Source organism: Pantherophis guttatus, chromosome 2 (assembly GCF_059756535.1).
Source record: "Pantherophis guttatus breed Tessera chromosome 2, ASM5975653v1, whole genome shotgun sequence".
Lineage (NCBI taxonomy): Eukaryota > Metazoa > Chordata > Lepidosauria > Squamata > Colubridae > Pantherophis > Pantherophis guttatus.
The window spans coordinates 135,482,642-135,770,999 of NC_142064.1; the positions used below are offsets into that span (position 1 = coordinate 135,482,642).

The following is a 288,358-nucleotide window of genomic DNA, read 5'->3' on the forward strand; positions in this document are numbered from 1 at the left end:
ACTACACGCTCAGTGTTTTGTTTTGTTTTTCGCGCGCACGCACACACACACACACACTTCTTGGTTTACTCAAAAAATAATCTCATGCGGTTGGGCTACAGAGGTTCCAAGTTGCCAGTTGTATTCATGACTCAACTTGTAGATTAACATTTGAGCAACTGCACACACTGAAGACAGCTTTTTAAATTGGTTCTCCGGTGACCTGCTGACTTAGTGCCTATCAGGAAAAGGTGGAGATCTTTAAAGACCAAATGGAAAGGGTTTGCACAACATGCTAACTTGCATCCAATGCACTGCGGTGGGGCTTGGCGTGACGGAGTTGTGAAGTAGGGTTTCTGACCTAACATCTGGCTTATTCAACAAACCACATTAAATTAAATCATAATACAATATATTAAATCTCCAGTCAAGACAACCTTAGATAATTAGTGCCTTGTAGAGTAGGTGGAGTTCAACTTCCAGAATCTGCAGCTCCCACTGCCGAAGGTTGGGGATGCTAGGAATTTATTCAGTAGATTTTTATTCCACTTTTATTACTTTATAAGTATATAGGTAGTCCCTTAAGTTAAAACCATTCATTTAGTGACCGTTCAAAGTTACAACAGCACTGAAAAAAAGTGATTTATGACTGTTTTTCACACTTAGAACTGTCACAGCATCCACATGGTCATGTGATCGAAACTCAGGTGCTTGGCAACTGGCATGTATTTATGACAGTTGCATGATCCCAGGGTCATGTGATGACCTCATGATTCACTGAACAACTGCAGTGATTCGCTTAACTCTGGCAAGAAAGGTCAAAAAATGGGGTAAACCCCACTTAACAACTTCCTTGCTTAGGAATGGAAATTTTGGGCTTAGTTGTGGTCAAGGACTACCTGTAACTCAAGGAGACAAACATACCTAATACTCCTTCTGTTTTTCTTACAACAACCCTGTGAGGTGGGTTGGGCTGTGAGAGAGTAACTAACCCAAAGTCATCATACCTAAAGCGGGACTAGAACTCACGGTCTAGTAGTAGTAGATCGTGGCACCTTTACCACTACATTAAACTGATGTACACTAATGGCTGCACAGCTACAGGTTTTCCATTCCTATCAGAGCAAACTTTTGCAGGTCCACCATTGTCTGTGCAAAGAACTGATGCAGTAAGAGCAAGAGAAAGGAATGGCTGTCACTGCAATGGCCTTTTGAGGAAATTACATTTAAGATAGTTTCAGTCTAAGCGAGCGTGCTTTTTGAGGATCAGCTGAAGAAGAGAATGGAGCCATGCTGTGGCTTTTCGATCTTGTTTTTGGCATCCCAGGAGCTTTTACCTGACCAGGTGGAACCACAGTGGCATAGGCAGGCCTTAGTCAAGCCCATCACAGCTCTTGGTGTGTTCTACAGAGGGTGAATATGGTGTGCCTTTAGGAAGCACACATTTCTGGTTACTGTTGGAAATGTCTCTCTTCCAGTGCCTCATAGTATACAGAAAAGGAAGACCTAAAGTCTCCTCATCTGCATTCATGTGTAATCTCCACCATTATAACATTTCAAGTTATTATTTTAACTTCCTTAGGAAAATCCCATGAGGAAATGTCCCCTCAGGGGTTCTGTTTTTGTGGCACTGCAAGGCTAGCCAGAGTTCTGTTATAATTTGGTTTCCTTCTTTTAATTCTCCCTCCCAGAAATAATTCATGTTTCAGATTAGGGATGTAGCAAATTTCAACCCTCTCTCCCTCCAGCATCCATCTTTCATTTATTATCATACACTGCCCAGAGTTGCTTAAGATAGGCGGCTACATACTTCTTTTAAATAAATGCTAGATGTAAATATGAATGTAAATATGAATACATTCATGTTTACTTAGTTTAAAATGTAAGTAAGTACTGGTACATTGAGAGTATATTTCCTATCTTAGGTCAATGTTATAAGCATTTGATCAAAGCCCTAGTAAGAAATAAGATTACCCAGCAATTGGTATCCTTTCTAGATAATAATTTGGCAGTCAGTAAATTTTTTGGAAGAAGGAAATTATATTCTTATTGGAAGCCTCTCTCACAAAATGATTATAACAGCAGATGGCTACCATTTCTCTCTCTCTCCTATATTATGGGGGTACAACTGCTCTGCCCTCAAGAAGCCCTTCTCCAATACATTCATCTAGTGAAAAGCAATGAGTAAGTAATGCTTAAAACCCAGTTTAATTCAGAGACATGGCATGCAAGCCAAGTCACTTGAAGAAAAATAGGCAAAAGCGAGCTGGAAAGATAAAGGAAATGGTGGAAGGCCACTTCTACACCATACTAAATTGTTGAAAACAGTTTGAGCCAATCAGTACTTTCTTCCAACTGGCCAATGGGAACATGGTATTTCACTGGGAATCCCATATTCCCCTCCATATTTTGAGTGTTGCAAACTGTACGTTTGCTCAGTCATTCCTTTAAAACCCCAAACAGTTGCTATTAGGAGAGACAGAGCGAAGCCACTGAGGTAGTATTCCTCTGCTCCATAACCAGTGATTGTGAAAATGATTCAGCAACCACGATGCTCTGATGGCTTAGTTTCTATAAGGGAGTGAGGAGCACTTGGCTTGAGACCAGGAGCTGACGGAGGAATGATTATGTTCAGGGGGAAAACTATGCAGACAGTTGTATAATGTTTCTTCTGATGGGGCAGGCAGTTTCCCTTCACTGGGAGCACTCACTTTATTCTTTTTACTGGGATTTCCCCTCTTCCTTCTATGGTCAAAAGCCCACTCCAAGAGAGGATGAAGCACAGAATTGAGATACTTTAGGGCAGCACATAATCGGTGTCAGAGATTTAAAGGAGAAGGCTGGTGGCTACATAGAAATGGTCCATATGAAATAAACGATGACATAATTTATAAATAAGATGGTTTAATGTATACAGTAGAAAATGGCAAGTTATAAAAAAAAGGATTCGTTTAAAGGCATTTCTTTCTTTCTCTCTCTCTCTCTGGCTTTTTCCCAGCTGATTCTATTCTTTAATTAGCTTTCTGGAAGTTCTACTCTAAATTTGGAATATAAAGGAAATAAACACTAGGGAAAGAGGTGTGTGCTCATTTAACATATTTGAGGCTGTTGAGAGACAAATATGAACAATGTTTCCTGAGTCATGATCTTATTTTTGGTAGTTGCTGAGCTGCCCTTTGAAGATTTCCATGATTACTGGATAATGACATTAAGTATATAATAATTTCAGACTATGGACCCCTTTTCTGATCCACACAGGTTTTTCTCTCACTCTTCCCTGTATGCCTTGATTGAACTAAGAAGTCTTCAACTAACCATAGTTTCCCATTGTTTCAGAGCTAGGAAACTGATGATCAAGTTTGGAATAAATCTTTTTATTAAACCATTCTTCAAATGATCTGAAGATTCTGTCTTGTTTTCTGATCATCTTTGTTTAATGGGTCACATAATAACAGGAAATATTAATATTTTCTAATTTAATTTTAATGCTTGCATATCTCTGATGGCATGTTAGAGCTGGATGAGATTGTAAGTACTGAATTAGAAGTTCTGCGACTTGCTTTTTGCTTATTAATCATTTGAAGTTGGGAGCAAATGATTATCCTGCAGAGCCTAACACAGAAGCTATTATAGTTATTCTAATATACCTAGAGACCCCTTCCTTGGCATCCAGCCAGCTTCCTGCCTCAGCTAATCTTTTTAATTTTTAGATTGATTTGATTTTATAGCCTAAACAGGAAATTGGCTCCTGTAAAGGAGAATGTCAACCTCCTGGGTTATCTTTCTTTTTACAAATGCCTCTGGACTGGTACACATACTCAGAAACACACCTATACATACACATACACATACAGACCCATATATATGCATACAGACATGTGTGTGTGTGTAAAGAGTATTTATTTTTTTGAACTTGTATGGACCCCTGGTTTGAAAGAGGAGTCAAAGAGGCCATCTATGTCAAAATTGAACAGCCCTCTCTCAACAGAGGGTGACGGATACAACATTATCTATCTCCAGTCTACAACACAGTCCTTTCAGCAATTCCAAGAAGGCTCCATACCCATTTGCACCACTCAGGCGACCCTGAGGACACAGATAAACCTCCAGGTAGCCTCAACGACTCTCTAAAAGAATGCAAATGACCAGCTGTCTTCAAAGAGTATAAATCCTTCTATTCCTCACCATCCAATCAGAGCTGAAGAAGCTTCTTGGATGAGAAGTGAAACATCTTCAAAAGAAAAACCAGTTGCCTCTTGAAAAAAGCACCTTTGGGACAACCATGACCTGGACGACTGAGAATCCCCATAGATATGGGCCCAGAAGAACAAAAGACATTTTGGGTGAATGACTTGAATTTAATACATTGAATTTTTAAAAGCAGAAATACTAATGTGTTCCAGGTTGAATGTTCTTATATGAGAAAGATAAGTTTTATCTATTATAGTTATTGACAAAATTTAATTCAGGTGCAACAATCCAAATTATCTGCATTTCCTATTCTAATCGTTTTATGTACAAATTATAGCGGCAGAACTAATATTATGATGGATGTGTTCCAAAGTCATGAATGCTTGAGAAGAAAATATATGCATCATACATCATCCCAGATGATATACAAATTCTTCACAGTAGTTAACAAGGTTTTAAGCATTGGGCTTTAGGCAGTTTCTTTCTGTTGCCAGTATGCTAATGTTAGGGGTTGACTGGCCATACCCCTGAAGTAATGTAGATGTAGATATGAAAATGTTATTTGATTGATATACAATGGCAGCAGTGTCACAGAATCTTTGGTGGATTCCAGTAAAGATTTTTTTTTTATTTTTCTTCCCTACATAATTCTGAGAAATAACTGTTGTAATAAAATCCATCCATGTCATCGCCATAACGTCATGCAAATAGATTTGAGTTTTTCTGAATCAAGGCACTAATGATATTTCAAATCGAACGCTCCAGTTCTGTTCTCCAACACATTTCCAAAACGTTCCTAAAGATTATCATCAAAGACATTTGTGACCAGATTTTGAAATTAGCTGAACAGTCAATAAAGAAAAAAGTTTGAGTCACATCATGATTTGGTTTCTGCAAAGAATCCATTCCCACATGTAGTTGAAAGCATTTAGGCTACACAACTGCAAAATCCCAAAACTGGTTTATATCGCCACAAATTTCTAGCTTAATGCTTTAATCACTTCACCAAAATGGTTCTTAGTACCTTAGTGTATTATTGTTCTTATCATCTGGAATTATCTCCCTTCTAGAGATTTGAGTTGGTCTTAACCTTCAGGAAAATATTGAAGCCTTGGTTGTTTTTTGTCTTGCCTGTTTTCTCCTTTTGGTCTAATTTGTTGTTTTGGGATTTGTATTTTGACCTTCTGGTCTGTTATACTCATTTTAAATGTTGAGGATTTTAACTGTAAGCCCCTCTGAGTCATTTAAGGGTAAATGCATACATATTGTTAGTTCCTTCAGTAATTTATCCAGTAAATTTGTCATTTATGTCATATAAAATTTTAGTCCAAAATGACTGCTCATAATACTTAATTGTTGGTATGTGAACTATATGATATATTTATTTTAAATTAAACTGTAGAACTGTGTTTGCTAGTAGATTCAAGAATCCAAAAGCAAAATTAAGAAGTATTTGCCTTCCTTTCTCAATATTCATGCAAAACAAGAATGGCCAAGCAATGCCTTTTTAAAAAAGCTTTTTAAACATGCTCCTTAATTGACTGAGCCATCTCTGAATTTCTGTATTTGCCTATTCATTCTTTCTTGCTGCCAGACAGTCTTAACGAAGTATGCTTTTGTTAAACATATTTCATTATTTATCAGTAGCCCTTTTCAAGCTGCAGCATCCTTTATATGTTTATATTTCTAGTGAAGTCGTGTCAAACAAAGGAAAATTATGGCATTTTCCCATGGCACTAAGTTCTAAGCCTGACCATTATGATTGGAGACATTTTTGTTGAGGAAAAAGGTTTAGTATTGACTAAATTGTCATTCTTGCTTCCATTGTTGCTTATTTCAGATCCACTATTGCTACCTGGGCATGTTTGCTTAGAAAATCTAAGCAGGTGGTTTCAAGGCTGAGAAAGGAGAGATTGAAGATATTTACCACTGAGCTTCCAAGCTAAAAAGATTTAGGGATGTTATTTAAATTAAGCAGTGTAGGAAGTTAGCACCCACCCCTTTCGTAGAAGAATGAAATATTTTGGGAAATATTAAAAAGGCGAATATTATGATTCCCTGGATGAGAAATGGAGAAGCATGTTTTAAAGACAAAGCAGCTCCCACCTTCCTGCCCCCCACCCTTTGTTAATGGGCCAGAGGCAGAAACCCAATCCTTTGTCAAAGGCCATCTGCAACACAATGGGGCCCATCTTGCAACAGAAACTCACCACATGGCACCTGGGAAGATTACATCAGCCAGCAAGGCGAGCTAAGACCCCCACCCCCTGGGAGTCTGACAACCAATCAGGATACTCTTTTTGGGCCCCAGGAAGTTCAAAGCCAGAGAGAGCATAAAACCCAGGGACTCGCTATATCTCACCCTCCTTTTCTGTTCAGGAACTCAAGCCATGTGATCCTGTCCACCATTAAACCATCTTTCCAAGCAGTCTCCATGTTTCCAGTGTCTTTTTCCCCACTTGGAGCTGAACCCAGAAGGATATTTCTTCCTACAGTAGCAACTGAGCAGATTGAGATCAAGTAAGGTAAGTGTTATATTCAGAAAAAGCTTCCTGCAGTAAGGGCATGCCATTTCTTCCACCCCATTGTGATTAGTCCTTGACATGTTTGGACTTGCTTTATATGGTACCTTTAGTAGAGTTGTGTTGCTGCTTCATCACCCTTACAACTATACAGCCCAAATGTCCTGCTGAAGCCTGAGTGTATAGGTGCCCTTTCCTAGAAAATCTTTCAAAACTATTTTTCATTAATTGGGCTGAACTAGCTACCATATTTTTCAGAGTATAAGATGTACTTTCCCCCCCCAAAAGAGGGTGAAAATTTGGGTGTGCCTTATACACTGAATGTAGCCCCACCCACCCACCGGCCCCCACCCTTTGGCCTCTGTCTTCCAGAAATTTATCTCCTTGCAGCAAACAGCAATCAGCCTGTTTCAGCTTCACCACCGCCTGATTTAGCACAAGCAGCTGATTATCGGTTGGATCAGCCTTCCAACCCTCAGCTGTTTCAGGCTACAGGGATTGCCATTGCCTATTGCTGCGCAGGCCTCCACTGTTTGCTGCAAGAAGACAAATTGCTGGGAGGCAGATTTTTTTTCTTGTTTTTCTCCCCAAAAAAGGTAGGTGTGTTTTATAGTCCAGAGCATCTTATACTCCAAAAAACACGGTAGATACAACCCCTCAACTTCCTCAGGAGGAAGGGTACTGAAGCAAAGCGGTGACTAGTGTATTCCAACACACGAGCATCCTCAATGAGAGCAAAAGGGAGCAAATGGTAGCATATGTGATGATTCATTACACAAATGCCACAAGTAAGGTACTTGCATTAGATGTTAAGGGGCAAGGACTAATGTGTGCTGGCATTTGTGCAGTGATATCATTGTATGTGTCATTGTTGCGGTTTATTGCAGAAAGTGCTGCTTCAACCATCTAAGCCAGTTATTTTTACATTATTCGTCAAGATGAACCTAAAGTACTTACTTCACCCAGTAGTCAAAGTTTCAAATAAAATTACTTCTTCACCTATTCTTAAAACTAGAAAAGTAGATAAAAAAGAGAAGCTTTATTTGGAATTTCAATCCTCTGTGTGATATATATGAATAATTTCATCGTACTTTGGTTTCTTGGTGAATAATAACAGAAATCCTTTGTATTATTTATTTCCTAACAGAGAATTAGTTTTATTAAGAATTTTTGAACACGGTAGAATAATTGCTGGTTAGAGGTTCACAGGTTTGCATTACAAGCAGATAAGGCAACAATCCCAGCCATCCTCGCATGAAAATAACCTCTTTTTTTATTTGTTGGTTATACACCTATTAACAAAGTCTCTCTGGAATTTCCTCCATTAAACTGTGAAGGAAAGATAAATGTCAATGGATTGAAAGGGAATCTGTTTTCAGTTATCTTCCAGCCACAAAGTTTTCCTCTTATCTTTCGCTATTCTAGACCTTTGCTCATTCAAAAGTTCTTTTATGACAAAGAAGAAGTCTTAAATTCAGAATATGAAAAAGTATCAGGTTGTTCAGTAATTAGGGGCAACACATAGAATTCAATGTTATTTTTTAAAAATAGCAACTTTGAATGTACAAGAAAAATTAAAATATATATTTACTGTTCTTTTTTCTAAATAATTAAAATAACTGTTCCATTAACTTCCATTAAAATGGAATTAGGACTTTCTCCCCTATCAGCGTCACATGAATTTATTGCAGTTAAAGTCCAAAGGTCATGAGGATCCGACAGCTAAAGGCAGTGCTTTTTGTCACTTGTTGAAAGGCATAGGTATTCAGCAGTTTCCCATATTATAAACTCTATTCTAGGTTGAATGCTTTCTGGAGCAAAACAGGTTTTTGTGTTGCAATGGTGTTTGACGCACAACGCTGACATTTCAAGTTTGTCTCTTCAGCTGCTTCAGAATTTCCCATTTTTGTAAGTCAATAATATAGAGAAACCAAATTAACTTGTCTGACTGTTGGAAAGGACTAACCTATAAGATCAAAGGTATTAGGTATTGGCTTGGATTTAGGTATAATCCTAAATCAAAGCCAAGGCCCCATCTTGATAACCCTTATACCGTTTGTGATATAATTAGCTAAACTAGCCTTTTGTAATCTGCCAGATTATTTAGGAATCACTTGAAAATAGAACAATGCAGTTGTTTGATTATTGCCGCTTTATTTTAAGAGTAGTATGAATAAAAGTGTGCTCTAGGTATGTGTTGGTCTGAATAAATTATGTTGATACTGCTAAAGTTTCCCATTCTGTTTTTTCCTTCTGATATAATACAGATTTTACAACCTGTTTCCAATCACAGGCAAGCAACAAACTCAGAATTTTTCAAGCCTCTTCAAGGAGAAACAGCATTGGGAGACTGAGACATAATAGGATGTGCATTTGGGCCTATATTTCTTAAGTTTGATTTCAAAAATAGAAAATCAACACACATTAGTCTTAGTGAATCTGTATCAGATATCTGCTGATGAGAACTCAGAGGTTCTTGGCTAAATATCATCTTTGGTTTCAAACACACCTCTGGTTCAAAGCTCACTTGAATCACAATTTATATGACCAGCTGATAAAATCTGCCTAGATTGCCTAGTAGTGATGAAATAATATAATAATAAGCAAAGTGCAAATCTTTTTTTCACAACTTCAGTTACCCTAATAAATTGTTTTATCCATTGTGGATATATTGTTTTACTGCATAACAGATCTGTTCAAGCATTCTCTGAAAAATAATTAGATCTCGTTGCAAACCTTCTAATCAACACAAGGTGGTGCAAATCGTTTTCTTGAAGAGGCCATTCTTTTTATTATTATTTTTTTTCAAACCCAACAGGATGTTGCAAATAAATCATATAAAAGTGCTTGGGATGCTGTTTGCTAATTCCTTAACTGAATAACTCTCTGAAAACAACAAAATGGGACTCACTTTGGTGTGGGAGGAATTTGGCAAATTCCTGGCAAAAGAAAGATCAAATTTTATTAAATAGATACACCTAGAGAAAAAAACATTCCAAAAATATTAAAATAAAAATCTTCCAAAGTGTCCTAAAGAAAGAAGCATCTGGTAGAAACTCAGAATGTTGTTGGCTGGCCCATTCTAATCCCCTTCCTTCCTGGTAATGTGATCCAGAGGAAAATATATGTAACTCACCCTGTGCACATGTATGTGACAGGAATACACAAATAGACCAATATGCTATTTCTTTACGTTGAAGCAAATCATTGCCTATGCCTATGACCATTGGTAAAGAGGTTAGAGAGAATCCTAACTCTCTTTAATCCTAAATCCTTTTTTAAAAAAAACTTTTAAAAGCATTTTTTTTGGCCAAAGAGGTTGTAAAAAAAATGGTTTTAAAAATATAAAAAAAGTCTCTGACGACTGTGCGGCTCAACTGGGCAAAGGGGGGGGGGCAGGGATTTTTGCGACTGGTTCTCCGAACCACCCGCCTCCATTGCTACCAGATCGGGTGATCCGGTCCGAACTGGGAGCATTTCACCCTGGATCAGTGGTGGGTTCCGCCCGGTTCCTCCGAGCCGGTAACGGTGATGATATGATGTCACCAAACCGGTTCTGGCCCCCCCACCCCCCGCGTTATTCTTACCTTTTATTTGGCCCCACCCCCAATCTATTGCTGCCTCCTGAGTCCCAGCTGATGGCTAGAGGGAAAAAAACTGTTTAAACTCCTGCCGGCTGCATCATGCACTGGCCATGCCCATGCCCGGTTTAGAGAAGGGGAAAAGAGTCCCAATACTTCACGTGACACTGCCATGACGATGTGAGTTTGACACCTCTGCTATATACCATTCTCAGCTCATCTTGATGGGGTTTTCTAATTTTTCCATGTTCTTTTCCATGTTGGCTAAATATATATATATCACATGTTACACCTTTTATATTCTTTGCTATATATGTAACATCTGCTGCATTCCAATACTACAGTAAATGCAGTGGCTTTGAACTTGTTGAGATTAATGGGCTTAATTATACATAGCTCTTTGTTAGATTGCAGCTAAATGTATCATTTAAATTCCCCACCCGTCTATTGATTTGATTAGCATACCTGGGAAGGTCACCTTTGCTTGGCCTGTTCAGTTGTTCTAAGATAAATGTAGAAGTAATTTATATGTGTGTTAACCTGAATTCCTTGGGAGGGCAGAATAATATTTATTTGAATAAAATAAATTATAAAATAAAGGATGGTATGGATACATATTAACACTAGTTAGGAATATGTCTAATGTACTTATTAGGAAAGAATTGGTTAGCTACAGTTTCTTCTTGAGTCAATACTTGGCAAGAAGCCCAGGAAGAGGATGTAGATTCGTAGTTTCTACCTTTTTTTCTTTCTTGAACTTCAAGATTTGCCCAGTGAAAAGAAAACCCCTACTCTATAATTAGAGGAGACTTAGAGATTTATGAAATTAGGAATATATACTAACTATTCACAGCCTTTCTACAAATTCTTTCATTAAATCCTTCTTTGTTTTAATAATGTAATTTAGAGCAAGAGGGAACTATTTTGTAAAAGAACTGGTTGTTGGAAATCCTTTATGTATTATAAATCTTGGAACAACATGTGTTGGTTTATGCGGTGGCAGTCAATAGTCAAATTGATGGCTTCATGCTGCCCACTTCTAGCAAAGTGAAGGCTAGTTGGTGTAGTGTAAGGTGCTGGGCTAGAAACCAGGAGACTGTGATTTCCAGTCTTCCCTTCTGCATGAGGCAAGCTGGATGGTTTTGGACAAACTGCTGTCTTGTAACCCAATCCATCTCTCAGGGATGCATCAAAAATAGGAGGTGGCAGATATGCATGTTGCCTTGAGTTACCCAAAACTAAAGGCAGGATAAAATTCAAATAAATAAACAACCTTTTGTTCACTAGACTCCTTTGTATATTTTTTTTTCCTAAGACCACTCTAAAACATTTTATTAGGAAACCAGCTTCTGGTTTTCTGTCTCCTCTACCTTCCTGCACAATCATTTTAAAATCATTAAATTAGTTTTAACCTACCTAGTCCTAGACTGCTTGACTCTGGATACTTTCAGGACTATCTCCAAGAGATTTCCAGTGATATGCATTCATTCAAACAGGGTGCTTAGGTCTCTCCCCTAAATGAATTAAGGAGAAAAGGATTCAAAAGAATTCCTTCTGTCTCAAGGCTGAGGGAGCCCATACCTAGCTTTTTTTTTCCTGTAAGACATTCTTTAAAATTCATCCTGTTCCAATGCAACAATGTGATGGATGGATAGTCTTGATGGTGTCATTAATTTTATTATTTATTTTTACTAATTAATTTGATTTGGGTTGGTTATTCTTGTTGGGGTTCATTTCTTGGCTTTATTGTTGTTGTTGTTGTTGTTGTTGTTGTTATTATTATTATTATTATTATTATTATTATTATTATTATTATTATTTAATTTGATTTATATGCCGCCCTTCTCCGGAGACTCAGGGCGGCTTACAATGCGTTAAGCAATAGCCTTCATACTTTTGTATATTTTATACAAAGTCAGCTTATTGCCCCCACAAACTGGGTCCTCATTTCACCTACCTTAGAAAGGATGGAAGGCTGAGTCAACCTTGAGCCAGGTATTGTAAACCACCTGGAGTTTAGGAAGGAAGGAAGGAAGGAAGGAAGGAAGGAAGGAAGGAAGGAAGGAAGGAAGGAAGGAAGGAAGGAAGGAGAAAAATATTATAAGGCAACAGAGCACAGGTTGTGTCAGACAGGAACAACCAAATCCATATGTGAAAAATTCAATTAGCTACTTTATTGCTGATATCTATTTCACAGGAATATTCCCAGACTGGTGGTTTGCACCTTGGCCAGACTAGATAAGGTTCAAAGCTGTGGTGGTGCAGTGGTTAGAATGCAGTATTGCAGGCTACTTCTGCTGACTACTGGCTGCCAGCAGTTCGAGTCTCACTGGCTTAAGGTTGACTCAGCCTTCCATCCTTCTGAGGTGGGTAAAATGAGGATCCAGACTGTTGGGGGCAATATGCTGACTCTGTAAACTGCTTAGAGAGGGCTGTAAAGCATTGTAAAGCGGTATATAAGTCTAAGTGCTATTGCTATTCAAGGGGTGGTGGAGGATTTTGTTCTCTTGTGCCTATGTAAAGATTCCAGACTAATCCCCTGCTTGACCTGGCTCAGCCAGTCTCTCCCCGACAGGTTGCTTGGGATTCTGTGAGCTGGTTTTCAGAAAACATCAAGGATCAGACACCAGTTCTTGAAAGCAAACGTAACCCCATCTGATGAGGCAAGAGATTTTTCATAACTGGGCCAAAATTGTGGTTGGAAATAACTTAACAAAGGTGTGTTTTTAAGAATAATGTCTTTGAGAAATTTAATGGTTCTCTATGGAACAGGGATCATCTGATTCCTCAGATTCAGAAGCTCAAATGCTTGATTAGTCTGCATTCCAGGAATTAACAAAAGAAAATCTACTAGTGAAAAAGGCTTTGAGGATTCACAGGTGCAAGATGGACTAGCTGCCTCAGAAGCTGTTAGAAAGGTTCCAAATCCTATATTGTATATTATAAAGGGATTCATAACCCAATTGTGAGCTACCCCTCCTAAAGGATGCTGGAGGATTTTAAAAAGTTCTTGCAAAGTTGTGGAAAAATTTGGCAGCAAAAATTAAACGTTCTGGAATGTTATTAGGATACAGCCAATATTGTTTAAAGAGAGGAGGAGGATGCTAAAGCTCAAAATGATAAATTTTAAGAATCCAACTTCATATTCCAAGACACAATACTGTGTCTATTCAAGCAGTGAATCATATCCAGAAACGAACTGTTACCAGAAATCTGATTATGTCAGAGAATATATACTAGGCTGACTTTCTCATCTGTTAAATTTTCCTTCAATTTTTTTTTTTAAATTCTGTGTTGAAATGATTAGGTTATCAGAACTGCTGGGCAGTTCCCTCCTCCTCATACAAACTGCGATACATTTTCTTTTCTGAGAATATTTCTTTTTTTTAAAAAAAAGTTTTTTATTTTTTTCCAAAACAAACACACACAAACAAACAAACAATATATTTTTTCTAAACAGAGTATTGGCCGAGTCAAAATTTGTACAGCTTTTAGTTTTCTCCAACACAATTTATATATTTCACTTTTTGCCATAATATTCTTTCTCTCTAATTTTTTATTTTAATTTCCTTCTATTTCTTCTGATATATAACCAATATTCGCCCTAATCTCTAATCTTGGTCAATTTTTCTCCCCCCATTACTTTTTTCCAAATTGCAACCCTTTAATTTGAAGTCAATCATTTTTCTAAAACCTAACCCTAACTCTAAATCATCTTGTTCAAATATTTTCCCTAGATTCCATTATTCCAATTATAGATATTAGTATTCATACAATTTTACATATATAACCCATTTCCTTCCCTCTTTTCCATTTCTTTCCTTTATCAGCATATCCAAATACTACAATCAAATATATTACTACGATTCACTTAAGTATATAGCATTAAAGTCATTCATTTCTATTTCTCAATTCCAATTTTTTTTAAAATAAACCCAATTTTCCATTGCTTTTTCAAATATATATACTATCTATACCTCTTCATAATAAACCATAATCATAATCAGTAATATTCCCCCTATAATCAGTAATAATTCATAATAGTTAATTTCAATTATTGCTCACAGTGTCTTAATCTCTCAGAATATTTCTGATCTGTTGTCTATCTTATTTGGGAACCATACCAATAATGAGGAGGAATAGAAAGTGAGATCCTTTTCCATAATCACTGCTGTGATTATGACTTTTGTTTTAGATTTGTTCCTCTGCTCTGGAACTGCCATAGTGTGTGACAATTGTTCTATTGATTCTTGTTCCAACAATGTGACATACAACTAATCAGGTTGTTTGCACTATAGTGCATTTTGATGGACAAGAAATTATTTATGATTCCCCGAAATGTTACCTGCTGTACGTAATACTGGCTACAGTATTCAAGATTCAAATACTGTACTGTAATATTGGTAATTTATTACAGCAAGTTATTTCTCGGTATAACTTATTTGTTGACAATTGCTTGGATGCCATATTTTTAATCTGGATCAGACATTACACTTTATAAAACACCTGTTGACAAAAATCAATTCCAATCTTAATTGGAAGAGGTGAATACATTAAGGAATCATCTAATATCAATTTTTTATGTTTTGTATTGCATTACTAAATTCTACTTGAACATTCTTATGTAATTTGCATGATTAATATTGACAGGGATTGGTTCTCAGATGACAAAGATTCAAGCCACGGTTACTTAAAACTAGCTGTAATGTCACTCATTATAACTGTACAGAACTGCTTCCTTTTCAGTGCACCATTAGCTGTGAGAAAAATACTCAATTCACTTGCTGGTTTTATTGTATGGCTGCTTTTTCATCTTAATAAATCTTGTTAAAGAGAAATCTGATTTCATGTTTGAGTAAAAATATCTGAAGTTTAGGCAACTTGTAAAGACCAGACAAAATCAATATTGGTCTTTCATAATTTCAAGAGTTTAATCTCTTCAAATTCCTGGTTTCATCTCTACTTATGTGTAAGCATTTATAACAATAAAAATAGCATTGGGATCATTTGGATTTTCCCCTAGTTTTATTTTGTTTTACTGGATGGTTTAATAAAGCCTGATTTTGCTCATCTCTCTCTCTCTTTTCTGCATGAAAAGTGCTGTTTAGCTGCATGGAGAGTTATATTTTATTGAGAATCCAATTGGCATAGGATACTGAAATGAAATTTTTAAGATGAGCTGAATTCTTTCCCGGTCTAGCACTTTTGTGAGTGTAGTAGCAGCTTGGTATGTGAGAAATCTATTTGTCAAGGAATAATTATATGCCTTTAGTTACTTGCAATATATGGTTAATTATACTTTTGGAAGGAAGGGTAAAGACTAAATGTGAGTTACTCTGAATCATAAATAGGAACCAGAACACTAGTTCATCTAGGTGAAATTATTAGTAATAATTTTGTGTACTCTTCATGAAAAGTAAAAGTGGGAACTTTGTCACAGAAAGCATAATGATAACTTATACAGGTAGTCCTTGCCTTACAACAATTCATTTAGTTACCATTCAAGTTACAATGGAGCTGAAAAAAATGACTTATGACCATTTTTCACATTTACAACTGTTGCAGCATCTCCTTGGTCATATGATCAAAATTCAGACGCTGGGCAACTAACTCATTTATGATGGTTGCAGTGCCCTGGGTCATATGATCACCTTTTACAACTTTCTTACGAAGTCAGTGGGGAAGCCAAATTCATTTAACAACCGTGTGACTAATTTACCAACTGCAATGATTCACTTAACAACTGTTAAGGTCGTAAAACTCACTTAACAAATGTTTCCCTTAGCAACATAAACTTTGGGGTCAATTGTCATAATTCGAGGACTACCTGTATTGTGAAGCTATTTTTAAAAAGTTTCATTGTGACCTAGCTTTGGTTGGAGAAAATCACAATCCAGCTTTGTATGCCTAGCATAGCAATAATTGGAATAAATGTTTTATTTACTTTGAAAAATAGCTTTAGTGTGTGTTAATTGCTTGGACTTAACATTATGTACCACAGAAGTTGGCTATTCTATTATTGTTTCATTAGTCTATCCAATTAGTCTATATTTTATTTGCCTGATCAGTTAACTTATATTCTATCAATACTAAAGTAGAAATGTGTGCAGACCTATTTTAGCCTCTTATTAGTTACATTCATGGACAGGATGTTGGCAATTGCCTTTTTAGTAGACAAATTATGAAGACATGTTGAAGAATGTCAATGGAAAGAAAAATTGTATAGCATTGCCACTTGTGCAGGAAGTGCAGATGGGCTCTAAAGCTAGTAAGATAGGAGGATAGAGAATAGTAGCCAAAGAAGCCAGGATAATTTTGAAAGAACTTAAAGAGCAGAAGGTCTCAAGAATGGTATCAGGATGTTACCTGCCTTTTATTGGTCTTAAATAATCTCATGAGAGTTCATTTTGCAATTCATTTAAAAAAAAAAATCATATCCAGAATTCTGTCTCAAAACAGTTCCTGATATATTTTGGTAGTTAACCAAATTCCTTGACTTGCTGCATCTTATGGGACTTCTATAGTTCTTACCTGAAATATATAGACCTAGAGAGATATAAACAACTCTACAAATAAGACTCAAAGTTAATTAATAAATAATCAGGTGGCTAATCAGATTAGCATTTAGAATAGTATCACTGTTTAAAGTTTAACATAATGATTTAAACTGAGGATACTAAATAGAATATTTGTGTGTTGGGTTTCAAGTGTTTTGGCACTATTAAATATTATTAATTTATGTTGACAATCCACGTGTCTTTGTCAGTTGAAATCTTTAAAGCAGACTGCAGAACATAACAGTCAAACATTGTTGTTGCCAAGATTCTGCCCAGTCTTTCCAATGCTTCCCGGCCTTGCCAACACCACCAGCTCCTTTGCTGCTGCCACATGGTAGTCGGCATACAATTGATTGACATGTCAGCTACTCTTTTGTGGCCTGCAATTATTTTTAATTTATTAGTATGGCCCTTTTCCCTCTACAAATTGTGCCATCCTGTTTTAAAGGCTTAAGTAGAGATAAGTTCTTTCTACTCCAATTCATTTTTTAAAATTTCTTCATACTTTTATTGCTGTGTTTGTTTCCTAAGGACAGATCGAATGTACAGAAAAGTTTACAGATTTTGGAGTTACAGATTCACTAATCTCCAAATTAAAAGATAGCATGGTTTTGCTTGCACAGTGAACCCAACATTTGCCATATCGGAATGCAACCGGTAACTCATACAGGATCGTTGACCAACCAATATCTTTAGAGGTTATTTGCCTGATGTAGGGTGAGGTGAATTTGTTCTTCTCTGCTCTGCCTCCTCCTCATTTCTTGGTCCTAGGTGAACAAAATGTGCTTGTCTATACATTTCTTGAATTACAACAATATTACCATTTTAAATATGAATAGTAAAGTCATTTGGAGACTGAAAATGTTGGCAATAGTGCACAGGTTTGTTGCTATTACTTTTTTTTTAAAAAAAGATGTTTTCTCAACTTCTGCGTCTAGTCTTTAGTTCTTGGTTTTTCTGGTGATGCTTCTGAACTCTTCAAGAAGAGGCCAATATTTTGGAAATCAAAATCTGTAACCTCTAATGTCAACCAACAGAAGTGAACACTCCACATAATGCTAAACTACAACTCCCCATGGCTTCAATTAAGCTAACCAACAATGAAGGATGCTGGGCTTTATCATACAGGCATAATTTGACTGTCAAAGGTTGTCTATCTCTGGCATACCATTTAGTATTTATTGCAAGGAATATTTATTTTACTGTTCAATATTAGTTTGAAGAAGGGAGGCATTCACTAAAATAAGAAAACACCTGCCATAGACAAAATAAGAAGATTCTTAGGTTAAAGTGAAGCACTGCCTAATTTTGATGTAGCTTAATGTAGAGAGTACATATTAAATTCCCTGCATCTCTAAAGCAGCCAGGTATGGGAAAGACTCTCGACTAGGTTTCCAATAATATTCTTCTACCCATGTTGTCCTCTCCTTTCAACATGGCTAGTTGGGGATGATAGGAATTATTCATCCAAGCAGGGGTGTGAAATTGATGGCCCATCAGCCAAATGCGTCACGCCCACCCCAGCAATGGAAAAAACGTCATGTGACAGCAACGTGACATGGTTAGTTTGACACCCGTGATCCAAAGACACAAGGTTGGGGAGGACTCAGTTAAATGGACAACTGGTCTGGCTTCATTTTAAGTCAATTTTTAATTTGGCTTGCTGTCTGACATGGCAACTATTAAAGAGGGGTAAAGGATTGGTGGGCTGAAAAAACTCAGTCATCAATAATCACACATTTGGAAATCCCTTTCTCTGCTTTACTGTGTTAAATTGAGAGTTTATTAAAAAGTACCATCCTCTAGACAATCCTAATTTAAGATTAATCCTGAGGTTTCAAATGTATATGGTTGTATTTTTTAAAAATTAGTCTGCAACATCAGACTAATAAAACTATTACTCTTAAAACTTATTTAGAAGCCCCCCCCCTTTTAAAAAAAATCTGTAAAATGTTGGATATATATGCTCTTTTTTTAATTATTTAAAAAAAGGCTTTCATTTAGCGAAACCTGAGTGGTACTGCCTAGTCCTTGTGATGTTTCTGCCTTTAACAGTAGAGTACGTTCAAACAACCGTGCTCTCTTTCTTTCTTCTTAGATGCATAACATCTGAAATTTACAGATGATAATAGGAATACCCTTTTGAATTTAAAGCACTGTCACATCTCATACTGCCTGTAGATTATTTTAACCCTCCCATGCACAAATATATTACTTACACACAAAGAAAACTCTCTTTCTTTCCTGCCCGGTGCTGGGAATTGTTATCTACATACTCTGCCGTAGGCTTTTCTGCTCAAGCAGCTTCCTCTGCTGGTCTCAGCAATTTGAGAGGCTATTAAAGGCAAAGTTACAGAAGCCAGAAGAAAAGTTGGCAATCTTCCATAGAAATCAAGATCTTATCGTAGGATGACTCACTGATTTCGGCTTTGTACTCCAGGATGATGCGATGAAAGACACAAAGTATTCTCCTATCATAGGCTTTCTATTCTTTCTGTGCAGAATTTTTTTAAATATGAAACCGAATGCAAAAATGGGGGCCGGGACATGATTCGGGGTAAAATTTCATGCTTAAAAATGTTGTTGCTTGCTGTTTTTTAAAAACCGAGGGTTTTTGGTGCCTGCAGAGGAAAAATCGTGATGCCACAGTCAAGAACACAGATGCCTGTAAGCCAAAAAAGTTTTTGAACCCGAATGCAAAAATGGATGCTGGGTCGTGATTCGGGGTGAATGTAGCCCTGGTTTGGGTACCATTGCTTTTTGCAAAATATGAAATCCAAAATAAGTATCTTGTGGAGGATTTCCGTGGAATTGTATTGTTGTGGATTTAATAAGACAAACACAACTTTTGGGTTAATCAGAGACAGATTTTATATATATTGCGCAATAGGTTCAAGGCTCTGTACATGAAGCGTTGAACAAAGACAGGAATTAGGTACAATGGTTTTATACCCTTCTAGACAAAGAATTCTTTTGAAGTCAGCAGTTCATATGGTCCTATACATTTATCAATTTTTAATTGACATCACAGAGTTTCTTTGCAAAGCAGTCATAATTCTTTTTGTAGATTACTGAAGCATCTCTTTTATCTTTTGACGATGGACAACTTTTAACTCATGTGGATCCCCTTGACCTAACCAACCTTTAAGCTGTATGTCATTAGAATGTTCCTTTCTTCTGACAACTTAGAGGCCTCCTAGAGGAACCAAAAGGATTTTGGCTGAGTTTGTACTTTTTCCAACCGGATGCATTGCTTTTTAGAATAGAGTGAATAGAAAGTTATCCAGTGGTCATCCATCAGAGCCCGCTTCATTACATTATTCCCCCCTCTGAAAGTTTTTCAATGCAGAAACTTTCAGTATAATCCCCTTGTTTTGTGTAAAAGCATCTGCAAACAGGTTGGGAGAGGCAAATGAGACACGGTTGATGACATCATCAGACATAGTTATCATTTTGGCATCACTTGACGCCACTGCCTACATATTTAAGACTTGTCTTTTCAAGGCTATTAACAAAAGTTTTATTCAGTTTCTATGTGAAGCTGACAAAGAAGTATGGATGTTTAGAAAAATCAACTTATTCAGGGTAATAAAACTCTTAAAGCTGCCTGAACAGGCAAGCTCAATAAACTGGCAATTTCCTTGGCAGAGAGGAGGAACATGTCAGCCTTCCCTCAACGTATTTCCAATAGTTTGCCAACCGTTCTTTTCAGCTACAAGGACATCTGTTCCCCTGAGTCAGGGGTGTCAAACTTGATTTCATTGAGCGCCGCATCATGGTTGTGTTTGACCACGGGGGGCTGGAGTGTGTGGCCAGGGGGTGTGGGCAACTTGACATCACTTGTGTCGGGGGCACCTGTGGTGGCCCGGGGGGGGGGAGCTGGGGGATCCATTGTCTGCAGCGGAGGAAGGTGAGACCAGGGAGAACTCCAAACCCTTGTCCTCCAGAGGAGCCTTGCCATCTGCTGGTGGCCAAGTGCTAAAGCAGGACCTTCCTTCCTTCCTTCCTTCCTTCCTTCCTTCCTTCCTTCCTTCCTTCCTTCCTTCCTTTTCTTCTTTTTTCCCTTCCCTCTTCATTTTCCTTTCTTCTTCCTTCCCCTTTTTCTTTCTTTTTCCTTCTTTGCTCTCTTCTCATCTTCCCTTCTTTTTCTTTGTTTTTCCTCTTTCCCTTTCTCCTTTCCTGTCTCTTCTTGGATGCTCGGATGTAAAAGGGGAAACATTTCTCCTTTTGTTTTGTTTTGCTTTTAGTTTGTTTTGCTAGCCCTCTACCAGCGAAAATGAATCCCCTGGGCCCCATTTTCTACCTGGACAGCTTCCTGAAGCACTCTGCCAGTGAAAATGGAGTCCTAGGGGCCACACACACAGGCCCCATTTTGGCCTGGACGGCCTCCTGAAGCCCTTTGCCAGTGAAATTGGAGCCCACGGGAGCTGTGCATGGACCCCCCGGGCCCCATTTTCGGCCTGGACAGTCTCCTGAAGCCTGCTGGCAGAGGGCTGCAGGAGGCGTCCAGACTGAAAACGGGGCATGGGGGTGGGATGCACCCCTCCCAACATTTATTTTTGCTGGCAAAGGCACTGTGGGCTGGTCCTTTGCCCTTTCCACGGCTGTGCCACAGGCCAAAATTAAGCATCCTGCAGGCCAGATCTGGCCCATGGGCCTTGAGTTTGACACACCTGCCCTAAGCCAGCTCTACAAGTTATGATTCTATATTGTCCTTGGTATTACCCACAAACCATAATGAATCCTGATGGTGATATGCACACCCTTTACCAGCAGAGGGCAAACTTTGCTCTCTCTCTCTCTCTCTCTCTTGCTTTCTCTCCCTCCCTCTCTCCTTCCTTCCGCATGTAAAGATATGAGCAGATTAGTCTAGGACACGGATGTCAAACTCATGTCATCATGTGACATATCGTGACTTTTTCCCCCTTCGCTAAACCGGGCATGGCCAGTGCTTGACGCATCTGGCCTGTGGGCCACGAGTTTGACACTCCTGGTCTAGGACCTAGTGAAGAAGAATTAGTTGGAAGCCATAAAACCCTGTCATCCCATACAATTGATTTAAGTTTCAGCAACAGAAATCCTCTTTTAATCTTGGGAATTTCCTAAGAGTTTTCCAGGACAATGGAACTATTTACCCCAATGAATAAATGGCTCCCTTTCAAAGGATTTGTTCTACTGCAGACAGTGTTTTAATCTGGATTCCTATATGAGCTAAAGTTGAAGACCTAAATATTTAAATTTATGATCTAAACTGCGCAACTACAAGTCACTGGGTTACTGAGTGTCCTTATATATTTTCCACACTGCTATGCAAAAGTGACAATTCATTGAAAACCTGGTTATAACCATAAAGGATTATTTTTCAGTAGTATTTGCTGTATCCATTACAGTAAATTGAAATAATGAACCAATAATGAGCTACTATCTATTTTTAGGAATTTTGTAAGACAAGTATCTTAAGGTTGTGAAAGGCCATATTGATACGAATCAATCTTAACCTTTGCTCTTTGCTTTTGTTAAAGAAGTTGCTTGTACTATTTTGCTATGGTTGGGAATCATTTGTTAGGAATTCATTCTGTAAGAGAATTGTATCCTTTTCTATCTGGTTTCTCGCTTCTGTAATTTGTTTCAGAGCTAGGCACATTCTTGGAGACAGTTCCCAGGAACATCCTGCTCCATAGATAAGGGGGGGGGGGGCTGTCTAGGAGCCCGAACATACAAGGACAAGGGATACTGTAAGATACCAAAGCATGGGCAGAGACAGAGGCCTGAACAAAGAAATATCACGTTGGTGACAAACCTTTGTCTGATTGGATAAACTTTGTTTCTATCGGTATAAAATGTATATAATACTCTGAGCCACTCTTGCAGTGTGTGTCTATTCCTTACATGCTTTTGTCTGTGTTTTGGAAATAGTATCACCCAGACTTTTTACTTTGGCCAAAGAATAAAAAACTGATATTTTTTTTCAAGCCTCGTCTCGAGTCTCACTCTCTTTGGCATTTCAGTGGCTCGGGGAAACATCTGGGACCTTACAGTTGCATATGGAGTTATAGCATGTTGAAATGAGTAGAAAGGATTGGAATCTACTTTAACAAACTGCCATGGCACTGATGGACAGGAGTAGCACTACCATTAGGAAAAGTAATTGTGCAGAATAGCTGGAGATGGAGAACGGCAGGGAGATCATAAACAGAGAGGCTTTAGCTGAACAGGCAGCCTTGGGTTCCCTAAACTACTACTCTGTCACCAATGTTGTCATAAGATTTAATTGCCAGCTAAATCTGGGTGACAAGTGCCACCTCATCCTTCAGTTTAGGCAGCAAAACATCTCTAGCCAGTCCTATTGTTGGACTTACCAGGAATGACTAATAGACTTTGTCTGACATTTCATGGGAATAGCGTAACACGAAGCTTATTCTTAGAGGAGTAACAAAATTGTGTGGTATTTAAAGCTGCTGGAGTCTATGCATTCCATACTGCCTTGATAACAATGACTCAGGTAGAACAACAACAACGAGTATTAAAAATAAATCTTGACATTTGCTAAAAACATTTTAATAGTATACTGGAATTAAATCTTATAGTAAGAAATGTACTCTAGAATCAAACCTCACTTAATGAACTTATTTCTGAACAGGCACACAATTGCAATTTTATTTCATAATATACTGTAGATCAAAACTAAAGCATGTCTAATGACATTTAAATATTTGACAATAATACAACACTAAACAAGGATGATATCTGAAGTTTAAGGCTCTTCAAAGTTTCACACACACCCCAGAAAAAAAAAGTGTTATTATATAAATGTATAATAATGCTGACAGTTTTGTAACCAGCAAAATGGAAAAGAAACTGAAAGGGGAATATAAGTAAACAGACAATTGGGACTGCTTAAATACCACATTGAAAATATACAGAATGGAAAATAAACACAACAACGGAGAGGGAATGAAGAGAGGGGTAGAGGAGAAAGAGGGGAGAAGAGAGAGAAGGATAGAGGAAAGGGAAGAGGAGAGGAAGGAAAAGGGGAAAGGAGAGTAGGAGAGAAGGTTAGGAAGGGAGGAAGAAGAGAGGAGTGGGGGAAGGGAAGGGGAAGGAGAGGAGGGGAAGGAGAGGAGGAAGAAGAAAGTTGAAAAGGATAGGAGTAGAGAGGGAAAGGAAAGAGAAAAGAAGGAGAAGGGTTGTAGTTTAAAGAAGAGGTGGAAGGGTAGAAGAGCAGTCCAGAGTATAACTTATTTTAATTATTTAAAGCAGAAAAATGAATTAATATGGAATTTAAAGATAATATGTACGATTGATACTGGTTAAGAGTTTATATATGTATGTTTATGAGAAATAAAAATAAAAAACTTATTTAAAAAAGTCATCCCCCCCAATGATATACAAAAAACATGTATTTTGTATTCTATTGAACATCAAATTATCTGAAGGCCAAAAGTACCAAAAAACAGGTAATTGCATTTCATGTACCTTTAACAAAACTGATATAAAAAGCTGACGGGGAAGCATGTATAGAATTGAAGTTAAATTTCTAGTGCCATGATTCTGCTGGTGCAACTTGCATTTTTACATGCAATATAATCATACATGTACCATGATGTACAGCTGGGCTTATGGAGGTATTATTATAGGGTTGAAATCCTGCCTCAGCCATGGAAATACTTTCTCATTCCAATTTATCTGCTCTGCTTTTGCTGTAGGGAAAGCTAGGAAGAAGGAGTATGGTATATGCTATCTTGAACTCCTGGAGGAAAAACAAGATATACAGTCAGGTCCAGAAATATTGGGACATCGACACAATTCTAACATCTTTGGCTCTATACACCACCACAATGGAGTTGGAATGAAACAAACACAATGTGCGTTAACTGCAGACTGTCAGCTTTAATTTGACGGTATGTACATCCAACTCAGGTGAACGGTGTAGGATTTACAGCAGTTTGTATATGTGCCTCCCACTTGTTAAGGGACCAAAAGTAATGGGACAATTGGCTTCTCAGCTGTTCCATGGTCAGGTGTGTGATATTCCCTCATTACCCCAATTACAATGTGCAGATAAAAGGCCCAGAGTTCATTTCAAGTGTGCTATTTGCATTTGGAATCTGTTGCTGTCAACTCTCAAGATGAGATCCAAAGAGCTGTCACTATCAGTGAAGCAAGCCATCATTAGGCTGAAGAAACAAAACAAACCCATTAGAGAGATAGCAAGAACATTAGGCATGGCCAAAACAACTGTTTGAAACATTCTCAAAAAGAAGGAATGCACTGGTGAGCTCAGCAACACCAAAAGACCTGGGAGACCACGGAAAACAAGTGTGGTGGATGACCGAAGAATTCTTTCCCTGGTGAAGAAAACACCCTTCACAACAGTTGGCCAGATCAAGAACACTCTCCAGGAGGTAGATGTATATGTGTCAAAGTCAACAATCAAGAGAAGACTTCACCAGAGTGAATACAGAGGGTTCACCACAAGATGTAAACCATTGGTGAGCCTCAAAAATAGGAAGGGCAGATTAGAGTTTGCCAAACAACATCTAACAAAGCCTTCACAGTTCTGGAACAAGATCCTATGGACAGATGAGACCAAGATCAACTTGTACCAGAGTGATGGGAAGAGAAGAGTATGGAGAAGGAAAGGAACTGCTCATGATCCTAAGCATACCACCTCATCAGTGAAGCATGGTGGTGGTAGTGTCATGGTGTGGGCATGTATGGCTGCCAGTGGAACTGGTTCTCTTGTATTTATTGATGATGTGACTGCTGACAAAAGCAGCAGGATGAATTCTGAAGTGTTTCGGGCAATATTATCTGCTCACGTTCAGCCAAATGCTGCAGAACTCATTGGACGGCGCTTCACAGTGCAGATGGACAATAACCCAAAGCATACTGCAAAAGCAACCAAAGAGGTTTTGAAGGGACAGAAGTGGAATGTTATGCAATGGCCAAGTCAATCACCTGACCTGAATCCCATTGAGCATGCATTTCACTTGCTGAAGACAAAACTGAAGGGAAAATGCCCCAAGAACAAGCAGGAACTGAAGACAGTTGCAGTAGAGGCCTGGCAGAGCATCACCAGGGATGAAACCCAGTGTCTGGTGATGTCTATGTGTTCCAGACTTCAGGCTGTGATTGACTGCAAAGGATTTGCAACCAAGTATTAAGAAGGGAAAGTTTGATTTATGATTATTATTCTGTCCCATTACTTTTGATCCCTTAACAAGTGGGAGGCACATATACAAACTGCTGTAAATCCTACACCGTTCACCTGAGTTGGATGTACATACCCTCAAATTAAAGCTGACAGTCTGCAGTTAACGCACATTGTGTTTGTTTCATTCCAACTCCATTGTGGTGGTGTATAGAGCCAAAGATGTTAGAATTGTGTCAATGTCCCAATATTTCTGGACTTGACTGTAGATCCAACAAAAATTAAATAAGCTACGCAACCAGCTTATCACTCATGTATCTTAACAACCGCACCAATGTACAATAGCAATTTTATGGTCAACTTTAAGGTTCCTTCCCAGCAGTGTTTGTGTCAACCAACCAAATTATACCTAGATTTATTTATTTATTTATTTATTAGATTTCTATACCGCCCTACTCCCGAAGGACTCAGAGCGGTGCACAGCCAAACAATAAAACACATACAATACAAAATTTAAAATAGAATAAAATCAAATTAAATAATTTTGGCCCCGACAAATTTAAAACCCCAAACTTTTAAAACCAATTTAAAATTGAATATATAAAATACTAAAAGATATTTAAAATTTTAAAAATCTTTTATAAAAGAGGGGGAAAATTAGGCCAGGCCGGCCTGGTGAAATAGTAAGGTCTTTAAGGTGCGGCGGAAGGTGCGCAGATCCGGGATCCTTCGTATCTCTGGGGGGAGCTCGTTCCAGATAGTAGGTGCCCCGACAGAGAAGGCTCTCCCCCTGGGGGCCGCCAGTTGGCATTGTTCGGCTGACGGCACCCGGAGGAGCCCCTCTCTATGGGAGCGTACCGGCCGGTGGGAGGCTATTGGTGGTAGTAGGCGGTCCCGCAAGTACCCGGGTCCTAAGCCATGGAGCGCTTTAAAGGTGGTAACCAGAACCTTGAAGCGCACCCGGAAGACCACCGGGAGCCAGTGCAGCTCGCGCAGGAGGGGTGTTACATGGGAATGCCATGTCGCTCCCATTACCACCCGCGCGGCCGCACTCTGCGCCAGTTGGAGCCTCCGGGTGCTCCTCAAGGGGAGCCCCATGTAGAGAGCGTTGCAATAGTCCAGGCGGGAGGTGACAAGGGCATGAGTGACCGTGCGTAACGAGTCCCGATCCAGAAATGGACGCAACTGGCGAATCAGGCGAACCTGATGAAAAATCCTCCCGATCACGGCCGTCAAGTGCTCTTCTAAAGACAGCTGTGAATCCAGGAGGACGCCCAAGTTGCGAGCCCTCTCCGTGGGGGCCAATGATTCGCCCCCAATAGTCAGTGATGGCGTCAACTGACTATATCGGGACGTCGGAAACCACAGCCACTCAGTCTTGGATGGGTTGAGCCTGAGCCTGTTCCTCCCCATCCAGATCCGTACGGCCTCCAGGCACCGGGACATCACTTCAAGGGCATCGTTGGGGTGATTCGGGGTGGAGATGTACAGCTGGGTGTCGTCAGCGTACTGATGGTACTCCACCCCGAAACCACGGATGATCTCGCCCAGCGGCTTCACATAAATGTTGAACAGGAGAGGCGAGAGGACCGACCCTTGCAGCACCCCACATATAAGGGGCCTCGGGGTCGACCTCTGTCCCCCTGTCAACACAGACTGCGACCGGTCAGAGAGAAAGGAGGAGAACCACCGCAACACAGTGCCTCCCACCCCCAACTCTTCCAACCGGTGCAGCATGATACCATGGTCGATGGTATCAAAAGCTGCTGCGAGATCTAACAGGACCAGGACAGAGGAGCACCCCCTGTCCCGAGCCCTCCAGAGATCATCAACCAACGCGACCAATGCCGTTTCCGTGCTGTACCCGGGTCTGAAGCCCAACTGGAACGGATCCAGATACATCGTTTCATCCAGGTGCTGGGGGAGCTGTTGCGCGACCACACTCTCAACAACCTTCGCAACAAAGCGAAGGTTGGAGACCGGACGATAATTTACCAACATTGCCGGGTCCAGGGAAGGCTTCTTGAGGAGAGGCCTCACCACCGCCTCTTTCAAGGCGGCGGGAAAGTCACCCTCACTCAGCGAAGCGTTTATAATCCCCTGGAGCCAGCCTCGTGTCACTTCCCGGGAAGCCAGTACTAACCAGGAAGGACACGGGTCCAATAAACAAGTGGTCGCGTTCAGTCTACCCAGAATCCTGTCCACGTCCTCAGGGGTCACAGGATCAAACTCATCCCAGATAACATTCTCAAGACCTGCCCCTGTCTCTCCCCCTGAGACTACCCAGTCGGAGTCCAAATCTTCCCGAATCTGAGTGATTTTGTCATACAGATATTGAACAAAATCCTCGGCTCTACCCTCCAAGGGGTCCTCCCGCGCTTCCTGGTGGAGCAGGGAGCGGGTCACCCTAAAGAGGGCGGCCAGGCGATTATCTGATGACGCAATAAGAGCAGCAAAATAACTACATTTCGCTGCTTTTATCGCCACTAAGTAATTCCTAATATGGGATCTTACTAGTGTCCGGTCAGATTCAGAAAGACTGGCCCTCCAACTACTCTCTAGGCGTCTTTTCCGGCGCTTCAACTCCCTCAGCTCCTCAGTAAACCAAGGAGCCAATTGAGATCGGCGCCAGGTCAGAGGCCGCAAAGGCACAACCCGATCCAGAGCACCAGCAGCCGCCCTATCCCAGGCGGCCACCAGGTCTCCAGTCGAGGCGTGTGCCAGAACCTCAGGAAATGGCCCAAGCTCCGTCTGGAACCTATCAGGTTCCATCAGGCGCCTGGGGCGGAACCATCTTACTGGCTCCGCCTCCCTGCGGCGGGGTGCAGCGGTTCGAAAGTCAAGACGAAGGAGAGAGTGATCTGACCATGACAAGGGTTCAGTAACTATATCCCCTATATCAAGATCCCTCAACCACTGTCCAGAGACAAAAACCAGATCCAGCGTGTTTCCCCCTGTGTGGGTAGGGCCATGAATTAACTGGGTCAGGTCCATAGCTGTCATGGAAGCCATGAACTCCCGAGCCATCTCTGACGTCTCACCCACGGACGGCAGGTTGAAATCCCCCATGACCATAAGTCTGGGGGTATCAACCGCCACCGCGGCGATGACGTTGAGTAGCTCGGGCAGGGCTGTTGCCACGTGGCAGGGAGCCAGGTACATGATCAGCAAACCCATCTGAACCCCATGACCCCATTTCACAAAAAGGGATTCACAGCCGGCCGTCTGAGGAACAGTGGCCTCCCTCGGTCTCAGACCTTCTTTAATGATAACCGCTACCCCCCCGCCCCTCCCCTGTGACCTCGGCTGATGGAATGCTTGGAAACCTGGCGGGCACATTTCAACGAGGGGAACCCCCCCTCCTGGCCCAACCAGGTCTCCGTAATACCTGCCAGGTCCGCACCCCCCTCTTGAACAAGATCACAGATGAGGGGGGCTTTATTTACTACAGACCTGGCATTGCACAGCATCATCCGAAGGCCTGGGTCCTGAGGGTCTATGCAACCCGAGGAGCGAGTAGAGCCCTGGGGGCCGGAGCACGCCACCGCTCGTAGACAGCGAGTGCGCACTCCCCTAACACGATATGGCCCGCTGCTCCCGCCATATCTACCCCTCCCACCTACAGTATTGATGTTCAAAAAACTATCCGGACAAGCTCTAACCCCCCCCCTCGATCCCGGGTCCCCCATCCTCCATGCCACGCTTCACTGCCAGACCCGACCCTCCCCCTTGTGGGTTATCCCCCATACCCACAGCCCAAATTCCAATCTGACCCTCCCCCTCCCTAGGACCCCTTAAAAATTTAACTAAAAATTTTGTTAGAAAACCCCTCAATCCCCTCGTTTTCACATGAAAGAAATTAGAGCTCCTACCCCAAAATTGGCTACTTTGGAAGTTGAATAATGTTGGAAAAGTTATCAAGCATCAGGTTAAGAAAAGTTTAGGAATAATGACTTATGTTCTCATGAGTGGATCCTTATTGGGTGTTATGCATAGACAATAAGAGATGTTCAGTTTATAATACATAATCATCCTCCACAGAGTGAGATCCCATATCTGCTTCAGTGGTGGGTTGCTCCCGGTTTGGACCGGTTCTACCGAATAGGGAGTAACTTTAGGAAGTAGTTCTCCGAACCGGTAGTAACAGCAGCCAGGCCACGCCCCCGAACCGGTTCCCCGGTCGCTGCTTGCTCGCCCACCCAAAGCTGACCGGAGCAAAGAAGCCTCTCAACCGCCTGGCCGCGGTTGAGTCCTTCAACTGGTGAGAGCTGCGCATGCGCGAAGATGGCGGCAGCAACCGGAGGTCTTTTCGGCTCTGTGTGCCAGTGGCTGGGTAGAAAAGAAGCCTCTCGGCTTCCGAGTTCAGCAGCAGGCTCAGTCCCTTCACACAGGGTCGTTTTTCTCCGCGCCAGAGAAAGATAAAAAGGCGCGGAGCAGCCTTTAATTACAAAGTTGTCTAGACAAGGTAAAAGAAAACAAACCACTGAGAGAAGGAGCCCACCGAAGCTGCCGGGGTTGCAGCTGCCCCCCACTCCCCGCAGCTTGGAGCTCCGAGCAGAAGAAGTCCTCGGCTGTTGCAAAGAAGCGGCAGCTCTGGGTGAGCCATGCCCGCTTCTTTCTCTTTGAGAGCTGCTTTGCAAACAAGGTGCAAAGCTGCTCTCAAAGAGAACGAAGCGGGCGTGGCGCACCCAGAGCTGCCGCTTCTTTGCAATAGCCGAGGACAGAAGAGTTCGCTCAGGAGCGACGTCAGCAAGGAAGGCAGCTGGGTCGGTGGGAGGCATAGCCTGAGTTCTCTAGGACAGGTAAACAAGTGTGGGGAGGTGAAGGGGAGCAGACTTGCATCCCCCTCCCAGCCTTCATGAGACTTGGAGGAAAGTGCAGATGATGGCTGCTAAAGCACCTCAATCAGCTACAGCCCAGACAAGCTGAGGAACTGTGGGGAGCCTCCCATGTGTTGCATCCCCCTCCCAGCCTTCACCTGCGCCTCCGTGCTGCCAGTGTCTCCTGAAGCCGCAGCTGTTGGAGCCGCGACAGGGATGGTGGCAACCCAATAAGCTGGGTGCCCGAAAATGGTGCGGAGGCACGGGAGGAAGGCTGGGAGGGGGTGCAACACACGGGAGGCTCCCCGCAGTTCCTTGGCTCGTCTGGGCTACAGCTGAGTCCGCTGCCCTGAGCTGGCGGAGTGGGTTGCTCCGGCTGCAACCACAAGGAAGGTCCATCAGAGGCAAGAAGGGGCGCTTTTCGGCCAGGAAAAGCAACGGAGGGAAAGCCGAGACAACCACCACCACCCCATGCGTCCCGACCTGGATATGGGGCCGGAGTGTCAAAAAAAAGTTTCAAAAAGTCCCAAAAATTTTAGCCACCTTTTCGGTGGGCATGGCTTGGGGGGGGTCACATGACTGAGTGCGTGAGTGACATCACATTGACCATGCACAATCAGTCAGCCCCCCCCCCCCCACCTAGCCACACCCACCGAACCGGTAGTAAAAAATTTTAGAACCCACCCCTGATCTGCTTCTTGGGAACATCCTCAGTAGTCTAGGCTAGGGTATATATTAGAAGAAGAGGTGGCTTATTGTAAAGTGCACTGGACACCAGATGCCTAATCACAACGATAAGAACAGATTTTGCTTCCCTCTGTCATCTCTAGCATGGAAGAAAGGTAAACTTCTCTTCTTGCTTCTGTCATGTTTTTCATTATTATTATTATTATTTTAAAGAAACCTCTCCTTTTTCCTTAATTCTTCTTAAATACTGACAGTTCCAGAATCCTCCTTGCTTGTACTTCCATCTTTCTCCAATTCAAGTTCCATCAGTTCAGTGCTGTTGAGGGAGGTTAACATAGCAGCTATTTCATGGTTTGTCAAAATTCTACAAGCTCTACTACATGTAGGGGGAAATTGCATCTGTTCGTGATCGACTTGCCAGCTTTACCATGAGCTGCCTAAAGTTCAGCGGTGGCTTATTTCAAGCAGCCAAAAAGCTGAGGCTGCTCTGCAGTTTGCTGGGAGTAAGCTTTTTGAACCAATGGTGATATTCAGCCGGTAGCGGCAGCTGCAGGAGGCTCCGCCCATTTGCCCGGACGTCATCACATCCTGTTTTTGATGCTCTGTGCATGCAGAGGTGGAGGTGGCGTGTGCGCTCACATTTGTGAACCGGTAGTGAAGGTAAGTGAATATACCCCTGTTTTGAATCCTACTGCACATCTTTTTTTGGGGGGAAGCTTCATATGTATTTCTTGACCTTCGCTTTCCTACTGAAGAGCACAAACACCCTGCTGTATCTATTGATTGAAACCAAAACAGAAGGAATGACACAGAGGATCAGTAGGCTGGCAGCTATGCTCGTCACTGGGAATGTTTTGTACATGCACCTATAGTGATGTGATTGGCTCATAGCTATATATACTAAAAGATTGAGAATAGTGACAAAGTAGGTGTGCACTTTAGCCTGCATAGAATTCTGACGTATCTGTCTATCAGCATCCAGATATTTTTAACAGGCAAGCTCGACATGACATTGTTAGTCTGTGAAGTAAGACAATCCATGATATGTTTTGACTGCTTCATTTGTATATCTTCTCCAAAAGAACTCAGTCAAACACTTTGCATGTAGTTCCTAGCAGGGTGGATAAAAATCAACATTTTTTTTAAAAAAATCAAAAAAATCAGATTTTTTTTATTTAAATCGGATTTTTTTTATTTTTATCGAATTTATTTTAATAAAAAACTTTTGGGGTAAAAATCTATCGTAAGATAGTTTTCTATTTAAGATACATAAATAATTTAGTTTATTCAGCATGAAATGGAGCTTGGTTATGTAGCATGAGGCTGTATATTCTGCAACACTGGGACTATCGGTGTGCCAACAGTGGGTCAAAGGAATAGCAGAGATGACAGTTGCTCTTTAAAAATTATGATTTAAATTGAGTTGATTTAAATCAAGCCTTTTTACTAGTGATTTAAATCATGATTTAAATTGTGATTTAAATCAATTCAATTTAAATCAAATCCACCCTGGTTCCTAGGGATTCTCATATAGCTCTTTTAAACAATTTTTCACACGCTCAGTTTCATTTCTGATTCATTTAATTTATACTAAAGAATAGCACCAAAGGTGGTTAAAAGGAACGAGGAAAGAAGGAATAAAATGCAAACAACAATAAAACCATCCAACTCCTAAATAAAACATTAAATTATAGAAAAACACAATTTAAAGCTTAGGGCCAGTGGTGGGATTCAGCCGGTTTTCTCTGGATCGCGCAAACTGGTAGCGGCAACTGCGGGAGGCTCTGCCCACCCGCTTGGACGTAATGCGCTACTACTGCACACGTGCAGGAGGCCATGCGCATGCGCAGAGGTGGGCATGCTCACATTTGCGAACTGGTAGGGAAGGTAAGTGAATCCCACCTCTGCTTAGGGCATAATACTTAGAAACACATAAATAAAATGAAGCAAGCCAATTTAAAGCCCAAGGAGTCAGCTACCTAATCCATTAGAAAGCATAAACAATATTTTGTTTATGAGAAGAATGGCTGCGATCGCCTGATCTCTTATGAGAGTGCTCCAAACCTTGGAGTGACTTTTGGAAGAGTGTTTCATATCCTACAGAGATGGCAAGATTGATAAAGAGATGTCTAATAACAGTTTTAAGCTCTTGACAATCTATTAAGAATAAATATAGCCTCCCAAACAACCCGATTCCAGGTTGGGGTTACAGTTATTGTTTGTAGATGGTATTATCTGAATTTAAAGTCATGAATCATCACTTTCAAAACTATACAGGTATAGTCCTCAACTTATGACCAAAATTGGGACCAGAATTTTGGTTGCTAATGATGCAGCCATTACGTGACTCATCAAATCACTGGGCCTGATTTTATGACCATTTTCACCATAATTGTTAAGTGAATGATGTGGTCATTAAATAAATTCAGCTTTTCCCTTTGCTTGTCAGAGGTTGGCTGGGAAGATCGCAAACCACGATCATGTTACCCCAGGACACTGCAACTGTGTTAATTCCAACCAGTTGCCAAGCACCCAAAACTCTGACAATGGGTTGTAAGTCAATTTTCCCAGTGTTGTCATAACTTTGAACTGTTGTTAAACAAACGATTGTAACTTAGGACTACCTGTATGCTTGATTTCAAAAAGTGTTTCTCTTTGACTTCTGCCCATGTTCCAAGCATCACTGTGAGTGACAGCAGGATCGAGAGATTGTGCTGAGCAGTTGTATTGCTATTGAACATTTGTACTCAAAAAACCTGGCATGATTTGCTATTCTGCGCCACTGCTTTATCTTGCCATAGTATTCTCAAGTGGCAAACATGTATCTCTTTCCATTAGCACATCATTATTAGCAATTCTGAGCTCATGAAAATATGGATCTGAAATCTAACTGTCCAGATTGCATTAACTCATATCACTCCAGTATTTTACTGTCCAAAATAATATTTCTTACAGTCCAAAATAAAAATAAATATTGTTTATAAGAAGTACAAAAACCAAAAGTGTTTTACTCATAACATGCTAAAAAGGCCAATGAAGATTTTGTCCATTAGAAGGCAAATGCTGGTCATGGAGAGAGAGAACCTTTTAAAAGGTTCTGACGATCCCAGCTGAGCTGTGCGATCATTACAGGCTTTTTTTGGTTACTTTTAAAAGCATTTGTAGAAAAAATGCTTTTAAAAGTAAAAAAAAAAAAGCCTCTGATGATCGCGTGGCTCAGCTGGGCATGGGGGGGCGGGCAGGGATTTCTGCTACTGGTTCTCCGAACCACCCACCACCATTGCATCCTGGTCCGAACTGGGAGCATTTCACCCCTGATCCAAGGACTTTCAGGGTAAGCAGAACATTCAGAGTTGTCTAAGTATCAGAACATTTGAAAGAGAAAGCTGAAAATGCAAGAAAGGGTAAAAAAGTAAAAGTAAAATAAAAACAGAAGAAAAAAGATACAAAGAAGTAGCTTCCAATCTTTTTTTTTACAGCAGTTATAAGCACAATTATAAATTTACCTCTTACTCTGTGGTTACAACATAATCTCTCTCTATCTATTTCCAATATTTGCCACAGATAGGAGGGGGTCAAACTATTTTCCAAAGCACCTGAAAGCCAGACAAGGAATAATGGATGAAAACTGAACAAGGAGAGATTCAACCTGGAAATAAGGAGAAATCTTCTGACAGTGACAGCAATCAACCAATGGAACAGCTTGCCTTCAGAAGTTGTGGGAGCTTCATCACTGGAAGCTTTCAAGAAGAGACTGGACTGCCATCTATCAGAAATGGTGTAGGCGGGTCTCCTGCTTGGGTGAGAGGGTGGACTAGATGACCTACAAGGTCCCTTCCAACTCTGTTAACCTGTTAACCTGTTTCTATAACTCATCCTGTCTAATCTCCAAAACCATAGCACACATGTTTATTTATTTATTTATTTATTTATTTATTTATTTATTTATTTATTTATTTATTTATTTTTGTTTTACACAGAAAGTCCATAAAGGGTTTCCAGTCAAAAGTAAATGTAAATATTGTCTTTTCTTTCATCAAATAAATTGATTTAGCCATCTCAGCTAGTTCCTTACAATGGGTCCTCAGATGTCCGGCTATTACAGCATCCCAGTGGTCATGTGATGGTGATTTCCGATGTTCCCTGCTAACTTCCTACGATGTGGAAGCCAGCAGGAAGTTGGAAATTGTAGTCATGTGGGGCCCTTGTTTAATGATGGTCAAAGGTCACCCAGCCAGCTTTGTGCCTCAGGGAGGATTATAAATCATATTCTCCTGGCTTACATCCTGGTGCCTTAACCCAAGGGTCGGCAACCTTAAACACTCAAAGAGCCACAAAGGTCCTAACTGGAAGCCCCTGTTCAATTCAGGAGCTGACCGGAAGTCTGGTTACCCCATCATAGTCTCCTCCTAGCGCGGTGTCCTTTTTCCTCTGCTGACCAGAAGTCCAGTTCCTCCACCATAGAGTGTCCTCCTAGTGTAGCATCCTTTTTCCTCTACCTGTCCTATAATCGAAAGCCTTATCAATTGTGGAGCAGACCAGCAACAGGGAGCTGCAGCAGAGGGATGAAAGAGCCACATGCGGCTCCAGAGCTGCAGGTTGCTGACCCCTGCCTTAACCACTACATCAAACTGGCTCTCCTGTATCACCTAGTGACTGCCTATTTCCTACAAGGCAATGAATGGAGTATCTCCAGACTTCATCCCAGAGCATTTCCATGACCATTCAAAACTAATTTCTCTTTGAGCATTTAGTGACATTCCCTAAAAATGTTTATGGAAGCTGAATCCATTCTATCAATTAATTCCACTTGCAAGAGCCATTTAGAATTTTTTTAAAAAAACATCCTTTCAAAAGAGAACAAGATTACTTGATTCCAAAGAATACTTGGTGTCATTCAAGTGATTTTATCTTCACTTTTACAAAACCCAGTTCCTTGACTTTAAATTCCTTTTACTTCAGCTCCTCAGATAAATCAGGGGAATTGTATCTTTTGTATGTTCTTCTTTTGTTGTGTTCAAAATTGAAAATAGGAAACTAAAATTATATGATAAAACAATAACTGCTACAAGAAAGGAATATGAATGTTTTTCGCTGTGTTCTGAGAATATGTGCATATTTAATTAAAATGACCATATAGATAGTGCATTGAAACATGCTGTTTAGAAATGCTGAGAATATAATTCAGGTTATCTCCTTCGATTTTGCCAAACAGATGTTAGCAGGATAGAGAGACTGGGAGCATGGAGGGCAAGAGCCAGTAAAATATTGTTACTAATTTAACGGTATTAGTGAGGGAAGGATCTACGTTATGGGACGTTTTGATCAAGCACCCACTATTTTGTGCTGTTTTTGAAATCACCCTTCACTTGCAAGAGTTACAAGAAAGACAGATGGAAGTTGATACAAGAGACTGAGAAGAGCGGAAAGAAGTACAGAAAGAAGTACAGAAAGAATGGGAAATGAGGAAAGTTAGATTTGGTAGAGATAAGACGTTTTGGAAAAAGCAATCAATTCATTTTTATCAGTGGTGAAATCCAAATTTTTTTACTAGTGGTTTGGTGGTTGTGGTGTGGCTTGGCAGGCGTGGCAGGGGAAGGATACTGCAAAATCTCCATTCCCACCCCACTCCAGGGGAAGGATACTGCAAAATCCCCATTCCCACCCCACTCTGGGGCCAGTCAGAGGTGGTATTTGCCAGTTCTCCGAACTACTCAAAATTTCCACTACCGGTTCTCCAGAACCTGTTAGAACCTGCTGGATTTCACCCCTGATTTTTATGCTTCCCTCATTTCCGTGTTCCCTCAGACCAGGTTCTGTATGTCATGCTGGGGGTGGGTATATACAGGGACGCCTGTCTTCCGAAATACAAAATTTAGGACTTTCTTTAGTCCTCATCCCTTTCTTCCTAATTCTGCTTCATCTTCTGTCCACTCTGCCACCTGAGGGCCAAGGCCAGCCTTCTCCAGCTCCTTTCCCGCCTCTATCCCGCGCTCCCTCACCTCACCTCACCTCACCTCACCCAACCCTCCTCCTCTCAGCTGGCTCCCACCCTCCATATTCCCCCCTCCTTTGCTTCATGCCGTTCGCCCCTCCCCCGCTCTCCTCGCCTTACCTTGCGCCCCTCCCTCTTTGGCGCCTCCCTCCCTTCCCCCCCCCCCACCGACCCACCCATAGCAATGCTGTAGCGTTTTTTTTTTTTTCCCCTTGACTCTCCCGCGTCCCCTCGTCATTCGCAGCCCTCTCCTCGCCCTCCGCCCCTCGCAGCATCCACCCGGGCTCTTTCCATCCACGCCTCCAGCCTCTCCATCCCAGGAGCCTGACGCCTCTGGGCCGGGATTGGTTGCTCGCCGGGGTCGGAGGAGAGATGGAGCCGAGGAGCGCGGCGGGCTGCGAGCGCCCGTGACTCCAGCGGTTGGCCGTCGCTCCTCCGCCGCTTCTCAGAGGGTCCGAGTGGAGAAATCGCCGGCCGAACGGAGCCACCTGCTCGCCCGGCGCCAGCCAGCCAACCAACTAGCCAACCTGCCAGCCAGCCAGCCATGCCTGCCGAGAGTAACGAGCCCGACTGCCTCCTCCGCTACCAGGTGAGCGCTGGCAGGTCTCCGGGAGGAGGAGGACGGATGCGGCAGCGGAGGGGGAAGATGGGCGTGCAGTGAGTGCGGGTCGCGGATTCTTGCAAGGTCACCTTCGCGCGGCTGAGGGGTCTCTCACGCCGCCGCCGCCGGCCTTTGGGGCTTTTATTTGGGTTTTGCCGGGTGGAAGGAAGCGGCTTCTTTCCATTTGGGTGGAAGCAAGCGGCTTACTGCGGCAGTCTTGCCTATGGCGGGGGCGGGGAGGGGGGCAGAGAAGGACGATCGCGTGGCTGCCTTCCTCCACCACAACCACCCCAGTTTGATTGAATTGAGCGGATGGGAATGGAGATGCACCCCTAGAATGCATCGGCTGCTGCTTCCTCCTTTCCCTGGAAGTGGGGCTAAGCGCGGATACTGTAGGAAACCGGCTGTGCCGAAGGAAGCCTGGCATATTTTTTTTTTTTTTAAATTTGATTTATATGCCGCCTTTCTCCGGAGACTCATGGCGGCTTACAATGCGTTAAGCAATAGCCTTCATACTTTTGTATATTCATACAAAGTCAGTTTATTGCCCCCACAAACTGGGTCCTCATTTAACCTACCTTAGAAAGGATGGAAGGCTGAGTCAACCTTGAGCCTGGTAAGATTCGAACCTGCAGTAATCGCAGGCAGCTGTGTTAATAACAGGGTGCTTTAGACCACTGTGCTACCAAGGCTTCTATCGGAAGAGAATTCAAAAATAGTTCGGAGGAGTATTCTGCTTTAGACTGCACCGGTCGTCTGCGTCTAGGAACCATCTCTACAGTTTCTTTTCTCCTGTCTTTTCTCCTGCAGATTATTATGGGTTTAGGAGCCGCGCAGATGTAGCTTTCAGGATCCCGAGGCCCCATTTTCACCAACTCTCCCACAACCTGCACGGTATTATAAACAGCTTTTTTTTTAAAAAAGGAGGCTAGACAGCATCGGAAAACAGGCTGTATCTCCCCCCCCCCCACTGGTTTATCCGAACCGATGGGGTGTAAAAGATGCAAAGAGGTTTATAATATGCAACTTGCAACTCAGCTGATGCAGCACACTCACCTGTTGGGATTCACCTGGGCAACTACCCTTCACAAATGTATCTCTGCAGAGCTTTTTTATTATTATTATTATTATTATTATTATTATTATTATTATTATTATTATTATATTTATTATTATTATTATTATTATATTTATTATTATTATTATTATTATTATTATTATTATTATATTTATTTTATTTTTATTATTATTTTTTCCAAATGAGGCTCTTGAGTGATTTTTTTTTTTTTTTTTTTTGCAGTGTGGACTGTCTATATGGTAATGGGAAGGAAAAGATATAGAAAATTTGAAGAGTTTGTATTCAGTGGAGGAGTTAAAAATTAACAGTGACCAAGCCATTTATCTCGGACTATGGAGGTGCTTTGTTTTTATTAAAATACAATTGGATTAACACACATATATGACAGTGAGGTCAGTTTAGAAAATTTTCTAATTTGTAATCTTGAGTTAGCAGCTTCTAGAATATTTAGTGATAATAACATTGGTACAAGTAAACTTCCCAAAAGCTTTGCCAAGGAACTCAGTTTTTATTTTATTGTTCCTTTTACCTTATTCAGTTAACTTCCTTTGATACATATAGTACAGTCCCATACAAGGCTTATCAAGTAAATACAAAAACAAGAGCATGTTTCAACTGGCTGGGAACAGAGGGAGGAGGGTGCTTTGATTTTATATTCTTAAAAAGTTTTCTTATGAGTCACTGCAAGTATATTTGACCATCTCTTCTGCTTTTGGTTTAAGCAATAAGGAGCCATGTGGTGCAATGGTTAGAATGCAGTATTGCAGGCTAACTCTGCCCCACAGTCTGGAGTTCGATCCTGACCGGCTCAAAGTTGACTCAGCCTTCCATCCTTCTGAAGTTGGTAAAATGAGGATCCAGATTGTTGGGGGGGGGGACATATGCTGACATTGTAAACCACTCAGAGAGTGCCGTAGAGCGCTATGGAGTGGTATATAAGTCTATGTGCTATTGCTGTTTAAGTGTTAAGCGGACAGTATAATTTAGTATAGTATAATAGTTCAGTATAATAGTTCTTGTCATATTCATCCTGACAACTAGGCCATCTTGAAGATGTCTATGGTTCCCATTTGAAATGTGGGTAAGGGGCTGAGAAACGATTGGGGTAGCAAGAGTCTTTTCAGTGTGGGCATGTTATACATCCTGCTTGTCATGAAACTTCCTCACTCTGATCTTTATTTCCTTACCCAAATTTCTTTCTATCTTCTTCATTCTAGTTCCACCCATAGAAAGCACTCTTTTCAGGCATAATGACAAAATGGAATTTCCATGTTCAGTTGCAAGCGGCATCTGAAATAGGAACAAAGATGAAAACAGCAGGAGAATATATTGACTTCACATTCACTTGCAATTTCCCTAGTGTAACAGGCCTGGCTACTATTGGAAACTCAATGATGAATTAGATGTGACAAGCAAGGTTTTTTTTTTCTTCACTGTAGACTATAATACCAAAAGAAAAGACAAGAGAACGAAACACCAGACTATGACTCTGCTTTTATTTATCACTGCAGTATCAGTTACAGAAGGCAAATGAGAGCCTGGTACAAGTCAGTTGTACCAGGCTACCAAGTATGACAGGTGATGCCAGCACCACATAATTTCCTCCTAATAATTCCAAATAATATATGAATTTCCTTCCTACATCTCATTAACTTCCATTCAAACAATTTTGGCAAATTATAAAGAACCTTCTGGATTTCTCAAATTAGTTTTCATTCTGAATATCCATTTTATAAACTAACTTTGCTTTTCCTAGCTCTCTGTGTGAACTAAGGGTGCATTTAATTATGATTATGAAGTGTCTTCATTTTTTTAACACATGAAGAGGGATATAAATATTGATAATAAATAAATTTCTTACCAAACCCTTCCCTTCTTTTGTCTGAAAGAAAATCCTTTTCTTCCCCACAGAAGGGGAATAACACCTATACTTCTACTGCCTGATCTGATTAACAATAACACCAAAGGTGGGTTTCAGCAGGTTCTGAACAGTTCTGGAAAACCAGGAGCAGAAATTTTGAGTAGATCGGAGAACCGGTAGTAAAAATTCTGACTGGCCCTGCCCCCATCTATTCTTTGCCTCCCAAATCCCAGCTGATCGGGAGAAAATGGGGATTTTACAGTATCGTTCCCCTGCCACACCCACCAAGCCACACCCTCCCCAGCTATGGCACGCCCACCAAGCCACGCCCACATAACCAGTAGTAAAAATGTTTGAAATCCACCACTGGATAACACCTATACTTCTGCTGCCTGATCTGATTTCCTGTTCCATATCTTTCAATGCAATAGCAAAATTAAGATTTAAGAGGCAGCCTTTTGCAGCTGTCGTCAAGTCAAAAGCCCACCATCAGTGCCCTAGTTACAAGTCTGCTTTTTTTCTAGCTCTTCCCATTTGCCTTCTCCAGTTCCCCATGTAACATTTCAAAATATTCAGGATAATACACTATATCCAAAAAATCTTTTTCAAGAGCTAAACTAAAGACACTAACATCTGTTTATTTATTGCAGGTTTTTATCCCATCTGTAGGCAGTATAACACTCTATTGTAGATCTGCTTTATTTTGTAGAGCAAATAGAGGCACTTCAATAGTAAAAATACAAGAGAGTTTTTAACCAAGTTGCCAGTTGCAAGTTGTATGAAATAAATAAAGTAGAATCATTTCCCCCCCCAGATTTCAGGGAAATAATAAAAGATAATGAATGGCAAGAGTCATTCATCATCTCAATGTTACATTTAGCAAAAAAGTGAGAAAAATGAATTGAGTTCTTCCAATTGTAGTGAGGAAAAAGAAAAGTTAGGCAACAAAGTACAACAAAGCAAAACAGAAAGTTTAGATTATTGAAAAATTGGTAACAAGATACAGAAAAACAGAACAATGTGCTGCCATTTACCCTGGATTACTGCCAGAATGAATGAAATAGGATTCTTGTTAGCTTCTATACATGGACCTTGATGGGCTGTCTTTTGGTACAGGTGCAAAATATTTTTGGTTAGATGCTGGATCTTTTTAAAATAAGATTTTATTAAATCTCAATGGAAGATAAAATACAAGGGAACAGAAATTAAGAAAGGGGGGCAGGGGAAAAGCAAAATATAGATTTCCATCCTTCTCAAGATACTAGGGAACATCTGTTTTAGGTTGAAAAAAACATTAATGTTTGCAGCAAGTAGGTAGTAGTTGGTGATTATGTGGGTAGGTGAGGAGAAAACTAGTATTTGTTTGGCAACAGTCCCGGTGTATCTGATCAATATTTATGTAATGCCACTATTATAGGGCTGTACAATACTTTAGATTCAATTCTTATCATTTAGCATATGATGAGAACATGACAGAAGTAAACTTATACACACAATCCATGTAATTATATACAAAACATCTAGGGGTGTATGTCAGTGGCCTCATAACTGAATGTCTAAATCTGCTATCCAGACAATCGCCTCTGGCGTTGCTTTGTGCAGAACTTCTAGGGAACCAGAAAATGCATGTCGTGAGCAATCTTGCACAATATGTTTAATAGTTTGTGGTATCAGCACCACAATCTCAACAAGTAGAAACTTTCCATCCCCACTGATACAGGGCAGAGGCGCTTCTTCCAGTATCACACCTAACTGTCCAGTTTCATCTAGACATAGCAAGACAGGCCAAACCCAGGTGGCTTGGTAGAGGTACCAAGGTCCAAGTACCTTGGACCATTCCTCTCTCCAGGCATTCTTGGGGTTAAACTGGGTAGATGTTAAGTAAACAACTGTTTTCCATGTTGGCCTATGGGATTTCAATCTTGTGATGAACTATGCATTGTCCTGGAAGGGCCTTGTTGTTCAGCATCCTTGACCACAGCCGAATGAGAGCTTGTTGTCTTCTAATGTGGGGCAATATGATATTGTTAAGTACTAATAATCAGGAATGGGAAGTAATGTGCCAGAGATGATACACATTGTCTGGTAGAGTTGGTCATCGATCATTTGGGTGTGGGTGCTTTGAGCCACGGGCTGGCACAATATCCCCCTGTGGAATATACCAAAGCCATTGTTCGTAGAGTGTTAGCATCAGCACCCCAGGATGTTCCAGCCAGTCTGTTTAGTAAATTGTTGCAGCTTTTCACTTTTGCAACTGTTTCCCCCCCAGATGTTGTTGACAGTTTAGTGACCTGTCCAGTGTTACCCCAGATACTTCAGTGATTTATTACATTGTAAAATACAGTTCTGGAACTTCATCAAAGACTGGTGATTTGTGTACCAATTCTGAAAAGATGCTTTAAATTCTTTAAAGCAGCCATGTCTTTTTCTTAGGAATGGGTACTCAGTTGCTTTAAAGAAATGCAGATGGGTTCTATATTTGTGCTCCTATGCACTCTGAACATCTGTTTAATACTGCTGACCACCTCTAATGTATTGTCTTCATTTGCATAGTTTTCTGGAGAGGGAGGGTTCTTCATTTTTTTGCCTCTGCTTCATACAATGGGATTCAGTGAAAAATAAACATTCACCTTATTTTTGGAGGAGAAAGTATAGTGAACCTTTTTCAAATTTGTGGATAAATTACAATAGCTTACATGGAGAGCAGATGTTTCAAAGCAAAAAAAAAAAAAGTCAGGTTATCCATGAAAAAGTGGAGGTATAAATGCCTTTATTGGGTAGAATCTATAGAACAATCGATGTCAAGAGTAGATGGGAGGAACATATCTGTATGGGTTTGTGTAAAAGAAGCCATCCCAATTTTACAATTTTATAGTTGTAGCTCCTGACATACTAGACTTTGCTGCATGCATTCTTTGGAACAAAAGCAAGCAGAAACCCAGGGAACAGCAGTTTATTCCTGATCTAGAACAACAATATATTAACTCTCACTTTCGACTTTAAATAAAGTTAGAGAAGGGTTTTATTGCAGGAAAAACTAATGAGAGAAAGAGTTCATGATAGTGGGAATTCTTAAAAAGGAAAATGCTAAAAGCCCAAATGCAAACAATTCCATTGAGAAATAAAAATGGAGCATAGCAAAAGAATTTACCACAGCTATAGAAAAAGCTGAATGAAAATAAAAAAACAAAACTGACACATTTAGGAGGAGGCAAGATGAGAGATCTCCAAGAGTACAAACAGTTAATCCAGAATTGTATTTAAAAAAAAAAAGTGTCTGAGAAGCTAAAGCTCAAAATAATCTGAAGTTTGCAAAAGATGCTAAGATATATATATATATATATATATATATATATATATATATATATATATATATATATATAAAAGCTTCTAAGTTCAAAATAAAAGAAAAAGAATTTTATGTCCCAGCTGCTCAGTGAAGATGACACAATGTCAACAAGTTGGAAAGTAAAGATTGAGGTACTAAGTTCCTATTTTAGTATCTCCAACAAAAAGAATCTGTCCCAACAAGAAGACCAGAATTAAGGCGAAAGATGAAAGATGACAAAATCTCTAAACCTCTGGTCCTGTGACCGACCCAGATTGGATGCTGCAACATTATCCTGGGATATGTGTCAACTCTCTAAATGACTCTAGCTGAAGCCATATATTTCTTGCTTTGTTTCTTAGTTTCCATACTTGGGTGGGTGGAGGGGGATTTATGGAATGTAGAATGCTTTCCTCCAATATGCCAGACATAACAATGATAAGGCTCCTGAGAACCAAGGCCAAATCAGTGTGCCCTGGCAACGGCAGGAGGGAGTGCTGAGAAGTTCATCACCTGCTTGGTTGGCTATCGTGACCTGTGATACAAGGGTGGGGGGGACAGTAACTATTATTTAATTATACCAAAAACAAAGGAATTACTCAGTGTTGGTTTTACACCTGACTGTGCCGATATGATGTACCCAATAAACAGGATTATTGAGGAAGCAAAGGACTCAGAGTCTTGAATTGGTTGGGGGCATTACTTGGAACCATGACAACATGGTTGTGAGAAAGATGAAATCCTGAATAAATCCACGGTGGTGAACCTATGATGTGTGTCAAAGATGACATGGCGCAATATTTGGTGTGACACTCCAAGCACCTGATGACAGCTATTCTTAAAAGCACACTCTGTTTTTGCATGATTTTTGGAGCCTGTGCAAGAATGCGGTATGCTTTTGCATAACATCTGGACTCTTCGAAAATGAGTTTTATCCATGTTTCATGTTTGAAATGATTTGATGTTTCTTTATATAATATATGGCATCCCACATGATTGGACTGTATTTTGTAAAATAATAAATGAACATGTAAATAATTGTTCCTATTTTGTTTGGGAGGGTAATGGTGGTGGTACACCAGCAAAGTCAAGTTATTTTTGACATGGTGAGCCCAAATAGTTCGCCATCACTGAAATACATAGAAACATGGTCAAGGAATACATATTTACAGGAGTGAATAAGTGCTAGATAACTGAAGAAGAGCAAATATTGACCTTTTCTTCAAAAAGGAGAAAAGCTTTAGGAAACTACAATCTGTTCATTTGACATCAATATTTGGAAAGAATCTGTAGCAAACCATCAAGTAACTGAATTGTGAGCATCTTGAAAACAATGTAATATAATATTTACCTAGTGTAAACATCTCAGAATGGGGTATACTGCCTACCTTCTCTTAATCCTAGAGGAAAGAGATACAGATATTACATTATGTCATCTCTCCAGATAGAAGGTTTTACATGCTTCCCCCCCGCCTCCCAAGTATGGGTGGGAGCAACTTCTCTATCTTTACATTATATATATATCATGTGTATCTTTATTTATATTGACCACCAGGAGGCAACATATGGCCAATTTCAATTTATACTGCTATTCCCAAACACATGGGGATATGACATTATGATATAGCTATATCTCTGCTCTGAAAGTTTAATGGAAGGTGGACTATATGTCCAGTAAATTCTATATATCCTTTTCTGCAACACTGTTAAGCAGCCGGGCCTGGAGAGCTCCTAAATCAAATGCACTGTATATAGTCATCTAGAGTGCAATGGTCCATGAATTCAATTCTTACTGAAGGGTTAGAACCCCATAAAAATTATTGTTTAAATATGTCCAAAGAAATACAAACACTTCTTCTGAGAGACAAATCTATTTTCTCTAGTGTGATGCTATTTAAAATGAAAATGGTGCTATTGAAGTAATTGGTATCCCAAAGTTGTGTAACAAATGGATGATAAAGCATGTGTAAAGCAAGATAAAAGGAAGGTGAATGAGATTGAGGAACCTGGAAGATACAGATGATGGAGAGAGACAAGATGATTTTTGGAGTCTTGATGCAATGTTTTTTGCAGAAACATGCAGTATGACCAATTAAAGGGGGGGCACCAATTTGGGGCAGAATCTTTGGGATGCCTTATCTCATTTGCAAGCGCAAGAACACTACCTCAGGACATCTTATTTCCTAGGAGACAATTTTCAAAACAAGTGCATTTTTTGACATTCTAATTCAAAACAATTTTTAATGCAATTAAGGTTTTGCATTAACAGCTGAGATTACCACAGTAGTGCTGAGCTACACCTCTGAAGTACTCAACATATGTAGAAAATCAGAATATATCAAATTATGCTCAAATAATTAACTACTGGTAATTAGCAACAGGTTGGACTAAATGCAACATTGTGATATCTGCACCAGATAATAGTTAAAATGAATTTTCCTCTGCAGTTATAACGTGATGTCTCCTCAATAGATGTTGAGATTATCTGAAATAGTACCAGACAAGTGAGTCATAACTTGCATTTGCAGCTACCAGTAATCAGATGATATTTGGTGAAGGATGAAGCAGAGGTCAGAGAATGATTTATGCTGTCAATCACAGGAGGAATGTTGGAGAAGCCATCCTGCAATCTTTTCGTCCAGTATCTTTCCATCCTCCCAAGCAGAATATACAATTTTGGCATTTCCCTTCCTACATCTTAGTGGCAATGACCTTAAAGTACTCAGGACTGTATAAATTGGTGCTGGCAATGAAAATTGCAGGCTGCACAACAGAAACCTTCACACCACGGGAGAATATCTCATAACACAGGCGTTTGGAGAAAGACTCTTAGTAGTGCAACAAGGGAAACAGGAGGACTCTAGTTTTGTGTTCCCTTTAGGTGTTTGAGCAGTGTATAAACTACTGTATGTAAAGAACAAAGTATTTAATGAGGCTATTTCATTCATTCAGATCTTGGATGTCTTCTGCTTGTGTTCCCTTTATTTTTTTAGTTTTGGTGTCTTCGGGTCTTTTCCTGGGTAAGATTGAGAGTATCTTGGTGATGTTTCGATGAGGTCCTGCTCATCATCTTCAGGCTGGTGTCTTCGGCTTCATGCTTGTGCGAGGAAAGCGTGATTGGAGCTGCTGTCTCTCTATAAATACTGGTGGGGAGGTGTGGGGTGCTGGCTTTGTTGCTGTGATCAGGTTGGTTGCCTGTGTTGTTACATCTCGATTGGTTGATGGAGTTGATGTTTGCAGATTAGTCAGATGTTTCGTAACATCCTGTGTGGGTGAGGTCCTTGATGTGTGCCCATTAGTCTTTTGTGTTTTAATGACCTGGGTAATGGGCTGTGTGTTAACATCCTGAGTTCTAGTGTTATGATATCCTGAGTTTTTTGATGTAATATCCTGAGCAGATGTTCAGATGGTCAGTAATAAATGTATTCCAACTCTTCCATGATTAGAACAATTTGGGAAACATGCTGAAATCACATTTTCTCTAAACTAATTTGTTCTAGAAAAACAAAATACAAAAAAAAAAGGGATTGAAATTTTCAGCAGTAAATTCTCAGTAAGTATAAATGTTACATTAATTGAAGTAAATAATATTTATCTACTTTTTTATTTCATCAGAAATATGGGTATTAAAACAAAGCAATGGAGAAGGCATCATTTGATTATTTTTTTAAAGAGATAGATTAAGAGATAGATTAACAGAGTTCGAAGGAACCTTGTAGGTCATCTAGTCCAACCCCCGCCCAAGCAGGAGACCCTACACCATTTCTGACAGATGGCAGTCTAATCTCTTCTTGAAAGCCTCCAGTGATGAAGCTCCCACAACATCTGAAGGCAAGCTGTTCCATTGGTTGATTGTTCTCACTGACAGAAAATTTCTCCTAGAAAGCCTCTGGAGCCTGGGCAGGGCAAAAAACAGGCCTACCGGGCCCACGATGCAATCACATGCCAAAAGCGGGGGGAGCATGGGGGGGTGGCATGCGCGGGGGGGGCAGGGCACATAGAATTATGGGTTTGGGCACGTGCGCACACAACTATCCTGCACTCCTCCAGCTTTTGGCACGCGATGGCAAAAAGGTTAGCCATCACTGATCTAGGGTGTTAGCTATTCATGCCAGCTTAGTATCATCCGCAAAATTGGTAAGTTCCCCTTCTATTCCCTCATCTCAGTCGTTTATGAAGATATTGAATTTTACTGGGCCTAAGACGGAACCTTGTGGTACCCCACTGCTTACTTCCCTCCATGTAGACATAGACCCATTAAGGACTACTCGTTGAGTATGGTTTGTCAGCCAGTTACAAATCCATCTGATGGTGATGCTATCTATCCCACTTTTTTCTAGCTTAGGTTGTGGTCTACTGTCAAATGCTTTGCTGAAGTCTAAGTATATTATGTCCACAGTATTTTGCTGGTGTACTAATTTAGTCATTATGTTGAAGAATGAAATAAGATTGGTTTGGCATGATCTGTTTTTAACAAACACATGCTGATTGCTAGTTATACTTTACTCATTTCTAGAAGTTGGCAGGTCTGTTTTTTATTATCTTTTCAAGTATCTTCCCAGGTACTGATGTTAGGTTGATTGGTCTGTAGTTTCCTGGGTCTGTTTTCCCCCACTTTTTTGAAGATGGAAACCACATCAGCTCTGATGTGCTCTGGTAGTTTCCCAGTGCTCCAGGATTTTTGAAAGATGTGGTACAGTGGTTCTGAGATGACATCTGCCAGCTCCTTTAGAACTCTGGGCTGTAATCGATCAGGTCCTGGTGATTTGCATTCATCAAGATCAGACAGGTGTTCTCTTACTATTTTTTGCTTATTTTAACTTTTATTTCTAGTCTGTCTTTTACAGTTACGTTTTTGGTAGGTTGGGCTATAGTTTCTTTTTGGGTAAAGACTGCAAAAAGTTTATTTTACCTTCTCCTCAGAATGATTGGCTGTTGACTGAGGTATGAATGGGGACCACACGAGGCAGAAAAGCTATCTCTGGACCCAGCCACCTCAGCCTGGCCCTGTCTCTTTCCACGCATGGCCATTTTTAACATACCACATAAAATCAGCGGCAAGACCAATTTGGCCTAAAGTAGCCTACCTGCTTACCACTGGACTAACTTGGAAAGTGGCTGGCCATGCCAAGATGGAAATGATCATTGGGAGTTGGGCTAGACTGATGACCCAATAACATCTATTCTTAACTGGATTCAGTTTCAGAAAAATGTGAAAGTTCATCAGGTTTTATAGGTAACAGGAACAAATCAGGACACCGGCCACCTTCAACAAAATTCTCTGCAAGTTCTATTTTGAATGTAGGCATTTGAATGGCAGCCTCTCTAACTACTGAAACCCTTCCCTGTCCTTTATGTCACAATTATAGTTATGTCTGGAAGTCCTCTTGAATTAAATAGGTTCTACTGTGATAAAAAGAGCATAGATCTGCAAACTGCAAACATTTGAAGCCATTCATGGTGGAAAATAAATATTAATATATTTCATATGAATACCTTCCTTCACATTGTTTATATTCCTAGAAGCCTTCTGATATCAATATCTCTGAAGTATACTGGTAAAATTAATACTGCATAGTAGACTTAATTATGCAGAACTGCTCTTTTCTGAATTAAAATATATTATTTGTAATATAAAGTGGAAGGAGAAGGGGAACTGACAGATTTTTTTTTCCAGCAGATATCTTGGTTTTATATCATGTCAAAATGCTTCTCCCAGATAGATATATAAAAAATTCCTTGTATGACCTCAGCCTGGAACATGATGGAATCCTAACTTTTACATACTCTTTGCAAATGTCCTTTGTAAAAGATAAAAAAATACTAGTAATTCAGCAGCTAAACAAGGATGATAGTAAGCACCACAATCATCCTGTGAAGTTAGTTGAGCTTGGAGAAAACTACTTAAAACCATGAAGCTGGTTTTCATGCTTAACAGGAGGCTAGAACTCATGGGTTCCCATTTTTAGTCCAGCGCCTTAATTATTACACAAAATTGTGCAGTTTTGATATCTCCTATAAGTGCCATCTTCTGCCAACCTAGCAGTTTGAAAGCACCTAAAAAATGCAAGTAGAAAAATAGGGACCACCTTTAGTGGGAAGGTAACAGCGTTCCGTGCGCCTTTGGCATTTAGTCATGCCGGCCACATGACCATGGAGATGTCTTCGGACAGTGCTGGTTCTTCGGCTTTGAAACGGAGATGAACACTGCCCCCTAGAGTCAGTAACGACTAGCACATATGTGCAAGGGGAACCTTTACCTTTACCTTGTAAGTGCCATGACTAATTGATATCTTGCTGGTTTCTGCTAACTAGCAAGACAGATTTTGCAAAGGTTATCATGGATGGGTGCAGGATCCAGGCCAGTATAATTTCTTTGAAACAAAGGAGAGTTTGTTGAGATGACCCGCATGATTCTGGACAGTTGCTTCTCCTAAGTAGACCATTTTTTAGTCAGCTTATGAGTGAAGTAACTGAGAATTAGGGTTAAATTAAGACCACTCTCACAAAATCTTTATGGACATTAAACTTGATTGACCCTACATCTTAATCGCTTTGTTGGATTTTAAATTTTTAAATTTTGTGTATTAGTAAGATTGAGAGTCTTTAGACTGGCAAGGTTTTCCTGTATTCATCAGATGAATTTATACCTCCTTAAAAGATAATGACATAGATTTGATTTTAAACGTTTTTGAAATAAATGATTTTTTAAAAATAATGTAGCAAAAGGGTGCTGAGTATAAAGAATAATTTTAAAATCACAGGGAAGGTTTATAACATTAACCTTGTAACATAAACTTGTTTGACCAGGTTTAAAATAATTGTATGTGGTTGCTCTTACTGGGCTTTTGCTGAGAAAGATTGATTGACATAGCATTTGAACTTTGTTTTCATCACCTGAGAGTAGAGCTATGGGGAGATGAGAGATTATGTTTTATTTAGAGATGATATTGAAATTCTTTTAACCTATTGGAAAATGGAAAAAGTTACTTCTTTTTTTCTTTCCCTTCTTTTTTTTTTTCATACTCTCCTTTTTCTTTTTCTTGTATTTTTCTGTTTATAGTTTACACAATCTCTGGAATCGTGTTCCAGCCCCCATGTCAAGTTCCCTGTATCTTCAACATCATCTCAACCATAGTATATGACAATGCAGCTCTATATGCTATGAAAAATGTCATATAATCTGCTTTCTGCACAAGGCTAGGATATGTTTTTTTAAAATAAAGCATAAACTGACAACTTGGTTTCCAACTACATTCCACATTTGTAGCCGCACCATTGAAAAAAGTGAATTCAAGGTTGCAGATTGGACAAGGGAGAAAGAAATAAGTTGGCTCCCTCTTCCTAACACTTAGTCATTCTTATTTATGATGCTTCCGTCCTTACAGTGACAGAGAACCAGTAGGTGGTGAAATGCATGACTGAGCTGAGAGCAGGTGGAAGATAGTATCTGTTTCACTACTGAATATATATTTGGACTTCATACACGATCATATGTTTCTACCTCATCTTTCCTGCCTGTGCTTCTACTCTTGGCACTTGTGCTTTGGGTTCATTGTGTTGGCAAATAATTAATTTGCTCTTAACAGGCATGATAATTCACAGCATTTTTGAGAGAAAGATTGAGGTATTTCTTATAAGAGGAAACGTGGGCAATAGTTTTATTCTAGCGATAAGCAAGAACTTTTTATTGGATTTACAAAGTGGTTTGCTAAAGCCTTGAAGAAATCTTTGGGATAGGAAAAAAATGGAGATCAAAATAATCTTATCACAATGTCTGAATGAATTAAAGGTGAAGATTATTAGAAAGAAAAAGAAGGAATTTAAGGTTGGTTTGTTTGACCAGTGTTAAAATAAGATATACTTCTATAAAGCTCTGGTAATCCTTTTTTTGCTGATGCCATGACTGAAAATGAGGTATGAATTTACATATAGATAGGAAATGGGTAATGGAAAAAAGAGGCATTTATCTTAACTTTAGAGAGGTTAAGAGACTTACCGTAATCAGTTTGTTTATACTTGTGAAGAAGATTGGAAGTCACTTCTTTAAATATTTCTCTTTTTTCCTCCTTGAACCTTTTATTCTTTCTTTCTCTCTTTTTCTGAGTTTAGTTTGTATTTGCTTTTACTATTAAAATCAAAATTTTCAATAAAAATATTTTAAAAAGGAATCTCAAAAAGGTGTCTCTTTGGGGATCAACCTAGTTGTCCCCCCTCATGGGTCACTATAAGAGGATTATGTTATTTGGATTATTACCATTTTGTTTCAATGTCTATTGCTGGATGTAAACCAGTGAGAACTGACTAATATGCAAGCTGCAGTAAAATAACTAAATAGAAAAGCAAAGAAAAAAATATCTTTGATTTCAAACAGACGAGGATTGTGCAAAATGAACTTCCAAATCTAACCAAAGAATTTGGGGAAGTTGATGCAAAAAGCTTTGGACTTAAACCCATGTGTTGGTTGGGAGCTTTTATAATGTCTAAACTTGACTTAATCATCCTCCAATGTTCCTTTCATTTTGAAAAGTTTTGATGATGATGAAGAGAGGAATAGTTCCTTTTCCTGAAATGCAAAAGGGTAATATCAATTAATTATTCCTTGATGATACTTTAGTTTCTCCCCTGCTTGTTTACCATCCTAGGACTTTTTACAGCCAGTAACAATTCTGCACTACATCACAAGCTTTAAATGAGACATACTGCAACCTGTGTCATTTAATAAATATAAGCAAATTGTATTTTTCTACAGAGTTTTATAGAATTGTGAAATGCATTGAAGAATTGTAGCTTATATTGGGTCTTTTTTCCTGTGTGCTGCTCCCACTATCCATGAATGGGTTAATGCTTCAGCCTTTGGCAAACAACTGAATGTTATTTTAAGAAAAAAACAAAGGACTTCCCCTTTCCCCGCTGTCTAGCCACGCCCCCAATCCCATGATACCCCAGTCTTCGCTCAGTTGTTGGCAAACGCTGAAGTGTTCCTCGGGAGCTCCTGTCTTAAGGTATTTGTTCCCTCGTTTAGTTGTGGTTTTTCTACTTCCCTCCTCAGGGACGCTTAGGTCTTTACTTTATTTTTGAATATTTCCTTTCCCTGGGGTTTCTTTTAGTTCCTTGTCTTCGTTCTCGCCGCCGCTTGCAGCAGCAGCGCTGATCAGCTGGGCATCGGGTTCGGAAAGTCGAGCTGCCCACGCAGCGCTTTTTACTCTCCCTACCGGCGCCACTTTCAAATTCGCTGAAAGCGCCAAGCCTTGCTCGGAGCAGACACAGCTGCTGTGCGGGGCGAAGAGGAGAGCGATCGGCTCGATCCATGCCGATCGCGCCGAACAAGGCAGAGTGCAGCCACGGTTTGCCCGGCTAGCCCTGCCAAATGCCGCTACGCTACAGAAAAGCCCCCTTTTCGAGCGGCAAGAAAGCACGGCAGCTGGCTGGACCCTCGGGCCTCCAACATAAGACCGTCACTTGCAAAGGCACCCGAGCCTCGCACCACGTGGTGCCCGCCATCTTGAAGACCATGTGGGCCGCCATTTTGGACCAAATTCCACCTACCAGCTCCTAGAGGCTCAGCTGCGCCCCCATTCTAGTGTGGTGCCTTTGCAATAAGGGTTAGCTGGTGAGACCTTCGGGCTCTCAGCTGCCTTTACTCGATTTACGGAGCAGAGCAATCTCGCCCTCGCCAGAAGCCACGAGGGGAAAGGGGTGGTCTTGCCCCCAACAACTCGCCATGTCTGACTCCCCCTTCTCCTCAGACCCAGAGCTGGAATTGAGCCCACACAAGGGGGCTAAATCAACTAAAAGCAGTTCCCGGAAGCGGTCTGAAAGTTCCACCCGGAAGTCCAAATCTGGGGAGGGGCTGACCTTCTAGGACAGGGACGCTCAAAGACGCCATCAGGCGCTCGAGAGGCAGTGCGCCAAGGCCCAAAAGGCGCTGGCTATGTCATCCACCAGGGAGCCAAGACCAGAAAGCACTGCTCCTTCCACATCTAGAGACTCAGACGCAGCAATGGCCACCTGGACGGATCTGGCCCAGACCCCGGTGACCCCGGTCCTGACAGAGAGAGGGCCCCAGCAGGACGGAACTCCCACCCTTGTCCGGAATCAACCTGCACCAGCGGGTCCATCGCACAGCCTGGCACCGTGCGCAGGAGCGCAGGGCGGGCCTCCACCGCCATCACATTTGGACTTCCAAGCCATGTTTTCCACGGCTCTATCATCCTTCTTAGCAGCCAGTTGGCAGCAGGCGGTGCCACCACCTCAACCGGCACAGGTCCAGGGGTCACACCAACAAGTCCAAAACAAGGCCTTCGCACCCTTGGCACGAGAATCCTCCTCCGAGGAGTCAGATCAAGCTGACGAGGCCCCAGAGGATGTCGAGTTCTCTGAAGATGAAGGGCTGAATCCAGACACGCCAGCCTTCATGGGGCTATTTCGACCGGCACTCTTTAGGTCGCTCCTTCACAAGGCGCGACTCACGACCAACCTGGGAGTGCCGGGGGAGGTGAAGTCAGCACCATCTTCTACAGCGGGGCCCCACAATGCCCTGTTCAAGTCATCCAAACAGGAAAAGGACTGCATCCCCTGTCCACAGCTGTTTACCGATGTCATCCAAAACGCCTGGGGGCAACCGGCTTCTCAAACTACACCGAGTAGCCTGGACAAGAAGCTCTACTGTTCGGCCCTGGAACTGGAGGATCTGTTATTCCTCCCGACTGTGGACCAGCCGGTCGCAGCCCTCTCATCCCCATCGCTAGTCTCCACAGAAGCCTTGGCTGGGCTTAAGGCGGAGGAGAAGAGGACGGAGTGGGCCTTCCGTAAAGCACACCAGGCAGTGGCCTGGGCAATCAGAACATCCACAGCCACGTCTTTTTTCAATAGAGCGGCCCTCATTTGGCTACGCCAGATGCAAGAAAGACTCCCTCCGGAGGACACCAGACTGCAGCAAGATATCAATAAGATTATTGCAGCCACCGAGTACGCCTCTGATGCCTCCCTAAACTCAGCAAAGTTTGCATCAAGGGCCCTAGCCTCCACCGTCATGGGTAGGAGGCTGTTCTGGCTACGCCCCTGGAAAGCGGACCTTAAGGCTAAGTGGAAGCTGGCCGCAGCTCCCTACAAGGCACCGAATCTCTTTGGAGCAGCCCTGGACCCAGTCCTAGTCGAGAACAAGGACAAGAGGAAGGTGCTACCATGGTCCTACCGCCGCCACGAGCGGAGGTACTCCCCATATCCAGTCCAACAGCCCTTTTGGTCTGGCTCAAGACCCAGGGGGTCCTTCTTGCACCGCTCCAATTACCTGGGAGGCGACAGATCCCATGACAGACAACAGTCCCGGGACCAGGGCAGGAACCAGCAATCCAGGAGACCCTTCCGGGGGGCAGGCTTCAAACCCGCCAGGAGGGGGAAGTGACTCCGGGACCGAGGGGCCCATAGGGGGAAGACTGCTCCTCTTCCACCAACTATGGGCCCGGTCGACATCGGACTCATGGGTAAGGCGCACCATCTCATTTGGACTATCAATAGAATTTGCAGGTTCGCCGCCTCATCGTTTCGTGCGGTGCCCTGTCCCACAGTCCTCCGAACTACAGGCCCTAATGATGCAAGAGCTGACCCATCTGCTGGAGGTCAGAGCCATAGAAACAGTACCTCCGACCCACCAGGGCTCGGGATTCTATTCAAGCCTATTCCTCGTCCCCAAGAACTCGGAGGGATGGAGGGCCATTCTGAACCTAAAAAAGCTGAACCTGTCCGTACGATACCACAAGTTCAAAATGCACTCGCTTCAATCAATCCTAACGGGAGTGAGATGGGGGGACCTCCTCCAGTCAGTCGATCTCCGAGAGGCCTACCTTCACGTTCCCATTCACCCAGATCACAGACAGTTCCTCAGGTTCGAATACGGGGGCCAGCACTTTCAGTACCGGGCAATGCCTTTCGGACTATCGTTGGCACCCCGCACTTTCACCAAACTGGTGGCGGTGGTGGCAGCCAGACTTCGAGCCATCCCAGTCCGAGTCCTCTGCTACTTAGATGACATCTTGATACTCTCGTCAACTCACGACCAGGCAGTCAGGGACATACACCTAGTCCTTGAAATGTTTCGAAACCACGGGTTTACAATCAACCTTGAGAAAAGTCACCTTCAACCTTCCACTCGAATTCTCCACCTGGGGGCAGTGATAGATTCCGTCAAAGGTCAGGTCTTCCTATCACCAGACAGGATCCAGAGTCTCCAGCAACTGGCCCTTCAAATCCTGACACGGAGGAAGGCCACCCTCCTCCAGCTATCATGCCTCCTGGGGAAGATGGTCTCCTGCTTCGGCATCGTTCCGTGGGCACGCAAACACTCGAGGGCTCTCCAATGGTTCCTACTCCCCTTCCAATGCTCAGGGAGGGCCAACTCGAAACACAAAGTTCTCCTCACCCCCAAGGTGCGACTCTCCCTCAGATGGTGGACATCCAGCTCCCTCTTCAAGGGCTCAGAATTCCTGGACCCGGACAGACTGATCCTCACCACAGACACAAGTCTTCGGGGGTGGGGAGCGTACCTGCACAACTGGGTGGCACAGGGCCAGTGGTCCAAGAGCGAACAACGCAACAGCATCAACCTGCTGGAACTCCGGGCGATCAGATTAGCCCTGCGCCACTTCCAGACCACGGTTCAGGGCCGGCACATACTGGTCCTGACATCTCGGCCAAGGCGCACGTGAACAGAGAGGGAGGCACGAGATCTCGCACTCTTATGCTAGAATCCGAGGCCCTATTCGAGTGGGCGGAAAAGCATCTACTCTCAATCAAGGCAGACCACATTTCAGGGTCAGCCAACGCAAGAGCGGACTGGCTCAGCCGAACAACGATAGATCAGGCGGAATGGCAGCTCCACCCCCGCCTCTTCAGGCAGCTCGCCTCGAGGTTCGGGAGACCAGTAGTGGACCTCTTTGCATCTCCAACCAACGCCCAGCTCCCTCGATTCATGTCGCGCTACCCGATGCCACAGGCAGAGGATCATGACGCCCTTCACTGCAAGTGGCCAGTAGGCCTTCTATATGCGTTTCCGCCAATTCCCTTGCTCCCATGCCTGGTTCGGAAACTTCTGGCAGAGAAGGCCGATCTACTCCTGGTGGCCCCAAATTGGCCTCGAAGGCCGTGTTTCGCCGACCTGGTGGCCCTGTCGGTGGAGCAACCGTGGGTGATCCCGCCACACCAGGTGGTACTTTGCCAGGGCGAGGTCAATCACCCAGAACCTCAGTGGCTCCAATTAGCTGTCTGGCATTTGAGCGGGTCATCCTGAAGAAGGACAACTTACCTGATAGCGTCGTCAGCACTATTCAGGCGGCCAGACGCCCGTCAACAACTCGTATTTACGAGGCATCCTGGAAGGATTTCTGCAGCTGGAGTTCCAGTCACCATGTGGATCCCACCACGGCAACCATTCAAGACATTTTACTGTTTCTACAGGCAGGGTTAGACAAGGGGCTGGCCCCAGCTACCCTAAGGCGTTAGGCCGCAGCCTTATCGACGGTCATCTCCTGTGCACCATACCAGACTCTTTCACATCATCCCCTTATCTGGGGGTTCCTTCACGGGGCTACGAACTTACACCCACCTGTAGTGCACCGTTACCCAACCTGGGATCTATCCCTAGTTTTACACTTGACCCTCAAGGTGATTTTCCTCCTAGCGATCACCTCAGCGAGGCGAGTCTCAGAGTTAGCGGCTCTTTCCGTTTGTAAGGACCTCTGCATTTTCAGAGATTCGTCGGTGGTTCTCCGTCTGGACCCGGCCTTCATCCCAAAAGTGAACTCCTGGTTTCACCGAGCCCAGGAACTTATCCTGCCGGACTTCTGCCCGTCGCCAAAAGACCACAGGGAGAAGCGTTGGCACACCCTAGATGTCCGTCGGGCGATTCAGACTTACATACACAGAACAGCTCCTTTCCGTCACACAGAAGCGCTCCTGATCTCATTCAACCCGGCTTCCATGGGCCAGAAGATCTCGGTCCCCACGGTCAGCAGATGGATCAGGGCCTACATTGCATTAGCTTACGATCTGAACTCCAAGCCGCTACCAGGCAACATCCTTCCCCACTCAACTAGAAGCGTGGCCACATCGGCAGCCTGGGCTACACAGGCTTCTGTAGCCGATATTTGCAGAGCAGCGACCTGGTCTTCGTTGTCGCCCTTCATTTGGCACTACAAGATAGACGCTTATAATTCAGCCGAGGCGGCGTTTGGCCGCCGGGTACTCCAGCGGGTTGTGATTGGAGAGGACTCTGCGGGCAGTCAGCCCCCCGCCCAGGGGGTTTAAACTTGGGTATATCCCATTCATGGATAGTGGGAGCAGCGCACAGGAAAATGGACGTTGTCTTACCTGAACGTCCCTTTTCTGGGCGCTGCGTACACTATCCATTCCCGCCCGTATCTATGGGCTTCCTGCCCGGCTGTGGTTGCAGATATACAGTTTAGCCATGTTGACTCTGTTTTATTAATAAAGTTATGGTTGTTGCTACTCCTTGTCTTGTCGATGGTTTTTCGCCACACCTTCGCTCAGACTGGGGTATCATGGGATTGGGGGTGTGGCTAGGCAGCGGGGAAAGGGGAAGTCCCTTGTTTTTTTCTTAAAATAACACTCAGTTGTTTGCCAAAGGCTGAAGCATTAACCCATTCATGGATAGTGTACGCAGCGCCCAGAAAAGGGACGTTCAGGTAAGACAACGTCCATTCTAGCACTGCTGGTGCCCTTACAGTAGCACATTTCTAGAGTTGAAACTGATTCAGAGCAGAATTTAGATTCCCAATGACCAATGCCAGATTCTACACTTCGGTGGAATTGTGGACCAATTGTAATTTATTCATATATTTACTTGATTTTTTTGCTGCTTCTTCTAGAAGGCTTAATTTTAATGATACCTTAATTTAAATTTAAATTGACAGTTGTTGGAATATTATTTTTTTCTAAACCTCCAGTGTGCTTATATTTTAGAAAACTAATGAAAAACCAAAGAAATAAATTCAGCGTTTGTTATGAAGAAGAATGGAAATGCTAACCAGTCAATTGAAATTGGAAAATCTATTTATTGCTGCACTATTTCTTTCTTCCATTAATTTGTGTGAAGATGAAAAGTTTCAGCATTTTGAAACAGCTTGGTCAGTTCACAGAAAGGTTACACTCATGGGAGGAGAGAGAAAGAGTGTGTTGCTACAAAATCCACACATGAAAAATTAATCAGTATTCTCTATATATGAACTATGTCTTATTTATTGCTGGGAGAATAGTATAAAGTCTGAAAATATGATGGCAATGCAATGTAATGCAGAGATTACAGGAAGATGCTAAATCTTCCACTGATAGAAATAAGACTATAGGGCTGTGATGGTGAACCTATGGCATGTGTGTCACAGGTGGCACACAGCGCCCTCTCTGTGGGCATGCGAGCGGTCGCCCCAGTTCAGTTCTGCCACGCATGCACACGCGCCTCCTGCTTGCCAGCTGGTCATCGGGTCTATGCTGCGCATGTGTGGGGAGCGGGGCACGTGTGGGCCCCCACATGCACAGGATGCATGTGAGGGTCTGCGCATACATGTGCATGGGGGGTGTGGGGCATGCAGGGGGGGCTCCCTGCATGCGTGGGGGTGGGGCGCAATTTTTTTTTCATAATAGAAACTGACCAAACATTTTTCTCTTTCCACATGTGTTCAGAGATATGGTCAAGGAATTACAGAGGCATTCAGAATGGAATATTGCTTGTTAACTACTGTATGTGTACAACATTTCTATATATTTGTATATGTAATAATTTGAGAGTTAGCAAAAATGCAGGATATTTTTCAAGAATGCTTTAATTCAGGAACTATGAAATGTATATTTCAGGCTTCTAATACAATCAAATTCCATTACGGGTATAGGGAAGAAAAGGGAAAGAATACAGCCCATAAAAGGAGGAATAGGAGCGTAACAGGTATAAAAAAACATAGAGGGACATTGTGTGTATTTCTGTGTGTGAGGTTAAGCGTGAATACAATAAACTACAAATCTAAGCTGCTCGATATACAGTTAACAGTTCTGTAGAGCCAGATTAGAGGCGGCCTGAGACTAAAGCACCCGCCTGGACGTCTGCACGCACAAGCGAACTGGTAGCAATGGGATTTGAAACCCACTACTGGATAGTACCCTATTAGACTGAATTAGGTGCTTTGTCTGAATATGTAAATCATCTTCTCTTCTCCTCTTTTCTGATCAACCAAGTGTTGATCCATTAGTTGTGACAGAAATTGGCTTGTCGACGGAGCCTGACATCAGAGTCTGAGAGAGTGATTGGCCTAAGACAGGACTAAAACTGAGTCTCCTGGTTTTTAGCCTGGTGCCTTAACCACTAGATTAAACTGGGATTGTTGTGGAGGGCTGAACCAATAGCTCCTGGCTACACTCTGCCTGTTCACCAGCAAGGCCGCGCTTTGACTGAAGTGGTGGGTGGTTGAGCCTGAGTCCCCTCAGACGATGACTGTTCCTGCTGCTGCCGCCTCCCCAGGCTCCTTCAGGTGAGGGGCGAACACTGCACAAGTGCAGAAAGGTGCTTTCTCTCCTTGCCCTGCCCTCCCCGCCCCATGGCTGCCAGCTGACTGAAGGAGTGCATGGCGACTGCACAGAGCCAGACCCAACTTGGCTTCTTCTAACCTAGAACTATGGGAAAATTTCCTGACAGTTAGAACAATGAATCAGTGGAACAACTTGCCTCCAGAAGTTGTGAATGCTCCAACACTGGAAGTTTTTAAGAAGAGATTGGACAACCATTTGTCTGAAATACTATAGGGTTTTCTGCCTGAGCAGGGGGTTGGACTAGAAGACCTCTAAGGTCCAACTCTTATTCTGTTATTCTTGTCTCCTGCAGCGCACTAATTTATATTTGATTTCTAATTTCTAATTTCTGAATGACCTCATGCTGGCCAGATAGGGACAGCCAAAGGGCCAGATGTGGCCCAGGGGCAGTAAAACATCTGGGTCTGCACTAGATCAAACAGGTCACCAAAATATGTAAATATTCAAGCTACATAAATATCAGCTACAACTGAGAAAGTCACAGTTTTTACAGAGATACTATTTTTAAAAATTTTCTTTTGATTTGTGTATACTTTTCTCTGGATTTTGTGTTGGATATTAATTTTACTCATTATTCTTTGATATTTGCTATTTTTAAAAAACATTATCAATATCTTTACAAAAAGCGCTAATATCTACCTTGCTTTCAATTCATCAATGTTTAAACAAAATAGATTCTTAAATCTGCTTAATCAAAGCAACAAACATAATTATTGCTGCCATAACTATAATCCAGGATTCCTAGGTTATTTTTTACGGGGAATGAGGAACACAGAACCGGTATGGTGCACTGGTTAACGGACCAGGTTAGGAATTGGAAGACCATGAGTTCTACTCCCACTTTAGGGGAAAGTAGAGCCAGCTGGGTGATCTACAATTTTAGAAGCAAGACTATATTTTTAAATTATAAAAGAAAACACTGCTTGTAAAGCAAATACGTCTTGCTGAGCCTGCTATAATAAATTACATTATATATTTAATAATATACTTGAGAAATATTAGTCTAAAGTGCCATAATTTGTTTTATTATATGGAAGATACATGTATTTAAAAATCACCTTTCATTGTATAATTTTGCCTGGACTTTCCTTTCTGTACAAAAACCAAAGTGGATAATATAAAAAAATTACAATACAAAAAAATCTTAGTTTCACATGACCTTAACAAACAAACAAACAACCCCCCCCCCCCCCAACCAAGTAATAAATGTCAATGTTTCACCAGAGGGGACACCTCACAAACACCCAAGCAGCAGAACAACTAAAACTTACCCAGAAATACATTATTTCCAAAGTTTTATTTATCTCTAACATTTTGAAAATATCTACTTTTGCTCTAATTAATGCTCATTAATCCTGGGTTTTCTCACAATTATTTTGCATCCCTAAAATGTTTTATTGGATAATTTCTATACATTCCATAGTATATTTTTTTAGTAATTAAGAAAGTACTGTAAAAAGACACTGTTGAACATCGATGTGTTAAAAATAGTTTGTATAACTGCTATTATTTTGTTTACTACATTTTGAAATCAACCCCTTCAATAGGACATTATCTGAAGCTGTAAATTCTTTCAAATTAGCAGGATAAGTAAGAAAACATAATTTTTTAAAAAAATTTGATTTATATGCCGCCCTTCTCCGGAGACTCAGGGCGGCTTACAATGCGCTAAGCAATAGCCTTCATTCTTTTGTATATTTATACAAAGTCACCTTATGGCCCCCACAAACTGGGTCCTCAATTTACCTACCTTAGAAAGGATGGAAAGCTGAGTCAACCTTGAGCCTTGGCGAGATTCGAACCTGCAGTAATTGCAGGCAGCTGGTCTTAATAACCAGCTTAATAACAGGGTGCCTTAGACCACTGTACTACCAAGGCTCTAGTTTGACATAAATTATCTATAGAATCTTCTTTCACTAAATTCTGATAGTGAAAGGTCCATAGTTTTTTCTTCTTCAGGCTCTATTGCTTTCTTCTTAGGTCATACTGAACTGCAACTAGAATATTCTAAGTGTAGCCAAATCCTCTTAAAATGCACATATACTTAATGACTAGCTGTAGCAATGACACCAAGGTTTGCCATCATATCTTTCTATTCTTCTTAGATTAAAAATGTAGATGATTCTTACAAAAGGCAGGGATCCACTGGACGCACTGGGACTTATTTCTGTGTAGTAATATGTAATCCTGATCTGATATTTCCATGGCATTTCTATGAATTAACATTTAATCATTTGAAAAAATGTCTTGAATATATGAACATTACCATATTTTTCGCTCCATAAGATGCTCCAGACCATAAGACACACCTAGCTTTTGGGGAGGAAAACAAGAAAACAAAAAAATGTTTTGTTTTGGCCACAAAAATTTTGCATGGCTTTGACTAAACTTTTAAGACTTATCTTCAGTTGCCTCTTGTAACATGCTTTTTATACAGAATAACAGAGCTGGAAGGGAAATTGGAAATCTTCTAGTCCAAGCCCCTGCTCTGGCAGGAAACCCTATATCGTTTTACCCAAAAGCTCTTGAAGCTACGGAAGAAATTTCCCGTAGGTGAGGCTGTCCCCACAATGGATTTTTTCTCCTGGCACCTGGATCTATTCTGTTGCTGCCGCTGCCTATCACCACCTATCACTGCCGCCGTTCGCCACGTTGGCAATAGGCGGTAGCAATCCCCGCCGCCTGGAACTGATCAGCGGTATTCTGGGAGGCTGACCCAACTGCCAATAGGCAGCGGCAATAGGCGGCGACAGCAACAGGCGGTGGCGACCTCCTTCCCCCCTGCTGTTGCCTCCCGGTCTATGACATAATATTTGCTCCATAAGACGCACAGACATTTCCACCCACCTTTTTTTTTTTGGGGGGGGGGGGGAAAGTGCATCTTATAGTGCAAAAAATACAGTAATAGTTTATATACTACTTCCCTGATAGACTTAAGGTAGCTCATAACTTAATACATAAAATGCCATACTATTACGGAACATACCTCATGCTTCAATCAACAGTAAATCAACATGAAAACTATTTTGGTACTCCCAAAATATTTGACAATTTATGCAGTGGTGGGATTCAAGTAATTTAACAACCGGTTCTCTGCCCTAATAATTTCTTCCAACAACCAGTTTGCCAAACTGCTCAGAAAGTTAACAACTGGTTCTCCCGAAGTGGTGCGAACTGGCTGAATCCCACCACTGAACTTATGCCTTAGGTGAACTTATGCCAACCTGAGTAGTATCCACAGTGTGCTTGATCAGCCCATACAGAACAGATAAATTCTACATATGGCTTTGAATGAAACTGGCACTCAGCCATATTAGACTTCGAGTAATAAATGTGGATGAGAAATAAACTCTTGAATAATCCAGCTATTCCAACTCTTACCTGCCAGAAAATAAACAGCTATACTTTGAACCTGCTGTATACCGAACCTCTGAGTAGCCTTCAGGAGCATCCCTGTGTATGATAGCCATCAGTCCCAAAGGTGCTTTTTCAAGAGGCAACTGAGTTTTCTGGTTTTTCTTTGAAGACGTTTCACTTCTCATCCAAGAAGCTTCTTCAGCTCTGACTGGGCGGTGGGGAATAGAAGGATTTATACTCCTTGAAGATAGCTGCATTCTTTTATCGTTAACGTCACCTGGAGTTTTATCTGTGTCATCAGGAGCTCCTCCATAACAGATAATGAAGAAATGCATGTAAATGAAGCAACATTGTCATTCTGTACATTGCAGGCATATCAGAAAAGCTCAGGAGGATCTTCAGCCAACATAACATACGTGTACATTTCAAACCCAAGAATACATTAAGGCAGAAACTTATCCACCCCAAAGATAAAACACCCAGACAAAAACTGAGCAATGTGGTATATGCAGTACAATGCAGTGAGCCATGAGCAGATCTGTACATTGGGGGAAAAAAACAACGACTTCATAAGCGCATGGCACAACATAGGAGAACAAACGCATCAGGACTAGATTCAGCAGTTAATGCACCTGCATTTAAAAGACACAGGGCACTCTTTTGAAGACAACACAGTCCACATTTTGGACAGAGAGGACCACTGGTTTGAAAGAGGGGTGAAAGAGGCCATCTATGTAAAAATTGAACAGCCTTCTCTTAACAGAGGGGGAGGGATATGACATCTATCTCCAATCTACAACACAGTCCTTTCAACAGTTCCAAGAAGGCTCTACAATCCACACCCATTTATTACACCACCCAGGTGACCCTGATGACAGAGATAAAACTCCAGGTGACCTTAATGACTCGCTAAAAAAAAGCAAATGACCAGCTATCTGCAAGGAGTATAAATCCTTTCATTCCCCACCATCCAGTCAGAACTGAAGAAGCTTCTTAGATCAGAAGTGAAACGTCTTCAAAGAAAAACTAGAAAGTCCAGTTGCCTCTTGAAAAAGTATCTTTGGGACAACCATAACCTGGATGACTGAGAATCTCCATAGAATATCTATCAGTAATCGAAAGAAAAGTTGAAAAAAGCATTGGTCATTTTTTTAATTTAGAGGTTACACTTAATAACTAATAATTATTTTGGCTAAACTATAACTAAATACTATCCTTTTTCCCAAAAGGAATGTATCTATGTAGTTTGGTTGACTTTCCATAAAGTATTTGGAATTTGGAAAATTTTTTAATTACCTGTAATTTATCTGATCCTTATAATTAACCTAGATAGCTATTATAGTTAAACAAGAACACAAGAAGAGCTTCTAGAGTAGGGAGTTAATGGTGGTAATGTAGAAAATTATTGGGGCCTGTTAAATATTTGTTGGGAGGGTCACTTTCAAAGCCACTGAGGGTAAACAGTATTTCAATATATTCAATCATATGAGAAGAATCAGCCGAAATTAGCTATTTGAAGATACTAGACTTGGAAACAGGCAAAGAAAGGGAGAATAAAAAGTCATGACATATCAACAAAAGCAGAAAAATATGTCAGTGTTTTCATTTTCAAAGTCAAGAAATAGAGAAGAAAAAATGGTTAAGAAAAAACAATGATCCAGTAAGCGGAGAGATAATAATTATTCACTCATTCATTTATTTGTTCATTCATGTCATTCAATTTATTTCATTTCAAACAAATGATTCTGAGTAACATTTTTTTTTAAAAAAAACCCATACCCCCAAGATAAACAAATAAAAATCCAAGATAAACAAAACGGTACAAATTATTTCAATAAAACTAATGTGTAGGATCTAACAGACACTGCCTCTCCCCCCCCCCCGCCCCCTCCGGAAATTAAGTTAATTAGAAAATATGGGGAAAGAAGTCTTTGGGGGTAGGACTTAAGTACAATTCTTAGACTGTAATGGTGGTAATTATGGCTCCTTATTAATGCTAGAACTATTTGTATCATAGAGAAAAGTGCAGCTTTCTTACCATGTGGAAAATATGAGGAATCCTGTTGTATTTTATACCAGTATTCACTTTCAAGAAAATCATGGGCAGTGTTTTTTCTCTCTCTGGGAATGGATGTAGTGGGGTGAGATGGAAGGATAGGTATCTTGACCAATCCATTTGGAACGTTTGTGTTGCTGTGTTCCATGCTGTCATAGTAATGATAGTCATGTGGCCCTAGGAAAGGGAGAAAATCGAGTCAAAGCAGTATCTTTATTATACAACTGTTTCCCCTCCCCCACCTAGCAATCTATATTTCAAATTGTTTAAAAGACATGCTGAAGAAATAATAAGTTCTGAAACTGGCTTCTGTTAGAGTCAACATGCACGTAGCTGGTTGGGTGTGTGGAATGGACCCCAAGGGTTTGCGTCTTGCATGAAGAGAGACCACAGCCTAGAGTCTAGATTTGGAGTCTAAATCATATTAGAAGAAAGTTAATTCCTCTTTCTTTGTGATTTCACATCGTGCTGAAGACAAACGATGACATCATACAGGAATTTAATTTCACAGGTAAAACAACTCATAAAGAATGGATTAGTCATCTTTGGAGACCTTCTGTGTTAACATTGGCTATTGATTTTGATTAAGAAGCACAATGCTCTGCAGGTTACATAAACTATTGAGTTCTAGGCAGAATCAAATTAGTCCTTTGGGAAAAATATCTTTTCCCAAAGTCCTTATAAGTATTCTTGCTGTTAATTTGGTCAGTGGCAAAATTTATGAATCTGCTTTTTTAAAGAGTAGGATTGTTCCCAGTCATAACATTGTTAATATAAACTGCACTGAATCTGACCTATTTACAAATGTTTGGTATACAAGAGATGTGATACAACACAGTACCATTCCTCTTTATCTCAGATTCATTATTAACTCATGTTTGTTTGTCTGTACATGGCGCGTTCTGCCTTCTCTAAGCTTTTTGTGTATATGGAACAAAAGTTCCAAAGAAAATGCGAATATTAAAACATCTCTACATGGGTTACAAGTAGTTGAGTTAGAACCATAATGGATCCTGCCCATTACTGTTGCAGGTTGCAATAGTTAATACGCAAGGTGGTGTGACCACCTGTTTAATGATCCGCCACTCTACTCTTCCAAATGTGGTTGTTAAGCAACCACATAGGTCATTAAGAAGAGCTTGGGGTGCCTTGCAATGGGAGGCCTAGCACAGGCTGAGGCTTGCCTGCCCCAGGCCTCTGCCACCTACTGAGGCACTCTGTGCTATGTTTCCTGCCCCTCAGGCCTTGGGGCTGCTTTCTCATCAGGTCCCACCCCACTTTCCCTACTGCCATCACCAATATCTCACTTACCTTCTATACATGTCTGGAGCTCCCACATTCTCCTTCCCGTGTACTTGTATGCTATATTATACTATTTCTACTACAGGTATACTAGTGCTACTGTTACTGTGCTGTAGTATCATCACTAATGGACAACAGTACTTTAACTCTTATAGTCCCTGATCTGTCTCTAAATCCGCCCTGCCCCTTTAAGATTTCTTCTATTGTTATTTTCTTCTTTATTTATGAGCAGCAGATAAAGCACTGGTATTTTCTCAGCCTTGGGTTTTCTTTTTCTTCAGGACCTTCCTCTCTGTGAAAAAAATCCCCCCTTTTTATTTGGCTGCTTTTGCTGCTGCTATCGCACTTCAAAAAACGCCAGTTTCCTCTTGTCTACTCCTTTCTCTCCCACCTGCTTCAAGGTTAAGCTTTTCATAAACAATTCTGCTGATGCTGGGTGGGAAGGCTCAAACAAGAGGGGAGAAAGTTAGCACAGGTGTCTGCAATTATCTCATCAGCCTGTTCTTCCACAGCCATTTCCCATTAACTCTACTAGATAGACCTTTGGCTTGGAGGATAAAAAAGTTTGTGGAGATACTGCTTTTACTTCCCCTCTGTATGGCAAGCTATAGCCTTCAGCTTCTGCTCTTCAGTTCCAGGGGCTGGAAATTGTGGCCTCTGCTGCTCCCAGTAGTCCCAGATGGTGAGGAAGACTGGAAGTTGTTGCTCAAATGACTTGGAAGTCATAGAGGTGGGCCTGGATCTTACAGGAACCTTAGGGGTCTAGTCATTGTGTTGAGTCCTATTTTTAGACCTGTTTATGATACGTAAGCGGATATATGTATGGCATTTCTTCTTGCTTTTTGGGCTGCTTGTAAATCTTGCCAGAGGCAACCTACAGAAAAGCTGTTGCTAACACAGAATAAATAGTATTTGGAAATGCTGCAGAAGTAATTAGGAAATGGAAAGTCAACAGTGATTACAGTAATAAACTGGCTGCTAAGTTACACACCCAGTAAGTTCAATTCTGCAGCAACATGTTTAATTTGACGTAGGACCTTTCAGGATTTTTTTTTTTAAAGGTGTTTTTCTTCAAAGCCTCTGTGGGACTAGTAAATCTACGATCATATAGCATTGAGAAATACAAAAGTATCTCTGATATTTTCAGCACAATCCTGTACCTGTAGCTTTAGGATAATTCATTTTTCAAAGACTAAGTTTTATTAAGCACAGTCAGAGTGATTCTTGATTCTATGTCTGAGCTATAATGATTTTTGCTTGCTCTATAACATAGGAATGGAAGGGTGAACTGTCATGCTTTAGCCTGCATTGCCTATGGAAGCAATTTTCAAATATTTTCCGCAAGTAAAATAAAACATACAAACACTGAGCACCATTAATAAGAGAGTCTATAGTCATGTATGATTAGTTTGCTAGATTTCTTAAACCAGCAGTCCCCAAGGCCCAACCCCTGGGCTGTGGCCTGGTACTGGTCTGTGGCCTATTAGGAACTGGGCTGGGCAAGCAAGCAAAGCTTCATCTGTGCATGTGTGGGATCTAGGTAGAGTGGGAAACCATCCCTCTCCCTTGACTTCCATGAAACTGGCAGCTGGTGCCAAAAAAAAAAAAAAAAGGTTGGGGACCACTATCTTAACATACTTTATGGACAAGAGCTTCTTAAAATATAAATTGTCCTTCACAGTATGAAATTTATATGGGCATGGAATAGTGGTTATGGTGCTGGACTGAGACTGGTTCAAGCCCTCCTTTAGCCATGGAAACTGACTGGGTGAGTTTGGTCCAATTAATCTACCTTGCAATGGTGGTGTTACGTTGAAAATTTGGGAGGAAGGCATGCTCTGTATTGTTTGAGCTCCTGAGCAAAAGGCAGCATAGAAATATTAAGTTTTTCAGGAGGAAATCTGTGCCCTACAGCTCCTGCTGAATAATACGGTAGCTCCAGCAACTTCAGTCATTATGGTCAATAGTGATGGATGTTGGGAACAGCCGTTTTTGAATTTCCCATACTGCTTCCAAACTTGCTTCGGATGTTTCTATGACAGAATGTAGAGCACACTGAGAAAACAATAGGAGAGAAATACTGTATTCTGTGTCTGTACGGTTTAGAAAAAAACTAATTATTTCCTACTTCAGGAGGATTTATAAATAGACTTTGGAGTCCTGCTTGGGGAAAAATGTTTCCTTAGAAGTACCACAATGCAGCAAGTTTCCATTCTCTCTCTCTGTAGTGAACTTTGTCTGTATTTCTGTAGTAAAATAGAATACTTGTGTAGTCATGGTCCTGGGTGCAACTGCCTGTGCTGTACCACAGAAGCCCACTCTATCTTGATCATAAGAGATATGATCAGTTTAATACCTGCTATGGCTTACAGATGTGTACAGTCTGTAATTTTAGTAAGATCACTGAAACTTTCTATTCAAGTTCTTGGAACATGGAGAAGGAATTCTCCTTAATTTTGCTAATGTTTGAATGTTGTGGTGTCATACTTGCAAAATTAGCTGCTCAAAGTTGCCTTCAACCGCAGGATGGATAGCAAATAAATTTGAACACCATCAAATATCAATATCTGCCTGTCCCTGGGAAGGACTTGATAGGTGGACAAAGATGCCACATCCAGTCTGAACATTTAGCTGACTATGTAACGAAAAATAATAATAACAAACTCCTAGTAGACACTAAGAATTCTGTGACTTAATTCCTGGTCAGAAGCTGTTCTGTTCTGGAATACTAAAGGTGGATTTGGCATCCAGGAAAATTGCATTAAATGACTTATCACTACAGTGGTTTCTGGTACTGATAATTCCTTCAGGCTGATACTTGCATGAATTGTGCAGTGTTGAATAGCAGATGTGATCTCAATGACATATTATTTCTATTTCTTTTCAACATGTGTTAAAAAAATTTATTTGACAGGTTTCTTACAGTTTGTTGATTTCCAGAATAAGGTTTCTTGATCTTTGTTGCTCTTAGATTTGGTTATAATAAGCAATATAAACCTGGTACCTGTACACGTTACATTGACAGCTATTTAAATAGATAATTATTTAAGTGTCGCTCATGATTTTGAGGGCTTTTCAATCCAAGAGACTTTGGTACAAATGAATAAGAAACCTTTAACCTTGTTAAAACAAGCACATTTATTCTTGGAAAAAAAATTCCCTAGATTTACCACTTCACTCTTTGCATTCTGTCTGTTTTGTTTTTGAATTATATATTTGTTAGATTTATAATCTGCCTTTCCTTTGATAATTTAAAGTGACATATCTGGGATCTCTCTTCATTTTATTGTAATATCATGGTTGAGAGTGGACTCAAACCTGGATCTCTCTAATTGTAATTTAGTTTTCTCTCCAATGATGCATCTGGGTTTTTTTTTTCCTTCTTAACCTTTTTGTATAATGTATACAATTGGTTCTCATTTATTCACTAATTTTGTATTAGCAAATTGCTTACTTACTAAAATTTATTTGTAACCTTTAAATCAATACTTATGATCCTTTCAATCATTCACTGACATGCACAGAGCAGCCCAAAAATGGATTAACCTGACAGATAGATTCCCAACTCAGGTTCAACAGTGCTCTCAGAGAAGAGGGAGTTGATCTGTTCTCCAAAGCATCTGAGGACAGGACAAGGAGTAATGGATTGAACAATATTAAAGAGAGGTCTAAGCTATTAACATTTAACAATCAGTGGAATAGCTTGCCTCCAGAAATTGTGGGTGTTTCATCACTGGAGGTTTTCCAGAGGAGAATTTGGAATGGTTTAGGCAGGGGTGGGCTTCAAAAATTTTAGCAAGGGGTTCTCTGACTGGTTGCTGGGTGGGCGTGGCTATAGTGGGCGTGGCCTAGTCAGCCTCCTGCACCATGGTGGAGGGAGGCGTTTTTGCCCTCCCCGGGCTCCGGAGGCTTTTCTTGAGCCTCCAGGAGGGTGAAAACAACCTCCCCAGGCTCCAGAGGCCCTCTGGAGGCTGGAAATAGGCCCCTTTCCAGCCTTCCTGAACTTCCGGTAGGCCCGTTTTTCGCCGTCCCCGAGCCTCTTCACGCACCCTGCATTTACCTGCATCCAAAACGGGCAAATGGGGAGTCCTGGGAGGGGCGGAGTGGGGTGGGCAGGGCCAGCCAGGAGTGGGATTTGGGGGTTCTCCGAACTGCACAGAATCTTAGCTAGAGGTTCTTCCGAACCCCTGTGAACCCCCAGCAGCCCACTCCTGGGTTTAGGTTCTCCTGCTTGAGCAAAGGATTGGATTAGAAGACCTCCAAGGTTCCTTCCAACTCTGTTATTCTACATTCTAAGATTTGTAAGGCAATGCTCTGCCTTCTTATTTCAGCTTTCATTCTGTAAACAACTATCCTCTATTTCCCATAGGAGCAATGGTTCAGTATTCGCTAATTCACTGTTTGCATCAACTTAATAGAACATAATTATCACAAATAATGAGAATCAATTCTGTGTGTGTGTGCGATATTTGTATCCTCATATTTAAAAGTGAATCCAGTTATTGGTAGTATGCCTTTGAAAAGATAAAGAAGGGATAGCTCCATAATATTTTTTTTATTGGTCTCACAGGGAACCTTTAGTGTAGAAACATCGTAAGTATTTCACAGATATTTTGGTGTCTTGGTGACTGCCTGGACAAGTCCCTGCAGTTTTCTAGGCAACATATTCAGAAGAGTTTGTCATTTCTGTATGTGTTTTCCAGGAGTGACATGCTACCGGTTTGCACCAGTTCGGGCAAACCAGTTGCGGCGGCGGCGAATGGTTCGGCAAATCAGTAGTGGCGGCAGTGCGAAGTTCTGCCCACCCGCCCAGACGTTGTTACTTCCTGGTTTTAACCAGGAAGTAACTTGTTTTTGACCCTCTGTTCATGCACAGAAGGCTTTGCGCTTGCGCAGAGGGTCCAAAATCGCATGTGAGGCATGCTCTCACATTTCCAAACCAGTAGGGAAGGTAAGTAGATTTCACCCCTGGTGTTTTCTAGGGGAGAGAAAAGAATAACTGGCCCAAAGTCACCCAGCTGGCTTTGTGCCTAAAGTGGAACTAGAACTCACAATCTCCTGTGGTTTGTAGCTTAGTGCCTTAATCACTACACCAAACTGGCTCTTGCAAATCCACACTAGATTGTAGAGTGGATTGCTATCATTTTGTTTGGCAATTTTGTTACTCTACTTCCCATTTTTATAAATTGCACTATCAGGTAAGAAAAATATTACTAAAAAGAATTCAAAAGGGATCCATTTGTATAACATACACATATGACAATTTATCTGTTTACATATAAAATGGAAAACAATTTCTGTGTTTCAAAAAATAATACTGAGCAAAAGGACAGTGTTACCGATTGAAACGTGACAATAGACTTCAGGAATTTTCCCCTTCAGATTATTCTTGGAGCCAAACTATCTTCCATGGAGAGGATGCCTTCAGAGAGCTTTCTTCTGACAGCTCCAGGAACAAAATTCTTCTTTATAAATTAATAGTAATAATTAAAATAAATTAATTATTGCTACTTATCTGTGGGGAAAAGACCACCTGAAACAGAGCTTCAAACATTGGCTTGAGAAAACAAGCAGGTCTGTTATAATATGAAGGCAAGGCAGGAGTTGTATTGATTAATTGGACGGTGAGAAAAATGGAAAATATTAGAGTTGTGAACTATAAGTGTAATTGAAATAACAGAAGTGCAACTTCATAGCTATGCTGGTCTCTGAGAAGGAAGATTGTCAAAATAAATTAATGGATGCTGTAACTCATTTACTTTTAAAGGTTTCCTTCCATTCTATTATCCTTTTTGAGTTAAGCCTTTCTGTTGCTTTTTGTTGAGTGGGGAGGAGGCATTGCAACAAAAACAAATCTGGAATAAGACAGGATTTCAGATTCAGAGAGGATATTTGAAGTCGCGGTTAAAACAAATCATGGTGCTTTTGGCCTAAATGTAAAGCAGCACTTGCTGCTTAAAAGATGGTTTGCAGGAGCATTTAAACCCAATCAGATTAAACAAATCCTAAATCCTATGCATCTCCAGTGTTGATGGAGGAACTACAAGTAATTGTACAGGAACTTTAAAAAAAACCCTATATATTTAAACTTAGCTAATGACCATTCAATTGCTGATATGAAACTGAAATTTAAGAAACTAACTGGGGTTCTATTTATGGAATAATCTGGTTAGAGATAGAATTGCATTTTGTTGTTTTTATATTGGAATTTGGCTTCATTTTGTTATGTCTCATTGATGTGAAAATGTTTTGGTTTTCCTTGGGGAATATCTGCTTTCAGCAGAACTATATGAGATTGACATGCATAATTTATGTTTCTAGGTTGAGGAGAGAAATAAAAAGAGGCTGCATGACTGCTTTTATTGAGTGGTCTTCTTTTCCCTTTGAAGGACTATTAAAATTTTAATAAATACAATGAGGCATAAGTGGCAATGGGTTACTATTTTAAACCAAGAGGCTCATTTGTGTGTGTTGTTTCCCATTTATTTGCCAGGAAAAAAAGATTCCTCATTGCTAAGCTAAATCTCATGGATTTTTTAAAAAGTCTGACAATGAGAATTCCTGCATGTTTTTCGGAATCTCAGCCTTCACAGTATTTCAATCAGTTGTGCCTTGTAGCAGGAACAACATTCAAACAAGTGACTGGAGCTTCCTACAGATTCTGAGGATCTGACAGAAAACAGTGCAAAATGTCACTTTAGACTTTTCCCTCTAAGAGGCTACAATCTAAGTGCATTCCTCAGCAAGGTTATTTAAGGTTAACTATGGGTCTTCCATATTTTCTTGGCTGCTTTTACAGATAAACAGAAAAGACTACCTAAGTGATATTCTGGGATATTTTTTCGCTTTTACTAAATAGGGACCTAAAAGTTTCTGTAAATATATATGTTTGAAAAATATAGATGCAAACTGGCAAGATTTGAGCCAGTTTGGTCTAGCAGTTAAGGCACCAGACTAGAAACCAGGAGACTGTGAGTTCTAGTCCCAGTTTATGTATGAAAGCCAGCTGGGCCAGCCACTCACTTTCAGCCTAAATGATCTCATGGGGTTGTTGTTTTGAGGAAAATAGAAGGAGGGAAAGTGTATTATGTTCGCCGCCTTGAGTTATTTATAAAAATAATAAAGGTGAAGATAAACAAATATATTTCTAGCTTTGTTATGGGTACTCTTTTATGTTTTTAAATAGTTTTAACCAGGCGTATGGGATTGCTTAAAGATATTGGCTAACAGTTTCTCTCTGTTGATCAAGCTGACAGTTGGTTTTCTTTCTGGCTGGTAAAACTTGTTTTCTTCTGTCATCTTCAATCCCTACAAAATATACTGTAGACTTTCTCCCACAATCCAGCCAGCTCTTTGTCTTCAGCACCATCTTCCAGTTCATACTATGCTTTGTTTCAAATATTTTCTGCAATCCCAGAAACAAAATAAAGTTTTAGCAGTTTAACATTGCACAGTAGAATTACCAGTTGTCGATGCATTTTTCTAAAACAAACAGGTAATCAACTGCCAGGACTGCCTATATCCAGTGGTGGGATTGAGCCAGTTCGCACCACTTCGGGAGAACCGCTTGTTAACTTTCTGAGCAGTTTGGTGAATTGGTTTTTGGAAGAAATCATTAGGGCAGAGAACCGGTTGTTAAATTATTTGAATCCCACCACTGTCTATATCCATCTTAGATGCCAGCCTTTACATGTTTTCATTCAGTTCACTTTCCTCAGTTCCCAGAGTTCTCTGGTAATTTAAGACTGCCTCTCCAATGCCATGTCAGAGCTCTTCTTTCTCCTACAGGAACATTTTCCTATGACAAAGTAAACTAACACCTAATCTCAGTTTCTGTTGTCAGTTACTACGCTAGAACAAAACATTTGTCTGCTTTTCCAACTATATATATGAGCAGCTAGCAAAAAGTTATAGAATATAGAACAAAGAAAGTTAGGGTTTGGAAGAGACCTCTCTCTCTCTCTCTCTCTTTCTCTCTCTCTCCCCCCCCTCCTTCCCTCCCTCCTTCCCTCCCTCTCCCTCTTTCCCTCTCGGGGTGGGGGGAATCCATAGTGATACATTTATGTGATATACCACATATCTTTCCAACAGAGGCCTGAGGATGAGGCGATTGTTGATTTGGGAGGCACCAGCAATGTTGTTAACATTCATTATGAACCAGAGGAGCTGGAAGGTAAGACAATCATTTTCTAGTGTTTTCCTCTTCCTCTTATTTTTCTATTACATCATGAGTCATTTAAATATTTGAGAATGGAACTAAATGTGTTTTCTATTTGGAGCTACCTTTGTATAATGAAAAGTATTTTACGAATCATGCAACCAAAAGCATTCTACAGTTGTTTAAAACAAAGAAAACCCATCAAAATTATTACCAAAAAATATCACAATCTACTTTTGGAATGTTGAGTTGTTTCATTTTTAAAATGGTAATTCTTTATTTATGTCATGCAGAACAGTTATAAGGGCCTTGAGGCAAGAAGAAATTCATGATAGATTTTTTTTCATACCGAAAAAGCATTATCCGCCAAATATTATATTTGCATATTATAAAAGTATATAACAGCTGCTAAGGTCATTCATTGGAGAACAGGATCAATTCTCATCAGTATGTTGATGATTCAGCTGTATATGTAGACCTCTAGTCAATGGAGTGATGCTGTTAAGATCATGTCCCGATGGCTGGAGGCTGCTGTGGTCCCAGTGCGGAGTAACAAACTGAGACTCAATCCTAGCAGGATTGACTGGCTTTGTGTACTGGACAGCTCAGATCAGGGGCTTTTCGTCTCTAGTTCAGAATGGGGTTCCAGATGCAACAGATACTCAGTTTGGGAGACTTCTAGGATCCTCTTAAAGAGCAGGTTGCATCTGTAGCAACCCAGGCCTTTGTACAGATTCCTAATTGCACCTATATGTGGATAGGGAGGGCCCTTCTCATGGTCACTCTTGCCTTGGTTACCTCAGGTATAGAATATTGTTCTTTGCTTTATATGGGTTGCCCTTGAGGGCTACTCAGAAGCTTCAACTGGTAATATCAGCAATTTCTAGTATGATCCTATACTGGGGTTAATATGCAGTTTATTCAAAACTATATTCGGGGAAAGCTGCATTTTAAGTATATAGCAGTTACTATACTATTAATAGCATACAGCAGCAGAAGTATGTTTTCTACTGATTTAGGAAAAATGCACAGAAAGCATGCAGTGGAAGAGTCACTGAAACAAATCAAAATTAGACTGAGTCCTACTGTTGAATCAAATAGATAACTGAATCTATACAATAGAAGAGAATCTTCTGACTCTATACATTTTTATAAAGGTCAATGAAGTGGACTGAATGCCGCTAAAAGCATACAAAGAAAAGGTGTGGGGAGATAGAGATACATCCATTTTAAAGATGTTCTCTAACTCACACGTTGTTTGTTGTCTTTAGTCTGTAGCTGTTACTTATGAATTCTGCAGGTGAGATTCTTGCATACCAGTAGTGATTTGATCAGAAGGCTGGTTACATTCCCTCCTATGGGGTTGATTCTGATTGGAGAAAAACACCTCTATTTAATAAAACATTCTTGTTACGAGATTCAGAGTGGTAGAATGGTGGGCTTATGCCTCAGTACCTTGCTTAAGAACATGCTTGTCAGTGTTTTAATTTAAATTTGTAACTTATACTTAAGATACCGATTTTCTTTATGGATTTAGAAATGACTTATGTATGTTGCCCGCTTCAAGTCTTTATCACATCCTCAAAAGCAAGCAGGTTGTCAATTCCAATAAATAATTCTTTTTATGCCAAAAGAAGCATCACTCTTGAGAGTCAGTACAAAGGGGAAATAAGTAATTATTTCTGTAGCTTATACTTTATTCTCTTTATACTTGTTCCGGATCCTGCCTGGCACAATGTGTTTAAATTAGTAATAAAGAGCGCAGCCACAAAATGTCACAAAATCTTTCCTCTCTTGTGAATTCAGATATCTGTTTTCAATGCTGTTTTCATTGAATAATAATAATAATAAAGGAAAGAGAGCTCATATCCATGAACTGAGTGAACTTTCCTTATCCCTAAAAATGTACAACATGAATTCTGTGAGATAAGGTTTTACAAAGTCTAAAGAGTATTGCTTCCAAGTAGATTTGCATACACTTTGCTGTTTTATGTTTGCTAGAAAGTTAAACTCTGGATAGGTGAGGTATAGAATTGTATCTGAACAAACTACCACCTTGGTAGAACAAAAGACAGCAAAAGTGAACAATCTATATATTGTCTTGAAGCCACCTTGTTCAAGAATACATAAAAGGAAACCCCACTATAGGTGGTCCTCGACCTATGACCACAATTGAACCAGGGGTGGGTTCTACTTACCTTTACTACCGGTTTGCAACGGGATCCCCTTGCTTCTGCGCATGCACAGAAGCTTCTGTGCACTCACAGATCACCGACAGTGATCCAGGACAGTGGGCGGGGCCTCCCACCAGTTTTACTACTGGTTCTTGCGAACCGGTCCAAACCGGGGGCAACCCACCACTGAATTGAACCCAAAATTTCTGTTGCTAAGCTAGACAGTTATTAAGTGAGTTCTGCCCCATTTTACAACCTTTCTTGCTACAAATCAGTTACTGATTTGATTTATATCGCTGCCCACCGCAACCAAGGGTGGTAATAAAGCATAAATTAAAACCAAATTACAATCACAATTCAAAGAAGAAAATTAAATAAATATAGCAGTTGAGAAAAATAACAATCGTTGAAAATTATAATTCATAGATGCTAACATAACCAGAAAATGAAGCCCTTCACATTTTTTTTTTTGCTAGCTACCTCAGACTGCAAAAGCAAGGAAATTGTCAAATACCCAAGAGGTTATTATGTGTTAAACAGTTAAAACAACTGTGTTTAACTTGATGACTTATAAAACAGGTAAAAATAGATCCCTAAAAAATGGTTGTCCAGAAAATTGTGGTCTCCTTTCCTGCTTATGAATGCTGATCCTAATCTACGCAGATAACTGGATGTTTTTTTAATCAGTATGCACCAAGCATAGCTTTCATTGTCTTTTCTTCCAATCCAATTCTCCTGAGTGTATAGGCCTTTTTACGAGAAATTTTCTTTCCCCTTGCGCAGTGGACAGGCAATTACAAAAGAGACTCCTACTCTCTCATTTCCTATATTAATATGATTCCCCCTGAGCCTGCAACATGTTTTCACCATTAATATCAGGGAATTCTCACCAGGAGCAAATGTGAAACTCTTGGTAGCATAATCATCCTGGCTAAACTCATGCCTGAGCCGAGGCTCTTAAGAGACAGAGAAGGAATGCTTACAATTTTTCTGTCAATGGAGAATGTTAAGTGGTATGAACAAAATATACAGAAAGGCAAGTCCAAAAGATGAAGCAATCAGACTATGTTCTCAAATGAGCAGTTCATCTCATAGTCATCTAAAAATGGACTTGTGCTACATGGGAACTATAATTCATAGTAATTATTAAAGTACCGTCCACATGGTAATGTTGGATTTCCCTCTTTTAGTGCTAGTTTTGATTGTAAGGTTTTATTTATTTATTTTATTTTATATTTATTTATTTATTTATTTATTTATTTATTTATTTATTTATTTATTTATTTATTTATTTTGTCGAGCATGTATAAGATAACAGGTAAAAGTATAAACATAATTTGAATACATGAAAAGTGTAAGTAAAAAGGAATATTATGACAGGGACGGTAGCAGTGGTGAGTTTCAAATTCTTTTACTACCGGTTCTGTGGGTGTGGCTTGGTGGGCATGGCTTGGTGGGCGTGACAGGGGAAGGATACTGTAAAATCTCCATTCCCTCCCCAATCCAGGGGAAGGATACTGCAAATCCCCATTTCCTCCCGACAGCTGGGACTTGGGAGGCAGAGAATAGATGGGGGCTGGGCCAGTCAGAGTTTTTATTACCGGTTTTATTTATTTATTTATTTATTTATTTTTATTTTATTGAATTTGTATACCGCCCTATTCCCGAAGGACTCAGGGCAGTGAACAGCCATAGAATAAAACATATAAATACAAAATTTAAAATAGACTAAAACGAATTAAATAATTTGGCTGAACAAATTTAAAACCCCAATAATTTAAAACCAAATTTAAAATTTCCATTTAAAAACGGGAAAGACTTAGGTCAGGCCGGCTTGATGAAATAGGAAAGTCTTGAGCGCGCAACGGAAGGTACGCAGATCTGGGATCCTCCATATCTCCGGGGGGCGCTCGTTCCAGATAGTAGGTGCCCCCACAGAGAAGGCTCTCCCCCTGGGGGCCGCCAGTCCACATTGTTTGGCCGACGGCACCCAGAGGAGCCCCTCTCTATGGGAGCGTACTGGTCGGTGGGAGGCTATTGGTGGTAGCAGGCAGTCCCGTAAATAACCAGGTCCTAAGCCATGGAGCACTCTAAAGGTAATAACCGAAACTTTGAAGCGCACTCAGAAGACTACCAGGAGCCAGTGCAGCTCACGCACGAGAGGTGTTACATGGGAGCGCCACGTCGCTCCCATCACCACCCGCGCAGCCGCACTCTGCACCAGTTGGAGCCTCTGAGTGCTCCTCAAGGGGAGCCCCATGTAGAGAACGTTACAATAGTCCAGACGGGAGGTGACGAGGGCATGAGTGACCATGCATAAGGAGTCCCGATCTAGAAAGGGACGCAACTGGTGAATCAGGCGAACCTGATGAAAAATCCTCCCGGTCACGGCCGTCAAGTGCTCTTCTAAAGACAGCCGTGAATCCAGGTGGACACCCAAGTTGCGGGCCCTTTCTGTGGGGGCCAATGATTCGCCCCCAATAGTCAGCGATGGCACCAGCTGACTATATCGGGACGTCGGAAACCACAGCCACTCGGTCTTGGATGGGTTGAGCCTGAGCCTGTTTCTCCCCATCCAGATCCGTACAGCCTCCAGGCACCGGGACATCACTTCAAGGGCATCGTTGGGGTGGTCTGGGTTCTCCGAACTACTCAAAATTTCCGCTACCGGTTCTCCAGAACTGGTCAGAACCTGCTGAAACCCACCTCTGGACAGTAGGCACGCTGATGCACTTATGCATGCTCCTTACAGACCTCTTAGGAATGGGGTGAGGTTAACAGTAGACAGTTTAAGGTTAAAGGTTTGGGGGTTTGGGGAAGAAACTACAGAGTCAGGTAGTGCATTCCAGGCATTGCCCACTCTGTTACTGAAGTCATATTTTCTGCAATCAACTTTGGACCGGTTTACCTTGAGTTTGTATCTATTATTTGCTCGTGTATTGTTGTGGTTGAAGCTGAAGTAATCATTGACAGGTAGGACATTGTGGCAGATAATTCAGATTCAGAAACCAACAAGCTTGCTGTACTGACTTAGTTTGTACATCACACTATATAAACCTGGGGTGAAATCCAGCAGGTTCTGACAGGTTCTGGAGAACCGGTAGCGGAAATTTTGAGTAATTCGGAGAACTGGCAAATACCACCTCTGGTTGGCCCCAGAGTGGGGTGGGAATAGAGATTTTGCAATATTCTTCCCCCAGGAGTGGGGAGAGAATGGAGATTTTGCAGTATCTTTCCCCTGGAGTGGGGTGGGAATGGAGATTTTGCAGTATTCTTCCCCTGCCATGCCCATTAAGCCACGCCCACAGAACCAGTAGTAAAAAAATTTGGATTTCACCACTGATATAAACCATTCAACCATTTAAAGATTTAGCAGATGAGAGACAAATCAGAAGGCAGATAGGTAAAAACTCATAGGAAATTCATTTGAACAGTAATGGGAATCCATCCCTGGGCTTACTTTGAAGTTGTGATGGAGGCCAGAAATATTCTCTTCCACCATTTATCCTCTCACTGTCAATTATTGGAAGTCTTTCTGGGTAATTGTGGTGCTATCCAATCCAAGTTAGAGATCATACAGAATCTTGGTAGCTTTTTGTGTGACTAACAGGCAAGACGCTTTGAAGACAAAATAGGTCAAATATGGCAAAAATCAGCTACAGTTTCAGCAGTTTGGCCCTGTGTGAATTAATACATATTAGTCTATGTGATTTCTATGCCATTTCCATAGAGGTCAAATTAGTAGTCTGGAGCACTTCTAACCCATCTTTGACATTAGGCGCCCAGGTGTTTTTTTTTTTAAAAAAATATGAAGTACCTTCCATTAGCTCAGGCTCTACTGGGGTAGAGATAGCTGCATTACAAAAATCCATCCCTTGGAAATGTCTTGTTTAGATTACTGTAATGCACTATACCTGGGGCTGCCATTGATGATGATTCAGAAATGTCAATTGTACTACAAAATATTGCAGCAAGATTTGAACTGTGAAGCAAATTCATCACACCAGTCCTTTATTCTTTTTACTGGCTTGCAGATCAATTCCAACCCCAATTATAGATTTTGGTTTTAATCTATATAGCCCTTCATCATTTGGGACTGCAATATCTTCTTTTTACACTTCTTTTTATATGTTCCTACTCTTTCCCCTAAGGATATTTATAGAAAGCTTGTACTCTGGGTGCACTCTCTCATGCTGAGGTGTAACAACTGGCTGAGGACAGGTGTTTTCAGTCTTCACCATTTTTATTGCCTTTTCTGCCTCTGGCAAAGTCATTTTTATTTACCAAGCTTTTAGGAACAAGATGATGTTACTGGGGATTTTAATTGCTTTAGTACTAATTTTACAGTTTTAACATAGATTTTTATCACTTGTTTTATCCTTTTAAAATTCTTTTTGATTGTAATTTTTAAGTGTAAATTACATTGGGGTTTTTTTTGAAGGAAAGCAAGCAAGCAAGCAAGCAAACAAACAAGTAAATAAATGAATGAATGAATGAATGAATGAATGAATGAATGAATAAATAAATGCATATTTGTTGTCTTAATGTAATCCCCAAACTTCATTGTTCATTTTCAGTCAAGGCTGCTTCTGACTGCAGGATGCAATCCTACCCCCCTCTCCAAATTCAAAAGTTTTAATCACGTTCTGTTAATGGTTTGATTCCTCAGTTCATTCTGGATGGAATCATCCTACACCGCATATTTAGATGATATATTTAGCTTTAAGAAAATCATGGATAGGTATTTCATTAGCTACTTAAGAAGGACAAGAAATTATGAGCAGTTGTTGTGTTGTAACAACTCTAATGAATTAGTATGTACAAAAACTGGTGTAGTTTGCCTGGAGTGTAATGACAGCTTAAAATATAAATAGTCCTTGTTTGATGAATGCTTTGTTTAGTAATCATTTGCAGTTATGACAATGGTAATTTTTTTTACAACCAATCCTTGCATTTGTTTTATTTATTTATTTAAAGCATTTATATAGCTTCCCATCTTCTAACCAATTCTGGGCAGCTCTCAAGGACTCCCATATCTGTAGAGCAAAGGAAAGCAAGATTAAAAGAAACAAGATAATAAATACATTTGCTTCACTTAGCAACTGCTTTGCTTAACAGCTCAGTTACCGATTCCAAATGTGGTTGTTAATTGAGGAATACCTATCTACAATTTATGTATATAAGTAGTCCTCAAGTGACAACAGTTCATTTAGTAGGATCGTTCAAAGTTACAATGGCATTGAAAAAAGTCACACTTATGAACATTGCAGCATCCCCATGATCATATGATCAAAATTCAGATGCTTGGCAACTGATTCATATTTATGACGGTTGCAGTGTCCTGGGGTCATGTGATCACCTTTTGCGACCGTCTGCCAAGCAAACTGAATGGGGAAGCCAGATTCAGTTAACAACCATGTTACTAACTTAAGACTTAATACCTATAACAACTAGATAGACAGATAGATGATAGATAGATAGATAGATAGATAGATAGATAGATAGATAGATAGGTGGGTAGGTGGATGGATGGATGGATGGATGGATGGATAGATGGATGGATGGAATTCTTTATTGGCCAAGTGTGATTGGACACATAAGGAATTTGTCTTTGGTGCATATGCTCTCAGTTACATAAAAAGAGAAGATACATTCATCAAGAATCATAAGGTACAACACTTAATGATAGTCATTCTATGGCAAGAAAAGCCATAAAATAGGACAAAACTCACTTAATAAGTGTCTCGCTTAGCAACAGAAATTATGGACTCAATTGTCATAAATCAAGGACTACCTGTATATATTGGACTGATGTTCCAAGGTCTACATCAATATAATGACCAAATGTGGCTTTAACAAGGAAGATGACTTTCTGTATTTCTGATAGTTTGTTGGTGTAATTTCAACAAAGTCAAAGCCATAAATAACTGACAATCTGCTTTTGTTCCAGGGCATAGGACATTATATGTTGGGGTACGGATGCCTTTGGTTAAACAAGGCCACAGACACCACAGACCCCACGGCCCCAAACACAGGAAACGAGATCGGATAAAGGAAAGTATATTGGAGGCGCATGAAACTTACGGTAAGTGTGTGTTGATAATAGAACCAAGCGGGAGAGTGAGCCATAGTCTCCTATCTGCCATACTATTGCTGTATATAGTTCTTTAGGATCTTACGGAGGCATGCAGAATACGGCTGAGAACTTTTAGTAACTCCAAGTGCCAAAGCAAATCCTTAATCTTTGGAGATGGACAGATGGACCTATTATCTCTGAAATAGCAGGATTACCCTAGGCCTAGAGTCACACAACCACAAAGGCATTTGCAGGCCATTATTCTAATCCAGTGTTTGATTCAGAAACTAAAATTGGTGGTAGCTTATCCTCTGCTTCTCCTAATGGAGGAACCTGAACCTCCAGCCAATCAGTTCTATTATGGAACTGCTCTTAGAGCAGCACACTTAATGTTCAACTAAAAGTTGCCCATTGCAGCTGAATTTTGTATAATCCTGCCTTCCTGGTAGCAAAGGATGTGTTTGCATGCTAGCCTTTTAGGTACATTGGAAAGTATTGTTATGCTCCCCTCCCCCATCAGTGTTGTGTCTATTGCATGGGTCTGCAACCTTAAACACTCAAACAGCCATTTGGACCCGCTTCCCACAGAAATCACCAGGAGCCACAAAACCTGGATGGGTGTGGCCAACTCGACATCACTCATTCCCACCCAGTCACATGACACCCCCAACCATGCTTACCCAAGTTTTGTGGCTCCTGGTGTTTTCTGTGGAAAACAAATCTCTCTCTCTCTCTCTCCTTCCCTCCCTCCTTCCCTCCCCCCCCTCTCGTGTGTGTGTGTGTGTGTGTGTGTGTGTGTGTGTGTGTGTGTATTCCCTCTTGAATCATTTCCAAAAACAGGCGAGGGTTGTTGTTGTTGTTGTTGTTGTTGTTTTGCTGATGTTGTTCTTTCTTCTTCTTTGGGTGCTTTGGGTGCATATTTAAATCAAGAGTCATTTCAGGTTCCCAAATAAATGAAACTCTTTCATTTCCCGGCTGTGGCTCCTGTCAGCTGAACCCACCACTGGCTAGTCCGGCCCCTCGCCCTCCCCTCCCAGAAACTCCTCGCCTGGCCTGAGAAGGTAAGGGCGATGGCGGGCAATGGAGACTCGCTCCATATTCCAGAGTGGGAGCGAAGCACCCCTGTACTTGCCACATCTTGCAGACACTTCTTCCAACCCTTGTTGGTGCTGCGCACACCTTGATTGCTCAGGGAGATGCGCGACTTGCTCTCCGCCCCGAGACAGTGGCTTGGCCTGGCTGCGGCCACTGCCACTGCTGTTGCCACTTCCATAGCCTGCCCACTGCTCTCACAGCGCCTTGCTCAGCACAGTTAAATTTAGCGTGCTTCACAACGGGGGAGTCTTCACAATGGCCTCCTCCTGGAGCCCATTACAATGCAGAGCATCGGCCGCAACTGGGCTGGGCCAGTGTCTCGGGGAAGAAAGCAAGTTGCGGGTCTCCCCGAGCGACCAAGGTGCCCGCAGCACCAACAAGGACCAGAAGAAGCACCTACAAGATATGGCAAGTACAGGGATGCTTCGCTCCCGCTCTGGAATATGGAGTGACTCTCCATCCCCCACCGTCGCCCTTACCTTCTCAGGCCAGGCGAGGAGTGACTGGGAGGGGAGGGCGAGAGATGGGGCCAGCCAGTAGGACCATGCACGCGCTCACATTTGCAAACCGGTAGGGAAGGTAAGTGAATCCCACTGCTGGTGTAAACTCTAAAATAGATAACATTCTAAGTATTTTTTTAAAGTTGTAAAACTTGCCACAAAAACAAGGAAATGGGAAATCCCACCTGTATTCATCTGTGATGTAATCCCATACACTTTGCATCCTTAAGCCAATCCAGTAAAAGTACATTACATGCGATGCTGAGCCTGGAAGAGACTTTCCACCTTGTTACTTAGATCACAGCTCATAGGGTGCCACCAGGGACTGAACATTTAGATATCAGTCAGACAACTGACTGAATGCAGCTAAGACATTCAGATAATATGTTGCCGGAATAAGGAATCTAAAAGGAACTGAAAGATTAGAATGGCACATCACAAATGAAAGATACTTGGTACGAATTTACTTAGCAAAAACAAACGAAATTGCAATATAATCTAAAGTGCAAGACGTGGGCATCGTTGCTCATAGGTTAATTATTGACTGATCTTTTCTAGGCTCAGAACTAAGTAGAATTCGTTTGATTAGAAACCTCCAGGAAACAGAAGGCTGTAAACTACAGAGGGAATTATAAATAAATCCCAGAAGAAGGAAATATTAACCTACTACTTTGTAGTTACCAAAAAATCTATATGAGTGGGTCCATGAAGTTAAATTTCATTTAAAGGTGACTTTACTTTTGTGGTAACTTTTTTTTAATGAGCTTCTGATTCTGCAGATTCTATTTACTTCTCCACTAATAGCAAAATTATTAATAATGACTTTCATTCACCAAAGAATAGAACATCAGAAACAACAAACTAAAAGAATCGCATCTTTGACTGATATTTTTGAGAACTGATGACCTTGCAAGATCTTTTCTGTAATTTACCCCTTTTATCTGTTCGATATCTCTCTGTATACAGGTAGTGCTCAACTTATGACCACAATGGAGCCCAACATTTCTGTTGCTAAGCAAGGCAGTTATTGAGTTGTGCTCCATTTTACGACCTTTTTTGCCACAATTATATTAAGTGAATAATGGCTGTTGTTAAGTGAATCATACAGCTGTAAAGTAAATCTGGTGTTGTGGCTCCGTTACCTGAGCCTGTGTCATCGGCAGGAGAGGACTCCGAGAGTGAAGGAGAGGAGTTGGCAAGGCTTCCCTCTCCAGGACCCTCCTCTCTGGCAATGCCTTTGGTGTCCGCCGAAGGGCAAGAGATAGGGCCGGGGCCAAGCACGTCCACGCAGCCACAGGTGGACAGTGATGAGGGAAATGAGTCTTGGCTGGATCCTCGGCAGCGTCGCAGAGATAAGCGTGCGCAACAGAAGAAAAGGCGTGCCAGAGATTAAGCTGAGTCACTGGACCACACCCCACAGGGTATAAAAGGGGGTGAAGTGGCCATTCAGACTCTGTGACGGACAAAACTAACTACTATCAAGTCACATTGCATCTTTGGAAACAACATTATCTGCCTTGGATTTATTTTGCGAACTGGACAATGCTTGAACTGTGTGTATTTTGTTTATGAGTAAGGTTCTTGGCAAGCAGCTACTGGGTTGCTGCCAAGCGTCTTATCAAAAGAATTGGTTGTCTGCCAGTTTATTTAACCCCCGGCTGTCTGTTTGTGTGCGTGTGTGAGACGGGGACAGAACATCTGGCTTCCTCCACTGACTTGGCTTGTCAAGCCAGCTGGGAAGGTTACAAATGGTGATTACATGACCTTGGGACACATCATAAATACATGCCAGTTGACAAGTGCCCAAATCTTGATCACATGACTGTGGGGATGCTGCAACGGTCATAAGTGTGAAATCTGAAGAACAACTGCAGGAATTGGGTATGGCCAGTCTAGAGAAAAGAAGGACTAGAGTGACAAGACAGCAATATTCCAGTACTTGAGGGATTGCCACAAAGAAGAGGAGGTCAATTTATTTTCCAAAGCACCAGAAGGCAAGACAAGAAACAATGGATGGAAACTAATCAAGGAGAGAAGCAACCTGGAATTAAGGAGAAACTCCCTAACAGTGAGGACAACCAACCAGTGGAACAGCTTGCCTTCAAAAGTTGTAGGTGCTTCATCACTGGAGGTTTTTAAGAAGAGACTGGACAGCCATCTATCTGAAATGGTATATAGTCTCCTGCTTGAGCAGGGGGTTGGACTAGAAGACCTCTAAGGTCCCTTCCAGCTCTATTCTGATTGATTGGCCATACGTAATTTTTTTCCGTGCTGTTATAATTTTGAACAGTCACTAAATGAATGGTTGTAAATTGAGAATTGCCTGTATGCTTTCCAATTCTTTTTCCTTGATTCTGCTGTCCCTGGGCGTTTCCATATCCACAAAGAATACATTACCATTGTCTTCATCATTATTAATACAATGTTCCACTTTGTTAGATACCCCATCTCAGCGAGTTCACTTTATCCTTGGTATGGAAGAGGATGAGGAGCATGTCCCCCATGACTTATTCACAGAAATGGATGAAATCTGTGTGAAAAAAGGTGAAGAATCAGAGTGGAAAGAAACAGCAAGGTAAAAATAAATATATAAATGTATACATACAACAAGGTTGGATTCCATCTTTCTGTACAGTTGGTTTAGTTTTATAATCCAGAAAGAAAGCAAAAGAACCAGGGAATTATTTTTTCCTGCATGTTGATTGTTAATGAGGGACAAAAAAATAAATAAATCACCTTTTAAATATGGAGGGAATTGGTACAATAGTCTTCAGTATGTTTGTTCCAATTTTATTTGGACAGAATTTGTCAGGCCAGGATTTCTGGTCTAGAAGTAGCAGCTGCTCCTGTGCAGAATCTGTTCTTGATTCCCTAATTTTACCTGCAAATCTCTGAATTTGGTAGTCTGTTCAAAAGTTTTGTGGGTTATTTTGAAGTGTACAACTGGTTTTGTGTCAGCATGAGACAATACCATGTCAAATCAGGAGACTTCTGTGCATTCAGTAGCTCACCTTACAACTATGGGGAACATTTAAAGCTTACATCATTATCTTTGGATTCAATTAAAGTCAATTTCTGGAGTCGTGCATTTTGTTGGCTATCTCACTGATAATTACTGTGCCAAATACCACTTTGAACAGAGTTCAGAAATGGTTTTATTGTAATTCCAAACTTGTTTCAGGAGTACATTTAATGCACGACCAAACATAATTCAAAATATATGAGTAAGTAAATAGAAAATAACATTTGGAAGCTGATAGAAACCTTACAATAATACATTTATTATTAGCTGGGTTGGTTGTAAAATGATGCCATCTTCTGGCAGATGGAATACTAATGCTTGCTACTACACAACATTGCCTATTTATTACTTCTATAGCTGCTGTTGTTACTATGACTGGTAGCACAGTCAGCCAAATGTTTAAACTTTGTCATTATTATTATTTAAATCAGAAGGTTGAAAGCTGAGTCCTAGGTAGCAAGCAAAAATTTCTCTCCTACAGTAGGATGCACAAAAAAAATATCTGCTCCAAACTCCATGTGGCGTCAGAAAGGGTATCCAGCCAGTAAATGCTCAGCTCCATCCAGTCACACTCCAACTCTACCCTGAATTAAAGGATTACAGGGTTGTAAAAAGGGAAATTATTATTATTTATTTAAAAATAATAGGAATTGAAATGAAACAGTAGTGCCTTCTTGTAAATTTAGCATATTTATATGCTGAGATTGAGGGCAAAGCAAGAAATTTATTGAGGTTATTGCCAGGGTAAATTTAAGTCAGGCAGCATTCTATGAAAAATAGCAATAGCAATAGCACTTAGACTTATATACCGCTTCAGAATTCTTTACAGCCCTTTCTAAGCGGTTTACAGAGGCAGCATATTGCCCCCAACAATCTGGGTCCTCATTTTACCCACCTCGGAAAGATGGAAGGTTGAGTCAACTTTGATCTGGTGAGAATTGAACTACAGGCAGCTGGCAGTCAGCAGAATTAGCCTGCAGTACTTCATTCTAACTACTGTGCCACCATGGCTCATTAAAGCTCGTAAAGAATCAAACTGTTGAAAAAAACTCATTCCATTCCTATTCCATAGTTTGTTGTCTCAGTAGTTCAAATATATGCAAAAAGGGATCTGGAGAAAACCTTTCCTAGTTGCTATTATTTTTCTAGCACTCTTCAAAGAGAGACATGTTGCAGTGTGAAAACATATACATTTGGGTAAAGATGACACCTTGGGGGAGTAAGATAGATTCTTTAATCATGGTAAAGGATATGTTTTGTATCTGAAAGATCCCCAGTGCAGGTAGTCCTTGACTTACAAGCAAAATTTCTGTGGTTACGTGAGACATTTGTTAAGTGAATTTTGCCCCATTTTACGACCTTTCTTGCCATAGTTGTTAAGTGAATCAGTGCAGTGGGTAAATTAGTAATCCGGTTGTTAAGTGAATCTGGCTTCCCCATTCACTTTGCTTCTCAGAAGGTCGCAAAAGGTGATGACATGACCTTGGGACACAGCAATGGTCATAAATATGAACCAGTTGCCAAGCACCTGGATTTTGATCACATGATACTGCAAAGGTCGTAACTCTGAAAAACGGTCATAAGTCACATTTTTCAGTGCCATTGTAACTTTGAACGGTCACTAAACTAACTGCTATAAGTTGAGAACTACCTGTATTATCTGGCTTTTTTTAAAAAAATAAGGCCTTAAATAACAGCACTAGAAAATTTTCTTTGTGACGTTTTGGAATTACATTGTATAATCAGTCTAGGGAATATTCATGTAGTCAAACAGGGGTTCATTATGCATATATCTCCAGCATCAGAAAAGCTACAGCAAGTGTTTCTCCATGCAGTCAGGTTTGCCTATCTGCTATATATGAAATCCAAACCTGAACTCAGTTGGATTATTTATCAAATATATTTCTAAATTAATCTTCCATCTTAAAAAAACAAGTCTGTTTAATTCCGGTTCTGTACCGACTCTTCTTTTTAAAATATGTCTATCTCCTTGGGGTATATATGTGGCTTTTGACACTGTGAATGAGCCAGTGGTGGGTTGCTCCCGGTTCACACCGGTTTGCAAGAACCGGTAGTAAAAATTTGTAGTAGTTCAGAGAACCGGTAATAACATTGGCTGGCCACGCCCCCGAACCGGTTCCCGGCCCAGTCGCCGCTCGCTTATCCCACCCACCTCATCAGAGGGTTTTTTTTTAAAAAAAACTTTTAAAAGCATTTTTTCTACCTCTTCAGCCGAAAAAATGTTTTTAAAAGTTTTTTTTTAAAAAAAGCCTCTGATGATTGCGCGGCTCAACTGGGATCGTCAGAGGCTTTTAAAAGTAATTTTTTCTGCAACCTCTTCGGCCGAAGAGGTTGTAGAAAAAAAAAATGCCTTTAAAAGCCTCTAGCGATCCCAGCTGAGTTGCCTGATCGTCAGAGGCTTCTAAAAGCATTTTTTCCTGCAACCTCTTAAGGTTGTAGAAAAAATGCTTTTAAAAGTTAAAAAAAAAAAAGTTGGCCATGCCCACCCAGTCACATTGCCCCCAAGCGACACCCACAAAATAAGCCACACTCACAGAACCGGTAGTAAAAAAATTTAGAACCTACCCCTGGAATGAGCGCAGGGTAGCACAAATCAGAATAGTTTGTACCAGGTAGTAAACACAGTTTGCCGCACGATGTCTTGTTTTGAATTTCTATCCATCACTGACAAATAGGATGTCATTTTTTTACAGGTAGTCCTCGACTTACAACAGTTCGGTGACCGTTCAAAGTTACAACACCACTGAAGAAAGTGACTTATGACCTTTTTTCCACACTTATGGCCATTGCAGCATCCCCATGGTCAAAATTCAAACGCTTGGCAACTGACTCATATTTACGACAGTTGCAGTGTCCCAGGGCCATGTGATCAACTTTTGTGTCTTTCTGACCAGCAAAGTCAATAGGGAAACCAGGTTCACTTAACACCCGTGTTACTAACTTAACAACTGCAATGATCCACTTAACAACTGTAGCAAGAAAAGTCATAACGTAAGGCAAAACTCATGTAACAACTGTCTCACTTAGCAACAGAAACATTGGGCTCAATTGGGGTCATAAGTCGAGGACTGCTTGTACGTCTGTATTCATTTGTGATTTCCGTGGGACCTGTAGACCCTTTTGTAAATAAAAGTAATGATAGAGACTGGTGTTTTGCATTGCCTTCATTGATGTGGGACAGGGCCTGGCAGTTTTTGAGGGATATGTCCACTGACTCCACATTACAGTTCAATAATATTAATGCATAAAAGCTTGCTCAGCTTCTCTATTTCACAGCTGGGCCTTCCACGCCATCTGGAAAAATAAATATTATGTATTGATCCTGAAACCTTTTGCTGTAGTATTTGATTTGGGTTGTGTTGGTTGCCTCACTTGCAGATGGCTGAAATTTGAGGAAGATGTGGAAGATGGAGGAGAACGATGGAGTAAGCCATACGTGGCTACTCTCTCACTGCACAGTCTCTTTGAACTGAGGAGCTGTATCATCAATGGGAGTATCCTTCTGGATAAATCTGTAAACTGCACTGAAGACGTTGCAGGTGCTATTTTTAACAATTTATGAGAATAAAAGTCAAGGAATCTGTTCTCTAGGCCTTCTTCACCTGTGTATAGAGAACATCCTTCCTGGATATAACCTGCCCAGATGCAAACTTGGATTAGACAGAAATTTACTCAAATTCTGGAAATCTGTTTCAAGGCAGAATAATATAGCAGTCTTCCTTAATTTGGTGCCCTCCAGATGTTTTAGGGATATGACATTGGGACTATCGAGCCTTGCACATGATGACTAGGAATTTATGGAGTTATATTTCCAACAATCTGCAGGACCACAGTTTAAGGGAAGGTTTTGTTTAATTTAAAAATCAAGCTGGTTTGCCCAGTTCAGTGATTCATTACATTTAGACCCTCTCAGCCAAGGCTTCTGGTAGCCAACTGTTTATGATGATACTTTCCCCACGTCCTTTTGTTCTTATATCTGTATTTTGGTCTGTGACCGCAAATAAAAGTTATTATTATTATTATTATTATTATTATTATTATTATTATTATTATTATTATTATTATTACATTTAGAGAATATTAACCCCCATTGGATTAATATTCTCTAAATGTAGGTTGGAAGGGTGGGTGGGATGATAGGATGCCAAAGTAGCACGAATGGTTGGGAAAAGAGTGTTTATTGTGCCTGCTGTTTTTTTCCTTTGACTATTTTTAAAATGTTGGATAAAAAAAATGTGGAAGCCAGAACAGATTTGGCCCTTTTTATGAATCTCCCTCCTATCACCATTACTCAGGATAGCTATTCTCAGAATTAAATATGGCAGTTAAGAATTTTCCTCAGATTGTTGCTTTGGGATGATTGTATTGTTTCTATGTTAGATTTTTTTTTTTCCTCAGAAAGAAATAGAATGCATATTTTTAGTATCCTTTACTCCAGCATGCTGCTGCACTGTCTACCCAATCCCAGATCTAATTTAGGAGAAGAACAAGCATGAACTTCTAAATCAAAAGTCAATAAGATTGCATTATCTGATGACTGAACCCTTCTCACATTGAAATAAATGCCAGGATCCTTGAAAGAAGAAATACATTCTTGTTCTTGAATATGATACTACAAAACTTGAAGGATACAAGAAATGAACTGATATTGCAAATACACTTGTGTAAAAGTCTTTATATTATACTTTTTAGAAACCATTTTGGGAAATAAGGAGTCCCATATATAAACACTTTTCTTAGCTGTTTTATTTTGGCATTTATAAAAAAAAATATTGGGAAACATTTCATAATAGCAATAGCAATAGCACTTATATACCACTTCACAGTGCTTGACAGCGCTCTCTAAGCAGTTTACAGAGTCAGCCTATTGCCCCCAACAATCTGAGTCCTCATTTTACCCACCTCGGAAGGAGGGAAGGCTGAGTCAACCTTGAGCTAGTGAGATTTGAACTGCTGAACTGCAGCTAGCAGTCAGCTGAAGTAGCCTGCAGTACTGCACTCTAACCACTGCGCCACCTCGGCTCTATATAATATAAATTATATAGAATATAATAAGCACTATAATTTAAAGAGGAAAAAGCTTTGGAAAAAATAGAGGGTTTTTTCTGTTATTTTTGGAGTGTCTGTATGTATGCCTTTGACTTCATATTTCAAACTATCTGACCATTAATATCTCTGGATGGGCCTGATGAAAATTGTAGTTCAAAATATCTGAAGGGAACCTGAGTTGCAGATAGCTGGATGAGATAAATTTCTGGAGGGTAGGTTTACCAGTGCTTTAAACTCAGGGGTGAAATGCTCCTGGTTCGGACCGGATCGCCCGATCTGGTAGTGACAGCGGCAGGTGGTTCGGAGAACCGGTAGCAAAAATCCCTGCCCCCCCATGCCCAGCTGAGCCGCGCGATCATCAGAGGTTTTTTTTTTACTTTTAAAAGGATTTTTTCTACAACCTCTTCGGCCAAAAAAATGCTTTTAAAAGAAAAAAAAAAGCCTCTGAAGATCGCGCGGCTCAGCTGGTGTCATCAGAGGCTTTTTCTACAACCTCTTCGAGAGGTTGTAGAAAAAATGCTTTTAAAAGCCTCTGACGATCCCAGCTGAGTTGCCTGATCGTCAGAGGCTTTTAAAAGCATTTTTTTCTGCAACCTCTTGAGGTTGTAGAAAAAATGCTTTTTAAAAGTTAAAAAAAAAAAGTTGGCCACGCCCACCCAGTCACATTACCCCCCCCCCCCAAGCCATGCCCACAGAACCAGTAGTAACAAATTTTACATTTCACCACTGCTTTAACTAATATCATAGCTAAATCGAATCTCCATGTCTTCCTATGAAGACTGAGACTTGGCTTAGATGAAGTCTGATCTGATTCTGCCAAGATATAGTACAGGTAATCCTTGAATTTACAATCATTTGTTGTGACCATTTGAAGTTACAATGACATTGAAAAAAGTGACTTATGATCAGTTTTCACACTTACGACCATTGCAGCATCCCCATGGTCATGTGATCAAAATTCAGGCACTTGGCAACTGGCATATGTTTAGAACAGCTACAGCAGTAGTGGATTTCAATTTTGTTTGCTATCAGTTCGCTCATACGCGCAACGCTTCTGCGCATGCGCAGAAGCGATTGGGCAGGTGGGCGGAGCCTCTCGCCACCGTGCTACCGGTTCACCCAATCCGGGACGAACTGGTAGCAACCCACCACTGAGCTGCAGCATCCTGGGATCATGTGATTACCATATATAATCTTCCCAGCTGGTTTCTGACATGCAAAGTCAATGGGGGAAGTCAGATTCACTTAACAACTGTGTGATTCACTTACAAATTGCAGTAATTCACTTAACACTTCTGGCAAAAAAAGGTCATAAAATGAGGCACAACAACTGTCAATGGAATGGAAATTTGGGGCTCCGTTGAGGCTGTAGTAGAAGACTACTTATATTTGTCTCATTTGAAGACAAATTTTGAATTACACTCATTTGTTCTGTATTAATGATCCAGTCTGATGTGTTGTGTTAATGGACTAGTTTTAAAAATGCAGCTAATAGCAGGTGTGCAAAGAATTATAAGGATTGCTGTTATAAGAGGAAAATATATATATAAAATTAAGTTTTCCTTTCCTCCCGTTAGAAAAAACTATACCGCTGAACTTTCCAACCATAATTATTAATATCTAACTAATATCATTTTAATTCAGGATCACTGATTGCAGTGTAATGTGCATTGCATTTGTATAATTAGGTGGTTTTCTCTTTCAGAAATGATCCTGGATAGCCAGAAATCCTGTGATGAAGCCACACGTAAAAAATTCTGGGAAACCCTCTTGAAAAAGCACCATCATCAGCATGAAAAGAAGAGAAACATCCTTCCAATGGTCCGTTCTTTTGGAGAAAGTAGCCAGAGAAAGTCTGATCCTCACTCAATAGATAAAACAGGTAAAGGATCTGTGTAAACTGCTATTCTGATCCAATTTCCTCATTACATTAGGAATTATAAACCAAATGTTGAAAAATCATTGGGAATAGATAACAACTTATGATTTACAACAACCACTAGTTCAGTCGCACAACACCCGAATCCAAACCACAAATCTTTGTGTACACGTCTAGTGAACGGAGTATCCCTTCCTAATCCGTCAGTGCCTCTGCTTGTTTTCTGGATTGTACGTACTTCAAACTAGCAGAGGAATATGAAGAACAAACATTATTTTGGCAAATGCTTGCTCCATCTGACAAAATTTACTCAATCTATTTTTATTTGTTTATTAAATTTATATGCAGTTTAAATTTATCTCCATTCAGAGTCACTCTGAATATGGACATGACTAATTGCATGCAGCTTGTCTTTTCTCTTTGCTATACTGCTTCAGCAATTTGGAAGGCAAACTGGCTGCATTCACCTAATAAAGTGAATGATAATCTCTAGTGAAATCAACCAAAGCTACTCTGTTTGTGTAATAGGCTATCTCCAAATAAGTTAATCATATTGAATTGATGGCCTAGTTCACACATTATATTAAGGTATAGTATAATTTGTTGGCCTTTACCGTAACTATTTAGCCTAAATAAATTTATGGTTTATCATGGGTGAGCACAGACGTTGTCTGATTGTCTGGTTTGAGCATCAGGTAACATATATATGATCCAACTTGTATTTTAGTAGGTTTTAGTCAAACAATCTCCCCGAAGTGTAGGATTATAAGAATAATTATGCTGGCCCAGGTAAAAGTCCATTTTCCAATGTTTTTTGACATACTAAGTGTGTTAATCATTTTTTATATAAGCATTTTAATTGTAAATTTCCAAAAGCCTCTAGTAGTCAGTGGTATTGATTTATTATGTTGTGTTAATTTGGTATTGACCGTTAGCAATCATATAGATAGATTCTCCCCCAGCATGGGGACTGTCCCTGCATGGACCTTTTTCATTATATTCCTTGACTTTAATTACCAGAGATAGCATATCATTTATGTGTTCAACTATAAAAAATGCTGCCAAAGGCATAGTGCAAGTTTCTGATGTTTCGACCTCCAATTTTAAAATCATACTTATTTTCTTTCAATCCAGCTTCGTTCGTGCTTGGAAATCCCACAATATTAGTCTGTCCTCACACTTATACACAGAGCAGGGTGTCACCATCCAGAGAGAGAAAATGAACATATAGATTGAGTAAATGAAGGGACAGTATGCAACCTTATTCTTATCTTACTCTTTTACTGACTTGGAGCCATTCTGTTTTACTATGCCCTGCCTGGATTGTGACATCCTGCCCTGTGTATAAATTTCATACAAGGAAAGACAAATGTACTGGGATTTCCATTTTCCAAGAACATTCCACAACTTGAAATTGTTGACATAAATAAAATATTTTCTATAATCAGGGAAGCGCATGGTGGTTTCTTTTTCATAATCTCTGGCTTTCTCAATAATCCACCATGCATAAGTAACAATATCTTTTGTTCTACAACTTTTCCTGAAGTTAGCTTAGGCATGTGGCATCTCCCTTTCCATGTGTGATTCTAATTGTTGTGTTAACTTTTGTGAATTTTTGTGAACAAAGAGAGAAGCAACCTGGAATTCAGGAGAAATTTCCTAACCATAAGGACAATTAACCAGTGGAACAGCTTGCTTTCAAAAATCAAGGGTGTTCCATCACTGGAGGTTTTTAAGAAGTGACTGGACAGTCATTGGCTGAGACTGTATAGGTTCTCCTGCTTGAGCAGGGGGCTGGACTAGAAGACCTCCAAGGTCCCTTCCAGTTCTGTTTACAGATTAACAGAGTTGGAAGGGACCTTGTAGGTCATCTACTCCAACCCCCCACCCAAGCAGGAGACCCTACACTATTTCTGACAGATGGCAGTCCAATCTCTTCTTGAAAGCCTCCAGTGATGAAGCTCCCACAACTTCCGAAGGCAACTTCTGTTCCATTGGTTGATTGCTCTCACTGTCAGAAAATTTCTCCTTATTTTTAGGTTGAATCTCTCTTTGGTCAGTTTCCATCGATTATTCCTTGTCTGGCCTTCAGGTGCCTTGGAAATAGCATGACTCCTTCCTGTCTGTGGCAGCCCCTCAGATATTGGAACACTGCTATCATGTCTCCCCTGGTCCATCTCTTCACTAGACTGGCCATGCCCAGTTCCTGTAACCGTTCTTCGTATATTTTAGTTTCCAGTACCCTAATCATCCTGGTTCCTCTTTGCATTTTTTCTAGAGTCTCAACATATTTTTTTATAATGTGGTGACCAAAACTGGATGCAAAATTCTGTTCTATTCTATTCTAAATCAAAGATTACATTCTGTTAAGTCTCCTTTCTGTAGTATTGCTATAAAGATTGACCTTTTCTAATTTCTTGGACATTGTGTCATTCTCCAGATTTGCTGGTAGAGTTTGGATATAGTTTCTACAGATTCTTCTTTCTATTGCTTGCCCTGTTTCCGTAGATATTCCATCAATTCCTGTGATTTCTGACTAAGTTCTTCTAATATTAAGAGGGCTTGTAAGTAGGAGAATATCTTCTCAAGTATCTTGGAATTTTAGTATATTCTTGCACTTATATTTCATCTTCTTTACTATTTGCCCATGGTGCTGTTTAACAGACCAATGTTAGTTTGGAACCACTTGCTGAGTTTGGAGATCTCTTGGAAGATTTTCCTTGTTTTTCCTCTATCTGTTTCCATATTCATTTTCCTTACAGATGTTGTAATTCTATTTCTAGTTTCTTTTACTAGCTCTCTGAAATTCTTTGTTATGTTACTTCCTAAGATCTTTGTCTTTCTTAGCTTTGGCTTGTCTTTTCTTCTTGGTAATTTCTACCATTTTTTCTGATATCCAGTTTGCTTTCTTTTGTTTCTTGATCCTTGCCAGGCTGTTTTCAAATTCACACTTAACAACATTTATTTCGTTCTACAGTTCATTTGGTTCCCTATCAGTGAAGTTCAGGACTTCTAATCAGCTTCTGATATTTTTCGTTAAGATGATAGGTATATGCTCAAGATTGTCTTGTGACTTTAATCCTTTTTCCTCTCTGGATATCATGTCCACCCATTTACCCACTTCTGGTATTGAGAAGGGAAGGTCTTCCTAATAAATAATAATAATAATAATAATAATAATAATAATAATAATAATAATAATAATAATAAGTTGTTGTTGTTGTTGTTGTTGTTATTATTATTATTATTATTATTATTATTATTATTATTATTTTATTTCTATACCGCCCTTCTCCCGAAGGACTCAGGACGGTGTACAGCCTATTAAAAACACAAAGACAGACATCAATTTAAAAATAATTAAAATTATTAAATAATTTCAGCTCAAATTTAAAACTCCAAATTTAAAACACCCAATTTAAAATCATTACATTGATAGCCCTGCCTGGCGGAACAGCAGGGTCTTGAGGGCACAGCGAAATACACGGAGGTCGGAGATATTACGCATTTCCGGGGGCAGTTCATTCCACAGGGCAGGGGCTCCCACAGAGAAGGCCCTCCCCCTGAGTGTCACCAGCCGACATAACTTGGCTGATGGCACCCTGAGGAGACCCTCTCTGTGGGAGCGAACTGGCCGGTGGGAAGCTATTGGTGACAGAAGTCGGTCTCAAAGGTACCCGGGTCCTATGCCATGGAGCGCTTTAAAGGTCTGACCAGTACCTTGAATTGCATCCGGAAGACCACTGGGAGCCAGTGCAGCTCGCGCAGGAGGGGTGTCATGTGGGCACGAGTTGCGCCCATAATCACCCGCGCGGCCGCATTCTGGATCAGTTGGAGCCTCCGAGTGCTCTTCAAGGGGAGCCCCATGTAGAGAGCATTGCAATAGTCCAGCTGGGAGGTGACAAGGGCGTGAGTGACCATGCGCAAGGCATCCTGGTCCAGAAAGGGCTGCAACTGGCGAATCAGGTGAACCTGATAAAAAGCTCCCCTGGCCACAGCCGTCATATGCTCTTCTAAAGACAGCCGTGCGTCCAGGAGGACACCCAGATTGCGAGCCCTCTCTGTGGGGGGTAGAGATTCACCCCCAATAGTCAGCGATGGCACCAGCTGACTATATTGGGACGCCAGAAGCCACAGCCACTCGGTCTTGGAAGGGTTGAGTCTGAGCCTATTTCTCCCCATCCAGACACGCACGGCCTCCAGGCAGCGAAACATCACATCAAGGGCATCATTGGGGTGGTCTGGGGTGGACATGTACAGCTGAGTGTCATCAGCGTACTGATGGACTCTCACCCCAAAATCACGGATGATCTCACCCAGCGGCTTCACATAAATGTTGAACAGAAGGGGCAAGAGGACCGACCCTTGCGGCACTCCCCATGTGAGGCGCCTTGAGGTCGACCTCTGCCCCCCTGCCAACACAAACTGTGAACGGTCAGAGAGGAAGGAGGCGAACCACCACAGAACTGTGCCCCCTGTTCCTAACCCCCTCAACCGCTGCAGCATGATACCATGGTCGATGGTATCAAAAGCTGCTGAGAGATCTAATAGGACCAGGATAGAGGAGCAACCCCTGTCCCGAGCCCTCCAGAGATCATCCACCAACGTGACCAATGCAGTTTCTGTGCTGTACCCCTGCCTGAAGCCCGACTGGTACGGGTCCAGATAGATAGCTTCATTCAGATGCTGGGGAAGCTGTCGTGCCACCACACTCTCAACAACCTTCGCCACAAAACAAAGGTTGGAGACCGGACGGTAGTTAGCTAATTTAGCTGGGTCCAGGGAAGGCTTCTTGAGGAGGGGCCTCACCACTGCCTCTTTCAAGGCGGCGGGAAAGGCACTCTCACTCAAAGAAGCACTTATAATCCCCTGGAGCCAGCCTCGTGTAACCTCCCGGGAGGCCAGTATCAACCAGGAGGGACATGGGTCCAATAAACACGTGGCGGCACTAACCTTACCCAGAACCTGTCCACATCCTCGGGAGCCCCAGGATCAAACTCCTCCCAGATAACATTCTCAAGACCTACCCTCATCTCCTCCCCTGGACTCATCCAGTTGGAGTCCAATGATTCTTTCCAAATGTTGGTTTTTCTAAAATCTCTGTGGGCACTGTTGGTGTCGGGGGGGGCTGACAGTTGGGGGCTTTTCAAAATTATAATAGCTGCAAGGGGATAAGGTTATGTAACAATGAAACAAGCTAGAGATGGAATGTCCGATCTCTAAACTATGTTCAGCACACAGCCAGTGTTTACATTTTCCCAAAGTTCAGCAGTGGCAATTTCTAATTCCAATTTTTGAATGCTGTTGATAATGACAGCATTAGATACTTTGTTTTCCAGGAAAAAATTCCCAAGTAATGGAAGTCTTTTCTAACAGTCCATAGATAGAAGCAGCTAGGATTTCATTATAGGGAGTCAATCTACCACTTTCATTGCTACTATTATGGAAGAATATAGTCAGCAAATTCATACAATGTTTTTTGCTTGTTTACTAAAACTAAATTTTGGTTTTGGGGATGAAGTTTTTATTTCCATAAGGTATAATCACTTCTTTAGGATGTGACCTTATCACATCCTCCATTTGTTTAGTTCAATAATAAAAAAATAAATTGGAGGGAGCAAGGAAACACTTGTCATTTTGTTCAAGTTGCTGTTTTAAAAGAACTGTGTCATTTGCTTGCAGTGAAAATTGTTATGAGCTGACCACGTTAAAAATTTGATACACCGAAGTATGAGTTCATGAAAATAGTTTTCTTTTTGTATGTGCCATTCACATAAGCAAAATAATCCATGGGCAGGTGGACATTATAAGTGAAATCAAGCAATCTACATGTGTTTATTATTGATAAGGGTTTGTAAAATATATTTTTTTTCAAAATTATATGTACAATGTATGATGTACAATGTAATAATTGATACAAAAAATTATCAAGATTTTTCCTCTCTGTTTCTATTTAGGAATGCCTTCACTGTCTCTTCATCCTGCTTCTAACACACTAGATGTTAGAAATGGATTGACTCATGATACTACCCCAACAGACGTGTGCAAAGTGAGTTAATGTAATTGTTTATCACTAATTGTAAGAGCATCTTACAGCCAGTCAGATTTGACTCCATCAAAGTCAGACGAAAGCAATCGGCATTGCTTTTATTCTGAATTGGCATCTTCAGCCAGACTGACTTTGTGAATAATGTCACTGTCAATGGGAAAAGAGTTGGGTTCCTTTGAGTTTTACCATAAGTCAATATTGCTGTCATAAGTAGCAGCCATGGTATATCAGCATCTCATCTGAATATGAACATCTCTGTATAATGTCTATTTTTAAAAACTGATAAACCCAAAAGGAGGAGGTTCTCTGGAATTTATACAGGTAGTCCCTGACCACAACTGGGACTGGCACTAAGTACAACATTGTTAAGTGAAATGTCCATGCTGACTTACATTGGTTCCAGCTGCAGGTGTTAAGCAAATCACCATGAGTCAGTAACCATGGTGTCATGTGACTTTGACTCGCGAATTCCTTGCTGACTTCCTCATTGACTTTGCTTGTTGGATGTCAGCTGTGGACATTGCAAATGGTGGTTGCATGACCCCAGGATGCTACTTCTGTTGTAAATGCACGCTGATTGTCAAGCACTCAAATTACAATAGAGATGCTGTGACAGCCACAACTTCAAGGACTGGTCATAAATCTTCTTGTTCAGTGCTGTTATAACTTTGAACGGTTGCTGAAAGAGAGTATTACCCGTATTTATTAAATTACCTGTATTCCATTACCTGTATTTATTAAATGCATCATAATATCAGTTCTGCCTTAAAAATTAAGCTTTTTTCTTTGTAATTAGACAGACCTTCATTTTATGAAGAAGATTCCTATTGGGGCAGAAGCTGCAAATGTTTTAATTGGAGAAGCAGATTTCATGACACAACCTATTGTTGCTTTCTTACGCTTATCGCCAGCTGTTCTTCTTCCAGGCATGACTGAGGTTCCACTCCCTACCAGGTAAAATGTGGCAGTGATGATGGGAGTGTTTGGCGATAGCTAATAGCACTGATGTCCTGCAGCTATGCAGTTTTCTTGGCAGTGTTACAGAAGTGGTGGTTTGCCATTGACGCCTTTGGGATTTTATTTTTTACCTTCTCCATCTACCCAACAGTAATTAGTGCTAATTTCATACTGATTGTCTACTGCTATGCATAATAATGTATATGCATATTTATTTATTTATTTATTTATTTATTTATTTATTTATTTATTTATTTATTTATATTAGAGGTGGAGACTCTTTGAGAGATGTATGCAAATGAAATTTCATTTTAATGTATGCCGATTAGGGTATATTCAAAGTGACAATAAAGTTTTCTAAGTCTAAATCTAAGTCTACTACTATTATTTGTCACCTTGATTATTACATTTGAGTTTTTGCTTTAAATGTCCATGCCATTTAAAATTATGTTTCTTGCAAACTCTGGAATGTTGTCTCCCCTCTACAGCCCCATTGAGTTAAAAAAATATTTAATCATCCATTTTCATAATTTTGTAATTTAGACTGGAGCTTTTTAAAAAATATATTTCTACGATTTTAAGCTCTTCGCTGAAATAAAAATCCAACTTTTTCAGTGGACTCAAGAGAAATTTAAACATTTGTTTAGATGGCTGTGGATAGTTCCTGTTCTTACACTATTTAATTCTTTTTAAAAAGCTGTGTCTACGAAAGAGGCATTCACCGTGCATCCGCGCGTGCCTCCCGCCGGCCAGCTGATTTTCAAGTGTCTGTCGCAGGGATGGGGCGCATGCAGGAGATGCATGTGCATGCACGGGGGGGGGTCTTGCGTGCATGCGCAGGGGCGAGAGGGGGTCGAGCGCATGCGCGGGGGTGGGGGGAACATGTGATGAGAGGTGCACCCCCATGCCCAAATGGGCCGTGGTGGGTGTCCCCCCCCGTGGCCCATTTTTGGTCCCAGGAAGATTCAGGGAGGCCTGCCAGGCTCAAAATGGGCCGCGGGGGCTGGGCTGTGCATGCATGGGGGGAGGGCAGGGGGACCGTGGGAGGGTGGGGGTCACACGGGGGGTCACGCGTGCATGCACGGGGGGTGGGGGTCGCGTTGTGGTCACGTGCACATGTGCAGGGGCGGGGCATGCGGGGGGCATTGCATTATGGGTGTAGCCAGATGTGCGACCCCCCCTCTCCCCCCACTTTTGGCACACAACAGCAAAAAGGTTAGCCATCACTGTATTAGAGGATCCATAAATATTCATACTTCAGTATTAGATACAGGTAATCCTCAAGGTACAACAGGCCATTTAACTAATGTTTGAAATTACAAGTGACAACTCCCAAAAGCTACTTATGACCTCATTTCAAAATTAGGACAGCTGCAGTGGGCCTGCGGTTGTTCGCCCTAATGACCCACTACAAGGTTGCTGCAGTGCTCTCCTGCCTCTCTCCCCCATTCCACCCCACTAGAAACCTGCAGGACTTGGGTATCCTCCTCACACCCCCATCCCGCCCCACATTTAACTTCTGAAGCTCTCCAGACCTCATGTTATGGAGGGAGAGCAGGTCATGTGTTCCTGGGCCATGCTGTGGAGACTCAAATACAGACAGGTATGGGGACAAAATGATGGCCACCAGACAAACTGTTTTGTTTTGCTACCTTGGTCTCCACAGTGCTGACTGTGCAGGGCTTGTTAAGGCAGCAAAACGAAGCAGTTTGTTCCATGTGGCAGCGACCCGAATGCATCCGCCATTTTGTCCCTGCCCACAAATCAGAGGGGACAAAATGATGACCGCCAGACAAACTGCTTCTTTTTGCTGCCTCAGAGAGGTCTCCACAGTGCTGAAGAAGCTTCTGAATGCTTCTGCAGCATCGTGCAGAGTTTATTAAGGCAGCACAATGAAGCAGTTTGTCCCCAGGCAGTGCAGCAGCAGCGATCCAAATGTGGCCACCATTTTGTCAATGGGACAAAATGGTGGGCGCTTTTAGAATTGTGCCATGTGGCTGGGCAATGAAGAAAGTCATCCCGGCGCTCTGGAAGGCCTCGGAGCTCTTCAAAAGATAAGTGGTGAGAAGGGTGTTTTGTTTGGGGAGGTGGGAATCAGGCCTAAGGCCTGGGAGATACTCAGTAGAAGTAGGGAAAAGCCTATTGGGCCCCAAGAGACGGGATGTGAAGCATGAAGCATCTTGGGGTGGGGGAAGCCTGGGGAGAGTGTATTACATTAATGTACTTTAATGTTTGCCTACATATACTGTATAATCCAAAGTTTTACTATTTTTCATAGATGTCATCAATATTTAATAATTTCTTGTCTGTGGAGGAGATATGTAGCAAGACGCTAACAGGCATAGGAAAGGCACGTGTGTGCATGCAGAATGTCTATACAGAGGAAAGTGAAAATGTCATGTAAATGCACATACATTGGGGACAGCCAGGGGCGGGTTTCAAAACCCGTTGCTACCGGTTTGCTTGTGGACATGCGCAGAAGTGTCCGGGTGGGTGGGCGGAGCCTCCCGCCGCCGCTACCGGTTCACCTGATCCGGAGCGAACCAGTAGCAACCCACCACTGGGCACAACCTTTGTGTACTTTTCAGAAAACAATATGCAGTGATATACAGGAAAGAAAGCATGTGTTTGTTTCTTGAAATTTGCTAGGAGTGCTGTCCCAAATAAATAATACAGAATCCTCCAGATCAACTAGTGACCAATCAGAAAGGCCCTTCCTTTTTGTTCCTATTCTGTTGAGGATTTTGTTTTGCATTGACTGAATCCAGAAAGGTATATGATCTGAATGAAAAGGAGATATGTTTACCTCCTACTTTTTTTTCCCTAAAGTTGAAGATGACTCTAGGGACAAGAGGCTGCAAGTAGGCAAGACTTTAATGTAAACAGCACAGAGCTGAACAGAGCCTGATGGGTTCAGTAGGGAGTAAATACTGGGGCAAGGGAATGCGGAGGAGTAATTTCACCTTCAGAGATTTTTAAAGCTGCATACCTGGAAAAAAGTTTCACTGTTCTGGAAGATCATGGAAAGGTCTTTTGAAGACTTTTTCTTTTCCTTAATTGGACAGGGTCCGTCTCATTTAAATGAGATTTACCGGTAGTTTCCAAATGAGTTTAAAATGTTTGACTTATATTGCAATCATTTTTTTTTCTATTTCTCTTTTAATGACTAGGTTCTTGTTTGTCTTGCTGGGTCCAATAGGGAAAGGACAGCAATATCATGAGATTGGAAGGTCAATGGCTACCCTCATGACTGATGAAGTAAGTGAAGTATGCATCTTTTCACTATGTACAGCATTGTTTCTTAACCTTTGCATGGCCCCCTGGGGGATTCTGGGAGTTGAAGTCCAGGTTTCTTAAAAGTCGTTAAGGTTGAGAAGCACTGTGGGCCTACACCATTTACATTTCTTTGGATGAGCTATACATAAAATAACACCAACACACCCCACGCACTCCAAATAAAGCATTAGTAAACACATGGTAGAATTGTTTTTCGTGACGCATACTCCCCTTTTAATATTTACATGACTTGGTTCATTGTAAATTGTAGTAACCCGTAATATGTGTTACTTTCCATTCATATACTGTATAATCACAGCCTGCTCTGTTCTGTTTTTAATGAGCCATGGTTAGGCAGCTGTGGTTTAGGGTGACTGGTACACTTAACTAAGTGAAAAAGTGTTTGATTCTGGTGGGAACTTATGCAAGGATGCTGTTTCACTACCTGGCAAAATACTATGTATCAGAGGTGGGTTTTAGCAGGTTCTGACCAGTTCTGGAGAATGATAGCGGAAATTTTGAGTAGTTCAGAGAACTGGTAAATACCACCTCTGACTGGCCCCGCCCCCATCTGTTCTCTGCCTCCCAAGTCCCAGCTGATTGGGAGGAAATGGGGATTTTGCAGTAACCTTCCCATGGAGTGGGGAGGAAATGGGGATTTTGCAGTAACCTTCCCCTGCCACACCCACCAAGCCACACCCACAGAACTGGTATAAAAAATTTTGAAACCCACCACTGCTATGTATCTATATATTGTTTCACATTCAAGGTAGATGATTTTAAAGTTTTGCTTGTTTAACCAGAATAGTTGTCCAGAGAAAGATTCTGTTTGAGAGAATATATGGGAAAATTAGAATTGATTTAGCTATTATGTGTGTAAGTAAATGTCTCTCTCCTGTCTGTATAGGTTTTCCACGATGTTGCTTATAAAGCCAAGGATCGAAATGACCTTTTAGCTGGCATTGATGAGTTTCTAGATCAGGTGACTGTGCTGCCACCTGGGGAATGGGACCCATCAATCAGAATTGAGCCACCTAAAAGCGTTCCTTCTCAGGTAAACTGTGGTACTTCTCTAACTCAATAAAACAAAATAGTAGTAATACTTTTAAAGTATCAAGTCTAATATGGGAGATACTGCCTATAAATTAATGGGTAGAATCATAGCACAATATATATTTGTCATTTCTTGGCTAAGGTTCCCTAGAGAGCTGTCTCAGCTTTTTGGCCTGTTATAATTGCAAGGAAAGCAAAATGATCCTGCTTGCTTATTGTAATCTACATCAACACTAAGGCAATTGTGTGCAAATGAAATCGCAGGTAGTCCTCAACCTATGACCATAATTGAGCTCAAAATTTCTATTGCTAAGTGAGAGACAGTGTTAAGTGAGTTTTGTCCCATTTTATGACCTTAAACTAGTTAGTCATGTTAGGACCTTAAACGAGCTAGTTATTTTATGTTGCAAAAGAATCACATGACCCTGGGACAGTGCAACCATCATAAACATGAATTGGTTGCCAAATGTCCAGATTTTGATCATGTGACCACGGGGATGCTACAACAGTTATAAGTGTGAAAAATGGTTACAAGTCACTTTTTTCAATGCTGTTGTAACTTTCAGCAGTCACCAAATGAATGATTGTAAATCGAGGACTACCTGTATGACATTTATACGGCTTTTGATATACAGTAGTGTTGCAACTATATGTTGTGGCCCATACGCGGTCTGTGCAGCTAGTAGCTGATTCAGACAGCGAGGAGGCTGGTGTGGTGCTGCATCAGTAGCCTGTGTAGCTGGCATTTGAGTCAGACAATGAGGAGGCTGGAGAAGATGTGGTGCCAGAGGCGGGGATTCAGCCAGGGCCTTCAGAACCTCCAGAAGCTCCCTTAAGTGAAGAGGATGAAGAGGAGGAGCCTCTTCTTGATGCACGGGCACGCAGAGCTGCCAAAAGGCAGGAGTGGCTCTTCAGGAGGAGGTCTCCTTGAGACTAAGGCTTGGGGCTAATTGGCCACTCCCTTAGCCTATTTAAGGAGGAACACCGACTGAAGCAATTTGCAGGGAATAACTTCGTTCACATACCTTCGTGTCTTGTCTTGCTTATCTTATCAGCTTCCTGCAAATTGCTTCTGGGTATTCTGCCAACCACAGTAAGCTTTCAGTATTATTCTTTGAATTCTTGGCGGCTGTTAATGCAGTTAATTAACAGCCGTTGTTGTAAAAAACTGGTTTATTTAGTAAACTAAGGTTTGAACGGACTTTGTGTGTGCTTCGTTCTTTGGGGTCCGTAGCTGGGGCAGAACACTATAAGATTAGGTTTAGCCTCCAATTTGATATTGTTGGGGTTTTTTTGGTGGGGGGGGGGGAAGGCCACTCTGCCTTGGACTGATTCAAAAGCCAGCAGAATCAAGTTAATTTGTCAAACTTCCTTTTTTATTAGGATAAGAGGAAGATGCCAGGAATGTTCTATAATGGAAAGATTTGTGATGATGAGATGGAGGATCATGCTGGGCCAGAACTCCAGAGAACAGGAAAGTGAGTTCTGGGAGTCTTGTGGTGGCTTCTTCAGAAGCAGCGATAAACAATCTTTTTTACTAGTTAGTACTGCATTTTAAAAGGTATTTGACCTCTTTGGCCTGCAGGGGACATGGCCAGTGACATCCTGGCATCAGTGCAATGGAGAGGTTCAAATTATTGACTTATTTTGGGAGCGCTTTAAGAGGTTAAATATCTCTATCTTAATATGCTGATTTTTCTCTTCAGAATAAAAAAAAAAAACCCTATTGGCACAGTTCAATCATTTTGCCTAGTACTACTACAAACTGCATGCAAGAGTTTTTGCATGGTTGTAGAAGTAGTGTTTGTGGGCCGTATACTATCCAAATTTTTACTAAAGAAAATTTTCCCATCTTTCATTACAAGAGCTCTATAAACTCAGGGACACCTTATGAACTAGATACAGGTAGTCCTTGACTTACGACCACAAATGGGACTAGAATCTCTGTTGCTAATCAAGATAGTTGTTAAGTGAATCACACCCACTTTTATTTTGCCATGCTTGCTAAGTTAAGTGAATTAAGCTGTTAAGCAAATTTGGCCTCCCCCACTAACTTTGCTTGTCAAAAGCCACCTGAGAAGGTTGCAGATGGGGATCAAATGGCACTGGAACGCTATACCCATTATAAATACATGCCAGTTACAAAGTGCCCAAATTTTTATCACATAACCATGGGAATGCTGTGTGAGTTGTAGTGTAGTTTTCAGTACCATTGTAACTTTGAACTGTTGAATGGTTGTAAGTCTAGGAGTACTTGTAGTACTGGTAGATTTAGGATGATGTCATCTGGGCAACTTTTGAAGAATTGGTCCAGGTCACTTTTGCTAGCACTAAGGACTATAATGAGAAAGGAAGTATCTGGTAATATGGAACAGAGGAATTTCAGGTTTTTTTATTAGAATTTGTCAAACAAAAATGAGAACAAGAATAAAAAAAAAAAAGATGACAGGGATGATAGGCACATTAGTGCACTTAAGCACTACTAACCACTAAAGTATGAAGCAAGGTCCACGGAAGTCAATTTGTGACTGAAACTGTGAAAATTTGTAGCTGAGACAATTGGATCAGGTAGAGCATTTCAGACTTTGACAACTTTATTACAGAAATTATATTTTTTACAGTCAGGTTTAGAACGATTTACATTGAGTTTAAAGCGGTTGTTTGCACGTGTATTATTGCGATTAAAACAGAAAAAGTCATTTACAGGTAAAGCATTACTACATATAATTTTGTATGCAATACCTAGGTCTGACTGCAAGCGACGCAGTTCTCAGTTATCCAAACCAAGAATTTTGAGCCTAGTAGCATAAGGAATTCTATTGTGTACAGAAGGGTGCAAAACTTTTCCCATGAAGTACTTCTGAACCCCCTCGATGTACTAATGTCAGATATATGGTGGAGATTCCAAACAATTGATCAATACTCTAAGATTGGTCTAGCATAAGCTTTATAAGCAATAAATTAGCAATACAATGTTTTCAGAAAAAAAGCTTCGCAAAATTAAATTTATAACTCTTAATGCTTTTTTTTTAGTAATGCTGTTACAGTGAACTTTGGAGCATAGGTCGTCAGAGATAAGTACACCTAGGTCCTTGACAAAGTGAAGGTCATCTGCTAGATCAATGCTACCTAGCTTATACTTGACATTCTAATTACGTTTACCAATATGTAAAACAGAGCATTTATTAATCGAAATTTGAAGTTGCCAGATAAATGACCATTCAGACACATAGTCGAGATCACTTTGCAAAAAACAACAGAATTATCTGCAGTATTGAATAATTTTATGTCATTGGCAAAAAGGACACAATTGCTTTTAAGTTGATGACATAAATTGTTGATATGGAGCAAGAAAAGTGTGGGACCTAAAACAGTGCCTTGCAGTGAGTTCCCTATTTTGACTTTCTGCAGTCTATTAGACAGAAAAGCAGCAATCCATTTATGCAAAGGTTCAGAAATGCCATAAGAGTTTAATTTCAACAGCAGTTTATCATGTTCTACATACAAAAATCTATGTAAATTGCATCTACAGCTTTACCTTGATCAAGACATGTAGTCCAGATGTTTTTACAGTGCAAAAGTTGTAAGTTACAATGAGGTTTTTCTAAAGCCAAACTGTTTGTCGGATAGCAAGTTGTTTGTCTCTAAGTGGTGTTTGTCTCTAAGTGCTGAACGATGGATTGGTTTATAATTGATTCTATAACTTTGCATGTAACACAGCACAGTTTGAATCAGATGCGAGCCTATAAACAAGAATTGTGGACAATTAATGAGATGAGTATGTCAAAGCCAAAGAGTTGCCACTCCACTTTCAATATTATGTGTTCGGAAATTGTTTACCTCCAGCCATGTTGTTATTGTATTTAACCCATCACTGTGAATCCACCATATCTTACAAATTTCTGTCTTTGCTTTGCAGGCTCTTTGGTGGCTTGATCTTGGATATAAAACGGAAAGCTCCTTGGTATTGGAGCGACTATAAAGATGCTTTGAATTTGCAGTGTTTAGCTTCCTTTCTCTTCCTGTATTGTGCCAGCATGTCTCCTGTGATCACCTTTGGGGGCCTGCTTGGAGAAGCAACAGAGGGAGAAATAGTAAGAACTTTTTCCCCTCCTTCCTTTTATGTGTTGTGAATAATTGTCAAGGTAGGTGACAATAAAACCAGGGTTACAAAAGCAGTGGACATATAACCTCACCACTACTGGTCTGGATACTATTTTGCATTATTAGATCACAGTTCTAAACTATTAGTGGGATTTTTTTTCATCAAGGTTTTAAGTGGGTGGTGATTCATCCACATACACAGAATTTTACAAGGGCCTCAGAATTTTCTGGACTTCCTATGTTTTCCATCTTCCCTTTTTTTCTCACAGGAAGACATTGATGAAGTAGCTTTAGCATGTCTTCTGTAGTACAAGGCACTCTTGATGCAAAATTACCCCATTCATTTTTTGTGTCCTGTTAATAGAATCTTAAACCTGCACCCCTGCAAAAAATATGGCCTTCAGATATTCATTTCTAATAGAAGGCACAGACTATGATTACTTTTTGGGAAGAGGAGATTAAAATTAGTTATCTGGATATATTTCAACCAATCTTTCATATTCACAGTTATATTCTGGACAGTTTTATTCATCCATCCATCCATCCATCTATCTAACCATCCATTCATCTCTAGAATGTTTATGGGTGGATTGCAGTTTTTAGGGGGAATTAACCTTCATGAACATAAATGAAAGAAGGGAAGCTATTTAGAATATTAATCTTCGGTAGAAGTTAATTTGAGAAGCACCTTCCATTTCAGAAGATAAGAAGCTGAATTTGCCAACGTTGTCATTTTTTTCAATATGGATATGTGACACATGGCAAAAGTGCTGCTTTTCCCACATCACAACAGGTCTGTCTCCTGAATTAAAATAAATGTGTGAAGGGAGGGAGAATGTTAGTTGAGATGCCTCTAATTAGAGTTCAACTCCTGCCCACTGGTCACCTTGACCTGTGTTTAGTGATAATTCATAGAGAGAGGAAATTAAAGCAGTTGAATTAAGTAGCCTGTTTTCTGTTCTCTGAATCCTAAAGAAGGAGTGGTTGCAGGTACTGTCAGTCTGACCCATTATGACAGCCCTTCTTTTCTTCTGTTTGTGCTTAAACCTGCAGAGCGCTATAGAATCTTTGCTTGGAGCTTCGATCACTGGAGTGGTCTACTCTCTCTTTGCTGGCCAGCCTCTCACCATCTTGGGAAGTACCGGACCAGTACTGGTTTTCGAGAAAATTTTATTCAAGTTCTGCAAGTAAGGTTATGTACTTTTACAAGGGATGATGGTGATGACGACTCTAACAGAGATAAGTTAACTAACCCATTTCTAACTGCTGACCTCTCAATCCTCTCTTATAAAACAAAACAAAACATGTGTACAGTTAGGCAGCAGTATTGTAAGCTGGGACTCATTTGAATGCTTAGGAAACCTGAAATGCTTGTAGAGCAGAAAATAGAGATTTTGCAGTATCCTTCCCCTGCCACACCCACCAAGCCATGCCCACCAAGCCACACCATGCCCACCAAGCCATGTCCACAGAACCAGTAGTAAAAAAATTTGGATTTCACCACTGCCGTAAACATTCTAAAATTTCCACCTTAGAATCATCACAAAGCTAGTTTCAAATTCAAAACTGGATAAATTATAAAGAAGCAGTTCATTTCTTCTCTTCATTCAGCCTATTTCTCATAAGCCACAATACCTTCTGATTACCCATCGCCGGAAAAAAGAGCTTCTCCTGGATTAACCAGGGACTTTGCGATGATTTGGATCGTCCCGCGGTGGAGATATCAGCGGTAGTTCCGGAGCCCTGAAAACTTCCCGCCGTCTCGTTGCGATGCCAGCCCTGCTCTCTGAGGGAACTCCCAGATAACGTGGCACATTTTAAAAGTCTGTAATATATTTTGGCCATACACGTTTTTGATAGGAATCTGCCAGCATTCCAGATTAGATTAACTCTGTCTACTATTCTGGATTTGGAGTTGTTGTTAGCAATCAGAGCCAGGGTTTGAATCTGAAGGGAGGAGAGAAATAACTGCTCACAATTAGTACCTGGGTTGGAAATACTAACCATAACTATTTTTAGGAAGTGGAAGGGGATGGAACACTACTTCTCTTCAGATACACTATAATATATCCATGCATGCATCAAAATTGTATCAGAATTTCACATTCCCACCCCACTCGGGCCAGCCAGAGGTGGTATTTGCTGGTTCTCCAAACTACTCAAAATTTCCACTACCGGTTCTCCAAACTGCTCAAAATTTCCGCTACTGGTTCTCCAAACTGCTCAAAATTTCCGCTACTGGTTCTCCAAACTGCTCAAAATTTCCACTACTGGTTCTCCAAACTGCTCAAAATTTCCTACTGGTTCTCCAAACTGCTCAAAATTTCCGCTACTGGTTCTCCAAACTGCTCAAAATTTCCGCTACCGGTTCTCCAGAACCTGTCAGAACCTGCTGGATTTCACCCCTGGTTTAAGGTATTGTAGATGGCAATCATTTATCAGTAACCAACCCATATCAATGTACATAGTTTTCAGCCATTACAGGCAGGGATGGGTTCTACTTACCTTTACTACCGGTTCACAACGGGGTCGCCATGCAATGTTACATTTAATAATGGGTGATTAGCTTAATGGCCACAGCCAGAACTGATGAGCTGATGTTGTAAGTCGAGCGTGGCCATCATAAATATGGGTTAGTTGCCAAGCATCTGAATTTTGATCATGTAATCAGGGAGATGCTGCAATGGTTGTAAGTATGAAAAACGGTCATAAATCACTTTTTTCAATGCCAATGTAAATTCCAACGGTCACTAATGAACTGTTGTAAGTCAAGGACTACCTGTATTGCCACTTTCTATAGAAAGAATAGGAGTGGAGAAAAGATCCATTAATGGACAACTTAGTGAAGCTTAACAATTATTGCATTTCAATACTTTTACAATTTTATGATCAGAATTATATCAGCATGTAATGTTCCTTGTTTCTTATCTTTGGCACATCTTTGCAGAGACTATAAGCTTTCTTATCTTGCTCTGCGAACCTGCATTGGCCTGTGGACAACATTCATGTGCCTTGTGCTTGTGGCCACTGACGCTAGTTCTCTGGTCTGCTACATCACTCGATTTACAGAAGAAGCTTTTGCCTCTCTGATCTGCCTCATTTTCATTTTTGAGGCCATAGAGAAGCTGTTTAAGTTGGGAAGGACTTACCCATTTTTCATGGATAGCAATCTGGACCATCTGACCTTCTATTAGTGAGTTGGTGTTGTTTTTTCTATTTCGAACAAGAAATGGCTTACTGCATTTTAATTGCTTTGCTTCAATATATTTAAATTCATCAACTGGCATAAGATTCCTAATTGTGCAGAAATAGCAATAACACTTAGACTTATATATCCCCCCACACTGCTTTACAGCACTCCCTGGGAGGTTTACAATGTCAGCATATTGCCCCTAACAATCTGAGTCCTCATTTTACCGATCTCAGAAGCTGAAAGGCAGAGTCAACCGTGAGCCCTGTCAGGATTGAACTCCAGGCTGTGGGCAGAATTAGCCTGCAATACTGTATTCTAACCACTGCGCCACCAGGACTTCCTAAATAAGAAACAAAGAAGGCAACTATCACCTACTGGTAACAATAATTAGATAAGAGCTTGTGTATTCACTGGAGCAGATATAGAATCTTTAGTTAGGACCTTGCAATGAAAGCTTGAGATAATATATAGCATGAATGGGCAATTTATAGCTCTAGGCTGACACCCCTTTTTGAGCTCCAAAAGTGAGAGGCCTGCACAGGTTGTCCTGTATTGGTGATACCTTCTTGCCTCACTCCTTGTCCTTCTTGAACTCTAGTGGCGGAGGAGATCTGGTGATAACTTTTTTGCATTTGCTTGACTAAGATATAGCTTCTTCTGTATCATAGATTATAGCAAGAATGCTCTTTGGGTCTCAACAAAGATAAGCTGAGCTCTTTTTAAGAAAGCACTGAGGAGAGCAGCAGCACAGTACATGTAGTTAGTATGTACAGTATGGTTCTATTATTCACACAATTTATCTTATAATTGTGCAAGCCTGAGCAATGATTCTCCAGATTCCTTGATCCATTGAAAGAGGCTCAATATTTCCTTTGATAGTAGGGGGATGACTTATGGAGAAAATGATTTAAATTTGGACAGTACTGATTTGGTCAAAAAAAACAGACAATTCAGACAATTCATATAATATTATTAAAATTATTATTATTCCTGTATTATTAAAATGAAATCCTGCTTTCATATAATTGTTGATTAGTTTCGTCTTGGATTAATAAAGATTGAGATACTTTTTAAAAGTCTGCAGTGACATTAGTAAATGTGTGCAAAATGTTTTGAATCCAATTGCCTCAAATGGGTCCCCCATCCTTTTGATCCTGGTACAGACGTGGTGGCTCAGTGGCTAAGACGCTGAGCTTGTCAATTGAAAGGTCGGCAGTTCAGTGGTTCGAATCCCTAGTGCCGTGTAATGGGATGAGTTCCTGTTACTTGTCCCAGCTTCTGCCACCTAGCAGTTTGAAAGCACGTAAAAAATGCAAGTAGAAAAATAGGGACCACCTTTAGTCATGCCGGCCACATGACCACGGAGACGTTTTTGGACAGGGCTGGCTCTTGGGCTTTGAACTGGAGATGAGTACCACCCCCTAGAATCAGGAACTAGCACATTTTTGCGAGGGGAACCTTTACCTTTACCTTACAGTTGTTATAAAACAACTGTTTTACATTGACACAGGTTGTGGCCATCACTTTGGTAGTGTTTTGAACTCTGAAATGAAATCATCCAAAGGCAAACAACTTCACAAGTATATGTGGCCAAGTGATTTCTTTGCTATTTCATCCATCTTCAATTGAGCCAAATGGTAATTTATCATGTGATTTGTAAACTCATTCAAAAGTGTTCAAGGTTTTTAAAGTTTTGTTTCTACATTGGCTCCTTATTACCTTTGGCTCAGTTTAGACAAATAATTGATGGCCAGTTTGGATGAAGGGTTAAAGACATTGGACTAGAAGCAGGGAAACCTGAATTCTAGTCCTGCCTTAGGCATGGAAGCTAGCTGAATGACTTTGGGCCAGTCCCTCTCTCAGTCCAACCCATCTCATCCAGGTGGTTGTTGTAGGGAAAATAGGAGGAAACATGACTATGCTGAATTTATTAAATAATGGCAAAATACCAATCACAACAAGCCAATAGAAACTTTCAAAACTTGTTGGACCAGAGACTTGGGCTTTCAGAAGTGAACATGGTTTTATGTGTGATGCTCATTAACCCTTTTCTGTGCCCACTAGCTGCAGATGTGCAGCTCCTACCAATCCCAGTAATGAAACCCTGATGTACTGGAACAACCACAGTATCAACCCTTCCAAAGTTTCCTGGACTAATCTCACTGTCTCTGTAAGTATATGAGCTTGACCCTCTATGCATGGTTGACAAAAAGATTTCTGTGATAACATTATTCATTGATTAGAATGGAACGTTAGTCTTTGTAAAAGGGATGAAGAATTACATGTTTTCTTTCCACAAAACCAGTGATGGAGGGAAGGAAAGTGTAATTTTTGATGGGAAGGCCTGTATATACACTGCTCAAAAAAATAAAGGGAACACAAGCAGAAGACATCCGAGATCTGAATGAATGAAATAGCCTTATTAAATACTTTGTTCGTTACATACAGTAGTTTTGTGTTCCCTTTAGTTGTTTGAGCAGTGTATAAACTACTGTATGTAAAGAACAAAGTATTTAATAAGGCTATTTCATTCATTCAGATCTCGGATCTGAAGTCTTCTGCTTGTGTTCCCTTTATTTTTTTGAGCAGTATATTAGGAATTGGTAACAGGAATATTTTCTTAAATTCCTCTTGAGGCTTCTTTTCTTTAAAATGAAAGCTGGCATATTGAGTAGTCTATTTAAAAAGCATCAAGCTTTTACCCCCATAGGTTAGATTGTGAGCCTGATTGGATGTCAGAAATGGGATAGTGTAGAATTATGATGGTGGCTGTTAGCTAGAAGTCTCTGTAATGAGTCCTGTTATTGCAAATCACTAGGAATAGACATGTGATGTTGACTATACTTGATTGGCTTCAATATATTTAAAATTTAAAATTTAAAAGCAAGTAAATGCATTCATGGAATAATTATCTAGGTACCTGCTACATTTGCCAAAGGAAACCGTAAAGCAGGGGTGTCAAACTTGATCCCATTGCAGGCCATATCAGGATTTTGTTTGTCCTTGAGGGGGGCGGCGGGGGCGTGGCCTAGTCGTCACAGCCAACTGGGTGGGTCTGGCTAGAGTGGCATGGGGCTGGGGTGGCACAGACTGGTCCCTCGCCATCTCTGGGATGGCACTGCGGGACAACTCTGGGCCTATCTGGGCTCCGTGTTTGACACATCTGCCATAAAGTAACCAGATCCTTGGCCTAAATTCAGCATGTTTCTCCTTTTCTTCCTGCTTATTTTGATAACTGAAGATCTAAGCCAGGGCTGTCAAACTCCCTGCTCACGGGCCGGATGTGTCACGTGCTGGCCACACCCACGCCCGGTTTAGTGAAGGGGGAAAAGTCCCGATACGTCACGTGACACCATGGTGACAACACCCCTGATCTAAACCATTAATGCTATTTTTTTTTTTAAAGTCTTGAGTCAATGAAAACACTTGTAGACATTTGAAAAGTAATAATTATCCTTTTAAATAATTATTGGTTAATTTTGACAAAACTAAGTTTTGAATTAAAACTGAAAACAGCTCATCTTAAATTGGCTGGGCATATATGTATTCTATTCTGCATATGTTTGTCAATTGCTATGCTGCTGATTAACTGAACAATAATTAAGCAATTACTTATAAAATGATTGGATTAGTGATATTTCATGATTTTAATAACTATCACTGCATAATGTTTGTTAAATTATATAAGCTTCTGTGCAGGGGTGAAATCTACTTACTTTCCTTACCGGTTTAGAAGTGCACACGCTCGTGTGCATCATATGTGCATGCACACCTTCTGTGCGTGCGCAGAAGGTAAAAAAAATTACTTCCTGGTTAAAACCAGGAAGTAATGACACCCGGGCGGTGATTGCTACCGGATTGCCGAACCACAGGGAAACATCGCTACCGGATCAGGTGATCCGGTCCGATCCGGGAGCATTTCACTCCTGCTTCTGTGCTCTTATATTTGTTTCACTTTGACCTTATTAGGACTAATAAATCAGACAAATTCAGTATGTCTACATGTACCTTTAAGTGGGAAAGATTTTTTGTGAAGGATACTTTCAGATTAATCAATTCTTCTTTTGTTTTTAATGGAGAGGGTGTGAATATACCATATTTCATTTTAATTTCATTTTGATTTACACCCCTGATGTGTTTTACTCTGATACTAAAATTTAAACACTTCTTTTATGCACGTATTGATAACATTCTGGATTGTAAAAGTTAATATTTCCCCCAAAGCATTATTAAACGTGCACAATTGCATCTAAAAGTTCTTGTTGCTTGGGAACAGAACATTATATTTAACTACAATTGAGATCTAATTTAGGTTCTTGCATGACGTTTTCTTCATTTTTTAAAAAAAATTGATTTATATGCTGCCCTTCTCCGGAGACTCAGGGTGGCTTACAATGCGTTAAGCAATAGCCTTCATACTTTTGTATATTTATACAAAGTCAGCTTATTGCCCCCACAAACTGGGTCCTCAATTTACCTACCTTAGAAAGGATGGAAGGCTGAGTCAACCTTGAGCCTGGGGAGATTCGAACTTGCAGTAATTGCAGGCAGCTGAATGTTAATAACAGGCTGCTGCGCCACCAGGCTCTTAATTTGAGAATTAAGGATCCTTAATGTATTTAGATGCTTATTATAGTTTATCCACCGTTAGCCCCATATCTTCTCTGGAGTCAGTGTACTTTTTTGCTACTGTTCCTTTTTAATTCTTTTGTCCAATCAGGAATGTCAGGAGATGCATGGAGAATTCATAGGATCTACATGTGGAGACCAAGGGCCTCTTACTCCTGACGTTCTTTTGTGGTGTTGCATCTTGTTCTTTACTACCTATATTTTGTCAAGCACACTGAAGAGATTTAGGAGCACTAGCTATTTTCCCACAAAAGTAAGTAGATTCCAGCAGTTCAACACTAATTTTGAAACCCTAACTAACTCCTGTTGTCTGTTTTTCTCTATAATGGTGATTAGCCAGATGGATTTCCTCAAATGCATAATTACCTCTAGGAGAGATGGGTGGCATAAACAGTAAATTTTAATAAATAAATAATATATACCATTGTTGGAAATTGAAAGGAATCTCTCCCCTCATTTCTAGGCACTGGAACCAATCTGCATTCAGATGGAAGTCTAGTTCTCTTTGTTTTTCTGTTTTTCTTGTCTTACCTGCAGATTGTGGTTTGAAAGTCAGTGTTATCCCTGGGTTGGGAACAGGATATCTTCATATACCAATTTCAGGGGAACAGTGGTGGTAGGAGAATATGTTTCTGCCTTCTCCTTTCAGGTACTCCAGAGGCAATTGTTGGTCACTGTAAGAAGCAAAAGGCTGGGCTAAGAAAGGCATTGACCAGATTTATTTAAGGCGTTTATATAGCTGCCCATCTTAAAAACAACTAAGTGGCTCGCAATCAATAAAATAATATGCAGTATAAAACTAAAATAATATAAACACAACAATAAAACTAAAAACAGGAAAACCTGGTGCTACAGCCACACTTCTTTGATGCAGCCACATTTCTTGTCCCACCCTAACCCCCTCCTGTCCCAATGTCTGAGGGAAGAGCCAGGTTTTAAATGCTCTCTGGAAGGATAGAGGGATAAGAACCTGTCAGTTCTCAAGGGGGAGACTGTGTTCCAGAGGGCAGAGTTTGCAATGGAAAAAAGACATGCTTGCCAGAATCCATTAGCTGGCAGGGTTTAAGAAAAGGAGACCCAGAGTATTTCCATCTGGTGGGGTGCACAGTTGTCATCAGGGATTCTGTAGATAACTTGGTTCCATGCCATGTAGGGCTTTAAAAATAAAACAATAACCAACACCTGAAATTGCACTTGGAAATAAAACTGGGAGTTAGTACTGCTCACATAACAGGGGTGTAATATGGATGAACCTAGGTATGTCCAACACTGTGAGTTCCATTGCATTCTGGACCAGTTGTAACTTCTAGGTGGTCTTCAAGGGCAGCCTTATATACAGCATGTTGTAATAATCCGAACCGGAAGTGACCAAGGCATGAGTAATCATGGGCTAAGCCCAGGAAAGAGCACAATTGGGCAGCAGATGAATCTGTGGAAAGCCCGCCCCTCTCTGCTAACGGTTACCACCCTCTCATCAAGCAGTAGCCACGAGTCCAGGAGAATCCCCAAATTATGCACCAGCTTTGTCCAATGAGTCAAAGATGATGTATCTCCGGGCCCAAAAAGGCCAAAAACCAAAAGCCACTCCATCTTATCAGGATGGAGTCAAAGTCAATTCCTCTCCATCCATACCCCAATAGCTTCAAGACACTAGGTCTATACCTCAATAGCATCACCCACTCGACCCAGAGTGAAGATATACAAGAGCATACTGAAGATGTTGCAATCCATGCTGGCATAATAAACTCAATAAACAGTTTGATGCAGATGTTGGAAAGAGGACTGGAAAGAGCCCTAAATCCTGATGCATCCCACATTGCAGGGACCTCCTGCTCCCAGTCCCTGAAGCTGGTTTCAGAAGGATACCATGGTTGATCATACTGAAGATCTCTGAAAGATCCAGGAGTGCCAGAATGGTTGAACCTCCCTTGTCCCAAGTCCTCCAAGGTAATCAGCAAACATAACAATATCATATTGATACTTTACCCGGGTCTGAACCCAGGCTAAAAATGGTCCAGATAACCAACTTCATTCATGGCCTTCTATAGCTGAGCACTAATCCTTAACAAGGTATTGGGAAAGGGAAGGTTGAAGACTGGATGAAAGTTGTCATGAGCCGTTGGTCCAAGGATAGCCTCTTGAGAAAGAAATACCACTACTTCCCATAAAGAGGCATTGATCACCGCTTAGACCCAACTGCATGTCACCTCCCAGGAGACCTTAACCAACCAAGAAGGGCATGGGGCCAGAACACAGATGGCAAACTCACATCCAGGAGGATCCTTTCCACTTCCTCAAGACCTTCTGATTCAAACTCCTCACAGATAATAGGACTGTCTCAGTCACTTCCAACAGATACGCTCTGGTTAGACTTTGGCTGAGAAGTATATGTCTCTTTGGCTCTAAGAAGAATGTTCTTCTAAGTGGTCCTGCAAGAACTCTTGCTCCTCTCTACCAAGGAAGGACTTGATCACCCACAACAGGGCCACTGATAGGGTATTTGCAGAACAATAAGGATGGAGAAGTAAGTATCTTTCACAGCTCTTATTGCCTTAGGGCAGGGGTATCAAACTCAATTTCATTGAGGGCCGCATCAGGGTTGTGTTTGACCTTGGTGGGCCAGGGTGAATGTCACTCGTGTTGGGCACTTGTGGTGGCCTGAGTGCTCTGCCAGCAAAAACGGGCTCCCGAGCTCCGTTTTTGGCTGCAACGGCTTCTTGCAACCCTCTGCCAGCGAAAACCAGCTCTGTTTTCGCTGGCAGAGGCACCGTGAGCTAGTCCTTTGTTATTTCCAGGGCGGCCCCGCAGACCAGATCTAAGCACCCCGCAGGCCAGATCCCCCAGGCCTTGAGTTTGACGCCCCTGCCTTAGGGGAAGTCCTAATGAAGTTTCTCAACCTGTGCTCGATTGACATTTTGCCTTTCTCCAATGAAACTCTAGGTATCTTTTGATAACTGCTTGGTCATTTCTTGGAGCTGCTTGGTAATCCAAAGTGCTCTATGAGATCCACACCTACAGAGAGTCTGCACAGGTGCAATTAAGTCCAGCACCCTCCTCACCTATTCATTCCAAGCCACAGCAAGGGCCTTGGCGAAAACACATACCAGATCTTTGGGGAAAATACCCAAGCTCCCTCTAGAACCACACTGGGTCCATCAGATGCCTGGGATAGGCACATCCCTATACTTATGTTCTTAAACCTTGAGACAGACTTTTTGATTAAAGCCAATTATTATACAAATAAAAGATATTATTTGGTTGGCTTCAAATCAAACAATAACTGTGTTTGATAAATAGACTTACCATCCATAGTGCCTAAACCAAAATTGAAAATTAACTTCACAACTTCGAATTCTATATGAGCTTAACAAATTGAAAATATTAGACACCTGCAGTTGCTGAGATGAATCAGTGTCATGCCCTCTCTACTAAATCTTCCCTTCGGCAATGGGTGGGAAAAGGTTGGAAGAGCAGAACAGATGATGTTTGACTAGACTTGTTTGAGAGCTGGCTCCTTTTGAATAATGAAAACACAAGGTAGAATTTTTAGAAATAACGTTTCTAAAATGTTTTCCTGCCTTTTCCTGTATTCCAAATTTTTCAAAACAGGTTATTTGATGTCCGAGTTGTATAGAAGATCTTGTACAAGGAGTTCAAAGCCATTTTTTATTGCCTTGCACAAGCACTGAAATTTTGTGAAATTTATTTTCAGATTTGGGGAGCAATTTATTCATCAGATGGACAGTGCATCTATTCAATATCCAGCAGGTGTCCTGGTTGGCAATATGAATATCATACATCCAAAATTTGGTTTATCTGGAACTGATTATTTAGGTACATAGATCAAGTCTTATGTATCCTAACCCTAACCCTGTAGAGACTTGTCTGTTTTTTTCCCTCTTTAGATACGCTACATGGTAGGTGATTTTGCTATTTTTATAACCATTGTTACCATGGTCCTAATTGACTACTTCATTGGAATCCCATCACCAAAACTGAATGTCCCAGGTGTCTTCAAGGTAGGTACTTCACCTCACCTTCTTGAATTCCTCTAAGTGCAGGTAGTGATATGTGGAAAATATCCCTTGCCTGAGTAGCTAGAACAAGAGAGTCCAAGGCTTGCCCTAGATGATTTCTCGTATCCTTTAGGGAGGAAGGGAGGATGTCACACTTTGTGCCTAATTGTGTGTGGGTGAAGGACATTGAGGCTGCATGTATGGCTGAGTGGGAACTGAGATGCTCTTTGTAACATTTGGGATACGCTGTACTTTGTTTCTGAAGTGGGAAAAATACTTTAGAGTGGGTGGGAATATAAATAGGATACAAACCTGAGATTCTTGAGTTGCATTTAGTGCCTGAAAGGCTTGAATGCCCAAAAAGTGCCCCAAAGTGGCATAAAATTGTAATTTTAAATGTGGTAATAGGAGAAAAAGGCTAACTTTAGAGGGAATGATTGAAGTAAGGATATTTAATGAGTTTAAATTAAATTAAATTTCACTTTTAATAGCCAGCCTCAGAGGTGGGTTTCAGCAGGTTCTGATCAGTTCTGGAGAACCGGTAGCGGAAATTTTGAGTAGTTCGGAGAACCGGCAGTAAAAATTCTGACTGGCCCCGCCCCCATCTATTCTCTGCCTCCCAAGTCCCAGCTGATCGGGAGGAAATAGGGATTTTGCAGTAACCTTCCCCTGGAGTAGGGTGGGAATGGAGATTTTACAGTATCCTTCCCTTGCCACGCACACCAAGCCATGCCCACCAAGCCATGCCCCGCCCACTAAGCCACACCCACAGAACCGGTATTAAAAATTTTTGAAACCCACCACTGGCCAGCCTCCTTTTATTTCATTCCTTTAACTCCTACTTTTTACAGTGAAATCTCTACCTTGTTTCCCCCCAAATAAGACATCCCCTGATAATAAGCCCAATCGGGCTTTTGAGCACATGGTGATAAGGCCAAGTGCTTATTTCAGGGTTCAAAAAAATATAAGACAGGGCCTTATTTTTGGGGAAACACGGTAGCATGTTACTCAAAAGGTTTTATGGGTTTGGTCCTAGAAAACATGTATAACCAACATTTTAATTCCCTACCAAAGAGGAATCATAGGTTTACATTCACAATTGAGTGGCCATAGCAAGGTCCATGTTCATCATCCAATGAAATGCTAACCAGTGACATTCCTATATGATTGTCTACATATAGCTAAAACAAGGGTGGGTGGAGGGCATACAAACATGGCAGAGTTCATTGTTGTATCTGTGTATATTTTTTCCCCTTGCAGCCAACAAATGATGACCGTGGATGGCTCATTAGCCCAATAGGCCCCAATCCCTCATGGACTGTGGTAGCAGCTATCATCCCAGCATTACTTTGCACTATACTTATATTTATGGACCAACAAATCACAGCAGTTATTGTGAACAGGAAAGAACATAAACTTAAGGTAATAGAGCAGCAAGTCCAGGATAATTTTCATGTGAGAAGTAAAATCAAAGTGGAACAACAGCATAATCCAGACTATATGGAACTTTCGTTTGAGTAAAATCAGAAGGTTGTGCTATTTCAAACAGGTTTTTATACGAGTGACATAGTAAAATGTATCCCATTACAGCTGTAATCCAGTGTACACATACTCTACAGAGGGGAGGTGGAGGGGTGGGAACCCACAGCATATGGTAGAGATTAAAACTTTAAATCTGTTCTTGAAATGGCAATCTAAAGTTTCTGTGGAATAACTTTATTTCCAGTTTATGGAAATCGGGCGAGCCAGATTTCCATTTCAAGTGACAAATAAGGCTGCAATCCTATATTGCTTGTGTGAAAATATCTTAGGGTCTGATGCATTTTTCAGATTGCTCTGATCTCGGAGGGAGGAATCAGTGTTGAAACGTTCCCAAATTCAAAAGTAATTTTGAAGATTTTATACAGGAACGTTGCTGGGCACGTGGAAGAGATATGGCTCTGCTTACTTAACATTTGTTTATCTTCCAGGCTAACAAAAAAGCAGAGTGAAAAATTTAAGCAGCCTCGAGCAGTGATGGCTAACCTTTTTGCCATCGCGTGCCAAAAGCGTGGGGAGCGTGGGGGGGTCATATGCATGCGTGCCCACATCCATAATTCTATGTGCCCCGCCCCCCGTGCTCCCCCCGCTTTTGGCACGTGATGGCCCGGTGGGCCCGGTTGGCCCGTTTTTCGCTCTCCCCAGGCTCCAGAGCCTTTCTAGGAGCCTGGGGAGGGCAAAAACAGCCTTCCCTACCCGGGAGGCCGGAAACAGTGTGTTTCCTGATTTCTGGTGGGCCCAGAAGGCCCGAAAATCAGCTGGCCGGCGCACACATATGTGTCGGAGCTGAGCTCGCGTGCCCACCGATATGGCTCTGCGTGCCACCTGTGGCACCCGTGCCATAGGTTCGCCATCAGGGGCCTAGAGCTTGGCATAAAAGGAAAATTAAATAATAAAAGTGCCTGTCTCCTGCTCTTCCAGACTCCCATATCAGAACCTCTTAAGTTGATAGGAGACTTGGTGTACCAGCATGCCAATCTGCTGCTTTAAATAAATCCCTGTGGTTTATGCACTGTAGTCTGTTTTGTTCGCCTCTTCCACTTTTGGCAAATGTGCAGTATATATGCAAGGATCAGCATAGGAAGCAACAGAGCCAGAGTCAAATCAAACCCTGAAGAAAAAAAGAATAAGAAATGACAATACGGATTCATGTTGGTGATTGTTTAGTAATGTCAAAGATGGGCTGTTAGAACAAAGGGAGAATTTCTGGCTCTATCCCTAACCATTCCATATATGAGGGAAATATTCCTGCCTAATTTCTGGAGATCTCAAGCTAGTCCTGAGAATATTGAATTCCAAAGATTTACCAATATGATGCAGCTGCCAGTAGTGCATAATTGTCACTATTTAGTGAGCTGCACTTCTGCTCATCACAAATGCACAATTTTAAAACATGCCCCATAGTCGGAGCTAAAGTGGGAGAATAATTAAATCAGGAAAGAGATCTGATAAAGACCCTGTTAACAAACCTAAAAAGTCTTGGAAACAGCAATTAGCTTTCACTGCTAGTTAAATGTGTGTGAAGTCAGAGATGCTGAAATAGGTTTCCTCCGTCCCAAAGGATAGCATTTTAGCAAAAAGTCCTTATTCTATACCATGATTTCCCTAGTTCTCAACCATATGAAGAAAGATTGAGCAACACATGTCAAGGAAAGTTGAGTCATAGCAAAGTGTTCCTAACCAATTTCAGTGCAGATGAACATATTTTCAAACATGAAAGATTTTTAATTATAACAGATACGGATAAGTTACTTTTCTCCCTTATCACCATCCAGAAATAAGGCACCGTACAAACCTTTTCTAACTTTTTCTCTAGTACGTATCCAGTGATTCACAGTGAATGATAACAGGGTTTCAGTTGACCTCTGCTAATGATTTCTATTTTCACAGAAAGGAGGTGGCTACCATCTGGACCTTCTCATGGTGGGCCTCATGCTTGGTGTGTGTTCAGTGATGGGGTTGCCTTGGTATGTTGCTGCCACCGTCCTTTCCATCAGTCACGTGAACAGTCTTAGACTTGAATCTACTGTAGCAGCTCCTGGGGAGCAACCTAAATTCCTGGGCATAATTGAACAAAGAGCAACTGGACTGATGATCTTTATACTAATGGGCCTCTCAGTCTTCATCACTAGTGTGTTAAAGGTAAAAGCATGGAAGAACATTCAAGGGTATGTTAGGGCAACCTCCTCTCCCTCTTTTAAATAGTCTTGGCTTTAATGGAGTTGTGTTGGCTTGAGATGTCAACCTTGTCCCGTTCTGAAAGTGCATTATCTTTAGTAGCATTTATCGAAAACAACAACAACTTCGGCTTTTGCAAATCAAAGGCAGGAGAAGATTTGAAGCCTATTTAAAGAAGTGGGCCTTAGTCCTTTTGAGACCCCACCCCCGAAGTTATTTCCCCTCCCTGCCATTCAAGTTGGTATCTGATATTCCTTGTATATACAAAAAGTAAAGATATATCTCTCTGCATCATTTCCCAGATCAGTGAGCAAATTCTGCCCATGGAGTTGCAAGACAATAGAGTTAATAATCCACATCTGGGTTTAAAGAAGGGTTAAAGAAAGGAGCAGGAAGTAAGTGGTGGGATGATTACATTTCAGGTTAGGCCACACTAGCTATAACTTACGGTCTGAGCACAATTTTCTTATTAGAATTTTTTTTAGCCCACCCTTATTATTTTATAAGTAACTCAAAGCAGCGAACCTACATAATACTCCTTTCTGTTCCTATTTTCTCCACAACCGCCGCCCTGTGAGGTGGTTGGGCTGAGAAAGAATGATCGGCCCAAAGTCACCTAGCCGACTCATGCCTAAGGTGGGACTAGAACCCACAGTCTCCTTGTTACTAGGCCATCACCGTCACCAGTGGTGGGTTCCTCCCGGTTCGGCCTGATTTTGCCGAGCCGGTAGCGGTGATGATATGACATCACCGAACCGGTTCTCCCCCACCCCCACCCCCCACGTTATTCTTACCTTTTATTTGGCCCCACCCCCAATCTATTGCTGCCTCCTGAGTCCCAGCTGATGGCTAGAGGGAAAAAAACTGTTTAAACTCTTGCCGCTGGGCTTCAAAGGGCCGCCCTACAGCTGATCAGTGTTAAAAGAAAACAAATGAGTAGACCGGTGCCTGCAAAAATAAATGGGTAGACCAGTGCCTGCAAAAATACATGAGTAGACCGGTGCCTGCGATAATAAATGGGTAGACCAGTGCCTGCAAAAATACATGAGTAGACCGGTGCCTGCAAAAATAAATGGGTAGACCAGTGCCTGCAAAAATACATGAGTAGACCGGTGCCTGCAAAAATAAATGGATAGATCGGTACAGCTCTGCAAGCAGTTAAAAGCCTGGTAGACCAGTACCTCTGCTAAATCCTAAATAATTGTCACATGACCATCAAGCCACACCCACAAAATAAGCCACGCCCACAGAACCAGTAGTAAAAAATTGTAGACCCCACCCCTGACCTTCACCACTACACCAAACCAGTTTTGCTATGTATAGCCATGGTATCCCAATGCCATAGAGATAGTCCTTGGCTTACAACCATTCATTTGGTGACCGTTCAAAGTTATAGCGGCTCTGAAAAAAGGTGTCGTGGAAGTGGCCATATTTACGATTGTTACAGCGTCTCTGCGATCAGTTGATCATGATTCAGGTGCTTGGCAACCATTATGCATTTATGACAGCATCTCCTGGTCACATGATCACCATTTGCTATCTTCCTGGCCAGCTTCCGACAAGCAAAGTCACTGGGGAAGCCAGCAGGGATGGTCCCAAGTCACTGTCATGTGATGTCTCACTTAACCAATCACAATGATTTGTTAAATGACTGTGGCTAAAAAGGTCATAAAATCACTTGCAGACATGTGATATCCCACTTAAGGACCGCATCACTTAATGATTAATTTTCTAGTCCCTATTGTGGTTGTAAGTCAAATATTACCTGGCAGCGCATGTGGTACTCCCATTAATGATCTCATTGTTACGATTGTCTAGTATCCCTGGATTCATCATCACAAATATGTAGCAATTTGGGTTTGAAGGGAGTTTGAAGGGGAAAAGGTGCTTTGGCATACTCATAGGTATGCACGTTGCTCCTGTAAACTGCTCCTTAAACCTTGTGTTGCTGTTGTTGAGGACATCTGGATAATCCTGGGAAAAGAAACAGCCGCTTTAAGGATTTGCTGGCTGTTGCTGTGTAAGCATCCCCAGAATGTATCCAACACATTCTGAAGCACAATTCTTTCCCCCAAGCCAAAGTGTAGCCCAGCCTGATAAAGAGTTGCAAATCCTTTAAAATTTAGAGATTCCGTAGAATGTATTTTCAGTACATGAAGCAGAAGTGCATGGCTGTTCCTGAGGTGGTGATCTGGGAGAGCTTCCCAAGCAAACCGTGTGTGCCTGGAAAATGCCTGGGTTACTTTGAAATGTTCAAAAAGGGGTGCTTCCTTATGTGCTCCTTAAGAGCACTCATTAAGAACCACAGTGGTACAGTGCAATGGTGGGTTCCTCCCGGTTCGGTCCGGTTCGGCCGAGCCGGTAGCGGTGACGATATGACGTCACCGAACCGGTTCTCCCCCCCGCCCTCCCACTCCCCCACCCCCCCACCCACTTTATTCTTACCTTTTATTTGGTCCCACCCCCAATCTATTGCTGCCTCCTGAGTCCCAGCTGATGACTAGAGGGAAAAAAACTGTTTAAACTCTTGCCGCGGGGCTTCAAAGGGCCGTCCTACAGCTGATCAGTGTTAAAAGCAAACAAATGAGTCAGGTCGTAAGTGCGAGGACTGGTCGTAAGTGCGAGGACCTTCCAGAAATGACTCTGACCAGGTAGCCACGCCCACCTAGTCACACGACCTCCAAGCCACACCCACAAAATAAGCCACGCCCACAGAACCGGTAGTAAAAAAAATTAGAACCCACCCCTGGTACAGTCGTTAGAATGCAATACTGCAGGCTACTTCTGCTGACAGCCAGCTGCCTGCAGTTTGACAGTTCAAATCTCACCAGGCTCAAGGTTGACTCAGCTTTCCATCCTTCCGAGATGGGTAAAATGGAGACCCAGTTTGTTAGGGGCAATATGCTGACTCTGTAAACCGCTTAGAGAGGACTGTAAAAGCACTGTGAAGCGGTATATAAGTCTAAGGGCTATTATTGCTATTGCTCCTGCACATTCTGAAATGTCTCGTTCAGCAGATTTGCACCATGCATGCATAGACATGTACGTTTATATAAAGGCCTACGCATTGTGAGGAGGAAAGAAGGGCAAATGTGCGATACACAGTCTGCTATTTATGTATTTGCATCAGATATCAGGACGGCATCAAGACAGATGTTGCATCCTAAAGTTGCTGCTTAGGTTGTCATTTTGACCCAGTCTGTCAGACATGCCTATCTGTGTATACACTTATACATACATGAGGTAGAGAAAAAAATACACAATGAAATCAATTGCTGGTGAAATGCAAAAAGCGGTTGAAGTCTATGTGACTTCCCAACAGCAGTGACTGGCATTATCAGTAGTCATATTCAGTGAAGTAACGTAGTGAAACAGAAAAGCAATGCTTTATTTATGTCTAAGTAGGTTAGATTAAAATGGTTTAGTGCAGCAATTTTATCTGATCTTAAACCTCCCCTTAAAATCATTCTCTTGTTCACTTTATTTAGAAGCATATCCACAGATACCTTCTACAGGACAGGTAGTCCTCAGTTTATGACCACAGTTATAACTTATATATACCTCAGCTGATGACCACTGTTGCTAGGCGAGGTGGTTGTTGAGTGAGCTGTGCCCGATTTTATGACCATTCTGCCACAATTGTTAAGCAAATAACTGCGGTTGTTAAATGAATCATGTCATTAAGTTACACCGGCTCCCCCCATTGACTTTGCTTATTGTAAACCAGCTGGGAAAGTCCCCAATGGTTGATCACAAAACCCTAGGACCCTGCAAGCATTGTAAATACATACAAAGTGCCTGAATTTTGATTGTGGGAATGCTGTGACGGTTATAGGCGTGAGGACTGATTATAATTCATTTTTTTAATCCTGTTGTAATTTCGAATGGTCACTAAACAAATGGTGGTAAGTTGAGGACTATCCGTACTTATCAGTAAACCTCCATGGCCAGAGAAACCTGCAACTTGTTAATGTGTGATTTTCTGCACTCAATTCCAAAATAAAATGTGTAAATACAACACTGTATCCCGTGGCACAGATTAAAGACAGATTTGATACTAAAATTAACTTTAATAACTCCTTGGATGTAAAGATCAAGAGTGACTATTATTCTTCTCATTCAAAATAAAAGCTATCATAACTGTTCATAAACACGACCCTTGGTTTTTGAACATAATACCTTATTCCGTACGTTCAGAATGTTAGCATGGAGAGTAAATCAGATCTCCTTTTCTCCTTCTCAGAAAACTATTTCAGAATCACTCTGTGATTCAAGAGTGCAGAAATCTACTAAACCAGAGCCCTCCCCCCCCCTCCAACCTTTTGGGTGCCAGTGACTATTCCGTGGAGGGAGGTTTTTCCCAAGACCGGGGACAGAAGGGCATGGTTTCGCACACTGCTTGCATACCATGGGGCTTCGCTCACTTGCGCAGACTGGTTCCTGGCAGGTTAGGAATCCCTGTACCAGGGGTGTTATTCAGCAGGTTCTGACAGGTTCTGGAGAACTGGTAGCGGAAATTTTGAGTAGTTCAGAAAACCAGCAAATACCACCTCTGGCTGGTCCCAGAGTGGGGTGGGAATGGAGATTTTGCAATATCCTTCCCCCAGGAGTGGGGAGGGAATTGGGATTTTGCAGTATCTTTCCCCTGGAGTGGGGAGGGAATGGAGATTTTGCAGTATCCTTCCCCTGCCATGCCCACCAAGCCACGCCCACAGAACCGGTAGTAAAAAAATTTGAATTCCACCACTGCCCTGTACTAAACCACCCCTGATAGATACCCATCAAGTTCCTGTCTAAAACCCTCAAGAAAGGACAGTACACTGTTGTTCTTGACCTTTGCGGGACCCTGACAGTCACCACTCAACTGAACAACCACAGTAAATTAGAGTTGCCTTGGGTGGTCGTGCCTCTTTTCACCAAGTAGAAAGGTTACATTTCCATGTGGTATTTCAAAGGCCGAAAGGAATAACTGTGGTTGCCGAAACATACTAATTTTCCCCAGTATGTTTAACAGTGATTGAATAGTTGTTGCTTTTTTAAGAAAAGATGTCATATTGGTGAGAAGCTATACAGGTGGTCCTCAACTTACGACCATAATTTCTGTTGCTAAATGAGACAGTTGTTAAATGAATTTTGCCCTATTTTATTACCTTTCTTGCCACAGTTAAGTTGGTAATATGGTTGTTAAGTGAATCTGGCTTCCCCATTGACTTTGCTTGTCAGAAAGACACAAGAGGTGATCAAATTTATTTATTATTATTTATTTATTTATTTATTAGTTCAATTTATATGCCACCCTTCTCCAGAGACTCAGGGCGGCTTACAATGCGTTAAGCAATAGCCTTCATACTTTTGTATATACCTGCTTAGTAGGGCTTTCGCCCCCCCCACCCCAGCGGTGTTCTTTTTTATACAAAGTCAGCTTATTGCCCCCACAATCCGGGTCCTCATTTTACCTACCTCGAAAGGATGGAAGGCTGAGTCAACCTTGAGCCTGGTGAGATTCAAACTTGCACTAATTGCAGGCAGCTGGTGCTAGTTAACAGCACTTTAGTCTGCTGCGCCACCAAGGCTCTTGTCAAATGACCTTGGGACACTGCAACCGTCATAAATATGAGTCAGTTGCCAAGTGGCTGAATTTTTATCATGTGACAATGGGAATTCTATAACAGTTGTAAGTGTGAAAAATAGTCATAAGTCACTTTTTTCAGTGCCATTGTAACTTCGAACGGTCACTAAACTGTTATTAATTGAGGACTACCTGTATTTTTAAACAATATAGTATTATTATTATTTTAGTTATAAAGAATTTAGTGATATACCTAAACTCCATCTCATGTAGTACTTATGTTCTTTTTCTTTTTAGTTTATACCTATGCCTGTTCTCTATGGAGTATTTTTATACATGGGTGTTTCTTCTCTGAATGGAATACAGGTATTTATATATTTTTACATAAGCACAGCAAGGATATCTGGGCTTTTGAATGGTTAATGTTTGTGGTGAGACTTTGTAAGTGGCAGGGACATCAGAAAATTGAGACAAGCACTTCACATTTTCAACAGAGAAAACATGCATTCCATCAGATTTGCCATAGTAAAAAAGTAGTCAGTCATGTCTGACTCTAAGGCCCAATACTCATCTCAGTTTCTTGGCTGAGTGGGCCAGCATGATCTGAAGACAATTTCTGACAATAATTTCAACATTGTTGAACATGGTTCAGTCCATAAGATGCTTCCATAAGATGAGTCATTGAACTGTTGGGCTTTGATATTGTAATTCTGGCCCAGACATCACTAAGCTGGACAAAAGAGGTTTGGATTTTTGTTACATACTAGGGCCTGGATCTCTGGAATGTTTGCCTCTTAATGGATCAGAGCACATAACCTTCACTTCTTCCCCATCACCCTCTGAGTTGAACATCATAAAACCCTGAGATTTGGACCATTTTTCAAGTTTTTAATTTTTAATAATTGGCAATACACTATCATCTATCTATCTATCTATCTATCTATCTATCTATCTATCTATCTATCTATCTATCTATTGCTTATTGCCTATATATATATATATATATATATATATATATATATATATATATATATATCTGTCTCTATCTATCTATCTATCTATCTATCTATCTATCTATCTATCTATCTATCTATCTATCTCTTCAGTTTATTGCCAATGTCCTTGCTACAATCCTGGTGTAATGCCATCTCATGAAAAAATTGGTGACCTCCATGTTAAAAGGATGCAGGTATGCTTTGTATGCCACCTCCTGAGAAGAGAGGATTCATTGGAAAGATTGATGACAAAAGGAGAACGGGAGGGCAGAGGATGAGAGATTAGATAGTGTCATTAACACATTGAGCATGAATTTGGGAAAACAGAGAGACAGGGGAGGACAGGGGAGCTGGCATACTATGGTCCATGGGACCACAAAGAGTTGGACATGACTTAGTGACTGAACAACAACATACTTTGTATATTCTGTTCTATACCAGAATATGACACAATATGTTTATTTCATGGTTGCTTGTGACCCCCAAAATCCGTGCACTTTTGTTGTACTGTAAACCTTTTCTATCAAGCACCACCTTCCACCTTTCAACAGAAGATACTAGGGGCTGAAGTTTTGATCATAGAATGCAAAGCGTATGCCTTACGTTGAGCTGGGCTGTTTCATAAGAATTATAACATTTCGAAGTTTGAGTAACTGCTTTAAATTATAAGTTGTGAGGATATGTCATCGTTTAAGAGCAGTGTTTCTTAACCTTGATAACTTCAAGATGTATGGATTTTCAGAATTCCCCAGCCAGTTGAAGTCTATACATCTTAACATTGCGAGGTTGAGAAATATACTGTTTAAAAGTATATTACCATAAATAAGATAAAGGATCCCAGGGAAACCACACAGACAGATTTTATCAAAGTGCTTTTTGACCATGGGTGGAAATATATGTGATTCCTGTTCATAGGATGCAGATTTAAACAATTAAGGTTAATGGCTTTTGTATTGCTGACTAAAGCTCTTGTGCGAAAAATTCTCTTAACCCACGTACTAGGTTATGTGATAGTTTCCTTAGATGAGAATAGAATTTTATTGGCCAAGTGTGATTGGACACACAAGGAATTTGTCTTAGTGCATATGCTCTCAGTGTACATAAAAGAAACGTTCATCAAGAATCATAAGGTACAACACTTAATGATAGTCATAGGGAACAAATAAGCAATCAAATCATATTAGGAAACAGTCAATATAAATTGTAAGAATACAAGCAACAAAGTTACAGTCATACAGTCATTAGTGGAAGGAGATTGGTGATAAGAACGATGAGAAGATTAATAGTAATAATAATGCAGACTTAGTAAATAGTTTGACAGTGTTGAGGGAATTATTTGTTTAGCAAATAATTCCCTTGTGAAAAAACTGTTCTTGTGTTTAGTTGTTCTGGTGTGCAGTGCTCTATAGCATCGTTTTGAGGGTAGGCGTTGAAACAGTTTTATGGCAGCACATCCATAAAAGTGTTAGTTGTACAACTCTCTGCCTTGCCTTCCCAGCCATCATGAACAATTCCAGGATGCTTGGTTGGAGCAATACGATTTCTAAAATGCCTACCCTATCAATTGCATCTTTTTCAACAACATGCTCTGTTTTTGTTGTACGGCTTTCCTAGTTTTTTGATCGCCTGAAGTTAATGGGAATGCCCACCAAACATCAGCCTGATTTCATTTACCTGCGACATGTTCCTCTGAGGAAAGTGCATCTCTTCACGATGATCCAGCTGACCTGCCTGATCATTCTGTGGGTTGTCAAGATGTCTCCTGCAGCCATTATCTTTCCCATGATGGTAAAAACACTTAAGCTGAAGCGTCCACCTCGGTCATAAGGGCATGGGGGAGGAGAGTCAGAGTTACATCTCGAAGGCATTAACCTGGGATCTGGTATGGCATTTCCCAATTTTGAGAAGACCTGATTTTGCTGAGAATCCTTAATTGTAAGGCTTAAGAAATGGGTCGTTAGTTATATATTATTCATATGTCGGAGAACAGGTGAGTGACAATAGTTTATGTGTTTATTCGTACCCAGTGGTGGGATTCAAGTAATTTTAACAACTGGTTCTCTGCCCTAATGACTTCTTCCAATAACCAGTTTGCCAAACTGCTCAGAAAGTTAACAGCCGGTTCTCCCGAATTGGTGCGAACCGGCTGAATCCCACCACTGTTTGTATCCTGCCTTTATTATTTTTTACAAATAACTCAAGGCAGCAAACATACCCAACACACCTTCCTCTTCCTGTTTTCCCCACAACAACCACCCTGTGAATGAGTTGAGGTGAGAGAAAGTGATGGCCCAAGGACACCCAGTCTGGCTTTCATAGCTAAGATGGGTCTTGAATTTGCAGCCTCTTGCTTTATAGCCTGCTCCCAACTACTATATACTATTAGCTATTGCTGCTGGCTTAAGAGGAAATCATTAACAGTGGAACCATTTACAAACTGGAAATTAGGATAAAGAAGGATTTTGTAGATTGGACAGAATTTGTCATTTCTCAGTTCCATGTACAATAGACAGAACAGGTCAATACCATCCATTAACTCTTCCTAAATTTCAGTGTTAGTTAATCGAAATCTTGCTTGTATGTTTAATGGCTATGATGGAGGTTCTCTCAAGTGGGCTGTACAGGGAGTCCTCACTGACCTCAACTAGGACTGGAAATCACTAAGCACCGTGGTCATTAAACGAGCTATCACATGACCACAACTTGTGATTTCATTTCTGCGTTCTCCCAATTACGGTAATTCTGCTTGTTGGAAGCTGGCTGTGAAGTCCATTAAAGATGATCACATGGCTGCAGGATGCTGTGATGGTCACAAATGAAAAGGATTGGTTGCAACTTTGAATGGTTGCTAAACGAGGTAGTCGGTAAGTGAGGACTACCCATAGTGTGCTTGCTGACATGAGCCTTTTTTTTAAACCAGAGGAGTTGTGGTTTTAATCATGTGCTTGTAGTTAAAATATCTGATTTTCTCTCAGTGTGATCATTTCTGAATAGAATAGAATAGAATAGAATAGAATAGAATAGAATAGAATAGAATAGAATAGAATAGAATAGAATAGAATAGAATAGAATAGAATAGAAGAGTTGGAAGGGACCTTGGAGGTCTTCTAGTCCAACCCCCTGCCTAGGCAGGAAACCCGACACCACTTCAGACAAGTGGTTATCCAATATCTTTTTTAAAACCTCAAGTGTTGGAGCATTCACAACTTCTGGAGGCAAGTTGTCCCACTGATTAATTGTTCCAAGTGTCAGGAAATTTCTCCTTAGTTCTAGGTTGCTTCTCTCCTTGATTAGTTTCCACTCATTGCTTCTTGTTCTGCCCTCAGGTACTTTGGAGAATAGCTTGACTCCCTCCCCTGAGATATTGGAACACTGCTATTATGTCTCCCCAAGTCCTTCTTTTCATTAAACTAGACGTATCCAGTTCCTGCAACCGTTCTTCATATGTTTTAGCCTCCGGTCCCTAATCATCTTTGTTGCTCTTCTCTGCACTTTTTCTAGAGTCTTCACATCTTTTTTACATCGCGGCGACCAAAACTGAATGCAGTATTCCAAGTGTGGCCTTACCAAGGCATTATAAAGTGGTATTAACACTTCTATGTTAATAGAATGTCTATCAAATAGTTCCAAGATAATGAAATCCACTTTTTCTTTGTATCCATTGTCCCTAATGAATTCTATATTGTTTGTTGCCTTTTCCTATTGGTTTCAGCAGTATCACAAAAGATCCATGGTTGTGTTTATTTAACAATGGGAGAACAAGAGCCCCAGAATTAACAGAAAAGCAAATTATTTGCCATAATGAAAACTTTTGGAAAAAGAGACCTTGATGATGCGTGACTTACTCTCTGGTTCTCTCTCTTTCAATTTATTTTCTCTGGTGCTTATTATCTACTTTGTTTATTTCCAGTGAATCCTGTTGTCATCTCAGGAACGTTACTCTTTTTTTCCCCTTTCTCTTTTCTCCCTTCCAAAGGTTTTAGCACTGGTCTTTGTTCGGAAGGTCATGGATTTATGCTTTTCAAAGCGGGAACTCAGCTGGCTTGATGACCTCATGCCAGAAAGCAAGAAGAAAAAATTAGATGATGCTATCCAAATGGCAAAAAAGGAAGATGTGAGTAGGTTTAAGTACACATACAGATAGTCCTCAACTTGCAACAGTTAGTTTAGTGACTGTTCAAAATTATAAAAGTACTGAAAAAAATGACTTATAACCAGGGGTGAAATTCAGCAGGTTCTGACAGGTTCTGGAGAACTGGTAGCGGAAATTTTGAATAGTTTGGAGAACTGGCACATACCACCTCTGGCTGGCCCCAGAGTGGGGTGGGAACAGAGATTTTGCAATGCCCACCAAGCCACACCCACCAAGCCACACCACACCCATCAAGCCATGCCCACAGAACCGGTAGTAAAAAAAAATTGAATTCCATCATTGCTTATAACCGTTTTTCACGTTTACGGCCATTGCAGCATCCCTGTGATAATGTGATAAAAATTCACTTAACTGTCTCTCCTAGCAACATAAATTTTAGGCTCAGTTGTAGCCATATGTTGAGGACTACCTGTACTTAGTACCAAGATATGTGTGTGCGCGTGTCTGTGTTGTGTGTGTATGTTTGAAATTAAGTGTGCTTCAGCAGAATTGAAAGGACGAGTCTTTAGTGAGCTCTTTTTAAAGTTTCCCTCTGCTTAGGGGCTAAATGATTTTCCTACCTCTTCTCACTGATCTTTGTAAACATCTTTTATCCCTTTTGGATAAAGTTGAATAGTTTGTTGTCTTTACACAGTCTGGAATTCTGAAGAAAAAAAAGATACTATTTATTTTTTATCCTGCCTTTATTATTTTCCTAAATAACTCAAGACAGTGAACATACCTAATATCCCTTTCTCCTATTTTCTCCATAACGATGACCCTGGGAGGTGGGAGAAAGAGAGAGAGATTGGCCCAAGGTCACTCAGCTGGCCTAAAACAGGACTAGAAGTCCCAGTGTCCCAGTTTGTAGTATGGTGCTTTAACCACTACACCAAATTGGTTCTCCTAATTTTTCAACATAAATATGTGGCCCATTCAGTTCTTTACATAAATGCAGGTAGAATAGGCATGGCAATTGTAGGTCTAATCCAGGGGTGAAATCCAGCAAGTACTGACAGGTTCTGGAGAATCGGTAGTGGAAATTTTGAATAATTCGGAGAACCGGCAAATACCACCTCTGGCTGGCCCCAGAGTGGGGTGGGAATGGAGATTTTGCGGTATCCTTCCCCTGCCTCGCCCACCAAACCACGCCCACAGAACTGGTAGTAAAAAAATTTGGATTTCACCACTGGTCTAACCCTGATTCTTCCATCCAAGAGTTCATCCACACGTTCCCCTAACTTCAACTTGCTTTGTCCTTATGATATTGTTTCCATCTCATCCTCAGTCAATAACTGACGTTTTCCATTTTTTCATGACACAGTTGTGGCTGTATGTGTGTTCTGGCCCTTTACCAGGAACTGCATTGAATGATGATATAATCAGAGGCAGAAAATTGTCTAACATTCACATCATTTGCTTTCTGGCCTCTGGACACTGTACTCCATGTCCCTTTTTTTTTCCTGTGTGCTGCTGATCTGATGTGACCGCTGGCTTCTGCAGGCAGCTGTCCAGTGCTTTTGGGAGAATAAGTCAGATCTTATCCAGGCACCTTAACTAACATAATCACCACTATCGCAAGGATGCTTTCCTGTCTTGCTTCTATGCTCTCATGAGTGACCACTAGAGGGGAGCATTAGATCTTTCTTTAAAAACAAGGCTGGCTTTCTCTCCAGAAATTTCACCAGAAAAACAGTTTTTAGCAGAAAAGGTTCTTCAGCTAACAAAGCTAAAAACCTACTGTTTTTAATTTGTTTGTTTTTACCTAGTTATTTCAGTCCTTTTTTCTTATGTTTCCATATCTTTTTTCTTATCTGCTGTATTGAGGTCCGGGACTTTTATTTAACTGAGGTTTCTTGTTCCCTAGCCTCTATGGATATGATATTTTGCCATGTCTCTCTCTCTTTCCCCCACTCTCGTTCTCCCTCCCTCCCTCTCTCTCTCCCCTCTCTGTCTGTCTGTCTCTCTCATCTTTCTTTCTTTCTCTCTCTCCCCCCCCTTGTCTGTCTTGCTCTCTCTCATCTTTCTTTCTTTCTCTCATCTTTCTTTCTCTCTCTCATCTCTCCCCCCCCCTCTGTCTTTCTCTCTCTCACATTTCTCTCTCATTCTGATTCTCCGTCGCTCTCTGGGTCTCACGGGTGCTTCTTCGGCGTTGGTTGGTGCTGGACGCACCTCGATCACTTGGGGAGATGCACTACCTGCTCTCTGCCCCGAGACACTTGCTCAACCCGGCTGCAGCTGATGCTTTTCCAGAAGGAGAAGGGGACACCATTTCCCCCCTCTCATCTTTCTCTCTCTCTCATCTCTCTCTCTCTCTCTCCCCCGTCTCTTCCTGTCTCTTCTTGTCTCTTATGGGTGGCAACTGCTGTGGTTATTGTGGGCCCTTAGGTCAGAATGGGCATAACTTCCTGGCTCTGGAGGTAATGTCCAGGAAAGAGATACATGTCTTGGGCCATCATGGATAGAACTTCACTTCTTCCAGGCATGGACTGTGTAGATGCTAAATAAACTGGAACACTTTAATATAGTAATGATGGAATTCAGATAAAATAATATGTTCAGGGCATAATACAGATAGGGCTACTTCGGTTGAAACTTGTTTATTTATTTATTTAGAAAATTTATATTGCTGCCTATTTTAGACACAATAAATTTTTCCCCCGAACCCATTACTCTGCTAAACAAATAATTCCCTCAACAAACTATTCACTAAGTCTGCATAACTATTACTATTAATCTTCTCATCATTCCTATCACCCATCTCCTCCTACTTATGACTGTATGACTGTAACTTGTTGCTGTATCCTTACGATTTATATTGATTGTTTCCTAGTATGATTGCTTATTTGTACCCTATGATGACTGTCATTAAGTGCTGTACCTTATGATTATTGATGAATGACCCCAGTGACAACACATCACACATGCCATTTAATGGGCTCCATCCCGTTCTGGGTTCCCCAGGCCCTCTGGCAGAACCAGATCTTCAGTGCTTTCCTAAAAAGTGTTAGAGTCAGGGCCAATCTAATCTCTGGGGGAACGATGTTCCAGAGAGAGGAAGCCACCATGGGGAAGGCCCTTCTGAGTCTTACCAGGTGTATCTCCCTGGGTGATGGGAACCATAACATAACATGCCTCCCCGCTCTAGTGGGTCAGGTAGATGTGACCGGCAAGAGATGGTCCCTCAGATAACCTGGTCCCAAGCCTTGAAGGGCTTTAAAGGTGACAACTAGCGCCTTGAATTGCACCTGGAAGCAAAACGGCAATCAATGCAGCTCCCGCAGGAGAGGTGATGCACGTGCATACCGAGGTTATTATCAGCAAATGTTATGAAAGTTGATAAATTACGCTAAATATAATGGTGAAAATGTTATCCAAAGGGTAACCATTATCAATTTGGTCGTAGAAAACTTTGGTTGGTCTATGTGCAGATTATTTTATTACAATCTAAACCAGAATTTCTCTGTGTTAAAAAGGAATCTCAGAAGATGATGGAAGATGGTACCTCGGCTGTAATTGAAATGTCTCCAATGACTTCAACTTATTTGACAGTTCCAGGAAGCTCAAAAAATGTACCCAAAATTGACATTAGGTAAAAAAAAAAAAAAAAGCTAAAGGCAATTATCACATTGTTGTTGTTTGTGCTGCTGTTGTTCTTGCTGCTGCTGCTATTATTTTAATTCTTCCAGTAACCTTTTTGGGAAGAAAAAAGCGGAATACCCTTTGGCACATCATTTGAGTGGTATCAACCACTTTTACAACTGTGCTCGTATGCAGACACTCATGGCTCCATCGCTGGCATTTTTTTAAGAGTAGCACCTTAAATAATTTCCAGCTTTGTAAATATATACAGGGCCAGTCGAGCTGTGTCCCACCTGCATGGGAAATGATATAGATTGTACCTGCTGGAATTTCTATTTTCAGAACTGAGTCCTTAACCCCCATCCCCAAGATCTTTAAAAATGTGGCCTTATTGTTGTTCGACAGTGTAGCACCACCCGCACCAGTTAACATCACAATAGCATTCCGTGTGTGTGTGTGTGTGTGTGTGTGTGTGTGTGTGTGTCAGGGGTGAAATTCGCTTATCTTTCCCTACCGGCTTGCAAATGTGAGCGCACACTCAGAGGGTAAAAAACGGGACGTGATGACGACAGGGCAGGTGGGCGGAGCCTCCAGCCACCGGCGCTACAAGATCGCGCGATCCGGATAGATCTGGCTGAATTTCATCCCTGGTGTGAGGCTTCTCCTTCCATTTAAGAATGCCTCGCATACTAGCATCAGCCACAACTCTGCCCTCTTCTTTTTTTAGGTTTTTAATTACTTAGCTGGAGGAAGAATTTCAACTCAAAAGCTTGCAACTGTTTTAAAGCATTGTCCTGTTAAAGGAACTATTTCTGTAGATTGTTCTTATTCAGGTTATTCCCCCCCCCCATGAATAATGCAGTTATTATCATACTTAATATATATATATATATATATATATATATATATATATATATATATATATATATATATATAGGAATGGGTACCTGCAGAACAAACAAGTAGTTTTGATTATCTATCTATCTATCTATCTATCTATCTATCTATCTATCTATCTATCTATCTATCATCTATCTATCTATCTATCTATCTATCTATCTATCTATCCCCTTTCCTGACCCTTTCTTGAAGCTGTACTGAAAACATGTTTCTAGAAACAGATCTAACAAAGGATTGAATTTTTCCTACTCTTTCCCAGACACACATTTTCACCAGTAGTGGGTTTCAAAACCCGGCACTACCGGTTCATTATCGGTAGCGCGCGGCACTTCTGCACATGTGCAGACCGTTTTTGATGGAGTCTGGGTGGGTGGGCGGAGCCTCCTGCCGCCGCCACTACCGGTTCACCCAAACCGGGGCAAACCGGAAGAAACCCACCACTGATTCCCACATTTAAAAGAAAAAATGAGTCCCTTCATTCATGCCTAGTTGACTATTGTATTGTATTATGCTAGAATTTCCAGTGTGTTCTGGGACAAGATATTTTGCCCATAGAAGGACTCAATAATCTCCAAGTATTGTTGAAAGAAAAAAACTGTTTTTCATTTCAAGGCCATTTTAAAAGATTTTACTTAAACTATAATTAAGTTCCCTACACTATCACCCATGCTTTCTTATTCCTTTCTTATTTATTTATTTATTTATTAAATGTATATGACGCCCATCTCACTCTAAAAAGAGACTCTTTGGAGTTTGGAGTACTATTGAAGAAAGTAAGGCTTGTATTGAACTAACTGAACTTTCTATTCCAAGGTGGATACAGATAGTCCTCGACTTACAAACATTTGTTTAGTGACCGTCTGAAGTTACAACATCACTGAAAAAGTGACAGTTGATGATGGTTTTTCACACTTATGACCATTTCAGCATCCCCATGGTTATGTGATCAAAATTCAGACACTTGGCAACTGACTCATATTTATGACGGTTGCAGAGTCTCAGAGTCATGTGATCCCCTTTTGCAACCTGCTGATAAGCATAGTCAATGCGGAAACCCGATTCACTCAACAATCGTCTTACTAATTTAAGAACTGCAATGATTCTCTTAACAACTGTGGCAAGAAAGGTTGTAAAATGGGACAAAACTCACTTAACATCTGTCTCGCTTAGCAACTTAAATTTTGGCCTTAATTATGGTCGTAAGTCAAGGACTACCTATATCTAATGAGGGCAGTATACAACTAAGAAAAGGATAACAATATTAGAAAAATTGATGTGGTATTCCTTGCTTCCACTTCCACTACAAGGACATGAATGAACTGTATCTGTTAATTGACAGTCACTTTTAATATTTAAAAAGTCTGGCATTCCACACTTCTGGCTTTATAATTAGTATAATCATGGCTTCGTTCATGTAGTCAGGGAAAAAGGACAATTTTTCTAATCATAAAATATAATTTAGAGTTTTGAAAGCAACTGAATTATATGTGTTGTATTTGGAAATAGTCCGTGAATAATTCCTATCTCATTTAAGGCAGGGGAATCAACTCTAAATGATGAAAATAATTTTGTAAAATAATAAATTATCTTAATGGAAATGTTATTATAGGCCTGATCCTGCAGATATTAATATCTCAGAAGAAATGGCTAAAACGACTGTGTGGAAGACCCTCATGATGAACACAGAAAAACTCTGAAGTTAAAAGGCATAGGTATGGAAATTGTCCATAGGGAAGTCTCAAATCACTACATGCAGTCTTCAAGAAATGATAATGTCACCTAGATTGGCAATGAAACATCTGCAAGAAAACCACCAAGCTCAGAGAGCCCCAAGAGCCCCACAATCTTCAAGGAAGATTATATAAAGGGGATAGTTTTAAAAATGGCATGCTGAAAATTATTATCCACGCCTCTCCATACTGTAGCTTTCCTACATCTATTACTGTGAACTGAATATAGTCATTGTATGCCCACAAAATCACCATACCATCTATGTAGCATGGGCGGTCAACAGTTGTATTAAATATATCTTATAAAGGAAGACCAGTTATTTGATTAATGATAGAAACTTCTGGTCCAGAAGCAGATGTTTGCAAACAATTTCTGTATATTTTTTTCTTTTGATAATCTTGTAATCCTTTTTTTTTTTTTTTTGCTTTAATTATGCAACATTGGCATTGGGATGGAGTCGGGGCGACTGAAAGGAGCTCAAGCCTTTACTAACTGGATGCCCTTCCTGATGCCTATGCAGAGTTCACAGACAATTATTCATTGTGCCCAGAGAGAGAAATATCTGTCACTACCTAGGATTGAACTCACAGCCTCCTGATTGTGAGGCGATAATTCCACCTCTAGGCCACTGCGCTGTTCTAAACAATTTCTATATGCCAAGGATATAATTGGACAACCATGACAAGCACATTCTAAACCTTTTTCATTTGCTTAAAAGTTGGGGTGGGGGAAAATAAAAGATACGGGAAAATGTCTTCAGGGCATCCAGGACTAGTATCTCTAATGGCAATTTTTGATTTACAGCTTGGCCGTTTGGGACTTGGCTTAGGACAAGGAGCTTGCAGCACATGAAGATGACTCAGGGAAGAGCCAAGGTGTGCAGGCAAAGGAGAGAAAATACTTTTGCAATGGAAAAGGCAGAGACTCACTAATTGCCCTGGTACTTCCTTCATACAAGTAACTGGGTTCATATTAAAGCCATTGAGAAGTGTTTGGATTATCCTTTGTGTGCTTCAGTGGGCATTCTAATTATCTTTTGACCAGCAAGGTAATAGAAATCTGATGTTAAAGCCTCTCTTGTGTGTGTATACACACGTTCATATTTGCTGTATTACAATTTCTTAGTAGTAGAAAGATTGCTGCCACTTTTTTTTTTTTCCTGGCCTTCCGGTGTGTGTTCAACAATTTCCACTTTGAATGTATAGCAACATTATGCCACAATTATTTTCTGTTTGGTTTTGCTTTATTGGGTGCTACTTAGAGATGTAGGTGTTATTTGCAAAAATCCAATAATAAAATGTTACCGAGTTACCATGCAAGCAATTGATAAAAGGTAACCCAATATTACAAATAAGTGGGAGAAATATCTCTACGTTTCCCCTCCCCATTTTTATTTCCTAATCATGCTGCTTAAATTCTTTTTCGGTTCCTTGTTTATTTGGCAGCCAATCCTGTGAGGAGTTTTTTTTAAAGGAAATGTGTATGTTACTTTGTTAATGTGATTTCATGTCTAGGTGAATTCAGCCAAGCCATTGATCTCAGCAGTGCAAATTACTTAAGGGGAGGGAAAGGTGATTAACAGAAGAATTGTCAGTGTCACTGTTTGCACTATTTTGAGGGTTACTAGCTGCCGAGATAATGTGTGAGCAAAAAAATAAAATAGATATTGGAGCTCAAGGTGTGTACAAACGGAGAGGTAGTGTAGTGAGTTTAAATGCAATGCAAACATCTATTATCTCTCTTCATCCATGTGATAAAATACATATCTGGCCTTGGGAATAGGAAGTAATGAGTGAACTGTAAAGGGTGGTCATTCACAAAATACTACTTAGATGTGGGAAATAAGGAAACACGAGAAAGAAAGTCAAAATAGCACACACATACAAACTAACTTTGCTCGTTATAAGATGTAGTACAAAGAAGCTCTGACAGTTTTCAAGATTCTGTTCTTATTCTCTAGAATAATAAAGATAATCTCAAGTGGTCCTCAGTCTCATTTCAAAAAAGTTAAAGTTATAATGTCATAAGATAATAAAATAATTTGGCAAAAGTGATTCCTCCCTTTCCACACAGCCTGCTTGGTTGACAGGAAAGAAGGGGAGAGACAGAAGGAGAGAGGAGATATCAAGAAGATAGAAATAAAACAGAAGATCAGGGTTGCAAAGAAAATGGATGACTTTAATCCCACAGAGAGCTTGCTTCTATTCCATCCATTAGCATCATGTGGGCTCCATAGTTTAACCTCCCTGGAAGTATGCTTTGGACAGAAAAAAAATTGTTCTTGTTCATTCCTGCCCTATAGTTCATTCTAAACCAGGGTTGTCAAACTTGCGGCCCGCAGGCCGGATGCATCATGCGCTAGCCACGCCTGGTTTAGCAAAGGGAGGAAAAGTCGCAATATGTCAACGACAATGCTGTGAAGACACGAGTTTGACACTCCTGTTCTAAACCATTGCTTTTCCTTTTCTTGTTGTTGATGGTCATAGAATATTTAATCTCGCATTTCTAGCATTCAAAACATCTTACAAAAAGAAGGACCAAAATGATAAATATGAAAGCACACTTAGCATACAATTCTAAGGGAAACTGCTTTAAAGTAACGCCACCGAACCCCTGTTGCAGGGGTGGGCTCCTGGGGGTTCAGCAGGGTTCAGGCGATCCTCTACCCAAGGATCGCTGGGGTTCAGCAAATCCCCAAATGCCACCTCTGGCTGGCCCCTCCCACCCCTTCCAGGAGTCGCGGCCCATTCATCATTCCAGGTAAGTGCAGGGGCCGTGCGGAGGGTCTGGGAGGGTGAAAAACAGGCTTCCCGAAGGTTCCGGAAGTCTGGAAACGGGCCTGTTTCCGGTCTCCAGAGGGCCTCCAGACCCTGGGGGAAATAGTTTCCGCCTTCCCGGAAGCTCGAGGAAAGACTCCGGAGCCTGGGGAGGGCGAAAACACCCCCCCACACACACACTGTGGTGCAGGTAGCTGACTAGGCCACACCCACCATGGCCACACCCACCCAGCAGCGGGGCAGCGAACCTGTTGCTAAAGGATCTGAAGCTCATCCCTGCCCTGTTGTTTACGATTTCACTGTGTTTTGGAGTGTGGTCATCATATTGGAATGGGGATTTCTGTTTTTTGGAGAATAAGATAAATATTTTGCAGGCTTTTTAAAAAGTATAGATACATATCTATTTTTTTAGTATACAGAAAATTGTACACAATGTAGTACAATTTCATTGAAGGCAATGCACTGTGTGTTACATGGATATTCTCACCTTTAAAACATTTAACCTCGTGTGTTAAAATTCATTTCCCAAAATCATTATCCGGTATCCTGGCATGTCACAATGTTAAGGAAGATTGGTACACATAGTTGCCTGGGAGTAAGTCACTTGGATTCAGTGTAGCATTTCTGAGCAGCTGAAGTTAAAGCTCCACTTGGAGCTTTGGACAGTTAAGTATGCAGTTATAATAATAACTACTTATATTTAGTTTATTTACTTTATGCACTTTAGCTCCAGTACTTAAAAACTAAACTGAAAAAAGCTACATTGATGAGCAATGTGATTGACAATGAACAATTGTTTCTCCTTATTTTCTCTAATAGCATAAATTGCTGCCTTTGTTAGGAACTGGGAGGCACACTTCTTGCGGACAACTCTTAGATGATCCACTTTGGTCTGCTTGCTTGATGCAGCCAAATCAGTGGTGGGTTGCTACGGTTCGCACTGGATCGGGTGAACCAGTAGCGGTGGCAGTGGGAGGCTCCGCCCACCCGCCCGGATGCTTCTGCACATGCGCAGAAGTGCCGAGCGCACAGGCGCATGAGCGAACCGGTAGCGACGGGATTTGGAACCCGCCCCTGAGCCAAATGACTGTTGTGTCTTTTGTGATGCAGTGAGACTAGCAAGGAAGTGAAAGCAAAGTTACATACACTTACATCCTAGGCTTCCATGTGGGCTGCTATTTTTGGAAATCAAGCTGGCTCTGTGTTCTTTATGCTCTATACCAGGAGTGTCAAACTCAAATTCATCAGGGTTGTGCTTGTCCCTGGAGGGGGGGTGAGGGTGTGTGTGGCCAGAGTGAGTGTGACCAGCTTGACATCACTCGTTGAGCCTCCGTTTTTGGTTGTGACAACCTCCTGCAGCCCTCTGCCAGTGAAAATGGAGCCGGGGAGGGCTGCGCGTGGCCCTCCCAAGCTCCGTTTTTGCTGGCATAGGCACCGCAGGCTGGTCCTTTGCTGTTTCCAGGGCGGCCCCATGGGCTGGATCTAAGCACCCTGCGGGCTGGATCTGGCCCATGGGCCTTGAGTTTGACACTCCTGCTCTATAATTTAGAATTGTGGGCCTTGTAAGCCATCTTGTAAGCTTGTCTCTTTGGTAGTTCATTTCTTGGGCTGCTCCACTATGGGATTTCAAATCCTTATAGTGTCACTACTAAATATAGAGAAGAATCAAGTAATTGGTTCTTGCTGATTATGCCAGTAGGCATTTTAACCTTCAGAAAGCATGTTGTGGGTAAAATTCACAAAATGGCCCACATGCAAGTATGGTTAATCATACAGTGACCACTGCATGGAAATGACAAATCTTCCTCAAAAAAAAAAAAAAAAAAAAAAAATCTGCATCACAACACAAATTTTGAGGGTTTTTAAACAAAATCACTTAAATAATGTCACATATTAAAAATAAAGAAGATAATATTTAAAACAATACCGACTGTCCTGCCTACCTAATAATTACAGGAAATGATAAAATAATGGCAATTTGAACAAAACTAAGAGAATTAAACAGATTAAAAACTCATGCCTTATGTCTTATGCCTGTATGATGTCTGACACAGCATACCATCTGTAAGTTTCCCATAAATTAGTTGCAGGTAGTTCTCGATTTAAGGACCATTCGAAGTTACAATGGCAGTGAAAAAAGTGATTTATGATCATTTTTTACATTTACAACCGTTGCAACAACTCTATGGTCAAATGATCAAAGTTTGGATGCTTGGCAACTGGTTCACACTTATGATAGTTGCAGTATCCCGGGGTCAAATTCATTTAACAACCATGTTACTAATTTAACAACTGCAGTCATTCATTTAACAACCATGGCATGAAAGGTATAAAATGGGACAAAAGGCACTTAACAACTGTCTTGCTTAGCAACAGAAATTTTGGGCTCAGCTGCGGTCATAAATCAAGGATTACCTGTATATATAAAGATACAGTACTTTTCAGACAATCATTCCAGTGTCTTTCAGTAAGACATTCAGTTTCTTTGATGGATTTTGTTGCTGAAAAAAGGAAGTCACAGAAATTTGAGCTTTGTAGCAGTGTCTCTCATCACCACCAGAATTCCAAAACTCTTCATGAGTTTAATTTGGGTGGTAATGAGAGACACTGCCACTGGTTTGCATTACTATGAATTTTCTTAAAGAGCAGTGTGAATGAAGCAGTGCTAAATATAAAGGCAGCGTTCCACAACTGTCAACTACAAATAAATATACATTATTATTTTATTCTGCCTAACTTAATAAAAGTTATAGTATTGCCAACATTATCACCAACATCCAATAACAGATATAGCACAAGAAGAAAAACTTAATATAAAATAAAAATTATCACCAATTTATGGATGAAACCCATTTCATAATCAGATACAGTATATTCAACCTGCTAAAACAGTTTCAGTAGTTGGATAATTTGATGTCCCCATTGAGAAAGAACCCAGTAGTAATTAATCAGTTGGGAAGGAAATCCTTCAAAGGATTTGTTGATTTGAGAAGACAACTCTATCTCACCTCTCCTAGAATCAGGTCTGGTAAGGGAGTCCAAATCATTTGCATCTTAATTTTCATAAAGGAGTTTGTCTTAGTTTCATGCTCATAAAAAGAAAATGCTCAGCTTTGTGTCCAAATGTTCTGAAGGGTTATTTAGATAAGTTGGTAGAACCTGAGTAGGAAATAGTAGAGCAATACAGGTAGTCCTTACGTATCCACCGCTCATTCAGCGATCATTCAAAGTTACAACAACACTGAAAAAGGAGACTTGCAACTGATCCTTGACATAGCAGCCATGGTAGCATCCCTACAGTCATGTGATTGTGATTCAGGCACTTGGCAACCAGCACAGATTTATGATGATTGCAATATCCCACAGTCACGTTCTTGTCATTTACAACCTTCACAGCAGGCTTCAAACAAGCAAGTCAATGGGGAAGCCATTAGGAAGTCGCAACTCATGATATGATGTCATGCTTAATGATCCACATTGCATCTCTTCACCACCACTAAATTGGCTATGATCACATTTACTTTACATCTGATAGCAATAGAGTTGCCAGTCCCAATTACAATTGATAAATGAGGGCTACTTGTATTAGGGGCTAAGAAGAGAAGGCTGAATTGAATGGGTTATGGACTATCATAATGGAATTCTGCAAGGGCACAGCTAAGGCAGAAAATACACTAATGTGTGGATTGTGGCAATTATTGGTTATTTACAGAACACTGCTATATTCGTTGGCCAAGTAAAACACCAACAACCTCACTTAACACATGGCTAGATTCATATCACAGAGCCAGTTTGGTATAGTAGATAAGGTATCAGCCTAGAAACCAAGAAACTGAATTCTAGTCCCACCTAAGGTACAAGCCAGCTGGTTGATCTTGGGCCAGTCATTTTCTCTCAGCCCTAGGAAGGAAGCAATGGCAAACCATTTCTGAAAAACCTCACCAAGAAAATTCCAGGTGGCTTTGAACACGATTGAATGGAAGAAATAGACTCATACCAAACAATCTGTTCTGGAATAATGTTGAAAGGTGCCAGAGATGAATCTGTGGAGCTATGTATTATTTCAGGTACTTGGGATCATTCTGAATTAAAGCATAAACCTCAAGACTGGAAAAGGACCAAGCCTATTGTGTCTTCGCTTACATAATCTAGACCAGGGGTGTCAAACTCGATTTCATTGAGGGCCGCATCAAGATTATGTTTGACCTTGGGGGGGGGTGGAGTGGCCGTGGCCAGAGTGGGCAGGGCCAGCTCGACATCACTTGTGTTGGGTGCACCTGTGGAAGCCCGAGAGCTCTGCCAGAGAAAACAGGCTCCCGAGCTCCGTTCTTGGCTGCGACGGCCTCCTACAACCCTCTGCCTGTGAAAACGGAGCTCGCGGCCCTTCCAAGCTCCGTTTTCGCTGACAGAGGCACTGCGGGCCAGTCCTTCGCTGTTTCTAGGTTGGCCTCGGGATCTGGCCCCCGGGCCTTGAGTTTGACACCCCTAATCTAGACCATAGGCCCACTATTTATTGATGAATGAAATATTTTTTGAAAAACGGGAATAAATATTTGTTTGAGAAAGAGCATCCAAATGGATAGGTTTTTTTCAATTCAGAGGCTTACCATTCATTTGGGGTAGCAGGAGGAAAGAGTCTAAAGTTCTGGAAACTGAAATAGAGCAGGATAGAGAAGAGGAGAGATTGCAAGGTGGCAAATTTATCTTTGTTACCTCTGAATGCCTAACAGCATAGGGTTTTTTTTTTAAATTCCAAACTTTTGTAGAATAGACCAAAAAAATACAATTAAAGGCTAGCGGGAGGTAGGAGATCCATATCATTCATTGGGGACTAAGGGACTCCTTGCTCCAGTTTCTTCCAGAACATTCATGAGACCTGCTCTTGATCCATTTTAGATTAATCTCCCACAAACTAGAAATCCTCGGACGGTGGAATTGCGAGGGAAAAATGATAACACACACTGGGTTAAGTTGTTCAAGCATGTTGGCCATTTTTGAAAATTATGAATAATTTCATAATCTTAACTGAAAAAGGAGGAGAATCCAAGAAAAGGTGCTGGCACATTTTTCTAGTGTTTTTTCTTCCTCCTATGACAACTACATGTAGAAATAGAGAAACTATTTTCTTTTTAGATATAAAAGAAAACAATATTTTGTTGTAAGAAATGTAATTTTAAAAAACCCCACCCCATGTTGTAAATAAATGTAATAATGGGGAGAAGGACTCTTATTGGTTCTGTAGAAACCAAAATACATTTGCTAAAATTTTGTTCAAAAATGAGTTATCTAAATAAGTATAGTTTTGTTGTTTCACAGTTAAAAAAATAACTGATTCTGCTTCATACTTCATGTCTGTACAAACTCTGTCAGTAATGATAACTGATGATTGAGAATTGTACCCATTGTTGATCTATATGTTAAAGTTCAATATTAAAATATTATTCTAAGTGCGCTCTGTGTCATGTTATTTTCAGAAGACAGTGGTTTCCATTGAAACAGGTTTTAAAATTTTATAGTGCTTTCACAAACATTTTCTGATTTTTAAAAATTATTTTTCTTGTATACTCAACATATTTTTAAGATACTTAATTTTTTAATCTGAGTGTATGCCATGAATAAAGGAAGCCTTCAATGACAAATAATGAGCTGATATGGAAAATATTCTCTGCTCTAATTGTTCTGTTCTCTCATTGGTGCATGTCATCTTTTTTTTTTTTTTAAATTGTGTACAAGTCTTCAATGAAGTGGGCTTACTCCCTATTCAGTGTTATCATTCTGAAGGAAAAGCTGATCTAGACCAATAAGTATTTATGGATGGCTCATGTATATCAACATTTCCTATTTAATATTCTTTGGAGGAAGGAGGAGGAGGAGGAGGTGGTAGTGATGATGGCAGTGGAAAAAAGTGCACACATATATTGGGAGCCAGAAATGAGTGTGAAAGTCCACTCAAACTATATGTGTAAGAAAATGAGAAAGAGGAACCAATGCATAGTAGTGACATGCTATAGATGGCCAAATCAGGCAAAAGGACTGGATAATGCCATCCCAGACAGACTACAGAAGTTTCAAGAAGGAAAGACATAGTAACTGAATCAACCAAGGTTGCAAGGTCTTAAAAGTTCCTCAGAGATTTTGCTGACAGTTTCATTTTCTGGCTGGTTGAAGAAGACACTATTCTTTCAGACCTGATCTTCATCAATAGGTAACAGCTATCTGAAGAGGTAGCAATAACTTTGGGACTGAAGCAGTGATTACTTCATCTTGAAGTTCAAATATTGCAGATTGTTCCCACATGTTAGTTCTCAGGAAAGTCAGTTTAAAACAAACAGAGAGAGGTACTAGGTGGAATCTCATGGGGATAAAACCTTAGGTTAAAGGGAGCACCGGATATATTTTCTCATTGAAAATTAATCTTTTTCAATACTGAGCAACCTAATTGACTACAGGAATGCAGTTTCTTCAATATGGCCTTCAACTGTGTCTCTATGGTTTGGAAAATGTTACTGTTAGGTAAATATAAAACTGTTAGAAAATACTCCAAAATGAGTGTCAACGCTGGAGAAGATTCTGATGGGCCATTGGTTTGATCCATCAGGGTTCATATTACCTTCTGTTCTTTACATCTTTTTGCAAGATTACAATGATCCTTCATTCGCTATCTGTGAAAGAGAGCTCTCTTTCTTGTGAGTAACATTGGACTCTTCAAAAATGTAGTAAACCTGCTGTAAATCATTCTTCTCAATTCTTTAAGTATCCAGGATCAGGAATTGAAAATGAAAACAGACTCTGGAGTATTAGCAGTCCCAGCCAAGAATTAAAAAGTAAAATTTCAAAATAAGATATCAAACCAATGGAGAAAATGGGTTAGGATACAGCAATTTGAGGCTTGTTAGCTTCCTACTGCACAAACAGATTCAGTGGGCATGCTAGCCTTGGCATAAAGTCTCCTCAGAAGTCATTGGCACTTTATTTTCTTTGAACAAAAGCTTTCCAATTAGAGGAAACAGCTCTTTTCTAGACCTGAAAAATGAGCAGGGTCCCAGCCAAACAGCATATCTAGAAGGTGGGAGTATTTACCTCTACCTCTACCTCTACCTCTACCTCTACCTCTACCTCTACCTACCTTCCTATCTATCTATCTATCTATCTATCTATCTATCTATCTATCTATCTATCTATCTATCTATCTATCTACCTACCTATCTATCTACCTATCTATCATCTTATCTATCTATCTATCTATCTATCTATCTATCTATCTATCTATCTATCTATCTATCTATCTATCATCTTATCTATCATCCATCTCTATCTATCTATCTATCTATCTATCTATCTATCTATCTATCTATCTATCTATCTATCATCTTATCTATCATCCACCCACCCACCCACCCACCCATCTATCTATCTATCTATCTATCTATCTATCTATCTATCTATCTATCTATCTATCTATCTATCATCTATCTATCATCTATCTGCCTTCAATAAGGGTATTTCCAGCTGGTACTTCCTCAGGCTTTGTTAGTCAACCTCCTTCACCTCCTCCTCCCTTTTGACAGAGCAACCTTTACGTTTAGTCAGCTCTACGTCTGCAGGAATATACAGCCAGCAGCTGTGACAAGAAAGCTGGTGTTTCACCACAAACTATCCTCTTGTGGCATCTAAAAGGCAATTGTTTTTTTAAAAAGAAAAGGCAGTTTCCAGTAATGGGTTTGATCCCTTAAATCCCTTCTCCCTACTTGCTTAACATCCAATACTCTCCTAAAATACATGGTAAATAAAAAAAGAAGCAGAGACTGAAATAAAACATGTTTAATATGACATTTACTGTAGATACATTAACGAACAAGGAAAAGGAGGGTCTGTAATTCACTGGGTTGGAAACAACAGAAAAAGAAGATCATCAAAGTATCAGCAAAAGTTCTCATTGCTGGATGTGCTTAAATGCTGCAGGTGGGAATGTCCAATTCCTATATTATCCTTTCAATTGTACCTGTAAAAGAGACAGAGTGAGGAAACAAGCTGAGTTTTGTGATCAGGGGGAGCTGAGACATTCCATAGAAATCGCTTTGATCTATTGGGTGCATTTTAGAAAAATTACAATAGTGATGAGAAATTATTATTCATTTGGCTTGGCCAAAACCATTTGGTTCACTGTCTGTCCCTGTAATTACAGTATAAAATTGGTGATTTAGGAGATTTGAGTAATTTCTCTGCATGAAAAGACTGGGACAATTGTATCAGCCCTACGCGTAGTTCTTAATTAATGACAATTGGGACTGGAATTTCTGTTGCTAAGCAATGCGATCATAAAGCAGGATGTCACATGACTGCACTGCTTAATGATGCCAGTTTTTGCAGACCTGGTTGCCATCTTTAAGCAAGGACTGTGTGGGTCATTAATTTAGTCATGTGAACATGACTTCTGACCAGCTTCCCCATTGGCTTTACTTTGTGGGAAGCTGGCAGGCAATGTTGGAATTTGAGGACATGCAATTGTAGCTCATTGCAATGTTCAAATGGTGTCCCAGACACCAAGCACCCAGAACTTTGAGGACCTGTCATAAGTAACACTCATTCATCCCACCACAAATTTGGTCACTGAATGAATGAATGAATGAACGTAAACTGAGGACTACCTGCATTAGACTAAGGTAAGAAGGTAAGAAACTAAGAAAAAGACACTCTGCATAACTAATCCCCCTTTATTAGAACAGCTATAATAGCAGAATCTTGTGACCATTCTTGCCTCATTTATAGTATCTTCATGAGAATTGGGATTGGAAGGGGGGGTTGCTGTCTAAAGCATTTTTGGCCTGAGCTCACATTTTATTTGTCCAATTGTTCATAGTGGTTCTTCTTTCAGTCTTTAGCTTTTTACCTGCCTTCATTCCCAGGTAAGGGAAATGATATTAGAAGACAGGCAGGTAACCCTCGACTCACAACTGTAATGTAGTTTGCCCATTATGGTCTCGAGTCATGGCAGTCGTTAAGTGAGATGGCCATGTGATTGCCTTGCTTAATGACTTCATCCCTGCACTCCCTGAAGCAGTTGTTAAATGGATCGTGGGATGGCTTATAGGTGGGGGAATCCCTGGGTGGCCTAGCACAAGCCTGCAGGGACCTGGTGAGGAGGGGGAAAGTAGGCCCAAAGCCTGCGGGGACCAGGTTGGGCAGGATGGGGCAAGAGATAGGTAGGGGAGGCTGCTGCAGTGCCTCTGCAGTTGGTCATAAGGGCAAATGACCATAACTGAATGGTTGCTAAGCAACCAGTCATAAGTTGAGGACTACCCATATGGAAAGTGTTGTTTTTAAAGGCACTTTAAGAAGGTTAAAAAGATTCATACATTTCTTGTATTTAATCTGATTTTTCCCCCCCAAAGGAGGCGAAGGTGGCCACAGCTGACCTCCTGCCTCCATTTCATTCTCACAACCATCCTAGGAAGGAAGTAGGGCTGCCAGGTCTGCTTCCAAAAAATAGCGGACAAGCGGGGGGGTGGGGTGGGGTGTTAAGTAGTAAAAAAATTTAAAAAAATTACAATTAAATTATATATTTTCTTACAAATATTTTAACACGTATTAAAATCATCACTTCAAAACTTTACTTAAAATTCAAAACATCAAATATATTATAATAATATGTAAAATATTAAATTACATTTTAATTTCATCATAAAGCTTTTGAATAAAAAAAAAGGCCACTATTTTGTGAAAAAAAATAGTGAACATAATGTGAAAAAAGCGGACTGTCCGCTCAAATAGTGGACACCTGGCAACACTAGGAAGTCTGGATGGAAGTATGTAACTGGCTTTGGCTACTAGCATTCAGTGAGCTTCAAAGCTAAGCAAAGAATTCACTGAGGACTTCTCAGTCTTAGTCCACTTTTCCAAACTTGCACTTCCATCCTTTCCCAGAAAGAGGGAGGCCTTCAGATAGAACAATGTTTCTCAACCTCAGCAACTTTAAGATGTCTGGATTTTTTTGAACCCCCCCCAAACTCCCAGAATTCTGAGGTTGCGAACACAGAGAAACATGAACTGAAGCATAAAGATGCAATAACATATTTTACATACTGTGTAGCAAGGGGTGGGCTTAAAAATTTTTAGCAAGGGGTTCTCTGCCCGATTGCTGGGTGGGTGTGGCCATGGTGGGTGTGGCCTAGTCAGCCTCCTGCACCACAGCGGGGACGGGGGACAACGTTTTTGCCCTCCCCGGGCTCTGGAGCAGTGGTGAAATCCAAATTTTTTTACTACCGGTTTTGTGGACGTGGCTTGGTGGGCTTGGCGTGGCTTGGTGGGCATGGCTTGGTGGGCGTGGCAGGGGAAGGATACTGCAAAATCTCCATTCCCACCCCACTCCAGGAGAAGGATATTGCAAAATCTCCATTCCCACCCCACTCTGGGGCCAGCCAGAGGTGGTATTTGCCGGTTCTCCAAACTATTCAAAATTTCCACTACCGGTTTTCTGAACTGCTCAAAATTTCCACTACCGGTTCTCCAGAACCTGTCAGAACCTGCTGGATTTCACCCCGGCTCTGGAGGCTTTCCTTGAGCCTCCGGGAGGGCGAAAACGGCCTCCTCAGGCTCTGGAGGCCTGGAATGGGGCCATTTCCAGCCTTTCCAAACTTCCGGTGGGCCCGTTTTTCGCCCTCCCTGAGCCTCTGCATGCACCCTGCACTTACCTACATCCAAAATGGGCCGTGTTGGGACTCCTGGGAGGGGCAGGGTGGGTTGGATGGGGCCAGCCAGGAGTGGGATTTGGGAGTTCTCCGAACTGCACAGAATCTTAGCTAGTGGTTCTCCCGAACCCCTGTGAATCTCCAGCAGCCCACCCCTGTGCGTAGCCTTACCTCAGCCAGAAAGAGCCAGGTGGATAGCCTAAGAAGATGGGTTTTTCTTTAATGAACCGCTTTGTAGAGCTGTAAAAAGAATGAGGCAAAGGCTATGAGAGCCACAAAAATGTTGTGCTCTTAAGCAGGTCTACTCTGAAGTAAGGTACACTACATTCAGCGGAACTTAATTCCAGGTGGAAGTTCAGAGAATTGCCTGCTGAAAGTGCTACATCTACTCTGAACAGCCAAAATAGAAAGGCTGATTCATGGTTATACATATTGTCCTCAAAAGGATATTCAGGATATTATATCTTGAAGAGCTGTTAGGAGGTCAGTATTCATTTTTGAGGCTGGTTTCCTTAATGGGAAGGTTTATCTAGACAAGAGACTATTAAAAGATAAAGTCTTTTATCTTTTAGATATAGATCTGTTATCTATTCTGCCTTTTGCAGAATAAGCTATGGATGTCTATCAATGTCAACCTTGAAAAGCAGACCAGAGAGGAAGCATGGCCAGGTGAGCTAATCCTACATTATTGTAATATATTAATTAATAATAATTAATATTATTGTCCCAAAGGTGCTTTTTCGAGAGGCAACTGGACTTTCTGATTTTTCTTTGAAGAAAAATCTTTGCTTCTCATCCAAGACGACTCACACCCTGGTCAGCCCTTCTTTATTCTCCTACCATCTGGAAGGAGATACAGAAGCATAGGCAGCCGCACAAACAGGCTGAAGAACAGTTTTTATCAGACTCCTGAATGAAAAATAACTCTACAACAACATAGTACAATTGTCTTGCGGAGCCAGCGCCACATGCAATAAGTTCACATGGTGCAATAGGACTGAGTGTTTGTTAGTAGTATTCACTGGGCTAGGGATTTTGTTGTTGTTGTCTTTCACTGTGAGTTGTATTGTTTGGGGGGGGGTGCACGAATGGAGACCCAGCCAATCTCATTGTACGCATGTTGTACTCTGACAATAAAGGTTTGAATTGAATTTGAAGCTTCTTCAGCTGTTGCTAATATTGTATTAACAGAATCTTGCAAGTCTGAAAGTATATTTCTCCCCCCACCCCAGTCCCCTTTACTGCTAAAGATACTAGGGAGAGTTTCTTCTGTGCTTCTTGTCCTTTCCACATTCTTTTTGCAGGCTCTTTATATCTGACCTTTTCCTAGCCAGTGTCTTTTTGCCCTGTCTCTCAAAGTCATTTCCACATTTATTTAATTTATTTATTTATTAGTTCGATTTATATGCCGCCCTTTTCCGGAGACTCAGGGCAGCTTACAATGCGTTAAGCAATAGCCTTCATACTTTTTTGTATATACCTGCTTAGTAGGGCTTTTGCCTACCCCCCCCCATAAGCGGTGTTCTTTTTTATACAAAGTCAGCTTATTGCTCCCACAATCCGGGTCCTCATTTTACCTTCCTCGAAAGGATGGAAGGCTGAGTCAACCTTGAGCCTGGTGAGATTTGAACTTGCAGTAATTGCAGGCAGCTGGCAGCTAAGTACTACTTTAACAGCACTTAGTCCACTGCGCCACCAAGGCTCCTTTACACATGGGGGAGGGGGGATATTTTGTTAGTATAGATTTGCATATATAAGCCCATACACATTATACCCACATATGTCCTCCTTTTTGGTTATGCATTTCTGTCTTATTTGGGTTTTTCCTGAGATGTTAGGATTAATCAAATCAATCCTGCGAAACTGGAGACTAGTCTGTGAGGTTTGAATAAATCAGCCTTTGATTAAACTTTCTCAAATATGAAGATCTTGTGATGTGCTTGACTGTGGCTCCCATTATTTTACACACAGGGAGACTTGCCAGGAATGATGTAGTTTGTAGACTGGCACTCTGCATACACAGATAAAAATAATGTGGTGAGCAAAAGGAGAGAAGGGAAGTAGATTGTCCTGAAGAGTGACCTGCATCTACAAGTACAATCTAACAGATATCTAACTTAATACAGATAAGGATCCCAATGAACCAATTGCAGTGAGGAAAAACTTTTTCATGTTGCTATTAAACAACAAGCAGTCAGAAATCACTTGTAATTTTATCACAAGCCATCCATTGACCAATCATTAGAACTGATCATTATCTGCAGTATTCAATCATCATCTGCTTAAACATAAAAGATGATTTTCAATAATTATTTTGCTTTGGGCTCTATAACCTTCCTTCTTAGACACATTAGTTCTTATTCTGAAATGCACAGCAATTTAAAGGACATCCCTCACCGTCTTTTTAAATTGTCCATCTTAACTCTGTTGAATGTGTTTTGAATCACTTCTGACAAAAAAAAAAGTATTATAGTCATTGATGAAACTGAATTCTTATTAAAAACTCAGAAGATGGTTGTCCCATGAAGGCTAGCAGTTTTGTTCAAGCTGCAGCTGATTGTCATAAAGAGCTCCTTCATAGAGTCATTAAATGTAGTTACTTTTATCTTTTTAGTGTAATTTTTGAATGGCTATTCATTTAATTTTATATAATTTTTAACATTTGCTTCTTCGTTTACTGTTTTAATTGCTGACCTGATATCTGAAGATTGTGTTATCGCTATGGGTTGGAATAATAGGGTAAATAACTATATTATTATGGAAAATGGATATTTTTCTTAGGTTAAAAAAAAGAGGTTCAACTCAGGCACAAAAAATCAGGACCATGAGTTAAGGTCCAGTTAAACTGATTTATTATTTGCGCCTATATTCAAAAATCTAGACTACTAATAGTCAGTACTAATTTGGTCCTACACAAGAGTTAACAGAATTCAAGAGGTTGGACTTAGGCTGCTTGGAACGTAAGGACTCAAGGCTAATTACTCTCTTGGCTCCACCCTCAGGCTCTGCCTGTTCTTCTACAGTTCACCATCTTCTACCTGTAACGTTTGGCATTGATGAGCCAATGCACGAAATCTCTGGCCTTCATGTTGTCCAAATGTTCAGTAAAATCGCTGGTAAAGGTCCCTTCAGAATGGCGTTTGATGTCAGAAGTAAAGCTGTGGGCGCTTTTCATGTTGTAAGACTGCTGCCATCTGAGTGAAAGCCAAGGATTAGATAGATAGATAGATAGATAGATAGATAGATAGATAGATAGATAGATAGATAGATAGATAGAATAACCTGTCACTTTGAATGTACACTAATCGACATACATTAAAATGAAATTTCGTTGGTTACAGCTCTCAAAGTTGGTTCCACCTCCAATATACACTACATAAATATGGCTAAATAAATAAATAAATACAAATTATGCATATACCAATATGAATTATATGACACAGAAAAACAACATAGTATTCTCCCTCAAGGAAGAGTATTGTCATTGCTTGCAGTGGTACAGCAATGACATGTTTCTAATACTAGCTATACTATACTTCTATAATACTAGCTATACTATACTAATACTACGCAAGCGATATATAATCAATGCTGTGTTTTCAGTGGTCAGATGGCCTAGACAGGTATCTGAACATTGATCTTTGTAACATTTACATTTTGTGTTTTACTAATCTAGGTAAAATGTAAGCATATATGCTTAATAATAATTAGCCAAATTTCAAGAAGCTATATATATATTTAAAAAACCCAAGCCCTTGCATGGCTGGGAAATTCTGGGAGTTGGCAATCCACAGATCTTAAAGTTGCCAAGGTTGAACATTCCTGTTCTAGCTTCAAAGCATCTGACAGTAATCTTTTGTACATAGAATAAAACCATGAAGTAATATGATATAACTGATAATCCAGCAATGTCACTGATATACCCCGTTTCCCCCCAAATAAGACATCCCCTGATAATAAGCCCAATCGGGCTTTTGAGCGCATGGCAATAAGGCCAAGCGCTTATTTCAGGGTTCAAAAAAAATATGACAGGGTCTTATTTTCAGGGAAACATGGTAGTTTGAGGTTGTCTATGGATGTCATAGTGTCTGCTATACTCTTGATTGTGCCCACCAAGGACATTCATAGGGTGGATATGTGTGTTAAAAGATAAAGATGGTAGCTGTGTCAGCATGATCAAAGCCCTGCCTCTTTTTTATAGGTGTTCTGTCCCCGTCTCCACACACACACAAACACAGCCAGCCGAGGGTTAAGAAAGCACACAGTTCGTTATCTCAAACTTGGCAATAATATAAGCACCGTCTGCCAAGAGCTTTACTTCAACAGATAACATAAAATTACATACGCATTGTAAATAGTCCAGCAAAACAATATCCCTTCGGCAGCTTCAGGCGTTGTTCAAGTGACTAGCCAGAGTTAGTTTTTGTTCGTCACAGAGTTTTACCAGCCACCACCCTCTCTTATATAGTCTCTGGGGTGTGGTCCAGTGACTCAGTTATAATCCCTAGCACGCCTCCTTAACTGCTGCAACCGTTTATCACGCCTTCTTTGGCGTGCATCCAGGAATGACGGCTCTCCTTCCTCGCTCTCATCAGAGACACCTGGCTCCTGGCTAATCTCCCCTTCCTCGGCCGGCACCTGAGGCAGTGCCAGAGGGGAGGGGCCTGGAGAGGGAGGCCTGGCTGACTCCTCTCCCTCATGTTCGGAGCCTTCTTCCTCCGATGAGATAGGCTCAGAGGGCGGGGCCACAACAATAGGTGCAAAATAATACCTTTTGAAAATGAAAAAAAAAAATTGCAAATTGGCCAGTTCTGATATGATCTCACTAGATATCATGACTCTGAATTCCTAGTTATTTCATTGCCCTGAATTTTCCAGTTTTAGTTCTGAATTTTGGGATTGCATTCTCTTGGACATAAATGGTATGCAGTTGGGGGATTTTTCTAGACTGGCAGCTCATCCTCAAGTGAATATGGCAGCAATGGCCAGGAGGGTCGCAACTCAGATTCATCTGATACACTAATTGAACCTCTTCCTGAACCAGGAATGCCTCCTCAATGTTACCCAGTGGACTATTGCAATATGCCCTACATGGGGTTGCCCTTGAAGACCACTCAGAAGCTGCATTTGGTCCAGAATATGGTGATGCAGATAGTGATGGGTATGCCTCATGTAATACATCTGTTTTTGGGATACATGGAACCCAGGAAGTGTGCCTTCTCTAGCTCCGTGTATTCCCTTTGAAATAGTATCCCCCAGAAGTTTGGGTACCCCAAACTTACAAGCCTTTAAAAGGGCCTTTTTTGCCAGCTCTGGGTTGGGTAGAGTATATGTTCCCTAAGTGGTATTGAGTCCATGGATTGGTGTATGCTCTTTTCCTTGCATTAAGCGTTGTTTTTGACGTATACATCACCTAGAGTTATCATTATTTGAGTGGCCTTGTAAAATTGATGAATTAAACAAACGAACAAACACTTTAACTTAGCATTTTTTGTTTTGTATTTTTAAAAATATTTGTTTCCTTCCACCAAGTTATCTGAAATTACCCTATGATCCAACCCTTCTCCAAAAGGGTCATTGGTCTGTGACAAGATCAAAGCTACCTTAGATAGCATAATTCTTGATCATCCCTTTCATTTTCACATTTTCCTTCACTTCTTGTCTCATCCAATGGACTGCAGAACATCTCAGCAACCTTCTTTCCACTCCCTTCTCTGCCTCTGTGCTTTCCTCAGATTTTCTTTCCCCCAAATTTAGTTTGGGGAAGATTGTGGTAGGAAATTGGCAAACTTGGAGCTTCTGCAATTCTTCCCTCTCCCCATACACCCCCAACTCAAATCAAATATATTAAAATTTTTCTTCATACCTAGACTCATCTGTTGAATCCTTCAGGATCATTTGCCAACTAACAGGGAGTAAAGCTGCAATGATCATTCCACAAATACAAATCCAGCATGTTTTCTTCATCAGATCTTCTGAAGCAAGGCAAACAAAGGCATGAAAAAGAATTGGACCACATTTTAAACTTTCCTACCAGTTTAGGACTGAAAACACAGTTCAAGCTTTTCATTACCCCAGAGATGAGTTGAAATGGCATTGAGCTAACAATCCCAGTTTTGTATACTCAAGTTTTTTCAAAGCTATGCAAATGAATCAAAAATAGATAAACTGAAGCGGTTGGTCAGAAGTTGATTCATGTTTGCCTTATTTAGAGGCATTGGCAATTTCTAACACAGGAAGAACAATAATAAAGTTCATTCTCCACAAAGAATGAAGGTGATCAGATAAGAAAGGAATCATTAATCAGTGTATTCTCATCTCCCTTTTGGTCTTCTTTTACTATTTTTTTATTAAAAAAGTATGGGACTGCAGAAGACACTGAAGCAGATTTGTCTTCTAAACACAGAGAGCTTTGAATTACATTAACTTGTGAACAAAAACTGGTGTTTTTTTTCCCCAAGTGGTTCCATTTAATATGATTGATCGATTTGGAAAAAAGGCACTCAATCGAACAAGCTGTGTATCTGTATAATATGAGAAATGCCTTTCTCATACTACTTCCAGTACATGAAACAGATAGAACATCATCCCTCAAGTTTAGTAAGACTATTCTTCACAAATCTGCCTTTAAACAGAATTAAGCAATGCAAAGGATTTCTAGTTAAACTGATAAATACAATAACATCTCAGAAATAGCTCATGTTTCTTACGTTATTCCTTTAACAGAACAGCTATCCCATCTAAGACAACCTCAATGGACAACAAACAACATTCTTTCGTTCTTGACTTAGTAGGAAAATAGAATATGGTGGGAATAAGAGATTCTCCTCCAACTGTGTTTCAAAAATAGATTTTTTTTGACAATGATAATGCATACTTTCATGCTACAGGTAGTATAGAATGGGATGGGATGAAGCATATAGTGCTTACCTTCCAAAAGATGAAAGCTTCTCCTTAAATCCGGTGTTCCTTTTCTTTGTATGAGCTGTTTTGTGTCCTAAGGCTATTCTTACCAGTGCTTTTAAGCTTGTTAGTAGAATGTTAAGGGATGACAGGTAGGTCATTAGCGTTCCAGATTTTGGTTGGATAGGTCAGTTATGAATCATTACCGGATCTTTCCTTGCTTTCTTCTTCTTCTAGAAAGCTTTATTAGTGGTTCCACAGAGAAGATGAAGCCAACCAACTTCTTCAAAATGTCTTGAGCAATTGATGGAGAAAGAATGCCATGCGTTTTTTTGTATTGTCCTGCTAAAAAGTCTACCATCTTCAGATATTAACTGAGCATAGAAAAAATATAGGCCTATCTTACTCTATCCTACATACAGTATATGTGGGATTTGCATTAAAAAGCAACGATTAGATAGTTGGGCTCCACCATTTGTTTATATTCACCCTGTGCTCTACTAAACTGTATACAGGTAGTCCTCCACTTACAATAGTTCGTTTAGTGACCATTCAACCTTACAACAGCACTGAAAAATGTGACTTACGACCATTTTTCATAGTTACGACCTTTGCAGCATCCCCGTGGTCAGGTGATCAAAATTCAGATGCCTGACAACTGGGTCATATTTATGACTGTTGCTGTGTCCCAAGGTCATCCCCTGGATCCCCTTTTGTGACCTTCTGACAAACAGTCAGTGGGGAAGCCAGATTCACTTAACAACCGTGTTACTAACTTAACAACTGCAGAGATTCACTTAACAAATGTGGCAAGAAAAGTTGTAAAATGGGGTAAAACTCACTTAAGAATGTCTCACTTAACAACAGAAATGTGGGGCTCAATTTTGGTCGTAAGTCAAGGACTAACTTTACTCCTATGAACAATAAAAGGGGTCATTCAGCATACATTTGATGAAATAACTTTTAATCCCTAAAACCTTATGTTGTAAAAACAGGGCTGATATTGTTACAATAACATGAAAAATATTTTCATCAGAATTATTCCCCCCCCACCCCCCATATAGCCTTTATATTGTCTGGGAAAAAAGGGCCAACTGATCTTCTAGTTAATGAGGCATAGGTTCACCTCCTACTTCTTCAAATGCAGCCCTATCCATCATTTTTTTGGCCCCAAAATATCTTTATGCAACCACAGACAAAGAGCTAAGATGCTGAACAAAAATCTTCTAAAATCTGCTGAGGTTGCTGAAGTTTTGTGAGTGACATTTCAGCAAAGTTGGCCCAAATCGTGTAGAATTTCATGAGGAAAACTGTGGAATTGTTGTAAGATTTTGTGCAAGGACACTAAAATAGCCTGAGCTCTATCTGAAAGTGTCCTGTGTTTGAAGGATCGTCCTCTGCAAATCTGGTTGAAAGATGCAGGAAGAAAAGTAATTAAAACTTGAATGGCAATTTCTTCCTTTGCTTCTTGTCCAGTTGTGATTGGACATTGAACTGTGGTGGTGCAGTGGTTAGAATGCAGTACTGCAGGCTACTTCTGCTGACTGCTGGTTGCCTGCAATTTGGCAGTTCAAACCTCACCAGGCTCAAGGTTGACTCAGCCTTCCATCCTTCCGAGGTGGGTAAAATGAGGACCCAGATTGTTGGGGGCAATATGCTGACTCTGTAAACTGCTTAGAGAGGGCTGTAAAGCACTATGAAGCGGTATATAAGCCTAAGTGATATTGCTATTGCTATTGCCAAGTGGATTTTACCAGTCCTGGTCTTGTAACAGGGATAACTCTTCTTCTCATTCTGAATCAGAGGTGGGTTTCAGCAGGTTCTGACCAGTTCTGGAGAACTGGTAGTGGAAATTTTGAGTAGTTCAGAGAACCGGTAAATACCACCTCTGACTGGCTCTGCCCCCATCTATTCTCTGCCTCCCAAGTCCCAGCTGATCAGGAGGGAATGGGGATTTTGCAGTAACCTTCCCCTGGAGTGGGGAGGGAATGGAGATTTTACAGCATTCTTCCCCTGCCACGCCCACCAAGCCATGCCCACAGAACCAGTAGTAAAATTTTTTGAAACCCACCACTGTTCTGAATGCAACTGATATTCATAGTCTGTATTTTTCACTTCAGACTTTTCTCCACCACTGAGTTTGTTCTAATATCATTTGAAAAGTATCTGTTGGAGAACAAGAGACTCTTACTAATTAGACACCTTCTAGGGTACAAGTAAACTGACCTTCACATATACAGATTCATTAGTGCAACCTTTGATGAACCGAACTCCCTATTAAGCTAATATTTTAGTGCATCATTGGGTGCCTCTGTTATGATTGCTGTCAAATTAAGTTGCAGTGTGATAACTTGGTTCTTGCAAATGTTAGGCATAATAGATATTAGAAGCTAATAAGTAATTCTGGACAGACTATACTTTTTCAGGGTAGAAATATGGAGAAGAGAATATTAGAAGCTAATAAGTAATTCTGTACTGACTATACTTTTTTGCAAAATAGAAATATGGAGAAGAAACAGGGAAGTAATTACCCCCAACTGGGGTTGGGTGAATCAATAAACATTTGTCTGTCCATGTAAATAAGGAATAGTCATCTTATCCCCCAGCCCTGCTGCCATGCATAAGCAGAATAAAATGGGTCTCTTCTGGAAGATTTTTTTCAATTCGTTTTGAAAGGTCTTTGGAATTATTTAAATACCATTCCAGTTCTAAATTAATGCTGAATTTTGTTTTTATTATTTGTATTAATTATACACTGCTCAAAAAAATAAAGGGAACACAAGCAGAAGACATCTGAAATCTGAATGAATGAAATAGCCTTATTAAATACTTTGTTCTTTACATACAGTAGTTTATACACTGCTCAAACAACTAAAGGGAACACAAAACTACTGTATGTAAAGAACAAAGTATTTAATAAGGCTATTTCATTCATTCAGATCTCGGATGTCTTCTGCTTGTGTTCCCTTTATTTTTATTTGGACCTTGGACATGTAGCTGTCAAAGTTAATGACTGAAGTGGTCTAAAACAGGGGTCCCCAACCTGTGGTCTGTGGCCCACTACTGGGCCTATTTGCAACTTGGCCACGTGAGTGGTCGGCTGGTGCACATGTTTGCACGTCCGTCGAGCGTCATGTGGGCTTATCAGTGGTGGATTGCCCCTGGTTCGGACCGGTTCTATAGAACTGGTAGTTAAACTGGCGGGAGGCTCCGCCCACTGACTCTGATGTCATGAGAAGCGATCTGCGCATGCACAGAAGTTTCTGCGCATGCGCAGAAGCAAGGCGCGTGTGCGAGTGATCCCATTGCGAACCGGTAGTAAAGGTAAGTAGAACCCACCCCTGGAGCTCATGGCCCCACTTGCATGAGTGTCATGGGCACTTGGGGCCTCACTCGCACAAGTGTTGCGGGTGCCCTCGGTCCCACTCTCGTGAGTGTTACAAGTGCTCATGGCCCCACTTGCGTGAGCAACAGGTCCTCATGTGCATGCACACATGCGCACTTGCACTTGCTCCTCTGACAAAACCATCCTCTTTCCTCCTCCTCGCATTGCTTTGGGCCACCAACCCAGAAAGGCTGGGGAACTCTGGTCTAAAAATCAATACATTAATTAAAAAAATATATATACAATATATACAATAACATCCCAAACTGGTGCTTTTAAAAATATATACAAGTGTCTATGTCTGTGTTTGTCTGCAGGATCTCCATTCCTGCAGAGCCTTTTTATTTTCTGCTAAATTAAAAAATACAAATCCTCTGACCAAATCTGCACCAAATAGAATCTAGGGCAGGATTCTTTCTCTTTATCCCCATGGGTTTTTAAAATTTATTCTTTTACTGCTTTCAAAATAATGACAGAGAAACAGAAAAAACATCAACAACCCTATACTAACTAAACTAAGATACTAGATAAACTAACTAAAGAAATTAAGGGAAAAGAAGAATCAAAATACTATAAGGTATGGAGTAGATGGTATGAATGGTTGAAAAATAAGGAAATAAGATAAATGAATGAAGAAAGGAGGGGGGAAATGTGTTTGATCAACTGATAGGATAGAAGGAATGATAGAAAGTAGAAAATGAATGTTAAATAAGTTAATACTAAAATATCTGTAAATATTGATACATAGAAAGAATGGATCACTGCACTTAGCTGAAAAGAAAAGTGATATTTTCTTTTTTATTTTTCTATAAATGTTGTATGTCTATGTTTTGTTTTTAATGTGTTTAAAATAAAAAACTTTTTAACAAAAAAAAAAATAGAATCTAGGGCAGGATTCTTTCTCTTTATCCCCATGGGTTTTTTAAATTTATTATTTTACTGCTTTCAAAATAATGACAGAGAAATAGAAAAAACAACAACAACCTTACACAATACAAATATTACACATATAATACAAACATTGCCAAAGGGGGAAAAAAACGGTATTCTTTAAGTGAAAAAATGCAAGAAAAGAAAAAGGATACATATTTTAGCTGTAAAAGAATTACAATTCTATATATTGTTATCTAATGCAATTCTTATGCATTTGTATAACTAATATACACTGCTCAAAAAAATAAAGGGAACACAAGCAGAAGACATCCAAGATCTGAATGAGTGAAATAGCCTTATTAAATACTTTGTTTGTTACATACAGTAGTTTTGTGTTCTCTTTAGTTGTTTGAGCAGTGTATAAACTACTGTATGTAAAGAACAAAGTATTTAATAAGGCTGTTTCATTCATTCAGATCTCGGATATCTTCTGCTTGTGTTCCCTTTATTTTTTTGAGCAGTATATTTTATTAACCTCTTGTATTTTCTATAAGTGAGTTCCATATTTCATTATATTGGTCCATACAAAGTCTACCTCTATAGGCAATATGCTCAATCTGATCATCAGTTCATTGAGTGACAGGTGCCGTTGCTTCTTGACCTTCTGGTTAAGGTCCAGTTTAGTCTTTATCCCCATATTGAGTGTATATCTACTTTGCATGCAGTGCTCTTGATTTCAGTTCCAGACCTTTCCAGTTTTAACAGCTTGCAGATCAGGGGTGGGTTCTACTTACCTTTACTACCGGTTTGCAACGGGAGCGCGTGCTTCTGTGCATGCACAGATCACCCATTATGACGTTGTGGCGGGTGGACGGAGCCTCCTGCCGGTTTTACTCGAACCAGACCGAACTGGGAGCAACCCACCACTGTTGTAGATAATGAAGAACCATATCGTATGCTGAAGAATATGGTCAAGATTTCTTAGCTTGGAAGCTCCTCTAGATACAAGAACTTCAATTCCCACATTTCTTAGACAATTTGACCAAGGCTGAGAATGTTGGGAATTGAAATTCATTCATCTGGACAATATACCAAGGTTGAGTAAGGCTGCCTGGGAGAGTTGTTGCAGTAGATCAATGAATTAGTTTTGGAATTACTCTATTAGAACAGGACATGGACAATAAAAGGGAAGGAATTTAGGTTAGGGAGGGACAAACTATGAGGATAACGGTGTTGCAAAATCATTAAAAAAAAATTAAAATCCAGGATCCTTTTCTGTGGAAGACTATGCCACTTGAGAACAATGTACATACACAAGAAAAATGGCAACATGTGCTATAGTCATGTGTTCAAATGGAATCCACTTCCTACATTGCAGCTTTGCATCCTTCCTTTCTGAACCTGCTAAGGCGTTCTTTTATGTATACCCAGGTTAGTGGGCTCCAAAATTCCAAGGTAGCCAACACAATCCCACCTCGCCTCTGGACAACACACCCACAAGTACCCAAAGGATAGTACTTACTATCCTTACTCGCTCCCTCTTCCCTTATTCTACCACAACTTTTGTTCTTCCACATCTTCTCTTTGTGTGCCCTATTTTTGGAGAATAGTGAAATAAAGTAAATTAGCCTTCGGCTGCTTCGGGTTCCCAAACAAATGCAAACCACCTTCCCTCTCATTCTCCCTCCAATCCCTATAGACACCAGTTGCTGGGCTGGCTAGTGAGAGATCTTAAAGGGACAGGGCACCAGCAGCCCAGGTGTTCGCCATTTTGCAGGAACTATGTCCTCTCACACCACCATTCCAATTGATGCCCTTTAGAATAAGGGATACAATCGGTGGGGGAGGGGGATTAAACATACTTCTCTGTTGAGAAAGATCCTATATCAGGGATGGCTAACCTTTTTGCGATCACATGCCAAAAGCGGGGGGAGCGGGGGGGATCACGTGTACACGTGCCCATACCCATAATTCAATGTTCCCCCCGTGTATGCACACGCGCTCCCTCCCACGTGACCCCCGCTTTTGACACACAATGGCACAGTGGGACCGGAAGGTCCATTTTTCGCCCTCCCCAGGCTCAGAGGTTTTCTAGGAGTCTGGGGAGGGTGAAAACGCTCCCCCCGGAGGCCCTCTGGAGGCCGGAAACAGCCTGTTTCCTGACTTCCTGTGGGCCTGGAAGGCCTGAAAATCAGCTGGCCAGCGTGCACATGCGCGCTGGAGCTGAGCTAGGGCAACGCTTGCGTGCCCATCGATATGGCTCCGCGTGCCACCTGTGCCATAGGTTTGCTATCATGGTCCTATATCAATAGTCCAAAGGTTCAAATAAATCAACAGTGTTTCTCAGATAAAGCCAGCAGCCCAAACCATTTCTTTGTATAACAGGCAGTCCTCAACTTATGACCATCATTGACACCAGAACTTCTGTGGCTAAGTAAGGTAGTTATTAATGTGCCCAATTTTACCATGGGGTTTTTTTGTTTTGTGTTTTGGCCACAGTTGTTAAGCAAATCACTGCAGTTTTTTGGTGAATCGTTGCGTCATTAAGTGAATTTGGTTTCCCCCATTGACTTTGCTTGTCAGAAGCTTTCTGGGAAGGTAGCAAATGGTGATCAGGTGATTCCGGGATACTGCAACTGTCGTAAATACATGCTGGTTGCCAAATGCCCGAATTTTGATTATGTGACTCTGGGAATGCTGCCAGACTCGTAAATGTGAAAGTCACTTTTTTCAATGCCCTTGTAACTTCAAACAGTTGCTAAATGGATGATTGTAAGACCTGTTATATTAGTAGAGGAACTGACAGCTTTTTTTCTCCCACAAGGTGTCTCTCCAATCCAACAGTAGACTAGACCTCTGAAGCTAAGCAGGAAAAGTAAACAAATATTTTAAAAAAGTCTGTATATTAGCTGAAGCCATCTCTCATTTTAAAAATTCCTGCTGGGTGGTTATGACGCAGATTAGACTTACTGGGGGAGGGAGTGGAATGACATGATTTTTTTAAAAAAAATAATAATTTACTTTTTATTCTGTGTTTGCTTGTTAGATTGATTGCCTCTCAAATATCCTATCCTGTCAGCTTTTTTTTTGGGGGGGGGGTGCTTTTTCTCCATGTCTCCATTATTGTTCCTTGGTGGAAAGGCAGGATCAAACATTCCACCAAGACACAAAGATAACCTGAACAAATTTTAGTTACACACAATTGTGGGCCACGAGTTGTCTACTCACTCACTTATTTATTTAGTATTATTTCAACAGGACAATGAACATAAAAAGAATCTACCTTTAAAAAAAAATACCCAGAAAATCTTCCCTACTCCCAGAAAAGTACAAAAAGTGTACTTTGAAAATATAAAAATACAAGCATAATCTTAAAGAGAAATACAAAATGCTCTACTTTTGTAGAACATGCTTAGATGGCTGGATGAAATCTATTAGGAAATGCTTAATTAGATAATCCAACAAAAAAGGGAAGGGGCTGCTGACTCTGATTCTGGAATTCCTCCCAACTAAAGAACATCTATATCCTGGGTCACATCACCAGGAAGGGGGCCTGAGAATGGAGGACATGACATGGCATCATTCTGATTCACAGATGTCCTACCATGTAATCTTGGAAGGACATTCGGGAGAAGAGCCATAACCAGGGGAACGGTTGGAGAAGAGGCAGCTTAGCCCAGAAAACAAATGCGGATGTGTCAAACATCTCAGAAGGGACTTTCCATATTTTCTTTGGCTGTAAAGGCATGGTGGGGGAGAGAAGTAATTTCAGTCTTGCAAAACCCTGTTAATATAACTGTACAATAAAGTAGAATTAGTCTATCCAGGTGGACTACCTTGCTAAACTGATAGCAAGCCCCACTCTCATATGATTCATTGGGTGATACTTTTTTTTCTGGATTTGTTGTTCCTTCGCAACCTTTAATCTGATCTAGGGATGTGGTGACTCAGTGGCTAAGATGCTGAGCTTGTCGATCGGAAGGTCGGCAATTCAGTGGTTCGAATCCCTAGTGCTGCATAACAGGGTGAGCTCCCGTTATTTGTCCCAGCTTCTGCCAACCTAGCAGTTCGAAAGCATGTAAAAACTGCAAGTAGAAAAATAGGGACCACCTTTGATGGGAGGGTCACAGCATTCCGTGCATTTTTGGCATTTAGTCATACCGGCCACATGACCACGGAGACGTCTTCGGACAGCACTGGCTCTTTGGCTTTGAAACGGAGATGAGCACCGCCCCCTAGAGTCGGGAACGACTTGCACATATGTACGAGGGGAACCTTTCCCTTTCCCTTTAGTCTGATTTTCAAGCTTGATCTTTCTTTGGCCAGTGTCTCCCCACACACCAAATCTGGTCCTAGTCTGTTTCCCAAGAGTGCTACTGACAGATAAGCAGATAGAAAACCAGACTCTTGAATCCCTATAACTAATTGGTTTCTAGCATACTGTTGAGCTGGAAAGAATAAAAACCGAGACTAGAAGAATAAAATAACTTTTAATTAAAAGCTTCTTCAAGACTTTTTTTTTTTGCTGTATTCATTTTTCAGCCAGTGCTATGTCCAATTCTTTTAAATACTGTTCAGCCAAATTAAAGCTACCGTACTTCCATGTTCTGCTGCAGCAAATCTGGTAACTAACAAGAAAATGTGGATTAGTTTCTTGTGTTCATCATGTTATCATTCTTGAAGAAAACAGACATTGAAGCTATAGACTAATTTATTATAAATTGAGGAGCACCCGGAGGTTCCAACTGGTCCAGAATGTGGCCGCGCGGGTGATTACGGGAGCGACATGGCGCTCCCATATAACACCTCTCCTGCGCGAGCTGCACTGGCTCCCGGTGGTCTTCCGGGTGCGCTTCAAGGTGTTGGTTCTCACCTTTAAAGCGCTCCATGGCTTAGGGCCAGGGTATTTACGAGACCACCTTCTGCTACCGATAACCTCCCACCGGCCAATACGCTCTCACAGAGAGGGCCTCCTCAGGGTGCCGTCGGTCAAGCAATGTCGGCTGGTGGCCCCCAGGGGGAGAGCCTTCTCTGTGGGAGCACCCGCCCTCTGGAACGAGCTACCTGCCGGAATACGGCTGATCCCGGATCTCCGCACTTTCCGTAAGGCCCTGAAGACGTTTTTATTTCAGCAAACCGGCCTGGCTTGAATAGGTTTTATGGGGTAGTTTTTTAATTGTATAGCTTGGGGTTTTAAATTGGGAGGCCGATTAATTTAATTTATTTTTAGTTATCTTAACTTTTATATTGTATGTTATTTTAATTTTTGGCTGTTCACCGCCCTGAGTCCCTTCGGGGAGAAGGGCGGGATATAAATTCAATAAATAAATAAATAAATAAATAAATAAATAAATAAATAAATAAATAAATAAATAAATAAAGAATGAATGAATGAATGAATGAATGTAACCCCTCCCCCCCAATTTACAGTTTGCTCTCTGAGTGTTTTGGGATCTATACAAACAGGAATCGGGTTGATGAATGGATTGTTTTCTTAGTTATGGTAAATGGCACCAGCCATTCAGGAATATTTTTCTGATGTTTTCCCTTTGGAAAGGGAAGGACAGTAACCAATCCTGTCATGTCCTTCTCTACAGTAACCAATCCTGTCATGTCCTTCTCTATGGTAACCAATCCTGTCAGGTAGCACTTTCCTGATCTTACATGATGGAGTAATCAATAGTTTCAATGATGCTTGAGGCTATTTGGCACTTATTAACTGGGAGTGAGAGACTGGCTAGTGGAAGATTAGTGGGTGGGAATGCCTAAGGCCATAAAATAAGCAACTGGTTGAGATGGGGGCAGGAGAATATGCAATCAATGGAGGATACGAGGTATGCAAAGAAGGCAGAAACATATGGCTTCTCTTTTGTGAAGTAGAGTGTGTTGAAAAATGAATCATGGGAAAGAATTGGATTACTCACCTGGCTGGGATAGAAGGCAGTCCCAATTTTTGATTCTGCCTATGGGAAGCCTATGGATTAACAAATGGGGGAGTAGAATCTTGAACCCCTTCCAACTTTCCTGGTGCTGCTTCCCCTTCCCTTTTGTATTCTGCTTCATGGGGCCCTATCTCTATCCATCAGTGTTTCCCTAATCTCACACCTGAGACCACAGTCATGTGAATTTTTCAACCCTGAGTCAGAATAAGGCTACCTTGGCTCTCTTTGAGGAGGTCTTTCATTTGTTAACAGCATGTGCCTCTCCTTGGCATCTCAAATAACTTGATGTCTATTCAGGATTTAAACGTCTTCATCCACAAACCAGTTTGGTTAGTTGATTAGTCTATCTGTCCTTTGTGCTGGTTTTTAGTATTTCCTGGTATCAAAGTACAGTGAAAAATGTGGGAAAAACATCCTCTGAGATGAATTCCTCTAAGCCTTATAGCTGGGATTATTGGATGTGGATTTGTAGCATTAAAACAGCTTTCCTCAATCTTGGATCATCAGATGCTGTTACAGGTTAATTTAATTCCCATTTTTATTAGCCAATATATATAATGATAATGACTATGCAGTTGTAAGCCCAACAGTATCCAAGAATCATGTTGGGAAAGGCTTGTTTTAAAAGCTTTGGGGCAGTGAAACTAGATTGGGTGCCCAATCAACTGACTTGCCCATCCATTCCTTCTACTTCTCCTGCCAAACAAAACTTTAACTCTATCTGCACACCAGAAAGAAAGACAAAGGGCATCCTGCAGCATAACCCAGGACCTTCTCCCTCCCATCAAAGTCATCTCACAAATGGGTGTCGGATCTGGAAAGGTCCAGTGCCAGCAGGGTTCTGACTGTCCTCATGAAATGCTAGCTCAGCTTCCTTTTGAACTGGCATCTATTTACCTACTCATATATAACATACTTTCAAACTGCTAGGTGGGCAAAAACTGAGATGAGTGACAGGAGCTCACCCCAGCCCACAGTGCTAGGACTTGAACCACTGGAGCAAAGACCATCTCCAGCATCATTAAGCCACTGAGCCACCACACAGGTGACAGAGAAAAATAGGAAAATAGACTTATTTTTTTAAAAAATAATTTTTTTAAAAAGCCAATATGAGCAATTTATGAAAGTGCTAAATTCTCTGTCACTGTAACTTTTTGTCTATTTGTTAGGCAAAGCTTTCTCCTATTAATTCCAGATAATAAGTTGCCTGCTATCAGAAGGATGAAATTCTTTTTGGACTAAGCTTGCCAACACAAGTAACCGCTACACCACAGAATTGTCCTGGCGATCCGGGCAGCCCTCAGTTTGATTTGATTTGAGTTAATTTAATTTTAATGAAAATTAAAATTCAACAAATGAGGTGTAATTTATATTACCATGCAACATGTCTCTTCTGGCAGGTGAAAAATGACTGCCAATCACTTTGGGAGTGCTCTGGAGAGCATTCCCATGAATTTTGGGTGTGGTGCAATTTATGCATGCATACTTTATATGGTTAGGCTGTTGGTCCACCTAGGCCCTCAACAGTTTCAAAAAGATCTCTGTGACATTTTTCCTAGCTAAAAGTGTGAGAAGAATTTCTCAATGTGATATAGAAATCCTTGAGTCTGAACTGGACAGCATGTTTCACTAGCAGAACAATGAGCTCATAGTTGGCTAATGCCCCTTAATCCCTTGTGATTAAATGGTATGAATTTTCTTTTGACATATCTTGGGGATCCATCTATTTCTGCGGTATATGATGTAAGAACAACAACAGGAGTTAATGTCACATTAGCCCCCCTGACTCAGATGGAAGGAGAGACATAGCAAACTGAACCGTAAAGTAAGTTCTCATCCAAGTGGAGATTTCACAATTTTTATGAGTCCAGAGTCTGATATGATTAAGCAGTGTGATTAAACAGGAACAATTTCCCTACTTTCACACAATTGACCCATTCAGTATGAGGATGTCCGGGTCACAGTTAAAGTAAATACGTAAAAGGCATGCTACTAAAATCAGTCTGTAGGCTACATGGTAGCGTAATCTCCAGCAGAATTAAGCTGCCATGATTCAGTGATAGCTTTGAAAAAGTTTGCTTTGAAGCTTAGCATTAATGGGTGGTTCCCTCCAGACCTGCCATAACAGTCTTTTGGATTTATTACAAAAGGTGGATCAAAGCCGAAAGCAAATATTGGATTGTAGATTCATTCTGCTTATTTCTGATTGTGGAGCGCAGGGCTGGGAATGTGACATATGGCAACAAATATGAAATAACTAATAAAGTAGAATACCGTGGGCAATGCATGATATTATGTAACACGGCAATATAACAACAGTTTCTAGGGTGGTGCAATGTGGTGAAAGGAAATTCTATATGGGGCTACTTGTTTATATTGTGATTGCACACTTGGTGTCATATTGCAGTCTGTTTTTAAGTAGGGTGTTTTAGCAATACATAGAATTTGTCAGATTCTTGAAATCATCAACAAATGAAATAGACTTGAATTGCACCCCACAAGCTACAGCAAAAATCACTTATACTGCATATTTCATCAACAACTGAATATTATTAGCAAGCCCAACAGCCATAATTTCTGAATAAATCAAGGAATAAACTTAATCCAGGATGTTGGGCCTTGATGTTATTTAACAATTTTTATAAAGTCTTGAAATGAAATTGGCAAGAAATGTGGGGAACAATTGGAGAAAAATCTATAGTAATGGCATTAGAAGATATATGAGAATCTCATATATTTTTTAAGAAAAAAAATCTGAGAAATTTCAGTTGAGCTCTAATTTATTCCTCAACTCAGCTCTAATATATCCATCAACCCCACTCAATACAATTTACTTTGACTGTCCGCAGCTCTTCAAGTTACAGACAGAAGTGATTTGTATGATCATTTTGGGGTTGTTGTTGTTGTTGTTAACTTGGATTGAAAAGCATTTCTGGTGAAATCGGTGATTTCTGATAAGGATGCTAAGCAGGAAAGATTCTCAGGCATTGTTTACATATAAAAAAGAGATGATGGTTTTATGCTGAGGGGCGTGGCAAGGCTGTTTCATCAAATGGGAGTCAGCAGTATGCAAAGAGGAAGAGGGAATAGGGTAAAATCAGGGGTGAAATGCTACCGGTTCGCTTTGTTTCGGGTGAACCAGTAGTAAAAAATGCTTTAAATCAGCTGTGCTGACCGATCGTGAGAACCTTTTTTTAAACTTTTTAAAAGCATTTTTTTACTACCTGTTTGGGTGAATAGGTAGTAAAAAATGCTTTAAAAAAGTAAAAAAAGAGGTGGCCATGCCCACCCAGTCACATGACCCTGCCCCCACCAAGCCACGCCCTCAGAACTGATAGCAACAAATTTTACATTTCACCACTGGGTGAGATAGGTAAATAGAGAGATATCAATAGAACACAAAGAGCCTAAAAGGGCTGGAATCAGCTGGAAAAGGACAACTGTATTTGATAAGTTGCAGAAATAGTACTATAAAATAAATTCAGTGAAAGTAGAAAAGAAAGAAGAAAAGAGGATCAAACCAAGAAATTAGGACAAGGTCCAAAAGAGCTTGAGTTCAGAGAAGCAACTCTGAAATCTATTATAGCCATTGAAGCAAAATAAAATAAGAGAGGGGTTTTTTTGGAACTATGTTCATTTTGACTATTGGGGTCGGCATGAAGAGCAGTTTTGCCTACAGATATCAAATTGACTAATTTCAGCTTCAGTTTCTGGAATTTTTAATTATAAATATATTAGATTCATATTCTCATATTTTGTAGAAAGAAAAAAGAGAGAGCGAGAGAGTGAGGGAGTGAGGGAGTGTCATGGTTCCAAGTAACATTCCCAACCAAGTAAGGCTCTGAGGCAGGCATTCCCTCAAAGTTCCATTTTATTAGAGATGTCATATTGGCACATCTGGGAAAATCCGAATCTGAAAGGGCCCCAGGTTTTCCCCACCGAAAGGAAAGTCAAAATCCCTTCCCCTGCACCCACATGTCCATCACATGGTCCAATCAATCCACCGTCCCAACTGGAGATGTTTCCCAGTCATGCCTCTCCAGGTGCAGGCTGAACGTCCTTGACTTCCAGAGAAAAGAATGTTATTGTGGCTATATATCTGTACCCACTCCATGCACACACACCTCCCATTTTCCCATAGAAGGCCTGTGCGCTAAATGTGGCAGCCCTGAAGATCCAAAGAGAAAGATGGCCTCCAGGGGGAGAGAGAGGGAGAGAGAGAGAGAGAGAGAGAGAGAGAGAAGGAGGGAGGGAGGGAGGGAGATCGCCTCCAATTTCTGAGTTCCACGGGAAAATAATGTTTTGTATCCACAAATCCCTAATATATATATTTATTTTAATTTAGTTTAGTTTTAATGCATTGTTATATTCAGATGCCCATAATCCAGTAAAATAATAGCTGTGACAAAAGAAAGCAAACATAGTAGCGATAGTAATAAGCGGCTTGAGTGAAAAGCCAAAACATCTGGAGCACCCTCGACATTGACAAAATCAGCACCAGTCAGTTGCAAAAGGCAGCTTTACTTGGAACAGCTTACATCTGATAATGATAACCTTTAACACCCTCAAATAACACCTGCGTATCCCAGGTCCTTAGGAAAGACACATTAGGTGAATAAAATCCAGTCTAAACATCTGGCTGTGTGACCAGCTATAAAAAAAATCTGCACATTTTGTATACACCCTGTCTAAGGGAGTTACTTTACACATTTTTTCTAATGCTTTGAAAAGCCTCTGCTGATCAGGCAACTCAGCTGGGATCGGCAGAGGCTTTTTAAAGCATTTTTTTTCTTGGCTGAAGAGGAAGTAAAAAAAATGCTTTGAAAAATCTCTGACGATTCCAGCTGAGTTGCCTGATCGTCAGAGGCTTTTCAAAGCATTAGAAAAAATGCTTTGAAAAGTTAAAGAAAAAAATTGGCAACGCCCACCCAGTCACATTACAACCCCCCCCCCCACCAAACCACACCCACAGAACCGGTAGTAACAAATTTTACATTTCACCCCTGGTGTAAAGGTCCCGTTTCTGTCTCTTGCAGTGAAAGTAACCATTTTTGTGTCCTATCAAGACCACTGTAAAGCCTCGGTTAATATATGCAACTCATAATGGGGACTGTGACATTGAAAATTATATTATAACTCTTCAGCATTTAAATGGCCACAAGATTCCAGGCAAGCAGTGATTAATAATAAATAAAAAAGTAATGTTTGTTGCCATTTAATGGTCATCAGGACTTTTGCAACCCAGATATGATAGCCCTATATTAATTTAAGATCATCTTTTTTGCATGTTGGTGCAGGAAGTGTGAACTGTGCATATGCATGGAAGAATTTAGATCAAATGGATTCATGTCCTCTTTTCATTAATTTATTCACATAAACAAAGCTAGGAAATCAGGAAATGTGCAATAAATGAGATGTCAATTTGATTCTAATTAACCATTCAGAATTAGTTACTACATAAATCACTTATGGCAATTAACAATCAACGAAACGTGAGAACATACCTGAATAAGAAAACATTTTCAAATCAGTGTCAAAAGTAGACTTAAAAGGAAATATTTTTTTTAAACACTTATAAAAAAACCTTCTTGAAAAAAGTTTAAAGCTTAGTCTAATTTCTGGCTGGTAAGGTATTACAGTCTGGTTTGTTTTCATGTTCCTGAAATCATCTTGATATTGCATTATTTTTAGAATACTATACCTTTGATTTTTGGTAGTAATATTGTTATCGTTGTTTTGCATTCTTTTGCATTATGTTCAGAACTTTTTATTGTTCTTAAAGGTATGACTGCAATGAGAATTCTAGTAGTGGTGGCTCTACAACATTTGGAGGACGCCATGCTGATGAAAAATGCAGAGGTTGCTGAAAATAGACATTGCTGATTGGATCCCTGGACAAATATATTGCCACTTTTTAAAAGAAAGGATCCTGTAATACAGTGGTGGGTTGCCCCTGGTTCGGACTGGTTCGCAAGAACCGGTAGTAAAACCGGCAGGAGGCCCCGCCCACCACCTCGGATGTCATCATTGGCGATCTGTGCATGCGCAAAAGCTTGCAAACTGGTAGTAAAGATAAGTAGAACCCACCCCTGCTGTAATATTGTCAAATGTGCAAGACAACATGAGGTGGAAAAGGTACCCTGCAATATTGCTTTCTATGATATGGTCCCCCAGTTGTAACTTCTATCCTCTGGAGCTTTGGAGCTCAACTCCCATTAAAGGATCATGAAAATTGCACTCCAAAATCTGGTGCTCTGCCTGTCTGCTCTTGCAAACGCAATTTTCATATATGTTTACCCAGAGAACATCCCATTCTGAATGTTGAGGTACATGGCAGTGCAGCCGAGCATGGCAATCCTAAATTTCTTTATTAATCCCCACATAGCCAAATGGGACTTTCTCATAAGGAGGTGAGAGGAGCATAGGTAGATCATGAATCCCAGCTTGCACAGAATACCAGGAGCATGCCTGTGGTAAATGTGGGTTCTGGTTGTGCACATGGCATACTGACAAAATGTGCTCAGTTCTGTTCTTAATATTAGCGGGTATGTTTCATGTGGAGAAAATAGTTTGGCAAACAGTGAAGACCATAAAGCGGGGTATCCAACCTTTGCAACCTTAAGATTTGTGGACTTCAACTCCCAAAATTCTGGGAGTTGAAGTCCACCATTTCAATGTTGCCAAGATTGGACATCCCTGCTAGAAAGGGAACATAAGCAAAGACCAGCACTATTAATTGCACCTGGAAACTAATATACATGTTCCCCAGCTGAAACCAGACCGAAAGGGTTCAAGTTAATTTGTTTCAGGATTCTCTGAATGCAATGTGACTATTTCCCCACCTATTCTAAAAAGGGAAGATTGGAGACAAGGATGAAAATTGCCCAGAGTCAGGTCCAATAGTGACTTCTTTGGGAGGAGAATTGGTACCTCTTTAAGGGATGGCAGAACCACCTACTCCTCAAGGATGAATCTACTGTCACCAGGACCCAATCACATATATCTCACTAACCTGGATTCAAAATACAGGTGGTCAAGAACATTGTATGCTTCACCAGGACTAACAAACTCATCTCAGATAACCTAACCAGGCTGGGTCTCAGCCTAATCTTCCTGGGACCTCAGGACTGAAGTATAGCTTGAAGTGAATCCAAGCACCTATAGCCAACAGAGGTCTAACATATTCCTTCTCAGTGGAATTGCAGGTGAAATTTTGATTCCACCTTTACAAATAAGAGACAGATATCTTGTAATAGGGCTACTGGATAGTGCAGGAAGTACAGTATTGGATGACTAACTATGGACATCAAAAAATAAATACTGCCCTTACTACTTTTCAGTAGACCTTAATAGCAGCTCTAGATTGTCCTTGGTTGGGTTTACTTCTTGTGGTCCATCGATGACAGGTATTTCTTCTACTACTTTATCTCCTTCAGTTTCTTTGTAAGCTGAAGGAAGCCCCAGTGTCCATGAGAGGACAGTCAGTCTAGTGCAATCAAGGCTGCAGCCACCCTTCCATTCCACGTGATGACTAAGGTCTTAGTTGAACTTTGCAGCAGACCTTCAGGGACATCCTAAGCTTTTTCTGGAACCCTTCTTTAGGCATCTCAAGTGGAAATCAGACGCTGGCCTTACTATAACATGGGAATAAGGGTGATCTCCCTCAATTCCAGATGCTACTGCCGATGCCCAAACAAGGAAAACAGATCAGGCGTGTGACCAACGTTATATGATGAGTACTCAATAACCTGGATCAGACCTAAGGTTGACATAGTGGCCATAAAATCCCAAGCTATCTCAACTCTACCCCCAGAGAAAGCAGATTGAATGACTGTACCTCAAACAATATACCTGAGAAATTCTATTGCCAATCTAGCCATGTCAAGATGCTCAGGCAGGGAGTCAAGACGCTCAGGTAGGTAGACTGTAATGCAGTGGGGGAGAGGTGGTGGTATAACAGCAACTATCTTAACAGGTCCCTAGAGCTCAACCTAAGAAACAGGGTCTCATATCCAATTTTCTGTGATGCAGTGCCTCTGAACATCAGTAGTATATCCCAAATGACAATGGCTATTACACCCAAGTTCCTGCCTGATGCGGTCCCCCAAACCAAAACAGGCACATCTCTGAGAGGGGTACTCCCCGCCCCGGCCCTCCAGATCCCATGAGTATACCCCCTGTCAACCTCCTCATCTATGATTTAACCACAGATAAGAGAGACCTTATTATAAACGAATTTTATTTTGATCAAAGCTAATTGCCAAGCAAATTTCAGTGCTCTTTAATTCAGGGTGGATTCAATCTTCATATCCTCATGCTGACACAAGATTTCAAGTAAAGATAAAACCAACTGAATATGGAAATTTCTCCTAACGTGAAACATCATAAGAAGGATGGGAAAAGAGTTTCCTTAAATCAACTTCCTTTGTGTTGCGATAGATTTGCAGATACAGAAATGCATTTTGTAAGAGTTAGCCAATCTTTTCTAGTGAGAGCTGCACTCCTGCTTCAGATTTAAGTTCAGAGAACTTGTAGGATGTCCTGAATACAGACACTGGGTGGTTTTTTAGCAATTATTTCTCTCAGACTGAACTGGTTCAACGACTGTAAACTTTTCCTGAGCTTGTCAGTTGGAAAGCTTACATCCTGTGTTCGAGAACTGAGCGCTGTGTGTCAGGGTGAGTTCCTATTACTTGCCCCAGCTCCTGCAAACCTGAAGTTTGAAAGCATGCAAATGTGAGTAGATAAATAGGTACCACTTCAGTGGGAAGGTAACAGCATTCTGTGTGCCTCAGCATATAGTCATGCTGGTCACATGACCATGGAAGTATCTTCAGATAATGCTGGCTCCCTCAGCTAAGAAACTGAGATGAGCACAGTCCCCGACAGTTGGACACATCTGGACAGGGGGAAATTTTATCTTTACCTGTACATTGGTAATATTAGGAATAATTGGCTACTGAGAGAAAATAAACTGTTGGAATAGATAGGCCTTTGGGGTCTCTCTCTCTCTCTCTCTCTCTCTCCCTCTCCCTCTCCCTCTCCCCCTCTCTCTCTCTCTCTCTCTCTCTCTCTCTGTGTGTGTGTGTGTGTGTGTGTGTTTGCAATTTTGTTTGGCTTTTTCATATATTTGTTTTGTTGAATTTGTAAAAACACAGAAATGGCATATAAATTCTTTAAATAAACAAGAAAATGATTCCTAAACTATCCAAGACATAAAGATTCACCATAAAGATAAACATTCACCAAACATGAGGATTTTAATAACATTTTATTTGTATTATCAGCCAATGTTTTCTGTCAAAAAGGCTCTCAACATGATATATATATATAACAATACTCATTTCCACTCATTTATTTTTAATGGATAAAAGATCACTTTCTGGGTTATTAACAACAATATAATTTAAGAGAAAGTACATCTAGTATACCATTAACTTTCTATATTACATACCCCACAACTGCTGCCTGATTAATTCCACAATCCAGAGAAGAATTTGAGCCACGGTTTTGAAGTGGAAATGCTTATGAGGTAGTGGGGCTCAGAGAGAGGATATGGTGACTTTGAGATGGATGTGGCCTTCTCCTTCACAGCGTGAACCTATCTTTGCTTCCTCTCCAGTGCAGTGCCAAGTCTTTGATCAGAATATTGTCACAGGGGCTTTTCAGGAATATGAGGCTTGACGGACATCACTTCTCAGGGTGGTAAGGTAAGTATCACTCCACGAAGCTTTCCAAGTTACATGTGTGACGTATAGTTCATGGGATGGTTCTCCTGACCAGAGGGATCTGAAATTGGCAGAGGGTTAGTTAGTAGGAGAGCTAACCATAGTACAATATAGATATTACTGGCTCAAATGCACACATACATACCAGGGGTGGGTTCTACTTACCTTTACTACTGGTTCGCAACAAGAGCGTGCACGCACTTCTGCGCATGCGGAGATCACCCATGATAACATCATGGCGGGTGGGCGGAGCCTCCCGCCGGTTTTACTACCGGTTCTATAGAACCGGACCGAACCGGAGGTAACCCACCACTGGCACACACACAGGACAGTCACATTTTAGAGTCCTGAAACTGTATTCTCATGATCTTTCATGTCCAATCAAGACTGAGAACTGCACAACATAATTTGCCAGTTACCACACTCATTTGCAAAGAGTTGTACAAACAACAAGGGAGTCGCATGAACCCCTTTTGCGACCTTCTGACAAGCACAATCAATGGGGAAGCCAGATTTACTTAACACCCGTGTTACTAACTTAACAACTGCAGTGATTCACTTAACAATCTGTGGTAACCTGTGGTAAGAAAAGTAAAACGGGGCAAAATTCACTTAAAAATTTCTCAGCAACAGAAATTTTGGGCTCAATTGTAGTTGTAAGTCGAGGACTACCTGTAGAAGGCAGGGCTGATCTGATGTTTTGCTCTCTGAGGTCGACAGATGCTCCCAATTTGAGAAGCCAACAGGACAATTTAAAGGGTCCCAGGAAGCACAATTACGGACACACTACTGTTTTTCAAAAGTACCTGAGAGGAATGTCTATCAGTGTTCGACCCAACAAGGTAGGAACCAAGTCAGACATAACCGTAAACGTTGAGCTGAAGTCTTTGACTCTCAAGGCAGGGAAAAGTATGTCCCAAAGTCCATAGAGTCAAAAGGATGAGAAGAAAAGCGCTAGGTTTTAAGCCCTGGCATAAATGTAAGGCTTGATTTCTATATACTGCCTATATGTTGGTTCATTCCATTGGGGCAGTTAGTGTCCACCTAAATGGACAGCCATGAACTCATTGGGCTGGTTAACCTATGCTCTTCTGAGAGCAGCTGTGGAGTTCCCCTACCCCACCCCACCCACCACCAGTATTTGATGCTGCAGTCAATGCAGTCAGTGATTTCTAGAAGCAGCTGGCAAATTTTAGATAAGGAAGGTAGGTAGATGCAGATTTTATTGATCAGATATATTAACAAGTAAGACTACTCCATGGATGGGGGGAAATGATTGACTCTGAACAAAAAAAAGAATAACAGAGTTGGAAGGGACCTTGAAGGTCTTCTAGTCCAACCCCCTGCCTAGGCAGGAAACCCTACACCACTTCAGACAAGTGGTTATCCAATATCTTCTTTAAAACTTCCAGTGTTGGAGCATTCACAACTTCTGGAGGCAAGTTGTTCCACTGGTTAATTGTTCTAAGTGTCAGGAAATTTCTCCTTAGTTCTAGGTTGCTTTTCTCCTTGATTAGTTTCCCACCATTGCTTCTTGTCCTACCCTCAGGTGCTTTGAAGAATAGCTTGACTCCCTCTTCTTTGTGGCAGCCCCTGAGATATTGAAACACTGCTATCATGTCTCCCCTAGTCCTTCTTTTCATTAAACTAGACATTCCCAGTTCCTGCAACCATTCTTCATATGTTTTAGCCTCCAGTCCCCTAATCATCTTTGTTGCTCTTCTCTGCACTTTTTCTACGGTCTCCACATCTTTTTTACATCATGGCAACCAAAACTGGATGCAGTATTCCAAGTGTGGCCTTACCAAGGCATTATAAAGTGGTATTAACACTTCACGTGATCTTGATTCTATCCCTCTGTTTACGCAGCCTATAAATATATCTTGGCTGGCAGGCCAAGGAAATCAAAAAGTCTAACCTCCCTGATGCAGTAGTTATAAACCATTTTAACTAGAAGCAATGCCAATGTTCATACATATACACATAAGCATCAACTCTGGTCTCTATCTGTATAAAACAGATAACATTTACAGTATGAGCATTTGGCAATCATGGCACATCCTTTTATTAATCTGGCTTGCAAGCACGGTGTCAGCACTTCAAGCTGCATTTACTCTAGTGCTGACATAAGAAGGAGAAGCAGAGGCGTCTGGAAAGGGACGTTTGACTTTTCACCTACTTATTTTCCCTGGAGATAATATCCCCTAGGAGATGGGATGGGAGGTGGGAAATTCCTTTGAGCTGGAGCAGTAGATCAGGGGTAGAGTGACTTGGAAGATGGCCAATGAGCGCAGGGGAGTGGGGAACGGAAAGGGAGGGTTTTGGGTCTGGAAGTCAGTGTTGGCTGCAATGGAGTCGGATTCAGAATGTCGTGCTTAATAAATGGGAGTTTTTCTTCAAGGACTTTGTTTGAAATGCAATTTATTTGAGACAACCTCGAAACCTGACACACGGTTTAAACCCTTGGCCTGGAGTTAAATCCCATATCTGCTTGTGGTGGACTAAATAGGCATGGCATTAGATTAGACTTTAATTAAGGAACACCTTAATTTATTCTTTTTCTTGCCATGGTAAGACATTGTTTCTCTGTGTTCTGCATAATAAGAATGGGTGGTGGGCGGTGAAGCCATTCACACAGAATTTGATATAATCTCTCATGCACACTCACTGTTCCAGCGTGCGTCAGCCCTATTTCCTGGTGGCTGCTGCAGATTATCTTCAGAATCAAAGAAACCTTTAAAAATAGCCAGCCTCTCCTCCCTGCTCAGTCTCTGGGGACATAGGACGTAGTTGTAAATTACAGCAGCCAAGACAGCCCCTATGAAAGGTCCCATCCAGAAGATCTGTAGAAAGAAGCAAATGAAAAGCAACTTTGAAGAATACAAAAACATTGCTTCCTCAGGCTAGAATCCTTTGTATATCATGGGTTAGATGTTCCATTGCTAGACAAACTACCAAGAAGCAAATCTGACCCAAATATTTTGACACCTGAGAAGAACCAGTGATTTCTACCAAGGTGCCATGGTTTCATCTCCTCTCCATGTGCTTCATGGCAAAGTATGTTCTGAAGACAACTGCTGCAGTTCTCCCTCTGATTTTCATATTCTACTTATAGAACAGATTTCATGCTTAGCTAATACTTGGCTGTTTACTAAGCAGAATATATTTATGAAGTCCTTGGTGCTCTCTGAGCTTGGATGAAGGTTTATCAGTGAAGGAAGTTTGGTGTGAAGGAGGTTTATGTAATCTAGGCTAACAATTGACGATCTGGGCTGACAGAGTCCGCAAAGAGAATCTTACCCAGTGAAAAGGACCGAATTTTCCCAGTATGACAGCAGGGGCAAAGGATCTTGCTGGATTTATGGAGCAGCCAGTATAATAAATCTGTTAAAGGAAGAAAAGGCATTAATTTAGATTGATGATAGTCTAAAGTAATGTTTCCCAATGCCTGGACTTCAACTCCCAGAATTCCTCAGCTTGTTTCGTTTGCTAAGAATTCTGGAAGCTGAAGTCCACATATCTCAAAGTTGCTCAGCTTGAAAAAAGATTTGACTTCAAGTATTCTATTCATTGGGGCCTTTTCTCCTACTTTATCCCCCATCCTGCATAATTTATTATTGCCTCCTTTGTGGAGATTCTTTGTCTCATTTAGATAAACATCACTGTCAGGATATTTCCCATTTCTTATTGCCCATTGCAACAACATTTGTATATACGTTATCTACAGACCCTTCCTTGAGTTTTCCCCTGTAGATATAAATTTGGGGTGATCTTGATATTTGGTATCCAGCACTACTTCCTTTCAGTACAACAGTGGAAGCTGTGTTGATCCCTATCAGAAACATGCAAAGTTGCCATGTATGCACCTGTATAGGGAATAGCTCTCTGTATGAAGGGATCTCATATAAGGGAGCAGAGGATTAGTGTATATGCCAAATCCAGTTTAAAGGCAATACATTATGAAGTTATTTATTTGTAGGAGCATCTAGACAGCAGACTGGGAAGATCCATGAGGATTCTGGTCATAATCACCTACATTATGTGAGTGGTTTTGAAATTCTATTGAAAATATCAAAAGTATTTCTAAATTTGCATGCATACATATAAATTAGATCCTGCCCTCACTTGGCCTGCTTGTTAATGCTTTCCTTAATATTGCATGCATTACAATGTCACACATTTGTAAATATAATACGAAAGATGGAAACAAAATTATCATTCCAGCATATGTGTTTATTCGGTTAGATACACATTCCAACTCTTAGGAAATGGGTGGAAAAGACTGTCCTGCAAATAAATCCAAATACAATTAACTACAATTAACTACTGTTTGCAGAGTTTCATCTCTGCACTTTACTAGCAATATTAAGGCAGACCTATTCTGCATGGGGCTTCTGAATCAAGGGTGATGGTTATATCGATTTCTGAACTGAATTGTTTTGATACTGATGTGAGAAATTTTATCAGCTGTGTGTCAAAACATCTGTGGCTTCTCAAATTTCCTCGGTTTTAGTTTTTACAAATTTTTTGTTTCACCAAGTTTGAATCTGAACTGATCTAGAGTCTTTCAAAAGCATTTGGCCTTCTACTCAGCCTCCTCAAGTAAAGCATTGCTTAAAAAACAAATAAACAAATCAACTTTTGATAACCTCGAAATGTCAGTTTATAAAAACAAAATGAAACAAATCAACACAAAGAGTGACCCCTCCCCCTTATTCTCATAAAATCTTACCTAACTCTTCCTGCCCTCTTTCCTTCATCTTTCTTTAATAGGGAGATGTCTTCTGCTGTGTTTCCTACAAGTGAATCCTTCTGCTTAATAACTTGTAAAGAATAAAATGAAGCGACTCACCCCAATAAGGTGAGCCATAGTGACAGCCAGGCCGATAGACAATGCTGCATAACTTCTGCTCTCTCTCCTGCGCTTATCGGTTACAGAGAAGATGCACATAACCACAGAAAAAGTTAGAACGATTTCAATCAAAAAGGCTTCCCCTGCAGATACGTCTTTGAGGACCTGCCAAAGTGTCAGAAAGGAGAGTTAAGGAAATAAAAAAGCACAGGCCCAACACAAACAACTTGTTACAGTGTCCTTGTAAATTTCCCACCAACACAGTCTTGGTGTTGTCTTCCCAAAGATATGTTACTAGGACAGGGATCGGCAACAGTGATGGGTTGCTCCCGGTTCGGTCCGATTCTATAGAACTGGTAGTAAAACCGTCGGGAGGCTCTGCCCACCTGCCATGACGTCATCATGGGTGATCTGCACATATGCAGAAGTGCGTGTGCATGCTCAGAAGCGCGTGTGCATGCATGCAAGCGAAGCTAGCATGCACGTGGTCCCATTGCGAACCGATAGTAAAGGTAAGTAGAACCCACCCCTGGTCAGCAACTTTAAACACTCAAAGAGCCATTTGGACCTGTTTCCCACAGAAAAGAAAACACCGGGAGCCACAAAACCCTTCCCGTGCCTGACTATTTCCTGAACGGCCACAAAATTAGCATATGTAGATGAATTAAACATTCTGTTTTCTTCTGAAACTTTTCTTTTCTTGGATTTATCCATGGTTGGCCTACCGGGAGTCGAAAAGCTCAATAACATGTCAATCCCCCACCCCGCACTTTGGCTGCAGGTTTTGTTATGTATGCAGAATTCTTCAATAATTGTTGTAGAAGTAGCACATTTTTCAGATGAAAGAATTTCCCCAAGTGTGAGTGGCCGGCTGCTGATTCAATCATAGCAGACCATGGAGGGCTACCCATGAGGGCATCTCAGCAGTGGTAGACTCCCTTCCTTGCCACTGCAGGGCCAACTCTGTCTAGAGACTTTCAAAGGTAGTCAGTTCCCTTGCTTTTGAGTCTTCTTTAATTAAACCTCACAATGCCTGTGTTCCCTCCTGTTGTCCCACAAGGAGATCTCAAAGACAACTTCTAATACAAGTACCATATGCTACATAACAATTATGCATAACAATTTGTTATTACCTTTCTTCTTTTTAAAGGAACACATCTCACGGCCTAAATACACGTCAACTCTAAATGCTCTTAACAAGATCAGATTGTTGCTTCTGTTGTGGAAAGTTGCTTCAGAAAGGAATTTATGGAAAATTGGATCTGGCTAGAATCACACCCTATTACCCTTTGGTTAATTCCTTAAGAGAGCATCCAGTTAATTATATCATAGGGTCTTTTGGCAAAGTCAGAGGGACTCTTAAAGAATTGCCTGTTTGGCTTCTGTTCATTCACTGACCCAAAGCAATAATTTGGGAGTCATGCACACAAGCTTCTTTCAGATTAATTGGCAAAGAAAGACTTACATGATTGGCAAATAGTGTTGAGCGGATCTCTCCGGGTGTCACGGAATAGATGATTCCTGCACCAGCAAGGCCTCCCAGCACCTGTAAGATCATATAAAATACAAAGCGGACGATGGAGATCTGGTTCCCCACAAAGTAGGCAAGGGTGACAGCTGGGTTGATATGTGCGCCGCTGATATGACCAAAGATCTGAACCATGGTTGCGACGGTTAGTCCGAAAGCCAAAGAAATCTGGAGAACGTTAGGCTCTTCCAAAGGCCACTTGAAGGAGGCACCCAAGGCAATGCAGAGAAAGATTGCAGTTCCTACAAATTCACTTAGAATAGCCCAGGCAAATTTGGGGCTAAGAATCTCTGCTCGTCTTTCAGCAGTAGTAGCCATGGCTGGTGCAGTAGACACCGAGTGGGTGTTAAGATGGAATTTGTAGGCACCACGAGCAAGGAGTAAATTTGCTGGGCCATGCTGCATGCATTTATAGTGAGAAAGGGATGGGTTTAACCCAGTGTAGGTGGGGCCAAAGAGAAACCTGTCAGTCATCCTGAGGGTAATTTTTGAATCAGGACTACTGTATTTCGAGGTTAAAATATCCCAAACAATTTCCATAGTTAATGAGAAAGCCCTAAAGATTGGGGGAAGAGGGGGCATTCTTCTCAAAGCATTAACCTGTTTTTGAAAAATCTTTTAGAATTATTTCAGAACATTCATAACATCATAGAATTATAGGACTGGAAGGGACTTTGGCGGTCTTGAAGCAAATAAGATGGTTCATTGTCTTTCTTTTCATTCTCGTTCTCTGAAAAGTGGGAGTTCTCATATTTTATTTTGTAACATGCAAGTAAATGCAACTGTATGCATTTAGATGGAGTGTGTAAAGCTTTGTCTGCTGTAGCAGGGGTCCCCAATCCCCAGTCCATGGACCAGCACCGGTTCATGGCATGCCAGAAACCGAGCCACGCAAACAATCCAAGCCCCTTCTGAGGGATGCAGGCAGCATGTGAAACCATGCAGAAAAACTTCTCTCGATGGAACCGGTCCCTGGTATCCAAAAGGTTGGGGGCCTCTGTGCTATAGGACCAAGTTCTCATATGTCCTTATCAATGGGGCGATCTTGGAGGGACGTAGTACCACAGGTCCATGGGGATGTCACAGGTCCATGTTCATTTTGGTTTCTTCCTGGCATAGCTCAGGCTATAGAAGAGAAAGCCACTTGAGTATGAAGCTGAGGACCCTCATGATTAGAGTTGAGGAGAGGGTTCAAAACATCCTTGTTTACTCGGACCTTCTAATTGAATCCATCATTTTCATAAGTGTAGCTGTTTTAGCCCCTTAATTATATGCTTTAAAATGCATCATGTAATTGCGTTGATTGTTTGTTTACATGGTATATTTCAGTAGTTTTTATTCACTTTCTGAAAGGTGCACTAAGCCATTAAGGAAGTGAGCAGTACAGACATATTTTAAACAAACAAATAAGATATTGTACACAATGTGTAACTTGTGCTGCACATTCACCAGCAGAAATTTGGGGATAAAAGAAGGTTTTGTGGACAGGGACTATTGTTTTTCTACTCAGCATATGTTTCCTCTCTTTTCTGCTGATCTGAAGTTATTTTGCCTTCCACTGCTTTGGGCTATGTTGCGTTCTAGAGTCACAGATGCCAGTCAGAGTAATACCAAATATTATGCTAATAACAATCATATTTCCCTATGTGATGATGTCACAAAACCTATTCAGATTGTGGCCAGATTCTTTACTGGTTTCTAAGAATGAGTTATAGGTCTTTCATTTTCATAGTCTTCATTATCCAAACAGGATGGATAAAGCAGGTATGGGGCAGAAATGTTTGTGAAACCTACTTGTATGAACAACATTTCATAAGATCCTATTTAAACATTTTTGTTCACAGACTTGAGGCACTGAATAGATCAAAAGGACCCTTTAGTACATTTGCCACCAAGTTGCACATAATGTGAAAAATTCATTTTGTCTTCTGGCCATTTGAAGGGGAACCTGAATAATGGAAAAATACATGACGAAATGGAACAATATGGCACTGAACCAACGTCAATTACAATAACAAATATGATAATTTTTGATACCTGATTTCCCAAAAAGTATGGCTAAAATGTGTATTGGAGAATTTTTTGGCATCTAATTCCTGCAGTTATAGAAAATGTTTAAAGTCCATGTCTTAGAGGTTGTTTTGTTTTTTTTAAAATAAAAACTGGAATTAGAGCGAAATATTTTCTTGAAGCAGCTTGCAGAGCAAAAGCTAAAATTCCTTCTCAGGTGAAATTATTCTAAGGATGGCCACAGACGTTTCAGCAAGATTGTGACCAATTTTCTCAAAAAATCCTTGTTATCGTTAGGTTGTTCTTAGATTTTCCCAATAATGAAATTCAGCCATAATTTTTCATTTTGGATCAAAGATCTTAGAATGTTTGAAGAATTTCTAAAAGACATTCAAAATTTTGATAAGTTTCATGAACATCTCAGAATAACAGAATAAAATAACAGAATATCAGAATTGGAAGATACAGATTAACAGAGGTGGAAGGGACCTTGTAGGTCATCTAGTCCAACCCCCTGCCCAAACAGACCCTATACCAGTTCTGACAGATGACAGTCCAGTCTCTTCTTGAAAGCTTCCAGTGATGAAGCTCCCACAACTTCTGAAGGCAAGCTGTTCCATTGATTGATTGCTCTCACTGCCAGAAAATTTCTTATTTCCAGGTTGAATCTCTCCTTGTTCAATTTCCACCCATTCGTTGTTTGGCCTTCAGGTACCTTGGAAAATAGCTTGACCCCCTCCTCTCTGTGGCAACCCCTCAAATACTGGAACACTGCTATCATATCTCCCCTGGTCCTTCACTTCGCTTCACTAGACTAGCCATGCCCAGTTCCTGCAACTGTTCATCATATGTTTTAGCCTCCAGTCCCCCAATCATCTTGGTTGCTCTTCTCTGCATTCTTTCTTGAGTCTCAACATCTTTTTTAAAGTGTGGTGACCAAAACTGGATAAGTATTCTAGGTGCCTTACTAAGCCTTACTAAGGCTTTATAGAGTGGTATTGGAAGAGTTTTGGAGATCTTCAAATCCAACCCCCTATTAAAGCAGTAGGATCTAGACCAGGGGTGTCAAACTCACATCATCATGGTGGCATCATGTGATGTATCGCGACTCCCCCCCCCCCGCCTTCGCTAAACCAGGCTTGGGCATAGCCAGCATGTGACGCATCTGGCCTGCGAGCCGGGAGTTTGACAGCCCTGATCTAAACCATTTCAGACAAATGATTGTCCAATGTCTTCTTAAAAACCTCCAGTGCTGGAGCACCCACAACTTCTGGAGGCAAGTTGTTCCACTGATTAATTGTTCTCACTTTCAGGAAAACTGTCTCACTAAAATACTATAGGATGAATGGAGAATTGAATCAAGTGAATCATCCTTTTTCAGATTTCATTCAAACTAAGACAAATGCCCAAAGGAATGACAGGCATGAAACAGAATTGCATTAGTGTGAATGTTCTTTTTTAGCATCAGGTGTGGATGAAATTTGATGTGCTGCCCACCAGGACTTCAAGTGGGTAATAAGAATCATGCTTGTGTTAACGTTCACTCATTAAATTTTAATTTACTAGCTTTTATGAATCTTTAATAAACTAAATGCATAAAAGAGGATTTCAGGGAGGAAAAAAATAAAGAGGAACATGAAAATGAATCCTGAAATAGAAACATAAAACTATTGCACAACCTACTTTGGAAAGGAAATTTATAGAATGTTCACTAATCCAAATGCAACCCACTCGCAAAGAACATTTTCCTATCTAAGCTCCACTGAAATGAATTATTCAGCCAGATTGTTCTCAGAAATGATGCTTAAAAAATATTGCTACCTAGGATCAGCTGCTACCTCAGATCTCACTGAGGGCTTAAAATCAAGCCAGAAGAAGAAGTTTCCTATCAGCTGTGAAATCCCCCTGGTTCTATCTGGCTCACCGAATCGGTAGCACTGGCGGTGGGAGGCTCCACACACCCATCAGAACATCATTATGTCCTGTTTTTTAACCATCTGCGCATGCGCAGATTTCCGCATGTGCAGAAGAGGTGCTCCCGCGTGGGAGCGCACCCGAACCGGTAGCAAAGGTAAGTAGATTTCACCGCTGTATCCTATGCTAATGTCACATCTGCTATTACCAGTGGTCTTACAGTCTGTGGGTGCCTCCAGATCAAGTAATAACTTCTGGCTTTGACAAGTTCCTGATGTTTTCTTGGCAAGATTATAAAAGTGGTTTGCTGGTCTATATCACTTCAGAATATATTCACCTATATCTCTTTTCCTTTCTATTTTTTATATGTGCATTTTTTTAAAAAAAACCAAACGATTTCAATACAGATAGTCCTCGACTTACAACAGTTCATTTAGTGACCGTTCAAAGAGACAATAGCACTGAAAAAAGTGACTTAGGACCGTTTTTCACACTTACGACCTTTGCAGCATCCCCACTGTCATATGATTAAAATTCAAACACTTGGCCACTGGTTTATACTTATGACTGTTGCAGTGTCCCAGAGTCACGTGATAACTTTTTACGACCTTCTGACAAGCAAAGACAATCAGGAAGCCAGATTCACTTAACAACCGGGTTACTAACATATCAACTGCAGTGATTCACTTAACAACTGTGACAAAAATGTCGTAAAGTGGGGCAAAACTCACTTAACAAATTCTCACTTAACAACATAAATTTTGGAGTCAATCATGGTCATAAATCGAGGACTACCTGTACTTGTTATTACTGGTTTTTCTTTTTTTTTTATGTACATTGCTCAGAAATTTGTGACTGAGTGGTTGATCAATGGAAGGAGTGAATAAATGAATGTAATATCTTTCTTCCCCCATCCCCTTGCCCCCATTTTTACATTTCTAAACATATTTATTCCCAAAGTATATTTATTTATTTATTTATTTATTTATTTATTTATTTATTTATTTATTTATTTATTCAATTTCTAGAGCTGCCTATCTCAATCCAATTACAGTGGTAACTTGATGCCTGACTGCTTTGAAACTTGTCAAGTTTGGTAGTCGATGCATTTTGCCGTGAAAATTTTGTCCTGGTACTCATCGTTTGTTTGGTACTCGACCATAAGCTAGAACTTGTTGATGTCAGTTGCTCATCATATTCTTTATAGGAAAAAATTGTTTGGTACTCATTGTTTTTGGTAGTTGTCGTGCCTCCCGGAATCAATTAACGATAAATACAGGAACCACTGTAGCTCTTTTTATTTTCATACCTTTCTGAGCTGAAATCTGCATCTGATCATTCAAGCAATTGTTTCAAGAAGTTTAATCAAAATGCGGTTAACAGTGATAAGCCATCATTAGGAATATATATACATTTGTTTTTCTTTCTTTTTCGTAGGTTTTATGTGTCTTTCTCTTTAGCCAGGTTCTACCTATGTAAACCAAAATATTATGCATCCCTAGTTCAGTAAAATCACAATTCACTAGTTTCTGGGCTTTTTTTTCCTTTCTGGCAGCCAGCAGACCCTTTGCTCCCAATATATATATATCTCAGACATGGCTGTCCCTAGTTTTCATGAAGATAAAGTGAGGGAGAGGGGTGGAGCACTTTCAAACTTACAAGATTGTGTTACTCTAACCTTATCTTTGAATGATCATTATCATTCAGCTTATGTATCTTTGGTTTCCAAATTTGGTCTATCTCGCAGGGCTGAATTAGGATAAAACATAGACAGCAATTGCTGCTTCAAGCATTGATATTATTATGTTGACTCACATATGACATTGGGTGACAGCCTTAGGAATCACTTGTACATAGCCACATTAAGAACATATTTAGAAGTTAATAAGATACGGGTGACAAATCTCTAATGTACAAGACTAGGAACCTCACCTCTGGATTGTTATTGCTTTTTCTGCTGCTGTCCCATATGCGAAACATTTGCTTCCTAGGATGCAGTTGATTCTCTTTGTGTTTATTTGATCCTCCCATCCTGGGCAGAAGAGACATTCCAGGATATCCCTTCACTCCTGCCATTTTCCTCCAACAATGGTAGGAATGGCCCTTCCCATTGCATCACTGTGGCGTTGTCTGGAAAACAATGATGAATATGCAACGGAGTATTCTTTAAGGACTTATACATATTGAATCTTTTATGCAGATGCCTAGAAAACAGGCTCCCTCAGAAATAGGTCATCTACGTAGTGTGAGGAAAAAGTAGGGAGGGGAAAACTAATCCCAGTTCAATTTGAATTGTCAATATAATTTTGATTGTTGAATCATCTTCCGCCACCAGCTCCCTTGGGTGATTTTGGCTTTGTTTTCAATCTTTTCATTATTTTTTTCACATATGTTAATGAGACAGAATTTATTTTTGTTGGAACCATTGCCTTTTGTTATTTCATCAATGGACATCATCAAGTCTAATTTTCTGTCAATATGGATTTGCATCTTCTCATCCCATCCTGTTTACACGTCACTAGCACTGTCAACCACTTAGTGAGTTTGCTAAATGTTAGCAATAGCATTTAGACTTATATACCACTTCACAGTGCTTTACAGTCCCCTCTAAGCGGTTTACAGAGTCAGCATATTGTCCCCAACAATCTGGGTCCTCATTGTACCTAACTCGGAAGGATGGAAAGCTGAGTCGGTCTGGATCAAACTCCAGACTGTGGGCAGTGAGTTAGCTTGCAGTATTGCAATCTAACCACTGCCCCACCACGGCTCTACCTGTTAATGATCTACCTTTTACTACAATGACCGAGTAAAGCATATGAAGAAATGTTCTACTAGATTAGACCAAAGGAGGCTCTCAATAATTATTCAAGCAGATCAATGGATACACTTGGAAGCAAAAATTTAGTTCAGATTGTATGCTTTGATGAATTCTGAAGCCAACAGAAATGGATAAAATGCCTATTATTGATATGTTGACAGGTCCAGAATAAGAAAATTGTAAAATAGCACGCCAGTTAAGACTCCTTGGATGCATTGCTTGGATATGCTGTTTTCTCCACATTTTTAAAAAAAAGTCCTGGCTGAATCAGTTGTGGATTTGTTGAAACATATATTCTGGCCTTCTAAAGAGCAGTCAGGGTTGATCTCCTCTAGGACTGACTGGTTTGATCACCTTGCAGTCCAAAGGACTCACAGGAGTCTTCTCCAGCACCATAGTTCAAAGGCCTCAATTCTTTGGCGTTCAGCCTTTCTGATGGTCCAACTTTCACAACCATACACTGGGAAAACCATAGCCTTGACTATATGCACTTTTGTTGGCAGGGTGATGTCTCTGCTTTTCAGAGTGCTGTCTAGATTTGCCATAGCTTTCCTCTCCAGGAGCAAGCATCTTTTAATTTCTTGGCTGTAGTCCCCATCGGCAGTGATCTTGGAGCCCAGGAAAATAAAATCTGCCACTACCTCCATTTCTTCCCCATCTATTTGCCAGGAATTGAGAGGGTTGGATGTCATGATCTTAGTTTTCTTAATGTTGAGTTTCAAGCCAACTCTCTTCTTCACCCATATCAAGAGGCTCTTTAGTTCCTCTTCACTTTCTGCCATTAGAGTGATATCATCTGCATATCTGAGGTTGTTGATATTTCCCCCAGTGATCTTAATTCCAATTTTTGATTCATCTTTTTTTTTTTTAAGCTGAAACTCAAATACTTTGGCCACCTAATGAGAAGGAAGGACTCACTGGAGAAGAGCCTAATGCTGGGAAAGATTGAGGGCAAAAGAAGAACGGGACAACAGAGAATGAGGTGACCGGATGGAGTCACTGAAGCAGTAGGCATGAGTTTAAATGGACTTCAGAGGACGGTAGAGGACAGGAAGGCCTGGAGGAATGTTGTCCATGGAGTTGCGATGGGTTGGACACGACTTCGCAACTAACAACAAAAAAAATGCTCTGGCCAAAAGTGCTAAACTTTTGAGAAATGAACTTAAGAAATGAAAAAGTGTATGTATGCAAAAGAATACTATTCCACAACAAAGCTTCTTCCTTGTTATTCTGTTGAAAAAGCAAAATAAAACTAATTGCAATCAAATACATCAGTAATTTACTTCAGCAAATCTTGTATAAACTCAAGAGCAGAAGAAAGGACTGTCCAATTAGGTGTTACACTGGTCATAATTTTACACACATTTTGAAATGCAGATTGTAGAAGGTATTACCATCAATAATTCATTGGGCAAATCCTGCTTTATGACAGAATGTCAAATATTTGATAACATTAGATTTTTTTGGGATGACTATTAGTTTTTTATATTGATGAAAATTATAGAACTGTTTGGCATTACTGGATGTGGGGAATTTTTTTTTTTTTTTTGATATGGTACAAAGTGAGTTTTTGGTACAAGATGTGAACAGAAATAATTTTCCTGTAGCATTTATTTCTTGAATAGATTGTTGTTATTCTAATTTATTCCTCATGAATAATAATCAATGGAATTATCTCCAAAGTAATCAAGAAGTGATGTGAACCATGTACTTTGATATTTAATTTGGTCTTGGAATCTTTGGTATGCTTAAAACAACAAATTCAGGGAATGCATGTGAGCAAAATTGAACATAAATTATTATTATATGCAGATGACATTTTGGTCTTGTTTACAGTAGTGGCCAAAATTGTGGAAACCTTTTGGGAAAAGTGTATTTTTGAGGTTTGATGACTAATAACACCACTTTTTATTGGAGTTTCAAGATAATCATATTCCACTGCTGGAATGGCATGGGAAGAGCTCAGACCTTAACCCAACTGAAAATCTATGGCGCCGACTAAAGAAACTTGTTAGTCAGACGTGACCCAGCAATAAAACCCAGTTAATAGAAGCAATCATTCAATCTTGGTTTTACATTATAACAGCTACAGAACTAAAAGACTTGGTTCACTCCATGGGAAGACGTAAGGCCATAATTCATGCTAAAGGTTACCCAACTAAGTATTAACTGACGTGATAATTTTTGTATATCTCATTTTTTCTATGGTGACAATTTTTATATATCTCATTTTTTCTACAAGTTTCACTTTTCTTCTGTATACTGTAACTGCTATTCTAATAGCAAATTCTTTCTTAAAAGTTATTGCATTATATTCTTGATTAAATTATCTTTCCATTGACATATAATTTTATGGTACTACTCCAAAAAAAAGTGGTGTTATTAGCTAGTTTCAGAAAATACACTTTTCTCAAAAGGTTTCCACAATTTTGGCTACTACTGTATAATGTTTGTCAAAGATCTTTATTACGTTCATAGAAATAATGCAGCAACATGGTAAAACCTCTGGATAAACAATTAATTGCAATAAGCACAATATTATAACAATTGGTGAAAATGTCCCTCTAAGCATTTGTAATGCAGGCAGATAAATAGGATTTATTTACTCAGATTCTGTGAAATATCTGTGGTTAAAGATAATCCACAGTTTACTATCACAATTGAGTCCAAAAGTTATGTTGTTAAATAAATAAGGAAGTTGTTAGATGAGTTTTGTCCCATTTTATGACCTTTTTTGCCTCAGTTGTTAAGTGAATCACTCTAATTGTTAAGTGAATCATGTGGCTGTTAAGCAAACCTGGCTTCCCTCATTGATTTTGCTTGTCGGAAGCCAGATGGGAAGGTGACAAATGGTGATCACATGATTTAGGGACAGAACTGTCCTAAATACATGCCAGTTGTTAAGTGCCCAGATTTTGAACATAAAGCCATGGGAATGCTGCAACGGTCCTAAGTGTGAAAATCAGTCATAAGTCACTTTTTTCAGTGCCATTGTAACATCAAACCAGTGATGGGTTGCCCCCGGTTCGCACTGGTTCTATAGAACCAGTAGCAAAACCAGCGGGAGGCTCCGCCCACCAACCCCGACGTCATCAAAATGCTTCTGCGCATGCGCAGAAGAGCATGTGCATGTGCGTGGCCCCGTTGCAAACCGGTAGTAAAGGTAAATAGAACCCACCCCTGCATCAAATGGTCACTAAGCAAATGTTTGTAAGTGAGGGGCTACCTGCAGTTACTATTAGGAAAATAATCTATATAGTTTAAATGAATATTTAGAATTGTATTATCTAGGGATTTGCTAAGCAATCCCCGAATATCCCACAAAGTATGTTTATATGGACCTGGAAAGAGAGGGGAAAAACATCTCAAATCCAGGCTAAGGCCTCCTGATATCTTTTCCTGAGGGTTCATATCATGAAGATCAGCATGATGAACCTTCATAACTAAACTTCTCAGCTTAGTGGCAAATAAATCCATGTTTCAGACAGTCTTGTTCAAGGCACCCCCTTTAACTGTTTTGCCCTGGGCTAAATGCAGTACGTGAGGCTTAAGAGAACTATTGATTTACACAAAACGACTTAGCAAAGGGTTAAGACAGCAGTAACTCCAGCAAGATTTCCCATCATGGAAAGGGTACAAAAATGGGCTCTACCATGCAGGTATATGTTTGGGGAAGGAGGTCATGGAAGTGAAATGATGAAATCAGCTCTGTACCATCCTGTTGCAAGCGCCATCCCTTTTGTAAATATGCCATGATGTCACATATACATATGAAAGGGACAGAGCTTGAGGCACAATGAGTGATGCTGCTTTAACTATTTAAAGTATTTAATTATTTTGACAAAAGCATCAGATCCTGTGCTCTAATAATTTGTACAAACATGAATAATAAGATTTTTTTATTTTGCCACTGTAAATTTTGCCACTTTCTTTCATTTTAATATTGTTTCCTTCCTTCCTTCCTTCCTTCCTTCCTTCCTTCCTTCCTTCCTTCCTTCCTTCCTTCCTTCCTTCCTGTCTTTTTTTTTCTATAGAAATTGTTTCTATGCTAAAAGTGCTCTTTTTGTCTACTGTCAAAAAAAAATAAATAGAACAAAATCCAATCCAATCCTGATAAACACATCATCATCAGAGAATACTGTAGTACACTTGCTATCTAACTTTGTCCTCTAAATTTATCTAAACTACTGTTTACCATTTTTGTTGGTGTGGAAGAGCTTAAATCTTGAAAGCAGCACTGTGGCCTTTGGGCAGCTAGCACTTTAACCCAGCCACAATAATTTGGAAGGTGGAAAACTTTATTTGCGTGCCACATTCCCCTTTGACTCCAGAGTGGTTTATGAGGACTATTATGAAGATAACAACAGAATGCCAAAGGCAAGGTTCCCAGCATCTCTGTTTCTGATTGAGGAGCCCTGTCACCTTAATTAGATCCAAATTATCTCGTAAAGCCATAAATTGTTTTAATTTAATTCAAATGAAGTGCTATTTTCATTTGCAAATCATTTTATCCCACCCCAAGAGATCAAAGCAAATTTCATCCTCCTCCTTTTCCTCCTCTTCCTCTTGTATTTCAGCCCAATTACTGAAATTATACAAAGTTGATGGTTACAATAAATTGGGTTTCTGCTTGGCCTATCACCAGTACAGGCCACTCCTCACTTCCTCAGTGCAGGAATAACAATAGTACGTAGACTTATATACTACTTCACAGTGCTTTAAATCCCTCGCTCAGCGGTTTACAAAGTCAGCATATTGTCCCCCAACAATCTGGGCCCTCATTTTACCGCCCTTGGAAGGATGGAAGGCTGAGTCAACCTTGAGCTGGTGAGAATGAAATTGCTGGCAGTTGGCAGAATTAGCCTGCCATACTGCATTCTAACCACTGTGCCATCACAGCTGTTTTGAATGGATCCCCTCCTCCTCCCCCCACTGCAAATGCACCCCATGCCTGTATTTTCCAGCTTCAGTTCAAAATGGCCATTTTCTGGCCTGAGCTATCTTAAGCCCTTCAGAGTAGGTGGTTTCCAGCACATTGTTTCATTCTAGTGGAAGCCCCGTCTCTGGTTGGTTGTAGCATCTGTGTGTCTCCTCTCCTCCAGCAGCTGGTTGCTGTCCAAGCAACCAATTCATCTGGGAGTGCCAGGCTTCTTGGGCTTGGATTCCCAGACGCTGGATTAAAAGGCCCATCATCCCTGACGTCCGTTCGGCACCAGTTAGTAATTGTGGCAGCTGTATTCCAGCGACTGAGAGGACTCAGTATCAATTGGGAAGCATCTTTTTTTTTTAAAGAAAAAAAAAGCATCAATAAAAATGTTCAAATCTTCCAAATATAGTTATATCCAATCCTAACAGAGGTATATACAGATAGTTCTCAACTTACAACAGTTCATTTAGTGACCATTCAAAGTTACAACGGCACTGAAAAAAAGGGAGTTATGACCGTTTTTCACACTTGTGGCCGCTGCAGCGTCACATGATCAAAATTCAGAGCATGGGATGTCAAACTTGCGGTGTCACTTTGCCATCACATGATGCATGAAGGTTTTTTCCCTTCATGGAGCTAGGTGGGCGTGGCCTGCGCATGACACCTCCAGCCCGCAGGTCGCCAGTTTCACACCCCTGATTCAGAGGCAACTGCCTCATATTTATGACAGTTGGAGTGCCCTGGGGTCATGTGATCAGCTTATGTCACCTTCTGAAGAGCAAAGTCAATGGGGAAGTTAGATTCATTTAACACGTTACTACCTTAAATGCAATGAATCACGGAACAACTGGGGCAAGAAAAGTCATAAAATTGGGCAAAACTCACTTCATAAATGTTTCACTTACCAACGTAAATTGTGATCGTAACTTGAGGACTATTTGTATATGTGGGTGTGAAAGTAGCATTTTGGTGATTTGATAGACGTTCCACCCATTCTTACATGCATACAGTTGACACAGTTTTTGTCTCTTTGACACAAGCTCTGCCAGCGCCACTGAGCGCCACCTAGTGATCAAACTATAGGAACACACCGTCCATGCAGAGTGGATCCTCAAATCGGATGTCTTCCTCTCTGACTGAAATTGTGTTATACCAGGGAGCTCAGCTCTTTCTGCTGTACCACATGTCCTCTCTACCACAAGCCAGCCAGCAAAGCCTGCCTGTCCACCCACTCTTGCACTTGCCTGATTGTTACCAAAGATACTGGCCTGCCTTCAGGCTTAACGATCTATCATCATGATATGCTCCTAATGTAGGAACCTTGCAGCTAGGTACAATTTTTCCGTTTGGGGCCCTTGGCTGATTTTAGGGCTAGGAGCCATCCTTGGTCTTTGGCTGGCATTCTGCACCCAACCTCAAAAAACAAAACAAAAAAAAAAAAACAACAAAATGGGGGGGGGGGGAACTGGGCCAGGACAAAGAGATGAACAGACCAAGACAAGATACTTGATTTCATTCCTTCTGAATGAAAACTGCATTGATATAATTAAACATTTTTTTTCTCCCTCTAATTCCTATTAATCTGTGTTAAAAAATGCCAAGCATTTGTGGGAGGTACCAGCCAGGGCATCAGATTGCACTGTCTCTCATTTCTGATCCAGTTAAAAACAACAACAACAACAACCTGCATAGTACCTTCCTTAAAAGCCAGACTTGCATTGCAGAACCACAAACGTGACCAAGAGATATTTATCTGTAAAAAGCTAATCGATAGCTCGGAAGAGTTTTATCAGCCAGATCAGAGGAACAAGGCAGCAGGGCTGGTTGTTCAGGATTGGGATTAAATAATCATTGCAGGATGGCTTTTTCCAGGGAGTAAACACTGTTAAGAGGCCCTGTTGGAAACTGCATTACTAATAAGACAGAAGAACGGAACTGTTTGCAGTTAAAGTTATTTTTCTCTTAAACTGGCACATTGCTTCAACTTTAAAACAACAAACAAGCATTAAAGAGGTAAAGCTTTTACTTCAGGGATTAAGAAATGAATGGCAGGAGCTCTACTTGTTTCTAAGGCAGATATGAACTGGGGGCAGAGGTGGTATTCAGCAGGTTCTGGAGAACCGGTAGCGGAAATTTTGAGTAGTTTGGAGAACCGATAAATACGACCTCTGACTGGCCCCGCCCCCATCTATTCTCTGCCTCCCGAGTCCCAGCTGACTCTCTCTCTCTGTCTCTCTCTGTCTCTCTCCCTCCCCCCCCCCCACCACCACGGGGAGCAGAAAATAGATAGGGTAGCATTTTTTCCAAACTTCTATTGCGCATGAGCTTTGATTGACTTATCATGTTTTTAGTGCTTGTGGAGGTGAAGTGCAAACAAGTGAAATTCAAGCAGCGAGGACCCCTGCAGATGGGCTTCAAACTCCTTTCTAAAGGTTAGGAACAGTCTTTTCTGGAAGTGCCCATTACTGCTTGCTCTTATTGCATAATCCATATGAAATTAGTGCCAAATTTTCCTTTCTAGGCCTCCTCTGAATACTGATTTATATACATTTCAGAGATTGCCCCAACAGAGATAATTAATGAGTCAAAAGCTCATGTTAAACCTCAACAATTTTTGAACAGATTTTTTTTTCTAAAAACCAACACATTCTTGGTGATTAGTTTCTAAAGGAAGAGGTGTTAATTTCCTCACCTATCTGAAAGGCCTGTTTCTAAACCCCAAAAGAGAGGGTGGCTTAGCCAAAGCTTATAACAACATGTGTTGACACAGTTCTTAAAATATCCACCTATTCTTGATCTCAGTTGCTTATTCCCAAACTGATGCACCTCCCCTCAAATTAATAGGTGGGATCAGCTCCCTGCTTGTATTTTTTTGGCAGCAGCTGCATCAAAATAGAGTTCTCCTGCAAAAGAGAAATAGTCTCAGCTAAACCTGCGGTATTACCTGCCTGAAGACAGATAAAAGCAGTAGCCCTCCAATAGTATGCTGAATTACAACTTTGAACATATCTACAAAGCATGAGCAATTGTAAACCAGGCCGAGAGTTAGAGTTTAGCCCAGGGGTCAGCAACCCGCAGCTCTGGAGCCGCATGTGGCTCTTTCACCCCTCTGCTGCAGCTCCCTGTCACCAGTTGGTTCCACAATTGATAGGGCTTTCGGTTAGGACAGGTAGAGGAAAAAGGACACCACACTAGGAGGAGAATCTATGATGGGGGAACTAGACTTCTGATTGGCTCCAGAATTGAATGGGGCTTCCGGTTAGGACCTTTGTGGCTCTTTTGAGTGTTTAAGGTTGCCGACCCCTGGTTTAGCCTCATCGGAATGCCAGATTGCTTACTCTGCCCCCTAAGCGCTCTGTGAGGCTTTATAAGTCGCTCCCTATATCCTTCCCCTGAGCTGCTGCTGCTAATCACAAACTTGCTACAAGGAAGAGAATTTGACTGAAGTAGCTTCAGACAGCAAGTGACTGGGTGATCAATATTACCTCAGCTGGTTTTGCTGTGTATGTCAATTTTCTCATTTATATTAACAGCCCCCTTATGCCTGCTTTCATTGTCCTCATAAGAATAGTAAGAATAAAACATGACAGGAGCTTAAAGACTGATGTACAAGTCATGCCTGTCATGTCGCACCAATTTTTGCTTGTAAAAATAAGAACAGGATATAAATAAACAACTCAAGGCAGTCAACATATCACTAGAAAATTATCCTAGTGGCCTTGTACACATGTACGTTGGCTATCGCTGGGAAGCCCAGTGGCACTAGTAGACCTGGCTACCTTGGCAAAGGTGACAGTGCCTGACTGTGCCATAGCCTGGGGACCCCTCCTCCTACCAATCTTCCAGCAGTCAATGTTTTCTTTTGCTCTGCCATCTTATCTGGGAGCAGCAAAGATGGAAAGAAACGAAGCAGCACTTTTCCCTCCTACTTCATAAATGCAAAGAAAAGTCAGGGCATGCTGAGATAAACTACTATTGCATCTTACATCCTGGTTTCCCAGGTAGCACCTGCTTAGGAGGTCCTCCATCACAATGTAAGGTCAGCCCTCCCCCCGCCAATTCTGATTGATGAGTTGATGTGGCCAAGGCATAATTTGGGGGTGGGGCTAGACCACGGGTGGGTTCTACTTACCTTTACTACCGGTTCACAACGGGCCCGCACACGTGCAGAAGCGTCATGATGACGTCGGGGTCGGTGGGTGGAGCCTCCCATCGGTTTTACTACCGGTTCGTCTGAACCAGTGTGAACCAGCAGCCCACCACTGGGCTAGACCATGCAAATCTAAAAGGTCAAACTACTGTTGTCTCCAAGTTGTTGGTCTTGTTTGGAAATGGTGAATTTAAGTTAAATGAATTCAAATCAGTCGAAAGAAAACTAAACATTTCAGTTGGTTTGGGGCCTCCATTTGGCTCCATGGAGTAACCAGCTTTCTTATATAAATCATTTAACCTACTGCATCTCGCAATTGAAGTACAGGTAGTCCTCGACTTACAAGAGTTCACTTAGTGACCATTCAAAGTTACAACATCACTAAAAAAGTGAATTATGATCATTTTTCACACTTAGGACCATTGCAGCATCCCCATGGTCATGTGATTTACATTTGGATGCTTGACAACTGACTCACATTTATGATGATTGCAATGTTCCTGGGTCATGTGATTCCCTTTTGTGACCTTCTAACAAGCAAAGTCAATGGGGAAGGCAGATTCACTTAACAACCATGTTACTAGCTGAACAACTGCAGTGATTCACTTAACAAACGTGGCAAGAGAGGTCATAAAATGGGGCAAAACTCACTTAACAACAGTCTCACTTAGCAACAGAAATCTAGGGCTCAATTGTGGTCATAAGTCGAGGACTCCCTGTAGATGGCTCATCAGAGATATCCTTGAGGAGGAAGGGTGGGGGAGAAACAAGATGGTGGCTGCATTAAGTGTTAACCCTGTCCTTTCTGAACACACATCGACATACATTTACAAAGAGGGTGGCGCTTCCACTGTGTAGGTGTGCTATCATCTTCACTTCCTTGCCTCTTCTCCCCCATGCTGTTCCTTAAATCTCACACTTTCAGCCAAAGGTTATTATACACCCTCCTTCTTTTTTTATTGATAATAAATAATTCAATACATAACAAATAATGACAAAGCCCCCAAGCAAAACACATTCTTCTTTTTTAGAAAAACAATAGTTGGACATGGCCTGTTCCCTCCAAAATTAAGTTATAAAGCAGACAAGTGTGTAACATTTGTTCCGGACTTTTAGGTGGAGAATGAGGGCTTTTCCCCCTCATAAAAGGTAGGCTTTCTTAAAATTCAACTTTTGCCTAGGTCTTTCATCACATTCTCTTGAACCACAGCTGTTGTCATTCAGGGAACTTTCTCTTGGTTTGTAGGCCTGACAGATAAGGTGGTCTTTCTCTGCAAGTAGATCCCCCCCCCCCCAATCAGGCACACACTGAGCTCAGATTAGTTTATTTAGGACTTCTAAGTGGAGAATATTGCCTCTTTCTCAAGCTGGGGGATAATTATGTCTAAAATTGCTTGTCTGTATAGTTATTTTACATACGTCCTCATTCTTTGGGGGGAGGGAATTCATTTGGTGTTACCCTGAGGCGGGAAAGGGAGAGTGAAATGGTGACTCATCCCAGGTGTTATGAGTGCATTGCACTCACGCGTTGTTGCACCTTCCTGTGCTGCTTCTCTCTCTGTATCTGGAATCCAAGCATATGTGGAACACTGATGTCAGCTACCAGAGTCGACTTTTATCTCCTGTTATTGGTTCTACTCCTCGTCTCATTTCTACCAATTAATTGCAGTTCTCCTCCCCTGATCTCCCCTGTTGACTTGTTCTAAGCAACACAAATGATGGCAATTCTCCTTCCTTCTCAGCTCTTTCTCTCTCTGCATCAGAAACATGCAAGAACTAAGTCAGGATGATCTAAATGACTACGGGAGACAGACTGAGCTCTATTGAATAGCCCTCAAAGAATTTCTGTCTGCTGCTTCTTGGAAGATGGAAATTAAGCCAAAGGAAAGAACTTTGATGTACTGTATTCCCTTTGAACCCTGGAATCACTTTAGGAAGGGAATGGCTGCCGGCAGTTCCTGAGGACACTTGCTTCCCTCGGCATTCTATGCCAAGAAGAAGACTCTTTATAGATCTTAAAGTACTATCTTCTTTTAAGAAGATTTGCCTTTGTGGGACCTCCTACAAATCCTCACAGGTTCCAGTGCAAAGCTGCTCTCAGTTTTTCCCTCTTTCACAAGCCAACCATAACTGCCTTCAGCTCAGGGTTTCGCTTCATATTTTGGCTGCCTTAAATATTAAAATTAAAAACATCCTACTCATTTCAAAAGAAGTGACAAATATTTGTGTATAGATGAGAGGAGCTCAAGCCACTGTGCCCCCTCCCCCCAAAAAGCCTGGAGCATATCAATAAATCTGTAGTGACAAATTCTGGACTCCTGCCATGAAGTCAAATGTCAATATCTAAACAAATGACTGTGCCCTGTTGTAAAAAAAAAGAAGAAAATAAATGTGGATAGAACAATCCTGGAGCACATCCAGGTTTCTGCAGCCCCAGGAGGTGAAGGTACTGTCCTTGTCTGATTTTGCTGTTTGAATGAGCCATGTTTTCTCATGCACTCACATACATACAGCCGCGGGTTCAAGGCAGTTATTTAGGCAAGTAAGTTGTTTCCATTCCCTCTTCAGGTCCTGGGCACTGGGGGAAGTTTCTTGGGCTTACAAGGTATACAGTGAGTGTTTATGGACATGCAAGCCATCCGGTTCCTTCTCTCCCTCTCCTTCTGATCGCTTTTGTTTATGGAGAAGACATTTCCATGCTTTTCTCTTTGTCTTCCCATTCTTCCTCTGACTCGTAAGTACCTTTGATGATGGCTACTCTTTCATTCATATTCATTGAGTGAGGAAGCAGAAGGTAGTTGTACAACAGAGAAGCTAGAATGGCTCCAGAAATGGGTCCAACCCAGAACACCTAAAAAACCAATACAAGGAATTAGTTAAAGACTTTCAAAATTCCCCAACTAAGCCAGCTAGCACAGTTAATACAGTTATTGGTGGGTTTACACAACATACGGGTATTGGTTAAATAGGGCCGACGTAGGTTTGGTAGGTTCTGAAAAGCTATTTATTATTTTAACAAGTTGTATGAATCAGAATATCCTATTAAGACATAATAACATTTGATTTGATATAGCATATTATATGATACAGCCTAGTTCATAATGCCTCTGAATTTGAGAAACATAGAATTGTTTCTGCTTATGCAAAATCTCTGTGACTTTTCAGAAGCTAGTATGAACTGTATCCGGGCAGTGATGTATATATATCGATTCCTTGATTGTCTTCAGATTCTTATGAAATTACATCAATTTGAAGGTTCTTTTTTAAAAAAATCAAAACACAAAGACAAAGAAAAATACTGTTTCCAAGGATGGAAATAATGTTTCGGTGATACTTGTGGTGATGTTATGGGCTTCTGCATTTCACAATTTTTTCAGCTCACATTTTAAGAGCCATAGTTTCAGCTGAGAAATGAACATATGAGACTAGAGACAGAGAAATCCTGTTCTGTTACAAACGTTACAGAATTTTTGGCTCAGCATGGTTGCAAAGCAGAAGAGAATAATGCTATACTTTTTTTGAAATATTTCTGGGTTTTATATTGAAGTTTATGGAGTAGACCATAATCCAACCTCATTTCTACCTAGCGCAAGGATCCATTTCTTATGATTTGGAAACTATATTTCTGTTGACCAACCCTCATTTTGATAAACTACAATGTCAAGGTCCTTTTCATATGTGATATTATTAAGGTAGGTATTGCTCACGCTATACCTGTGGATTTAGTTATTTCTAATGAAGAACTTTGTATTTATCTGATTAAATTCCATTCTGTCCTTTCCTCCCGCTTTTCTAATTTATTATAATATCTTGGATGTTCTATTTTCTTCAGTATTAATTATCCTTCCCGATTTTATTTAAGCATTCCTTCTTCTAGAAAGCTGCCATTAAGAATATGGTTTGATCAATTTCATTTTTATTACTATGAGCTATGCCGCTATGATAAATCCACTTCTTACCCAATGAGCAGAGGTAAATCTTTTCATGACAACCGCAGGTCCAAAAGACCTGGCAGGATTCATAGAGCAGCCGGTGAAATAGATCTGTAGAGGAGAACAACAAAATAGGTTAGGCATATAAGCTTCACTTGCCACTTCAAGGCGGAGTTTTCTAACAATCTGTCTGCTCCTTCCCCTGGAAGATCACCTGTTCACGGAGAACACGAAAGATCAGGCAATACATACCAAGGAAGAGTTATTGTTTAAGAGGAATTTTGGCACTTCCTTCTGTGGCTTGATGCTACAGAGGCTCTACCATCTGTGCTGATGTTTGGAGGAAAGACAGCCAGCATGAAGTTCAACACAGGCACCACATGGATTGTGAGGACTGAGTGTTATGAATTTTGTTATTTACACCACTCACAAAAGCTTCTGCCTACAACATGGGTGTCCAACCTTGCCTTGGGCTGCATTGAGTGAAGAGGAATTGTCTTGGGCAGCATATATATTACATAACATAATTAATTTGTATTGATAACAAACTTTATTTTTTAAAAATATTTTTATTGTGGGGCCACATTACTAGTTGTCCAGGGTTGTATGTGGCCTGTGTGGTTGTTTGTGGGTTGGAAACCACTAGTCTACAATGCCTATAGTAGAGCCTAAGTTTGTTTTGAAATCTTGTACCTCAGAATTGGGAAGTCGCTGTATAGGAAGTTATCCTATTCTCAGAAAATCCCCATATTCCTAATGGTCAACTGTGCAGAAAAGATTGTAGCTACAGATGCCTTGTTCCCCTGGAGTTCACACACAAGCTGCTTGCACAGAAGGAGAAACAAACTGTCATAGTTATAGCACCTTATGATCTGAAGGTGGTTACCACCCAAAGTGGCAGTGATGAGTCGAATAAGTACACTGCTTTCTTCGGCTTTTGCACAATGAGCACAAACAACACTTACCCCCACCAGATGGCCCAGGGTGACTGACAATCCAATGGACAGAGATGGGGATCCCACGTTGTCATTTCGGCGGTTGTCAGTTGAGGCAAAAATGCACAGGACAAGCTGGAAAGTCAAGATAATCTCCACAACCACAGCCTGACCTGCTGTTGTGTTGTTACTAAGCTGTTAGAAGAAAAAGGACACAGGTTTAGTCTTTAGTCTTGTATGTTCTTGTCAGAAAGTTACTTCTGCTGAAAATCAAGAATTGTGAATGCTGAACTGTGGAACAGATCTTCGTCATTGCCTTTTGGTTTAAATCTTTTGAGATGTGATCTGCAATTAACTCTGCACAGTGGCTTTTCCTGTGTCATTGGGGGTGTGTTCCTTAATCTCAAATAAACAATTCCATTTACAAAGTTTCAGCAGAGGTATGAGATTAGAGGTACCTTCCCAAAAGAACAAGCTAAGAGGCTTTTGAAAGCTCTGCAAAAAATAGAGCATGGTTCTTTGGGTATTAAGAAGTTCAACCCTGATTTCGTAAAATCTCTTTCATATTGTGTCTTGGTCACAGAAATTAAGCCTCGTCTCCTTCATCCCATCTGGAATATTTTCCTTTGGATAATGTTGTATCTACCAGTATGTCAAATGGCCTTTAAAACCATGGGGGCTTTTGAAGATAACAGAAGGAAAGATAAGAGATTGTTCAGTAATTTGGAATAGATTTAAATTTTCTTTTAGGTAGTCTCAGTTGGAGGTACCCTGACCCTTAAATGGGTCCTGATATTATACTTAATGCAAGAATCTGTTAAATTTGACTTAGAAAAGACTGGTATTAATATATACTTCATTTAAATTCCATTGGGGATTTACATATATATTTTTTTACCACCTAAGGCAATGCTTACTTTAGTTGGGGTTATAATGCAAATAGAAAGCTTTGATGGAGCAAGAGGCTTTGAGTTGTCTCCCCTTAGGTTTTTCTTCTAATAACCATAATTAGACAATTGATACAATATCTACATCACTGGGACGGTGAGTGCTGATGAAGTAAGAAGTGTTGGAGAAATAAAGGGAGAAATAAAAGCTGGTTTGACCTAGTGGTTAAGACACCAGTCTAGAAAAGAAGACTTGGTGAGTCCTAGTTTTGCCTTAACATGACAGCCGGCTGGGGGACTTTGGACTAGTCACTCTCTCTCAGCCAAGTCCACTTCACAGGGCTGTTGTTGTGGGGAAAATAAGAGAAGGAAGGTCTATTAGGTATGTTTGCCACCTTGAATTATTTACAAAAATAATAAAGGCAGGGTCAAAAATCTAAAACAAAGGGGGGTCCTTGGGAAAAGCGTGGAATGAGGGGAGTTCGTCCATAACCTGAAATCATGGCATAATTCTGAATGGAAGTAGTCTCAAATTCTACTTGTAAATCTTAAGAGATGAGACCTGAAACTCTCACTTGCATTTAATAAGGGAGGTTTATGGATATGATTTCCATTTTGCTACAAAGAAAAAATACATGTGTCCCTGCAGTCGCCAAGGGCCATACAAATCTTGAGATTTGCTTTTATATGGTCCTTCAAATATTATCTCCATGCTGTTTTCTGTATCTTTTTTTGTCCAGCTCTAATAATGGTTCTCACAAGCTTCCCAGATTGTTTGTCTAATTTATTATGATGAAGCCTTGGGTTCAATGAATTTAAGGCTGCCCTGTGATCTTTTCCAGGGATCTTGAGATAGGCCTGTTCTACATGTTTGTAGCTGTCTGTCCTTTTCTGTTCAAAACCCTCTTTCTTTGCACTGAGCCAGAAATGATGCCTTTCCAAGAACACACAAGCCAACACTCACAAATTTGCATCAAGTGTGAAATTACTGGGAAAAGGAAAACAATGAATCTTTAATAAACACCCAATAACTCTAGGTAGATTCCTTATGCTGTTCCTGCTGATCCTTTGATCTATGGCAGTGATTGAGTTAATGCAGTTCTTGCTTTCCTTTTTAAACCGACTCACTCATCCCCTTAGGACATGGGGACATTTGCACAGAGCTCTTCCTTGTAAATAGCTCCATGCATGCTAGCAAACTTCTAGGGCCATGGATAAGAGAACATTTCCCTCTTACGTTCCATCTGTTGTACCACCTGCTCTCTGGGAATGAAAAACTCTTGCACCAGTATTCAGGAACAGAACAGCTGCTATTTCTTTTCCCCTGAGATGCAAATTTTCCTTGGACCTGCCTGAGAATTCCTCCTACAGATAATTAGACCCCACCGCCTTGTGAGAGGATGTACTTACCCCATTGGCTGCCAGATTACCACGGGCATTGGCGGGGGTCACTCCGTAAAGGATGCCTGCACCAGCAATGGCCCCCAGCAGCTGAGCCACGATGTAAAACAACATCCGGAGGAAAGAGATCTGATTCCCAACGAAGAAGGCGATGGTCACCGCTGGGTTGATATGGCCACCACTGATGTGACCAAATGTCTGTACCATTGTGCCAATTGCCAAGCCAAATGCCAGGGAAATCTGAAGGACAGTTGGCAAGGCTGATGGCCACTTCAAAGCTGAGCCCAAACCAAAGAACACAAAAATCATGGTTGCCAAGAACTCGGTGAAGACAGCACGGAGAAAAACAACGGTGCAAACTTCTCTCCTCATGGCTGGGCTGGAGCTGGTGGACTGGCAATGATAAGGCCAAAGATGTAAAAGGATTGTCCAAAAGTTGGGGCCATGCAGATATATATATATATATAGCTTTCTTTCTGTAGGTGTAGCAAGAAGGGATTCTGCCCAAGTGTGGGTGGAGCCCAAGTGTGGGTAGAGCCAAGAAGTTGGCCAGTCCCTTTTTCTACCTGCTCTTGTGGAGTTTGGAAACTTTCCATCTCCAAGCCAAGGTCTAAGAGCTTTCCCCTTTTCCAAGCTTCCAATTTGGATGCTAATTTTCTTATTTTTATCTCCACACAATGGAGCCCTGTTGAATGGCCTTGCTGTCATGAGATAGCCACAGCATTGCATAATGACATACAGATTAACACCTAGTCTGTTTACTCTGCCCCTTCCCACTCCCAGGCCCTTTTCCTTTTCTAAGCATCTTTGATTTGTAACCTTGGGCTTTTTTTAAAAAAAGGATTCTTTTTAAAACAGCATTTGGATTGTGGCACCTTTGGTCTACTTCTTCTTTTAATCCTTGGACAATTATAAGTGGGCAGCTTTGCCAAACTGGATTCTTTGGGAAATGAATATTTTTCCCCCAATGAATTTTTTTTCCAGAGGAAAGAAACTGGAGAACCTGAAAGCCAGGCCATGCCCTCATGTGCTGATTTGTCCCAAGGCTAGAGTTCCTAAGGAAGCTGGTGAATCAGGTATAACTATAAAAAGAGCTCTTTGCCGCAGAAAACCTGAAATCTATTTGATTGGACAAAATTCTTCATGATTTACAATCAAGGGAATGCTACATCAGGAGCGCTGGTGCCTTACAGTTTAATTGGCCCTAGTTGATTCTCAGCAAATATCTTCCAGTGGAGTTTCTTCAAGCCCTTGGTAGATCTTTTTGTTTATTAGATGTTTCTCCTGCCTTCCCTTCAGGAACTCAAGAAACTGCACTCCTTCCTCCAAAAGCTGTGGTGGACACATGCAGACTCGATTTGGATTAACTGCCATTGCTCCTTGCCGAATGTTGTTTCATTTCACAGTTGTTATTTGCTATCAATAATTATTATCTGTCTCATCTGTCTTCTGAGATAGGTTGATGGACTTTTCATTTTGCAAGTAAAAAAAAAAAACAGTCTGAGAGACAGAAAGGCAGCAAAACCTTTACTCAGCTGTCTGGGCAAGGGTTAGTGCTCAAGGAAACTGTCTGGATTGAGGGTTTTTTTTTTTTTTTTTTTTAATTTGATTTATATGCCACCCTTCTCCGGAGACTTAGGGCGGCTTACAATGTGCTAAGCAATAGCCTTCATACTTTTGTATATTTATACAAAGTCATCTTATTGCCCCCACAAACTGGGTCCTCAATTTACCTACCTTAGAAAGGATGGAAGGCTGAGTCAACCTTGAGCCTGGTGAGATTCGAACTTACAGTAATTGCAGACAGCTGGTGTTAATCACAATGCTATCAGTCTGCTGAGCCACCAGGCTCAGCAGACTGTCCTCAGTCCCACCACTGCTGGGTGTGCACAGAAATGAATGCAAAATAAAACAGACTGAAAATGCCACAGGTCAGTGGGGTCTGCAAATGATTAGCATTGGCCCATATCCATGTTTAAATCTAGGCAATGCTCCCTGTTCAGTGGTGGGTTTCAAAATTTTTTACTACCAGTTCTGTGGGTGTGGCATGGCTTGGTGGGCGTGGCTTGGTGGGCGTGGCAGGGGAAGGATACTGTAAAATCTCCACTCCCTCTTGATCAGCTCTGACTCCGGAGGCAGAGAATAGATGGGGGCGGGGCCAGCGAGAGGTGGTATTTACTGGTTCTCCGAACTACTCAAAATTTCCGCTACCGGTTCTCCAGAACTGGTCAGAACCTGTTGAAACCCACCTCTGTCCCTGTCCCAGTGGGAGACATGTAACCAGCCTCCATACTATGTTTTTCCATAGCAAACACACAAACGCACAGGACCTGTTTTCCATTAGTAGAGAATCTTAATAATGAGAGAATTGTTGCTGGGAGCTGGACTGATAACACTTTCCTGGCAAGGTTGCTTTAACTCAACTGGAGAGGAAGCTGGCAGCCTGCTGGCAAATACATATCTGCGCAGGCTTGGTTTGCCACTATAATCTTTCATGATTTGTACCTACAAAGGCAAATAAACAGTGCTCTTTCTCTGTGCCTGAATGCATATGTCAGCCTGTCTCTGTGATGTGAGCACAAAAAATAAAAAAAAAATAAAAAAAATGGGGTGTGGGTCTTTGCAGGAGGGACAGAGGCTGCCTTATATATCTCTGTGTGTGTGTTAGTCTCAGTGATGGGTTCTGCCTTCTCTCTAAAGACATTCAGCAGCTCAGTGAGTCCTAGGAAATGATGGGGGAGCAAACACGGAAGAAAGATTGGAGTATTAAATGAGAATTTGGACTATGTTTTACTTGGAACAATTTACATCTTATATCAACAATATCTGCCTATCGCAGGCCCTTGGGAAGGACTCGATAGGTAAATAAAAGTGTCAGATGTAGTCTTAAACATCTGGCTGACTGTGCGAAAAACTATAATCCCCATATAATTAAAACCACAATATGTATAACTTAATAATAAAAATCTTTAATTAAATAATCGATGTAACATTGATAGTACATATATATTATATTATTATGTTATATAATACATGACCCCCAAAACAACTGGAGCACCACTTGAACACCAATTGGCATTGACAAAATCGTCATTGGTCAATTGCAAAAGGCAACTTTACTTAGAACAGTTTATATCTTGCAATCAGGGGCGGGTTTCAAATCCCGTCACTACCGGTTTGCTTGTTATTACGAAGGGCAACCAAGCCACAACTATAACTCCAAATGCCTTGTTTCCCACATGGGTACTGAGCAACAACTGGGGTGGGAAGGGGTTGGAGGTTGTCAGAAAAATGGGTTAGTAAGCCAAAAATTAATTATTTGTTTCCTTGTTGGCAGCAAATATCAAGTAAAGGACCAGAATATAGGTCCCCAGCCCAGGTGCCCATAGACACCAATAGGTGGCCTGAGCTTGTGGCACATGTGGTGATTAATTGTAAGAATACAATTAGTCCTCAACTTACAACAGTTCATTTAGTGATTGTTCGAAGTTACAATGGCACTGAAAAAAGTGACTTATGACCATTTTTCACACTTACGACCATTACAGCATCCCCATGGTCATGTGATCAAAATTCAGATGCTTGGCAACTAATTCATATTTATGAGGATTGCAGTGCCCCGGGGTCATGTGATCACCTTTTGCGACCTTCCGACAACCAAAGTCAATGGGGGAGGCCAGATTCACTTAACAACCGTGTTACTGACTTAACATCTGTAGTGATTCACTTAACGACTGTGGTAAGAAAGGTCGTAAAAGGGGCAAAGCTCACTTAACAGATGTCTCACTTAGCAACAGAAATTTTGGGCTCAGTTGTGGTCGTAAGTCAAGGACTACCTGTAGTAGATGGAAGAACAGAAGCCATCTGTAGTGTTAAAACGAAAAAAATACTCATGTAGTGCAAACTGGCTGGGAGGGAAAGGTCATAGTTGTGCCCTGCTTGTTCTCTTCACACCAAGAAGGAGTTCTAGAAGGTTCTACATCGATCTATGCCATTACTCGTCCTAGCGGGCAATCTATAGAACAGACACTGCACATGGCAGATAGCCTAGAGGATGGTGACTGATGGGGGCAAATCAGGTCCCACAGCAGAGCAGAGGAAAATAAAATCCCTATCATCAATGGCCCAAACGGCCTGTGGGGAAGGGATTCTTCTTGATTCCGAATACAGGTAGTCCTCGACTTACGACTGCAATGTAGCAAAAAAGAAATTCTGTTGCTAAATGAGACATTTGTTAAGTGAATGTTGCCCCATTTTACGACCTTCCTTGCCAAGCTGATAAGTGAATCTTTGCTGTAGTTACGTTATTATCAGGGCTGTTAAATGAATCTGGCTTCCTCATCAACTTTGCTTGTTCAGAAGGTCACAAAAGGGGATCACATGACCCCAGGACACTGCAATTGTCATAAATATGAATCCGTTGCCAAGCATCTGAATTTTGATCCCAGGACCATGGGATTGCTGCAACGGTCGTAAGTGTGAAAAATGGTCATAAGTCACTTTTTTTCAGTGCTGTTGCAACTTCGAACGGTCACAAAATTGAGGACTACCTGTATAGCAGTCTAGAAAATCCAGTTGCTCCATTGACAGTGCCAGGTTAACAGTTGTCTTTGTAGTGCCACAGACTTTAGAAACAGAGGGACAACGCATAATCAGATCAAGAAGGATGGAATCTCGCAATCTGTGAGCAAGACTGATGGAGACATGCAGAATTAGCCTCATTGTTTCCCCTTCCCTTGGAAGGAGGGAGGAAGGTGGATTTATGGAAGGTGTGGTTTCATATGAATTTAAGCTTACAAGGAGTTGGGCATTGGGTGTAGGCCCTGAGGTGGCAACCAACGCAGATCTTGAGTATCTAACTCCAAAACTAGGGGCATCTGCAGGGGAGGTGATAAAAGTCAAAAAGGGTGATCAGGACTCTATGTTTGACATTCCCCCCCCCCTTTTAATATGCATCGTTAGTGCAATTGATTAGAAAACAGATGGGGTTTTGATCATGAAGTTGTGATGGCCATCTTCATTTGTTTGTTGTCCCACTGTGAGTGGCTCTTTCTGAAACATGCAATACCTTCACATAAGGAGTTCAGTTTCCCTAGTTCAAGAGAAGGTGATTTAAAAAAAATGTTTTGGGAATGTTTTCCAGTTCTAATTCCAAAGTTTTTCAAGTCCAATTCCAGACTTTCAGCAGCGAAAGATACCAATGGAGTCACAATACAGTAACATTACAAAGAGTGGAGAGGCCCAAAATGTTTGTGGGTTTCTCCCTCTCTCCCTCTCTCTCTCTTCACCGCCCTCCCCCCTTTCTCTCATTCTCTCTCTCTCTCTCTCTCTCTCTCTCTCTCTCTCTCTCTCTCTCTCTCTCTCTCTCTCTCTCTTCACCGCCCTCCCCCCTTTCTCTCATTCTCTCTCTCTCTCTCTCTCTCTCTCTCTCTCTCTCTCTCTCTCTCTCTCTCTCTCTCTGTGTGTGTGTGTGTGTGTGTGTGTGTGTGTGTGTGTGTGTGTTTGTAAGGAGCAGAGTGAAGTAGTGCTTTACTTTTTTAGATTTATAATGTCTATCCAAACGCTGACATAGCTTTTCCTTTTGCTTCTATTTTGACAACTGAAACCAATTTTTATATATATGTTGGTTTCTCACCACACTTCACAGTATCATCTTAGTAACAGTAACAGAGTTGGAAGGGACCTTGGAGGTAATCTAGTCCAACCCCCTGCTCACGCAGGAGACCTGTACTAGGGATTCGAACTGCCGACCTTTCTGATCGACAAGCTCAGTGTCTTAGCCACTGAGCCACCTAAATTTATTTTTAAATTCTAAATTTAGCCACCAGGCTAAAATCTCAAAGCAGTACTAGGCCTATACAAATGGGGTTTGGGGGTGGGGTCTAAGTTGACCCATGGGGGATGGAGGATTCCCACAGACAATTCTTCTTACTTCAGTGTCTTCTGTTCATTTATTCTAGTAGACATCTCATTTGGGATCTGTGACATTTGTGACTCTTGAGAGAAAGAAACTCCATCAGTCAAGTCTCACCCTGGTGTCATTTCAGCTCAGCATGAAATTACAGAGTAGAGCAGTGTTTCTTCTCCAAAACAATTTTCTACACCTGTGAGCTGAGAACTTGTATAGCATTTGTCAGACGGGGAATGTATCTGGCTTATTGTTTTATTTGGAGTACTGATGGCCAGATCTTTGAACCCTCAACCTCTCTCATAAGACTTGTGCATAAATCCTCTTGAAACATACCCAGACCAATTTGAGGTGGTCCATTGCAAGATCTGGGCTCAAAAGATGAGCAAATATCTTTCAGGAAACGTTGTCCTTCTTTCGCCATGGAATACGTAGGAAGAGTAAGGGATCCAGATTCAGAAATTATTGGAAACAGTTACACAGTGTGTTTTAATTATTTTAAATACTATAAAACATTAGTGTAATAATAGGAAGACAAAGAGACACAAACAACTGTAAAAAAGTAAAACAAAGACCAAAGACTAGGGGAATTTGGGCTACTACTAATTAGGTACAGTATAGCTTAGATTTTTGAAAAACCATAGAGACCTATAAGGAGAAATTAGTGTAAAGATAATAACAGATAGATCATGATGTATTTTTGGAAGTTTGAACATAATTTTACCAACACAATTCTATCATAAAATGAAACATATTATGTATGAAAATATTTGACTGTTGATACCTTGTGATTTGGGGAATTAAATCATCTTCTCTCATCTGCCCATGACTAACCAATAAACATGAGACATGAATCATTAAATAAATAGATGGGAAATATATAAAAACTACTCAGGAACCATTTTAGCTCTCCCAAAAAACAACTCCTCTTTTGCATGTTTGATTCAAATAAGCAATTATTTGGCAGGCACAAAAACAGTAGTTCTTTGGAACAGAAATGTATTACTAGTATGTATTGTTTAATAAATAATAAATTTTAACAAATGTGAATGTTATGCTGTATATTAAGCTGTTGAACTAATCTTTTGGTATAGATTTGGCCGTGATGTATTAGATTTTGAACAGTATTTATGTTAGAAGAAGAGAAGAGGAAAACCTTTTGTCCCAGAGAATGATTTAAAGATAAAATTATTGTATTTGTAAGACTCCATCAGACATTTCCCAAGGAAATTTGACAGTGTATTACAAAAATGGTGTCTGGTAATTTGTATGCTAATGGCTTAGCTAAACAGAGCTTAACTAAACAGTATGATGTTACAACATTCTTTTTTTTTAATAGAGAACAATTATTCTTAAGCTTCTTTTTCAAGAGGCTTGGGGGAATATGAGAAAGTTAAACAAAAGAAAACCTCTTTAAACACAACTTAAGTACCAGTGCTTTACAATGGAAATTTGGACCCTGAGACCAAATCCATATAGCCTGCTGAGATTTAATGTAATATTTTGTTGTGAGTTTGACTAGGATGTTGTACGAGTCCAGCCGTGGTTCATGGCTGAACACATTTATGTTAAGGGTTAATTGCTGAGGGCTTAAATGTTACACAAGTCCAACAAATAATAGTTTATTCCATACATTGTGGAAAACCAAATCACCCTTTCCACATTCTGTTGAACTCAAGTCCACTGTTCTTTAGCAGCACTGAATTCCACAAGCATTTTTTAAAATGGACTTTGTACATGGTGTCTGAACACAGATTTTATTTCCACTGGTGTCTAGTGTCATTCTAGTCTAGTACATCATGTTGCTACCTCTTGGGGTAAAAAACCGGTTTGCCTGGATTTTTTTTTGGTAAGTGGCCAGTTTAGTTTCCTTTCAAACTGCATGCAATTTCAAATGCAGCTCCAGAGGGTCGCAGGCTACAGCAGTTGCAAAGCTTCCAGTACCTTTGTCTCCTGTTAAGCCCAGACCAAGTGGTCCAGTGAATGTCAGATGATTGGATCATTCTCTAAATGAATGTGTGTCTCCTCCATTTGCGTTCTTCTGTCAAGAAGCTCCCATGGTTTACTAGTGAAAGCAGTTTTAATGGTCAAGGCCCAAATTTATTTAATCAAGTGTAACTTCTTTCCTGGATTTATGAAAGGCTAATTTTGTCTAGAGGGAATTTGACTTCACGACCCATCTTGAAAGCAATATGGAAGGTGAAGCTCTTTGTATGTTTGGATCTGACAAGCTTAGAAAATAAGCTTTATTATTAGGATGGGGTGGTGTCCAAATTGGATCACCAGTCATGCAAAATTAACACGAGGGAGGACCCTGGAGTCAAAAATAGCAAGGGATTGTTTATCAAAAAAAACTGAACAGAGGGCACAGGGTGTATTTTATATTAGTTAATTGGATTAGATTAAGAATTCTGTTTTCGGAGCAATTGCAACATAGGTACTTTTGTCCAAAAATGCACAGTTATCATATCATCGTTTAAAATGCCTTTTGATTCATAGCTCCGAGCTAACAAAGTGCTTTCAAACTATTTTTTAGCATTAGAGAAAGTAACATGAGTTTTACAAAATATTAAGCCAATAAAGACTATTTGTAAATGATTGTTCAAAGACACCAAATTTCAAGAATATAGAACAATATGGATTAAGGAATAGCAGTTTGCAAGCATGAATGTTTGCTCAGATATTTAAGTTGCTTCGGCTCAATTTCTGAGCAGTTTACAATCTGCCTACTATATAGTAAGATTCAAACTGACAAAGAACAAAACAATAAAAGGGGCCTGGTGGCTCAGCAGACTGATAGCATTGTGATTAACACCAGCTATCTGCAATTACTATAAGTTCGAATCTTGCCAGGCTCAAGGTTGACTTAGCCTTCCATCCTTTCTAAGGTAGGTAAATTGAGGACCTAGTTTGTGGGGGCAATAAGCTGACTTTGTATAAATATACAAAAGTATGAAGGCTATTGCTTAACGCATTGTAAGCCACCCTGAGTCTCTGGAGAAGGGCGGCATATAAATAAATAAAAAAAAATAAAAATAAAGAACAGCAAACACAGAAATATACAGCTGCAACCACTTTAAAATCTGCAGCTAAAACCTGGAGATAGTAGCAATCTCTTCTCCAAGACCATTTCTCAAACAACTGAACAGGGAGAGGGCAGGCCTTATATCTGGGGAGAGGATAATTCCACAAGAATGATATGTTGCCACTTGCACATCATATTTCTATAGATCTAAAGTTAAGATCAATTCAACTACAAACTGAAACTCTATCTGTTGGTGGTGTCCTGCAGCTGACATGCTGGGAACACATAGTGTGGTCTGCATAGGGTGATTCCTCTTCTAGAATACCGATATTTATTCATTTCTATAGATGCTCAGATTACTAAATGTTTGGACATTTAACAATGGAAATAGATATCATGATTTTTTTTTATGATTGTAAACAACAAAATCAGCTCCCCCAATTCCTACTGAGTTGAGAAGACACTGGTTTTCCATTAGTTATAAAAACATGAAGTTGGACCGCACATTCAATTTTACTATTTTCTCCACTTTGTGATTTAAATTTGAGTAAATGTGAATATTTATTCATATCATAGGAACTCTTATCATAGGAAGGGAATATATAAGATACAATAGTATACAGGACAAGTAATTGCCTATGGGAATCCACCTTCACTCCCTCCTTCCAGGCATATCAATTAAACAAAGAAGCATCATTTATAGCTCCCACAATGCCTCTTATCTGACATCCCTTTGGGTCATTATGCAAATTAAATAATAATAAAAAGGGAAAGAGGTCCTGGCAATGTAATAATTGCAGGAAATTCACTCCTTGTTCTGGGCCAGGATTTCAGAATGGCTCAAGGCTTAACAAATGTATATTTGATTGGAGAAACAGAATAATAAATAACAGAGTTGGAAGGGACCTTGCAGGTCTTCTAATCCAACCTCAGGCAGGAAGCTATACCATTTCAGACATATGGTTCCCAAAAGAGAGGGTGTCTTAGCCAAAGCTTATACCAACATGCGTTGACACAGTTCTTAAAATATCCATCTATTCTTGATCTCAGTTGCTTATTCCCAAACTGATGCACCTCCTTTCAAATTAACAGGTGGGATCAGCTCCCTGCTTGGGGAGAAACAAGATGGTGGCTGCATTAAGTGTTAACCCTGTCCTTTCTGAACACACATCGACATACATTTACAAAGAGGGTGGCACTTCCACTGTGTAGTTGTGCTGTCATCTTCACTTCCTTGCCTCTTCTCCCCCATGCTGTTCCTTAAATCTCACACTTTCAGCCAAAGGTTATTATACACCCTCCTTCTTTTTTATTGATAATAAATAATTCAATACATAACAAATAATGACAAAGCCTCCAAGCAAAACACATACTTCTTTTGTAGAAAAACAATAGTTGGACATGGCCTGTTCCCTCCAAAATTAAGTTATAAAGCAGACAAGTGTGTAACATTTGTTCCGGACTTTTAGGTGGAGAATGAGGGCTTTTCCCCCTCATAAAAGGTAGGCTTTCTTAAAATTCAACTTTTGCCTTGGTCTTTCATCACATTCTCTTGAACCACAGCTGTTGTCATTCAGGGAACTTTCTCTTGGTTTGTAGGCCTGACAGATAAGGTGGTCTTTCTCTGCAAGTAGATTCCCCCCCCACCCCCCCATCAGGCACACACTGAGCTCAGATTAGTTTATTTAGGACTTCTAAGTGGAGAATGAGTCTTCCTCCTCCCCTATATATCAATCAGGCTTTCCTACGGCCCACCGGAGAACCCTTTTGGAGCCAATATAATTTTGTCCACATGGCTGTTATCTGCTCCTGATCTTTCCCCAGAGTGCTTAGAAATATTGCCTCTTTCTCAAGCTAGGGGATAATTATGTCTAAAATTGCTTGTCTTTATAGTTATTTTACATACGTCCTCATTCTTTGGGGGGAGGGAATTCATTTGGTGTTACCCTGAGGCGGGAAAGGGAGAGTGAAATGGTGACTCATCCCAGGTGTTATGAGTGCATTGCACTCATGCGTTGTTGCAACTTCCTGTGCCGCTTCTCTCTCTGTATCTGGAATCCAAGCATATGTGGAACGCTGTTGTCAGCTACCAGTGCCGACTTTTATCTCCTGTTATTGGTTCTACTTCTGGTCCCGTTTCTACCAAGTAATTGCAGTTCTCCTCCCCTGATCTCCCCTGTTGACTTGTTCCAAGCAACACAAATGATGGCAATTCTCCTTCCTTCTCAGCTCTTTCTCTCTCTGCATCAGAAACATGCAAGAACTAAGCCGGGATGATCTAAATGACTATGGGAGACAGAGTGAGCTCTGTTGAATAGCCCTCAAAGAATTTCTGTCTGCTGCTTCTTGGAAGATGGAAATTAAGCCAAAGGAAAGAACTTTGATGTACTGTATTCCCTTTGAACCCTGGAATCACTTTAGGAAGGGAATGGCTGCAGGCAGTTCCTAAGGACACTTGCTTCCCTCGGCATTCTATGCCAAGAAGAAGACTCTTTATAGATCTTAAAATACTATCTTCTTTTAAGAAGATCTGCCTTCCTGGGACCTCCTACAAATCCTCACAGGTTCCAGTGCAAAGCTGCTCTCAGTTTTTCCCTCTTTCATAAGCCAACCATAACAGCCTTCAGCTCAGAGTTTCGCTTCATATTTCGGCTGCCTTAAATATTGAAATTAAAAACATCCTACTCATTTCAAAACAAGTGACAAATATCGGTGCCTAGATGAGATGAGCTCAAGCCACTGTGCCCCCTCCCCCCCAAAAAGCCTGGAGCATATCAATAAACCTGTAGTGACAAATTTTGGACTCCTGCCAATGTCAATATCAAATGTCAATATCTAAACAAATGACTGTGACCTGTTCAGTGGTGGGTTTCAAATTTTTTTACTACCAGTTCTGTGGGTGTGGCTTGGTGGGCGTGGCAGGGGAAGGATACTATAAAATCTCCATTCCCACCCCACTCCAGCGGAAGGATAGTGTAAAATCTCCATTCCCTCCACACTCCAGGGGAAGATTACTGCAAAATTCCCATTTCCTCCAGATCAGCTGGGACTCAGGAGGCAGAGAATAGATGGGGGCAGAGCCAATCAGAGGTGGTATTACTGGTTCTCTGAACTACTCAAAATTTCTGCTACTGGTTCTCCAGAACTGGTCAGAACCTTCTGAAACCCAGGTCTGGACCTGTTGTAAAAAAAGAAAAAGAAAATAAATGTGGATAGAACAATCCTGGAGCACATCTAGATTTTTGCAGCCCCAGGAGGTGAAGGTACTGTCCTTGTCTGATTTTGCTGTTTGAATGAGCCATGTTTTCTCATGCACTCACATACATACAGCCGCGGATTCAAGACAGTTATTTAGGCAAGTAAGTTGTTTCCATTCTCTCTTCAGGACCTGGGCACTGGGGGAAGTTTCTTGGGCTTACAAGGTATACAGTGAGTGTTTATGGACATGCAAGCCATCTGGTTCCTTCTCTCCCTCTCCTTCTGATCGCTTTTGTTTATGGAGAAGACATTTCCATGCTTTTCTCTTTGATTTCCCACTCTTCCTCTGACTCGTAAGTGCCTCTGATGATGGCTACTCTTTCAGACATAGTCATTGAGTGAGGAAGCAGAAGGTAGTTGTACAACAGAGAAGCTAGAATGGCTCCAGAAATGGGTCCAACCCAGAACACCTAAAAAACCAATACAAGGAATTAGTTAAAGACTTTCAAATTTCCCCAACTATGCCAGCTAACGCAGTTAATACAGTTATTGGTGGGTTTACACAACATACGGGTATTGGTTAAATAGGGCCGAAGTAGGTTTGGTAGGTTCTGAAAAGCTATCTATTATTTTAACAAGTTGTATGAATCAGAATATCCTATTAAGACATAATAACATTTGATTTGATATAGCATATTATGTGATACAGCCTAGTTCATAATGCCTCTGAATTTCAGATACATTGAATTGTTTCTGCTTGTGCAAAATCTCTGTGACTTTTCAGAAGCTAGTATGAACTGTATCCGGGCAGTGATGTATATATATCGATTCCTTGATTGTCTTCAGATTCTTATGAAATTACATCAATTTGAAGGTTCTTTTTTAAAAAAATCAAAACACAAAGACAAAGAAAAATACTGTTTCCAAGGAAGGAAATAATGTTTCGGTGATACTTGTGGTGATTGTTATGGGCTTCTGCATTTCACAGTTTTTTCAGCTCACATTTTAAGAGCCATAGTTTCAGCTGAGAAATGAACATATGAGACTAGAGAGAGAGAAATCCTGTTCTGTTACGAACGTTACAGAATTTTTGGCTCAGCATGGTTGCAAAGCAGAAGAGAATAATGCTATACTTTTTTTGAAATATTTCTGGGTTATATATTGAGTTATATATTAGATCATAATGTTATTGATCTGGAGTAGACCATAATCCAACCCCATTTCTACTTAGCGCAAGGATCCATTTCTTATGATTTGGAAACTATATTTCTGTTGACCAACCCCCACTTTGATAAACTACAATGTCAAGGTCCTTTTCATACGTAATGTTATTAAGGTAGGTATTGCCCATGCTATACCTGTGGATTTAGTTATTTTTAATGGAGAATTTTGTATTTATCTGATTAAATTCCATTCTGTTCTTTTCATCCCACTTTCCTAATTTATTATAATAACTTGGATGTTCTATTTCCTTCAGTATTAATTATCCTTCCCGGTTTTATGTCATCTGCTAACTGAATAAGCATTCCTTCTTCTAGAAAGCTGCCATTAAAAATATGGTTTGATCAATTTCATTTTGATTACTAGGAGTTATGGCGCTATTATAAATCCACTTCTTACCCAATGAGAAGAGGTAAATCTTTTCATGACAACCGCAGGTCCAAAAGACCTGGCAGGATTCATAGAGCAGCCAGTGAAATAGATCTGTAGAGGAGAACAACAAAATAGGTTAGGCATATAAACTTCCCTTACCACTTCAAGGCGGACTTTTCTAACAATCTGTCTGCTCCTTCCCCTGGAAGATCACCTCTCAATTGTCCTTCAGGTAGCATTTCTCTTGCCTACTATGGGAAACCTGGTTTTCCGTATCACAGCAGCCAAATATTAAAGGGCCTCCTATGGATCCTGTTCCCAAAACCAGTCATGGAGAACACGAAAGATCAGGCAATACACACCAAGGAAGAGTTATTGTTTAAGAGGAATTTTGGCACTTCCTTCTGTGGCTTGATGCTACAGAGGCTCTACCATCTGTGCTGATGTTTGGAGGAAAGACAGCCAGCATGAAGTTCAACACAGGCACCACATGGATTGTGAGGACTGAGTGTTATGAATTCTGTTAATTACACCACTCACAAAAGCTTCTGCCTACAACATGGGTGTCCAACCTTGCCTTGGGCTGCATTGAGTGAAGAGGAATTGTCTTGGGCAGCATATATATTACATAACATAATTAATATGTATTGATAACAAACTTTATTTTTAAAAAATATTTTTATTGTGGGGCCACATTACTAGTTGTCCAGGGTTGTATGTGGCCTGTGTGGTTGTTTGTGGGTTGGAAACCACTAGTCTACAATGCCTATAGTAGAGCCTAAGTTTGTTTTGAAATCTTGTACCTCAGAATTGGGAAGTCGCTGTATAGGAAGTTATCCTATTCTCAGAAAATCCCCATATTCCTAATGGTCAACTATGCAGAAAAGATTGTAGGTACAGATGCCTTGTTCCCCTGGAGTTCACACAAGCTGCTTGCACAGAAGGACAAACAGACTGTCATAGTTATAGCACAGGGGTGGGCAAATCTGGCCCTTTTACAACCTGTGGACTTCAACTCCCAGAATTCCTGAGACAGCTTGGCTTTTTCAGGAATTCTGGGAGTTGAAGTCCACAGGTTGTAAAAGGGCCACATTTGCCCACCCCTGTTATAGCACCTTATGATCTGAGGGTGGTTTTCAGCCAAAAGTTGCAGTGATGAGTGGAACAAGTACACTCCCTCCATTTGCTCCTTTCTTCGGCTTTTGCACAATGAGCACAAACAACACTTACCCCCACCAGATGGCCCAGAGCGGCTGACATTCCAATGGACAGAGATGGGGATCCCATGTTGTCATTTCGGCGGTTGTCAGTTGAGGCAAAAATGCACAAGACAAGCTGGAAAGTCAAGATAATCTCCACAACCACAGCCTGGCCTGCTGTTGTGTTGTTGCTAAGCTGTTAGAAGAAAAAGGACACAGGTTTAGTCTTTAGTCTTGTATGTTCTTGTCAGGAAGTCACTTCTGCTGAAAATCAAGAATTGTGAATGCTGAACTGTGGAACAGATCTTCGTCATTGCCTTTTGGTTTAAATCTTTTGAGATGTGATCTGCAATTAACTCTGCACAGTGGCTTTTCCTGTGTCATTGGGGGTGTGTTCCTTAATCTCAAATAAACAATTCCACTTACCAAGTTTCAGCAGAGGTATGAGATTAGAGGCACCTTCCCAAAAGAACAAGCTAAGAGGCTTTTGAAAGCTCTGCAAAAAATAGAGCATGGTTCTTTGGGTGTTAAGAAGTTCAACCCTGATTTCGTAAAATCTCTTTCATATTGTGTCTTGGTCACAGAAATTAAGCTTCGTCTCCTTCATCCCATCTGGAATATTTTCCTTTGATAATGTTGTATCTACCAGTATGTCAAATGGCCTTTAAAACCATGGGGGCTTGTTGAAGATAACAGAAGGAAAGATAAGAGATTGTTCAGTAATTTGGAATAGATTTAAAATTTCTTTTAGGTAGCCTCAGTTGGAGGTACCCTGACCCTTAAATGGGTCCTGATATCATACTTAATGCAAGAATCTGTTAAATTTGACTAAGAAAAGACTGGTATTAATATATACTTCATTTTAAATTCCATTGGGGATTTACATATATTTTTTTACCGCCTAAGGCAATGCTTACTTTAGTTGGGGTTATAATGCAAGTTGAAAGCTTTGATGGAGCAAGAGGATTTGAGTTGTCTCCCCTTAGGTTTTTCTTCTAATAACCATAATTAGTCAATTGATACAATATCTAAATCATTGGGATGGTGAGCATTGATGAAGTATCTGTATCTTTTTTTGTCCAGCTCTAATAACGGTTCTCACAAGCTTCCCAGATTGTTTGTCTAATTTATTATGATGAAGCCTTGGGTTCAATGAATTTAAGGCTGCCCTGTGATCTTTTCCAGGGACCTTGAGATAGGCCTGTTCTACATGTTTGTGGCTGTCCATCCTTTTCTGTTCAAAACCCTCTTTCTTTGCACTGAGCCAGAAATGATTACCCTGATTATCAAAAGCTATTTTTCAGGAGGCTTGGAGGAAACAATATAGTAAATGATATGTATGTATATGCTTGTGTGCACGCATGTAAATCTTAGGCACCATTCTTTTGATGCCTTTCCAAGAACACACAAGCCAACGCTCAAAAATTTGCATCAAGTGTGAAATTACTGGGAAAAGGAAAACAATGATTCTTTAATAAGCAACCAATAACTAGGTAGATTCCTTATGCTGTTCCTGCTGATCGTTTGATCTATGGCAGTGATTGAGTTAATGCAGTTCTTGCTTTCCTTTTTAAACCGACTAACTCATCCCCTTAGGACATAGGGACATTTGAATAGAATAGAATAGAATAATAGAAGGGACCTTGGAGGTCTTCTAGTCCAACCCCCTGCCCAGGCAGGAAACCCTACACCACTTCAGACAAATGGTTATCCAACATCTTCTTAAAAATTTCCACTGTTAGAGCATTCCCAACTTCTGAAGGCAAGTTGTTCCACTTATCAATTATTTGCACAGAGCTCTTCCTTGTAAATAGCTCCATGCATGCTAGCAAACTTCTAGGGCCATGGATAAGAGAACATTTCCCTCTTACGTTCCATCTGTTGTACCACCTGCTCTCTGGGAGTGGAAAAGACACTCTTGCACCTGTATCCAGGAACAGAACAGCTGCTACTTCTTTTCCCCTGAGATGCAAATTTTCCTTGGACCTGCCTGAGAATTCTTCCTACAAATAATTAGACCCCACCGCCTTGTGAGAGGATGTACTTACCCCATTGGCTGCCAGATTACCACGGGCATTGGTGGGGGTCAATCCGTAAAGGATGCCTGCACCAGCAATGGCCCCGAGCAGCTGAGCCACGATGTAAAACAACATCCGGAGGAAAGAGATCTGATTCCCAACGAAGAAGGCGATGGTCACCGCTGGGTTGACATGGCCACCACTGATATGACCAAAGGTCTGTACTATTGTGCCAATTGCCAAGCCAATTGCCAGGGAAATCTGAAGGACACTTGGCAAGGCTGATGGCCACTTCAAGGCTGAGCCCAAACCAATGCACACAAAAATCATGGTTGCCAAAAACTCGATGAAGACGGCTCGGAGAAAAACAACAGTGCAAATTTCTCTCCTCATGGCTGGGCTGGAGCTGGTGGACTGGCAATGATAAGGCCAAAGATGTAAAAGGATTGTCCAAAAGTTGGGGCCATGCAGAGATATATATATATATATATATTATATATATATATATATATATTTCTCTCTGTAGGTGTAGCCAGAAGGGATTGTGCCCAAGTGTGGGTGGAGCCAAGAAGGTGGCCAGTCCCTTTTTCTACCTGCTCTTCTGGAGTTTGGAAACTTTCCGTCTTCATGCCAAGGTCTAAGCTTTCCCTTTTTGCAAGCTCCAATTTGGATGCTAATTTCCTTATTTTTATCTCCACACAATGGAGCCCAATTGAATGGCCTTGCTGTAATGGGATAGCCACAGCATTGCATAATGACATACAGATTAACACCTAGTCTGTTTACTCTGGCCCTTCTCACTCCCTGGCCTTTTTCCTTTTCTAAGCATCTTTGATTTGTAACCTTGGGCTTTTTTTAAAAAAAAGGATTTTTTTTAAACAGCATTTGGATTGTGGCACCTTTGGTCTACTTCTTCTTTAATCCTTGGACAATTATAAGTGGGCAGCTTTGTCAAACTGGATTCTTTGGGAAATGAATATTTTTCCCCCAATGAATTTTTTTTTCCAGAGGAAAGAAACTGGAGAACCTGAAAGCCAGGCCATGCCCTCATGTGCTGATTTGTCCCAAGGCTAGAGTTCCTTAAGGAAGCTGGTGAATGAGGTATAACTATAAAAAGAGCTCTTTGCTGCAGAAAACCTGAAATCTATTTGATTGGACAAGATTCTTCATGATTTACAATCAAGGGAATGCTACATCAGGAGCACTGGTGCCTTACAGTTTAATTGGCCCTAGTTGATTCTCAGCAAATATCTTCCAATGGAGTTTCTTCAAGCCCTTGGTAGATCTATTTGTTTATTAGATGGTTCTCCTGCCTTCCCTTCAGGAACTCAAGAAACTGTACTCCTTCCTCCAAAAGCTGTGGTGGACACATGCAGACTCGATTTGGATTAACTGCCATTGCTCCTTGTCGAATGTTGTTTCATTTCACAGTTGTTATTTGCTATCAACAGTTATCATCTGTTTTATCTATCTTCTGAGATAGAATTCAGCAATAAAAAGAATAAAAATATTTAATAAATCAGAGAAGCTAAAATTAGAAATTATATGCCTACAAGAAGTTCATATTCGAAAACATCATAAAAAACTTTTGGAGCGAAGAAAATTGGGGACATTGTATACAACATTGGCTTGTCAAAGTAAAAGAGGAGTAGTATTTTACATTAAACGGACAATACAATCCAAAGAAATATTTGAGAATGAGGAAGGAAGAGTACTAATGGTAGAAATTGTAATGAACTACAAAAAAGTATTACTGGTGGGTATATATGCTCCAAATAAAAATCAAGAAGAATTTTATGCAAAACTACACAAGAAAATACTAGAATATGAATATGAAGAAATTTGCATAATAGGAGATTTTAATGTGATTGTTGATAACGAGCTAGACTATAAATCTAGAAAAGTAAATAAAAATCCAAGAAAGACACTTCCGAAAACATTTAAGACAGTGAAAGATGAATTAAGCTTGCAGGATGCTTGGAGAAAAAGAAATCTGAAGGAGAAACAATATACATTTTATTCAAACAGGCATATGTCATGGTCAAGAATAGACATGATGTGGATGTCAACAGACTTAATATCTAAGATAGATAACATTGAGATAGAAGCAAATATATGGGCAGATCATAATCCAATAATGATGATATGGAAAGGACAAGGAAAAAGAATGAGATGGACATTAAATCAAAGTTTACTAAATGAGAAAGACTTTATACAATATATGGAAAAAGAATTGATTTTTTTTCTTTAAAGAAAATAGAAAAGAAGATACATCATTGCAAAATGTATGGGACACTAGCAAAGCATATATAAGGGGTTTGGTAATGACCTATACAGGAAAAAGAAACAAACATAATAGACAAGCTCAAAAGAAATTGGAGGAGGAATATAAGAAGTTAGAGAAAGAATTGCAAAAAAATCCACAAGATAAAAAAATAAAAAACTTAATGGACTTGAAAAAACATAAATTGAACTTAATAGAAAATGAAGACCTGGCAAGAAAAAATAAAATCATCAAAGCAAAGTTTTTTTGAAAATGCAAATAAACCAGGAAAATGGCTGGCATATAAGATGAAGAAGGAAAAAGAAAGGAAATTGCTAATTCAATTATTAGATCAAGAGGGAAAGATATGCTATTGAATTGAGGAAAAGAATAATAATAATAATTATTGAGGAATACTATAAGAAATTATATCAACAAGAGCAGATATCAGAAGCAAAGATAGAACAATATTTGGAAAAAGTGATGATCACTAAAATACCAGGACAATTTAAAAAATCATTAGGAGAAAGAATATCAATTAGGGAATTGATGGAGGGAATTAAAAAGCAGAACAGAAAAACTCCAGGACCAGATGGACTACCAGCATAATTATATAAAAAGTTGCAAGATGTACTAAGCAATACACTGTTACAAGTATTTAATGATTTACTAATAGAAGCCAAGGTTCCGAACTCATGGATGGGGGCATATATAACTCTTAAACCAAAAGAAGAATCAAATAAAGAATTATAGACCAATTTCTCTATTAAATGCAGATTATAAAATATTCGCATCAATTATGGCGGAAAGATTAAAGAGGTTGCTAAATGAATTTATAAATTTAGATCAAAATGGTTTTTTGCCTAAAAGACAAATTAGAGACAATATAAGAATTACACTGGATACATTGGAATATTATGAGGCACATTCAGAGAAACAAATGGCATTGTTATTTTTAGATGTGCAGAAAACATTTGATAATGTGAATTGGCAATTTATGACTTTATAATTACAAAAGATGGATTTGGAGGATAGGTTCATTAATATGGTTAAGACCATATATAAAGACCAATCGGCAAAGGTAATCATAAATGGTGAAATGACAGAGAAAATACATATAAGACAAAGGGTTTATTTTGACCCTAGAAATTTTAAACAGAAAAATAAGACAAGATAAAAAGTAAAAGGGATGAGAATTAAAAAAGAAGAATATAAACTACAAGCATTTGCAGATGATTTAGTTTTCATTATGGAAGAACTAATAGAAATGGGCCCAAAGCTAATTGAGCAAATAGAGGAATATGGAGAAGTAGTGGGATTGAAAATAAATAAAGATAAGACAAAAATTATAGTTAAAAATATGAGAGAAAAACAAAAGAAGCAACTAACGGAGAAGTTAGATATTCAAATATGGAAGAAAGTTAAATATTTGGGCATCCAATTAACTCCAAGATATATTACAGTGAAGGAAGATAATTAATGTAAATTGAGAAATCAAATTGAAACAGATTTGGAAAAATTTACAACTATCTTTAATGGGAAGAATAGCGTTAATCAAAATGAATATATTGCCAAGACTGTTGTTGTTTTTTCAAACAATTCCGATAAAGTTGGAGAAAAAATATTTTGAATGTCTGAATAAAATGATGTGGAAATATATATGGCAAGGGAAAAAAGCAAGAATTAATCTTAAATTGCTTCAAGATTCTAGAACTAGAGGAGGATTTGGTCTACCAAATTGGGAATTGTATCACCAAGTGGTGATGTTAACTTGGATTAAAGAATGGATTTTATTGAGGAATACAAGACTATTGACTTTGGAAGGACATGATTTACAACTAGGTTGGCATGCTTTCTTATGGTATAGAAAAAATAGGATACATGGATACTTCCAGAGACATTGTGTAAGGAATGGTTTGTTAGCAGTATGGAGAGAGAAAAAGAAAAACACTATATGGAAATACCAATGTGGCTTTTAACAATAGAAGCGTTGACACATCCAAATATGATTAACATGGACAAGATTGTACGATACAAAGACATTTTAACATAGAAGGGAGAACTAAAACAGAAACAAGATTTAGAAAAACAAGGGATTGAGACTGATTGGTATACCAGGCTGCAGATACAATCAAGATATGATAAAAATTTGAAACAATATGATTTTAATCTGGGGGAATCAGAGCTGGATCAGATAATGACTGGGAAGGATGAAAAAATGATTAAAAGATTGTACAATTATTTGTTGCAAATTAGACTGGAAGATGAAGAAGTAAAAGAGACAATGATAACATGGGCGAAAAACTTTGGTTATGCAATAGAATTAGAGAAATGGCAACAACTACGGGAAAGGAATTATAAACTGACAATGGCAACTGCATATAAAGAAAATCTATATAAAATGTTTTATAGATGGCATATGCCACCAGAAAGAATAGCAAAAATGTTTAAGGATAAATCAGCCAAGTGTTGGAAATGTTCACATTTGCCAGGATCATATTACCATACGTGGCGGTCATGTGTAGAAGCGAAAAATTATTGGTCTAGAATACAGACATGGTTGGAGGAAACGTTATACAAATCTATAGAATTAAAACCAGAGGGTTTTTTATTGGGTATTCTCCCAGAAAGATATAGTAAAGAAGATGTGTATTTAATTATACATATAATAACAGCAGCAAGAATTGTATTTGCGTAAAATTGGAAGACAGAAAAAATCCTGTCAGAAGGTGAAGTAATAAAAAAGATTATAGACTGTGCGGAAATGAATAGATTAACTTTAAGAATAAAAGATAAAGAGGAATTGGTGTATTTCAAGACATGGGGAAGATTTTATGTATGGTTAGAAAAGAAATATGAATAAAAGATGAAAGATAAATGATTTAGATAATAGAAAGTTAAATGAGGGAGAGGAGAAAAAAGAAATAGAAACCCAGAGTAAATGGAAAAGGGGGATGGGAGGGGGGGAAAAGAAAAAAGACTATAAGGATAAATGTACAATTATAAAGATAACAGCGATAGATTGAGTAAAATTGAAAAGAAAGCGAAAAGAAAGTATATATTATTAGAATACTGGAATTGCTCGGATACCAAACAAGGAAAATATTCCATAACAAAGGAGAAAGAAAGGAGAGAGGAGCAGAGGGTAAGAAGAGAAGAGGGAGAGAGGAATGGAAGAAAGGGGAAAGGAGAGGAAGAAAAGGCAGGGGACAGGAGTAGGAGAGAAGGTAAGAAAGGGGGAAAATAGGAGAGGAGTGGGGGAAAGGAAGGGGATGTAGGAAGAGGAAGGAGAGGAGGAGGGAGAAAGTAGGAGAGGAGAGGAGGGAGGGAAGGGAAAGAAGAAGGAGGTTTGTTGTGAAACGAGGGAAAAGAAAGGGTAGAAGAGCAACCCCGAATGTAATTAAAATGCCTTATTTTTATACTTTCTTTAAGAAAAATATATATATGTATGACCAATTATATATAAGAGAATGTACATTTATATTATGTGTATAAGAAATAAAAATGAAAAACTTTTTTCAAAAAAAAAAAGGCAACTGTCTGGATTGAGGGTTTGTCCTCAGTCCCGCCACTGCTGGGTATGCATAGAAATGAATACAAAATAAAACAGACTGAAAATGCCACAGGTCAATGAGGTCTGCAAAATGATTAGCATTGGCCCATATCCATGCTTAAATCTAGGCAATGCTCCCTGTCCCAGTGGGAGACATGTAGCCTCCATACTATGTTTTTCCATAGCAAACACACAAACGCACAGGACCTGTTTTCCATTAGTAGAGAATCTTAATAATGAGAGAATTGTTGCTGGGAGCTGGACTGATAACACTTTCCTGGCAAGGTTGCTTAAATTCAACTGGAGAGGAAGCTGGCAGCCTGCTGGCAAATACATATCCGCGCAGGCTTGGTTTGCCACTATAATCTTTCATGATTTGTACCTACAAAGGCAAATAAACAGTGCTCTTTCTCTGTGCCTGAATGCATAGGTCAGCCTGTCTCTTGATGTGAGCACAAAAATTTTTTTTAAAAAAAGGGGTGTGTGGGTCTTTGCAGGAGGGACAGAGGCTGCCTTATATATCTCTGTGTGCGTGTTAGTCTCAGTGATGGGTTCTGCCTTCTCTCTAAAGACATTCAGCAGCTCAGTGAGTCCTAGGAAATGATGGGGGAGCAAACACGGAAGAAAGATTGGAGTATTAAATGAGAATTTGGACTATGTTTTACTTGGAACAATTTACATCTTATATCAACAATATCTGCCTATTGCAGGCCCTTGGGAAGGACTCGATAGGTAAATAAAAGTATCAGATGTAGTCTAAACATCTGGCTGACTGTGCAAAAAACTTTAATCCCCATATAATTAAAACCGCAATATGTATAAATTAATAATAAAAATCTTTAATTAAATAATCAATGTAACATTGATAGTAATTATATATTATATTATATAATACATGACCCCCAAAACAACTGGAGCACCACTTGAACAATAATTGGCATTGACAAAATTGTCATCGGTCAATTGCAAAAGGCAGCTTTACTTAGAACAGTTTATATCTTGCAGTCAGGGACGGGTTTCATTTGTGACTCTTGAGAGAAAGAAACTCCATCAGTCAAGTTTTATCCTGATGTCATTTCAGCTCAGCATGAAATTACAGTGTAGAGCAGTGTTTCTTCTCCAAAACAATTTTCCACACCTACGAGCTGAGAACTTGTACAGCATTTGTCAGAGGGGGAATGTATCTGGCTTATTGTTTTATTTGGAGTACTGATGGCCAGATCTTTGAACCCTCAACCTCTCTCATAAGACTTGTGCATAAATCCTCTTGAAACATACCCAGACCAATTTGAGATGGTTCATTGCAAGTTTGGGCCCAAAAGATGAGCAAATATCTTTCAAGAAACGTTGTCCTTCTTTCGCCATGGAATACGTAGGAAGGATAAAGGATCCAGATTCAGAAATTATTGGAAACAGTTACACAGTGTGTTTTAATTATTTTAAATACTATAAAACATTAGTGTAATAATGGGAAGACAAAGAGACACAAACAACTGTAAAAAAGTAAAGCAAAAACCAAAGACTAGGGGAATTTGGGCTACTACTTAATTAGGTACAGTATAGCTAAATTTGAGTAAATGTGAATATTTATTCTTATCATAGGAACTCTTATCATAGGAAGGGAATATATAAGATACAATAGTATACAGGACAAGTAATTGCCTATGGGAATCCATCTTCACTCCCTCCTTCCAGGCATATCAATTAAACAAAGAAGCATCATTTATAGCTCCCACAATACATCTTATCTGACATCCCTTTGGGTCATTATGCAAATTAAGTAATGATAAAAAGAGAAAGAGGTCCTGGCAATGTAATAATTGCAGGAAATTCACTCCCTGTTCTGGGCCAGGATTTCAGAATGGCTCAAGGCTTGACAAATGTATATTTGATTGGAGAAACAGAATAATAAATAACAGAGTTGGAAGGGACCTTGCAGGTCTTCTAATCCAACCTCAGGCAGGAAACCATACCATTTCAGACATATGGTTCTCCAATCTCTTCTTTAAAACTTCCAATGGTGGAACATTCACAACTTCTGGAGGCAAATTGTTCCATTGATGAATTGTTCTGTCAGGAAATTTCTCCTTAGTTCTAAGTTGCTTCTCTCCTTGATTAGTTTCCACCCATTGCTTCTTGTCTTGTCCTCAGGTGCTTTGGAGAATAGTTTGACTCCCTCTTCTTTATGGCAACCCCTGAGATATTGGAACATTGCTATCATTTCACCCTAGTCCTTCTTTTTATTAAATTAGACATACCCAATTCCAGCAACCATTATATGTTTTAGCCTCCAGTCCCCTATTCATCTTTGTGCTCTTCTCTGCACTCTTTCTAGAGTCTCAACATCTTTTTTAACATCGTGGAGATCAAAAGTGAATGCAGTATTCCAAGTGTGGCCTTACCAAGGCATTATAAAGTGGTATTAACACTTCACGTGATCTTGATTCTATCCCTCTGTTTATGCAGCCCAGAACTGTGTTGGCTTTTTTGGCAGCTGCTGCACACTGCTGGCTCATATTTAAGTGATTATCCACTAGGACTCCAAGATCTCTCTCACAGTTACAAATCTGGTCTGCTTGTGGGATATATGCAAGGGAAGACCCGTTAAACAAATAGGCATCTTCTAAGTCAGGATTCTCCAACCTTGGCAACTTTAAGCTTTGCTGGCTGAGGAATTCTGGGAGTTGCAGTCCTCAAGTCTTAAAGTTCCCAAAGTTGGAGACCCCTGTTCTAAGTGTTTCTTTTGTCTAATGTTTTCCTTCAAAGAGTCCTTTGAACACAATAAGCTGCACAGAGTTAGCCTGTAATAAGATGGGCGGCCAATAAATAACAAAGAAACAAGAAAGCAAGCAAGGAATGGTACATCCTGCTAGTTTTAGATCCTGGATTTAATACTTTCATTTCTGCAAAGGCCAAGAAAAAGGGCTGTCCCTTTAAGGTCTGGTAGGAAGCATGCAGCTAACATTTCTCTTTACTCTTGCCCTGTCTCACAGAATCCACAGCAATCCCATACTTTGTTTGTGCCTAGGTTCCTGAGGAATTAGAGAAATACCCAAAGGAATCAAAGCCAAAGACCTGATTTAAATAAAGGATTTTATTGTTGTTGGTTTTTTTTTTTTTTTTTTTTTGGCTTTAATTTATATGCCGCCCTTCTCCGGAGACTCAGGGCGGCTTACAATGTGCTAAGCAATAGCCTTCATTCTTTTGTATATTTATACAAAGTCAGCTTATTGCCCCCACAAACTGGGTCTTCAATTTACCCACCTTAGAAAGGATGGAAGGCTGAGTCATCCTTGAGCCTGGTGAGATTTGAACTTGCAGTAATTGCAAGCAGCAGATGTTAATAACAGTGCTTTAGTCCACTGTACTATAGGCTCTTCCCTGTAGAGTTGCTAGGATCTCTAGCCAGTAATGCATCTTACTATTTTGGTGTAGACAATAGGCAGAGTGATCCTGCACAGGGGATGTGTCTGTATTACATGCCTGGTCAGGACAGACTTTTTCAATGTTTTGGAAAGGGAAATGTTAAGATCATTCTTCTTCTTTTTCTTTGCCATGTTATTCTTGATTTAATAGAGAGATTGTAAGGGTGTGTTTTCCACTTTAAACTGGTGGAAACCTACTTTGCAGCAGATAGGGTCAGAGAAATTCCATACCAGTGGTGGGATGCTCCCAGTCGGGTCCAATTCTATAGAACCGGTAGTAAAACCAGTGGGAGGCTCTGTCCACCTGCCACGATGTCATCATGGCTGATCTGCGCATGCGCAGAAGCTTCTGTGCATGCGCGCACTCTCGTTGTGAACTGGTAGTAAAGGTAAATGGAACCCACCCCTGCTCCATCCCAATAGAAGAGAATATTTGTAGCTCAGGTTGAACTGCAGGGTCTTTGGTGCTGCCTGAGCTTGGTTGTTTTCTTGCAGATGTTTTATCAGCACAACTAGGTAACAACATCGGTGCTGTGCAATGAAACATCTGCAAGAAAACAATCTCAGGCTCAGGCAGCTCTAAGAACCCTGAAGAAATAGGTTTGGGGACAGTATATGCAGGGGTGGGCTTCAAAAATTTTAGGAAGGGGTTCTCTGCCCAGTTGCTGGGTGGGCGTGGCCATGGTGGGCGTGGCCTAGTCAGCTTTCTGCACCATGGTGCGGGGGGGATTTTTGCTCTCCCTGGGCTCCTGAGGTTTTCTCGAGCCTCCAGGAGGGCAAAAATGGCCTCCCCAGGCTCCGGAGGCCTTCTGGAGGCCTTCCTGAACTTCTAGTAGGCCCGTTTTTCGGCCTTCCCAAGCCTCCGTGTGCGCCCTGCACTTACCTGCATCCAAAACAGGCCGTGTGGGGACTCCTGGGAGGGGAGGGGTGGGCGGGGCCAGCCAGGAGTGGGATTTGGGGTTTTCTGAACTGCACAGAATCTTAGCTAGCGGTTCTCTCGAACTCCTGTGAATCCCCCAGCAGCCCACCCCTGAGTATATGGCTGTAAACATGTGCGAATTCAGATGTAACCCTTTTAAAGATATTAAGAAAAAGTGCTGGCATGTGCAGAAGCCAAACCTGTTTCTCTTGCCTGCCTCTGGATTAGTTGTGATCTGAGTTGTTTCCAAAAGAAACCAAGCCAAAGACAGAAATCAAAACCATGCATTCATTGTAGCTTGACAAGGGTTATTGTTCGGCACTTCTGCCCTTTTGAGACGTTAATCCCTTGATTTTTAAGTTTGAGCGCTTGCTTTTATGTGTCATCTTGTATAAAATACATTGGGAGTGAAAGAAGGAGGAAGGGAGGGAGAAAGAGAAGGAGAGGTTCACCTCTTTCATTAAAGTAACAGAGCCCTTCATACAGCTTTCTCAAACTTGTGGGTACATGATGGAGATGTTGTGTATGGGCATATGGGGATGCATTTGTGGCATGCAGAGAGCCCTAGAGTCAAGAAAAAGTGAATGTGTGTATGTGTGTGTGTGGGGGGGGGGGGAATAAATCTCAGGTCTCTGCAAATCTGAGACGGTGCTTATTTTCAGGGTGAATTTTGGGGTGAGGGTAGGATTGTCAAGGGAAATTGTCAAGCTCCAGGGAAATTAGGAGATTAAGGCAGTTCAAATGAGTATACAGTTTTATTGCAAGCTTAAATTCTCTATAAGAATCTGAACTACTAGCAGTCAAGGGAAACAAGTGGGAATTAAGAAAGGAATTCAAGGTAGGCTGGAGTTAGATTTTTTTATGGGTGCACAACGCACAGGAACCTGTGACTGATGACATGTTTGATTCCTCCCTTGGGGTCCGCCTGGTCATCTCCTATAGAAATACAGTGCATGTGTGTTGCATACAGTATGTATATATAGACTCTGTCATACATACACATACAAATGATGGAGCCAGGCATCGATCAAGCCTAGATCACTTAGCTTCTAGAGCAGTGGTGGAATTCAAATTTTTTTACTACAAGTTCTGTGGGCGTGGTGGGCGTGGCTTGGTGGGCATGGCAGGGGAAGGATACTGCAAAATCCCCATTCCCACCCTACTCCAGGGGAAGGATACTGCAAAATCTCCATTCCCACCCCACTCCAGGGGAAGGATAATGCAAAATCTCCATTCCCACCCCACTCTGGGGCCAGCCAGAGGTGGTATATGCCGGTTCTCCGAACTACTCAAAATTTCTGCTACCGGTTCTCCAGAATCTGTCAGAACCTGCTGAATTTCACCCCTGTTCTAGAGTAACCTGTGTTACCATCAGCTGCTTCTCTGAGTAGCCTTGCTGTTAGACCCTGTCAGAAATTTGTTGTCACCCATGAAAAATATCTCTTGCACCCCTTCTTGGTAACTCTTCCACAGTCCCTGTGCAGCACTGTGAACCTGACAAAAACTTTAAAGGCCTTAGCATCCTCTTTCCTTCCTGAAGTTCAGTGTTGCTCCTTTCCTTGCACTAAGCTGCTTTGAGGGCTCTGAGAAGCAGAAATCTGGGCTGTTCAGTTGATCAAACTGAACTGATAAATAAGAAATAGTGAAGTCTAAATAATGTATGCTTTAATGAAAAAGGCACTTTCATTATAAATAAATAATGATTTTTTTAAATTTGCATTATGTGTTGATTTGATTAGTTGATTGATGTGGCCTTCTACTCACCAAGTGGCTTTCAGCCAGTCTTCATAAATCTAACACATAAAACTGCAGTTGTACTAGCAGGGCTTGAGCTGAGTGAAAGCACTCAATGGCCTGCTATAAAACTCAGGACAATGTGATTTGTGCCTCAGATGTATGGCCCTGCTCTTTGTTTTACACAGATGCCACAAGAAACAAATACATACAGTAACTCACCAACATCAATCATCTGCAAGGGGAGAGATGAAGAATACAACATAGAAGCTGACATCATTATACAAATAAAGTAAGGTGTACTTCCACTGGAAGTCAGGATAAAATTGTTTTTTGTGTGCCTTAGGAAAAATGCCCTGCATTTCTATGGCCTTACTGGAGCATTGAATGGCATAATTCCATTCAATGGCAAAATATTAACAACCTCAGATATGCAGATGATACCACTCTAATGGCAGAAAGTGAAGAGGAACTACAGAGCCCCTTGATGTGGGTGAAGAAGGAGCGTGCAAAAGTTGGCTTGAAACTCAACATTAAGAAAACTAAAATCATGGTATCCGGCCCTCTCAATTCCTGGCAAATAGATGGTCAGATCCTGAAGATGAAACTCAAATACCTTGGCCACCTAATGTGAAGGAAGAACTCATTGAAGAAGTGCCTAATGCTGGGAAAGATTGAGGGCAAAAGAAGAAGAGAACGATGTGGCTAGATGGAGTCACTGAAGCAGTAGGCAGGAGCCAGTGGTGGGTTTCAAAATTTTTTACTACCTATGGATGTGGCTTGGTGGGCGTGGCAGGGGAAGGATACTGTAAAATTTCCATTCCCATCCCACTCCAGGGAAAGGATACTGTAAAATCCCCATTTCCTCCCGATCAGCTGGGACTCGGGAAGCAGAGAATAGATTGGGGGTGGTGGGGGGCAGTCAGAAGTTGTATTTACCGGTTCTCTAAACTACTCAAAATTTCCGCTACCGGTTCTCCAGAACTGGTCACAACCTGCTGAAATCCACCTCTGGCGTGAGTTTAAATGGACTCCAGATGATGGTAGAGGCAGGAAGGCCTGGAGGAACATTGTCCATGGGGTCGCAATGGGTCAGACAAGACTTCACAACTAACAACACAAAAGGAAAAATGCCCTGCATTTCAATGGCATCACAGCTTGTTAGGGATATCACTTTATCTTTGATTTTTCCTCCCTTTTTCTCACTATTATTCCAATGTGTCCTCAGTATTGCAGGATCTTTTCCTCAACACTGAAGTGATTAAGTCTCTTAAATGAGCTCAACTATGATTGATGGTCACTTAAGCACAAATATATACTGTATACAAAACATATCTCAATACCTATTGTCCATTGTTGTGCTTACCATTCTTCTTAATCATGGTGAATAACTTAACCACTAAATCTTATCAGGATGTTCCCTCCATCATTGTTTCTATGATTTCATCTCCTTTGTTTGCATTATTCTGTTGATTTAAAGTTTAATTGTAGACCAGAATTGTATAAAAAGCAGCATGGTATGCTATAGGAAGGAGATGAAGAACACTGGAGAGAGAGATCCTTGTGCTACACTTCTCCCAATTCTGGAATTTAAAAGGAAAAATAATTGCCTTTTGCTCTATCAGCAACTTTCCTTAATAGCTTCCATTGTCTTCTCACCCATCTCTTTTCCTTTTATCTTGCCCCTTTCCTATTTATTTCATGGCAAACAATACTGCAATTGCAATTCCAGAGAAATCCTAGGCTATAGGATTTGATCACACTAATCTTTTGATAATGATATGTGGTTTTGGCCTGGTTCTTATACTAACCAAATGGTTGATACACTTATCAAAACTATTAAACACTTGTCAAAACTGTTAACCAATTTATTATTTATAAACAATACTAGTATAGTAGAGACTTTGTTACCGGTATTAAATGTAAAAATTTATATTTCTTGTCTTTTTAATATTATGAAAACAATTCAGTATACTTTGCTTGGTATCTTTTATTACTATTGTATTTGAGCACCAATTGTACAATTAATTGTAGTAATTCTATCCATTTATAGACATTATCTTTAAAAAAAAATATTTCTGTTTTAAATAAAAAGGAGGGGAAAAAACCTGTTAGGCATTTTAACTTCTCTTATCCATAGCTGTTTTTGTTATAATTAAAAAACCCTACATTAAGTGGTAGTCCAGATTCTTGGTGATGCAATCATACATTCAACCAGTCAGTCAGTCAGTCAGTCAGTCAGTCAGTCAGTCAGTCACTCAATCAATCAATCAATCAATCAAGTCTTGGCCTTAATACCACTGAAACTCTCCACCCTCCACCCTCTGCCTTCAGCCCTTTTCGGTTGTGGTTCAATTCTCTGGTAACTTGAAAGTTCCTCCTTCTGATATTCCTGTTGAATATTACCATATCTTGTCCTCTAAAGGAACTCATTAACATATTGGAAAGGCTGCAAGGTGTCAGGAGAGATCCCCCACACCAAAATCCTGTTTCAAGAAATCTGCACTAGAACTTTCCAGCCTTCTTCTGGAAGTTCTAATGCAGATTCCTCAAAACTCCATCTGTATATCTGGCGATTCTGTTTCCTCAAAAAGGCTTTGAGATGAAGGGAAGGTATTCAAATGAATAACCAGCTATGACATTTTCTTGCTATGCTTGTATTTCAGGGACCGTCAAGCTTATTCACTTCTGAGCAATTTCCCTTCACCATGTTTGCTTCTTGAGACAGTCCTCATCTTTGGAACTGACAATCTCCAATTAGTAGAGTCACCTGTTCTTTGTCATTTGTCAGTTTCAGAGTGAAATTTTCAAAGTGGATTTGGCACAGAAGGTAATTCCACTGGTTTTAAAGTCACAACCTTTTCTTTTGGTTTATTTAATATTATAGAACATAATTGATGGGAGATCAAATACCATTAGTCTCACAGATTGAGCAAAGATACAATGACTTCAATGTCTAGGATACTGGTAAATGGTTTTTTCAATGTTAGTCTAAGGTTGGCCCATCTTTTGCCTTCTGAAATGTATCTCAAAGCATCACAAAATTGGAGAGTATTTTGGAGATCATCTCTATCCTTCCTGTTAAAGATAGCAGCTGCAATCCAAACTGAAACTATAGCATCTATGGGAGAAACTCAGCATCTGCATAAATTAACATGAGGTAACAGATAGCTCTCTAATTTCTCTGGTATTGCTTTGGTTATTCATCCAAACATGTGTATTGCTCTGGTTATTCATCCAGACATATAGAATAATCTATGATCAAACTCTAAAGTCAACTTCCTGTCTCTGGTAGGGAAAGGTTTCTACTATCATTGCTGTACTCCAAGATCAAACCAGATTAACAGAACAGCCAGTGAGAAGAGTTTGACTGGAGGGGGATCCACTAGAGTGATTTTCTCTTTGTTCTGCCATCAAGGGAGCAACCAAATAGGAGAGTGGGTCTTCCCATGGCTGCTCTTAGACTCTGGAATTCCCTACCAAGGGACGCCTGGTTTTCCTGATACATAAGCAGAGGCTTATCTTTACCACACTTGGCAAAAATGCTACTTTTCTGGTATGGCTTCGTTGTATGGGCTCATATTGAGCTGCAGGATTAGTGCTGTTTGCTTTCTTAATGCCCCATGTGTTTGTGTTTTGATTTTATTATTGTTAGCTACATTGAACACCACAGATTAGTATGAAGTATTTGTTCTTCCTAGGACCTTGTCTTACATAAGTTTCTAGACCCTTACTTTCTTTCCAAATTTTTGAGCAATGTATTCCAATTTGTTAAAAAGCGACATGTCATTGCTGTTAGCTGTAGATTCTGCTGTGGTCAGGAGATACTATGATAGAGAGGACAAGTTGAAAAGCGAAGACCAATTCTCCCAGTGACAACTTGGTTGGAAGTCACATTTTATCTCATCTGAAAAAAAAAAAGAAGCTTCAAAAACAGCTCACAAAATATACAAGTATATTCCTTCTATCCCATTCTATTAAAAATATCAGAATAATAGTTCGGGTATCCAATAATCACTGGTGTCCTTTAATTGAAAGCAGAAGTCCAGATTTTTTTTTTAAAAAATGAAATGATTAAAATGATTAAAATCAATAAGTGACAGATTTGTAAATTGGGAGAAAGTAAAACTGGCAGATTTAACAGTCTAGATAAGTGGATTTGCATACTTAAGCTTTTAAACACACACTCTACCTCCACAAACACACACACAAACAAACACACACCCCTATTCATCTTTCTGTCCCACACCTACCCACAATCTTTAAATATATTTGTGATGCTCAATTAAAGTTAACATCTAGTTCTACTTCTCCCCTGCCATCTTTTACGGTTACACAGTGGACAGGACTATATTGGTTATCCCCAAATTCTTTAGGAAAATTGCCTCAGCAGAGGAATTCTGCTCAGGTTATTTTTTTTAAAAAAAATGCCAACACCTACAATTTTCTCCAAAAAGAGTTGGAAAGAACATTAATGCAAGGAAATGCTTTCAGTTATCTAGCCACACATTTGTTTAAGCTGTGGTTGGTAAATTAGAATTTGCCAGGTGATATCTAGATGCTCAGGTGCTTCAGTCCAATTTCCATTCAGAGCAGGCAGTTCATAGTATAAGACTGTACATGCCACTTGCTTCTTTATCACTATGTTTAGCACTGGTAGTTCTTGACTTACAACAGTTCATTTAGTGACCTGAAAAGGTGACTTATGACCACTTTTCACACTTACGACCTTTGTAGCACCCCTGTGATCATGTGATCAATATTCAGATGCTTGGCAAGTAAAAGTTCCAAATAGCGCAGTCTTGGAACGTGCTGGAATTTCTAGCATGTATACACTATTGAAACAGTGATGTCTACGCTGGCTGGGGCATGTCGTGAGAATGGCTGATGGTCGGATTCCGAAAGATCTCCTGTATGAAGAATTAGTGCAGGGAAAGCACCTCAGAGGGAGTCCACAGCTGCAATATAAGGATATCTGCAAGAGGGACCTAAAGGCCCTGGGAATGGACATTAACAACTGGGAAACCTTGACCTCCGATCGTTCAGCTTGGAGGCTAAAGATGCAGCATGGCTTTCTCCAATTCGAAGAGACACTTGTTCGGCAGGCTGAGGCAAAGAGGCAGTCCTGGAACCAATGAAATTTGGGGGCTGGGCAGGGGACAGAATGTATCTGCCCTCAGTGTGGAAGGGATTGCCACTCTTGAATTGGCCTTTTTAGTCACACTAGATGCTGTTTTAGGACCTCTTTCTAGAGCACGATACCATAGTCTCTTGAGACTGAAGGATGCCAATGAATGGCAAGTAACTCATACTTATGGCCATTGTTGTATCCCAAGGTCATTTGATCACCTTTTGCCACCTTTTGACAAGCAAAGTCAATGGGAAAGCCAGATTCACTTAACAACCCTGCTACTAACTTATCAACTGTGGTGATTCACTTAACAACTGACAAGAAAGGTCGTAAAATGAGGCAAAACTCACTTAACAAATGTCTCACTTAACAACAGAAACTTTGGGCTCAATTTTGGTAGTAAGTCAAGGACGTATGGCCTGGCTGATGTTGCATAAATCTTTGCTATTGAATAAAAAGCTGAATTTTCAACATTGATGGAGTGATGGGATCTGGTTTCAACTTGCCTGCTAATGGGCCTGCTGGTTGCAGAATAGAAAAAAATAATAATCATTGGGTTGATAGGATCTTGGTTTTACTACAGCAACACAGAGATAGTTGCTATGTCTTCTATATTCTTTCTGGCTCTACAGCTTTTAAATATCAAAGATCTCATTTCATTTAACTGAGGGGAGAGAAAATGAAAGCAATGCTATAGAGATTTCTGAGGAGATTGCAAGTGGAAAAATAACTTAGGAAGAAATATTCAAAGGAGCTAATTTTAAAGCTATTTTTAAAACTAAGGGGTGTCATATCCTTTTCCATGCACAGGACAAGCTTGGCTATGATAAAAAAAAAAAGGGACCATGCATATTTTTAAATGTCTCACGTCCCTTATTAAAATCAAACTCTTGGTTTGAAGGTTTTAACTAGAACCATGCTTGTTTGAAGCATTGGGGTACTTAAGAAAAGTGTGAGAATTCTCATGTCATGTTTAGTTTGACCTTGACTTTAGATCAAATAATGCATTTAGCCAACTCTGTCAATGGTAATAATGCTGTTCATGTACTGAAATAGAAATGCACATGTTCATACTGCAATAAACAATGGAAGAACGTTGCTATTTTTACTTTACGGTAAGATCAGCTAGGAAATGCCATTTTTGTTTTAGTGATATGAGAAAAGGTACAGGAATATTCATTCTGACACAATGGTGCAGTGATTAAGCTGTGGCTAGGATGTATTTTCAAATCCTACATTATCCACAAAAGCCTTCCTTCCTTCCTTCCTTCCTTCCTTCCTTCCTCCCTCCCTCCCTCCCTCCCTCCCTCTTTCTTTTTTCTTCTAGCATCTTTGCTGTTGCTTTGTCTGCAGAAAGCCCAAGGTTCAGTTGCTCTTTGGTATCCAGTGGCAGCATGGATTTTATCTACTTGATTCCATCTAATGTTTGTGAACTGGCAGTTAAATCTCCCTCTTTATCTAAGGAAGTCAGGAGCCCAGCATGTTCAGGCCTGAGTGGAGAGCTCCTAGTCTCCAGTAACAACAATGGATTGATTGCCTCCAATTCTCATTGCCTGCATGCATGCCAGCTTCCTTCTCTGCAGCCATGACTGTGTGACTTCAAGACATTTTTTTTGACTCCCCGTGACCACTGGGACTTGTAGTTTTCTTAACGCATTTTTTTTTCCCCAGAAATGGTTTGCCATTGCCTCCTTCCCATGGCTGAGAGAGAGGGTGTGCTCCAAAGTCTCCCCAGTTTAAGGCATGACTAGAATTCACAATCTCCTGGTTTTTAGCCTAGTGCACTAATCATTATACCAAACTGGCTCTCTCTGTAGCCACAGCAGACCTTAAAGTCTTAGAATGTTTTAGAAAAGCAGGACTTGAACTGCAGGATGGAGCAGGAAACCATATAAAGCAAGAAAAAAAGGGAGCCGGGATTTCCTTTAACAAGGCTAAATCCAGTTCCTTGCCTAGCCGGATCCAAGAAGAGAGCCCAAACCAGCCAACCAAAATGGAGGATTATGGGCTGAAATGGGCTTTTGCTTGACTGACAGAATGCAGTTTGTATCACATGAGGGATAGGAAACCAGAAATTAACTAGAAGATTTCCACTTCAACTCCCAACTACCTTTCCTCTAAATAGTAACCCTTATAGTCTAAAATATCAAGAAGGCATCAGGATGCTCACTTATATATACCACTATATATACACCTATATATAGTATATAGAATAACTATATATACCACTATCAACTTCATATTTAATGGATAAAAATTAACGATGTTTGTTCTAAGCATGGATGACCATGAACATATTACTCTGGGATTTTAACTCTGCCTTGTACTTTCAGTGTTTGTTCTCGAACCTCTCTCTCTCTCTCTCTCTCTCTCTCTCTCTCTCTCTCTCTCTCTCTCTCTCTCTCTCTCTCCCCCCTCCTCCCTCTCCCTCTCCCTCTCCCTCCTTCCTCTCCCACCCTCTCTCTCTCTCTCCTCTCAATAATTACTTTCAGTGATTTTCACTTTCACTCTAACTTCTTCACCCACCTTTTGGGAATCAAAGACAGATTTAGGAACCTGAAACAATTGGTATTAATTGCTATGGAGATGGCTATCTGCCTCCTATTGTGCAGAGAAAAAAAAATTGTCAACTATGGTAGGACAAAAACAGCTGTTTCTCAAAAAGGGTCTGTCATTCCGTCACTCTCAGAAAACAAATCGGCTTTTTATTGAACAAATGAAGTTATTTAAATCCCCGGGCTTTTCCTTTCAACTCCAAGGAGCCTGGAAAAAAACAAGCATGAGCTATTTTTGTACAGGTCCACAGATTTTCTAATGTTATTTTGCATTACATCAACTCTAAGGGTAGCAATTATGCATCCTGAACAATAATACTTTTCAGAGCGAAAGTTATTAGTTTTCTGTTAGATAGCACATGGGTTTGCAATCAGTGGAATCCAAGCCTTCAAAAAAAGAAGAAAAAAAGTCCAATTGGCATTTTTAAGAATTTTGCTTTGAATACCCAGGTCTGGTCTCAAATCTTGATGACATCTGACAACTAGGCTGTTCTCTATAGAGCTGTAATGGAGAACCTATGGCACAAGTGCCAGAGGTGGAACGCAGTGCCCTTTCTGTGGGCACGTGAGCCGTCATCTCAGTTCAGGTCTGCCACACATGCGCACGCACCTCCTGCCAGCCAGCTGGTCTTTGGGTGTCTGCTGTGCATGCGTGTGGGGCATGGGATGTGCGTGGGGCGCTCGTGCATGCTTGGGAGCTGTGGCGCATGCATGGGGCCGTGTGCGGTGCGGTGCACGCATGGGCATGCACATATGCGGGGGCGCACGTGAGGCGGGGCACATGTGTGGAGGCTGCATCGCATTGCATTTTGGGAGTTCGGGCGCACTTTGGGCAGAAAAGTTTAGCCATCACTGCTATAGAGAGTCTCATATGGTTCTGATGCCTTAAATCCTGGCTTCAGTTAGTCTTCACCAATAGCTCCCTATTTTTCCTGATCTTACCTAACATATGGAGGAAAGGCATAGATTTGAACTTAACATTTTATGTCATACTGGCTCAATGGTTGACCTCAGTTAGCCTTGAGAGGGCCTTGCTGAATTAAACAATAGGTTGTTATTAGTGAATTTGTTTTTACCATGGTTATAAATGTTATATGCATTGCTTTTTAAATTTTTATACTCGTTTATTTATTGTTAGTTGTCCACGGTCATGAACCTGACGTAGACGAACTGAAATGATAATGATGGTATGATAGATGGTGGATATGGATTTCAGGACTACAATGTTTGGTTGGAATTATTTTTTGCAACGCTTCTGCCATCTCCCTAAATCTAAAGTTAGATTATGACCTTATTTCAGATTAAAATATTTATATTACTTATTCATTCTGTGATCAATCGAACATATGAAATAGGAAACCCCCCATGAACTAAATTTTCAACAGCTGGCAAAATTTTTCAGACTTTGATACTGTATGTTTCAGATTTCAACTCTACCTTGTGATGCTGAGGGATATTTGAAAATTTTCGTTTATGATCTTTTTATGGTACTGCTATTCAGCTTTTCAAATTCTTTTTGTTGCCAGCTATTTTATATTGCTGATTCAGCAGGGAGAGAGATCCACCCATGACATGGAAGGCAAGCTGTTGGAGACCTTGAAATATACCTGCATCAGGGGTGAAATCCAGCAGGTTCTGACAGGTTCTTGGAGAACTGGTAGCGGAAATTTTGAGTAGTTCAGAGAACTGGCAAATGCCACCTGTGCCTCGCCCCAGAGTGGGGTGGGAATGGAGATTTTGCAATATCCTTCCCCTGCCATGCCTACCAAGCCACGCTCACCAAGCCATGCCCACAGAACCGGTAGCAAAAAAATTTGGATTTCACCACTGACCTGCATAAATTATCTTCCCACAATGAAAGAAATGAGAAATGGGTTATATTATGACCATACATAGATCTACAGTTCCCTAGCCCCCGGTTTCAGACACCTCACCCTTGCCACCCTTGCCACCCTAAAGAAACCTCAAGTATATCAATCCTGAAATAGATTTTTCTTCCCATTAATTGCAATGTATCAGTAGCGTTAATGTCCCCCTGCTTTTATATATAATCCTTCCCCCCCCTTTTTTTTTGACCTGCTAATTGTAGAAACAAGTAGCCTTCCCAATATCACCCACTCACCACTTAGAATCACTGCAGTGCTAAGACTACCTTAACAGACCATCAAGGCAGTTTTGAAGGTGATGCAAATAAGTAGACAGGTTTATATTTCATCAACTGTGCCAGAAATGATTCTTCCAGATCAGAAAGCTTCGCAAATGCATCTGATTGTGGGCCACACAAAATACTGGAGTGAAGAGCCATTGCTCTGACCAAGATGTTTCCCACACACTCATTTGTTTTGGAGCTATAATATATAATATATAATAACAGAGTTGGAAGGGACCTTGGAGGTCTTCTAGTCCAACCCCCTGCTTAGGCAGGAAACCCTACACCACTTCAGACAAATGGTTATCCAACATCTTCTTAAAAACTTCCCGTGTTGGAGCATTCACAACTTCTGGAGGCAAGTTGTTCCACGGATTAATTGTTCTAACTGCCAGGAAATTTCTCCTTAGTTTTAAGTTGCTTCTCTCCTTGATTAGTTTCCATCCATTGCTTCTTGTCCTACCCTCAGGTGCTTTGGAGAATAGCTTGACTCCCTCTTCTTTGTGGCAGCCCCTGAGATATTGAAACACTGCTATCATGTCTCCCCTAGTCCTTCTTTTCATTAAACTAGACATACCCAGTTCCTGCAACCCTTCTTCATATGTTTTAGCCTCCAGTCCCCTAATCATCTTTGCTGTTCTTCTCTGCACTCTTTCTAGAGTCTCCACATCTTTTTTACATTGTGGCGGAGAAAACTGAATGCAGTATTCCAAGTGTGGCCTTACCAAGGCATTATAAAGTAATATTAACACTTCACATGATCTTGATTCTATCCCTCTGTTTATGCAACCTATAAATATATCTTGGCTGGCAGGCCAAGGAAACCAAAAAGTCCACCCCCCCGATGCAGTAGTTATAAACCATTTTAACAGAAGCAATGCCAATGTTCATACATATACACATAAGCATCAACTCTGATCTCTAGTGTGGCCTTACCAAGGCATTATAAAGTGGTATTAACACTCCACGTGACCTTGATTCTATCCCTCTGTTCATGCAGCCTAGAACTGTGTTGGCTTTTTTGACAGTTGCTGCATACCGCTGGCTCATATTTAAATGGTTGTCCACTAGGACTCCAAGATCCCTCTCACAGTTACTACCACATATACTGTACCTGTGCATTTTGTTTTTCTTGCCTAAATGTAGAACCTTGCGTTTGTTATAGTAGTTATTGTTCTTTTTATTTATTTATTTAATCTATTTTGTTTGTAAAATATTTATATAGCTATCTATTGTACTGTTAGTTCTTGTTAACATTTATTTATTTATTTATTTATTTATTTATTTATTTATTTATTTATTTATTTGTAAAACATTTATATAGCTGTCCATCTTTCAATCAACTCTGTTCAAGTTCTAATATTAGGGTGATGGTGGTGAGGATTAAATATAGCGAAAACAGAAAAAATGCAGCAAGATCTTCTTCATCTGAATTCTTAGGAATTAATTAGAAAAAACCCAAACTATCTTGTTACAGAAAATGGTTGTATAGAAAGAAGCACTGAAATTAATCGCCCACTCTTTTTTAAGTGTGATACTTTTTACAGTATAAATTTTATTGCACAGCTTCTGATTCATCCTTCCAATAGTTGCACTTTATCTGCCAGGCATTAGGTAGTTCAGTATGGTTTAGTGCAGGGGTCAGCAACCTGCAGCTCTGGAGCCGCATGTGGCTCTTTCATCCCTCTGCTGCGGCTCCCTGTCGTTGTTCAGCGCCACAATTTTGAGAGGAGCTTCCGGTTAAGGGGGAAAGCATGGTGTGCCAGGAGGAGACTCTATGGCAAGGTGCGGGTTTTCTGGTCAGACACAATTGATAGGGCTTTTGGTTAGGACAGATAGAGGAAAAAGGACACCGCACTAGGAGGAGACTCTATGGTGGGACCCGGACTTCTGGTTGGCTCCAGAATTGAACAGGGGGCTTCCGGTTAGGACCTTTGTGGCTCTTTGAGGGTTTAAGGTTGCCGACCCCTGGTTTAGTGCATATCAACCCACAGCATCAAAGGCATCTTATACCAAACATATGATGCAATTTTTAAAAAAAGGCAATTGTGTGAAAAGTGCTTCAATTACTTAAAGAATGCTATCTGAAAACAAGGAAGTGATATTTAGCAATACATTTGGAACAATTCACGCACACACAGATACGCAAATGCTGCTTTGATTAAAACATACCCATCCTGCTCCCAATTGCATGGAAAAATGATCCAAGGCAACATGCTTCAAGCTTTGCAAAATGAATACCACATGTACAGCAATGGAAAACAAATCTTGCCTAATAAACCAATTAAGGTGAATTCACAAGTTTCTTTCTATAGAACAATATAGTTGGGAAAAGTGGCCAAGGCCTAATTTAGCCAAATTTAGGTTTGTTTCTTCCCTTTGATTTCTACCAGATACTAGTAGATGCCCTCCCACCATCTGAAAGTATTAATGAAGTTGTAATTTAAGAAAGCCTGGAGAAAAAACAAAACAAAATGCAATGATATATAGCAGGTTCGTTACAAACACCTTTGATTTAAAAAAAAAAAAAAAAAGAATGTGGCTGCAACAAATAGATCTGCTCTTAAGATCTCCCAATCTTTGTTTGATCTAAAATTCAGCATAAGCTGAATTTTATTGTATTTTAATAAAATATATAAAACTATAGACAAGAAAACCATTGTGTACATCGTGAGAAACTGGATGAGGAGTAAAATGATACGGTGGCTGATTATGTGATGGGCAGAATAATCCTATGCGTGCTTACTCAATTCCTATTCTATTTCATGGTCTTCACACTTTAGGGAGTATATTTAGGATTGCAACCTAAAGCTACTACATAAGCTTGCACACTTTGAAGTAAATAATGACAGTGCAATCTGTTTACAAGACCTAGGAGAGTATTGTTTCTGTTTCCTAAATTTTCTCAGCCATAATTCTGGATACCATTATTACCTCCAGAACCTGCCATTGTAGTGCCTGGGGAGGGGACAAGATACCCAAACTAGATAGAGAGATGATGGAGGGAGGGAGATGAAGAATTTCTGGAATTCTTCATGCAAGGTTCTAGAAAGCTCATGTGAAATTTAGCTAGCTTGAACCAGAGAAGAAGAAAACAATCAGTGAATTCTTTCATCAGTGTATACAAACAGGCTGCTACGTGCTCCTTTTGATCTAGATCAACATCCTGGAGATCGAAAGGTACATCTTTTACAAATTGAGGAGAAAACGGATACACACTTGGATGTCCATAACAGATGAACAGCCACTCTGAGCCAGGAAGTTCTTAATACACACTCTGTATCTGTAGCGTATATGGATGCATATTTGGCTCAGAAGAACCAAACATGGTTAGCTATGACCTGCTCCTTTTACTGGCTCTCAGGCTCTTTAGACTTTTTCCATCACTCCCCGAGGCAAAGTTTGGGGAGAATGCAGCTCCACTGACTGCCTCCTGCGAACTTCACGCTCTTCCCAGTCCTCTTCTGGCTCATAGCCTTTGAAGATTGCTAGCCTCTCTGACAGAGTCTTTCTATGAGGGAAGAGAGCATAATTGTAGAGCAAGGAAGCCACCACTGCTCCAACCATGGGACCCAGCCAGAAGACCTGCACATGGAAATGACAACATGAGAGAGACTCAGAAGCTGGCAGACACAATGATTACTCTCGGGTAACACAAAGAACCAAAATAGCAATAGCCATAGCACTTATATACCATCCCATAGTGCTTTACAGTACTCTCTCAGCAGTTTACAATGTCAGCACATTGTCCCCAACAATCTGGGTCCTCATTTTACCGACCTCGGAAGGATGGAAAGCTGAATCGGTCAGGATTGAACTCGTGGCTGTGGGCAGAGTCAGACTGCAATACTGTATTCTAAGCACTGTGCCACCATGCCACTACCAAAGACAATTGGTAGATTTATTTGAGTTAAACATCACATCATTTCATCTATATTTTATTCTATAGACAGGAAGAATTTCATTAAAATAAATTTAAAGTAATTTATTGGAGAAGGCAGGAGAAAAATGGCAGGCTGCTTCCTTCCCCACCATCCCTCCCCATATAGGTGGATTCTGGCCTGGAGAGTCAGTTAATGAATTCAGTGATTCTACACTCCTCTTTTTCTTCTCCTTTTAGTTTTTATTTTATTTTATTAAATATGTTTGCTGCACATCTCACCATTTTTGAAGGCCTCCTTCTTCCCTTCTATTTATTTCTCCAAATCACTTGTCTTCCTAGGTTTCTCCAGCATTTACAAAGCCATATTTTTTTGGGGGAAACTCCTGATAACTTTTGATCATTGCATCTGGAATTCCTTCTTCTGTGACCTCCAAACCTTCCTGCTTGTTCTGAGTTGTGAGTAACTCGATCAATAACACCCAGAGATTGCAGTCTTGGGATGTAAGAGCCGGAGGAAGGGATGGGCTGGACCCATGGACTGAGGTCAGCTTTATTGATCGCCAGCGGTTGAGTTAGTTGGTGGTTGTATAAAGTGCCGATGTGTGGATTGTATGCAAATTGCACTATAGTATTTTCTACCTATGTACAATTTTAATCAACTATAGTCCATATAGATTGGAGCTAAAAAATTTAAAATACATGAACTGTGAGTTTGACGGAATGGTTTCCACCACTGATTTTGTTGCCGTATTGCACTTTAGTCTGGTAGTGTGCCAGCTATGTGTTTTGGATGTTTTGGGTTTTTTGGTCTATGACCGCAATAAAGTATGTTGTTGTTATTGTAACATCCAGAGATCCTTCTGCTCATAATTCAGCTCTTGGTGACAATGGGGCAGCTAAACTAATGATTACTAGTTAATCCTTAATATATGGTAATTCTAGAATCAGTATACAACGCCTCATGACAGTGGTTTTCAATCTGTTTCCAATCCAAGAAGCTTCATACAATTCTCAGACATTGCTCGTCAAGGAAATCAGGTTATGAAAGCTTCTCTGCAAAGTATATTCAAGCAATGGGCAATGGGATTTATAGTTAAGCCCTAACATTTGGAAAGCACCACTTCGGGGAATGTGGACTATAGAGTGCATCCAATATATTACTGGAAAAGCAAACAAGGTATTATTTCCTATTATTCAGACGTCAGTGCTGAGTTATTTCATACCTTCCAACTAAGGCAACATAACTAAGATGCTAACAGTACTGTACAGTTCCTCTGGTGGGGAGTTCATGGACAGCTGCCAAAGGATTTTGCTTCCTTCATTCTTTTACTTCATTGAATATGAATGTTAAAAGTCTCCAAAAACACAAAACAAGAAACTAAAGTCACATCCAGTAACAAACTGGCCTGAAACTGGTTGAAACAAGAGCCTGAAACATTCACATAGAGCTGGAATGGGATGCTAAACCATTGCCAAACCATTGAAACTTCTTCTCATTAAACATTTGTGTGCCAATGGTAAGGTCCTAAAGACGTGTTTTGCCAGCGGGCCTGGGGAACCCAGAGTGGGATGGAGGAGCCCATTAAATGGCTGATTTGAATGTGTGTTGTCACCAAGGGTGCATGTGTGTGTGAGGGTTTATTATTTTATTATTTTTATTTCTTCCACATTGTTTTTGTCTGTAAACCGCCTAGAGCAGGTGTCTCCAAACTTGGCAACTTTAAGACTTTGTAGACCTCAATTCCCAGAATTCCCCAGCCAGCATGGTTGTGTTCACACTTTAAGGCTCCGTAGCATAGCTGGCTGGGGAATTCTGGGAATTGAGGTCCACAAGTCTTAAAGTTGCCAGGTTTGGAGACCCCGGGCCTAGAGTCTCCATGAGTGAGTAGGCGGTGATATAAATTTTCTAAAATAAATTAAAAATATGGCTTCCACACACAAACAAACAAAAAACAGCCCTCTTATGGAGACAAGAGCTGCTCCTGGCCCATCAGTCCTGTTGCAACTGTCCTAAGTGATAGTTGTTTCCTTCTTGTAAGGTTATGCTTTAATCAGAGGTTTGCAGAGAGACACTTTGTGCTGCTAAAAAAAATGGACGGGGTCATATGGCCAGAGTGGATGAGTTCATCTTGTTTCATGCACCTTGCCTTTTGCCTTGTGTATATGGCATTCATCCTTCTGTACTCAATAATTCTTGTGCACAGGCATGAATAAACCAGGTCAAACTCCAAGTCTAAGTGAATCTGGGGACCTTGGTAGCCTCCTAATATTGTGGTGTCCTTACAGTAAGCAATCTATCCAGGGGTGGGATTCTTTTAGCAACTGGTTCTCTGCCTGGTTGCTGGGTGGATGTGGCCATGGTGGGCATGGCCTACTCAGCCTCCTGCACCACGGCGGGGGGACGACGGGACATTTTCATCCTCCCCAAGCTCTGGAGGCTTTCCTTGAGACTCCGGGAGAGCAAAAATGGCCTCCCCTGGGCTCCAGAGGACCTCTAGAGGCCGGAAACAGGCCTGTTTCCAGACTTTTGGAACTTCTGGGAGGCCCATTTTTCACCCCTCCCAGAGCCTCCGGGTGGGCACTGCACTTACCTGGCATCTAAAACGGGCCGCATGGAGACTCCTGGGAGGGGCGGGGTGGGGTATGCGGGGCCAGCCAGTTCTTGCAACTACCGGTTGGGTGAACCAGATGTAAAATTAGCATCCGGTTTGCCCGAACCACTCCAAACTGGCTGAATCCCACCCCTGAATCTATCCCATCCTTATCTTCCCATCCTGCTCCTCACTTGTATTGGCACATGGATGTGAATCGGAGAAGAGGGAGACTGTATTCTGAGGAATCACATCCATGTTCCCTGGTGTGAAAAGAAGGGCAGAAAAGATATTTATTCATCAAATTCTTGGTCACGTTTGGCTAGGGCAAGGACATGGATTGTGTGGAGTCTTCAGCTTTGGTCTCTAAGGCCTGCCTCTTCTTTCATAGTTTCTCTGAGACTCAGCAATCCTAGTAAGGATATGTTGAGGTAGGAAATCTTGACACCTCACCTTCCATCTAACTAATTTTAGCAAAAACCATTCCCCCCCCCCCCCCATCATTAATAGGAACAGAGAAAATGCAATTCCCCTTTTAAAAAAATACTGAGGGAGGAAAGAATACAAGCTTGGCTTGTTTCACAAAAAGTCAGAGAATATCTGTCTATGTACATATGAGAGACAAAAGGGAATATGCAACTATGTGAATCTGTCAACGATCAAGTTAATGAATATGCTTACTTATATGGATCATGGCATGTCTCAAATGGTTGAGACCCCTAAGATTCACAACCCCCCAAACATTGCTATCCCTTTTTAGTGGTCTGTTGCAACTGTAGATTATCCGGAGCAGGTTTTCTCAACCTTCTTACCTGGAGAAAACTTTGAAAAAATGTTTGGGTTTGTTGGAACTCTTGCATTAAAAATCACACCCACCCCCCAAAAATGTGATAACTTCACAATGCATTTCATTTCTAACATACAACATCTATGTTTTCAACAATTACCACCACCACTACTATAACAAAATGACAGACTAAGCATCTGGATTGCGGGGAGTAAACATTACCATTATTGCAAGTGCTAGCATTGCACACTGTGTGAAGTTAAAAAAAATGGGTTGTGGGTGTTGTTTTTTAAATCAGGATCTTCAGCAGAACCCCTTCCATAGAACCCAGTGGAGAAAGGTTGGTTGGGTATCTTACCCAATGATTGTCAAATTCACCAAGAATCACAGCAGGGGCAAAAGATCTAGCAGGATTCATGGAACAGCCAGTGTAGTAGATCTAGGTAGAAAAATAGGATGAGATTAGTGATATGCAGTATATGACTCAAATGATAAAGAATGGAGGTTGGATGAAGGTTGTCACTGAAGGATACAGAACATAATCTCATCTGCTGGTCCACTATGAGTCAATGGGAGGTGGCGTGTTTTTTTGTCTGCCCAGTCTAGGGCTGAGAGAGATTGGCCCAATGTCATCCAGCCAGCTTCCGTGCCTAAGAGTGGACTACAGTCTGAGTTTTATTTATTTATTTATTTTTCACATTTTTCTACTGCCCATCTCACTCAGAGTTTTTGTGCTTATGGTCCGCACCTTAACTACTATACCACACTGCCGTGTGTGTGCATGTGTAGTTAGTAGTAGAAAGGGATTGGATTAGATTAGTGGCCCCCAATGTTTTGGGCACCAGGGACCGGTTCTGTGGAGGGAGGTTTTTCCGCGGCTCAGAGGGGACGTGATTTTGCGTGCTGCCAGCATCCCACAGATGGGGCTTTGCTTACTTGTGCGGCCTGGTTGCTGGCATGCCACAGTCTGGTACTGGTCCACAGACCGGGGGTTGAGGGACCCCTGGATTAAATAATCTCCAAGATCCCTTTCAACTGTTATATACTTTGATTCTTTATGGGAAAAATCTAAGTTAAAATCTCAATTCAACTTGAAACTGATGGAAATATCTTGGACTGTTGATTTACTTCACAGTTTTATATAACAGGATTTCTAATGAGGATAAAAATGAGAGAGAGAAAATCCATATCTGTCACTCTAAAGCAGTGGGTCTCAACCTTCCTAATGCCGCGACCCTTTAATACAGTTCCTCATGTTGTGGTGACCCACAACCATAAAATTATTCCTAAAACCATTGAAAATATGTGTTTTCCGATGGTCTTAGGTGACCCCTATGAAAGGGTCATTTGACCCCCAAAGGGGTCGTGACCCACAGGTTGAGAACCACTGCTCTAAAGCATTAGGTAAATTAATATATGTAGTCAGTTCTTTTGAGAGTTTTCTTTTCCCTTATTTGTTTTTCCTGAGAAGAAAATAGCAGTGATATATTTTGATTAAGCAAATGATCTGAAGACCTTGAATACAGTTTAATTCAGCATAATGGCTTTAATTAAAACAGGCTAATGGTAAGGAATACCATATAAATATGTGACCAAAGCATTACTGAGACTGAGCAATCAGCATAAAATGAGGAAGAATCAACAGCAAGGGTGAGTAAAACTTTGGAGAGGATTAAGAAAGTTTTAGATTTCAAAAAGAGCCAAAATAATCAGAAAAAAAAATAAAGTCAAATCACTCAGGAGGAAGACAGGGTTGAAACAAAAAATTAACATATACTTGAATAATTGGCCTATGTATGAACAAAATTTTATGCTGGGTTATTATATGAATATCTCTGAATCTCAATATGGTGTCTTAAAAAAAAGCTTGCACGCTTCTATTAAAACTAACATGTAAGGTACTATTGTTTCAACTGAAAATCATGTTCTATTAGACTTGTCATTCTTCTGTGGCTTATCTTGCTATAATAGCACTTAGACTTATATACCACTTCACAGTGCTTTACAGCCCTCTCTAAGTGGTTTACAGAGTCAGCATATTGCCCCCAACAACCTGGGTCCTCATTTTACCTACCTCAGAAGGATGGAAAGCTGAGTCAACTTTGAGCCTGGTGAGATTCGATCTGCCAAATTGCAGGCAGTCAGCAGTCAGCAGAAGTAGCCTGCAGTACTGCATTCTAACCACTGTGCCACTGCGGCTCCAAGAGCCACACCATTGCTTCTTCTAGAGTTATTTTGCATTGACTGAAAGTGGCTCTCCAGAGTTTTGGGGCATTTTCATATCACTTTGTTCTTATTTTCCTAATTTTTCCAAGGAGGCTTTGAAGGTGACTTCTAACCATGATCCACTCTGCTAACCTCACAAAGCTGAAAACATGCACAGAATGTTAGGGCCAATTAGGGCTCCCTCCTGCTGTTAGGAAGAGAATGCAAATAATATTAAATAATATCGAACTCCTGGCAGTGGGAATACAAAGTTAGCCTGCAATATTGTATTCTAACCACTGCGCCAGCATGGTCCATGATGGCAATAAAGCCAATATAGCAATAGAATATACAGTGGGACACTTGTTGGTAAAATAAGGAGAGGACAATATCCTTCCTTGTAGCCACTTCTAAGCATACACAATCTATGGCAGAGGACCGGAATAATCTTCATGGGGAATTTTTTGAAAGTACAGGTCGTCCTTGACTTACCCATTGATATAGCGACTGTTCAAAGTTACAACGGTGCTGAAAAAAGTAACTTTTTTTCATTTTTCACGTGACGATTGCAGCATCCCCATGGGCATATGAAAAAAATTCAGATGCTTGGCAACTGGTTCGTATTTATGACGGTTGCAGTGTCCCGGGGTCATGTGATCAACTTTTTCAATCTTCTGACAAGCAAAGCCAATGGGGAAGCCAGATTCATTTAGCAACCGGTGTTCCTAACAACTGCAGTGATTCACTTAGCAACTGTGGCAAGAAAGGTTATGAAATGAGGCAAAATTCACTTAACAGCTGCTTTGCTTAGAAATTTTGGGCTCAATTGTGGTCGTAAGTTGAGGACTGCCTGTAATTGGACAGAATTGGGAAAGGAGGAAGGAAGCCCTCTTGGGCAAGCAAAAAAAGCCACACCTTATCACTGAGATTGGCTTATAACAACATATCAGCGAGGGCAGCCATTATGAGTACCACTGAACAGATTGATGCACTGAACTATTAAATGTGATCACTTGTACTCACTGATCTCAGCAAGTAGCTAAGGATAATCAAATCCCAACTGATGATAACATCCTCGTAATAACATGATCTCAGATTGGTTGCTAACTAGAAAAGGAAGGAGAAGCAGCCAGATAGGAATGCATTCAGCGGTGGGATTCAAATAATTTAACAACCCGTTCTTTGCCCTAATGACCGGCTGGGTGGGTGTGGCCATGGTGGGCATGGCCAGGGTGTGTGACAGGCAGCACTCGGCCTCCTGCACCTCCCTGGGAGCAAAAATAGGCCGTGTGGGGGGGGGGGAACGTGCCGCCTCCCCCACGCCCCATTTTGGGCCTAGGAGGCCTCCTTGCAGCCTCCTGAGAGTGAAAATGGGCCGCTGGGAGGGCGCATCGCCCCCCCTGCCGCTCCCGTGCCGTGTTTTGGGCCTAGGAGGCCTCCCTGCACTTACCTGGGAGACAAAATGGGGCACGTGGGGACTCCTGGGAGGGGCGGGGTGGGGCGGAGCCAGCCAGCAATTTAACTACCGGTTCACCAGAAACCAGCCCAAACCAGCTGAATCCCACCACTGAATGCATATATGTGCCGCCCAAACCCATTGAATCAGGATTCAATGAGTAGACTACTTGTGTGTCCAATAACACACTTCGCCAATAAAGAATTCTATATGGGGTGAATCCATAAAAAATTGCTCTGATTTTCAGCCACGAGAAACCTCACCTGAAAAGGGCCACTCCTTCAACTCCAAAATTTGGATTTTATTGTCAATATTATCATCCATCCCCCCCAAACTTTATTACATTTCAATTTAACATCATTGCTTAATTTTGCACAGCAATCTGGTTACGCACTCCAATGAGGTGACCCAGGACGACAGAGAAACCAATGGACAAAGCTGGGGATCCCAGATTGTCGGTCCGATGATCATCAGTGGAGGCAAAAATGCAAAGGACCAATTGAAAAGTGAGGAAAATCTCCATGGCGACAGCTTGTCCTGATGTTGTGTTATTTTGCACCTAGAAGAAAGCAGAAGAAAATTAAAGCTCTTTTTCTGAAATCAGTTGCTTTTATGACAGCTGAAACACTTTTTAAAACCCTCTTCAGAATTTAGTATGTTGAATACAGTACTGTGGTCTTTAAAATTGAATTTGTTTATTCACTTATGATTTGTTTATTTCTTCAACATATATAAAAACCTATCTCACAATTGTGGTTCTGGATGGCTTACAACATTAAAAAAAAAAAAAAAACACAGAAAACCTTAATGTAAAACTTAAAAAAGGAGGTGAGGAACAACCAAATCATAAAAACATCACTAGCATCCTAACCCACATGCCTAGGATCACATCCAATCCTTTAGAGCCTTCTGAAAAGTCACCAATCTAACCTTAGGGAGAATTGCATTCCAAAAATCAGGCTCTGCGACAGAAAAGCCCTCATTCCAAGGTCCCACAAAATGACATCCTTTGACTGGCAGAATCAATAGCAGTTGCATCTCATTGTTAAATTTTGCTGAAATGCTAAGATTTTTTTAAACAAACTACTGCTGGGACACTTGTTCACAAATAATTTGAACATTGTATTTTTATATTGTAGATGTATAAAATGGAATACAATGGAAAGGCATACAGTTTCATTTTCTTTCAGCTCCCTAGCCTCATTAAAGGTAAAGGTTCCCCTCATACATATGTGCTAGTCGTTCCCGACTCTAGGGGGCGGTGCTCATCTCTGTTTCAAAGCCGAAGAACCAGCGCTGTCCGAAGACGTTTCTGTGGTCATGTGGCCGGCATGACTAAATGCCGAGGGCACACGGAATGCTGTTACCTTCCCACCAAAGGTGGCCCCTATTTTTCTACTTGCATTTTTTACGTGCTTTCGAACTGCTAGATTGGCAAAAGCTGGGACAAGTAACGGGAACTCATCCCATTACGCAGCACTAGGGATTCAAACCGCTGAACTGCCGACCTTTCGATCGACAAGTTCAGCATCTTAGCCACTGAGCCACCACATCTCTCTTAGCCTCTAATGAGGCTGGTGACTCTGTAATGTACCAAATATGTTGTTCAAAAGACTTCTCAAACCAAGAAGCCTTTTGAACAGCATATTTGGTACATTATAGAGTCACCATTTCCATGATGGCCAAGTGTGATACTGTGAAACATCAAAGTGTTCCAGGATCACAATGGATATATTAAGTTGCTTAGGTGTGTCACAGATAAAAATCTCCTAGTCACCCAGCCTCATTGGAGGTGTAAAAATAACTTACATTTTCCATTGATGAATTGGATACTCTATATTAAGAAAGGTAAGTGATTAACCCAAAATGAATGGAATTTGATGTACAACATAGGTACTAAAAATGAATACTTGAAGAAGAATGGAAAACCTACTCCCTTCTCTCATAAACAAACAAACAAAATAGATTGTTAGAATAACTGTACCATTCTGAAAATTCAATCCACTGCCATCTTTTTTCTTGTCTGCTATTGGGGTTGACATTTTCTGCCAAGCACCACTTTGGTGGCTGCCATTTTCTACGTTCTTGGATCAGTCATATGGATAATGTTTTGCTAGTAAAGATGGAGATGGCAGGAAGACACATGGCCACTACCTTTGGGCTATGTATCAGTGTCAACAAAGGTGGATATGCTGACATATCAATGATCAAGAGTTAATTTTTAATTTTTGCCTTCCTAAAATGTTAATAGGGAATTGATTCCCATAGAAGATTACACACCCCTCAGGAAAATGGGCTGCCATGTATTTGCCAGGTTTTCTATTTCCATTACAATAGTACAGTATCTCACTGTCATTGATTCAATACTATATGACTTCCCTGAGGAGAAATAATTGAATGAACTGAACAGATAAGATCTCTATTATTTGTTTCTTTTGCCATTCCAGCTACAGTTTGATTATGTTTGAATGAATCTATGCCATTGGGGAAGTAGCATTCCAGTAATAGCAGAGATTTTGATCTGTGACACCCCTAAGCAACTGAATATATACATTGTGATCCTGGAACACTTTGATGTTTCACAGTTGGCCCTCATGGAAATGGTGACTCCATAATGTAGAATAGAATAACATAGTTGGAAGGGACCTTGGAGGTCTTCTAGTCCAACACCCTGCTTAGGCAGGAAATCCTATGCCACTTCAGACAAATGGTTATCCAAAATGTTCTTAATAACTTCCAGTGTTGGAGCATACACAACTTCTGGAGGCAAGTTGTTCCACTGATTAATTGTTCTAACTGTCGGGAAATTTCTCCTTAGTTCTAAGAACAGCATTTTTGTACCAGATGCTGTTCAAAAGGCTTCTTGGTTTGAGAAGTGAACGTTTTCAAGGCAAAAAACCCAAGAAAGTCTAGTTGCCTTTTGAACAGCACCTTTGGGACAACCATGACCTGGATGATTGAGAATCTCCATAGATCTGTTTCCATAATACAAGCCCGTAAAATCTATGATCCATCAATCTGAATGCAGCTCACTAATCTACTCTTGGTGGTGTAATATATGCTTCAAGGTCCCGATTTTTAGTGCCCTGCCCAGCACACAGCAAAGAAGCCAGTGTCATTTTATCTTTGGTGGTCCAGAGTTTGTGTCTGATCATATTTGATTTGCTGGGTTGTGACCTGCGTCTGAGCTTTGTTGTAACTTCCATCTGCTTGATCATTGAAGGAAATGGCCTCACAGAAGCAGTAAACAAATCTCCTTTATTAGGGAGTTTGTAGGGGAAAAAAATGTGTATTTCTCTCAAGGGCTACATTCCCTTAGGATAATCTCTTGGAGGCTGTGTGGTACATCGGCCGAAAGGTTATCAGTAAGTTTGTCAAGAACTAAAGAATTGGTGGGAGGGACACCAATTCTTTCTTGGATGTCATCATTTTCCTCTTTTTGATACCTTTTCTCCCTAGAGCAGAGCACCTTTCTCTCGAGAGAAAGAGACAAATAACTAATAACTTCCTCAGAGCAGGCTATGAGGAAGAGACCAGAGTTGGGTGTCAGCAGGTTCTGAACAGTTCTGGAGAACCGGTAGCAGAAATTTTGAGTAGTTCGGAGAACCGGTAGTAAAAATTCTGACTGGCCCCGTCCCCATCTATTCTCTCCTCGCGAGTCCCAGCTGATCGGGACAAAATGGGGATTTTGCAGTAACCTTCTCCTGGATTGGGGAGGGAATGGAGATTTTACAGTATCCTTCCCCTGCCATACCCACCAAACCACGCCCACCAAGCCATGCCACACCCACCAAGCCACACCCACAGAACCCGTAGTAAAAATGTTTGAAACCCACCACTGGAAGAGACAGATAGCTACGACAGCAAAAACTGATGTCCTGCATTAAAAGTTAAGCTGAGGGCCATGAGAAAAATCACACGTGCTTCAATTTTGCCTCTCCAAATGGCTTGTGACCAGGGGTGAAATCCAGCAGGTTCTGACAGGTTCTGGAGAACCGGTAGCGGAAATTTTGAGCAGTTCGGAGAACCGGCAAATACCACCTCTGGCTGGTCCCAGAGTGGGGTGGGACTGGAGATTTTGCAATATCCTTCCCCCAGAATGGGGAGGGAATGGGGATTTTGCAGTATCCTTCCCCCGGAGTGGGGAGGGGATGGAGATTTTGCAGTATCCCTCCCTGCCACGCCCACCAAGCCACATCATGCCCACCAAGCCTGCTTGTAACGTTCTATTAAGTGTTATCTCTAGGCCGTAACTTTGTTATCTACAGAAAACAGTACTGGAGAGTTTTAAAATGCAGCATGTGGTGCAGGGGTGTCCGCAGGAGGGTAAAAAGCTAAGATTTATTTATTTATTTATTTATTTATTTATTTATTTATTTATTTGTTTGTTTGTTTGTTTATTTGTTTATTTATTTATTTATTTATTAGTTCATCAAACATGTACAAGATAGCAGGTGTAACTATGAACATGGACATGAATGAAAGAAATGAATACAAATTAATGGGGACAGTAGGACATGGATGGTAGGTATGCTGGTGCGCTTATGCACGCCTCCTTTATGGACCACTTAGGAATGGGGTGAGGTCCACCATAGACAGTTTAGGGTTGAAGCTGTGAGGGTTTGAAGATGGTGAGTGTGACTGCAATTAAAGCCCTACCCTTGCGTGCACATTAAAAGAGGTAGGGCTTTGATTGCATAGTCATGCCTATCATCTTAACTTTTTAAATCCTCCCTGTGGTTGCCCTGATCCAGGGCTCCATAACAAAAAACCAGTTGCTCAGATACAGTTTGCCTTGCATAAAATGTATGCATAATTCATGCTTTCAAGGAGCATTTCTCTCCCTCCTTCAGGTGCAATTCCGGTGGTTGGGTCAGAATCTCATTAGGCAAGTAAACAGAGCCTATGGGGAAGAAAAGGTAATAAGAGCAGCACATCAGCATGTATTTTTTCTCGACATGGTAATTTATCTTGATAGGCATTTCGCATCGGAAGGCTTTTCAAAGCTGCATGCTTTTTTCTTTCTTTTTTGGGGGGGCCTCGTTTGACTGAGGAGCACATGAATCTTGAAAGGGTGCTGCCATGACATCTTTCATCAAAAAACTGACATGGTGGGTGTGATTAATTATAGCATAGTGTACTTACCAGTGGCGAAATTCAAATTTTTTTACTATGGTTCTGTGGGCGTGGTTTGGTGGGCATGGCATGGCTTGGTGGGTGTGGCAGGGGAAGGATACTGTAAAATCTCCATTCCCATCCCACTCCAGGGAAAGGTTACTGCAAAATCCCCATTTCCTCCCGATCAGCTGGGACTCAGGAAGCAGAGAATAGATGGGGGCGGGGCCAGTCAGAGGTGGTATTTACCGGTTCTCCGAACTACTCAAAATTTCCGCTACTGGTTCTCCAGAATTGGTCAGAACCTGCTGAATACCACCTCTGATGCAAAAGCTTTCAACTTCTCTCTATCTGGGTTGTAGAAACTCTTTTTATGGTCCTTTTTTTCAGCCTCCTCGTATAAAATCATTTTTTCTTTTTTGTCTCTGGAGATTATAGTGTGTGTGTGTGCGTGTGTGTGTGTGCGTGTGTGTGGTTTATATCAGAGCAGGGGTGGGTTCTAAAATTTTTTACTACCAGTTCTGTGGGCGTGGCTTATTTTGTGGGCGTGGCTTGATGGTCATGTGACAATTATTTAGGATTTAGCGGAGGTACTAGTCTACCAGGCTTTTAACTGCTTGCAGAGCTGTACCGATCTACCCATTTATTTTTTGCAGGCACTGGTCTACTCATGTATTTTTGCAGGCACTGGTCTACTCATGTATTTTTGCAGGCACTGGTCTACTCATTTGTTTTCTTTTAACACTGATCAGCTATAGGGCGGCCCTTTGAAGCCCCGCGGCAAGAGTTTAAACAGCTTTTTTCCCTCTAGCCATCAGCTGGGACTCAGGAGGCAGCAATAGATTGAGGGTGGGGCCAAATAAAAGATAAGAATAATGCGGGGGTGGGGGGCTGGGGGGTGCGGGGGGGAGGGGGGCATAACCGGTTCGGTGACGTCATATTGTCACCGCTACCGGCTTGGGAGAACCGGGCTGAACCGGGAGGAACTCACCACTGTATCAGAGGTGTCAATCTTGGCAACTTTAAGACTTGTGGAAGTCTGAATGTTGAAGTCTACAAATCTTAAAGTTGCCAAGGTTGGATACACCTGGTATATATCCATCTTGTTTCTTTATTTTCTGTATCCATTAAACGTTCTCCTCTTCATTGCATATACAGTGCCACTTTTCTTTCCAGACCTAAAAGAGGGATACGGTACTCTCAGCTTCCACCCACTCTTGTGTATGTTTGCAAGGAAGTTAAGTTGGAGGATGGAGCTGGGTTATTAGATCATTTCATGGCTTGTGAGTTAGTTGTAGTTGTACTATTAATCTAGAACCATGTATTAGTAGTTTTCTAACTACTGATGTTCTTTCTCATTCTTTTTCCCCCCAAAGGTCCACAAAGGGCAGCATAATCTTAAAGAATGAACCAAATATAACAGTTAAATATATTTATTTTCAGTTTCACACCATAGTGGCATCATGACATTTTCCTTTTGTTAATGCCAGTAAATTAAAATACATTTCTATAGAGCCACAAAAAGTTACAACAGAATCAACTAACTTTACCTAGTCACTCCAGAAGTTGTATATCTTTGTTGCTTGATTGAGACTATACCAAACGAAGAATATTCTCACAACTCAGATTTAGATGAAATACCTAGTTATTGAGCTGCAATATTAAGGGATCATGATAGTTAAATGTGAATTACTCTCATACCTTTTTGCAAATCAGGCCTACATCTATTGTACATCTCATGTTTAACATTTTTATTGGGTTATAAAATAAAATAAGAGACAAAATATGAAAGTAAATATCATACATCTTACCAGCCAGATTAAAACAAAAGAGCCGGTATCCAAGTAGGTTTTTTTATTATGTTCAGTCATTTAAGTATGTTTATCTGCATTTTAGTGCAGATAACAATCTGATTATTGTTGCAATGTTACTGGCATTTACAAATCAGTCTCTTGCCCTGTGGCAGAGATCTATTCTGGTATATCTTACACAAGATTTTGGCAAATAAAAATGCAGCTGACAGTGCTAAAAATGGCAGAGGGGATTGTCTCATCTTCGAAGAATGCCTGTCAGATTACCTAACTGAATGTGCCTGTAGATTACACTTGTATACAATTAGAAGTATGCAAACATTCCTGTTCTTCTCCTGTTTGTGTGTTGTAAAATCACCAATAATTATGGATTAATTTAATTCCCAATAGGCACTTTAATTTAATGGTTCTTGGAGGATGCCTTGATAGTCAACACATGTCTCCAGGGGCTTGTAAATTATTCCTGAGCTATATGACTATGGAGTCATATAGCTCAGGAAAATAGCTCCAATTCAGGAAAACAGCTCCAATAAATTAATCTTATTAGAGTAAATTGCCTTATTGACCTTTCCCAAACTGATAAATTCCACATAAATTGAAGGGTTCCCAGTATTCCTAATCAACAAAGTTAAGAAGTCAAGCTAGCAGTACAAGTAATTTTCATGGTGATTAATGCAACCTTTTTCAACCACATCATCAAACACTAGCAATAGCAATTAACAATAGCACTTAGACTTATATACCACTTCACCATGCTTTTACAGCCCTCTCTAAGCGGTTTACAGAGTCAGCATATTGCCCCCAACAATTTGGGTCCACATTTTACCAACCTTGGAAGGATGGAAGGCTGAGTCAATCTTGAGCCTGGTGAGAATCAAACTGCTGGCAGTCAGCAACACTAGCCTGCAATACTGCATTCTAACCAGTGTGCCACCATGTTTCTTTTTAATAAATTAGACATTGTTGGATATCACTAGTTCTTAAAAACACAAGGAAGTTTAATTAACTAGATTAGTTTATGGATAGGCAAATGGAAAGGATACAATCTTTGTTTATAAACAAGAACATCCACAATACAGTATCATAATGATAATAAATACAACCATTACAATATTTTCAATTATCTTCAATGTGGATCACATAACTATTTAAAATCATCTTTAAGGTGGAGCTGATTTAACTAACTAAAAAGGGTCTCCAGAGTAATGGCAGCTTAACCTGCCTCTAACCAACAGGATCAAGGCAAACCTGGTTCCTTGTATTTGGTTAGTATACAATATGGAAACACTTACAGAAAAGCGTTTTGTCCCAGCTTCAGCAATCCTCATCTTCAGGTAGTAGGGAATTACTGTACCAACATTTTTCTCAAGTTTCTCATGTTGGATGGGACAAATCTGGTTGGTGGAGGTGATCTTCAGTACCAAGCCATACAGGGCTTCATAAATAAGCCCTTTAAATTGCACCCAGAGAAGTACCTGCAGCCAACGCAGGGCTTGTAGCCCAAGTGTTTTATGTTATCCTGTGCCAGTTAGCACAAGGGATACTGCAATTACAGTTTCTTGGTGGTCTCCACAAAGTGCATTGCAATGCATCAAGCAGGTGGTGATGACAGCATGAGTTGCAGGTCCTAGTTCCTGCTCCAGGTTATAACTGGTACACAAGCTGGAGTTGGGCAAACACCCTCCTGATCACAACATGTATCTGCCCACTCAGCAGTAGCCATGAATTTAGGAGGAGCCCCCACATCACAGACCCCATGCCATCCCTTCAAGAGACATCCCTGGAATCCATAAAGATCTTCAATGTACAACAAGCAACTCTGCCTTGCATGAATTTAACTCCGTCTGCTTGATCCTATCCATGTCCTAACAGCCTCTAAACACTTGGACAAAACCTTGATTGCATTTCAAGTGTTGGCCAAGGTAGCAGTGTATAATTGGGTATCATGAACATATTGATGACACCAATCCGAAGTCTGCCATTAGCTTTATGCAGATATTGAAAAGTTAACAGGAGGGGATCAAAGTCTGCGGCGTGCCATACATCAAAGGCCACTGAACTGAAATTTCTTCCTCCAAAGCACAATGTCCTAGTCCCCAAATACCTTGCAAGTAGTCCCAAAATATTCCATGTTTGATGGTACTGAAATCCACCAGAAGATCTAAAAGAGCCAGAAGGCACACACACACACACACACACACATCTCTGCTAACTTCTAATCTAACAAGGTAATCCACTAACACAACTAATGTGGGTTTTGTGCCACATCCATGCCTGAACCATGGCCAGAAAATCCATTCATTTAGGGTTTTATACAGTTATTTTCCTACAATTGCCTCAAAAATTCCCCTAAAAAAGGAAGTTTGAAAACAGGTCAAAATTGTCTAACACATCTGGACCCAGGGAGGGCCTCCTAAAATGCAGGTGCACTACAGATTCAAGACAGCAGGAACACCCCACCCCCTCTGCAACAAGACATTGGCTATCTCCTGAATCCTTGTTGCTTGTATCCTTACGATTTATATTGACTGTTTCCTAATATGCTTTCATTGCTTATTTCTTCCCTATGACTATCATTAAGAGTTGTACCTTATGATTCTTGATGAATGTATCTTTTATTTTATGTACACTGAGAACCTATGTACCAAGACAAATTCCTTATGTGTCCAATCACACTTGGCCAATCAAGAATTCTATTCTATTCTATTCAGTGATCACCCAGCTAGGAGGACATAGATCCAGCCCAGAAGGGAGAGGAGACTTACCCTAGCCACTTCATTGGAGTCCACAGGCCAAAAGGAAGACTTTGCAAGATATTGTCCTAATAATATTATGATCCCATCCCTCATGAAGACTGAAGACTTTAGTGGCAATATGCTGTGCCAAATGGCACAGCTGCCAGCTGCTAGTCAGGACCACAAAATTCTAATAAAGGCAGCTGGCTGACAGCTGGCCAATACAATAAGAGATCAGAAGCAACAGTCTTATAATATTACCATTATAATTATGTTATCTATTTTATTATGATCCCAGTTTTCTATTAATGATTGGCAATTTCAGAAATGGATAACATGATGACCTTCGGCATTAGGGTGCCCACCTGTCACACTAGTGACCTTGCTGGTTTAATGTTTAAAACAGGGGTGAAATCCAGCAGGTTCTGACAGGTTCTGGAGAACTGGTAGCAGAAATTTTGAGTAGTTCGGAGAACCAGCAAATACCACCTCTGGCTGGCCCCAGAGTGGGATGGGAATGGGGATTTTGCAATATCTTTCCCCCAGGAGTGGGGAGAGAATGGGGATTTTGCAGTATCCTTCCCCTGCCACGCCCACCAAGCCACACCATGCTCACCAAGCCACGCCCACAGAACCGGTAGTAAAAATATTTGGATTTCACCACTGGTTTAAAACTATTTCAATTTTATATATTAAAAAAAAAATATAAAGGAAAAGTCAGCACACTGCAAAGTGCCTTTATTTTCAAGAAATATCCCTAGCTTTGAGGAGGCATTTGAAGAAAATAAAAAAGATATGACGGCAACTCCTTTTTTTTTCCTTGCCCAGAGTATGAGAGGACCTTTCAGTGTTGGTAAATTGGGAGAGCACATCCAAGTGGGGAGGAGAGAGGGGATTATGGGCTCATAGAGAATGTCTTTAAATAATGATTATATCAACCACGTAGATTTTCTAGTATTTGCCACACCATGTTAAAAGATACCTGACCCTGGAGCTTATGAAATGGGCAAATGGGTATTTACAATGAGAAGGGAGGACCCTGTTATTTAAGCTGGTAAAGTGCCATTCTTTTTAATAATACGTGGCATCAGGAAGTACTTGATTTTTTTCTGAAGAAATAAATATATTGGCAATTGGGTAGCAATTTGTCATGCCAGTATCAAGGCATAGCAACCTGGGCTTAGTACTGCTTTCACAGAGGAACTGGAATATGACAGGGAAACAAACTGCTAATCCCTTAAATAGCATATGGCCCTTGTGGGAGAATAGAAACCAGAAAGGTCAAGCAAGGATTAAGTTTACAATGCTAGAAACATGCAAAGATCATTGCTAGATTTGGAATCCATGTTGATAAATATATGATATTTACAATAACTAGCTTGCTCTAAAATGGATCGAAAAGACCTGTAGTAAAAGCTTACATCTTTTTTTGTGATGGAAACTATGTATCTTTAACATCTAGATAGTGGTCAGGAAGATCTATTGGTAGGTTTTTGGATGATTAACAATAGGTCAGCAAGGTGATATAGCGATTAGAAAAACAAAAGGCTTTTGTTTCCTCTCCTAAATTAGGTTGCTAAAAATCTGATCGATTTTGTCCATCAAGTCGGTGTTGACTCTTAGCAATCACATAGATTTTTCTCTGTGATGGCATGATCCTAACATAGTATTTCTGATCTTCCAGTGGTGCATTCGTATTCTGCATCAGGTTCCAGAGAGTGGAAAGTACAATTCTCATTAAAATACAAAGTCTTGCAAGTCTGAAATTTCTACCATCAATTTAATGGAATTTCCACATGACAGGAATGCACATGTTTCATTACTGGCATCTTTAAGTTAAAACAGTGTCAGTTGGAAGAACTGGGTATGGGGAGATCCAGTAGGCTAGGGAGAAGGGTGAGCTAGTCCAATAACTGAGTACCCATATCCCACTAGATCAAAAATTATTATTTACCAACCACCCTGGTTTGGGATTACACACTATGGTAAATCATAAGCAAACTGCCTATGGTTCAGCATGAATTGTGAACCTTAAGCCCCATATATTGAGTCCTGCACAGCATTGGACTTTGATGAGTCAAGATAAAATCCAAATCCCATCCACTTTTTCTATGGGCCAATCATTGTAAAAAATCTGGGTAATATCAAAAGCTCCAACTCTTTCCAACCATTTAGTGATAGTCCAGATTTTTTGCAGTCCTGGGTAACCCTTATGCAAGAAGAAAGGTACAATAAAAATCAGCAGTCAGGGAAAGCACAATAAAAATCAGCAGTCAGGGAAAGCACAATTTTAAAATAGCATTGCTTTCCTTTACCCAAGTTTCTCAAAAGGAAAGACGGCAATCCAGTAGAAGTGTATCTACTTTGCATGTAGAAACTGTTAGGTTGGGAAAAATTCGAGAGACCCACTATCTTTCAACATAAACATTACTGAATTAGCATGACCAATATTAATACACTTCCTATATGGGCCATTGTGATGACCCAGAAAGCTGGAGTCCTTCAGTCCTTCCATTGCTAAAGACAGTAAAATCCTTACCCTGTTGATGGCCAAGCTGCCCCGAATATGAGGCGGAGTGATTTGATGCAGGAGAGCAGCCCCCGTCACAGCTCCTAGGATCTGTGCCACCACGTAGAAGATGGCCCTGAGAAAGGAGACTTGAGAGCCCACCAGGCAGGCCACTGTCACTGCAGGGTTAATATGGGCTCCGCTGACATGACCTACCGCTTGAACCAAGGTACCAATGGCCAAGCCAAATGCGAAGGAGATCTGGAGGACGTTTGGTGGGGAAGCAGGCCAGTTCAGAGCTGAGCCCAGGCCGAAGAAGACAAAGAGGAGCGTGGCTAGGAATTCAGCAAGGATAGCTCGGGTGAAGGCCACAGAGCGGAGTTCCCACATCATGGATGACAAATTGTGCAGATCAGACTGGGTTGAAACCTATCATTACACTTTTCCTTTTCAATGATGATATATCCTGAAAAGATGGTGGGATAAAATCCGTATGTATGTGTGGATGTAGGCGTAGCCGTAGAGAAAAAGAGAGAGGGGTATATATGTGTGTGTGTATGTATCTTTACCTGCAAAGGAGGTAAAAGTTATTTAAATGGAGGTGGGGTTTGGAAATCTAATGTTTTTTCATTCCTGTTCCAGCTGAGTTGTTCCAGTTTAAACTCTGCCTTCTCTGATAAACTGAAAAATTAACATTTGCTGGTCTTTCCTTCCCACTAGATCTTAACCTTTTATTTCATACTTTCAAACATATTTGGCAGGGTTGCTAGTTTTTTTTTTTTTTTTTTTGCCATTGTCTTTTTGACCTCTGTTTTCCATTTTTTTTAAAGCTTACAGCTTTTATCTGAATTTCAAGTAATCTATTGGGGTATTTTTTTATTTTTTATTTTTGGCTCGGCTTTGAATTTCTAAGCAATGTCCAACTGTTGCTCTTCTCTTGTATCCTGTACTCTCAACTATTTAGATCTCCCGATATCTCTCATCATTGGCCATACTGCAGCAGTGGTGAATTCTGGGGAACCATAATCTCTCCAGTCTGATGTACCTGGAAGTATTGCATATACAGATGCAGGGAGAGGAAGGACTGGAATGTCCTCTTTCAAGGTCACTGTCCATCTTTGGAATTTTGTAACAAAACCGGTTCTTTCTGGAGCCCTATCATAAGCTTCTGCTAAGCTTCTGTATCTGCAACAGTATTCTTTGACTGGGAGAAACATGATTGCTTGGTGCCTATGGCCTATGGCCTCAAACAACTACTATTTTAAATTTCCTACAGTGCAATGCTCTACAATTGGAAACCCCCATATATCTGACAGCAACTCAGGCCTATTCATAGCAGTTTGGCATCCTTGACTGATTTTGTGACCCCACCACATTGGTACCTTCATCTTCATCTGCCATGAATCTACCTTAGGTATGAACAAATTTTGTTCTGCCAGTAGTTGCATTTCCACAACAATACTCCCATGTGGATTGCATTTCATGCCAGTAGAAGATAAATCTATAGGAAGATTTGAAAAGGGGATGAAAAGTGTATGAAGTTATATTGAGGCGTCTATTCCATGAACAGGCATGTAGCTTTCAGTTTTGGACTACTTCTTTTCCAGCATCTCATTCAATAAATTACAAATTCTTCTCGGATGTCCACTTATTTCCATATTATTAAGAGTCTTACCAACAAAACTGGTTTGTCTTCCAATGGACCTTTATCCACTATAACTTTCAGTCTATCCTCTCATAAAAAGTAAAGGTAAAGGTTCCCCTCGCACATATGTGCTAGTTGTTCCCAACTCTAGGGGGCAGTGTTCATCTCTGTTTCAAAGCCGAAGAGCCAGCGCTGTCCGAAGACATCTCCATGGTCATGTGGCATGGAACACTGTTACCTTCCCACCAAAGGTGGTCCCTATTTTTCTACTTGCATTTTTTACGTGCTTTCGAACTGCTAGATTGGCAGAAGCTGGGACAAGTAACAGGAGCTCACCCCGTTATGTGGCACTAGGGATTCGAACCGCTGAACTGCCGACCTTTCGATCGACAAGCTCAGCGTCTTAGCCACTGAGCCACTGCATCCTCTCATACTATAGAACAAATCGATAGTATTTTTCCCCCCTATTCATCACAACAAAATGGTTCTTCTCCTCAGAGTCACAACAATTTCCTGGTGATTTCTCAAAACTACTTAGCATTCCAATTCATATTCAAATAAAGGGCAATGGCAGAATAAATTCTTATGAATGCCCACCCCTAAATAGGTGCATCCTGCTGTGGACTATGCGGCTAGCAAACTTGCTTTTAATTCTTTCTCTTGAGAAGGTAGTAGTTTATTTATTGGAGAATGTAAGCTTCATTTGCACCGGCCTTTTGCGCACACAATTTATGGCAGGAATTATGAGATCATCTTGTTTTGATTGAGAAGAAAATGAGGGTGTATCTTCATGTATGAGTAGCCTTTTGCAATTACTGCTGTTAGTTGACTTACCGTAATCATTAGGGGATGCCAGACTTAACTACATTTAGGTGAAGTCAGATAATAAAAGTCCTTGCCTAGATTCTCAACTTGGATGTCCTCAACGCTGACCATAATATGGGGTCTGAAGTCCTGTTTCTAATTACAAATCCTCAATTGGATAATTAAAATGGCAACTTTCTCTCTATTGGAGGGCTTGGGTTTTAATAAATTAACATCATGGATTCATTGAGAAGGCGAGGAAGGATTTGCTGCTGTTGCTTGGACATCAAGGTCTGGTTGCTTAATCTTGGCAAAAAGTGCTGCCATTTGGTTGCAGCCACTGCCCACCAAAGTACTTTTGGAGATTAAAATCTGAAGTGTGCTAGTTGACAATACTGGGTTAGACAGTTTGACTACATAAATCTGTTTCCTGCAATCTTAAACAGAAAATAAAAAGCCACAGTCATCTAAGGACACTCTGTTACAATCACCCTGTAAAACAAACATTCCATGACTAATTAGTTTAATCAGGGTTAACATCCGGGCTTAGAGATGAATGATCAGCAAGTTGATCCTTCACTAGTCCTGAATGATTTAATTGTCTCTTTAAACAGAAGGAAAGAAATGAATGGGAAACCTCCAGCTCTGATTTTGCAAACTAACTCTGGTCAGGCTGAACCATTCCTTGGAAATAGTAGAGGTTGGAAAAAAGCCAATACAGTGAGACTAAATTCTAAAAAGATAAAGGTTGTGTGTTCATGCTAGCTAGGTGTAGAAAAAGTGATCAGCTGAGATCAAAAGAGAAGGCCTTCTCACACCCTGCTTATGAAATCTCTTATCCAAGAGCCTTTCCTTGCTCCCATGGCTATTGATTTTCCTCACTTAACCATGTTAGTTGGGATCTGCAACTCCATTACTTAATAACACAATCAAAATGTCCAACATCACATGAGTGCCGCCAATTTAAGATGGCAGTTTTGGTAGTCCCAGCTGACTTCTTTAAGTGAATCCCTTGTATTTGCAGCACCCTGGATTGTCATTTGTGACTTCCTGCCAGCTTCCCCATTGACTATGCTTGTTGGAAATTGACAGTGAAGGACGCAAATAGTGATCATATGGCTGCAGGTTGTTGCATTCCTCATAAGTGCAAGTTATGCACTTATGCACTCTCTCATTCAGCACCATTGTAACTTTGACTGGTCACTGAACAGGTGGACGTTTAAGGAGGATATGTATGTGTTGTTTTGTCTCCTACATTGACTGTCGTTGAATTTCAATATTGGAGTTCTCTGTTTTTTTACGTTTTGTCTTGTTTTTGACATTATTTTATCTAATATCCCCAGTGACTATTCAACACTGAGTAAATGAGTGGATGGATGGATAGATGGGATAGATGGGATGGATGGATGGATGGATAGACAGACAGACAGACAGACAGTCAGACAGACAGACAGACAGACAGACAACTTACTAATACTTACTAAAGTATTAACTCTCAAAGTGCCTTGATTAGGATTAGTCCCCACAGATAAAACCACTTGGACTGGGTGAATATTCATTTTCTGTTTTTTGTTATTATTCCATGGACTCCAAAAATGAGATGTAAAAGAAATCTGAGCCTGTGCTCCTTTGCACACAAGAACAGATAATTCATACCCCTAGAATTTAAATAGTAAATTAGATGGGAATAATTTCTAATAGCAATAGCACTTAGACTTATATACTGCTTCACAGTGTTTTTACAGCCCTCTCTAAGCAGTTTACAGAGTCAGCATATTGCCCCCAACAATCTGGGTCCTCATTTTACCGACCTTAGAAGAATGGAAGGCTGAGTCAACCTTGAGCCTGGTGAGATTTGATCTGCCAAGTTACAGGCAGCCGGCAGTCAGCAGAAGTGGTCTGCAGTACTGCACTCTAACCACTGCGCCATTGCGACTCTTAATCAAAATATGAAAACAGAAGAAGATGCTGGTAGAAATAGATATCTTCCTTTTGATTTGAAATAGTATTGTTTAGCTACTTAGTTCACAGGAAGTAACATCATTACATTATTGTGATTCCATATTGTGACATCCTGCAGGTTGCAGCCAATGAAGGAAGTATATGAGAAAGTTGAATTATTTTTGCATTATTAAATGCTTTCGGGGCAATTTCCATTCAGAAGTACTTCCTTCAATTGTGTTTATTCCCTGGGAAGTATTAGACTAAGATGTATGAAGGGAAGGGATGCTTTAAATAAAGCATCACTTCAGAATGGCTTTGCATAGCAATTCTAGGTTATTAGAGTCGCCACTGCACAGCGGTTAGAATGCAGTACTGCAGGCTACTTCTGCTGATTGCTGGCTGCCTGCAGTTTGGCAGATCGAATCTCACCAGGCTCAAAGTTGACTCAGCCTTCCATCCTTTCGAGGTGGGTAAAATGAGGACCGAGATTGTTGGGGGCAATAGGCGGATTCTCTAAACCAGTTAGAGAGGGCTGTAAAGCACTGTGAAGTGGTATATAAATCTGCTATAGCTATTTCTGAGGTGAAATATTTTTATGATCTGAAGAGAAACCAGAGGCTCCTCAATAGAGATCTCAGGAGCATCACAAAACATATTGGCAAGATAATTTCTGTCACTGCTTTCTCTCAAGTGAGGCACATGTTATAGCCTCCATAATGTGAAGTGCCTTTTTGAGGCAAAATGAGGTGACTCTTGAATAGACCCTCAACCTGAATTGCAGCAAGGAATGTACGCAGAAGGATTATAAAAGTTGAGATGGAACACATGCCTACTTGATTGAAGCCCCACCTCTTTTTGATACATATATAAATAAACGGTGGGGCTTCAATTGGATACGAAACCTGCCATCCCGACTTTTATTTGACTTCTTGTACTCCCCCTCCATGGCCCCTGCCCCTGGAAGGCTCTGACTGGTGGAACAGGAGCAGGGCTATTTTTAATTGCACAGGGGTTTTTTGGTAGAAATTTGAATGTAGTAGGACGCCTTGTTAGAGAGTATGAACCAGTGCATATGTAGAGAGTGCTAAAAGAATAACAAGTAATTAAGTAGTAAGAGATCTCACCCATTAAAAAGAAAAAAAATGTTCATAGTATTGCTGTCTTGGGTGCAGGTTATGACCTTAATCAAACTTTCAGACATTATTATTTGTAGTAATTAGATTTATTAAGAAATACGTAGAATAAGAAGGCTTCGTTTCTACATTTCTACATCTGGGAGGGAGGGAGAGAGGGAAAGAAGGAAAAAAGGAAGGAAGGAAGGAAGGAAGGAAGGAAGGAAGGAAGGAAGGAAGGAAGGAAGGAAGGAAATTTCCTTTGTCTCTTAAACACATAAGATTCATTTGACCAACCATAAGCCAGGTGAGAGACTGTAATGATATGGGAATTGACCTTGGGTGACAGGTAGGTGAGTCACAACCTAGACTGTGGTCAAATGAAAGGCAGCCAAGACTGTAGAAGGAATGTGGGCATGGCAAATATCTAGAAGGGACCCTCCCTAGTTTCTTGGGCTGTAAATAGTGGGGGGTGGGGGGGAGAGATACTTTGAGGCTTGCAAAATTCTGTTAATGTAACCTTACAATAAAGTTAGAATTGGGTGTGCTAATTGACTGGAGTACTTTATAAGACTGACAGAGACAGGCTCAGGGACAACCTGCGGAGGCCCTTCCTCTCACTTCTCTCTCTCTCTCTCTCCATTTGTCCTGTTAGTCTAAATGGGCTCAGAGATGCTAAGAAATGAAACAACCTCCAATGCTCTGTAATCTCTAGCTCTGGTCTTGGAACTGCCGTTGCACTGTATGTCTTGTAAAACAGTGGAAAGAGCTGGATCATTCCCAAGACCTCCAAGTGGTTCGAGGTGGAGGGGGGCAAAAGGTTTGATCAGGGGCCCAAGTATGGTGGCGCCTCGTCCTTCTATCATCACCCCTCTTCTTCTCAACCAAAGTCATAACTGTGCCATGCCAGGCACCAATTGCAGACCATGTTGCTGGAAAATTCAGTAGAACTGTACAAGTGATCCACTTAAGGTACAACACCAAGTCTGTTCAGTAATTGCCTGGAGACAGCCTTTTCTTTTCTCCACCTTCTTCCAGAAAACTTATACGTAATTATGCTCACAAAATAACTGTTCTGCTCTCCTCTCTCTCTCATTCTCTGTCTCCCCCTCATTCTCTCTTTCTCTTTCTCTGACTCTTTTTCTCTCTATGTCTTGCTGTGTGTTAAAATCACAGGACAAATTGAGCAATGGGCAAACTCAAAGGCCTTGAGCAGAAGTAGGTGTGGCGGAGCAAAACAAATGGCGCCAACCCCACAATGAATTGTATGGGAAACGAGTTTTGCTTGAGGTGAAGCAGACATTCTCTAGCAGAATCAATAGAAAAATTGGTTCAACGTTGCAGGCAAGAACCGTTCATGAGCTGCTGTATCGAATCTATGGGGACTTGTATGTCCATCACTTGATTATTCAGCCTGCTGTATTCTGAGTATAAAGACAGAATCAGTGATTTATAGTGTGTGTGTGTGTGTGTGTGTGTGTGTGTGTGTGTGTGTGTGTATACACATTTTACTGACAGTTTTGACAATAGTAAGAACTAATTACCAAATGGAAATAGAATGAAACAGAAGGAAGAGAAAGGGAGAAATTAAAGAAAAGCTAAAAGTGAAAAAGATATAAAGAAGTTACTTCTGATCTTCTTCCTAGCAGTTATAAGTACAATGATATTTTAACCTCTCTTTAGGTTGCATCACATTGCTCTTCTTTTTATAAACTATCCTGTCTAATCAAAAGCATATATCACAAGTTCATTTTTCCCCCCTTTGTTTATGATATTTTATTTATAAGGAGAATATTTATAGCTCAGGGCTGACCTGAGGGGTCCTTGATGCTCTCTGAGCTTGCTTGTTTTCTTGCAGATGTTTCATTACTCAAAGTAGGTAATACCATCAGTGCTTCTGTAGAAATTTACAGAAGGTCTACATTTCCAGTGGTCACTTGATGATTAAAATATCGACCACTGGAAATGTAGACCACCTGTAAATTTCCATCATTTGTCTTGTGGGCTCTGAAGTGAGGCCCATTGACAAGGCTCTGGGTGGCAGTTTCAGTCCTTACATTAATGCTTGAAAGGAATGTTGGATGTTTTTCAATCTGGAAGTCAGTGCCTTGAATTACATCAGGTAAAAAACTCTATGCAGGTCATTTGACTATTCAATTGGTGAGTCATCATGCTCTTGACCGCCTTGGGTATGACAATATGATCAGTGCTAGAGGACAATATGAAAAGCTGCTCCAAAAGTTTCAGCTTCTCTCCTCTGTTTAGGAGGGAGGCAGGGTTTTTTCTTCCCCCTTACCACAGAAAATGAAGGAAGTGAGCCAATCTCTAATGGGCTTTTGATGGTGGTTACACAATACTCACTGATCAGAATCAGATCAGGGAGATATCCAGGCTGCTCCAGCTCAAACGAAAGCATAAACATCCACTGCCTCTAGCTGTGCTCTGCATAAAAAGTCTGGAGAACCACATTAATACAGGTAGTTCTTGATTTACGACCGAATTTTCGATTGAGCCGAAAATTTATGTTGCTACACGAGGTATTTGTTAAGTGGGTTTCGCCCCATTTTACAACCTTTCTTGCTACAGTTGATAAGTTAATAACATGGCTGTTAAGTGAATCTGGCTTCCCCATTGACTTTGCTCATCAGAAGGGTCGCAAAAGGTGATCGCGTGACCTTGGGACACAGCAACGGTCATAAATATGAACTGGTTGCTAAGCCTCTGAATTTTGATCACATGATGCCACAAAGGTCGTAATTGTGAAAAATGGTCATAAGTCACATTCTTCAGTGCTGTTGTAACTTTGAATGGTCACTAGACAAACTGTTGTAAGTCGAGGACTACCTGTATTATTATAAAGTCGCTGCCATTTGAATTTGGTCTTTGAATTTGGGGATCTGTTTTCACCTATTCGGAGGCCAGTGTGGATCCACAGAGTTAGAGACCTGTCATGCTAGTTCTTTCTAAAGCAGCCCAGACACACCCAGATGATGTTATGTTGATTGTAGTGATAGTGTTGTTTGAGAGTCAGGCTGAGACAGATAAGATTCCCTTTAAACTCTGTACTTGTTGAGATGTAAGATTCCTGCGATTAGAGCTCTTAAAGTAGGTGACCTGAGGCAATCGGGCCTTTTAAACCCAATAAGCCTTATGATTTGAGAAAAGGATGCAAAAGGAATGGGATGGCCCAAGACAAAAAGGTAACAGATGCAAATGATTCTTTCCTCTAAATCAGAGGTCTTCAAACTTGGCAGCTTTAAGACTTGTGGACTTCAACTCCCAGAATTCTCCAGCCAGCATAGCTGGTTTTTAAAAGAAAAAAAAAGCCTCTGACGATCCCAGTTGAGTTCCCAGCCTGATCGTCAGAGGCTTTTTTTTTCTTTTAAAGACATTTTTTCTACAACCTCTTTGGCTGAAGAGGTTGTAAAAAAATGCTTTTAAAAGCCTCTGCCGATCAGGCAACTCAGCTGGGATCGTCAGAGGTTTTTAAAAGCATTTTTTCAAAAAAATGGTTTAAAAAAAAAAAAGTTGGACATGCCCACCCAGTCACATTACCCACCCCCCACCACCAAGCCACACACACTGAACCGGTAGTAACAAATTTTACATTTCACCACTGAGTCAAACCCTCTCTATGCCTTGATTTGAGGCATCAGCATTCTGCTGTAAGGCTCAGAGGAAGCCCGATGGGTTAGAATCCTGTGCTAAACAAGCTCGCTGGTTATTATAAATGCATGCATATTCATTAGATACCATGGAAATTGTCTTCCGTTCCCAATCAATTCCTTCAAAGGAAATCTAAAACTGGATAAGCCAGGTGCCCCTGACATTTCTCACTGATTAGCAATGTTGTACAAGAGTGTGCAACAGTAATATAATTACTTACAACAGATATATTTTTTTTGGTATAAATATTGTTTATTGTTTTATATCGCAAGTTCCATTTCTATGTTGAACAGTGTGTTTTCTAGGTGTCCAAAGTGTTAACATATAAACATCATAATCATTATAATCATGTACATTTAAACATATATGCGATAATATCAATCGTTATTGAAAAGTATACTATCGTCCATTATCGTATTGATTATAAAGGTAAAAGTTCCCCTCACACATATGTGCTAGTCGTTCCCAACTCTAGGGGGCGGTGCTCATCTCTGTTTCAAAGCCGAAGAGCCAGCGCTGTCCTAAGATGTCTCCGTGGTCATGTGGCTGGCATGACTAAACGCCAAAGGCGCACGGAATGCTGTTACCTTTCCACCAAAAGTGGTCCCTATTTTTCTACTTGCATTTTTTACGTGCTTTCAAACTGCTAGGTTGGCAGAAGCTGGGACAAATAATGGAAGCTCACCCCGTTATGCGGCACTCGGGATTCGAACAGCTGAACTGCCAACCTTTCGATCGACAAGCTCAGCGTCTTACCCACTAAGCCACCGCGTCCCTTCTCAAATTATGATTGATTATATAACCATCAAAATTTTTACTCATCAGTTTTTCTTTCTCATGTAGTCCATATTTCACATAAATCCACTTATCTAACCTCTGTAGCTGTCAATTAACCATTTGTAGAATAGTTCCTATGTTATAAAATATTCCGAGTCTTCTTTTCCTTTGATTTTTAGAGTTAACCTATCCATTTGTGCACATTCCAGATTTTTTTTTTTTTGATTATATTATCATCTGTAGGGGATTATATATCTTTCCAGTATTGTGCGTATACAATCCTGGCTGCTGTTAGAATATGTAAAATTAAATATGTCTTACCCTTATTATGGTTTCCTGGCAGCATGCCCAACAGGAACGTCTCAGGTTTCAAATCTATCTGTTGTTTTGTCATAGTTTCCAGTCATATGTGTATTTTCTTCCAGTATTTTTTTTGCTTTGGGACACGTCCACCACAGATATATTCTTGATGGCTTCTCATTCTTTTAAGTCATTGTTCCCTTGACCCATATTTTTTATTCCCCCCCCCCCTCAGATGGAGTACAGTGGAGTGCAATGAACTTTATCTAGGATGTGCCAATCCAGAAATGAATGGGAAGAGCCCAAAGATGTAGCTTCCAGCCATGACATTAGCTACCCATGTGCCATATTTGTATTCAGGGTTTCTCCTTTTTTCCCCTAGGACATCTGATGGTCTGAGTCTTTTTCTGTGTATCTTCATCTTCCTGGCTATGGGATTCTGGAGGTCAGTTTGACAGCGCCAATGTTCTTGGAAAGGAAATGGAACCTCCTTGGATGTTGCAACATATAGTAACTATCCAGTAAGTGCACCTGAATTATAAGGTAAATTGTGGTATATATTTATACATGATTGCTGCAAGTTCCAACAGGTAACAATATTGTCCGCCCTAACTGGTTCCTTTTGGGCAGGGAGGATTCAGCCTTCTTTGTGAGAAATTATTCTGGGTCAAAAAACATAAAGTTGAGCCAGGTAATTGGTTCCCATCACCACATGCCAATTTTTGATCCATGCCAAAACTCTCAGCAGCCCTTTCCCCCCCTTAAATAATATCTGGCATGTTTCCCAAAAATATGCTTTTTAAATGACTGCCTTCATTGTAACTGACTTCAAACAGCACACCCAGTGTTTGAATGTGGTTTTTGAAGTTTCTTTTGTGTAGCCAACTTTATGATAATTGACTATATACTCAAGGCCCATCAGCAAATAAGGAATATTTTGTATTCATTTAGAAAGTATCAGTGTTATTAGCCTAGATTTATCTCTAAGGTTATTAAGATAAATGTTCATATAATAATGCAGATTTTGGATCTATCTTGATGAAATGCATCCCGTTTTTGGCCTCCCTGAATCCTGTTTTTGGTTTCTGCGCATCCCGTTTCTGGCTTGTTCCAGGCGGCGGGAATCACTGCCACCACCGCCTATCCTCGCCACCTGGAATGGACCAAAAACAGGACGTGTGGAGGCCGAAAATGGGGCAGGCGGAGGCAATAGGTGGCAGCAGTGATGGGCAGCGATGGCAGTGACAGGCAATGGCGATCCCTGCAGCCTGGAACAGCTGATAGACGGTATTCCGGGATGCCGATCCAACCGCCAATTAGCTGCTCATGCTAAATCAGGCTGTGCTGAAGCTGACCAGGCTGTTTGCTGTTTGCTGCAAAGAGCAAATTGCTGGGAGGCAGAGGCCAAAAGGTGGGTGGCAGTGGGTGGGCGGGGCTTCGGCAACATTCACTGTATAAGACGCACAGACATTTCCACCTATTTTTTTTTTGGTAGGGTGGGAAGTGCATCTTATACACCGAAAAATATGGGTAACTAAGCTGTATTCTCAGCTATGAGGCTGTTATTTGTGCATATCCTCTATTGAGTATTGAAAAGTTCTGAAAGTTTTGGGTCAAGTTTTGAGCATTCATCATGTCTGAGTCACAGCCAATTCTCCCTTTTCAGCTTTAGGAGTCCTTGCCTCAGGACTTCCAGGCAATACTCGGCTTACTGAAAACTTAGACTCAAAAGAGACCTTGTGGGAATCACATTTATATCTATATTTTATATATCAGATGAATAATTCACCAGGACCTGAACTCAGCTTTGATTCTGAGGAATTGGTATTTATGTTATTCTCTTTCTTTCCTCTTTCCTAAGGGGGCAGTTCCAGTCAGTGGTAGTAGAGATGAGAGGTCTGCGTGGACATCTCTACTCTGTGAAATGTTCAAGGCTCTCTGCTCTCCCCATTTCTCCTAACATCTGCATGAAACTGCTGGGTCAGCATGGGGCCAAGTATCATCAGTATGCTGATGAGATCCCATTGTGTATTGTAATGCTGTATCAAACATTCTGTTGTCCAACTGAAATGTCATATTTTTCCACCCCTTTCCCAATATATGTTACAAAATAATATCATTTTCTGTTGTTTTATCTAACAACCGGTTCTGATATATCATTCTCCATTTTAGTTCCCTCTAAATAATGAAAGAGATTAGTTTAGAGACAGAATCTGCCATTGCAACTGGGCCCTGTCAGAAACAAGACAGGAAATCCCCACACATTGAGAGCTGCCTCGTGTGTGCTAATGACCACTCTTCTGCACTCTTGCAGTTCTGTGCCGCTAAACTTATAATTAACATGAGGAATATCACCTGAAGCTAAGTTTTTTTTTAAAAAAAAAGAAAGGAAAGGCAAAAGGCAAAACTAGCTGCCCTACTGGAAAGATTTTTAAATTCAAATTGAGGGTCTGGGGAGATTTTTCAATCATCCAAGTCATGATTGTCACAAAGATGCTTTTTTCAAAAGGCAACTGAACTTTTTTTTTCTTTGAAAATGTTTCACTTCTCATCCAAGAAGCTTTCTTCAGTTCTTTTCCTTTCCTTTCTTTACAGTTTCCGTTAGGAAATAGCACTTCGGGGATATTTATTTTATTTATTTATTTATTGCGATTTATATGCCGCCTTTCTCCCTAGGGACTCAAGGTGGCTTACAAAATGACAACTTCAATACAAATCACAATACAATACCAAATTAAAATCGGTAACCCAATTAAAAAACGATTTAAAATTATACCAGTGTACCCCCAAACGGATCAGTTTAATTGGCGGAAGAGCCACGTCTTCAGCTCGCGACGGAAGGAAAGAAGGTCGGGGGCTGTCCTGAGCTCAGTGGGCAATCCATTCCAGAGGGTCGGGGCTCCCACAGAGAACGCCCTCCCCCTGGGGGTCGTCAGCCGACATTGTTTGGCCGACGGCACCCTGAGGAGGCCGACTCTGTGAGAGCGCACAGGACGATGGGAGAACGGCTGGAGATGGTCCTGCAAGTACCCTGAGCCTAAGCCATGAAGGGCTTTATAGGTGAGCACCAGCACCATATTCAATTTGAGGACAGTAATTCATGCTTAACAAAAAGTTGGTATGGAAGATAACCGCATACTGAGTCATTTCTATAACCAG

At 40.6% G+C, this 288,358-nt stretch overlaps 6 protein-coding genes across 6 annotated transcripts; 1 reads left to right on the forward strand and 5 right to left on the reverse strand.

Moving 5' to 3' along the window:
• Positions 1-37,680: 37,680 nt before the first annotated feature.
• Positions 37,681-145,523, forward strand: SLC4A8 (solute carrier family 4 member 8). Its single transcript, XM_034412235.3, has 25 exons — positions 37,681-38,075; positions 75,754-75,835; positions 83,945-84,079; positions 88,105-88,240; positions 92,087-92,247; positions 95,463-95,639; positions 101,594-101,685; positions 102,482-102,639; positions 105,813-105,900; positions 106,826-106,972; positions 108,355-108,449; positions 110,891-111,065; positions 112,129-112,262; positions 114,023-114,268; positions 116,333-116,438; positions 118,989-119,150; positions 122,803-122,916; positions 124,174-124,335; positions 126,343-126,594; positions 132,497-132,565; positions 134,809-134,982; positions 137,171-137,308; positions 140,803-140,918; positions 143,418-143,520; positions 144,344-145,523. The coding sequence occupies exons 1-24, from the start codon at positions 38,031-38,033 to the stop codon at positions 143,503-143,505; spliced, it is 3,252 nt and encodes a 1,083-aa protein (XP_034268126.2). The 5' UTR covers positions 37,681-38,030; the 3' UTR covers positions 143,506-143,520; positions 144,344-145,523.
• An 8,599-nt stretch (positions 145,524-154,122) lies between these two features.
• Positions 154,123-162,971, reverse strand: LOC117663118 (uncharacterized). Its single transcript, XM_034413053.2, has 4 exons — positions 162,871-162,971; positions 160,043-160,198; positions 157,176-157,244; positions 154,123-154,318 (listed from the first exon to the last, which is right to left on the reverse strand). The coding sequence occupies exons 1-4, from the start codon at positions 162,969-162,971 to the stop codon at positions 154,309-154,311; spliced, it is 336 nt and encodes a 111-aa protein (XP_034268944.1). The 3' UTR covers positions 154,123-154,308.
• Positions 162,972-186,489: 23,518 nt separating this feature from the next.
• LOC117663119 (aquaporin-5-like) lies at positions 186,490-190,533 on the reverse strand. Its single transcript, XM_034413054.2, has 4 exons — positions 190,153-190,533; positions 188,688-188,852; positions 187,136-187,219; positions 186,490-186,678 (listed from the first exon to the last, which is right to left on the reverse strand). Exons 1-4 carry the CDS (start codon positions 190,531-190,533, stop codon positions 186,490-186,492), a joined length of 819 nt encoding a protein of 272 aa, XP_034268945.2.
• Positions 190,534-208,255: 17,722 nt separating this feature from the next.
• On the reverse strand, positions 208,256-213,684 carry LOC148115337 (aquaporin-5-like). Its single transcript, XM_087886818.1, has 4 exons — positions 213,199-213,684; positions 210,932-211,096; positions 209,994-210,077; positions 208,256-208,885 (listed from the first exon to the last, which is right to left on the reverse strand). Exons 1-4 carry the CDS (start codon positions 213,559-213,561, stop codon positions 208,712-208,714), a joined length of 786 nt encoding a protein of 261 aa, XP_087742944.1. The 5' UTR covers positions 213,562-213,684; the 3' UTR covers positions 208,256-208,711.
• Positions 213,685-223,774: 10,090 nt separating this feature from the next.
• LOC148115338 (aquaporin-5-like) lies at positions 223,775-230,581 on the reverse strand. Its single transcript, XM_087886819.1, has 4 exons — positions 230,161-230,581; positions 228,144-228,308; positions 226,941-227,024; positions 223,775-225,790 (listed from the first exon to the last, which is right to left on the reverse strand). Exons 1-4 carry the CDS (start codon positions 230,521-230,523, stop codon positions 225,617-225,619), a joined length of 786 nt encoding a protein of 261 aa, XP_087742945.1. The 5' UTR covers positions 230,524-230,581; the 3' UTR covers positions 223,775-225,616.
• A 24,490-nt stretch (positions 230,582-255,071) lies between these two features.
• Positions 255,072-275,381, reverse strand: AQP2 (aquaporin 2). The gene is made up of 4 exons (XM_034412239.3): positions 274,982-275,381; positions 263,176-263,340; positions 259,479-259,559; positions 255,072-255,444 (listed from the first exon to the last, which is right to left on the reverse strand). Exons 1-4 carry the CDS (start codon positions 275,342-275,344, stop codon positions 255,229-255,231), a joined length of 825 nt encoding a protein of 274 aa, XP_034268130.2. The 5' UTR covers positions 275,345-275,381; the 3' UTR covers positions 255,072-255,228.
• Between the last annotated feature and the right edge of the window lie 12,977 nt (positions 275,382-288,358).

Bases quoted from the DNA above. Each gene is read 5' to 3' on its own strand.
- LOC117663118 (XM_034413053.2), bottom strand. From the start codon at position 162,971: ATGAAGAAAACATGCTGGATTTGTATTTGTGGAATGATCATTGCAGCT. The intron at 160,199-162,870 runs GTATGAAGAAAA...GCTTTCACTCAG, and splicing joins GATTCAACAGATGAGTCTAG to ATGGCAGCAGTCTTACAACA. The intron at 157,245-160,042 runs GTAGAAGATGGT...TTCTTTTTACAG, and splicing joins ATCAATGCCAAACGTTACAG to CTCTACAAAGCGGTTCATTA.
- LOC148115338 (XM_087886819.1), bottom strand. From the start codon at position 230,523: ATGAGGAGAGAAATTTGCACTGTTGTTTTTCTCCGAGCCGTCTTCATC. The intron at 228,309-230,160 runs GTAAGTACATCC...TTCTTCTAACAG, and splicing joins GTAATCTGGCAGCCAATGGG to CTTAGCAACAACACAACAGC. The intron at 227,025-228,143 runs GTAAGTGTTGTT...TCTCCTCTACAG, and splicing joins CTCTGGGCCATCTGGTGGGG to ATCTATTTCACTGGCTGCTC.
- LOC148115337 (XM_087886818.1), bottom strand. From the start codon at position 213,561: ATGAGGAGAGAAGTTTGCACCGTTGTTTTTCTCCGTGCTGTCTTCACC. The intron at 211,097-213,198 runs GTAAGTACATCC...TTCTTCTAACAG, and splicing joins GTAATCTGGCAGCCAATGGG to CTTAGTAACAACACAACAGC. The intron at 208,886-209,993 runs GTAAGAAGTGGA...TTGGTTTTTTAG, and splicing joins GATTTACCTCTGCTCATTGG to GTGTTCTGGGTTGGACCCAT.
- AQP2 (XM_034412239.3), bottom strand. From the start codon at position 275,344: ATGATGTGGGAACTCCGCTCTGTGGCCTTCACCCGAGCTATCCTTGCT. The intron at 263,341-274,981 runs GTAAGGATTTTA...GCTTTCTTCTAG, and splicing joins GCAGCTTGGCCATCAACAGG to GTGCAAAATAACACAACATC. The intron at 255,445-259,478 runs GTAAGATACCCA...TTCCATGTGCAG, and splicing joins GTGAATTTGACAATCATTGG to GTCTTCTGGCTGGGTCCCAT.
- SLC4A8 (XM_034412235.3), top strand. From the start codon at position 38,031: ATGCCTGCCGAGAGTAACGAGCCCGACTGCCTCCTCCGCTACCAG. The intron at 126,595-132,496 runs GTAAAAGCATGG...TTTTCTTTTTAG, and splicing joins TCATCACTAGTGTGTTAAAG to TTTATACCTATGCCTGTTCT. The intron at 134,983-137,170 runs GTAAAAACACTT...TCCCTTCCAAAG, and splicing joins CCATTATCTTTCCCATGATG to GTTTTAGCACTGGTCTTTGT.
- LOC117663119 (XM_034413054.2), bottom strand. From the start codon at position 190,533: ATGGCTACTACTGCTGAAAGACGAGCAGAGATTCTTAGCCCCAAATTT. The intron at 188,853-190,152 runs GTAAGTCTTTCT...ACACTTTGGCAG, and splicing joins CAACACTATTTGCCAATCAT to GTCCTCAAAGACGTATCTGC. The intron at 186,679-187,135 runs GTAAGATTCTCT...TTCTTTCTACAG, and splicing joins AATTCGGTCCTTTTCACTGG to ATCTTCTGGATGGGACCTTT.